Here is a 288358-nt window from a genome sequence, read left to right as displayed (position 1 = left end):
TAATTTGTGTTTACACTGCTTTGTAGAAGAAGAAAGACTCTCGTGGCACCGGTTTTGGGCAAAACGAGCAGCACCTGCAGCTAAATACAAGTTTGCTTCGGTGCTGTCTACAAGTGCCCTGGAATTTTCTTGAGCGTGGTTTTCTGCTTAAAAAACCCATTAGAAAAGTGACGTGCCCGCCACTGCTCATTTCGGAGTGTCGGAATTTGAAAATTGATTTGTATATGTACTTATTAATTTTACGTTCGGCGGCTGAAATTTGGGCCAGAGAAGGAGTGAAATAATGTAAGTGCACCAAACAGTGTAATATAAGGCATTCAAATGACAAGAAAACAAGGTGCGCAGCGACAACATTCAAAAGATTTTATAAACATAATAAGTGGCAATTCGCTACAGCAGCCACATAACAAATTTCAGTTGTCTATACTATACAACATCAAACAACAAAACAACATATACAAACAAAAAATACCAACTCAAAGACGATCCGTAATGCAAAAGAAGGCGCCCAAAACCACGCGGTTGGTTCCCAACATCCCGACTCCACGTCACAATGTAGTGTAACCAATTTAAATAGGTGAATTCCCCTTTGCCCTCACAATCACCACCGAACGATTGCGAATCATTTATACTACCACGAGTGTGTCCGTTTTCATTTATTTCCATAAGCCAGCATTAGGTCGTACTACCCCTTCTCTTACCGCAACGAAAATACATTGGAACATTCATACATTCGTCCCGCTCCAAGGTCAAGTTCTGTCAATCCCTAATATCAGTTCAATACTTCGATGACTATCGTGTCATCTAACTGTTCCCATTTTGTATGCCTTGTAATTATTTTGTAAAGGTAGTTACTCAAACTGGAACCTTCATTATGCGTGTTCATCTATGCATGCACGCTTTTTGAACTGTCCAGGTAAGCAACCCAGTCGTATTTGTTTTATTCTTATCCCATTCCTTTTAATTACTCTACTCGAGGCCTTCCAGGACATTAAATAGAATGGAAATAAACAGACAATGTCAAATATTATTAGTCGAGCACCACGAAGCAAATTATGATTGACGCTGTGACGTTAAGCTGTTTTTTAAGCTTTTTATTTATTAAGCGTTGTGTACGTAGGCCACATTTTCGACAGAGAACTTACTGTGAGTGAGATCTCCCTCCATCATGTGTTAAAGCAATAAAGCAAGGTACAAAGCTTGCATTTAGGTAGTCGGCTCAAAGACGTGCCTCAAGCGCAAGCAACTCCTAATGGAATACTGCAAAGTAATCAACAGCATATTTCATGTTCGTGAATGTCTTACATTCTGAGCTACCCCACGATCGACCAATCATCTAGAACGGGTATGTGTCAGTCTGACACTCGCGGTTTAGAATGCATAAATGTATCTAAATACATATCGTACTGGCCTGTGCGTACAAATCCTATCATAATTTCCATCAACAAGAATTACACATCGTGTTTCCATTTTCGTGATATTGCTCTGTCCGCGCCTGACACTCTGCATCCGCCCAATTAAGCACTTGCAATACGGCATCGCTTAGGAACGGTGTAATGCAGACTCTAAAAACTATGGAGGGTATCGCAGAAGTGAATCGGCCTATTTACTCTTCAAAGCATTGTTTTACTCTCGCAAAATGTCGAGTGGAGTGAAATGCACTGTTCACTCCATCACCAAGGAGAGAGTGAAATGTGCTTTTCACTCTGCGCACCAGAGAGAGAGTACAATGCCCGTTCTACTCTTGCGGCAATAGGGAACAAAACGTCCGTAATCTTCTGCTTCAAGGCTGGCCCCGAACATGGCGATGTATCCCTCACGCACGCTGAGCAAAGAACACGCCGTTTTGCTCCTAAGAGAACAGGCAGCCGCCATTCAAAGGAAGGCGTAGCGAGCGCTCTACCATTTCAATCGGAGTTACTCCACCGTGGGCGCGCTCAACATCGCGGAACAGCACAGCATCGAAGAAACGTGATCCGTCCAGCGAGCAGCAACGAAGGCCATCCAAGGGATATGGTGGGTCAGCCATCTCGCGTCGCCGCGAAAACACGACGGTCGTTCGTCATTCGTTGAATATAACAACAAATCCTCCACGGTAAGTGAACTCTAAATTAGGTGCACATTCGGCATATATGACTTGCTATCACCTGGGAGTCGTCGCGGCGCTTAGCCGATGCGACTGCCAACGGACTAGGCAAGCGCGCTGTGTCTCTCGGATGTCAATCGAAAAAGCCAGTCGTCGCGATAACTGCATGTGATTTTATCAGTAGCCGCTATCCGTAAGAGCTTTGAAAATCGCAAACGCTGCCAGAACCATGGCATGTTGAATAATACGTGAGGTGAGAGGACGCTTAAAATGGTTTGTTCACCAGCCCTTGATTCCGAGCGTATGCTGAGCATGCTTAGCGTGCGTTTTGTGTGTTTGAATTTATTCAGTTTGGCAGTCTACTGTGCACGGAACGCTGTTAACGTAACAGAAGGCGTCATTTCGCTGGCGGCATGCTTTCGTTATAAATAAACCGCGCGCTTGACGGTATCTCGCCCATGGGTAATCTGCGACCAAAACCCCACATAAGCGATCTTGCGCACGACAGCTACAAGCGATGCGATGGAGATAGCTGTTGCGTTCGCTCGTCGCCTACAAGTCGTACTCCGTGCGAGCGACGATATTGAGCGACGCTTCTCCGGTGTTGTCGGTATGAAAGCTGCAAACACGCGTCGAAACTAGCGCAACGAGTGCTTTAGTAATTCAAGTTGATCTATTTTACTGTAAAAAGTAGCATAAAATATTTCCGAAGGTCTTGCAGTAGGTTCTTATCCTTGCACGTATAAAAATTCAATCGTTTGCTCGTTCCACACGGCAATCGGTAGTATTTGAGTGACGTACATCCAGTTCCGGCTTCGCGCCATTGGCTAGTCGCTCATAGCACTTCCGGGCGAGGAGTGACGAATTCTAGATTTCCAGAACCGAGCGATCTGTTGCTTCAAGCGGCGGCCCGTTTTGTCGCTCGAAGCCGTCGCTCGTCGCCGTGGCGCACTAAATCGCTCTCATGGTGTTTAGCCCTAAGACTGACCTGTTTTTGCTCATGTATTGAAATGGTGTCATTATATGTCCGATTTTATGTCTCCTGTTGCGGTTTTCGAGCACAGTGCGAATCTGAAAGCGTGCTTATGTCTATGAACTCGGTGAATTGTCAAGCAGCGAGTTATGCATTGGCATCGAATATAACAGCTGCTATGTGGACTTACAATTGCAGGACCGCTTTGCATACGCTTAATGTTTTGGACATGCCTGTGCATTTTCGAATATGAGTTGGCGTTCCAGAGTTATGTTAAATCAGCTAAATCACCCTTCCTCGGAAGGTTACAAGCATAGTGTGTGCGTCTTGCTACTGCATGACACATCAAAATGGGTTTATCACTTTATTATTTTTAGTAGAGAAATAAAGTATAAAAATGAAACGTTGCTTTTATTCCCTATTACCAGTCGTCTGTCGTACACAAAACAGAGTTGGTGCAATACACTAATAACTGCGGTCTAAATCCAACTTTTACATGCCTTCAAGCATGTAAAATGTCAGATTTCAAACTACAGCAGTAGTCGAGCCCGTCAAAAAGGAACTCCACTGCACACCTCATAAATGAAAATGAGTGCATGCCTTTTAGTAAGCTTTTATGCAGGCCGCAGGGAACTTTCTTGTTATTATTGCAATGTGAGTAAGCTTACCATAACAAGCCTTGTTGCCCTATCTTATAGCCACATCCAGTCATATCCACGGAACTGGAGGACCATATTTTCATCCCTACGGAGCATTATGTTTGCAGATATGATCCTCAAATTATGGCTTGAGCAGTGGCACAACCAGGGATGGTGAGTGGGGCACACTGGCCACGTGCTTAGGATGTGTCACAAGTGGTGTTTCCGACACTCCAGACTAATGACCGACTTATGACATCTGACAACGACCAACATTCAATTTATTAGCAGGAGTATTTCAACATGGGTGCCGAATGAGGATGAACTGGCGGGTATTTATTTTTTGTTTAAATCTGAAAATTGAAGTTAGTTTAGCAGTTGACTTTTGCAGTCATTTAGATGTTTCGCATACATTTCAGTAAGAAGACTAACAGCTAAGATTTTCTTTTAGTGCCACGACCTTGGCCGTTTTGATGTTGTTTTACACCATGTCCTCATGTTGACTTTTGCACACTATATTTTTCAGGCACCCGCTTTAAATAATGCAAGAAGGCAGCTGCAAGCACACAAGGATGTCAAAGAGCCAGCCCAGCGCGACTTTACGTAGTGCAGAGGAGCACACGCAAAAGAATCAAAATACGTTGCCCTGCAGTTTGGACAAGAAAACTAGAATGTGGGTATGTTTGGCGTACCATTTGACTAAGTGTCAGCAAAATCAAAATACAGTATGTCATACCAAGATGAAAATTGTCACGATCTCTAGGCAGTCATCTTAACATGGTATATTTATGTAATGTCTATGATAGGAAAGTCAAAATCAAGTATGCTCTCGGGAGACAAACACAAAGGAGCAAGTGTCATTGAAAAGTTAGAAATGTGTTTAATAAAAGCTGATTAGTTGTGAGAAGCGAATGCTTTTTGTCTTGCTTCTCAACAGATATATCCACATGATAAAAAAAATTGTGGTAGAATGAAATTACATACTTGTTTAATGACATGATACCTACTTGCAATTCACACGGTGCCTGTGTTAGCTATAAAAAGCAACTGCTCATGCTTGGTTAGGTGCTCACATACATTTCACAGCTTTAACAGCTTACATATAAATGCATGTTAATGCATGGGTGCAAATACGAACCATTGTGATTCGGTATTTTAAATGCTGACATGAAGCAGGCAGATTTTCATGTCTTCCTTCTTATCAATTTTTTACACCTAACTTTAGAATTATGGCTTGCTTTTTAGGTCCCAGAAAGGGGAAGCATTGGGGGAAGAGAATCTCGTGTTTAAGAAGTCATTCCCATTTACGTGCGTGCTCACGAGACCATTTGATTAGAACCGCTCGTGCCTCCCGAAGCGAAAGCTAGGAGCAATTACGGCCTTTCACTGCGTACACCCTGGTGACACTTTACGTCTTAGAATCAGAAAAGTCACTTGGAATAGAAAATTATTTTTAAAAAAACTTAAATTGTGGTTTCTCCAATCTACCTGCCAACCAAGTATGCTAGTGGAGGTAGAGATGCGTTCAGTGCAAAGGACTGAGAGCATCTGTCTCGTGCCTCCTTCCTACGTCCGTTGTTTTATTTGGCGCCTTCCTTGTAATCATGCATAACCAACTCGCCCACCAGCACGTGCTCAGTGAGTAGAACACTTGTTCATCAATTGGAGGACGTGAACATACACTGTTAAGCAAAAGCCCATTAGTTTCATGGCTTCTCTAGACCTAATTCTTCTGGGCTTAAGATAGAATGTACAGTGAGGCAATGTATAAATCTGCCTATACACATATCTACTTGTTTTGAGACGAATAGTCTGTGAAGTGCGATAAGTTTTCTTTAGCGCATCTTAATCGCTTTAGTAGGAAAAAAGCTTTGGTTTCAGGTAGCTGGTTCATTGTGCAAGTATATGCGTAGTTGCATGCAAAATCCATGTGCATGGAAGGGATATGTGAAACAGGATGGTGCCGTTCTAAGTTTGTTTTGCTTCTTCTTTTGTTTTTTTCCGTGCACTTCCCTGCCTGTACTTATGCTCATGTCACCTTTGATGCATCATATTCATCACATCTGATTTTTGGTTCACATCTGAAGCCATGCTATACTTTAGTTAGATTGCATATTCAACGAGTCACATTAATTTATCATGTAAATATGCAAGCTGCTCCTCAGAAGTATAGCATTCTTACCGTAATGGAAATGAAAAGCTACCATATATAACAAGAAATTTGATGCGCAAGATTTTAATGCCAAAGCTCCTTGCAGTTTTATACTCATTTCCTACGCACTAGATAATACTGCTAATTTAATTCTATTTATTCGGGAGAATGTAACGGATGAATCCCAACAGCACCACGAAACTACTTTCGTGAGGAGGCCAACCCAATAGGAAATATAATACGCCCTGTACCGGTTTGAGACCGGGCAGGATATTTCTGCATAAGCACGATAAGACACACTTAGAAACGATGGGTTGCAGCCCACACATGAATAACTTTATGTGAAATATAAGCAATGCCAGCAAGACCTGCGACCTCACATGAGAATATACAACACATTTCTAAATGCACTGTACTCTTAGGAACATCCATACGCTATACAGGATGTTATCAGATGAGCTGCTGTCTTACAATATGGCTCACAAAAAGTTTCTTGCACAATTTATCTACATTACCAGCCCCATGCTTAACAGCTCATCTGGCAACTTCTGCCATATAAGTGCACGCGTTTTGTGCCAGAAATGTGTTTGCGGGCCAGTAATGTGGCACATATTTCTCTTGAATCATAGTGTCAATACTTTGTGAGTTTGCACACGTTTGATCTATGTTTAATTTCCATTGTGTACTTTATTTTTGAAATAAAGGAGCCAATTGAAATAAATGATATTTCTACACTGTAATACTGATGAAAGTTTAGAGAACATACTTACGTTTTATTACAAGATGTGTTCTGAAGTTCATGGGCATCATTGTAATCTGATTTTATGTGTTTGCCAGTATGTTTCTCAAATTATTATTCAATTTGTCTTTTGGCTGATCAATAAAGATTTTCACCTTTTAAGAGAGAAAATGTTTCAGTTGAGTTACTCGGCGACAACAGATTACATCCCATTCACCAAGCATAAGTGCAGAAGCTGCTTATGAAGGAATCAAATACTTCCCACAAGTAGGTAGTGCGAGTCCCTTCAAACGTGACCATGGATCTACATAGTGATTTCACACTATAGGGAAGAGTACTAGCACTCTGTTCTGAAGGAGTACAAGCAATTTGTTTGTGGGAGTAGAAATACTCGGCTTGGAGGAGTAGAAGTACTCGATTTGGAGGAGTAGAAGCACTCGGTCTGGGGGAGTACTATTACCCCTGTGGGTAGAGTATTAGCACTCTGCGGAAGAGCACTAGCACTCCTTTGCGCGGGAGTAACAAAGCTCTGTCAGGAGCACTTGACCTACTCTCTGTCAAAGAAGGTCGTTCTACTCTCGAAAAGAGAGCGAAATATGGGACAAGCAGGCACTCCCTCAAGGAGAGTGCCCGGAACTCTCTTTGTTTTGAGAGTGCATGAACTTGAACAGTGTATAAGGTATAAGGACGAGAGCGCGAACACAGCCGTGCCATTCTCGTCATTTGTTTGCATTCATGCCATTGTGATCCTTCCGTCGTGGCAGTAACACCATCACCGTTTAATTATCTCTACTTTGTCGATGTTATCATGTCATAATCTCGTCATAATTTTGTTGTCATAACGCCACCTTCGCCACGCTGCCGAGTAATTCCGTCGTCACAGTCGTCATTCCAAAAAAACACAATCCGTAAATAATTGATGCCAATTTGTACAAATTAGGCCGCTTCCAAAGAGTGGCGCATGTATAGTTCTTGAGATCTCAGAATTACCATGTTATTAACATATCCAGATGAATTTCCTTTACAATACTGAACGCAAGCTAACGGACCTATGGTTTTTCGATTTTCTAGCACTTCCCTTTTCATAGATAGTGTAACGTTGGCATGTTAATGTCAAGTCACGAGGAATGGCTAGAAAGGGTTGCAAGCTTTTTAAGCATACTATTGTTACGACCTTCCTCCTTAGGCTAGCGAAGACGACGATGATGACCGGGAAATTGCGCGTGTTCAGCGATCTTCGCTACATCTATAAATGGACTAAAAATTAGAACTTTCATTTCTTTACAAATGAGCCAAACCCACTAATGGAAACTATGTGGCATACAGGTATAACGACAAGAAAAAACTACTCAAGTAATCTCAAGAAAAACTGCCACAACAAAATGGGTCAAATAAGGCACACGAACAGTGCGCGAAGATCCTATTTTGGTCCAAATGAGTCAGAAATAGCTGGTGTACGCATCAAAATGAGCCAAATACATTCTGCCTATAGGATAGAGCTTACCAGACGATGCGGTCGAGGCGCTAAGGCAGACTCGTGGCAAGTTGTATTCCTGATTCCCGTGACGTCTTCGCGCGAAAATCACCCACTCTCTTACCTTTCGCCACCTTCGGCTGAAGTGAAGAGTATCGTTCCCCGCCAAATTGAAGCAACGGCTCCAGCTAGCATCTTTACCAACTTCGACGCCGGCAACTCGATAACTCCAGCTTTTTCACTCGTCCAAGCGATCGGGCGAAACCATCTCGCTAATCTCAGGGTTCACGCTGTTTGCGCCGTGATTATTCCTACGTGCGCTTTTGTTTCACCGACATCCTTCCCTCGTTATCAGCGGTCGCTTCGGGATCTCAGAACCCCGTAGAATGTATACCTGATGAAGGTCATCCTATCGCCTGTAATTGCAACCGTGCCTTTCAGGTTTGTCGCTATTGTAACAAACGCTGGTCATTCTTGCAAAGAGCTCCATTCCTTGCGCATGCTGGCTGGTTTCAGCGTTGCACTCGAAGCGTTACCGCATTTAGCTGCAGGTAATAAATGGAGCACTGCCACTGTCTGCGACAGACTTATAGAACCCTGACTGTGCCACCACATGGTCAGGCCACTTGCCGTCACCTTTCCTTTCCGCACGTCCTCTCGTTCCCCATCACCTCACCGTCCGCCGTCTCCGAGCAACCGTGCCTGTTTCACTCCGAAAAACTGGATGATGCAACGCCCGAAGGTAACACTGAATCGAAGGCTCAACCCCAAAACCATCTTATTACTCTGCCGACTGGACGATGCATGCTGAAAATTGACGTTGATAGCGTCCCCATCTCTGTACTTGTCAACACCGGGGCTCATGTTTCTGTAACAACCATCGCCGGTAACCCAACTTCTGTTTCATTTGCTGTTCATGAGCAACGTTCTTATGACGTTAAAGTGGGCATGGAATTTTGACAATTCATTCTGCCCTAATTTACCGCGCCAGTGGCCCCCTACAGCTCGAACCACTTTATACCTAGCCGATGTTCCAAACACACCTTCGTCGATCTCTACTCTCTCGACTATGCGCGCATGACCCTCCAAGTCGCTGTGTATATCTCCATAATCTCCAGCGCTTTTGCGGCTCGTGGAAATTACGCGCTCTCCCTATAACATACCTTTTACTCGCCAAAAATTTAATCATGCATAACACATTCGTGACTGTAACCGACAATCGCACCTCCACTCTCATTCTGACTTTAGTGTCTCTCGACAAATTTATACCGGTACATCGCTCGCCGCCGTCACTGCTGCCGAACAATGAAATATTTCTGCAATGGGTTCCACAGTCCCTCTAGATCATCCTTCATCTGCCCAAGAACCAGTTTGCCGCGGGATGCCTAGGTCGGAATGACCCCGATGCAACCTTTCTCCGTTTCAAGCTACCGAGCTTCACCACCTTCTGAAGTCCTGCAATAATATTTAGAGTTCGACAATTCTTCTCTTAGCCAAATATTTGTTGTCCAGCATCGAATCAACAAAGATGACGCGAGCCCTATCCGCCGCCGTGCCTGTTGTGCGTCTCTCGCCGGACGCCTTGTAATCCAAGGCAAAGTCGACAAAGTGCTCACAAAAGTCGTTATCGAACCTTTCCCTCCAGTCCGTTCGCGTCCACTGCGGTGCTAACCAAAAAGAGAGACGGTAGCTAGGGCTTCTGCATTTACTACCGACACTTGAACAAAATCTCACACAAGTATCTATATCCCCTGAATCGAATCCATGACACATTCGACTGCCTGCATGGAGCCGCATGCTTTTCCTCTACCGACCTGCGCTCCGGATACTGGCAGGTTAACGCTGAAGCATTGGACCGCGAGGGAGTGTTCATCACAATGGATGGACATTGCCAGTTCAAGGTTGGGCCTTTTCGATTATGTAATGCCCCTGCAACCCTCGAGCGGATGATGAATTCTCTCCTAAAGGGCTATAAGTGGTCCACTTATGCTTCATCTAAATGACGTGATTGTTTTTCACCTACTTTTCAGGATCACCTGACCCACCTGTCGGTAATTGAATTCAATTCAATTTATTTCCCAGAAACATCTGGACCGCTTCCTGGCTAAAAGCTGCTAGAGCAGCTTGACAAAATTCTCGTAGTGTTTCGCTGCGATGAGCTGCAAGTTAACTCATCCAGTTGTCATTTCGCTCGACGTCAAATCACAGTTCTCGGTTGCCTTGTTAGTGCTGGCGGTGTTCCACATGTTCCTTTCTTTTATTCTATTTGGCGACGCGTCCGAATACCTCCTCCACATTTGTATAGATGGACTGGTAATTCATCTTCTCTTGCAACTTCTCCTTGAGACATGTCCATGAATGCCCCTCTATCTTGACTGGTAGTTATAGAATGAGTGAGCCTGTGTATTTCGTTCATCACTACTTCCAATGAGATTTGCGTGGCTGCTCCTGATACTTTAGAGGTCAGTATAAAGTTCTTCAGCTGCTTTTACTATATCATTCAAATCGCTGATGGCATCACCCTGCTCATCTTTCACTGCATACATCAGGCCCTGTCCTATTCCATGTTGTCTTCTCACTTATTTCATGCTGTGGCTATCTTTTCCGACTTTCTCAATCTTTCCGACGCCACAATTTTGACTATCACTTCCTCCCATCCTGTATATCGATTTAGCATAGCAAAGTTTAGCTTTTGACGTAGCATAGCAAATCTTAGGCAACATTTCGATTGGATCAAGGGAGAGAACAGGCTAGCTTCAGGAACGGATATTCTACAATACTTCAGGTCTGTATCATCAATGAGGCAATTGAACACTCTGTGGAGTAAAATAAACTTCTCTATATGACTTTCATAGATTATTGAAGGGCGTTTGATACAGTAGAAATACGGACAGTCATGAAGGTATTGTGTAATAAAGCAGTACGCGAGGCATGCCTTATATCTCAAGGGATATTCACAGATTCACAGCTTCCTTTTTTCTCCATAAAAGAGGTAGAGAATTACTTATCCGTGGCGAGGTCAGGCAAGAAGGCACAATCTCACCAATATTGACTGCATGCTCAGGAGTAATAGGGCTGTTTGACTAGGAAGACTTTGTAGTGAGATTCAACACCGAATATCTCAAAACCTTTATTGCGTATTATGTTGCTCTGTTCATCAACACTGACGATGAGTTCTAAATAAATGACTGAGGACTTTAACCAAGGATGTGTAAGGGTAGGTTTGATGAACATTATGCAGAAGAAAAAGTTCTGTTCAATAGCCTGGCACATGAACAATTCATTATCGCCAGTTTGCCAGTAGACTGTGCACGTATACGTTTGTCTTAATCAATTACTCATAGGCGACCCTGATCATTCGAAGAAAATTTAGTGAAAAATAAAAATGGGTTGTATTGCATACGGCATGCATTACCAAACCATATTATGGAGCTTACCACTGTCCATGAAAAGGAAAGTGTACAATCACTGGATTCTGCCGATACTAACATATGGGGCCAAAACGTCGTGGCTAACAAAGAACCTCGGAACAAGTTAAAGACCGAGCATAGTGCGATGGAACGATCAATGTTAGGCGCAACATGACGAGACAGGAAGAGAGCGGTGTATATGAGAGAGCGGTGGATAGCCAATATTCCACTTGACATTAAGACAAAAATGTAGCTGCGCAGGCAAGTAATGCGTTGTGCAGATAACCAGCCGACCATTAGAGTTACAGAATGGGTACCAAGGGAAGGGAATAACACTTGAGGACGGCAGAAAAGTAGGTGGGTGATGGATGGATGGATGAATAACTTTCTTGAGGTCCATCTGTGTGCGCGATTAGTGCGCAGCGGGCCGCTCCCACGTCGGGACAGAATCCATGCCCCTCCGCCGCGTTGCGGGCCCGATGGACACCCAAGAGCTGTGCTTCAAGGTCCGAGCTGCGTAGAGCTCGGTCCCACTCTTCTTTGATGGACCTGGCCCCCGGAGCCAGGGGGCAACCCCAAAGCATGTGATAGGTTGGTGATGAAATTAGGAAATGCGCAGGCGCAAGCTATAATCAGCTAGCGCAAGAAAGCGGTAATTCGAGATCACTGCGAAAGACCATAGTCATTCAGTAGACATAAAGACAGGCTGGTTACGATGATGATATATACGGCATTATTATATTACGTAATCGCGTCCGTGTTAAAAAAGATATTTGAATGCACTTATTATGTTTCTGCAATGGGTTGCGCCAGGACATGGGCTTTGGCAAGTGCGCGCGTGCTTGATGTTGTAGCAGTCTCAACTAACGCAGAGTGTACTTTGCAGCTCATTGGAGAAGTGTTCCAAGGAAGAACGGAAGAGCATCATTGCGCCTTGGGAGTGTTTAACGCCAGTGATGCATCCTCCCTGGTGAATGCTGCGAAGTCGGCTACTACGTAAGTGGTGGCACTAGCTGTACGTTCCCTGGTGTATTTCAGTGTGAGCTTGTTTGAATAAGTGTTTGCCATACAAGAGAGAGCTTCACAGCTAGACGGAGACTTTAAAATGGTTAGCACTGATCGAACAAGAGATGAGTGGCGTTCGAGCCAGTGTTTCGATTAGTCGATTTCGCATTGACATTGGCAAATGCATCCCTTGAATGAGCACTGTTGACCATTCGTGTCCACGTGGGCTGAAGTGATGCGAGTAGAGTAGGGGAGGCTAGGATTAAGAGGAGGGTTAAAGCCGGTGCTCTTGGCGTTTCTTTTGCTTCCTTTATGGCTACCTTGTGTTCGTGGGGACAGCCCAACGACAGGGCCAGACCCGACGTTAAGGACTGAACAAGCATCGTCTGTCTAAGCAAGTTCTTATCGGGTATATGGGGCCACTTCATATATCATTTCGAGCAACTGGAACTGCAAGAACAGAACCTTGCCAAGGCGAAAATGAAAACCTAAGCGAAGAAAAAGATAGAAATATGTGAAAACTCTGGTGGTTACATATACATAGATGCACAAAAGGGGTGGGGGGAGAGGTACTTTCGCGTATTAGTGAAGCTGAAGAAAGAAACATAGCCAAAAGCGCCAGTTTAGGATTCGTGTCTTTACTGAGCGAACTTCTCCACACGTAAGTAACACTCGTAACACGAGGATAGCGGCAAGCACAGGTGTCAACCGTCTAAGTCAGATCTCACGCGTCAACTACCTGGGCTGTTTAATGCGTAGCAAAGTGCACTCTCAAATTATCACCCGTGCTTGCCTTCATTCTAGAATGCACCGCTGCATTCCGTGACGCGCTAAATCTCATCAGACGAAGCCCTTTCGGTACATAGTTTGCGACAACATAGAAAAATACGTACATGCAGTAGGTGCGCTATCCGCCAAAAGGCCAATTACTGACGCTGACTACCACGGGAAAGACGATCACCGTAAAAACCAAGACTGTGCATGCGTGACAGCACAGTCGCAACTTGTTGAAAATCGCCGGCTTGTGTCTTGTCTGGTCAATACAGCTCTGGCTTAAGCATATTTCCATGTTGCCTTCCTTGCCAAAAGTTTAAAGTCGGCTGGTAGGAGCCATCAGCAGAACTTTATTAGACTACTCCTAAGCCTTAGGCGGGGGGGAGGGGGGGCTTTATTACTCAACAGGCACACATTACTTCCATTGAAAACCTAAAGCGTAATTGAATTATTTTCATAGTTGAACTATTTGCTTCTAAAAACATAATTCTTGGTATTACCTGCGAGAAGGACGACATCATTGTGAGGAATGCCGTAGCGGTGGACTCGGGGTTATCTTAAACACCCGGGCTTCAGTAACGCGCGCTAAGTACGCGCGCGTTCGTGCATTTCACCCTCATCGACGTGCGGCTAGCGTAGAAGGGAAGCAACCCGCCGCTGTGGCTTAGCGTCTACGGTGCCGCGCTGCTGAGCACCAGGTCGCGGGATCGAATTCCGGACGCGGCTGTCACATTTCTATGGGGGTCAAATGCAAAAACGCCCGTGTCCTGTGCTTTGGGGCGGCATTAAAGATCTTCCGGCAGTCAAAATTAATCCGGAGACCCCCACTATGGCGTGCGCGATAATCAAATCGTGCTTTTGGTACGTAGAACTCGGGAATTCAGTTCAATTCCAATGTGGGAAGCAACCGACGTCTTGTAGCTTAGCAGCAGCGTAACAACAAAGCCAGAAAGTTATGTGAGGGCGGGGATTTACCTTTTAAGTTGTACCTGCGGGCGACATAAAGCGCCAATTAGTTTCTAAATGCGTGCCATCAAAGATAAAGTAAAATTGAGTCGTGTTGCACATACGTACAGAGCGCACTATTATGAAGACCAGGTCCAATTTTAATACGGCACTGTTACGTAGTGCAGAACGATTCAAACGCGGTACTCGGAAGCGGCCGGCTTTTTTTTTCCGCTTCGGGGAGCGATGGTTGGACGCTAGGGAGCCAACATCTATCACACAGCGGTCCAAAGGATCTCGCTTTCATAGTATATCTTAAGGCAGAAGCTCGGTGCTCCCAGAACTCAGCGCTGGGGCAAAATACCCCTCCCCGCCCCCCAAAGTGCACTCCTGGGGCGCTATAACGTAAAGCTATTCGAAACTTTTCTATTCCAATTCTGCAATCAGCCCTTCGCGATTGGTCAAAAACTTTTTTTTTGACCACCCCGCCTTCGCCCGTCTGTCACGCGACGTCACGAAATCCGCGCTGTACCGACGTGTACATACTGATAATGCATGATTGAAAAGAACAAAAGAAATATAGTTATTTCTGATTCGACGCCTTTTCGCGATTAGCCCTAGGCTATTGGTCAAAAGTTTTCGGGCTGCACCCACTTCACCTGCCTGTTACGCAACGTCACAAAACCGCGAAAACCCGCCACGTCAAAGTGACGTGTACGCGTTAAAGATGCATTAATATGCGAACAAAACTGAATTTTCTTCTGAATAGCCACAGGCAGCCCCGTTCCGAAAGGAATGAAAGATGGCAGCTGCCGATCGCTCAGGCTACTCGCACCTGCCGGAGAGCACGTCTTTATTTGCATACACTAAAGCTTTTTGCGTGGCCGTGTAACGTTTTCGACCAATTTCGACACGTTTACGACCTCGTTCTGCCAACTCTTCTTTGCTGAGGATCCGTTTTAGCGGCATTCTTAACCTTCCGTTACATGCCGCTGTGATTTTCGACCAGCAACCGCAAGCTGAGTAAGGGAAAGCGAACCAGTCACAGACGCCGGCACCACCCTCTTCATCCGGTTATCGATTTTCGGTGCACTGGCTCAGCCCTTCGAATCCCTCTCCAATTGAGCGTGCTCCTCGCCTCTTGTCAGCCAATTAGATAAGACAAGCCGCTCAGTGTAGCCAATTTTATTCGTTTTTAAAGCAAATAAAAGTGACCTCCCATAAACGAGGAGAGCGTTTGATTGGTCTGTTCAGACAACCCTGCGGGTCACCGCCCGATGCCTGCGTCGGTGCTTACGCAAGTTCGACATCAGGAGATTCGAATAAGAATGTATTGGAATAGTTTTACGTTATAGGATCCCTGGTATCGCATCTTAATTGCAGAGTACGTAGCTTTTCGCAGAACTTGGGAAGCGTCGTCTTCCTGAGGATTCTTTCTTAGAAGACATGATCTGCTGACTCACCAGCCCCAGTTGGTGAACTGCGAAGAAAGAGGGTTACTGAGGGGTCCGATTTCTATTAGTCATATCGTAAAAAGCCAACACTGAGACCAAGGACAACATAGGGGAAATTACTTCTGCTTAATAAATGAAATTAAGAAACGATAAATTATTGGAAATGCAAGTGGATGAAAAACGACTTACCGCAGGTGGGGAACCGAACCCACAACCTTCGCATTTCGCCTGCGGTGCTCTACCAATTGAGCAATCGCGGCGCCGTTTCCCCATTCACTTTCTTGGGTATTTATGTGTCCTTGTAGAACCCTGGAAGTGTTATCCAGCGCCACCACTCACAGACCATCGTGGTGGACGTGGAACGTCCTTTCAGCCACAGGCGTCACGAGAATGTGACCTTTTCGGGTGAAGGCAACTGGTCAATAAACCCACACCGGTACCTGAAGGCATCAATGTTGCCGGATTGGAGACCCTCATTATGTTATAAGAAGTCAACCAACACTGACACCAACGACAGCATAGGGCTAATTCATTGTGCTTAATAAATGAAATAAACAAACTATAAATTATTCGAAATGAAAGTGGATGAAAGAGCAACTTGCCGCAGGTGGGAACTGAACCCACAACCTTCGCATTAACCTTCGCAGGAAATTTTAGGAAAAAAGATTTCCCGCACTAAAATAAAGCAACCTGAAACACACATTAGCACAAACTGCGCGTCAAAACTACACACAAGGTAAGTAAGAGCCCGGACAAGTGCAGTTTTAGTCACTGTATAGGTGCCAGCTCACCCAAATATTAGCGCTATCGGCGTACAATTTACGGGTTTCAAGGGGCACTGAAGATAAAACCAATTTCAGCACTCTTACTATATACCATTTGTACAATGCCAGAAAAACAGCCAGCTTTACCATCAAAGGAGGTTTGATAAGCCGGAAAAAATAAAAGAAAGGTAGTGATTACGTTTTGAACGTCTCGCGCTGGCTCACTGACATTGACGTTTTCCGCTGGGGCATAGTTAAAAAATTTTTTGGGTAAAAATGGACTTCAGCGCATTTCAAAATGGCAAACGATCAACTTCCCAGTTGAGCTTGAAATGCTATTATTGAGCCACAAAGGCCAAAATCCACGAAAGTATACTTTAAAATCTATCACGGGACACTGACCTAATTTCTCGCAAAATTCGAAAACTATAATTGTGCCTTTTTTTCTTTCTTATTAGACTTACCAGTCTAAGATATTCAATATACTGCAGAAAAACTGCACTATATAATTCTGAGTTGATTCGGTATTGCTCTAACTGTATTGGTATTCCTTTAGTACAAGTGCCACTTTGATACTTCTAAAGTCCACACTCAGTGCAAGCGTCTGCACGTCATTTGCGGGGAGTCCAGGCGAGTTCTCGCGGAAACCTGCTGAGTTAACCAGACGCACCTAAGCTAGAATAAATACACCGGACCCAATCTTTTTATATGTCTTAACTACGGTTGCAGTAAAACGGCATTCCTAGGTCCGAGTAAACGTAACACAGTAATTACATGAGCGAATCATTTATGCGGAACTCCGCAAGACATGGAAAACTGAAAATCCATGCCGGTTGCTGGTAAAGAACGCCTCACCATTGTAGAAAACTAATAAAGAAAGCTTTGTCCTTATCCGTGAATTTAGCCTTGAACGACCGCTGCTTTTCCAAGTACAGGAGTATCGTATTTCACTTCTGACTTTATTCTACTTTCGTTATGACGATGTTATCTTATATTGCGCAATTGGCACAATGGTTGGCTTTTGATACATGATTGATTAGCGCCAAACAGTCGAATGCGGACAGAATGCACCGCGTAAATGTACGCACGAAAAATAGTTATCATTGTTCTTTTCAAACAGCGATTTCCCGGAAATCACGATGCTCATCATCAAAGTTCACAGCGAGAAGTCATCCACTCAAGACCAGCTCCTCACCATGGGGCCTAATCCCGACAATGCAGACGTCAAAAAGGGCGGCATGATCCCGCTGGTGAGTCTGCGTACGCTTTCCCATAATCAGCCAAAGTGTTGGCACTGCTATTGCAGTGGCGATACTTTTCTACTGGCTACGAACAGGGACAGAAGCCGCCGCTAGAGGCGCCACTGCAAATGAGGAGGCTACTATCGCCAGTATAGTGCGTTGTTTGGGTGATTGTTTGTTTGGGAGATGGACTTATGAGAGGTTACAATAGGCCAACACAACGCCTATTTCGTATTCGCCTTACTGCGACAGCTGTGTTGTGCCAGAGGCCGTGTCGCACGGCCAGTGCCTGTGCCGCTCGCTCACTTCCGAAACCTCTGAACGGGTGGCGCCACTACGCGGTCATTGTTGGCAGCGTGTGAAGCTCTGCTACAGTGTGGTGAAGTCTTGTAGCCAGTACAAGAGTATGAAACGGCTCTGGTTATAGCGTGAAATAATATGCACGCATAAGAGCGAGGGAAGGTTGGTGTTGAATTGCTGCAGGATGTCTCGATTCGTTATCATCATCAACGTCATCCTGTTCTTTATCGCCACACTTAGGTTTCCTACGAGATAAAGCCATCTCCTTGCAATGTACACTTACCTCTGTCATCTGCCACTTGACGCAGTTTTATACCTGTGAATTTACTCATTGCATCGCAATACCTAATTGTTTGCAGTCGCCCACTACAGTTCCCTTTCCTATTCTAAATCTGTAATAGACCATCCGTTAACGACGCCATGCACAATGTGTGCTGCCTAATTCAATTCGTTTTTTCGTGGTATTGTTAACTGGAATAGCATATGCTGCCCCGGTCAGATCTCTAATCCAGACCGCTGCTTTCAGGTCTCGTAAGTGCCCCTCAAACACTTTTACAATGAAGCTGTAAGTGGCTAACCTTCCGTGAAATTTTCATCTGTGTGGGCAAGAACATCGGTCTCAAAACTCAAGAGAAACCGCTTCATTCCAAGCAAAACCTTACATGCCTCTTCACTTGCACATGTATGTTGAGAGAATTAGTCATCAATAGGCATCATTTTCTAGATCGCTAGACTCTCGGGTAGTTAATACATGTTTCTCAAACATTTACCGCTATGCAACCCGCGTCGGCCTTACCTATGCTCACACCGCCGTCTCTTGGCCATCGTTCTAAGCTCATGCGCACCTCGTTTCCTTCCGATCTGCCGAGTCGGCGGCACCATCATTGCCGTCGTATCTAGTTGGCTCCGGTGGCCAGTCTCACCGCATGTGTACATGAATAAAACGACAAGGACAAGCGGTCGTTCTTCGTTTTCAATTTCTCGTCTCTTCTCTCGTCGCCATGGCGAGGCCGCGTATAGCGCGCACTCCCGAGGAGCAGCGCGCCTACGAAGAGCGACGACGACAACACAGGCAAAAATGTGATCGGCGTCGGTGGGCGGCAAATACTACCGATGAACAGCGTACAAGAAACACCAAGCGCATGCGGCAAGTCAGGCAAGACGCCCAACGTCGTGTGGCGGAGAATGCATCAGAAAGACGTGTGCACCACGCGGATGCATTGTGCAACTTCATGGGAGTGCACCCTAAATTAAAAGGTACTTTCTGGACAGACAATTTGGGTGTGCGATATTGCACCCTCCCCAAACCACCGCATGTGTGTGCCGCGTTTGTGTGCATGTGCGTGTGCGACCTCCCCATGTGTGTGCCGTGCGGACAACGGACAGGACCGGGGCATGCACTCTGTATATATATCGCCGGGTGCAACCGAATGCCACATCGTGAGATTCGTGTCGTCGCACTTTGCTTGGATTAGGGAAGACGACACATAACCGATTATCGTCGTCGGCGACTTTAACTTCGAATTCTCCAGGCCAGAAAGGAAGTGGCTTCCACAATTTCTGCTCGAACGCTTTGCCTTCGACTGCCGCACAAATTCTGCGACTCCAACCACATACCAATGGTCGTGTATAGATCTCACTCTGACAAAAAATATTGCTAAGGTTCTGCCAGAGCCAATCAGAGTATAGCATAACGACCACAATGGCATCTTCGCTACCACCATGACCCAATGGTGGGCACCGATTCAGAGCACCAAGTCCACCTTCTTAGACCACCTGCTAAGACCACCGACTAATGCACAGCCATCAAGAAAATAAGTGTGTGCCTTGTTCCTAGAGTTAGAGCAAGGATATTCTTACTATGGTCGATTTGCTAAACAGTACGCTGATGCCGTAGCTTTGCCAGCAATAAAAATAAATGCAGTGGCGGGGGCGCTACTACAAATGCTTTTAGGGTTGGCTTCCCTCGTGATATTTCGAGCCGTGGGAGCCGGATATTTATTTCTAAATTACAAACCCTTCACTATCCATCGACCGGAGAACTACAAACCCATATCATTCTGTACACTCTAAAAAGTATCGAGAGTATCGCAACATTAAAGGGCCTGCTTTACTCGTCAAAGCATTGTTTTATTCTCTCAAACTGTAGAGTGGAGTAAAATACATTGTTCACTCCGTCGGCAAGGTGAAAATGAAATGTTATTTTCACTCCGCCCTTCTGAGGGAGAGTAGAATGCCCGTTCTGCAATTGGGGCAATGGAGAGCAAAACGTAGCGTAAGTTCCTGCTTCAACTATAGGAGGCTGGCCCCGAACATAGCGATGTATCACTCAGGCACGCTGAGCAAAGAGCACACCGTTTTGCTTCAAAGAGAACAGGCAGCCACAGTACAATGGGAAGCGGAGCCAGCGCTCTACTTTTTCACTCGAAGTGGCCTCACCGCGCGCGCACACAACATCGCGGAAGAGCACAGCACCGGAGAAAAGTTATGCGTCCAGCGAGCAGCAAACAAGGCCATCCAAGGAAGACCTTGTGTCAGCCATCTCACGTCGCCGCGAAAATAGGACAGTCATGCGTCATTCGTTGGATATCACATCAAATCCTCCACGGTAAGTGAATTCTAACTTACGTGCACATTCTGCATATACTGCATCACATGCTGTCGCAAGGAAGTCATCGTGACGTATAGCCGACGTGATTGACAACGGACTAAGCAAACGCGCTGCGTCTCTCGACCTCAATCGAAACAGCCAGTCGTCGCACTAACTGCATGTAATTTTATCACCTGCCGCTACCCGTAAGAGCTTTGAAAATCGCAAACGCTGCCAGAACCATGGTATGTTCAATAATACTCGACGCGAGGGGACCCATAAAATGGTGTTTAGCAGCCCATGATTCCGAGCCTATGCGGAGCATGCTTAGCGTACGTTTTGTGTGTTTGAATTTATCCAGTTTGGCAGTCTACTGTGCACTGAACGCTTTTGAAATAAGGAGGCACCTAACAAAAGGCTTGATTTTGCTGGTGGCATGCCTTCATGATAAAAGCCACGCGCTTGACGGTGTCTTTCACCCTTGGGTAATCTGCGACCACTGAAGTTACGTGCAGTGCCAGTGCTAGTTAGAAACATTGCCGCACGCATTTAGCTGCATGCTGCAAGGAGTCCGTTGGGCGCGTTATCTTGAACTTACTTAAAACGCATGAAGAATTCATATTTTCGGCTGAATAAAACATAGCTGCTTTTGCTCATCTTTGAAATGGTGTGATTATATGTCTGATCTTATGTCTCGTGTTGCGCTTTTCGAGCGCGATGCGAATGTGAAAAGGTGCTTATGTGTACGAACTCGGTGAATTGTCAAGCGGCGAGTTATGCGTAGGAATCGAATATAGCGGCTACTGTGAGGAATTACAATCGCAGTGGCGTTTTGCATACGCTTACTGTTTGGTTTGATTATATGTCTGATATTGTTTCTTGTGCTGCGCTTTTTGAGCACGGTGGGAATGTGATAGGGTGCGTATGTGTACGAACTCGGCGTAATGTCAAGCTCGTTTGCTGTGCATTTGCTAACATGACTTGGCGCTTCAGAGTTATGTCATATGAACAGTTAAATCGCCCTTCCTCTTGGCGTTAGAAGCGTAATCTGTCCATTCTGCTACTGCGTTATAGACCATAGTCTTTTTATTGCTTTAATATTTTTAGTGGATAAATAAAGCATGAAAATAAAACATTGCCTTAATTCTGTGGTATCAGTCATCTGTCATAGACAAACCAAACAGTTTGCCTAATAAACTAATAACTGCGGTCTAACTGCAACTTTTACATACATTCAAGAATGGAAAATGCTAAATTCCACAGTGCAGCAATACTCGAGTCTGTCAAAAATGAACTCCATTGCGTGCCTCATACATGAATATGAGCACATGCCTTTTAGTAAGCTCAGATGCAGGCTGCAGTGAACTGTTTCTTGTTATTCTTGAAATGTGGGTAAGCTTGCCATAACAACCCTTGTTGCCCGTTCTTATAGGCACATCCAGTAATATCCATTGAGCTAGAGTACCATATTTCCATCCCTACTGAGCATCATGTTTGCAGATACAATCCTCAAATTATGTCTTGAGCAGTGACGCAACCAGAGATGGTGCGTGAGCAAATTGCGCACGTGCTTAGGAAGTTTCACAAGTGGTGTTTGTCAAACACTAGACTAGTCAGACTTATGACATCTGACAATGACCAATATTCTATTTATTGGTAGGAGTATTGCAACATTAGTGCTGAACGAGGATGAAGCGTCGACAATTTCTTTTTTCTCTAAATCTAATAGTTCAAGTTAGCTTAGCAGTTGACTATTGCAGTCATTACAAGTTTCGCATGCATCTCAGTAGAAAGGCTAAGAGCTAAGACTTTCAGATAGTGCAGTGACCTTATTTCTTGACTGTCTTGTTGTTTTCACACCATGTCCTCGTGTTGACTTCTGCGCACGATATTTTTCAGGCACCCGCTTTATATAACGCAAGGAGGCTGCTGCAGGGACAGAAGAATGTCAAATAGCCAGCCCAGCACGACTCCACGTGGTTCAGAGGAGCGCACTCCAAAGAATGAAATGCATTTCATTGAAATTTGGATGAGAAAACTAGACTTACCATTTGACTAAATATCACCAAAGCTTTTAACACACATAATGTCGCACCAAGATGAAAATTCTCACGTGCTCTAGGCAGTCGTCTTAACATGGTGTTCTTTTGTAATGTATCTGATGGGAAATTCAAGATTAACTGTGCTCTCTGGAGACAAACACATAGGAGCAAGTATCACTGAAGAGTTAGAAATATGTTCTAAAGAGAAGCTGGTTAGTTTCGTGAGAAGTGCCTGCTTTTTGTCTTGCCTCTCTACAGATATATCCACGTGATAAGAAAGAAATAATGGTACAATAACATTGCAGATTTCCTTAGTGACATAATACATATTTCCAGTGAACACGGTGCCTGTGTTCACTATAAAAAGCAAGAGCTCATGCTTGGTTAGTTGCTGACATATTTTAACAGCATGTAGATGCAAGGGTGCAAATACAAACCACTCTCATTCTGTCTTTTAAACGCTGACAGAAAGCAGACAGATTTTCATGTCTTCCCTTTTATATATTTTTCACAACTAATTCTAGAAGTATGGCTTCCTCTTAGGTCTCAGAAAAGGGAAGCATCGGGGGCAGAGTACCCCAGATTTAGGAAGTAATTATCCTTTACGTGCATGCTCACGAAACCAGTTCATTAGAACTGCTAGCGGCTGCCGAAGCGGGACCAAGGCCATTAACTGTGTACGCTGCGGTGCACACCTTACATCTTAATTACAAGCCACAGAGTCGCTTGCAATTGAAAAATTAATTTGACAGGTAAAATTATGGTTTCTCCTGCGCAATAGTCATGTGTGCTTTTGGCAGGTATTTGAAACTTTGATTAGGGTGACTCAATCTACTTGCCCACAAAGTATCCTAGTGGAGGGAGGGATGTGTTTAATGCAAAAAACTGGGAGCATCTGCGTGGAACACTTGTTCAATTGGTGGATGTGAACATATAGTGTTAATCAAGCAAAAGCCCCTTAGTTTAATGGAGTCTGCGGAGATAATTTTTAAGGCAAAATAAAATAAACAATTTTTAAGAAAAGTAAATTTCTAGGGATGTATTATCTAGGAGTCCTCCCAGTGTCCATTTAGGCCGCTGCTGATTGGCTGGGGCTGCTCGGCTACTCCTCGTTCGTACAGCTGCATGCAGTCAGCAGCGGCCGTAATGGACAGTCCACTAGGTGGACTCGTACAGAATACCCCCCCTGGACTTAAAGAGTGCACATTGATGTACTGTATTCATCTTCCCAGACACATATTTACTTGTTTAAGGACGAAGATTCTGTGAAGCGCGATAATTCTTACTTTAGCATGCTTAACCACTTCAGTAGGAAAAAAGCTTTGCTTTCAGGCAGTTGGTTCATTGTGCTATTATATGCATAGCCGCATGCAAAATCCTAGTCCATGGAAGGGATATGTAAATCAGGATAGTGCGTTTCCCAGCTTATGCTTTGCTTCTGTGTCTTTGTCGTGCACTGCACTGTCTGTACTTATGCTTATGTCGCCTTTGATGCATGATATTCATCACATCTGATTCTTGGTTCACATCTGAAGCCATGCTGCAGTTTCTTTAGATTGCATTTTCAACTAGTCACAATAACTGATCGTGTAATTGCGCAAGGTTCTACTCATAAGTGTAGCGTTCACACCATAATGCGGAATGAAGAGCTACAATATATGATCAGAAACTTGATGCACAATATTTTAATGCCAGTGCTCCTTGAAGTGTTATGCTCATTTGCTACGCACTAGATAATGTTGTAAATTTAATTTTACTCATTTGTGAGAAAGTGTAACGGATCAATCTCAACAGCACCATGGAACTACTTTTGTGAGGACGCCAACGGAATAGAAAATGTGATGCGCCTCTGTACTAATTTGAGACTGGGCGGGATATTGCTGCATAACCACGACAAGACACGCGTAGGAACAATGGAGTGCAGGCCATACATGAATAACTTTATATGAAATATTTACAACCAAAGATAGACCGGCGATCTCACGTGAGAATAAGCGACACATTTTTTTCTAAGTGCACTGTACTCTCAGTCAAGAAAATCCATACGTAGTACAGGACGTTATCAAATGAGCTGCTGTCTTAGAACAGGGCGCCAAAAAGTTTCTTGCACAATTTATCTACGTTTCCGGCCCCATGTTTAGCAGCTCATCTGGTAACCTCTGCTATATACGTGCATGCGCGTTGTGCCAGAAATGCGCTTGCTGTCCAATAATCGGCCGCATATTTCTCTTCGATCGTAGTGTTGATACTTTGCGAGTTCTATGTTTACCTTCCCATTGTACACATTATTATTGAAAAGATAGAGCCAATTGAAAATGAGGGTTGTTTCTGCACTAATACTGATGATACTTAGAGCATATACTTACGATAACAAGATGTGTTGTAAAGTTCTTGGGCATCATTGTTCATAAGCGTCATATAGTTTTATGTGTGCCATTGTGTTTCTCAAATTATTATTCAGTTTGTCTTGTGACTGATCAATAAAGATGTTGACCTTTTAAGAGAAACAAATGTTTCATTTGAGTAACTTGGGGACTACAGATTACCTCCAATTAACCAAGTATAAGTGCAAGAACGGCTTATGAAGGAATCAAATGTCTCCCAAATGTAAGTATTGCGAATCCCTTATATAGTGACCATAGCTATACATCGTGAGCACTTTCACAATATTAGGAGGAATACTAGCACTCTGTTTTGAAGGAGTGCAATCTCTTACTTAGTAGTAGTGCAAGCACTCTGTATGGGGAGTAGGAACACTTCGTTTGGAGGATTAGACCGACTTGGTGCGGAGGAGTAGAAGCACTCTTTCTGGGTGAGTGCTATTACCCTTATGGGAAGAGTATTAGTACTCTACGGAAGCGTACTGGCACTCCCTTGCGGTGGAGTAATAAAACTTTGTCGGGGGAGTTATTCTACTCTCTCTCAAAGGGAGTGAAATATGGGGCAAGAAGATACCCCCTCACGGTTTTTAGAGTATGTACAATGGCCTCATAAATCGTTTCGATAGGGTGCAGAACCGAATGCTCTGTGAAATATATGTCAATAGCATCCAATGCGCAGTGACAGATACATCTTATTCATCTCCTGTTCGCGTATCCGGAAGCTCCACATGAACTTAGGACTCTCTACCTTCGAGTTGTTATATTGCCGCCATGTCCGGCATTCTCTCACTATGTTTAACGCATTCAGAACAAGATACGCACTTGACCGGATAACAAGGAATACATAGGAACATGTTGTCCAGTTGCGGGATCGCCTAGCGGAGATTCCGCTGCAAAGAGCAGCGAAGATGCTTTGGCTTGGTCGAACGCCGACGTTCGAAATGCCACCTATTTGTGAGACCCGGTCGCGCGACAACGCCCAATGTAACCTGGAAGCGACAGGCTTTCCGCTCCCGTCTCCCAGCAGATGCCTACCTGCCGTGTCTGCTGGGTCAATTCATCGAGTGACGTCGTCATGTCAGTTTCGTAGAACGCTGAATGGCCAGCGTGCAATGCCCGTTGTGTAGAGACGCTTCGCATCGCTCTCCCGTGCCTAACGACTTACGTTCGAGTAGCTCGCTATTCTTCTGTTTCAGCAGAAGTTTTTTGCTATTTCTCTCCCCGTCTCTTCCTTGCTGACCTGGAAGGCCTCTGTGACTCTTACAATTTGGACTACTCGACGAACGCAGTCTTAAGAAGCACACATATTTGTCCTTTGAATTAATAAAATGAGAACCTTCACTAAAGAAAAAGAAAAAGAAAGCAAATAAACGCTGGCAGTAGTGTGCACATATTGTATGGCATAAGCACCTATTGAATAACTAACATTTAATAATTCCATACGAGTCTTTGTCACCAATTTCTCACTTTAAGCATGGTAATTGCTTTGACAAATCAGCACTGTAAATCGTTCGCTAATCCGCTTTGTTAATAATAACGATATAATGTATCCATTTTATGTAAAGGAATTATGTCATTGTGGCTTCCGAAGTGTTCCTTCCAGAAAGCTCCAATTCGATGTGCGTTTTGTTAATAGCAGGATGACCAAAAGGGTGCAAAATTATGAGTTTGCATGAGACCACTACTTCAATGTGTGCATCGCTCGGCGATTGTATCTTCACACTGTGCCTACAGGCGGATGTCGCGGGCCTTCTGAGTTCTCTGCAATCCTTTACCATGCGAGGTCGTTATCTGATGCTCTCGTTGGGTTTGTTCGCACGAGGTTATTGGACCAAGGACGAAAAGGTGGGCATCGCTATAAAAAGTGTCACCTTGGACTACCCTTCGGTGAGTGCAACGTCCTGATACTTATACCAGCTATATGTACTTATTCTATTGTCTTATACCATCTGTATATGCATCGCAGAGAAATAAGGATCAGTTTGCAACCATTTTCATGAATGTGGAGGTTAGAAACTCAAGAAGGGAAAGGGAAAGTTTGCAGTCACTACAGCAGTTGACGATATGGTCAGTCTTCAAACTCTGCCCATTTCCATCATTACGATGCAGGCTTACTCGTGAAAAAGTGAGAGCATTTCACTTAGGCACTCCGGAGCCATTATGTAAATAGCATAAAAAAAGGATTCTAACAAAGAGACAACATGAATGCAACATGGGTCGAAAAGGATTAAACAACTAAAATTCCTGCATGCATCTTTCCTTTTCAGTACACATTGGTACAAAAGAAACAACTTTACAGTCATGTAGAAAATATTCAGTAAGGAGTACATAGTAGTGACAAGTAAAATGAATGGCATAATAAATGTTCTCGTACATTACAAGTGGTGTATCTTCAGACGAAGTATTCTGAGAATACCAAACAGTAACATCATGTCGTAACATCAAGCAGTATCAGCCAGTAATATCACGCAGTAACAGCCGCCGGTCTTCAGCCGACAAAACGGATGAACCAAAATTCGCTTTTTCAACTTAGTGTGTGTGTGCCGAGGGAATGTGTGGCAAGGAAGTAAGTTCATTTGTTCAGGTTGCCCCTCCAGCGCGCGACCACCTCGGCTGCATACTCGGCCGGCCATTAGCAGCGCTACTCATCCTATGCAGCGGCAAGGGCGGATGCTGCAGAAAGCTGCGGCGTTCAAACACGACCTCCGAGACCTTGCAGTGCTTAAGGGCATGCCACCTGATCTCGTATACTGCAAGCAGCAGAAGCGGTCAGGGGAGCCTGTAAACGTCATGGCGCCCATGCGGCGTTTATTTTTCTCATATGTGCCCCACCGGTCTGCTCCTGCTGTTTGTCATGAGAGTAAATAGAATAGCGGGCCGAATTTAACCGTGAAGCGTGCTCTTCGCCACTGGGGGCTATATTGTGCAGAGTAACACGCCGGTTGGTGGCAACAAACTCCTTCAGAGCAGACGACACGAACCATGGCGTCGCATTACTTGATGCGCACAGTTCATGTCGAAAGGGCCGTCACTACATGACTGTGGCAGTGGGTTAGACGCAGCCACTTGTGCACTTACAGCCTGGTATTTTTTTTTTATTGGGCATAACCATGTTGGGGCCCTCTGCTCTCCCTTACAACGAGCAACACACGTGGGGGACGACATTGTCGATGCGCCCTGCAAGCGGACGCTACCAGCGTTTCGAGGAGGTTGTGCACACGAACTGTGCTGCAGTGTCAATAAGTGCCGCCATACATTAGGTTCCGGCGCCAGCTGTTAATCGGGAACTCACGTCCCCTATAGTGACGAAATCTTCCATTACTCGTAGGCCGCCTGTATTTTAGTCGATATAATTTTGTCTTGCTTGCATTTTCAGGTATGCAAATGCGAAGCTGGAGAGTGTCAACGGCGTACTGGGGGTGACTTTGACTCAGTGGATGCGACAGTACAAGCTTACGACCAAAAAACGCTGGTCTTTTTTGACGACATCGACCAGATAAGGAGAAAGGTGAATGCCCATGTGCCATCATTGTCTTCTAATGGTGCTCGGGACCGTAACAAAGACCTAACATCCGTCGAGCTTAACGGGGTCCTGAACTAGTTTTTATCGAAGTGGAGGAATGCATTTCCCGTTGAAACAGACTATTGGAGAAATTCCAATCGGAATCTGCGCGACTTGCCCGGTAATGGAACCGGCAACAGCATTCTCAACACCAGAACGGCACCGTCCTTAAGCAACCGCAGTGTGTGAAGAAAGGATTGTAACGACAAGAGTTTCGCCATTAGCTTTTAAAGGCGTGTTCTGTAGTGCGGCTTGAGCCCAGCCTAGCTAGGGAGAGTGCTCGTCGCGTTGTCGGAATGAAAAGTTTTCCTTTCTGCTTTCAATTGCGTTCCACTGACACTAATATTTCCGTTCCAATTCTGCTCCGGAACCCTAAAAAAATTATCCGTAAATGGTTCACAACGTTTATCGTTCGCATGCAAAAATTTTCGAAGCCAGGTAACCATGAAAACATAGGGCGAATCAGAAAGTATTTGCCACCCACCCCAACTTCTTTTTTTAGGCAAATTAGAGCTCTAAATGCAAAGCCAGCATATCCATTCTCAGCAGTTGACCTTTCTTGGACCGGCTCGTCCTTATCGGCCGGCAGCTCTGCGGCACGGCGCTGCTGCCAGTTGTTGAAGATGGTGGTTGTGCTTCACACGTCCGCGGCGTACGAGCAACAAGGTGCGATTAATTTTCTGTGGAGCAAGGAACGAACGCCCATTGAAATCCGCAGACAAATACAGCCCATATATGGAGAAAGGTGTCTCACTGTCGGAAGCGTGAGGTGGTGGTGTTGTGAGTTCGCAAAAACCCGTGAAGACTTGCATGACGATGAGCCTTCTGGGAGGCCGCGTGCATCGCTGACAGACGACAGGGACGCCTCAAGTTTACTGCTGCGATGGCACAAATGTCTGAAGAGGCGTAGGGAGTTTGGGAAAATAGTGTAAAGTACGTAAACTAATACGTTATATTTGGAATTACGTTTACGTACCCTGTTTTGGCTAATAAAGAAGTAGGGGCAATTGTTTTGCGATTCGCGTCAAAGTTTTCTCAATAAGTGAATTATGAATTCTGAGATTATGCTCAGTGCCCCGCAGAAGCTGCATGGCATCGAGGGTACTTCGCAAAATGCAAGGCCGCTGTTCCGATAAATGGAACTTATACGAGCATAAACAATAAATAAAACTTCTGTAACAAAGCGTTGTACTCGCAGAAAACGAAACGATAAGCTCTTCAGCGCGCAATCCGTTGGTTTCGTTGCGATGCCGATCTGGTAGTGCATCGAGCGGCTCAGATGAATGGAGCGCTCGACCGGCTCTTGCTCGCACTATCCCTGCCTGAGATACGCGCTATTGCTAACTTTGAATAACGATGGTTGTTTCCGATTGCTGACTTTCCCCATGAACCGGAAACCGATAAAAAATGTTTCTGTCTCGCTCCGGAACAAAATTGACGTTTCTCTTACGTTTCCGTTCCGGTCAAAACTACCGTTTTGTTTCGTGTTTTTTTTTTTTTTATCGTTCCGTTCCGAGACACTGGTGTTCGTCACAATAATCCAATCATGGGGTCCTGGACATTTCTTTATCGAAGCTGAGAATTACCTTTTACGGTAAAAGATAATATTTCAGAGATATTCTTGCAGCAAAAAAGTACTTCACTACGTTCGACAGAAGCAGAGTTGTAGGCCATCAAAGATCGTCTCTGATCCCCTTGCGGCGTTCCCGCTCCTTCTCAAATGACTTGGACTGAGAAGGCTTGGGCGACGCAGGGTGGTCCCCACAACGCCACGCGTACTGGATGTCACTATGGCATGCAGTTTCAAATTTGATTTGCGATGTTCGCACAGACGCCACTACTTCCCATGTTGGCCGCTGCGTCGCGCCAAGCTTTAGAGGCTATACGTCAGCTTGCGGTTGAGTTCAGCGTGTCTCGTCCCTTTGCTGTGCTGCTGGGTACGAAATAGCTACCCGCGACTGTTCTCGCACCGAGCGACATGAGTAGCAGATTTCGTTTCCCACTTATCTGTAATATGAGCAATAAGCCAAATAAATAACACAGACATCAGTTAACATAATTTCCAATAGTCGAACAAACTTCATCTTCGTGTTCGCTCGTGCGGTATTGCCGGCAGCGCGTACAGACACTAGGAAAATTTTGGAGACCATGGTATGCGCAAAAAAATTAAACATCTTCTAAAACAGCTCTGCGGCATGGTTTTGTTTAATACATTGTATTAATCAAACACGTGCACGTAGGCCTGCGATCTAGATTTCAGCCCGAATGTCCAGGCTGCAGCAAAAAATAAATAAATAAATAAAGATAAAAATCGCGGCACCTTTGGTCCCTAAGCCTTTGCTTAAGACTGTACATCGGCTTAGCAATGAATGCCACTCTACCGAGTCGCGTTGAATGGATTCCCAACCTAAAGAGCCTCGGCCGTGATGGCAACACACCTACATGGTGTGCAATCTGAGGAGCAGACGACCTTTTCGTCAATGCTGGCGCTAAGGCCTCGAGTCACTTTGCCCGTAGATATCAATTAGAGCACGCTGTTGTCCTCAACCAGCCGCACCAAGTCAACTATGGCGTTCGTCGCGACTCCACGCGGCGGCCGTGGTACTTACGCTACGCTGCAGACGCAACCACATGCAACTGTAATGGCTAACTCTGTGCACGACAGCGCTGGACAGCGCGCTCGCTCTCGTCTGCTCCAGTCTGCCCGAGTCGTGTAATGCGGACCTGCTTTGACATGTGCCAGCTGAACCAACGCTTACTCGTGGCGTCCAAATTTCGCAACTCCCGCAATAGCTCGACAACAAGCGAAGTCTGCCAAGACGTCTAGCCAGGAGTGGCCAGGAGTGAGAGCGCGATGACAAGCCTACGCCTGGTCTGACATCGTGTTTCGCGTGGTTCGAGGATAGTCGAGCGTTCAACGCAAACAGAAATATAACGTGACCTGACGGCTACGTCACTGATACGCTTTGCGGCCGAAGTTTCATTCCCACGAGGTCGGGCGCGACCGAGCGTTAGTAGATAAGTCACTGATAGTACGATAGTCGTACTTTCGGAAGTACGCATTTCCTATCAAAACTGGAAACTCGTTTTTTCTCTTCAGCCTCTTTCTCAAATTGCGTCACACAGTAAAAGTAGGAAGAAGCGCACTGATTGAAGCGCCCTTCGTGATTGTTGTCATGTATTGGCCGCCAAAAGCAGCCGCCAAAGTGTATCATTGTATTGCCTGTGAGCATATAATAAGATATGGCAGCCCCAAAAGAGTGAGAAGAAGGCCTCCGTTCAAAAGAGAGTGATCCGGAAAAAGCTTGCCTCGAACTCCGCTTGCTAGCTACACGGGCCGCACACGACGACGAAATTTGGTTCAGATGTTCGCTGTAGCATACGCTATGCGCGGCCTATTTTTTCGCCGAGGCCGAAAGGGTGTTTAGGACCTCTTTAAGGCTCTTTAGTCTTTTTCGGCATTGACTGAACCGAATTTTACGTTGTTCGCTGAAATTAAGGGAATATTTTAAATATAACAAATATAAATATTAACAAATATAATATTTTCTCGTTGTTGCTGTTGTTAAGTACCACGAGCGCCAGTGAATTTGTATGTTACATAGAAAGAAAATATGTATCATGTATTCTTGACACATCACTCTCCCTGTAATGACCCCAAGAACGGGATTCACAGTATCAAATAAACAGATAAATAAATAAATGAATAAATAACAGCAGCAGGAACCAGGTTTGTAATATCGCCCAGCAGTTTTCATTTAACCATACGTGAAAATAACAAAGTTTGAGAAAACTGCAACGCCATGTTTGAAACCGTCTCACGCAAAAATACTATTAAGTGTGAAATATGAATTCTTTAAGGTGCTGTCATTGATAAATTTAAAGCGGAGAAAACAGATATATTACACTTCGCTTTCAAGCATTCCAATTGTTTCATAACAGCATATATGCAAAGTTTTGTGTAAGCGTCTTGTAGCAATTTCGACTATTCTGTGAACAAACAATATACCATGCGATGTTCGCTAAAGATTACCCAACACATTCAGTTAAAGGGAAGCTGAAGAATCTGTCGAATTCAATAAGACGCTCATATACGGATGCGGGAACCTTATAAACCATGAACGTAAAATTTGGGGGGGGGGGTGGGATTTCTCACTTAGGAGCGACGCAATCGTCGGTTAAAATTGCGCTGTAGCTCCGCCCCCCGTCGAGCGCCGCGCGCTGCTGCTGACGCTGACGATGCGAGCGGAGACCGGAAACGGCGGCGTAGTGACGTCAACACTGGTGTTCCGCTCCTTCGCAGCCTCCGCGACCGCGCCTGGCCGGGCTTATTTCTGCGTGCGTGCCGTCCTAATCTGCTTCGCTCGACCCTACATTCCTTTATTTGTGTGTATATAGGAGTGGTAGTTGACGTGCGTAGCATCAATTGAACTTGTAGGCCGATCATGCCGGCGTTCTGTGCAGCCTACGCTTGCACGAACACCAGCGGCCGCGACGATGTTCCGATGTTCCATTAGTTCCTGCAAGACAAGAAGCTTTCAGCTAAGTGGGAGGCTGCTGTGAAGCGAAACAACTTCAAGCGCTCAAGAAAAAGTGTTGTGCTCTAACCACTTCCGTGACTATTACTACCGGAGTTTATCAATAATGCGTGCTTTGGGTTCTCCTAAAGAAAACTGTTAGCATGCTGAACGGAAGGTGCATGTTCATCGCCAACCCTTGACGCAGGTTTCATCGCCAAGCGCCGTGAATTTTCTATTCGCACGTGTGTTGTGAAACAGCCTGCATGCAGCTACCATAACGCAGTGCAAGCGTAAAGTTTGCATGTGTTGGAAATCCTGCTCACGCCAAGACGCTGCACTCCTCCTTCTCTCGCACACGTAAGAAACCGACCATCTCACGTAGCCGACGGAATCGCCGGTTACGAGTAGCGTGCGGATGGCCCGCTGATGAAGGTTCTATACTACACGTGCTACAACAGCGGGTAAACCTTTCCCGCGTTTAAACCGTCTGTGGAGATTGCCGACAGCTTTGGGGCAGCGCACAAATGCTGAAGATCGCATCACCGCTTACGTTTTACGAGGAGGCATGCAGGAACATAACACTACAGTTCTTTACCCGGAAACGTACTCACTGGAACGCTGAATGCAGCTTAGCAAAAAACATACTCGCCAAAGAACATTTCCAACACAAGGAGATGCTAACACTTCGCCTTCGTTCGCGTGGAAAGCAGTGCTTGCACCAGCATTTTTTGCTTCTTGGAGAGGCCGGCTCTTCGCAATCAGCTCGTACGTGTAGTATGTACAAGTATAAACCCCTTACAAGTGATCTTGCACGCGACAGCGACAGCGCGACAGGCGAGGCGATGGCTGTCGCGTTCACTCGTCGTCTGCAAGCCAAACTCCACGCGAGCGACGGCTTTGAGCGACGACTTCCCGGAATGAGGGCAGCAATATACGCGCCAAAACTAGCGTGACGCATGCTTTATCAATTTAAGTTGATGTATTTTACTGAATAAATTAAAATTAAATTAAATTATGGGGTTTTACGTGCCAAAACCACTTTCTGATTATGAGGCACGCCGTAGTGGAGGACTCCGGAAATTTCGACCACCTGGGGATCTTTAACGTGCACCTAAATCTAAGTACACGGGTGTTTTCGCATTTCGCCTCCATCGAAATGCGGCCGCCATGGCCGGGATTGAAGAAGGAGCATAAAATATTTCTGAAGGTCTTGCACTAGGTTCTTATTCTTGCACGTGTAAAATTCAATAGTTTGCTCGTTCCGTGCGACAAACAGCAGTACTTGAGTTATGTATACATCCAGTTTCGGCTTCGCACGATTGGCTAGTCGCTCATAGCATTTCCGGGCGACGAGCGACGAGTTCTAGATTTCTAGAAACGAGCGATCGAGCGACAACACCGAGCGATTTGTTCAAGCGACGGCCCGTTTTGTCGCTCGAAGCCGTCGCCCGTCACCGTCGTGCGCAAAGTCGCTCTCGTAGGGTTTGGACTTAACGCCGAACTCCTCAGGGAAACGCAAGCTCTCGAAAATTTCCATGACCGTCTCAGCAAAACACCACCAAACTACTTTGCACCGTGCTTCGTGTGTAGCGGCAGCAGTCGGTCCGGACGAACACCATTGTTGACGTCACGAGGCGCCCGACCAATCACAGGCGGAAACGAGGCGCGCGAGCTGCGCGTGTCTGCTGCTGCACTTTTCGTCGAAATAAAATATGTTTGCGCTTTCTTTCACTCAATTTCGATGCGATATTCGAATTCAGAGGGTTGAAAACCACGGCGTACTGCTCTTCACTCATTTTTTCTGGAAGACCTTTCAGCTTCCTTTTAAATAGCTGCGGAAGCTACTTTGGTAGTATTGTGCATATGTAAATTTTGAATAAGGTTACAATTTTTCACCAGTTTTTCATACACGGTGCAGAACTAAATGAAAATTTTCTTTCAAAGAGTGGGTAGGATAAAACGCCATTATATATTAATTTACCGTCTTTTTTTTTTTAGTATAGAATTTCAGCGTTCCACATGCACTTAGCAAATTGTAGTTGCTCCTGGTATTAACCCTAAATCCTCAGGTATTAAGGCGTCAGGTATTAAGCTTAAGGCCTCAGGCACTGAGAACATTCCGTGAATATTTCTCTTTTCCTTTTCCCTTCATCGTTTCGGCAAAATGGAAAACGGGCACCTTATGGAATGCCCCTTAGAAAACACTGTTGCAATGAGAGACGTCGCAGAACCTCTTGCTTTGATTCAAGAATAAAATAAGTGTAAACAAAACCTTAACACGAGTTACCGCTTAACACTCATCTATAGATTGGAACCTTTTTCTCAACAATTGTATCAACAATACTAACTAGATATCGATGAAAGGCGCATATATTATGTCTCATAGATATGCTAAGAACTTTTCTAAGATTTCTAGGCTTAATTTTCTAGCCCTCTGTCCAGACGCCACCACAATGCAAGATTAAAGTTCACGCATACCATAGTTAACTCGTCATATCTTGCCCACTAAAAGAAACAGCATACAATTTGCTGAACTTTCACGCTACCGTAGTTCTCACGCCATAAGTCTTGCGCCGCCGATTGCGGGTATCGAACCGGTGACCTCGTGCTCGGAAGCGAAAATATTCGAGCAGCCGGACTCACCCTGGTGCCTCGTCGTGAAATTCGCAACGCCGCTTCCACTCTTTAGAATTGCGGATCGCGCTGTGCCCACCCCACAAGGGTGACCCTTCAGGACGCTAGGCTGAAGTTTATGGTTCACTAAAGCACAAGTGTTGCGAGTGTAGAATAATAAAGTAACGCAGTAAACTTTAGGAAGACGAAACGCATGCAGAATCACTGCTTCTGTTCGCCTGTTTTTCTCGCTGCTGATCCATTCCTGGAGCACGGTAACGTAAATCTATTGCAATCTGCTGAAATTATTGTGATTAAATTTACCTACCTGCCCATGCGAGCATCGTGCGGTGACCCGCAGTGTTGTTTGATGAGTCCAGTCAAATACTATCCTTGTTTATAGAATTATTGTTTGCATTCGCAACTATTAGCATTTCCTACTCTGACTGGTTTTTGTCAAATAATTGCCTGACAACAGGCGAGCAGCGCGCAGAATTGAAGAAGGTTTCTATGGGTCAAACTCGCGTAGTCACAGTAGATGACCGATTCAGGAAGTGTGCGGCCGGCGGCTTCGATTGGTCTGCTTCCCCTTTTTTAGCTTGTGGTGGCGGGTTTAAAATCCCGGCGGCCTGCAACCGGAGGTGAAAAATGCTACTAAAACAGATCCCCAGTAAAGATGTTTGGCAGAGCTATGTCGCTTATGTACCGAAAGGGCTCCACAACCATATACTGTAATAAAAAAAATATTGCGCGCAAATAAATTCAATCCCCACTGCAGCATCGAGCAGCGAGTGCCAGATGGGTTAGCAGGCAACCTTATTCTATTCCTTTTCGAACTGGGCAGTCTCCAGCTATTTCGAAACCAGTTCAGTTCCATACGGCATAATGATTCATCTTTAATGCATGCACGTCAGTTTGACTTGTGAGGATTCGCATTTTTTTAATGGCGGGAAAAAAACGTATGATCCGAAATAATTAGTTCTCTTTCCTTCAGCCAAATTTTATGTGGTCAATGGGTTCAAATTACGTCAAGTGGGGAGTATTTGTGGTCTTCGAGATGTTCGCGAAAGGCATGTGGGTGCGGCCTGAAAAATGTGTCACCCATCGTAGAAAGCGCATTGGCGGAGTGGAACAGAAGTAATTCAGAATTCCCTTTACGTAATAACGCCCTTGGTGTACAACCAACATGAGAATGTATGTAACTTAACTGCTATATGACAAACGCCCCTTTCGTTCGTCAATTTTGAACAGCCAAGGCGCGCTCGTCGAGCGCATTACATTTCAGTGGACGAATTTGAGGGTTCGGAATGCATTCTGCTTATTCTATCAGAGCACCGCATTTCAGCATCAGAACATTCATAGGCACAAGCTCCTTAGGCAGGAGTCTGCAACTCAAATCCGGTCAAGTTCTGGTCCGTAATGTGAAAAGCCGCGCAAAAAGCCACGCACAGCCTACGAACATGTATTTGTCCTTATACCTTCTGCGCTGTTTTACACAAGATGGATGCACACCTACTAGCCCAGCTCAGAGGCTTGACACGATTTCGGGTCACGTGGTTACTTCACCTTCAGTTCCTGACGCGTTACCTACCACGGCGAGCGTGCCATTAGATCATCTCGTATATTTCTTGAAACTGGAAAGTGCCAAAATCTTTCGCTTCCCGGCCTCATATATTGCGATGGCAAGCTGCTTATATGCGCAGCTTGTACACGCGTTTTCTGGCACTAACCTACACCACGCTCCGCATGGCTGCGATCAGGGTAGGAGCGCAGCAGGAACCGGCCGTGTGTTCAAACAGTATTGACTATTCAGCGAGCATTCGTCAAATGGGCATATTTCTCTCCCACTAATTACAACCACGTGCCATTCCACGCAGGCTCAGTCAAGGCTCGACATACTGCCCAAGAACTACACCGGCATTGCAGCGTACAACGTTGAGATGGACGACTTCGACGGGACATGCACCAGCCAAAAGTTCGCACGACTAAGTGCTATCAGAGACCGAATTCATGCCGCCTAACTAACCTAGTGAAGCCGTCCTGGAGACCATTCACCACACTTTTGTTCACGTTCCGCAGGGTTGAGGGTTGAGTCATTCAGCCTAGAGCAGTAGTGGCTGTAGTGTGGCGTCAAAAAAAAAAAAAAACTGTGGTGGATAAGGTGAGCTCAAGGACGACTGCTTGTGTCAGGGACCGAGACGAAAAAGCACACACTTGCGTGCTTTGTTTTGTTTTTTGTTTTGCTCTCGTTCTCTCTCTGTATGCAGTAGAAGTGCTCTTTTTGCTTATTGCCTAATTCACATCGACTTTATCTGCAATGGGCAAAGCCCTTGTCATATGCATGTGGCTTCTCAAACTGTGCCACTGTGGTGGCCGTCCATGCATTATTAGTATTGTTTCACTCAAGTTCCAGCCCTGAACATTTTTGCAAATACCTTTCACTTACGTGAGCACAACGGTGTGTCACAAGATATTTTAAGAATGAATCGGTGAACAGCATTCTGTATATTTGAGCACCTTGATCTTTAATGTGATATATTAAATATGGGAGTCTATGTTCCACTGAAACAGCCAGCCTCAATAGGAACAGTGTTCCGTATACTGGCACCTATTAGAAAGTTTCAGCACGGCTATGTCACCTGGTATACCCCCTAATTAAACGGGAATCGCGTCGCGAGAGCCACTTTCTTCCCAGGTGCTTGGCAGGCCAAACTTTCGAGAATAAAGAAATAAAATCACGTGTGCTGCCGTGGCAACGGTTTATTCATGCTCGAGGGCGAAACGCCATCCCGGTTGTCGTCTGCTATGCGCTCGATGAGCACAGGACTTTCTCTGCAGGCGCCAACGGAAACCAACATCGCTTACATTTTTATTTGCAGATTGTTTTCCTTTTTCAGTTCTTGTTTTCAACACACCTTTCGGCTTCTAATTTTCTTGTACTCACAACATGTGCGCAAGGCTTCTCTGTGAAAACTTGTCTTTTCCTGCTCAAGATGCGCGAACAAGCACGCCTTGGCGCGCGCCTATTTTGTTTCGGCAAAACATCAGTAGGTGGAAAAATGTGGTTCATTCACTACATTTATTGGCAGCCTACTGCATTCATACACAACAAAGGAATTTAGAGCTGTATATCTCGTTATTTAGTACAAATGGGTGCATTCTGTACTGCGATCATACATATATAAGGCAGCTTCCTTCAATTTCACATACAGAAAATTGCTAAGTTGTTTGCTGCACACAGCACAACTCTATGGACGCAATTTTTGTCGCAACAGTTATTTGCGAATAATCAACAGATTATCAAGAGCCGCTGATCCACATGTTTCGCATTCCAGCAAAAACAACTTCGTTTTTTTTTTATTCCGTACAACGGGTATACTTGGTAGTCCAAGAAACATGCTATACCTAGTCAATTTTCTGCATAGCTCTCCTTACATTAATTGGCTGATAAATAATTTGCAAATTTTATTCAAAGTCTCTATAGATTTTTATTCATATTTGATTTTGTTTCGGGATACAACTGCTAACGCCAGCACTCAAACCTGTGACATTGATATAAGGTATCATTACGATATTCCGCAATAGTATATTACCGTCATTTCCTAAAATTTGTAACAGACTTAGTTTCTTTAATGATCATTTGGGCATGAATGGCTAATCTCCAAGGCAACTAATAAAAAGTAGCACAGATTGTTTTTGTCGATAAACAGTAAATGCGTGAGAACTATGTGTCAATTCGCGGTTGAACGTCAGTTGAGGTTGGGCGAGGACAGAGTGATGCACAAACGTATTATAGAACGCGTAGCCCCAAAACATGGAAAAATATTTTTAAAAGAGACAGACATCGGCTGCATTCAATGCATCACAGCGACCTGCTAAGAACCATTCTCGTTTGAATGGTCTTCAAGATCCTCCAATACGCTGAACATGCATTATGCGTTTTCTTCAACAGAACCCATAGGCTCAGTTTCGTGCAACCTGTTTGAAGCATGTGACAGGTGTCAGAGGTACTTTGCGAGTATAGTCTTTGGTTTGAGGTCATCCGTCATGAGAATATCGATGTCGACACAATAAGGAGGAGAAAGCATTTCAACTTCTCTAGAACACTCGCTCCGGGCAAAGCATGCCTTCTTTGCTTATTAAGATTTTTTGTGGCTTCGCCGAAAGGAGCCCCCCCCCCCCCCTTTTGCCATATTCATGAAAACAGTGAAGAGTGTCGAGCAACATTAGTACTTTCACAGCTCTACTGAAGTAGGTTCAAGAAGATTCTAGCATCCCAGGATCCGTGCCTCGTAGCTATGTAATTATTTTGAAAGTGTAGGGTAGAAGTGTGGGAGCAATGATTGCCTGCACTAAGGCAATACGATGCACGATGTTTATGCAAATATTGAAACGTGCCAGAACATTTTGTAAATGTAGGCTAGTCAGGCGACCGCCTTAGTAGCGACCGCCTTAGACGAAGTATCAGCAATGAAACGTTTCCAAATTTTCAAGCTTCCGGGGCTTTCTTTTTGCAGCGAACTTCCACTCGCGTTGTTTTTCAGATCCAGACTGATCTCATTTTTGTGCAGCATAAGCCATGCACAACACAAACACTACAGCAGGTCTATGGGACACTTATTAGAGCAATACATATATTATAATAGGCAGCTTATATTGCAGTACAGTGGTCACACGGCATAAGTGTATGATCTCGCCAACGTGCTCCATAAAACATTGCTCCATGTACTGCCCTTCCTCTAGCAATAATGAAATGCCACCTGGCTCCCCAATAGTTGGTAGTAGCCTGGGATCACATGATGCGTCAACTTCTCTAGTGCTTCGCCCGTGGTAATTTTTTGGCTCCTCAGTCGTTTTATGACGCCTGCGGTCTCTGGTGTGTATATTTTCCGCTAATGGTCTCGCTGCGACGGTGTAGAACCTGTGAAGACAGATACATCATTAGAACACCTCTTTGGGCCAGTTGGCAAATTTTGGCATATTTGCACGCTGTGTAAAGGAGCACCACAAACAGGACAAGCCCAGCGTCCTCTGTATTCTTAAGTGTCACCTTCTATTGCAAAACAAATTCCACTGGCGACAAATGCGTGCCATATGACATCGCTTTACATTTATGGCAACACGACACAATAAACCTATTCAGTATCATATTTATTGTGAACATGACAAAAACATTCTTAATAGTCTGTTCAGGTACCTCTTAGAACTTTACGCTCAATTAGAGGCAGGTAGCTGTGCTCGTCATTAAAGCCAGCGTTGATATAGACATAACTTCTTGCAATGGCCCCTGTTATCAAAAGTAGCATGAGACGTTCAGTGCTGGCATATTGAATATTTTCACTCATTGTTTACACGTTACATTACCAAATAAATGCAAGCTATTACATGAGATATCGCTGGATGACTATGTAGCGCAAATAATAACCTAACTTTTATTATAAAAGAGAAACGAGGGGCCTGTGTATAATACTACAGGCAAAAATAGCCGCCCATGTGCTTTGGGAATGCCAACGCCACGTGGAACAAGGACGAGGAGGAAGGGGGAATACAACAGCAGAACCCTCTGAAGCGGGGCGCCTCGCTGAAAGATGGCAAGCCGCCCTCCTCAGCGAGGCACCTGAAGACCAGGAGTGGGCCGTCCAGCGGGCCAGGGCCGTTGCCGAGGATCTCGAAAGATTTTCTTCGGGCGATGGACCCCTGGCAGCCTAGCCACGGGGCACCAACATGAATAACCGTTGGGCAAATAAAGTTTATTCCTATCCTATCCAGATCTATAAAAAGCCTTCGCCAAAACTGGCGTACTTTCGCGGTCTCTCCTCGACAAATGCTTCCGGAGGCGTCAAACCCACTGCCCCACTGCCGTCTGAAGCAAGGCCAGATGGTCCAGGCAACCGGGAAGCACGGCGAACTGGCCTTTTGTTGGAGTCCTTAAAATTGCAGAATATAAAGCCCCAGGCATTCATATTTGCTCACAAGATATGCAATAGTTCTGGGCATCAGCAGCAACATGCAGACAAACAACCGGTGCAAAACTTTTTCCAGTAAGTGCGCAGATTACGGGAGTTGAATAAAGACGCAGCTCTTATGTGAACTGCTGATAAAGCCTTAAAAATGTTCCTCTCTTCTTGAAACAATAGCTGGTTACAGCTTCTTTCTGCACTGCACCCCTATAATCGCTAGTTTCAATAAGTATAGGGAATTGAAACCTTCTGTCTGTTTGTTTTAGTTCATTCGGCTACACCAACAAAACAAGAAGTGCACAACGCTTGTGCAATGAATGCCTCTGATAAGTAAGAACCAAGCAGTGCTTCCAAAATAGCACTTTCTATTCATGCATGTCAGACCTGATTATATTTGGTTGAAGGATTTCAATCTGAAAGATGTCTCTAAAATGTAATAAGCAAAGTCCCAAGTTTTAGGGCGCCTATATATTCACGCGCTTTATTAGCATTTCTTTCGATTTGCAGCTGCCAGTTCAGCGTGCCATCATATGTTATCCCTAAGTACTTCAAGGTTTCAACTTGCGGTATCGGCTCATTTCGACAATGAAGAGAATCGAAAACGAGGTTTGACAATGGAAACACACATAACGAGCATTTATTGCAGTTAAGTGAGAGAAAGGGGGGGGGGACACATTTATTTCGACTACCGAGGTCGTTGCTCTTGAGGTAGAGCGGATCTGTCCTTATTCCAGGACTCTATTGGCCACGGCTGGACTTGCTGGACGAGCGCTTCTTGGCGAGCCAGGGTATGGACCGTCAGCCTACCGCTCCTACCGCTGAAATGACGTGCTAGGCGTCCTTAAGCGTTGAGGTTTGTCCCCTCACCCACTCGAAATCTGGAAGGGTGTACGGCGTGTGTAGCCGTACCAGGGGCAGATCGAGTTCTGGCTCGGCGGACTCTTTTTCCCTTAAAGGGCCCCTCGCCAAGCCCTGTAGCAAATTTTGATTATAAGAATGGACGGAAAAACCTTTAATGAGAAAATGGCCCGCGACGTTGCCAGCCCGGGCTCAGGCCACCCGGGCATTATGTGCGGTAAGGCATAGCCTTTCCACCGCTGCCCGGGCGCGCTGGATAGCCCATAGTTGGTGGTGTAGTTCCGAGCTAGTCAGAGCGCTCAGCCATCCCTCCTCGAGAAGGTCCGGTTCTATCTTGTCCTCTACATATACTGATCTGATCTGTGTGTACTTCCATAAGATGTGTGCCATGTCTTCGTGTTCGTGTTTGCAGAGCTTGCAGCTTGCGTCTGGGTATTGTGTTGAATTTACTCTGTTTAAGTGTACTGGGTTTCGGAACGTTCTGGTTTGTAGCCTTATTCTATCTGTTTCTTGAGACCTGTTGAGTTGTTTGTGGGGTTGCGGGTATGCTTATCTTTGTTTCGTATAGTGTGTCAGTATGTCGTGGTACGTGACCAGTCTGTCCCTGTCGTCTTTTATGACTACTTCGTCGTCGTCACCTCCTCCGTCTTTTCCATCGCCTCCGCCGCAGTCGCTCCTCCTTCCCCGGGAGTTTCGAGGTGTTGAGCATAGGCTGCAAGATGTTAGGTGTTCTCTTTGGAGCATTCTGCCGCAAAAATATTTCAAATCGGCTCAATATTAGTCAAGATGGAAATATTTCAGTGCCGCGAACCCACGATTTCAGGAGGCGAGCTCCACTGCCAAGCGAGACACTTTTTCCACTCTCCTCGTCTAGCCTCCACAAGCAAAATTCCTTCCGTGCGTCCTCCCATAACGGACCTCGAGAATCGCGCGACGCATACGTCACAGGCCCCGCCTTCATTTTTTTTTTCGCCTCGCTTTCTTGCGGCGCGGTGCACTTCCACTGACGGTCTCGAGCGCAAGCTGTTGCGTTTGTCTCGTTTCGCGCAGCGCATGATTTTGCACACTGTGCACGAGGACACGTGACTAGCGCTATAAGTCAGTGCTACACGAATATTGAGGCTGACACAAGCGGATCACAGAGCATGATCCCGCGCTGGAACACTGTAGAAAATGGCATCGGTTCGGTGTCAGCGCACGACTGCATGACGTGAGAACAAGCAGACGAAACGGAAGTACATCTCTCTTGCTGCGGTGCGAAGTAAAACAAAATCATTTAGACATTCGGTTTGTGTGTTTTATTATTTCTCTAAGCTTTAATTCATCTATTCAAGCAACATATTGCACACATAACAAATGTTGCCTAGAATAATTCTCGAAGTCACGTTTCACAATGAGTGACGTCACAGAAAACACCAATGCTAGCTTAGCAGGACTCTTTGAGGAACTATCAGACATTGTTTCGGATATCATCGGCCTTAGTGAGATTAGAAGAACTGGTGAGCCTACGTCAATTAATCGCAGGGAACCCTGATCGTGAGAAGGAAATTCACAGAAGAATAAAAATGGGTTGGATCGCATACGGCAGACATCGCCAGCTCCTGACTGGAAGCTTACCATTATCATTGAAAAGGAAGGTGTACAATCAGTGCATTTTATCAGTGCTGGCATATCGGGCAGAGACTTGGAGACTGACAAAGAAGCTTGAGAACAAGTTAAGGACCGCGCAAAGAGCGATGGAACGAAGATTGCTAGGCATAAGAGACAGAAAGAGAACGGTTTGAATCAGAGACAAAACGGGTATAGACGATAATCTAATTGACATCAAGAGAAAAAATGGAGCTGGGCAGGTCGCGTAATGCGCCGGTTAGATAACCGTTCGACCATTATGGTTACAGAATGGATACCAAGAGAAGGGAAACGCAATCGAGGACGACAGAAGACTAAGTGTAGCGATGAAATTAGGGAATGCACGGGCGCTAGTTGGAATCGGTTGGCGCAGGACAGAGGTAATTGGAGATCGCAGGGAGGGGCCTTCACCCTGCAGTGGTCATAAAACAGGCTGATGATGATGATGATGATGATGACTAAGTACTCAAGTGCGAAATTCACCGCGCAAACGTTACCGAACAGTCGCCAATTTTAGGCTGCGCGTCTAAGGTTACAAAGAGCCAAATATTTCTGCCGGAACCTCAAGTCGTCCTACTTTCGCGTGCGATTATACGCGACTCACGCTTTGAACATTTGTGAATGGGCCGCTATCAAACCGACAAATTTAAGCAACACAGTCAACCGTACCAACAAAGCTTTCGATTCGCATATTTATTTAGACCAAAATAGTTTTCAAAATTAGTAACCAAAACACATCTAACTAAACCAAGCTACCAGCCCAACGACAGTGAATTATTTCCATAAAGAGAGTCTTCTCATACGAGCCGAGCAATCGCGGCCAGTGCCTGGGTCTTTGATGACTTGTGCTCCTTGCTGCTGGAAGTCAGACACACCACTAATTCCACGTGCACGGCTCGGGTCCCGAAACGGTGCGTCTCCAGTTCCATGCTTCAACTGCCGTCGCTTCCAGCGCCAGCTCGACTCGGGCTTCGGCACCTGGACTCACTGCGCTTACGATGCGCCGCTCTGCTGTTCTCGGCATGACGTCGGCAAGTCTGCCATTCGTCCCGGTCCACGCCGCCGGCGTCTCTACGACGCGAAGCGCGCGTTTCCCGTTCCCCCTGCGTGTGTCGGGGGTCTCGTCGTTCGCCTTTGGACCACAACGAAACTGCTGCGTCATGTGTGGAGTGGGTGTCGCGAGCCATCCGCTGCTCGACGTGCAATTCGCGCCGGCGGTGCGAGGAGGGCGGCGTGCGACGGCCGTCGATTTCGGGAGAACGAGCTGGCGAACATTCCGTCTGGCCGAGTGGCGATCCACGTCGCCTGGGAGGCTCGCAGTTCCGCTGCGGGAGGTGGTCACCCTCACGCACGCGCCGAGGCGACCCAACACCGAAGGCATCGCTGCAGCGGCCGCGTCTCTCTGCAGACACGAAACGTTTCGGCGGCTCTGAGACGGGCCTGAAGGAAGGATGCCACGAGCGGCGTCGAAAATCCCCCGGTCGCAAACGCCTGTCTCGAACCGGCTGGCTAGCTTCGAACCACGGCCGGAGGAATCCTGGGCGAAATGGCGGAGCGCGTTCTTCTCCGGCGTCTCGAGTGGCGAAAGGACGAGTCCGTCCCCAGTAGTGCGTTGGAGGAGCGCCGTTGGCGCTTGCGAAGCCACCGACCCCGCAGTTCACGGACTCGTAGGAGGGAACGCTACCGCGGTCGTCGCTCAGACGGCGGATGGTGTGGACCAAGCGTTCGACACCCGGTTCGTATTCGTCGTCATCGTCGTCTTCGGAGCCGAAGTAGCGCTGCACCACCGCTGGTGGCGACAGCTTGCTGCTGTTTTCCGCCTGCCTGCACCGGAACGCAGTTCCCCGCAGCCACATAACCTCTGCTCTGATCTGGACGATGGAGAGTTGCGGCTGTTGAGCCTGGACTTCTCTGTATCCTCGCCGACTCCAATGGTGGGCTGCGCGTTCTAGTCGGCCAAGCGTCGTTCTGCTCAGAGCGCGTGCCTTTCAGCGTCACCGTTTTCTCTCGCCCTTCGTGCTTCGCATAGAACCCTCCTTGCGCTCGCTCGCGACACCAGCGCCCGTTTCTTCCACGGCGCTCGCCTCGCCCGTCGGCGCTGGAGCAGACGACGCCTGTCTGTTGGTCGGCGCATATAAAGGGTGTTTCAGCGGACACTTTCACACATTCTTAAAGGTTGCTGTCACGATCCACCCGGGTTCGTGAACAAGGGAGGGCTCGAGGCCCCCTCCATTAGGCAGACGCCCTGCAGCGTGGTGTCGACGAACGATGACTGACCGCCGAGCAGCTCTGCTCGACGGTGTTTATTGCGGTGCGGTGACCATTGTTGCCTACTGAGCCCGGCAGGCCACCGAGCCTGGAGGGCTAACGAAGATTATGCCCGAGGGGGCGTCATATGCTTGTTACAGTTGCTTGCATGTGGCAATAAGCACAATTCTACTTCGTGAGGTGGTCTACTCGAAGCGGCGGACACTGCTCACGGAGCAAATCACCACGGAGTAGAACCCGCTGAAGTGTGCTTTGTTGACGAAGCGCTTTTCTCTGCCTCGTTTGCCTTGGAAGCTTCTAATAATTCTTTAAAGCACTGGGACAGCGCTCGCACACGCCAGTGCCAGGTAGATATAATGATAAATATTTATAGAGGAAATCGTCGTTAACTACCAATATGCGCAGGTAATATATTACATTTCGTCATTTCGTGAATGTAGTTGCTTTGAAATTCCTAGCTTGTGATTAAGTTTAGGGCTACAGTCCAACTAGTGCAGAGATATAGATGGAGGTAGTATAAGGAAAGCTTCCTGGCCCCCATCAACCGTTAATTTTATTCGTTTATGAAGTGGATCAACTAAAGCTGGCCGATTTCTCGCTCTGCCAAAATTCTACATAAATGAAAGTTGAACGTTTTTGTTTTTGATTCACACATTCCGTACTGGAAAAAGACTGACCTTCACGCAGTGGGAAAGTCTCAATCTGCAGAAGCAATGTTCATCCACAACTGAAATTTGTACATAATCAGCAAACATAGATTGCAGAAGATCCAAACCGATGCGAAAATTAACCATTACGGGCTGGTCACATGGAACTTGACTATCACGTATGTTAGACGGCAACACATTTTGTGGCTTACAGGAATAAGATATAGTACATGCATTTCATTGACAATATGAGAATTAAGGACCCACAGAATTTTAATTTGGCTAGATGCCTTTGCACGAACAGGAGGCAGCCTATAATTGCTCTCATTATTTGAACTACATGCCGAATGAGAGAGCATATTTCTATAGCGCTTACAAGCCCATATAATCTGCCTGTCGTCATACTTTGCGTCATGTTCATATAAATAGAAAAGCACGGTGAGTATTAGGACACTATTTTGACACAGCAGAAACGCAAAAAAAAAAACGAACCATTCGTGAAAAAATACCTAATATCACTCTTAATCACAAGGTGGATTACCAATTCTTAGTTAATTAGCACTAAATGTTGTATACTTTTATTACTGGTATTATTAAATACATTTTGCCGGCAAAACAAATAACATTGTGCCTCGTCTGTAATACAGGTGGTCAAAAGCTTGCACACACCGAAGCGGAGCCTAAAGCAAGGTAACGGAGCGTATGGTACCATCTACGCTCCGAAATTCAGATAAAATAGATCGCTTCAACCTTTCTTCAGTATGATATCTTAGTAATGCTGCATCAAAAAGCGACAAGAAATTACGTGCGTGCCTCCTTTTGCCGTCATTGCTCTTGAAGTTTGATAAAACATTACGGCTGCGCCTTTTTTTTTTTTACTTTAACATTGGCTTACGTTTCGACAAAGCAAAAAGAGTGCTCAAAATGCATAGCCCAACGCGCTCACAAGCCCTTCAGTACAAGTATTTCACAGACAGCGGACGCGCTGCCATCATGACGAATGAGTCGAGCGACACTGCTCCTATGTCAGTCCACTCAGCCTTGCACAGAACTGGTTTGCTCATGCAAAATGAATACCAGCTCAGAAAGTAAATACTTGTGCTTACCTGCTGTCATTAGGAAGCCTGAAAACCTTCTCAGAACTGGAACTCCCGGGGTTGAAACACAGCAGAGCCGCGCAACACATGCGATGCCCCGTTTAACCAGCTTCGTCTAATGCTTGACTGACCTGGTTTCCTGCGTCTTGCGTTCGTTGCACGCCTGATCAAGCGCCTCTGTCTTATCTTTCCCATCTTCATACTTGGGACGACCACCGAAGCAGATGACCAAGCGCGATCCGATTTGTGATATCGCTGAGCGAGTGACAAGGGTGAGCGGAGGTAAGCTCGACGAACGCACGAAGAGAACCACTTCCCGCGCTTCGCCCGATTGAAAATTCACAAAAATAAAAATTAAAAAACAAGTTCAGATGTCGGGCAACCGCTTATAGCGCCCATGTTCATTGAAACCGAAACTAGCACTCTCCTTCCGGGGGTTGATTTCACAAGGCTGTGCGCCAATTTAGAAACAAAATGAAGTGGCTTCATAAGACAGCGAAAAATTGCCTTTCGCCGTCTGTTTGAGATAAGTATGAAGAATGGCGAAAGACGCACTGTTACGAAATTGCTGCTGCCAAGGAAAAGTCTTTTTCACGAGACTTACCACCACTCCTTAAGACTTGGAACGCAGCATTGTGTAGGTAGCGGTTCGGTCTGACAAGGTGTCTGTGATGCGAGACGTTCCACCCTGCCTGCACTTCTGGCATAGTGGCGGGTGTCCATGTTTCGAGGTATGGACGACACTTTTATAGCACTAATAGCATCCCACGGAGGCGCTTCTGGAGGATGGACAAGCAGTGCAGTATTCGGTATCCAACAACATCAAGCATTCTTCCTCCGTGAGCCGACATTAGAATACGATGAACTTGTGCTTGTCTGCACACGTCGCACCATTCCTCTAACGTGCTGGAGAGACCGGTTGCATCAACTCTATAATTAGATTCGAGTCGTGGGAATTCCAACGTGGTACAGTAGCAAGCCCGCAAAGCTGCATTTAGTTTTGTTTACTGAGTCTTTGTTGGTTCTATGTACGGAAGTTAATGAAGGGTGTGGAAAAGTACTAGTGCATCCATAATACTGCGTAACTGGCCTTCCGACACCCCTCGGTGTCTGCGATTAATTAGGGATGGGGTGTGTTTGACTTCTTGAGCTTGTTTAGAGTGCCGTTCCTGCCAGACATTCCATTTACGGACGATGTGAGTACTATTTCGTTCGCTCGTGTCGTCATCCCCTATTAGCCTATATATCGTTGCATTAGGCACCACAACTGCCTTCTCTACGTTCTGTTTATGCCAAGAGATGACTTAGACGCAGGGAGAATAGGGAGCTAAATATCTGCAATTCGTTTTTCGAATTCAAGTCGACCTCGATGAAGGGTTACTGTTGTCTAGCTGCACCGGAGTTCTCGGATGTCGCGCTTTGCCATGCATGACTACCGAGGTTAATTTAAACCTGTGCGGAACAAAGAAAACGTGCAAATCCTTTAGTTGGTACTCACTTCACGAGCAGTTTGCAAAGGAGGCTCACAACCTAACATGATACGGCATTCTAAGTAAATTATCGATAAATGTGACTCTTGACAGAAGCAGGCGGTTACATTTGCTAAGCTCGAATGCATGACAGAGGTCCTTGCCTCGCCCTTACAAAACTACATCATTACTTTCATTAGAACTCTTTCCAACGTTCTATCAAGTTCATTAACATCCTATATAACTTTACGTCTTCTTAACACATGTTACAAAAAGGCTGGCACGCTCTTCTTTCCCTTTTGTTTGAAGAACGCTTGCTTAAATAAAGTTTAAAGAAGGTGGGTTGGCTCCGTTTCTACTTTAGTTTAAAGAAAATTATAACAATTGAATTTCCTATGATTTGCTCATATAACACTGCAATAAATAAGCATAACACGCAAAATTCAGTAACACAATAATTAGTTCGAATACCAGAATGTCTTAGTGATAAATGCTTGCTACAGTTTAAAAGAAAGCCATGGAGACAATTCTTGCTGCGCAGCATATAAAGGATTTTTTTTTTTTAGCTGCACCATATATTTTTTACAAAATTGCCTGTGGCGGATAATACAATTATAACCGTTGATCTATATTACTCGATGAGGCGGCAATTACTTCTACGAGAAATAAAATGGTTAATCAATGAACGTAATAGCGCTAAGTAACTTTTTGATTAATTGTTTACACCGCATATTTCAATCTACGAATTATAGCCGCTGAGTTCGCATGGTGTGTCCATTTCGAACGAGTTCTCCGGACAGCCCAGTTCCGAGAGAGAGAAAGAGAGAACCTTATTTTCATGTTGGATGGTGTAATGGAAAGTCCCTCGGTCCAGAGCTTCGCTTGCGGCATTCTTCAGTGCAGCACTAATAAACGCCGCAAGGTACCGTTGTTCGTCGGAGCTGATTGCTTGTATCAGCCACCCGGCATTGGGCTTAAGTGAAATATTTGTAGGGGCAGGCAGGGGAGGTGGGGGTGGTCCACAGGGCCAGAGGATATGGGATATGTTCAAGCATTCGCCGCAGTACCGCCAGGGTGGGGGATCTTCAGGTAAGAGCCCGCGGAGGAGGTACATTCGCGCTGGCGTATCTAGCGTTTCAGTCTGGGCCTGGCCAATCAGTACACCCTGTTCACGGGTGAGCACTTTGTTCACCCGTGGGGGAACTTGCGCCTTCTCTCTTAATGAGGACGCAGAAGCAGGGGAGCCCACCTTTTTCGTCTGGGCCGCTCGCGGAATGTAGGGTGCCTGGTATAGATAATAATGTCCGTCGAAATGCATAGGTGTTCCAGTAACTTTTGTGCTTCAATGCATAAGACAGCGGTTAAAAAAAGTAACTGGAACGGGGGGCCAATGCGTTTCGTCGGAAACTTTGAAAATTATTACGCTGAAACTGGTGCAGTCCAGAGAATTCGTTCCAAGTGGACACGCCACGCGAACTCACTGCCTATAATAACTGGATTGAAATATGTTGCGTAAAGTGATTAATTAAGAAGTTCATCAGCGTGATCACCTTAATTATTAAATCAACCATTTTGATTTTTCGTGCAAGTAATGGCCGCCTCATAGAGTAATTTAGATCGAGGGTTAGAATTGTGCAATCTGCCCTAGGGAATAATTAAAAAGCTGGGTGCAGCTAGAAAAGACACCCTGTAGAATCAGCAGTAGCAAAGCTAAACTAAATTTACTTGCCCCAATGAATCGGTCTATCTATACCGTTCCTTCTGCTGTGAAATTTATAGAGATTTTTATACATTGGAACTCGAACTTATACCTGGCCGAGTTTCTTGAACTCTAAAATTGAAAAAAAGATCTTCATACATTGGGAGTCGAACCTTTGACGTATGCGTGTGAAGCAGAGAAGCCACCACTCCTCCACCTACAACGATGGCTTTTGTCAGGCTCGCTAATATTTCGTAAGGGGGTTTTTGTTTGCGTTCGCGACGCTTTATTTTCGGACCACACCTTATTAAGAAACTTTTCCTTTACTGTTGTACTGAAATAATACACAAAACTTTCCTGTCTCAGAAATGCAGCATCTGCGGTCGTTGTTTAAAGTCCCTTTCTTTTCAAAACTTCGGGCGATCACTGTGTTGATATTGGCGGTCGTAGAGAAGTACGGCGCCACGGATCCCGTAAATGCTGGCACAAATGAATAAATTGCGATTTTCAGTTGGTTGAGTAGCGAAAGTTGTGTGCCGAGCATCGCCGTATCCGTTCGATCGCGCTGCGTACGAGCAGTACTGCAGAGGTGAAAAGGGTTTGGGCGAAACCTTCTAACCTCTGCAGTAGTAAGCCTGTTCCACGTCAGCATCCCAGCTGTCACCAAGCTTTGTCACCTTCGTTCTCGACGCTTAGAATAAATGCATTGCTTCGTCCATTCAAGACGAGGGCGCATGTTCTCGAAAGCACGACACTTGGCTCCACAAGGACCGGGTATGCAGGCGCTGATCACGAATGCGTGCTCGGTAAGTGTCATAGAAGCCCGTAGGCCGTCAGTCATTGCAAGGCCCGCTTATTGGCTCGCGTCCGCCAACAAAAGTTCGATCAGGGTTCGGATCAGGTCCCTGTATATGTTTTTCTTTATAAAGAAGCCTACCCAGGTATTGAAGCCCTATACGTGAGGCCCGAATACCTGCCGTCCTTGCGGCTTCGACTTCCTTCTGAGTAAAGCAAAAGCCAATTTCAAAGGCCATGCTCCACAAACTGATGCGGATCATGGAGGCACGACCCGCTTCGTTAAACGCAGTGTGGCGGTGCTGCCGTGTGACGTGCCGTTTAACGAAAGGAAAAAAAACGAAATCAGGAAAGAAACAATTTATGATAATTCAAAGGGAAGCTCATTACTTTTCGAAGCGAGATCAGGATGCCTTAGAATGCGCACCTATAAACCGAGATATAAGAACGAAGAAGAAGCATGTGCTTGCTGCGGTAAAGCTAGGGAAACGATGGGGCATGTTTTATTAGAATGTGAAGACATCTGCCCAGCGGTTGATTTAGGCACCACTGGACTCCTTGAAGCTTTTAAGTTCAGCGAGAGCAGGGTGAAAGTAAACATGTCCGCAGTAGAGATTAGTAAGACGCGATAGGAAGATTGGTGGTAGAAAAGTAGGGAAACGACCAAAAACGGAGACATACAAAAACAAAGTGCACAATAGGGGGCCAGAAAATTTGGTTATGGGAATTCATCGTGCGTTCTTTTTCTTTTCTTTTTTTTTTCTTTTTTAACCTAGGTAAGGCATTAGACAGTATAATAGCAAGGGATTGGTGGTGCAACCCACCGCCCGGTTCAAATGGGGGCGCTAGTGTTAACACGCCACGCCTTGTGTTAATCCCATCCGTAAGTTGACGTGAGCCTCGCAAAACGAGAATGTGAAATGAACTTACAGACATTTTCTTTTATTTTTATTCTTTCCCGCTAAAACTAAAAAGTTTGCGTATATATGAACTTATACTTCGCGACCTATTTTTCTGGCGTCACCTAGCAACAAGCTAGCGGCACGCCAGACGCGCCATATGATGCGTCATGCACCAGACGTGCCACCGAAGCGAGCCAGGCCGGCTGCGCATGTGAAATTCGTCTGTTCGACGACCCGTTTATGATGTAGCCCATTTGTTAGGCTCCCGACGTTTTCTTGCGTTCCTTCTGCATTTCAACACGGCACCACCGCACTATACATAGTATGCACGTGACGTCACATCCGCTGCTGTCGTCTGCTTCCGCTACCTTGTGCCATCTTGGGGAACCTTATCAACAGGCGCGCGCATAGGCCTATAGGTTCCCCAACATGGCGCCGCCGTAAACCGGAAGTCGCGGAGTATCCTTGAATGACGTACGTGCATATTATGTATTGGACTACGGCAAGGTGAGAAATATTGCTTGACAGTCTGTGACGAATTTCAAGCAAATTAAGGCTTACGGCAGAAAACCGAGACTAGTGACGCAGTTAGCGAAATATAGCTGCGCCGTCCTGGCGCAGTTAATTTCAGTTAATGACTCGTACTGGGAGATGTTCGCGACGCTTTCTATGAGCCCCAAAATTATTGTAACTTGTTTCGGTAGTTTTTGGGCACGCTTGCCGCACCCGGCTATGTGATGCAGTTAGCGAAATGCAGCTCGACCATGGTCACAGTTTCGCGTGTGCTGAATCTTACTGGGACAAGTTCGTGACGCTTGTAACTTACTTTTTTTTCAGCTGATGGCGTCCGGTGGAGCTTCGTGCGGCAACGACTGCTGCTTACCTGGTTCTACAACTTTGTATGGATGCACAAAAAGCCCGAAACGAGCATTTATATACAGCAAAATGAACATTTCATCGTTTCAGAAGACGCCTTGCGTTTAATTTATGAAACTGCACGTGGTATAGATTTGGTGGAGGCTTGTAAAGATCGTTAGCAATCATTTTTACTAAATAATAAAACGATCCCGGGCCATGGCCGCGCGTGGTTCAGCAGCAGAAGGGAAAAATAATACTGCGCCCATCAGCGGAGCCGCCGTGGCGTGTATACCAGCTGGCGTTCAAAACGCGCGGCCCCAAAACCGATACCCGAAGATGTTAATCCCATCCGCTTGGTGCGCTGCAGTCTATTCGGCCGCTGTGCTCTATGGCAGTGTCCGCTCTTGTTTTCAAAAACTCTTTTCGTGTGTTCAGTAGCCTTTTTTTTTCTTTTTCACAATGAAATATTATTTTGTTTTACCACATTTCAAGTTCGGTGAGGATTTTCCTTGTAGTCCGATGCTTGCTGCTGATTTCATTCCCGCCTGAAAGTTTGCTTGTTACAAGATAGCCCCGTAACCCCCTGAAACATAACGATGGACTAACAAAGATTAATCGTCACCTTAATCAACCCTCCACTACGGCATGCCGCATAGCAGCTTTGGGATTCGTAGTTGACACGGAGCAGTGCAATACGACAGGGACCAAGAATAAGAAGACGCATACGCAGCGCTTCAAGCAAAGTGCTTTTCAGCTACCTGTCTGCCGTAGTTCAGGCTAGCTACAAAAATGCATGCACACTTGTACTTTCAAGCGCAGAGCAACTGTGGAACATTCCTATGAAAGTACGCTTATGTTTCTCTTGTGGTGCATTCTGCGCATTTAATTTCTTCAGTGTACAAAGCCAGAAGATAGATATAGGATTTGGCAATCAATGTTCTTGAAATTTGTACATAACTCTGTTCAATGCAGAGTATTTCTTCTAAAACTTCTTCAGGAGTAAGCTATGAAATATAATGCGGAATACTCTTTCGAAGATTACGGATATTCTATAGCTGGCCAGTCCTTATTGTTGCGTTTAGTACTGATCAGCATACTGCTTCTAAAGACAGGAAAATTGTAATAGGAAGGACTGTTTGAAGGACCCTTCAAGTTTATCCATAAAGTTGTATGCTGTATAAGTGATTTCGTTTCATTTATTGGCAGCTAGGCATGTCTCAATGAAACCGTTCTAAAACATTCGATATGCTTACTGCAACTTATTTATGCCTGCATCACCGAGTTGCACGACTCCCCCGTGTAACGGGCGCACATTCTGCGTCTGCGCAGCCCTACTGATTCAGCAATGCTTCAGTTGCTTTTTCGGTCAGCAAGGTCACACTTTCAAGGAGCACTCACGAAAGACAAATAGCTTAGTCACAAACATTTATTGTACCGTTCATTGCACACACAGCACAACACAGCGCAAAACGCAGCACAGTGACAGCAGAAATGCCATGGCAAGAGAATATCCACAAACAGAATATTACAGAACTCTGACGGTGCATTAGCCAAAGCGCAAAAAAAAAGACGGAAACAAATTTCACAAATATGTCAACTAGAGATACATGTGGCGCTGACTACAAAAGCCACACTCGATAACGAAACTGGAGGGACCCTTTCGTCTAATTCTCGAAGCTTCTTGTGAGATGTTGTAGGTCAGTTAACGGCCGTTCGCCGCAGTCTCGCGGGTCTGGGAACTGACCCCCCAGGTTGCCTATAGCACGAAGCGATGTCTTTATCCTCTTCCATTGCTGGCTCTTACGTTCGATGGCAGACTGCAATATACCGCGTATTTGCGCGGCGCATGCTTCACTCGATTGGCTGCGTTGGCACTCACTGTAGAGGCGAAGTACTCGCCGCTCTGCCTCCTCTTCACGGCACACCCGAAGCACGTAAACAGCGGTCTTGACGTTGAGTGACAACAAACCGGCGCGCACGCACTCTGTGAGGTCGTAGGCGTTGGTCCTTTCGCCGGGTGTAGAAGCCGCCTCCTGTTCGCTGTGCGCCGTGACCTGGCCAGATGAACCTGGTGTCATGCCGGAACAACCTCGGTGGAAGGGGCGGATTGGCCAAGAAGTATGGCCTCCGAACAAGGCAGGGACATCGTAATGTCCAGACCATCTTCGTTCGAATGAGGAGAAGGTCTCCGACAAATCGCTTGATGACTCTCCTCTCCCACTGTCAGAATCCCAAGATTCAATAATCACATCATCATCATCATCGTCGGCTCCAGAGCCATTCCACGAAAGGGGAAATAATTCGGACACGATGATCAGGTCCTCATCTGCAGACTGGTTTTGAAAACAAGCAGCGCCATCAGACACTGCACTTGGCTCATCGCTAGCAGACGCCCTATATTGGCAAGGAATGCTTTCCAACGCAAGTGTGTCAACTGCCCGACGTCTCCGCAAGGAAGCGGGCCGCTCAGACTCAACTAAGGGGGGATAATGTACATACCGTAGGGGAACGGTCTGTCTATGATCCCGTCGATGCGCCTTAAGCATACGTGCATTGTTTGTACGCTCAGAAAATGCGGCTGACCTACCAAACCAAACAGGAAATTTTTCTGACACGACAAGAACGTCGTCGTCCGCATGTGTCCGCTCACAAGGCAGATTCTCGGTTTGGGCAGCAGGCAGGGGTTCCTCACGCGCGCATTGCGTTTGCTGGAAAACGCTCTTGCGGGTATCAGGTCCCCTTTGAAGTGAAGAAAAGCGTTCGGACACACGCCCTCCGATAGCGTTGTATTTCACCGAAAAAGAAGGAAGCCTCTCGGGCTGGATAGCCTCAAAGGGCGCGCTGTCGTCAGTATATCGACTTTCCGAAGATGGAATGTCCTGGCGCTGTGAAACAGGCCCTTCGTCGGCGGGCTGGGAAGGAAAGGTATCATTACTGTCAGGCTGTGTCTGTAGACGAAGTGAGCACTGAGATTGAACAACCGTGCCATCGATGCCTTCATTTCTGCGCAGACGAAGAAATTCCTCAGAGGCACTAGACGGGTTATCTACTGACTGGCCAAGCCCAGAGGAAAGATTATCCGACTCCGCAACAAGCCTTTCCTCAAGTGCAGACCGCCTCCGCAAAGACGGCAAGCTCTCCAAAGCAGAAACCAAACTGGATCCGCGCCACGTCCGCTGGGTAAGATAGTTTTCAAGATCGTCAATTTCCTCGTCTGCCAATTGTGTCCGCGCAGCAGCAGACTCCTCAGACTCGGCTGATACAAAAATCCTATGGTCAGGAAGCCTACTCAATCTTTGCTGTAGGGGGAAGCTGTCGGGAATAGGAACTGGAGACTCCATAGGCTCGTGCGGATAGGTTTGGCGCTCAACCTGAACACCCTGTTCGGACGTTGTTATCTTTGGAGAATCCAAGACCATTGACTCGAGAAGCAAATCATCACCATCGCACCATCGCTGCCGAGACGTGCCGTTTTCGTAAGTTGTAGCTGGAACGCCAACATGCACAGACTGTCTCCGCTGAGAAGGCAAGCGTTCCGACCTGTCAAGCCATCCGTCAGTGGCACAACTCCTCCCCAAAGAAGTATTATTTTCGGACTCACCAATGAGGTTGAGGTTGGTGTGTCTAGATTGCCTCTGCAGATAAGTAACCTTCTGGTACTCGGGACACACACCACGTCTGTCACCATCGGCAAGCCGCCTTTCTAAACACGCAACGCTGTTTCCGGGTTCGAGAAGAGCTCTATCAGCCGCATGAAGACTCGGTTCGGAAGTGTCATATGGGGAATGACTTCGCTCGTTCGGAATTTTCTCGTATTCACAAAAAATGTCGCGGTACCCGGACTGCCTCCTCTCAGCAGAAGGGCTTGCAAACAACTCAATTCCATTTTCTCCATTTACAGAGTTCCTTTGCTGATATAAAAGGGGGCTCTCGGGTTCAGTGTCAGACGTGTGTTTGTCGACGGACGCTCTTTGAAAAGAAAGCAGGATCTTGGTTTGAGTATTCATTTCATCTCCACCACCCCTACTTGGTTCAGGGGAAATGTTGTTGCGCATTACGTCCCAGCACTGTCTCCGTTGTTCATTGCACTGCTCATCCTCTGCAGATTGGACAAGACTGGAAGCAACGCCTTCTGGTGCAGGCACATTACTATCTGCACATAACTCAAGCGTCATGTTCTCGTCTGCCGGACAGTTTCGCGATGAATATTTTTCGGGGCCAACAAGAAGTCCGAGACTAGTCGGCCGTGTGTCCTGACCTGGAACGATTCCAGAGGCAACCTGCACATCACCTGCTCTCTTCCTCGCCCCGGAGGACACGCGTTCAGCACCGAAAATCGCGTCCCCATCTTCTGACCCACCTTGCGACAAAGCGCATTTATCGTCCGCAGCAATGCTGCTACCATCGTCAAATGAGATCAGCGAAGACTGACAGTCCTTTTGTGGCGAGCTGACGAGTCCAAACACTGGTTCATGCGGACGAGCGATACCATCGGCTGCATCAGTTTCTTCGCGAATGCGTCTCGAGGTCATTGTGCCCTTTTGGCCACAATGAAACTCGGCAATGGTAGCTGCGTTGGCAGAACTGTCGGGCGCTTCTGATTGAGCAAAGTCCGGAAGGCCGATACTGGCGCTCGTTGCACTGGCATGCTTGCTTACCGCCGCACTCAACTCTCGAGCTCTCAGGGGATTGGTACGATCATCTGGTGCCGGAAGCGAACGCGTTGCAGCAGCCAAGTCACTCCCGCCATCTGCTGAGCGAGTAGGCGAGATCAGTGGGACGGCCGTTGGTCGACAATCCTCTTCAGTCAGCTCTAGGCATACATCCCGTCGACAAGCTCTATGCTCAGCTGTGTGAACATCTTCGCAGTAACTTGAGAACACGACACATGCATTGCCATCAAGCTTCCGATCCTCTCTGTCAAAAGCACAGCTTCGACGGACATCACCGCTTCCAACTACAGAATGTTCAATGAGCGGCGTTTCCATCGCAAAGATGGGCTGCTGAGGTTTCTCAGATATCATCTTGCCTGTACCCCGACTGGATGTCTCTTGGGTTAATGCACACGGTACTTCACTGCAACCAGTGACGGTAACCGATGTCGTCAATATCCCCTGCAATGATGAGAAATTCCGATAAACGTTCTCGCTATAAGTAAATCCGAGGGCACCTAAGCTATATTATGATTTGTGAATGCGAAAGCATAAATGTCCAACTGAATGCCGCTGAGCGATGCTTCGAGTTATGAACACCTCCCAGGCAAGAGAGCGCGTTGAGACACTTGGACAACGCCTCCTAGATAGCAAAAGGCCGACGCACTTCGACCCATGATGTCATGCTACCTTACTCAAATGTCATAGAATCTAATGGGGTGATCCCGTGTAAGCCGTGGTGATTTTCACGTCACCGCTTTCGTAACGCTGGTTCAGTCCCAGTAGCATGATGTCATAAAGCGCAGTGCGCAGTACTTATATCTAGGAGGCACTGGTTCAGGCCAGTGGGTAAGACATTCGGTTTCTATGCGCAGGGTCATAGGTTCGAAACTCACTACCGCCAGCGTACTTCCTTTCCAATTTATTCTGTTTTTATGCATTAATTTATAGCAATTACCGAGGCGACATTAGAACGCAGACGAGAGCTTGCGCGGACAAGCAATCCGTCGATAACTTGGACAACAGAAGCTTCCGAAAGCGGGAGCGAGGTTGTCGCGGCAACGCCCTTTCCCCTGCCTCGCGTGCGCGGCAACAGCTCTTCCCTTTGCCCGCTCTGCTCCGTCGAGGCGCGCACGTGACGCGGCGTTAGCCAATGGGAATTTAGGTGCCGTTTTGCTGCTACAGACGCCGGCTTTTTTGCTCAATTGGCCATTGGATGCATTCGCATCAAAAACAGGTCTCAGACCATGGTGGAAGAAAAGATAACGTTACTAAACGGGGACGCAGCGCCGGCGATATCTTTTTTTTTCGGTCGTGGTTTACGTCTCTGTCGGCAGGTGGCGGAGTTCGGGAGTCAAAAATATAAGTGTGACATTAAGCAAAATAAGAACAAGAATTCGGTGTCACAGTCCACCACCCCGTTTCAAAGGGGACACTTATAGAATCCCTACATCAACCACAGCCGGCTGTGCGGGTCTCCTCAAACATGGGGCTCCCCTCAATCGAATCGCCAGTAAACTGTCCAATATATATATGTATGAGTGCCAGGCTAAGCGTCTGGCGAGCCTTTGGAAAGCAAGCTTAGGCATATCGACCTAAATATATGAGTTTAGTAGCGCTATCCAGACCTAACTGTGCATCGCAACTCGTGAAAGTCCACTGCACAGAACAGGTGTGTTTACTGGTGCTCAACTGTGGTACGAATGCAAAACTATCCGGCTATCGCAAAGTACAAGGTTTTTCAGGTTGTGCACATGAGGCTGAAAAACCACGGCTTGTTAATTGCAGCAATCTTCGGGGTTACTATGCATGCGAAGCACGCACACTGCCCCTAACCGAGCAGGTTGCTTTTAACATTCGTTATCTTAATCTGGAGTATCTCGCAAGTTATTCTAACCTAGTAGTGTCCACCTGATTTACTGAATGCTAACACATCACACTGGGGCGAAAATTCAAGAAATACAATTGCACGACTGTACAGACATATCACGACGGGATGTATATCAATGTCCTAATTACAAACGCGATAGCTATACTCTGTTGCATACATAGCAGTCAGCGCTGTTTAGGCTACGCGAGAAATTCGGTCTAGAAAAGGTATCACTCCGAACGTTCCGGCCATGCTTCGATGCGCGCCAACAGCGTTCGCTCGCACGAGATTGCACGTGAGGCTTCTGGCGACGGGTTGCAAACAAAAAACGAAAAGAACAACAAAAATAAAAATTATTTAGAACGGCTCATTAACAGCCGTATACCACCGTGTATTTGTTTCTAATGATTAAAACGTGTTTCACTGAATACTGAGCCTATATAAAGAACTGTTGCGCACAATTGTGGTCCAAGAACACCGAACTATGTCCAAATGCGAACAAAACCACTGCAAGGAGTCCCCCTAGCATCCACAGCGTTGACTGCTATCTGTGGAACGGAGTATAGAATAATGGCATACCGATTGTATGCAGAAATTCCACTGTAGTTGTCTAAGTGTGCGTCAGCGTATGCCAAAATTTCATTTGGCCCACCCCCTAATTTCATGTTCGCCCACCCCCAAAAATTAGGTCGGCCCACCCCCGAACTCCATGTTAGGCCACCTCTAAATTACGCATTCGCGTAGCCCAAATTTAGGTTGTTCCACCCCAAAATTTAAGTGCCCCCCAAAAAAAATTTCAAGCTAGCTCCAAATTTCAAGTTGGCCCACCACCAAACTTAAGTTGGCCCACCCCAACTATAGGCTTCCCAATGCATTTTTAGGAAGCCCTAATTTTCCTTTTGGTATTATCTCTTATCTATATTTTTTCTGTTGTTCGTTACTGCTATGAAGCTACCAATGCTCTGCATATATACTACTATAACAACTATATGTCTTCGCAAATTGCGCATTTTTGTGCAGATACAAGGCATTGCAATTTTCACGTGACGGGCTGCAGTAGCAGGCGACAAGAAATTATGAACCTGCCCCCCCCCCCCTCAACACTGCAGCGCTCTTACCGGCAAAGGGATGAAGCGCGAACACAAGTGTAGTCACAGACAGACGGCGCCATTGAGACACCTCATCGCTCCTTCCACTGCGATTCAGACCATGCACTCCGTTAAGGTAGTGTAGTACAATACACTCAAAGCACTCACCTGCGGATCAGTTGAGTCGCAGCCCAGAAGGCATTGACGTCCTCCCTCTACCACAGCAGACGGTGGCAAGAGCGGAGCAAATACAACGGGCCCACAAAATGGCACCCCGTCTCTCGGCACATCCAGGGAACAATAGGGCTCACCGGGTCCGAAGACGTCACTGCTTGCGCTGACTTGGTCCTTCGATGCCTTCTTGTTAGATGCACTGCGTGTGCGGCTTACAGCTGCTTTTTTAGCAACCAAAGTCTTCGACTCACTGCACGCCCCGTGCTTCGCGGGCGCTGGTGACTCTCGGACGACTTGACGCCGACAATTTTCCTCACGCCTATTCGCTTCCCGTTGTTTGCGCAGTCGCACTCTCTGATCTAGCTCTCGACGCTTTTCCGGCGTTGCTCTTGTTGCTCGCGTACCTTCTGGCAGCACCTTCGCCGCCTCGCCAGATGCAGTCGGACAGCCTTTACGTAGCTGGTGCACTTTCCTTGCGAGAACAACTGATGGTTGTTCAGCCTGCTGACGCATTGTGGTACTCGCCGAGGCTTCAAGTACTGCACTCGGTTTTTTATCGTCTTGGCTGGCGTGAACCTCGTTCGTGGTTTTTCCTTGCAGGATCCTTCGTTTTCGTCCTTCGAAGACAACGGCCGAGACAAGAGATTTCTCGGCACTTGTGTCGACTTGATCTTCATCAAGGCTGAAGTTGCAAATTGCCGCTGAAGCGCCATCTTGCACATCAGCACCGGAGTGACGCCTCTTCAACGGTGTCTTCGGCTTATCCCTCCTTGCGACGTTTCTGCACTTCCGTTTCTCCTGCGAGCAACACCCGGTTGCCAGTCCGCACGCCGCGATCATTGCACGCCTTAGTCCGTATCGCGCCTCGAAGTAACCGTCGACCTTCGGGGTGGCAGCCGTCCGTTTCCGCGCCATCGATGCAGCCCGACGTCTCGAGGCTAAGCGGATGATGTGAACGGGTCGAAACGCTTGTCGACCTCTAATGAATGCGCCGGCGAATCCCCCCTGGCTGAGCAGAGACGCGCTCGCGTGCCGCCGCGACCGTGGTTCGAGCTGACGATTCACGTCGTGTCCAAGACGCCACTGCGTTCCCAGCCCGTGTCCGCCCCTCCCCTTATCGCATCGTCACGATCACACACCGAAGGCACTTCCGCAGCTCACTCTGTCTCAGGGTTGAAACCACTCTGACGGCCGTTGCACGCTGCCAATCACAGTAGCAAAGAAACTGCCGAGCTCATGGTTGCAGTCCACGGTTGTAGTGGCCCGTCTACAAGCGTCGGAGTCCGTCTAGTGGAAAACCGCGGGCGGAACCGTGCGCGGTGCGGTCCCTGGCGGGACGCGTTCATCGCCTGCGTCTCGAGTTGCGGACATAAAATAACACAGTAACGCTTTCCAATGTGTTGCGGGCGGATGCGCCCAACCCCGGTACGGCGTCCGAGGACGAGGGCCGACGTCTGTCAAACCGCGAACGCCGTTCAGTTCCCGCAGCAGCAGGGCCGTGCGTTGCAGTTACGTACTCTCACTCGGCGCTGACCAGAGTTAGCGTCGACCGAGCGTTCGACGCTGGCAAGCTCGAGAGCCCTATAAAAAGATAGTGGTCGAAGTGGCGGCCTTCTTGTGAAACGCCTGCGGTGAGCTGCCGCGACAAGGCGCTAGAAACGCCAGACAAATGCAACTAGAAGCGCTCGAGGACATTGTTTGCGCGTTTTCGCGTTAGACAACTCAATAATTCGCCGAGTTTATATTGAGAAGGAATTCGGGGCATGTTAAAAGAGTACCGTGTTAGCAGTTATGTGCAGGCAAATTCCGAAGTCTGTGGATTCATTAGGGGGCAATATTAAAATTGCCAGATCCTCGCATCCTGCCAGTTTACAGGTGGTTAAGGAAACGCTTTTTAAGTTTGTCGACTGCCCGGCAGGCAATCAACGAAGCTGGCAATTTTACAACTGAAAGGAACGGGAGCTCGGTGGCGTGTACCTATAGTCTGAAGCGTGTAGGCTAACTACGTCTTAAAAGTAATTACTCAGTGTACTGAATAATCGTTTTATTCCTATTCCCACATGGCCCATAGTCTGCTTTTCCAGTCTCCTTTGTGAACTGAAGGAGGCACGTTGCTTATATTTAGATGAAATATTACGTGCTGTTTTAGTAGAAAATGAATCCTTGTGACAGACTGAACGGTGCTTGCCAGGCGCGTCTTCAAGGTGTCCTGGCTCTCCGAGAAGGATGCCAATCCGAAGTCACAATATGCCGGCATTTCCATGCATGCCACAGCGCAGCAGCGCCATATTTTCCTCTAGGTAATACAGTGAGAACCTCTACGTTGCCCCCCACTCTCGGAGTGGGGGGAGGGGGGGCAAAGTAGGTCATTTGCGCCCCCCCCCCCACTTTTGAAACCCGGGAATATATGCGCCTATCTCAAAAAAATCTCAAATGCTTTCAATGAGGAATTTAAGAGCATTTTCACTGTTGATAACGATGTATTACCACACTTCGATGCAGATTTACCACTCTCATACCAGATGTTCTAATTAGTGAAGCTGGAATTTTGAATATGGCCTTAAAACTCGACGTAAAGAAGTCCCCAGGGCCAGATGACATACCAAACGCAATTTTTAAGAGATACGCAGAATGGGTCTCAAAATACTTTTGTGTTCTCTTCTCTATATCACTATCTGAGGGGCAAGTTCCGGACGACTGGGGAATCGCCAGGGCAAAACCTATCCATAAGAATGGGAGGAAAGGCTGTATAAAGAACTATCGTCGGATTTCCTTAACCTGTACTGCATGTAATCTTTTAGAACATATTATACATAACCTCATAGCGCAGTTTCTTGGCAAACATATTATTTTAACAAAGTATCAACATGGATTTCGACAAGGTGTACCCAGCTAGCAGGAACTATACATGACTTTGCACTTTCAATTAACAACGGAAAACAAACCGATGTAATTTTTATGGACTTCGAAAAAGCGTTTGATAAAGTGTCTCATTAGAAGTTATTGCACAAATTGGGGAAAATATTAAATACCCACTAACTTTTAAACTGGATTGCCGCATACATTAACAGCCGAAAACAGTTCGTTGTCTTTAATGGAGAAACTTCGGAAGTTGTCGGTGTGGACTCAGGCTATCCTCAGGGGTCGGTGCTTGGACCCCTTTTTTTTTAATGATATTGTCTGCAACATTCCTGTCAAAATACGATTGTATGCCGATGACTGCGTGATTTACACGGAAGTGAGCAGTACAGCTGACCGAATTCTTTTAAATCAAACACTCAACAAAATTGTTCAGTGGTATGATATGTGGCAAATGTGTATTAAGTATGAAAAAACAGTGTTCATGAGAGTCACTCACAAAAAAAAGTCCATTAACTTTTATCTATTCTATCAACAGTAGTGTTCTTCACGAAATTCCTCATTACGATTACCTGGGCCTCTGGATAACAAATAACTTAGACTGGACTAAACACATTGATTATGTCGTAAGAAATGCAAACTGTAAGCTGTTTTTTTTTTTTACGAAGAGCTTTAAAATTTACTACTCCTGACGTCCGCATGACCGCATATAAAGCACTTATTCCACCATCATTAGATTATGCTGCCATAATCTGGGACCCCTTCACTCGAACCAATATTAACAAGATTGAAAGCGTACACAAAAGGGGGGTGCGATTCATATATAACAGCTTTGGACGATCTTCTGTTTCTGCCCTTTTAACCAGAGCCAACTTGCCACAAATAACCCAAAAAAACCGGTCATCTAAGCTAAAATTTATGTATCAAATTGTAAAGGGGCACTATATATTAGACACTTCAGACATAATAACCACCGGGTATGCCACTAGACAAAGACACCTATTAACTATTGCTCCATTTGGCACACGTAACAACTCCTTTAAATACTCTTTCTTTACGTGGACAACAACTGAATGGAACCAGCTTACTAACACCCAAGTTCATGAGCCTTCACTTACCTTGTGTACATCGTGTCTAACTTAGTACTTACCGTGTGCCTTCTATTTCAGTTTATATTAGTTTATTTACTCTTATAGATGTATGTATTTGTTGATTGCCTTTTTTTTGTGATGTTTTCAACATTTGTACCCTCCTGCCAAAATCCCGAAAGTGGGATTGCAGTATCAGTAAAAAAAAAAAGACGAGATCACTCGGGTCTACAGAAAGCGGCTTGAAGCACTAATAAGTGGGCCTGGCCTCTCCACGAGCTGTACGTGGTGGAGCCTCGGCCGCATTGGTTCTTCAGGCATTTACACAGACCAGAGTCTACTCGGCAACAGTTCGTACATTTCCCCACCTTTGCAAGTCTGCAGTACCCTTCTAAGTCTTGATCTAGACATTGATTCGGGCTACTTTGGTCTGTCAATAGAACAACTGAACCTTAATACTGCAATTGTAGGTTCCCAGAACTTTCAAAACTGCTTTCACTCATTTTGTCGTGAAACGTTTTCTCGCGGTGAAACTGAGGCAGCGCGAAGCGTTCGCGTCTCGCTGCCGTCGCTCTTCATCCCGTCAGCGTTGCGACAGCGAGTGCTCGTGGTCATCGAGTGCTCGGGGTCATCGAGTGAAATTTGTTTTATATTTGCTTGTACGCGCGACACCACGATTGTCATAGGTGTATCTACCGGATCGGGGGAAAGTGTACCCCCCCTCCAGTCATAGAAATGAAACATTAGGCCATTTATCCAGCCCCCTCCTACGCATAAACACTTTTGAAAGTGGGCACTGTCGGCTGCACACTGCAGAAATACAACGAAACAACAGCTGATGCCAAGTTTTCTCTCAGAATTGGGCTCACATAGATACGACTTATTTATCACGTATCCCCTGCTTTCGGGCGTCGCCTCCACGTGCTGTGGCAGATGACGCGTTACTCTGTACTTTGCGATGCGAGGCGCCTACGGGATGTGTCTTGTAAGCCTGCATTGCTGAGAAAGCTATCGATAGGTTGTCCAAAACAAGCTTAACCTTTCATCACTTGCATCAGCCCGTGTTAGTTGGGGCCGTCTAACTAAACCATCTTTGAAAACACAAAATCAAATTTGTTTTTATAATCTACTGGTATTTTATCGGTGTTGCCATTTTAGTGATCTTGACGCTAGGTTTTGGGACCTTTTTGTCTGTTTACGGCAATGTTTGCTATTTAGCAATCGGTGACTTCTCCAGTGACTTTACTGAACAGTAGGTGAGATTTTAACGACTTATAAGTTACAAAGATTGCTTGGAAAATGGTATTCAAGAACGCGCTTTGATATTCAAAGGCCACATACAAGTGGCCGATACTCCCTGTACGACGCATAGGCACCGTGACCATGATGAAACAACGGTTGCCTTTACATTGGTAGCTTTCACGTTGTGATAATGCCACAGCAAAGTGGTCACCATAGCCTTGACATTGTGGTCACAAAATGGAAGTTTATTTATTATTTACAAAACCTATTGAATGTACATATAATTGAATATTACAAAACCTATGTGAATCCGTAGTGTTTATACACCACGTGTTCAGGAGTGTCACTAAATCCATTCGATTGGTACACACTTGGCAAGCAAGTCAGAGAACTAATTTACCAAAACCGAGTGGAATAAATTTTTCTTGCAGATTTAGAACACAGCAGATGAATAAGACTTATCGACTGCGTAAACGCGTAAATATCGGAACGGCTTAGCTCTTCCCCGCGCGGCTGAAGATATCGCTTCCGTTTCTCACGCGTTTCGGACCAATCAGTACTTAACGGCGGCTTTCAACTTCAAGATTAGAAGGCGATCCACCAGTGGATCGCCTTCTAATTTTTCCCTACGTTGCCAAGATGGTAACTGCACGCCAGAGTTAGATGAATGCTCGATATTGCACAGGCATAGAATGAAAATACGCGTCTTATGGTAGAGGCATTGCATATCTATAACGGTGGAAGTGCGTGCGTGAGTCAGCCTTCGATTACTTTACATAAGGAAGAGATTAGGTGCCCTAAAGGTTCTCTCACGTAGACCGACACATGTACCCGACTGACACGCGGTGATTCCGTTCCGGAGCTTGCGCACATGAGTTTTGTGTCTTCTTTCTTTTTTCGCCTCAGCGGCGTTCGTGTTGTCCACTTCTCTACTCTTGTGTCCTGTCTGCACGCCTCACCTCTTTTTCGCATAATGAATCCTTACAAACTATCTCAGCTTTCTGTCGTACTGAGTGAATTATACAGTGTGCCCCAACAATCATGCACCAAGACTTTAAAGAAGAGCACTTGCGTTACTCGACGAAAACTTAGTGCATATCATTTCCAGTACAGTGCAGTAGCCGCCAGTAATTCTTTCGTTCCTGAAGTTTAATTCGACAGTTGCAATTATTTATCTAATTCGAGAAGTACACTCCTAATTATCAAAGTGCCATGAGGCATTTGTAGGAACCGCAGGCGCTCCTAAATTACATCTCACTGCTGTGTTCTAAGCGACGTACTAATTGCGCGCAATTTTTCCCGGCTGGCAAACAAACCTCACGAAACATGAAAAATGCCATCTAACTGCTTTCCCACCCGCATCATAAAGCGGCACCCTCAAATAACCTGATCGAAAGCAACTGAATTGCCCGTCGCAAGCGCAAAGACACAGCGCATCACCTTGATAATGGTACGGAAGGAGCACCAACAGCAGGTTTCGCGGCTTTTCAGCTATTCCTTCATCTCTACGTCCATCTTAGTATCCGTCTCTCAAGGCCGACTGATCACAATAATAACAAAAGCAACTTCATAACTCGACCGAAGCGCAGGGTTGACCACGCAGAAACGCGAAAAGCAATGTAATAGGCATAGAAAGTTTCAATATCCCTGCTTTGCTCGTACCGCATCGACAGAGTGCGCGCACAGCTATATTTCGCGGAAGAAACTTGCTTAGGACCAAAGCTGAATTAAAATGACGGTTTTAGTTTTCATGAGAGTGTATACGTGCTGCAAAAACAGGTTCATGGCATAAAATAAAAGCGAAATAAACAGATGAGCAAGCGACCCACGTGTTGAGCAAAGGCAAGATGTATGCGTTCAAGAAAGTAAATAACCACTTATAGATGAGCCGGATTGACAATCGGGACGCCTGTATAAAAAAAGAAACAAAACAAAGCAGATTTCAGTGTGCCCCTATTATCTATGGATTCGTAAGTGCTGTTGAACACGACCTGCTGCCTAAAGGACGCGTTCGAATAGGTCTCCTTCTGCAGCTTCGCAGTACCGAGTCCGCTTTTTCACACCTTCAGTGGCTTTCTTGGTGGCCGACGCTTGTGTGCTTCAGTGCATACAATGGCGTTTTGTAAACAAATTAAGTGGAACGCCAATGCATTTCTTCGGACAGTTCGGGAATGAGTATATCGAAATTGGTGTCGTCCTGAGAGTTCGTTTCAAGTGGATGGCACTTGCGAACTCCACGGCTAGCATTTGTAAATTGCAATATGGCTCATACGGAAATTACTTAAAAAGTTCATTAGTGAATCTTCGTTAATTAGTCGATTTTGCATTTCAATTTTTTGTGCAAGTAGGGCCCGCCGCTTCGCGTAGACCAAGTCATGAATTAGAATTACTTATGTCACAAGCAACCCTTAAAGATATTTGAAAGTGTCCGCTGAAAAACCATGCATATAGTCCCTCATTTGAACCCGGCAACGTAAGAGTATAGCTATAGATTTATTTCATTCATGACATAAAAGGCAGCACAGTAATGTAGTAACAGTAATTTTATATCTTAGGATAGTCATACAGCTCCACAAGACATAACATGATAACGATGCAACCACCAACGAAAAGACAGAACAAAACCGCAACATTCACCCGTTGAAAAAAAGCATAAAGAAAAAAAAAAGACGTATTACACAGAGGTTATTTCAACTGGACTTCTCTTTTCGGGCTATAGATCTGGATGTACAACCCGCCGGCGTAACTGTTCAGACACTCACGTCTAGTCTTCGAAAATTCCAGTCAGGTCTTGCAGTTCCCGCCACTGGGGCCTGTAGCGATGCCGCGCATCTGGAAGCCGCCACTCAACACTCACCAGTTCGCGGAGTAAGCGCGTCGGCACGTTCGGGTCCCGGCTCCTACGCTCGATGAGAGCGCGCACCAGAGCGCGTATTTCGACAGAGTAGGCTTCCATTGCGCGGCTGCGCCTACCTTCTCCGTAGAGTTGAGTCACCCGACGCATTGTAACCTCGTCGGGACACATTTGCAAGATGTACAAAGCTCTCAGAGCGTTGAGTTCGAACAAGGCGACGCGATTACGACTACGAGTGTGGAAGTTCGTAGCTGCACCGGCTGTGGAAGCCGTCCGCTGGTTGCGGCGTGCCGTGGATAGGAATGACACTTCGGGTGCACCTGTAGTTTCGAGGGAATGGGTAAAACGAGGGAGGCGGCTCCGCTGAGGAGAATAGCCGCCTGGAACGGCCAGATCGACCACATCTCCCCGCTGTCTCTGTCGAGGGCCACCGGTCTGCCACACATCGTCTTCCGACTGGCTCCTGCCACGACCGTTGATCCAAGACTCGATGATGACGTCGTCGTCATCACCGGACTGTCTCCGCCGAAGGGGCGAGCTCTCGGGCAAGAAGGCCAGGTCATTACCTGAGGGGAGGCTTTGTAAAAGACTGAGACTGTCAGGCAACGCAAGCGCTTCAGGGGTCGCATGCACAGTCGGCTGCAAAGGAACGTCACCGGGCGCAAGTGTGTCATTGGCAGTGCGCACGGAAAAAAACATTTCAGGTTCGACAGAAGCTCCGAAACCAGCAGAGTGTCTGGGAAACGTCTCGGGCTCATCGCCTGGAATCAGATTACGCCCGCGAGAAACGTCCCGACTTCCAGAAACATTGCTATTGGCCAAGCCTGTATGCCGGAGCCTGAAGTTTTCACATACCAGGAGAGAAGATTGCGTCTGCTGACAAAGCGGACTCTTGGTTCGTGGCACAGGCATGAATTCTTCTCGCACTGACCGCCTTCGCTCCGAAAAGCTCTCAGAAGTGGAGAGCCCCCTTTGCTCAGGTGAAAAAAGCGCGGAAGCAAAACCATTGGTATGCTGCCTCGTCCAGAAAGAACGAAACCTCTTCATTTCCAAAGTCTCAAGCGACCTGTCACCACGTGCACGTGGACTTTTGGACGAAGCAGCTTTCGGGGCCTCAGGGAGGAAGTGCTCGTCGACGGATGATCCGGACTCCAAAGAATGCTCCACACAAGCCACAGTGTATCCCTGCCCACGTGGAGAGTTCTGGGCGTCAACGATGACGCAATCGTCATCATGGTTCTTGCGCGGAGGAAGAAACCTCTCTGCAACGACTAAGAAGTCATCTTCAGGAGGACTCGCCCCATTAGCTGCAGAGTATTCCCAGCCACAGGAAGAGTTCTGGTCCTCAACGATGACGCAATCGTCGTCATGGTTCTTGCGCGGAGGAAGAAACCTCTCCGCAACGACTAAGAAGTCATCTTCAGGAGGACTCGCCCCATTAGCTGCAGAGTATTCCCAGCCACACAGAGAGTTCTGGGCCTCAACGATGACGCAATCGTCGTTATGGTTCCAGTGCGGAGGAAGAAACCTCTCTGCAACGACCAAGAAGTCATCTTCAGGAGGACTCGCCCCATTAGCTGCAGAGTATTCCCAGCCACACAGAGAGTTCTGGGCCTCAACGATGAGGCAATCATCGTTATGGTTCCAGCGCGGAGGAACAAACATCTCTGCGACGACCAACAGGTCATCTTCGGCATGCCTTTGCTCGGAGGAAACGTCCTCGGACGGCGCTACGTTTTGCTCATCATTCAAGTACCGCCTTTGCGGAGATGGCAAGCGCTCCGACGCACCAACACAATGACTGTGAGAAAGGAAGCTTTCCGTATCGGTTTCAGACTGGCTTTGCGCGAAAGGAGTCGAAAGCGAACACGACGCACCAGACAAGTCACTCAGATCGCCCGCTGAGCCAGGAGACGAAATCACTGGGCCAGTTGTTAACCGACAGCACTCTTTGGTCGAGTTGACCGCGTCTAATGGCTCATGTCGTACCTCGTCCGCTGAACCAGGAGATGAAATCACTGGGCCATTTGTTAACCGGCAGCCCTCTTCCGCCGAGTTGATCGGGTCTAATGGCTCATGTCGGTAAGGGACGACCTCGGCTGTGGGGGATTCATCGCGATGGCTCGCCGTCAGTATACGCGTATCGGCATCCAACGCAAATTCCGCTCTCTCGATACGTTCAACGTCTTCACACTTAACGGATGTTTCGGCGCATGGTGGTACAGCGGGCACAGCAGGGGCGGGGTGGTTGCCAATTTCACACGCCTTCGCAAACGCCGTTTCCAGCGCGACGGAAGCATGCGGCTTAGTCCCCACAGATATCTCGTCCTTGCAACGAGTGAGCAAGCGCACGCTGACGGTGCGTGGTATCGCGTTGCCACCAGCAACGGTAGCCGGCGTCGTAGAAATGCCCCGCATGGTCGAGTATTCAAGATGAACGTCGTCGCCGTGCAGGCGCACAGGTTCCAAACCTCCTCCGCTACGGGCCTGCACCACACTCGAAGCACAAACTGGCGGATCAGTTGAGACGCTTTTCGAAAGCTGTGCACGTTCTTCCCCTCTCCAAACAGGTGGCCCTTCGAGTGAAACAAATTTGAAAGGCACCCGAACAGCCATCTCGCTTTTCGACGCTCCCGTGGTATTGGGAGAGTCCGTTGTGGGCTCGACGTTGTCACAGCTCTTGCTCACTTCCTTCCCTGACGCATTGTCCCTAGACGCGCTGCGCTTCGCGGCAGGCCTGCGTAGGGCAGCTTCCTCCGTAACCGATGCGCTTGCCGCTGGATTCGTGCACTCGCCTTTCGGGACTCGCCGGCGAAGCTCGGACGAAGACTTGGTACCGCCCATCGCCTCCCGAGACGTGGCCGGTCTTTCCACTTTTTTCACATGACGGTTCACTGCTTTATTTAAACGCATTGACTGCGCCCTTATACTCGTGACGCATCCCCGTCGCACCGAGGTCCGACCAATAGGCGCCGTCCGTCGGCGCGGACGCCCGCGTGGTTTCGGCTCAGTCGTAGCGGTCCCAGTCTTTGAAGGCATGGGAACCGCCAGGGCCTGTTGGATCAAATTCAGTTTCCTTATTACCTCGGGGACGAAAGGCTCCATGGGAGCATCCACGGTGGTCAACGCGGTCTCGTGGTTGGCACCGGCTTCGTTCGAAGCCTTTCCTTGGAGAAACCTGCATATTTCTTCGTCAAATAACAAGAATGAGTAGAGCGCAAGTGGACTCTCTGTTGTTATTACAACGCCTTCTCCAGCTCCGTAGCTCGCGCCACCTTCCGACGTCTCTTGGCGAAGCCTTTCGATGGTAGCTAGGTCGTCGCCTTCCACTGGTGCACTGGCGTAATGTATATCAGATGGCGCCTCAGTGTTTGCCGGCATCTGGATGCCTGCAGGCTTCTCCTTATCGCTCTCGCAACACCCGGTCGCCCGTGCACTCGCCACAGTCTCCACACCGCTTAGTCCGTGCTGCACGTCGGAGTAAACGGCGACGTTCATGGTTGCCACGGCCGAGAGATTCGCGACGCCGCCTGCCTCCAAAACGGAGTGCCTTGGTGCCGACAATGATCACCAGTCTAAAAGCACATCAAACGCGCAGCAGCAACTTGAGACGCCTGGGTGAACAAGCCCCTCTGCGCCGAGCGACGATGTGCGCTGCGTGTGAGACGCTCAATTCAGCATCAGTTCAATTGGGGAACAATTTACGCCTGGACAGTCGAACATGCAACGCACCACTGCAGTTGCGTCTCTGTCCGGTAAAGAACCACTCCGATAGCGGTGTGTCGAGGCCCAGTGACTGCAGCAAAGAATACACGCGCAAAGAGAGAGCGGCGTCGAAGAGTCCACGGTTGCTGCGCAGTATCTCGAATTGCGCAGCAAGGTCGAAACCCTCCGCACTGCCGCAGCAGCGGCGGGACGCCTCCTTCACCGATGTCTCGAGTGGTGGGCAGATGATGCGTCCAACTGCGTCCAGCCAAATTTGTCTAGGTGGTGTGGGTGCAACCCTAGTGCGGCGTAGCCTCTGTGGCCCAAAGTTTACGGCCGCAGTGGTAGAGCGAGGTGAGTGTCTGCTCGCGCCTGCGAAGGGCACCGATGACGACCGCCGTCTCACGGCTGTGGAACTTTCCAGAAACGCCGCGCGCACCGTCAACGGCAAACGCGAGTCAGTACGTGAAGTCGAAGCGCCGGCCGCCGCGGCCGGTGGTGAGACGCCTGCTCACCTTGCCCGCGGTATAGTTGTACTATACTCCGTTTCATAACGTAGCAGTCAACGCTGTGGAGACAAACGAGACTTCTCGCAATGGTTTCGTTCGCACTTGGATATAGTTCGATGTTGTTTATTTGGGCTCAGTATAGTGAATGAAATAAGCTTTCATCATCAGAAACAAGCACACCGTGGTGTGCGGCGGCTCATGCGTTGTTTTAGATTATATTTATTTTTACGGCGAAGCTGTTCAGGGCTCCTTCCTCCAGTATGATTACGATGACAGTGATCTAAAGAAAGGAAAGACGCTTGATTCTGCAACCCGTGAGGGAGCACGGCGAAGCGTCGAATCGTGTCCGTGCGTAGATACGAAACTGGAGCTTTCTCCTCCGGCGTCCGCGTTAGACGCCACCTGCGTTTTCGTCTCCAGCTGCTCTCAAATCCTCTGTAGCTCTGTATTTAATGTAGCTATCTTGGAAAAACTCATACTGAAATTGGGCGCTAAGGTGATCTGTCATTCAGCCGAGTTTCATTTAGTTGTCATAATTAGTTCGTTTACAGTGAAGTTGTAAACGTTACCGACTTCCCATCTGCTGTCAATACGTGGTCGTCTACAGAGGGATTGTGGCTACATTAAACGGCTGGAACTCTTTTTTTTTTTTACCAAATTATCCCGAAATGAATCATACTGAAATTGGCCGCTCAAGCTACTCTATCATTACGTTGAGTTTCATTTAGTTGTCAGAATTACTTAGTCCGAAGTGAACTTGTAAACGTTAGAGCGTTCCCGTCAGCTGTCAATACATGACCGCCTACGGAGGATGCGTGGTTACACAAAACGGCTGCAACTCTTGTTTAATGACGCTATCTCAAAACAGTTCAGTTGACAATTAGCTGCTAAGACGACTCTAACATTACGCCGAGTTTAATATACTTTTCTTAATTACATAGTTCACAGCGAAGTTGTAAATATTGTAATATTCCCGTCTGCCATGCGGTGGTACTTGCACACGTCACCATAAAAGAATAACAATAAATCACTCCACAGTCAATTGATGTATTTAGTGTTTATGTCCTTGAATAATCCTAATAGTAAAAATAATAATACCTATATGTACTGTACATAGAAGCGTCATGGCTAGCTTAGCTAGTCGTCCTTCTTCACAGAGTGGAAGGGCTGATTAAATGTTTTTTTTATTTGCAACCCGTCACCAGGAGCCTCACCTACATGCTTCCGCAAGCGAACGATCAGCTAGTTGTGCAAGATTTAAAGAGTGTTTGCTTGAAGCACAGTGATACATAACGAAGTAAATGCTCCTGCAACTGTTGTTGCTTTTCTCTCAAGTAGAGTACTACATTCATTGCCAGCGTTTGCCATCTTAGTGTCTAATGCTTCATTGGACAAGGCGGGTTGACATTTCTATATATGCCACTGCACTGCTGTATAACTTACGTATGAAATGACTGACATGGCCTTCGAAAAGAAGCCCAATATTCTTGCCTGCATTCACTGCAAAAACAAATACGGAAAGTTAGAACTTCTGTGTACCTCATAAAACACACATCTGTGAAGACTTTCAGTATTTTATTCACATTGTGCTATTGGCTTTTACCGCACCTCGGTTGTCTGACAATAAAGTAAACAAGATTTGTGGGGGAGCACATGGGCATCCTTTGCAGATGAGGCACACATCAACATATTGCCTTATAAATATGTTACAGAGATGAATATTCACAAGAGGTGTTTGCAGGCAGAATACATAGACCAACAGAAAACACAGAAGACTGCAAGAACGCTGATATCAGTCCAAGTAATGTCTTTGTACCCTGTCACAAATCCCTGTGCAACAATACAAGTGTTTGTCCCCGAAACACACATCAACCATACGTTAATGGTAAGGTCTCAGTGCTTCAAAACTGCTCGCTACTTGCAAACACTAAAACATACAATATACAGAAATATGCACAGGCTTTACACAGCACTGCACGTGAAGTTTGCCTGCAAATATGCACAGGTGCAGCCAAAGCCAAGTTGCACAGCACTGCACAGACGTCGCACGGCCACAGAGTGCTAGGCCGGACTGTTGAGGTGCTGTGGGAGCTCCACAGCACGAGCTCACTTGCGGGCTTCGCTTGTGCAGGAAGGAATGGCTGCAGTATGGCAAGGAAGCACCAGCTGTCACCGAGTCCAGCTTTGCAATGCAGCATGTTTCATTTTTCTATCGACTCATTTCGACATCTTCTGTTTGAGACTGAAAGACCACTTGTTGCTTTACATACTTCTAAAACATGTGCCTAATTGGTCTTGGTTTTGTCATACTTTACTAGTCAGGTTGCCTTAGCTAGCTCTATGTCACCGCTAAGTTCTTGTGATGCACCAGTGAGGGTATATAGTCCTCCACTAGACAGCAGTCGCCAAGAGTAAAAATGAACTGGCGTCGATGGCGTAGAGGTAGAGTGCATAACAATTTTAAAGGGCACACGACACCACACTCGCACTCCAGTATCAAATAAAGCTTAATTTCCTGTTTGAGCTTCCAAAGACATGCACATAGGAAGTAACCTTGCCACAACTTACTCATGCTTGAGCTGCAAACTTGTTATTTGAAAATAAACATAACTTAGCATTCACTATGTCCTTGTGTCCTTTCTTTAATGCTAGTGTTTCAAACTGCAGTGATCGTATATATTGCGCATCGTTCGCTTTATAAATGACTGTCTAATCGCCAAACATTATGAAATTGGGGCAATCAAAATTTTAACGATATTAGTTAAATTAGTACTTCGATCACTTTTGGCTGCACTGGTCCTGCTAAATTTGCTTTTCATCGTCTGCTTACTTTGCAAGGATGGGAAATGTAATAAATACAATCAATATATCAATACACTTTTCTAAGGTATAAATGTTTGGTGTAGAGCAAATCGGCCGTTCCGACCACATGAGATCTACAAATGCACATTTTCATCATGATGCGGTCCTTATCCACTTTTAGTGCAGTGTTCTCACCAAGCCTGGCAAAATTTCAGGGAGGGACTGTTTTCACACTTGTTACAAAAAACAAATTGAGCAAGACATTTCACCTGGCAAGCACGTGGAAGGTGTGCCTCACGGAAGGGTATGTGGCTCCTAGTGGTGACCATCTGCAGACCAGACAGATTTCGACCATCTGCAGGTAGGCAATATGGGGTCCCTGTCGTCCCCCGTAGTCCTCAGAAAAGGTTGACCACAAGGTTCCTTTGCAGTCTTCCCCTCAAAAGCAAGTCGTTTGCTGGTGGTAGGCGCCTTGCTTCCGGCCGCAACTCTCCACCCGTGCTCCGGTGGGGCTGCAGTACACCTTCTAAGACATCGTCATCATCATCAACAACAACAACAATACATGGCTCGCCTGCCTCGAGCGCGATGTTGTTGAGAGCTGCACAGGCTGCCACTATCGCAGCTGCTTTCACAGGAGTGTAGAGTAGGGTCCCGTACCGTTGAATGCATCGGAACCTGCTCTTCGGAAGCCCAATACAACTTTCCACAACATTCCGCATGTAGGCATGTGCACTCTTTTTTGACCGCCCCTCTGGTGTGTCTACAGATGGATGTCCCGGGACAGGCGTTATTATCCATGGTTCCAGGGGATCGCCTGAGTCTCCTGCGAGATCAAAATGTGACAGGTGCTGATGTCATTGAGTAATAGAAAGTAATTTCTTATGAGATCACTGTCTGTGGGATCGGAAATTCACATCGTGCTTATATATGCGCTATTTCGGAGACAAATAGAGCCGTTGTACACGAATGTTCGGTTATATTGCCATGGTCATACCAAGGATATCCTATGCAGACTTTGTACTGGCGGCACATGACTGGTCCTCCAAGAGGCTTCATCATCAAGTTTCTTTTTGGGAGAAGTAACTGTCCCCATATGTTCAAATTATATTCTGAAGCCATCATATCTGCAGCTATGTACAGCATGCATTGCACACGTACTGACACAACTTGCCTCAAGACTTCAACTTACCTCAACGTGTAACCTGTGCCTGGCAGAGGGCATAGGGAAAGAAGACACACACTGCACTTTCATGTGTACGCTAACTGTGCACACAATGTATACGATCTAGGTACATGATCTATGTGGGGCATTGCATCTACCACGCAGTATCTACCGCGAACGTAGTAGTCATATTTGTAAATTGTGCACAAGGTTCGGCTACGTGCATCTGAGGAATGCGTCCAATATATATCCTTAATGCCCTCATGCACACGCATGGAAGATGTCCGTTTTGCCTCCCACCTAAGGCCACATACATGAACTACACTTTCTAACACAAAATCAGCGCGACAATCCACAGATTCTCTCTCGAGGAGACACCAGCATTACATGCTGGCATTAGACGTACTACAAATATTTGATCTTGTTCAGAGGAACAGACACACAATTACCTTCAAAGGGGTATCTGGTCACTGTGGCTTGGTCGATAATGAGCTATACGATGTAGACGCAAGAACTCTAAAGCTCTCTACATAAAGAACCCATACTCTCAAAGCGATGTAAGTCTTTGTTGGCTGCGCTCATGTGAGATTTCACAGCACATTAATGGACTCCACCAGACCATCGGTACAGGCGCCTGCTGGAAATAGACTCTGGCAGGACGTTTCGCCTGGGCGTCGCCTTCTCTCAATGCTATGCACAGCTTATCGGCCGTGTTGACAGCTCAATCTGTGAACGTTGCCAAGTGTCTGAGCCTCTACAAGACTTGTCTTGCGACTGCCCTATTTATGCATCACAGCGAAAGACCCTGGCTTCGACGATAGCAGGCACTGGCAGTCAAACATTTCCTGAAAGTACTATTTTGTCCGCAATGTGGGACCGTTAAGAAGTATCAGTACCTACGAGGGCTGCTCTGGGCTGTTTGAAAATCACCGGCCTAGATGCAAAGCGTTAAGAGAACCACTGTGTTAGTGCATGTATGCATCCTTCCTTCATATCCTCATCCCCTTTGATCACTCTTTTTTGTCCCCTTTCCTTTTTCCCCTTCGCAGAGCAGCAGGCTAGAGCATGCTACCTCAGCCCGACTTCTCTGCCTTTCTAATAAATTGTCTCTCTCTCACACACACACAAACGCAAGACATGTCTGCAGGATGCGGAAAACGCGGCCAATTGATCATGAAGGGATGTCCACTGGACGCATATAGCTCATCTCTAGGAACGACTACAGTTGCATGTCGGGTTGTAGTTTATGTCCAAATAATATCCGAGTCTCTGGATTGGCAGTACTCACTAAGCACGATTTCCCCCGGTCTCAGGAGAGTTCCAAGGCAGCTGCGCAGCAGTGTGTGTCGCCAGAGAAAGTAGTCGTCGCATGACTCCGGGGAACGGGGGTCGATGTCTGGGAACTTCATGTCATCACACACTTTCGGTGCCATATGTGAAGCGAAGTGGGGAAAAATAAATGACCCGGAGTAAGTATTGCAAATCACGCAAAACTGCATGAATCTACCTGCGCCGCGATACTTACCAAAAAACTTAAGTGGAATAAATTGCTGCAGCCGTTCGTTATAAGCTCATATAACTTGCCCATTGCGAGTATGCAAAAAGCAGCCTCAATTAAAGCTGCAGACAAGTGGGAAAAGTGAAAAAAAAATTGAACTTTCCACTACCAAAATAAAGAAAACATGCATTTTGAAACAGCGCACATCATGTGACGCGTTCAATAAGATTGCACTGAGAACACAAGTGAACACTGGCAAAAAAACTGCAAAGTTTGCTAGAATGCACACTGATATGTTTGTAGCTATCTACGTACACAAATGGTCATGAGAGATGCCTAGGATAGCCGATTTGAGAAATTAAACCAGCAAGAAATGGTAAATGCAACGAGTACTCACAACGATAGTGTTGAGCGCATAGTGTCCTTTCCGGGTCTTGAAGCTCTGGGTCTCCCCTGGGTTGAGCCCTTTCGGTTGATGGATGACAATCAGTGTGCCGTCCACGCTGGCGACAGCACCCGGAATTCGCCTTCTGCTTGCGAACGTCGCCTTGGCGCTGGCTTGGGCAGCCGAGGTCATAAGAAAACTGACCCCGCCCTTCTGGGGGCCAAAGACAGTGATCACAAGAGCAGCTTCGTGAATGGTGCCGCTTACAGAAGACTGGGCCATTCCTTCAAAAACTTCGGCATCTACAGAGTTCTAGAAGCTGCCGGAGACGAGAGAATGGAGCGCACAGAGGACCTTCCTCTCTGTGGAGTGACCACTTGATCACCGGCACCTGACAGTCTCTTTCAGTTCGCCGCACAGCCAATAATCGGTTGGCTTCGAAAGAGGATAATGACGCCGAAACTCCTGTCAGCCCTAAAAACACATCTCGAACCTCCAGTCGTTGCCGGCACCGGAAGAGCAGCCCGAAGCAAAATACTAGAGGCACCGCCATGTTTTCATGTGTATCTAGTCGTACCTTAGAGATAACCAACGCGCGCGCGCACACTACCCGCGAGTGTTCGAGGCAACACGGCAGCTGTGCGCGGCCATGGTCGCAAGCAAACAGCCAAGCCACAGCAACGCAACCCAAAGCGGATTAACCCTTCGCCGGTTCCGCCCCAGAGAACGTATTTCGGCTGAGTAGGCTTCCATTTCACGGATGTGCCTGTCTTCTCTGGAGAGTCTGAACACATTTGCAAGACGTACAGAGTTCTCAGAGTGTTGAGTTCGAACAAGGCGACGCGTCTACGATTACGACTATGGTCGAGGAAATTCGTAAGTACACCGGCTGTCGAAGCCGTCCGCTGGTTGAGGCATGCCGTGGCTAGGAATGACACTTTGGACCCGCCAGTAGTGTCGGGGGAATGGCTAGAACGAGAGAGGCGGCTTCGCTGAGGAGAATAGCCCCCCGGCACGCCAATATCGATCACATCTCCCCACTGCCTCTCTTGAGGGCGACCGGTCTCCGACACGCCGTCTTCCGACTGGCTCCTACCACGACCGTTGACCCAAGACGTTTGCCGATTACGTCTTGAAAGGCAAGTAATTAATATTGGTGCTGGCGCGCGCGTTCTTGTGGTTTATGGTTCATGTAATGAGCTTTGTGTAACCAGAGCGGAGCGCTTTCTGAGCGTAAGTTGTCCCTATTGCTGTGCACATTTTGCAAGCAATTTAACGAATGTTTTCGTTGTTGTTATTGCATACTTGCATTCTGCTATGAAGCATGCTACCAGCGCTGATTGCTGTGGCTGAATGGACGCACACTTATGGAAACACTGAAAGTTACTGTTTGTTCGATAGTTTCCTTGCTAGGAATTCCTCGTTATATAGGCATCTCTGCAAGTACAGTGCGTGTGCAACGTATACGTCGATGTGTCATGGGCTTCGCGCGTTGGCACACGATTCCTGTGTTTGACGCTTGCTCAACTATTAAGCTCATGTGGAGTTTTTTGTCTTTATGTATACAGTTGAGTTTGAAGGCCCACGTTGCGAGAACCTGTCTGTATTTGTGTTCATGAGCGTCCTCGCGTATTTGTCTTTTATATTGCAGGACAGATAGAGGCCGAGATTATAACAACGAGGTTTTCTTTTAATCGAGACATCTCAATCAGAGGATGGCTTTATAATAATTATTATATGTGTATGAACATATTTCATATCAAGAGCAGGATGTCAGCTCTTGAAAACATACGCCAGGACAGGGCGTTGAAGCACTGTGTATTAAACTAAGTACTGCGATTTTGTAGCGATACTTACCGCTCGATTAAATAACACTCTTATCGCTTACCGTTAACGGCCGCCTATTCCTGTTCATAACACGGGCGAAACATCGGTCAGACCACTGACCAAGAGTGAAAAGTAATACCATAGTGCTAAGAAGTCGTGTCCTATGTTTCAAAAAGACTTTTCATGTGTTCAATATTTTTTTCATAATCAAATGCTCTTTTTACCACATATTTGAGTCTGGTGCTTGCTGCCGACTTCATTCCTGCCTGAAATTTTACTTGTTGCAGAATTTCAGCGCAACCTACTGAGACATAACGACGGACTAACGAAGATTATTCATCACGTTAAAATTAATCATACCTCCACTATGGCATGCCGCATAGCAGCTTTGGGATATATAATAGACACAGAGCAGCGCAATACTACAGGGACCAACAATAAGATGACGCAGACAGCGCTACACATACACATATTGCACTGCTCCGTGTTCGGTATGAATCCAAGCCAAGGATACCGGCAACGTGTCCCAGCTTTGAGATCTTTAATATACCATTAGTTTACACGGACCCTTTCTCATAAGAGTTCACTGGTTTCGACGAGCTGCCATTTGCTTCAAGCAAACTACTTTTCAGCTGCCTGTCTGCCGTATTTCAAGATAGCTGAGCAAAATACAAAAAGCGCATGCACATTGTACTTTTGAGTACAGGGCAAATAATTGTGGAACATTCCTATAAGCGTACGCATTGATTTCTTTGTGGTGCGTTTTGCGCATTTAATTCCTTCAGTGTACGAATCCAGAAGATTGATATAAAATTATTACTGTTTTTGAAATCTCTACATAATCTATTGAATGAGAGCATTTCATCTAAAAAACTTGTTCAGGAGTAAGCAATCAAATGTAATGCCGAATGCGCTTTCAAAGCTACTATTAATACATATAATCTATAGCTCACCAGTCCTTGTAGTTGTGTTCAGTAGTTACCAGTTTATTGTTGCTAAATACAAGAAAATTGTTATGACAAGGACTGTTTGAAGGACCTGTCCAGTTTGTCTGTAAAGTTGTATACTATATAAAGGATGCCATTTCATTTATTGGCATTTAGGCATGCCTCGTTGAAGCCGCTCTAAAACAATGGATATCCTTACTGTAAGTTATTTATGGCTACTTCACAGAGTTGTACAACTCCCTCATGTATCGGGTGGACATTCTGTGTAGCAGCACTGCGGTGCTACAACGTAAAACTATTCCAACTTTTCTATTACAATTCTGCAATCAGCCCTCCGCGATTGGTCAAAAACTGTTTGGGCTACCCACGCTTCACCTGTCTGTCACGCGACGTCACGAAAACCGCGATAGCTTCCCATCTGATATGACGTGTGCCCAGTGATTATGCATGATTTGACCGAATATAAAAATAGTTATTTCTGATTCGACGCCTTTTCCCCGTTAGCCCTCGGCCATTGGTCAAAAGTTTTCGGGCTGCACCCACTTCACCTCCCTGTCACGCGGCGTCACAAAACCGCAAAAACTCACCGCGTCAAGGTGACGTGTATGCGTTAAAAATGCGTTAATATTCCGAACAAAACTGAGTTTTCTTCTGAATAGCCACAGGTTGCCCCGTTCCGAAAGGAATAAAAAATGGCTGCCGCCGATCGCTCAGGCACTGGCTACTCGCACCTTCCGGAGAGCCTGGGTTTATTTGCGTATAATAAATCTTTTTGCGTGGCCGTGTAACGTTTTTGAGCACTTTCGACCCGTTTACGACCTCGTTCTGCCAACTCTTCTTTACTGAGGATCCGTTTTAGCGCCATTCTTAAGCTTCCGTTGCATGCCGCTGCGATTTTCGACCAGCCACCACAGGCTAAGTAAGGGAAAGTGGACCAATCGCAGACGCCGGCACCACCCTCTTTGTCCGGTTATCGATTTTCATTGCAGTGGCTCGGCCCCATCAAAGCCCTCTCCACTTGAGCGTGCTCCTCGCCTCTTGTCAGCCAATTAGATATGACAAGCCGCTCAGTGTAAGCAATATTATTCGTTTTTCAAGCAAACAAAAGTGACCTCCTATGAACGAGGAGAGCGTTTGATTGAGAGCGGGTGATCGCCCTATGCTTGCGTTAACGTTTACGCAAATTTGACGTCAGAAGATTGGAATAAAAACATATCGGAATAATTTTACGTTATAGGGCCCCTGCTTAAGCAATGTTTCAGTTGCTTTTTTGGTGACGTTTTAATGCGGACAAGGACGTTGCCCAAGAAGAGACTTCGGACATCAGATCTGTGAACACGTCTAAATATATGTGTGGCAAGGCAGTCAATTGAAATCGCTTTCATTATAGCTCGTTTGAAGTTAGATTCTTGTGGATGACTGGTACATGCTGTCTCATCCACACACACAATGCATCAAGCTATTTTAACTATTTTTGCATTTTTCCCTGTTAGGCTCACAGCAACGTCACAGAGTTAGGGAGCACTTATGAGAGAGAAGGAGAGAGTAAAACATCTTTATTAATAATATTTGAATGGCGAGAGCAGTGTTGGAGGAACCCTCAGTCCAGGGTCCCTAAGATGATTCCGGCGATGTTTCGAGCCCGTTGCATCACAGCTCGGAGGACCTCGGAGTTTACACGCGACATTCTACCATTCCTTCCATGCGCAGCATAACAAATCACAGCACAAAACACAGCGCAGTGACAACTGAAATGCCATGACAAGAAAGTGCCCACAAACAGAATATTGCAGTATTTTCTTGGTGCATTAGCCAAAGCGCAAAAAACCGCAAGCAAATTTCACAAATATGTCAACTCGAGATACATGTTGTGCAGCAGTACTGCTTAAGAAGAAGAACAACAACTTTATTGAAAAATAAAACGCTCAATGGGTGGAGCCCCTAGACAAGGGCCGCTTAAGCAATGTCTCACTTGCTTTTTCGGTGGCGTTTTAATGTCCACAAGGAAGTCGCCCAAAAAGAGAGTCCGGACATCAGATGTGTGAACACGAGCCTAAATGTGGCAAGGCAGACAATTGAAATAGCTTTCATTATAGCTCGTTTGAAGTTAGATTCTTGTGGATGACTGGTACATGCAGTCTCATCCACACACACAATGCATCAGGCTATTCTAACTATTTTTGCATTTTTCCCTCTTAGGCTCACAACAAGGTGACAGTGTTAGGAAGCACTTATGAGAGACAAAGAGCTTATTCGCAACATTATACGATTCCTTGCATACGCAGCATAACAAAGCATAGCACGAAACATAGCACAGTGACAATTGAAATGCTATGACAAGAAAGTACCTACAAACGGAATATTGGGCAGTATTTTCTTGGTGCATTAGCCAAAGCGCAGAAAAACGCAAGCAAATTTCACAAATATGTCAACTAGAGTTACACGTTGTGCTAGCTACAAAATCCACAACCGATGACGAAACTGGTGGTACCATTTCGTCTAAATCTTGACGCTTCTTCTGAGATCCTGTAGGTCAGTTAACAGCCGTTCGCTGCAACATCGCGGCTCTGGGAAATGACACCCTAAACTCCCTAGTGCAGGAAGCAATGCCGCTATCCTGTTCCACTGCAGGCGCTTACGTTCGATGGCAGAGCGCATTATACCGCGTATTTGCGCGCCGTAGGCTCCACTCGCACGGCTGTAGTGGCCCACTCTGTACAGGCGAAATACTCGCCGTCTTGCCTTCTCTTCTCGGCACAGTCGCAGCATGTGAAGAGCAGTCACGGTGTCGAGTTCGAACAACGCGTCCCGCACGCACTTTCTAAGGTCGCAGACGTTCATCCCTTTGCCAGGTGTAGAAGCCGCCTCCCGTTCGCTGTGCGCCGTGGCCCGAAGAGGGAGGCCACATGAACCCGCCGTCTCCACGGAACCACACCGGTGGAAGGGGAGGATTGGACAAGAAGTATGGCCTCCGAACAAGGCAGGGACATGGTAATGTCCAGACAAACTGCGTTCGGATGAGGAAGAGGTCTCAGACACATCGCTTGCCGACTCCCCTCTCCCACTGTCAGAATCCCAAGATTCAATAATCACATCATCATCGTCGGCTCCAGAGCCGCTCCACGAAAGGGGAAATAATTCGGACATGTTGATTGGGTCCTCATCTGCAGACGGGACTTGAAAACAAGAAGCGCCATGAGACACTGCACTTGGCTCATCGTTAGCAGACGCCCTAGACTGGCAAGGAATGCTTTCCGACGCAAGTGCATCAGCTGCCGGACGTCTCCGCAAGGAAGCGGGCAGCTCATACTCAACTAAGGGGGGATAATGTACATACCGTAGGGGAACGGTCTCTCTATCAGCCCTTCGATGCGCCTTAAGCGTGCGTGCTGTGCTTGTACGCTCCGAAAATGCGGCTGACCTACCAAACCGAACAGGAAATTTTTCTGACACGACAAGAACGTTGCCTTCCGCATGTGTCTGCTCAGAAGGCAGATTCTCGGTTTGGGAAGCAGGCAGGGGTTCCTCACGCGCGCATTGCGTTTGCTGGGAAACGCTCTTGTAGGTATCAGGTACCCTTTCACGTGAAGAAAAGCGTTCAGACACACGCCCTCCAATGGCGTTGTATTGCATCGAAAAAGAAGGAAGCTTCTCGGGCTCGATAGCCTCAAAGGGCGCGCTGTCTTCAGTAGATCGACTTTCCGAAGATGGAATGTCCTGGCGCTGTGAAACAGGCTCTTCGTCGGCGGGCTGGGAAGGAAAGGTATCATTACTGTCAGGCAGTGTCTGTAGACGAAGTGAGTACTGAGATTGAACAACCACGCCATCGATGGCTTTATTTCTGCGCATACGAAGAAATTCCTCAGAGGCACCAGACGGGTTATCTACTGACTGGTCAAGCTCAGAGGAAGGATTAGCCGCCTCCGCAACACACGTTTCTTCAAGTGCAGACCGCCCCCGCAAAGAAGGCAAGCGCTCCAAATCAGCAACCAAACTGGATGCGCGCCACGTCCGCTGGGTAAGAAAGTTTTCGGGATCATCGATTCCCTCCTGTGCCGATTGTGTCCGCGCAGCAGCAGACTCCTCCGACTCGACAGATACGAAAATTCTAGGGTCAGCAACCCTATTCAATCTTAGCTGTAGTGGTAAGGTCTCGGGAATAGTAACTGGAGACTCCCTGGGCTCGTGCGGAGAGTTTTGGCGCTCAACTTCAACTACCTGTTCGGATGTTGCCGTCTTTGGAGGACCCAAGATCGTTGACCCGGGAAGCAAATCATCACCACCGCACCGTGGCTGCCGAGACATGTCATTTTCTTGTGCTGTAACTGGCAGGTCAACATGCAGAGACCGTCTCCTCTGAGAAGGCAAGCGTTCCGACGTGTCAAACCATCCGTCAGTGGCACAACTCCTTCCAAAAGAAGTATCATCTTCCGACTCACCAATGACGCTGGCATATATAGACCGCGTCTGCAGATAAGTAACCTCCTGGTACTCGGGATACACACCAAGTCTGTCACCGTCGGCAAGCCGTCTTTCTAAACACGCAACGCTGTTTCCGGGTTCGACAAGTGCACTATCAGCGGTATGGGGATTCGGTTCGCAAGTGTCATATGGTGAGTGACTTCGCTCGCGGGGAATGTTCTGGCATTCACGACAAACGTCGCCGTAGTCGGACCCCTTCTTCTCAGCAGAAGGGCTTTCAAACAACACAATCCCATTTTCACCATTTACAGAGTTCCATTGCTGACATGAAGGGGTGCTCTCGGGTTCAGTGTCAGACGTCTTTTTATCGATGGACACTCTTTGAATCGAAAGTAGGATCTTGGATTGAGTACTTATTTCATCTCCACCACCCCTACTTGGTTCAGGGGCAATGTTGTTGTGCATTACGTCCCAGCACTCCCTCCGTTGTTCATTGCACTGCTGATCCTCTACAGATTGGACAAGCCTGCAATCGTCGCTAGACCAACTTCGCCTGGAGGCAACGCTATCTGGTACAGGCACATTACTATCTGCACGCAACTCAAGCGCCATGTTCTCGTCTGCCACACAGTATCGCGACGAATATTCTTCGCCAGATCCACCCTGCAAATCACCTACTCTCTTTGTCTCCTCGGAGGACACGCATTCAGCACCAAAAATCGCGTCCCCATCTTTTGACCCGCCTTGCGACGAAGCGCATTTATCGTCCGCAGCAATGCTGCTACCATCGTCCAATGGGATCAGCGAAGACTGACAGACCTTTTGCGGCGAGCTCACGAGTCCAAACACTGGTTCATGCGGAAGAGCGATACCGTCGGCTGCATCAGCTTCTTCGCGAATGCACCTCGAGGTCGTTGTGCCCTCTTCGCCACAATGAAACTGGGCAATGGTAGCTGCGTTCGCAGAACTTTCGGGTGCTTCTGACTGAGCAAAGTCCGGAAGGTCGATACTGGTGCTCATTGCGCTGGCTTGCTTGCTTACCGCCGCACTCAACTCTCGAGCTCTCAGGTGATTGGTACGATCATCTGGTGTCAGAAGCGAACACGTCGCAGCAGCCAAGTCACTCCTGCCATCTGCTGAGCAAGAAGGCGAGATCAGTGGGACGGCCGTTGGTCGACAATCCTCTTCAGTCAGTTGTAGCAATACATCCCATCGACACGCTCTATACTCACCTGTGTGAACATCTTCGCAGTAACTTGAGAACACGACACATGTATCGGCATCAAACCCCATGTCGCCTCTGTCAAAACGTGATCCCATGGTTACAGCACAGCTTCGACGTACATCACAGCTTTCAACTACAGAATCCTTAATGAGCGCCGTTTCCATCGCCAAGATCGGCTGATGAGCTTTCACAGGAATCACCTTGCCTCTGCCCCGACGGGGTGGGTCTTGCGTTAACGCACACGGTGCTTCACTGGAACCAGGGACGGTAACCGATGTCGTCAGTATCTCCTGCAATGATGAGCATTCCTAATAAGCATTCTCGCTATAAATAAATCCGAAGAAACCTAAGTAATTTTATGGTTTGTGAATGCGAAAGCATTAATGTCCAGCTGAATGCCACGGAGTGGTCCTTCGGGTTATGAACACCTCGCGGCCAAGCGAGCGCGTTGAGACACTTGGACAACGCCTCCTCGATAGCAAAAGGCCAGTGCACTTCGGCTCAGGACGCTATGCTACCTTACTCAACTGCCATAGAATCTAATGGTGATGCTCCCGAGTAAGGCGCAGTGATTTTGACGTCACCGCTTCCGTCACGCTGGGCTTGGCAATGGAAATTTCAGTCAAAGTAGCATGATGTCAAAAAAGCACAGTGCGCAGTACTGATATCTAGGAGGCGCTGGTTCAGCCCAGTTCAGCCCAATTCGGCTTCTGTGCGTAGGGTCGTAGGTTTGAAACTCACTACCGCCAATGTTTGTCCTGTCCAATTTATTCTGAATTTTATACATTTATTTATTTATAGCGTTTACCGAGTCGAAGTTACAACGCAGGCGAAAGCTTGCGCGGAGAAACGATTCGTGGATAACGCAAGCTTCCGACAGTAAGAGTGAGCTCGTCGCGGCGATGCCCTCTCCTCACCTCGCACCTGACGCACCTGCGCGACAGCGACAGAGGCGCACGTGGTTTGGCGTTGCAGCCAATGGGAATTTAGGTGCCGCTTTCCTGTTACAGACGCCGGCGTTTTCGCTAAATAGGACATTGGATGTTGTCGTATCAGACACACGTCTCACACGATGGTGGTACGAAGGTTGGGGGTTCGGTTCCCACCTGCGGCAAGTTGTTTTTTCATCCACATTAATTTCCATTAATTTATCGTTTCTTTATTTCATTTATTAAGCACAAGTAATTTCCCCTATGTTGTCCCTGGTGTCAGTGTTTGTTGGCTTCTTCATGATACGACGGCGGAAGAAAACATAAGGTTACTGAACGAAACTGCCACGCCGGCGATGTTTTTTTTTTGGGGGGGGGGGGGGGGGGGGGGGCTCGTGGTTTGGGTCTCTATCGGCAGGTGTCGCAATTAGGGAGTCAAAAATATGGGTAGGTCATTAAGCGAAATGAGAACAAGAATTTGGTCGCGCAACCCACCACCCCGTTTCATAGGGGACGCTTACAGCAGCCATGCATCAACCGCGGGGCTCCTCAAACGTGGGGCTCCCCTCAATCGAATCGCCAGTAAACTGTCCAATATATGTCTGGGTGCCACCCTAAGCGTCTGGCGAGCCTTCGGGAAGCAAGCTTAGGTACATCTTTCTAAATATCTAAGCTTAGTAGCGCTATTCAGTCCTTATTGTGCATCGCAACTCGTGAAACTCCACTGCACAGACAGGGTGTTTACTAGTGTTCAACTGTGGTATACGATTGCAAAACAATCCGGCTACTGCAAAGTGCAAAGCTTTTCATGTTGTGCAGTGATTTCGTGATTGGAGCGATTTTCGTGATTAGTATGCATGCGAAGCAAGCACACTGCTACTAACCGCGCAGGTTGCTTTTAATATACGTTATTTTAATCTGGCGTATCTCGCAAGCGATTTTAACCTTTGATTTACACCTAGTAGTGTCTACCTAGTTTACTGAATGCTAACACATCACACTGGGGCGAAAATTCAAGAAACACAATTGCACGACTGTACAGACATATCCCAACGGGATATATATCAGTGTCCTAATTACAAACGCGATAGCTATACTCTGTTGCATACATGGCAGTCAGCGCTGTTTAGGCTACGCAAGAAATTCGGACGACAAAAGTTATCACTTGGCGCGTTCCGTCCATGCTTCGCTGCGTGCCAACCGCGTTCGCTCGCGCGAGCACGCACGTCAGGCTCCTGGCAACGGGTTGCAAATAAAAAAAAAACGACGTATTACCGTATTACCAGCCGTATACCCCAGTGTGTTTGTTTCTCAAGATTAAAACTTGTTTCACTCTACACTGAGCCTACGCACAATTACGGTCAGAAAACATCGAACTATGTCCAAGTGCGAACGAGGCCACTGCAAGAAGCCTCTCTAGCCGCCACAGCGTTGACTGCTCTCTATGAAACGGAGTATAGGATAAAGTGATAATGACTGTTCTTAACCAAAACGATATTTCAAGGTATGCAGAAACTCCACGGTAGTTGCCTAAGTATGCGTAAGCATACCCCCAAATTTCAGTTGGCCCACACCCTAATTTCAAGTTGGCCCACCTCTAAATTTAGGCTGGCCGGACTCCTGAATGTCAAGTTAGTCCACACCCCAAGTGAACATTGCCCCCGCCCCATATTTAGGTTGGCTCACCCCCAAATTTCAGGTTGGCTCACTCCAAAATTTAGGTTGCCCACCCCCCATATTTAGATTGGCCCAATCCCAAATTTTAAGTTAGCTAACCCCTAATTTTCAAGTTGGCCCACACCCAAATTTAAGTTGGCCCACCCATACTATAAGCTTCCCCATGCATTTTCTATGGGGCCCTAGTATCCCTATGGCTATTATCCCTGATCTATATATCTTTTTTTTCACTTTTTTGTTATTCCTATATAGCTACCCATCATCTACACATACACTAATAAACAATTCGACGGGGGTTAGATGGGAAAACACCAGTGTACTAAGTTTTAGGTGCACGTTAAAGAACCCAGGTCATGCATTGAGGAACCCTACGCCCCAGGTGGTCCAAATTTTCGGAATCCCCCACTACGGCGTGCCTATAATTTAATTCTTTAACTATTAAATAATTAAATTGTTACACTATAACAATTAAATGTCTGCGTAAATTGCGCGTTTCTTGCAGATACAAAGCATTACAATTTTCACGTGACGGGCTGGGGTTGCAGACGACAGGGAATGATGACCCCCCCCTCCCCCCACAACGGTTCAGCGCTCCTGCCAGCAGATGGATCAAGCCCGAACAGTATGGTAGTCAGCTGGCTCTGCAGACAGACTGCTCCATTCAGACACCTTATCTCTTCTTCCACCATGATCCGGACCATGCATTCCGTGAAGGTAATGTAGTACAATACACTCAAAACACTCACCTGCGGATCAGTTAAGTGATAGTTAAGAAGCGGTTGACGTCCTCCCGCTACCGCAGCAGCCGGTGGTAAAACCGAAGCAAATACAACGGGCCCACAAAATGGCGCCCCGTCTCTCGATGCTCCCAGTAAAGAATGGTGCTCTGCGGCTCCGATGACGTCACTGCTTGCGCTGACTTTGTCCTTCGATGCCTTCTGGATAGATGCACTGAGTGTCCGGCTTAGAGCTGTTCTTTTAGGACCCAAAGTCTTCGACACAAGGCGCGTTCCCCGCTTCGCGGGTGCTGGAGACCATCGGACGGCGACTTGACGCCGACCATTTTCTTTACGGCCATTTACGTCGCGTTGTTTGCGCAGTTGCACACTCTGAGTCAGCTCTCGACGCCGCTTTCCCTGCGTTGCTCTTCTTGCTGGGGTACGTCCCTGCAGCACCTTGGTCGCCTCGCCAGAAGCCCTCGGACGACCTTTACGCTGGCGCACTTTCCTTGCGAGAACAACAGCTGGTTCCTCAGCCTGCTGACGCATTGTGGGATTCGCCGTGGCTTCGGGTACCGAACTCGGTGTTTTACCGACTTGGCTGGCGCGAACCTGGTTCGTGGATTTTCTGTGCAGGACCCTTCGTTTTCCTCTCACAGAGGCGACGAACGAGACAAGGCATTCCTCGGCACTCGCGTCGACTTGCTCTTCGTCGGTGCAGCTTGCGCAACTCATCGCCTCTGTCGCCGCTAAAGTGCCATCTTGCACTTCAGTACCGGAGTGACGCCTCTTCAACGGTGTCTTTGCCTTATCACCCGTTGCGACGTTCTTGCGCTTCCGTTTCTCGGGCGAGTAACGTCCGGTTGCCAGTCCGCACGCCACGATCATTGCACGCCTTAGTCCGTTCCGCGCCTCGTAGTAGCCTTCGACCTTCCTGGTGGCTTTGTGGCTGGGAGAGGTGGGCGACCGCTTCGGGGTCCGCGCCGGCTGTTTCCGCACCATCGATGCAGCCCGACGTCTCGAGGCTTTGCGGAAGCTGCGAACGGGTCGAAACGCTTGGCGACCTCGAAAGAATGCGCCGGCCAATCACCTCTGGCTGAGCAGAGGCGCGCTCCCGTTCCGACGCGGCCGTGGTTCGAGCCCGCGCCGCGCACGAGAAGTCTTTTTCTTTCTCTATGCACGAGACGCGGAGTCCCACTGCGCTCGGAAGACCTCCTCGCGGGCAAGCGAGCGCGCTGAGACGCTTGGCGCGTTTTTGATTTGGCCTCACCGAGACGCAGTCAGAACGCACGCGAGAGCTTCCGCGGACAATAAATGCGCGGAAAGAAACGTTGCAATAACCAGAGACTGTAGTGCTTTTTGCATTCCCGCGAATGGGCAGTCCTAAGTGTCCTTGCCGAAATATTTCCCGTGCGAACGTCCGCGCGGAAGGGACCGTCATGCACTACCGACTTTTCGGTTTCGTCGCTTTTGTTTACTATGCGCGGAGCATGTATAATCATTCGCGACGGCACAAGGTGTGTCGATACTCTTGCTTGAAAAGGCGAAACAACAGAACAATAATCGATGAAGAGTCTTGCATCCCGCTATATCAATTCTAATGTGGCAAATGATGCAAGAAGTTACCTTTCTTCACCGCACCACCTGATCCCAAGCTGCTGAAGCAGATGGCGACAGAGAAATTCCTCGTCGTAAGCTACCGCTGAAAGCAAAAGACAAAATACGTACGCGACATTTCGAATAGCGCCTGCTTTTTCATAAGTACAGCAGAGAGCATGAAGGGGATGCCCTATAAGACGAAAAGGAAGTCCCTTGATCGGCTTCGAAAGGGAGCCGTTTCTACACTTTTCCAGGGAATCGAGGCGCAACTCGCCGATGCCGAATGCCAACAGCAACCACAAGACGTCGATGCGGAACGGCCGAAATACATTGTCTTCAACTGCACACATCGTAGGTGCGTTCCCTTACCGAGCCTTGCATTCAAGAAGATGATAGCCCCAATTTGCAGGCTGGACACTGTATGGCCTGTTCAGCGAAGAGAATGGGTTGGATGTGCCTTGCGACGACGATTTTTGCTGAAGAAAGCGGCGCAAGCGGCTGCACAGCAGGAAATGACAACAGCAGAAGCTCTTTCAGCACAATTCAAAATTCACTTTTGTCCAAGAAAGTTCAGCATACAGAAACAGTCCAGCCTTCATGGGACCAACGCAAGGTGCAGAAAGGACCGGGTGACCCGAAAAGCACCACGAAAAGGAAGTGAGGCATCTGTCATCTACTTGAACCTTGCTCATATAAAAACAGCAATAAAAAGGCACCCGTGCCCTAAAAGCTTGTTTTCACTGTCTTCTGAAACATCTCGTGGCCGCAGAGACTGCCGTTATATACCTCCTCGCCCGTTCTGTAGTTGTTCTTTTTTTTATGCATAGTCTTCGTATATAGTTTATTTTCTGTTGTCTGTTTTTGTCGGTAGCACAATGCCGCGTAAAATTCTTTTGATAGAGACCCGGCTTGTAAGGCATTATACGAGTTATTCAATTAAAACGAAATAAAGACAGGCGCTTGGCACAGCCCCACTGGCCGCGTGTCCACACCACTGGTTTATTGGCGACGCTGGCAAGACGCTGGTGAGGAACGCGTTCCTCCAACGACGTCTGCCCAGGCGCTCGAGCCACCACAGTACTTCATTTCATAGATAGCAGTCAACACTGTAGAGACTAGAGAGACTTCTTTCGGTGGCTTCGGTCGCACTGGGATGTAGTTCGATGTGTTTTGACCGCAATCGTGCGCAACTGTTCTTTATATAGGCTCAGTATTCAATAAAACAAGTTTTAATCATTAGAAACAAATACACGGTGGCACGGCTGCTAATCAGCTCTTTTAGACCATTTTCATTTTTGTTGTTCATTTCGGGATATTTTTTTTTCTTTTTTTTTTTTTTGCAACCCGTCGCCAGGAGCCTGACGTAGTACATGCTGCATGCAACAGCGAACGCTGTTGGCGCGCAGGGAAGCATGGACGGAACGCGCGGAGTGATCCTTTTTCTTGGGAGAACTTCTTGCGTAGCTTCCATGGCGTTGACTGCTGTGTGTGGGACGGAATATAGACGGACGCCGACGCTGCTAGAGAGGTTGGTGCAACCGCGAGTCTTTTGAACGCCGCTCTTTATGCAGTTTCTTTGCTGCGCAGTGACCGGCCCCGTCGCACTGCTCCGGATGATTTGATTCCCGGAGAAAGGCCCAGCTCGCCCACTGGTTCCTCGATACAAGGCTCAGCCGGTGAGCGTGACGAGTGGGATGCATTGCAGCGATGGAGGCGGCTGGGAATTCGTGCGAATGGCTACAAGAGAACAGTATCTACGATGTTTGTCGATGTTGGACGTTTCAGCGCCATCGGCGACCGTTCAGGATCGCGACGCGGGACCGTGCTCTTCCAGCCAGCAAGGAAAGGCCGTCTTCCACCCCGGCTCTGTTGCGTCCGCGGCACCAAGATGTTGCACGAAGCCATGCGTTGTTCGATTTAAGCGCGTCAACTCGCTGGCGGAGAGCGCCCGATCGACGAGCCCAATCATTTCTTTTCCTAACTCACCAGCCGACCGCAGGGATGTGGATGATCCTGCGTCTCTACTTCCGGCGCTAACTGAAGGCAGCGGTGACCATGGAGCTCGAGAGGCGAGCGGGGATGTAAACACCCAGGCCGACGCACGATTCGCAGCTTCCGAGCTTCGGGACATGGTTGAGTCGGGATCGCACGAGCCCGGAAGACGTTCACTTTGCCTCGTGCCTGACGCGCAAACCGCGAGACTTCCGCGAGATCAGAATGGAGAAGATGACGATGTACTCATACTCTCCGAAAGCTTCCCTCGCCAGGTGGAAAGCTTGGCCCATACCGAGTTGGAGGAGCACCTTTCCGTGCGGACCGCAGACGATGGTGGAGTGGCCTCCGGGAGCATTCCTTCTCGATCGACGGCGTCTGCTAGCGGTGAGATAGTTGCTGTGTCCGCAGACGATGACGTTTACATTGTGTGCGAGAACTTCGCCCCTTGGCGGAGGCGCTCCGCAGGCACGCCCACCGACAACGACGATGTGATCGTTGAGTCTTGGGTCAACGGTCGTGGCAGGAGCCAGTCGGGAGACGATGCGTCCGAGACCGGTCGCCCTCGACAGAGGCTGCGGGGAGGTGGTGTCGACCTTGCCGTGCCGGGCGGTTATTCTCAGAGAAGCCGCCTCTCTCGCTCTAACCATTCGCGCGAAAGTACGGGTGCCGTCGAAGTGCCATTGGTGACCACAGTATGCCGCAACCAGCAGGGTGCTTCGACAGCCGGTGCAGCGACAAACTTCCTCGACCGCAGTCGTAGTCACAGGCGCGCCGCTTTATTCGAGCTCAACACCGTGGGATGGCTCAGCACCCTCCGATTATGCCAAGATGAGAGGACAGCGCGCCGAGTTCTTCGCTTGTACAAAGAAGGAATCAACGGCCGCTCGATGGAGGCCTGTTCAGCCGAAATGCGCACCCTAGTGAGCGCTGCTGTCGCGCGCAGGCGCGAGGAAGCAAGCCAACTCAGGACATTGCTTCGTGTAATAGATCGTGTCAACTGGCAACTTTAAGGAATGACGGACAGGCGGAAAAGCTTCAATATCCGACATGTTTGTGGACTCGGCTCCCGCGTAGGTGTCAGCCAGGAGATCTTGCCTCCTAGCAGTTTCCTTGGCCCGCTGGATTGCCCAGAGTTCCTCGTCCAGCGCTGAGCTCAGCAGCTGGGCCCGCCAACGCGCGCGGAGGCTGTCGGTGGAGGCTGCATTCTCGTTACCGTATACTAATCCCTGGTACTTTCATAGTATGAGTGCTAAGGTGGCTCGTGCATCGCTATGTTTGCATTTATCAGTCGTGTGCGTTGCTGGATATGTAACATGTAGTAGTGCCGAACTCTTATGTGACTGCCGCCATTGGACAGACTGCGACCTATTGAGTTGTGGGTGAGGCGGTGGGTAAACGCACTTCTGCAGTTTATAATGTTTAGTAGTATCATGGAATCTAGTGATTCGGTCCTCCCGCTCCCACACATCGTGGAACTCTAACGAAGGATCAACATTTGTCGCATAGTTCGGAAACTGAGCCCTCGAGCTACGTTGTGTGCTTCCTCATTAGGGTTGTTCTCTCCGGTGAGGTCGCGGGTGTGGACTGTAATCCATAGAATGTAGGCGCATCGGTGTTCATGGGTTATTTTGCCTGTTCCTAGAATAGGCATTGCCTCAGGGGAAATCCTGCCATTTGAAAAGTGACGTACTGCCGTTCCTGAATCGCTTATTATTGAATAGGCGTCGGCTTGTGTTATGGCCAGAGCTGTAGCTGTCTCAACATGTCTTGTATTTATTGTCAGACTTGTGCTGCATTGTTTATTGCGGTCAACTAGTGCTGCGACAAAACAGCCTTTGTATTAGTAGCGGGAGACGCCTAGGAAGACCACCACTTTGTTGTTTCCGAAACTCTTGATCATGATTTTTGCTCTGCTTTGGCTTCCTTCAATTGGTGGTGTACGGAGTGCATGATTTCTTTTATTATTATTTTTTGTAATTGTGGGACTGTAAGCTTAGCCCGTATGTCTCGCGGAATGTCGTATTTGGTGCCGTATATGTGTGTGTGATAACTGATGCCTAGCATTGGTTTTAGAGGGGCTCTCGTGTTGTGCTATACGTTAGGCCTCTATAAGTTCCTCAAGTGTGTTGTGTAAATCTAGCTCAAGGAGCCTAGCTCTACGCGCCGCTGGTGGCGGCCTTGCTAAGTGCACTTGATAAAGGACGCAGCCGTCAGCCGTAGTGTTTCAGCATCGTTGCTCGTGCTTCTCTGTTTTATTCACGTTTTCGGAGCGAAATAAGTGACCCACGTCGCATGGGGGGGGTAGCCAAAAGCGTCAAGCCATGTCGAAGAATAATTATTGCGCGGTGGGGTTCTCGAATACCTGTTAAAAACTTGCCGGCGACACGATAACGATGACTCTCGCGAGGTCCCATGACCGGCAGGAAAGGCAGCAATCGATCGCCGCTTTCCGGCGGGAAAACTCTGCCGCCTCCTTTTTCGAGTGTGCTTTAGCAAGGCCGACACCAGTGGGGCGTCTGTCAACGCTCACTACGCGTATATAGGGCTATATATATACTGTGGTAAGTCTCGGCATTTAATCACGCAAGAAGAGCGGATAGCTATAACCTAAGGAAACTGCCGTTTTAACGAACTTTGCATTGGAGCCCATCTCCTTACCAGCTCGGGTAGAGCCCTCTATCCGAATGAATAAACGCTTATCCAATAAACAGTGTAGTTCGCCTACTGCGGCATCTGCTTTTGTCTACACTTCTGCACAGTAACGCAGTTCTAAGCTGGTCGTAGCTTTCTTTTACAGCGGAGCTGTTAGCTTTCCGTAAGTCCGTTTCGTGCCGACAGAAAACTCAAGAGTGCGTCGCCGAGCCACGCAACCTCCTCGCATCGCACACGTGCACGGCATGCGCGCGCTTCGCTCTCCCCAGCCGAGGAGAAGCAAGTGTTCGCTTATCCGTGACGTCAGTGATGTGCTAGAAAGCTATGAGCAGCCAGCACGCTGACATACGTGTCGCCTCTCTCGTATATAGTAAACACGTGTGCGCAGCTACCATGGGCCGACCGAGTAAAGGCAAGACTCCAGAGGAAGAAGCCTCCTGCACAGGAAGCTCGGCGCACGGCTCAGCGGGACTACGATCGACGAAGGAGAGCCGATCCTAGCCATCGCGCCGAGGCCGCCGCCGACAAACAGCCGTCGCCGAGCCGAGGATGCCGAGTTTGGGGCCAGAGACAACGAACGCTGCCGACTGAAAGCTCGGCGCCGCCGGGAATCGGTTCCGGGCCTGCGCGTCACCGAAAACTTCCAACGCCAAGCCCGCACATCCATGGACAAGCCTAGCAACGCTTCGTGTGAGCCTAGCCAAGCCATGCATAACGTCGCAAAACTTAGCAAAACCTAGCAACGCTTAGTGTGAACCTACCCTAGCCACGCATAACCTGGCAAGAACATTGCAAAACCTAGCAACACTTACCAAAATAATGACTACGTGAAAAACGTGACTGGGGACTACGCAAGGCATGGGCACCTCCAGTGCCTACGGCTAAGGTTTTGATTTAATGCCAGTGAGGTGACTCTACGTTGGAAGCAGAAACTCAGGGCTCCGTCACTGCGGCTCACATCGCATTTTTCGTGCTGAGCTGCAGGTAGCGGCTTGGATTCCCGGCTGCCAGCGTCCATTTCTATAGTGGGGGCGAAAAAAAGAGGAGGAGGAATAAACTATATTTGTAAAAACGAGCTGACAGTGGAGTCGTCCCAGGTGGGCGGCGTGCATAGTCCAGGATGCCGTGGGCCTGAGCGGGTAGCTTGGCCCTGCTCACCAGACAATACTGGTCTTCAGGGCTCGGGCTTGTGAAGTGAGCCTCCCATTGCTCGATGGCTGATCCGGTTATGTGTGGTATCGATGGGTTGTGCCCACACTCCCCATACCATGCGGTAGAGGGTAATGGGCGCAGAGCAGTAGGCGCACTTGTAAGTGTAGCTAGCAGGATACAAGGCGTGCAGCAGGGTGCCGTGAGGGAATGTGCCGGTCTGTTGTTTGCGGAGCATCACTGTCTATTGTCTAGTCACCTTGGGATGCGGGGGTGGGTAGGTCTTCCTACCTAGTCTGTAGTGGCTCAGGATGTCGCTGTATGTTTTCGGGACGCCGTCAAGGGTCTACCGGGGCTCGCGAACCCGGTGGGATAGCCCGGAGAATGTGATCTCGGGCAGCGGCGTGAGCCGCTGGATTACCCGCCAGGTACTCGTGTCCCGGGGCCCAGACAATGTGTATTAGTTGAAAATTGTCCAGTTTCTCAAGGAAGATCAGGGCTTGTTTAGAAATGCGGCCTTTTTCTACATTCTGTTTGTAAGTCCGCGATGACTGCGATGTGATCTTCCTCTCGCTTTCCCGTCGTGGCCGCCAGAGCCATCACCATTACTTCCGCAGAGTCTATGCCTGAAGTCCACTGAGGCCACTGCGACCTCTTCTCCCTGGCCATTTATCACGCTGACAGCGTGGGCTGCTCTGTTCTTGTAATTTGCTGCTTCGGTGTGTGTGACTTCTCCACTTCCTGGTCCTTCGTAGGCCTTACGTAGAGATTGTACTCTCGCTTGCCTGCTTTCTCTGTTGTGTTCTGGGTGCGTGTTTCTCGGGATGCTGGCCACGATGATCTTCTCTCACAGGGGTAAAGGACCCACTGTTTTCTTGATTCATAAAAGGAAAGCGCTTATTTAGTCAGATTTATATTAAAGAATCGCGCGTGATCCGAATGAACCAAGTGACCCCGTCGCTGTGTCTCTCAATCCCAAGTGCTGCTTTGGCATGTAAAAACGTGAGTAGGTAAACTAATTAGACGGAGAGTTAGCAAGCTAGTTGAAGCGACAGTTAGAAGATAAATAACTTCCTCGAAACGCTGGTCACTATTTTGCGGATATAAGCACACCTGCAGCTGGAGGTCTGACTGCCCAGAAACGGGACGAAAGAAAGAACTTGACAGCGCAGTGCACTCATCGAAACTGATTCTATTATTAAAATCAACTAGCACAGGCATTCACGCTTATATCTACAGTGGCATGGACGCGTAAACCATTTAACGACTAAAAGTTTTTTACGTAGGCCTTCTTATGCTAACAGCATTCGCTAACCTTCCAATCACACTTATTTTTTTATATGGCATCTGTGCGCAAGGTATTCCGCATGCCTTCATGCGCAGACTGACCTCCACAAGCATACGGGAATCAACGACACACTGTATGTAAAGTTTAAGCACACTCTAAAAGGTGCAAACGTCAAGTTTTAACGGTCACTAAAGAGAGAGAGAGATGAACGGGGTGGGGAAGGCAGGGAGGTTTACCGTATGAGATTCTGGTTCGCTACCCTACACTGGGGAAGGGTAATGGGAAATAAAAGCCGGAAAGAACAGCAAAGAGAAAAAGCAAAGAAACGAAAAGAAATGTAGGGAACGTTATGAACGTCCGTGAGAATTACAGTCTCTCCAATAGGCCACTCGAACATTAAAATTTCAGGAATGTCTTCACTGTCTTCTTGTGTGACGACTGTATAGGCCGGCGTTCCAGGACTGTGTACTCCGAAAACGGCCGGTCGTCAAGACGCGCCAGCGCGGTCGCGAGTGACTGCATTTGTGCTCAAGCAAGCAAGGGGCTGACAGATGGAATAGCACACTGCGGTATAAAGTTTGTAAACAGGGATATGGTGCCTCAGAAAGGCTGGCCAACGTTTCGATAGGAGGACCTATCTTCGTCAAAGGCGGCCTCGTCATCCTCGGCGTGTTAGTTTTAAAGGGTTAGTGCAGTGACGTCACGTGCGGGTGTTGTCGCTGGCGGCTGGTTTTAAAAAGAGAGACTACCAGAGGAAACAAGCGCTGTCATCCGACGTCTGTGAGCTTCATTCCCAAGACGAGGGGACAAGACCGTGAGAGTGGGCAGGCGGGGAGAAAAGAAAAGAAACAAAAGCAGAAAAAAAAGGAAAAAAGATAAAAAAAGAGAGAAAAAAAGGGGGGGAAGCCAGGGCGGCACCAAGACTGAAAAAAAGGGGGGAGAGTGAAAGAAAAAAAAGGGAGAAACAAAATTTTTAAGAAAGACGGGTGCTTGGGAGCGTGTTGGGATGCGAGAGGTTAGGAAGCATTCAGGGGGAGTCTTTGGCGGTATGTTTTTGTGGCATTAGAAGGGCCGGTCAGGCGGTTAGTGCGCGAGTAACACAAAAGACAAAAAAAGAAAAACCACACACACACACACACGCACACACAAAAAAAAAAAACGTGAGGCTTATAGCGCGTGAAAAGACAAGGACGAAAGGAAGACGTGACACACACAGGCGCTATAAGCCCTTGTCACGTCAATACGTGATCACGCCTATAAGCCCGGCCTTTTCTTTTCACGCGCTATAAACTTCACGATGTCAAACCAACAAGCCCAAATCACTGCATTACTGTCTTTGTGCGCTGTGTCGGGGACAACGACAAAGAATGTGATCGACAGTTTCCTCGCCGCCGCAGTGGTCACGCGCAGCACGAGCCTCCCATCCAATGCTGAAAACAAACGACTTCGTAAATGCGACGCCAAGCCACAATCGGTAAAGTGCCGTTCTCTCGGGTCAGGACATATTCTGCAACACGTGAAGTACTGGCACGTATGTAAATGGGCTATACCACGTATGAGCAATAAATTATTTACTATGCAGGGAAGCTTATGAGTGACGCAGGCAGTCGAAAGTTGAAGAGCGATGAGAACAAAATAAAACAATAAGCCGTACAATTTATCTTTGTCAATATAAGCTAATCGCTAATTATTCAATGCGCCTGCATGTGTATAATTTGTTTTAGTGAAGATATTTCAGGTGGCGTTTATTGGTTGATTGCTTAATTTCGTAAAGAACGGAGTCGATAACCAGCAAATATGTTGCGGTAGCATTGGCGGCTCTCTATTCGAAGACCGAATCGAATAATCGGTATTCGCAAATGCGAACATTCTTACAGCGAAGCTGTAAATGCGGACGATTGTGCCGTCGTCGTCGGACTTCGCCAAAAAAGGTGTCACGTGACCTACCGAGCGAGGAAGGCAAGAGCTCAACTGGGGAAAAGGGATTAAAGTGAGCCCATTCCCCCTGTTGGAATGCGATCTTATACCAGAATCTTGTACGGTTGTCAGACGGTGCATTTTCGTGGATCGAGCCAGATCGGCATCGAATTTATCGTCGACTGATTCCGTCCTGCCGCGATAGAAACGAATGTCATGATGGCGGTTTGCGGCCAACGAACAGTGGCCAGTGATTGAAACGCGATTCTAGGAGCGCGTAGCTGCCGGCACTTCTTGCTGGAGCAAGTAGTGCCGGCAAATCGTTAAACCAATCCAACCAATCCTCAAAGCGGGTGCAGCGCACGCATCTCCTGTGGTGGGCGTTCCGCCCAATATACGTAACATTGGATTAGTGGTTCCGCACATTCCACCCCAGCTACAACTCGTGGGAAGACCACGAGTAGTGCGCACTCCTGAGAAAGAAGCTGCCTACCGCGAGCGTTAGCGAGTGTTGGCTGGTGAACGGGCTCGTCGTCGTAGGGCCGATCCCGAGCCGCGCGCCAGAGATGCCGAGTTTGAACGGCAGCGCCGGGAGGCCGATCCCGAAGTGCGGGCCCGAGACGCGGAGACACATCGGCAGCACTGGGAGGTGAAAGAATGGTGACACAAAAGATTTACTATATATACTACTAGCGAAGTTTGACTTGCATGGCGTAACAGCCCGTGCTACTATACACAGCCTGGCTGTTCGACCATCTTCATGGACTCGAAGGGGCGGCGATTTGTTCGATTACTTCTTCAGTATTTCTACACGTCCACTGTATTCAAATACACATGAAGTTGAAGTAAAAGTACGGTAAGGCTTCACCCTCACGGGCATAGCGTTGACATAAAACCTGAGAACTTGCGTAGTAGAGCAGCCTACGTTGCTTAGCTAGCCATACATAACAAGCTATGCAGCGATCATTCGCACCCATCTGAAGAACCCTGTGCATGCGAAGAAACTGCTTACTCACTCCTAATGCTCCGTTCGTGCGTTTAAAAATCATGAGCCATTCCACGCTGCGAAGGTGGTTGACCAGCGAAGCTGTTTAGCACGCGACACGGAGGTGGCACATAATTTTGAACAAAGATACGAACTCATTTATTGTCTTGATGGGTGGTCATCGCGATGAAAGGTGGGCACTCTCATTTATTGTCTTGATCGGTGGTCATTATTTCACTCGCAACTGCAATCGCATTCCTTCATAAGGTTAAATCGATGCACGTATGTCGCTGGGTTGTCGGTTGGGCCGGATCGGTGGGGCATCGCAAGGACGTGCCTGCAACACGGAACGCGTAAACCACTCCCTTTTCGGTACCGACACATCCACATTGAAATCACTGACAGTGACAGCAGGGGTAGTGTCATCGCAGCTAATTCACGCAAAGTGAGTATCCATGAACCTTACGGGACTATGAGTCATTGCATTTTTGCTTGCTTGCGGGGGTATGAGCCATTTCTTACAGGGGTATGTGCCACTGATGATGACAGTTTTCGACCTGTGCTGTATGTTGTATGAGTGATTAAAAAGAATTTAAGAGCTGTTCGCTTCCCTTTGCTGAGTGCTTGTAGCCTCTGCCTTATGGGGCTATGAGTAATTGCATTTTTTGCTTGCCTATGGGAGCATGAATGCTTACGGGGGTACGAGCCATTGATAATGACAGTTCTTCTTCACGAAAAACAAAAGCGCGCGGAACCCTAGCCATATACAGCTTCGTTGCAATAAAAAGCGCTTCATACCGTATTACGTAATGACAGAACATTGCTTACTTTTAAAATACTGCAAAGCGAACATCGTTTAACATTCTTGTGATAACGGCTATTCATTATTCGAAACCTATTCGAAAAGTATTCGATTCGATCCGCTTCTGGCACTATTCCACTCGTATTCGACTCAGTCTGAAAAAATCACTATTCGCACGATTGCGCAGTGGAGAGAGACCTGCTGTTGCTGCTTAACTGTAACAATAACACCTATCCACCACGGGTAGTACTGGCCCGACGAGCACTCGACGCAGCACTCGAAAGTACTGTTGAAGTCACATCTAATGTAAAGAAAGAAGCCCAGTTGCGATGCCCCATTGGCTCCGTAGCACTGAAAGAAATTTCTTTCGTGGTGGTGTTGCGCTTAGCCTCACAGGTCACCAGGATAAGCGTGTACTCATTCATGTTAATACGTTTACACAGGCTATGCACTCCCCCACTCCTGCGTGCATCATGCTGGTGGGCATTCGCTCAAGCTCGTTGACTTGTGCTGACCGACACCCACTCGCGTTCTTAGTCGCTTCTATTTACATTTAGAAGCATCCACTTGTGCTCACACTGGCACTCCCCCGCCCCTCTCCCCGCCCTCTCATTGGAACCCACATATCTGCTCCCGTCCACTCAAGCTCACCATCGATGGCTCGCGTTCATACTCACTTTATAACCAGCCACTGACTCATGCAAATGCTCACGTCCAGTTACACCTTTCATCACTCACTAACACACTATCCCACACTTCTGAGATGAGTATGGAGTAGGCGTGAGTATGTCTACTCGTAGGTGACAATGCCGACCTTTACTTGCACCACTGAAGGAGGCTATAACTATCTCATACTTATAGACAATGTAATGCTTCTGCACGATTCCATCGTACAAGGCCAAGAAAGAAAAACGAATATGAACTAAATTCTCACATTTCCTGAAAACAGAAACTTACAAAAGTTCCCATGAGATTCTTCAAGCACTAACCCATCTCGGAAACGGAATGTTGCTCGTCTCATTAAAATAGCGCAATCAAAAACCCTATGAAACAAAAAAAAAATTCCCGGACTACATAACGCGTGTCAAAGAAGCGTTGAAGCGTCCCGCACGCAAGCTCAACTCCATAGATGGTGAGCCGCATGGTCGACACTTCCTAGCCAGAAATCACGACGCGTCTTCCACGGTCACGGGTTCAAGGCCGAGCCTTTCGCGCAGCGAAATGCGAACGCGAAGTTACGATCCCCCCGGACCGCACCGTTGCAGTCGAAGGCGATGTTCAGCCTGCTCTGGGTGTGGCAGTAGTTGATGAAAAACAGCTTTTCCGGCGAAAACTGGCGTAGCGCGGGCCACACCGTCTTGTGGGCTTGGAGAGCGCGGAACGCCGGCATGAAGTCCGGCACCGAGTCCAGCCGACTACGCGATGACGACTCGCTCGTTCGGACGGACGTCGCGTTTCCCGACAGCGGAGGAGTTTTGTCCCCAGAATTGACATGGCCGGAAGGAATCACGCGGAGACCGACCTGCCCTGTGCCGACTCCACGCAACACCGCTGCCGCGAAGGCGGCTCCCAGGCCTCCGTAGTTGATGGCCGCGGCCGCTTCGGGGTAGTAGAGTGGTTCATGTGCCATCATCATCGACACAGTGGCTTCGTTGAGCAGGAAGTCGTAGTAGACGGCGTCCTTGGCGAAATTGTGCGGCAACCTCTTGTCTTCGAAGTAGGCGTCGCTACCGAGAAGTGCCGCGTTTGCCCGACGCTCGGCGATCCAGTGTTCGAGCGCGGTATCCTTCGTGGTGTGGTGGGACCGGTAGATGCGGTGAAGCGTTTCGCTCGATTGGTACTCCGGCAGGGGCCACAGGTTGATGCTCATCGCTCGAATTTTCTCCCCCACCTTCGCGCGGATCATCGGGGGCCAGTTGGAGTGTTCGTACGCGGCCGCCGCCATTTCACGGACGTTGACGAGGAGTTCGTCGACTCTCTGCGTGACGTTCGGAGAGAAGTTGAGCGCGACGTGCTTGGAGAGCAGCGGGATCTTGAAGGAGTGCTCCATTTGGGTCTCGCAGAATAGGGGACGCAAGAGGTCGCCCAGTTCCTTGTTGCCGTACTTGAGGTCGAAGAAGCTGCCATCGGCAATCGGAGCGTATATCTGGAGAACCCACCAGCCCAGGTGACTGAGGACCAGAGAAGGGTCGTGATCGGCTGTGATGTGGCGCGTTACTTCAACAGTGCCCACTTTCTCGACGATGGCCACGTCCGAACCTACAAAGGCTTCCTTGAGCCCGAAGTATTCGTTCATTAGGGACACGAGACGATTGGCGCGCGGGCCGAACGCGCTGGCGAGCGAGTCGAAAGAGTACAAACTGGATCCCACGTTCTCGTGAAGGGACTCGAGCCTGAACACCACCTGTCGCGTGAAGTTGAACACAGCGTAGCAGTTGGCCACTATCAGCCCCTCCCTCGCTGTCTCATTGTAACCTGCGAAGTACACTAGATACTGGTAGATGTACCCATGCACCGCGGAGTCGCTGCTAATCGACCTGAACTGGTTGGCCCAGAACTTGGCGAACGCGCTCGGGCCGACGTACACCGTCCGTCGGCCACTGACGGTCTTGTTCGGTAGCAGCCTCACGTCAAACCAGAGCGGTATGTTCCACCGAACGCACAGGTTCAGGTGCACGTCGAACGGGTTCGCGTCACCAGGTGGCACCTCGGGCCAGGGAATGCCGAGGCTTCGCATGAGTTCCCTGAACATCCTTCGCGTGTCGTCCGCTCGCTCAGTGGACCGATTCACGCAGGCGCCGAACGACGAGGCTACCATGTTGCCCAAGTGCGGCTCGAAGTCGCGGTTCGACATCTCGCCGGCCACCCGCCTCGCCCAGTTGTACTTGACGTGCCACCTGTAGTTCCAAAGCTCGGACACGACTCGGTGCGGGTGCGGCAGCCAGCGCGACGTCACGTACGCCTTGAAGTCGTGGCACGGGTCGGCGCTGGTGTTGAGCGACTGCATAAGCAGCGATTCGGACTTGGCGCAATCATCGCTCCGGCAGCTGAACGTGTTCAGGTACTGCTGGCTATCGTCCTCGCCTGCTGCACCAGACACCAGGTAGTAGACGCCGAGTGCTGCAAAGGCCACGACTGCGGCCATCGTGGAGACGAAGAGGCACGCCCAGACGCCCACTCCGCAAGGGCACTTCAGGTCCAGATGCCTCTTGCGTGGCGGTGCGCCCTGCCGCGAATGGAAAAAAAGAAAGATGGCAAGCTGATGCGGCTCTGTCCGCGCCGTTCTTTGTCGCATGCAACGAAGAAATCATATTCATGAAGGACATGCCTAAGCAGGCGTTTCATGCAGTCCTGGCAAAAAGGAGTATCTTCGATTTCTCGTCCCCGACTCCCCAAGAATGCCCGAGGCGCTGCGTACGTCAACGCTTATTAGCTGAAAGTACCGCTTAGGGCAGACCGGGATGACAAATAGAGGACGTGCAAGGAAGTTGACAAACGAGAGGCTTTCGTTCGAACTGTTTCATGCACCTTACTATGGCGGTATTAGAAGCGGGCTAAATGTAGGCCTCATATAGGGCCAACATGTTATATTCGGTAATGTAGCCTATCATGCGACCGAAATGACCCTTTGTCATGGCACCACTGACCACTGGAAAGCCAGTGAAACCCTAAGTTGGCGAAAGCTATAATGCACGGCCGACTTCAGGCTATGTACACGGCCGATGTGATTTCACATTGGGCAGGCCTACAGTGGGAGTGTTCCTTGTACATTTAGGAAACGTCTTCTATCATGGAGTAGGAATTTCGAACATGGAGATAAGTGTGGAACAAGCAGTCACGCTCGCTTGAAGGAGTTGCCAGCGTTGTGTCGTCTTTAGGACTGTTTACGCTCGTGCTCACCGGTAGCGGTGCCGACCTGCGCTGTTCAGGCTTCATCACCAGAACGCCTGTTGCAGTGGTTCCAAGACGACGACGCCGAGAACCCAGCACTGATTATGAAAGAAGGTGATAGCCCTAATGGTTAGAAAAAAAGGATGATATATTTTTCAATGATGGCACAACCCCACTGCGACGGACAAGGCACGAATCGGGTGCTAATACAAGTCGGATGTTATTACGAAAATAAAAATGTAATCGGAAATACAAAAGAAAGCGGTCAGCATCAACGTATATCAACAATGAGTTGGAATGATTATTATTATTATTATTATTATTATTATTATTATTATTATTATTATTATTATTATTATTATTATTATTATTATTATTATTATTATTGTGGTGGTGGTGGTGGTGGTGGTGCTGGAATGACGATGGTGATGGTGGTGGTGGTGGCGGTGGTGGTGCTCAGCTATTGCACGGAGCCAAAAAGCGGATACGCCACGAGGCAGGCAACGTTAGACAAATAACTACTCTTAGGAGAGACAAGAAATATGCAAAAGGAAAGACAACCAGAAGGAACAGAAAACAAGAACAGTGTGTGATTGGGGCAGTAAGACTTAATGACGCAATAATAAAAATGGAGTATTCAAGAACGAAATGTAAAACATTGCATTAAAGGAAAGTAATTTCAGCAATAAGTCAATTTTAGTGGAATGATCAATACACAGAAAAGAAAAAAACTAAGGCAATACCAATTAACACGGGATATTGCCTTCCGTTTAGTTGTTGTTGTTGTTGTTGTTGTTGTTGTTGTTGGTGGTGGTGGTGGTGGTGGTGGTGTTGTTTGCAGCTAGTTTCCAGCGTTTCGTGATATGCGTAGGCAAAAACGTTGGTGGCGTCTATAGAGCTAAAATAGCTCAAGCATATGGCAAAATCATATCAGCGTATGTGTCCCAGCTGCGTTTGAGGCCAGGCGTGTCAAAACGGGTGATAAATGACGGATGATACCTTGATGCGTTGCGATCTACGCCAACAACGATAGCGCGGCCGTTGCGCCCTATGCCTTACCGATAACGGGTGAGAGCCTTGCCGTGCTATGCGCCGACGCGTGCACCATGCAGACTAGGCATGGAATCGTTGCCGCCACTGCATACGCTCCTCCTGGAGCGTCATCCTTGAAAACTTTATGATCGACACATTTGGGTGGATCCTCCCTGTGGACCCCAATCCCATCATCATTGTGGGTGACTTTAACGTCGATGTGTCTCGTCCCGACGGAAAGTGGTTATTAGCTTTTCTCTTGCAAAGGTTCGGCCTTCAATGTAACGCCAAGACCAATGTCTCCACGACACGCCATCGGTCGCACATGTACCTAACATTCGCTAGGAACATCTCCAGTGTCGTCACAGAGCCCGTGGCCCTCTATCATAGCGACCATAAAGTCATAATTGCTGTGGTCACGAGATAAGCGTAAATACAAATAAACATAACAATGTGCATGATTGTGTTATATTGTTTTGTTGTTTTACTTTCCTTATACGTATATACAGCCTCTCTAGTCATCCACCTTCACAGAGTACAATGGCTCTGAATTTTTATCCCCGCATCCCTTGGCACATCCCCACGACCGGCGATCGTGCAAGAATCAAGTGGATAACACCAATGAACATAAACATTACTTTCAAGCTATCACGACTTTCTAACCACGTCAAGGCAATTGGCCTCTGTACACATGGAACTCTCAGTGGGAGAGTGTGGCGTCGTGCATGTTCCGGCCGCTCTTTGAGCTTCCAGACGCAGCATGGCCTCCGAGATCGCCACCCGAGCGCAACAACACGTTCACAAACGGTGCACCTCCCTGGTGCTTCCTCGCGCGGTTTAAATTCATCAACACCTACGCGCAGTATTCCATGTGCATTTGCTGTGCACATGGGCCGCTTGTGAGCGAACGCGATTGGCCAATGTCCGCTCATACGAACCGACTTGGCGGAACAAAGTGCTTTCTCAATAAGGCTGAAATTGATGCCGCCGGATCAGAACAGGTTAGTAACGCCAGCAGGCACTACGCCGATATAAGTTATGGCATATTGGCTGTTTCCTTCTGGCCGGTGTTGCCTATCTGTATGTACTGGATGTTTCAACGAACACTTTCAAAATATTTTGATGGTTGCCTGTGGCAGATAGCTAGGTGTTACTTCATGAGGTGGTCTACTCTAAGCGGCGGACGGCACTTGCACAAATAAAAAGTGAAATGCAAAATCGACTAATTAACAAAAGGTCTCTAAATAACTTTTAACTAATTACCTTATGATCCATATTGCAATTTACAACTTCTAGCCTTGGAGTTCGCAAGGCGGATCCACTTGGAAGTAATTCTCAGAACGACACCAGTTTCGAGATATTAATTCCCTCACTTACTTGTGTTGGTGTGCTTCAGTGCATACATTGATGTTTTCTTAACAAATCAACTAGAACGCCAACGAATTTTTCCGCAAAGTTCGAGAATGAGTATCTCGAAACTTGTGTCATCCTGAGGATTCGTTCCAAGTGGAACCGCCGTGCGAACTCCACGGCTAGAATTTGCAAATTGCGATATGGGCCATAAGGTAATTATTTAAAAAGTTAAATCTTTGTGAATTGCTCGATTTCGCGTTTAATTTCTTGTGCAAGTACGGCCCGCCGCTTCGCGTAGACCAAGTCATGAACAAGAATTATATATGTCACAAGCAACACAAAGATTTTTGAAAGTGTCCGCTGAAACACCGTGCATATAGTCCCTCGTTTGAACCCTGCAACGTAAGAGTATAGCTACAGTCTTATTTCATTCCTTGCATAAAAGGCAGCACAGTACAGTAGTAACAGTAATTTTATATCTTAGGATAGTCATACAGCACCACAAGACATAACATGATAACGATGCAACCACAAACGAAAAGACAGAACAAAACCGCAACATTTACCCGTTGAAAAAGAAGCATAAAGAAAAAAAAAGGACGCATTACACAGAGATTATTTCAACTAGGCTTGTCTTTTCGGGCTATAGATATGGATGTACACCCGCTGGTGTAACTGTTCAGGCACTCGCGTCTAGTCTTCGAAAATTCCAGGCAGGTCTTGCAGCTCCCGCAACTGGGGCCTGTAGCGATGCCGCGCATCTGGAAGCCGCCACTCAACACTCGCCAGTTCGCGGAGTAACCGCGTCGGCACGTTCGGGTCCCGGCTCCTGCGCTCGATAAGAGCGCGCACCAGAGCGCGTATTTCGGCAGAGTAGGCTTCCATTGCGCGGCTGCGCCTTCCTTCTCTGTAGAGTTGAGTCACCCGACGCCTCGTGCGCCCGTCGGGACACATTTGCAAGATGTACAGAGCTCTCAGAGTGTTCAGTTCGAACAAGGCAACGCGACTACGACTGTGGAAGTTCGTAGCTGCACCGGCTGTCGAAGCCGTCCGCTGGTTGCGGCGTGCCCTGGCTAGGAATGACACTTCGGGTGCACCCGTACTTTCGAGGGAATGGGTAAAACGAGGGAGGCGGCCCCGCTGAGGAGAATAGCCGCCCGACACGGCAAGATCGACCACATCTCCCCGCTGTCTCTGTCGAGGGCCACCGCTCTGCCACACATCGTCTTCCGACTGGCTCCTGCCACGACCGTTGATCCAAGACTCGAGGATGACGTCGTCGTCATCACCGGACTGTCTCCGCCGAAGGGGTGAGCTCTCGGGCACGAAGGACAGGTCGTTACCTGAGGGGAGGCTTTGCAAAAGACGGACACTGTCAGGCAAAGCAAGCGCTTCAACGGTCGGCTGCGAAGGAACGTCACCAGGCGCAAGCGTGTCATCGGCATTGCCCACGGGAAAAGACATTTCAGGTTCGACAGGAGCTCCGAAAGCAGCAGACTGTCTGCGAAACGTCTCGGGCTCACCGCCTGGAATCAGATCACGCCCGCGAGAAACGTCCTGACTTCCAGAAACATTGCTATTGGCCAAGCTTGTATGCCGGAGCCGGAAGTTTTCACATGCCAGGAGAGAAGATTGCGTCTGCTCACAAAGCGGACTCTCGGTTCGTGGCACAGGCATGACCTCTTCTCGCACTGACCGTCTTCGCTCAGAAAAGCTCTCAGAAGTGGCGAGCCCCCTTTGCTCAGGTGAAAAAAGCGCGGAAGCAAAAGCATTGGTATCCTGCCTCCTCCAGAAAGAACGAAACCTCTTCATTTCCAGAGTCTCAAGGGACCTGTCACCACGTGCACGTCGACTTTTGGACGAAGCAGTTTTCGGGGCCTCAGGGAGGAAGTGGTCGTCGACAGATGGTCCGTACGGAAAAGGATGCTCCACACTAGCTGCAGAGTATCCTCGCCCACGCGAAGAGTTCTGGGCCTCAACGATGACGCAATCGTCGTTATGCTTCCTGCGTGGAGGAATAAACCTCTCTGCGACGACCAACAAGTCACCTTCGGAATGTCTCTGCTCAGAGGAAACGTCCTCGAATGGCGCTACGTTTTGCTGATGATTCACGTACTGCCTATGCGGAGATGGGAAGCGCTCCGACGCAGCAACAAAATGACCGTGAGAAAAAAAGCTTTGAGAATCGGTTCTAGAGTGGCTTTGCGTGAAAGGAGTCGAAAGCGAACACGACGCACCAGCCAAGTCACTCACATCGCCCGCTGAACCAGTAGACGAAATCACTGGGCCAGTTGTTAACCGACAGCCCTTTTCGGTCGAGTTGACCGGGTCTAATGGCTCATGTCGGTCCGGGACGACCTCGCCTGTGAGGGATTCAGCGCGATGGCTTGCGGTCAGTATACGTGTATCGGCATCCAACGCGCATTCTGCACTCTCGTTACGTTCAACATCTTCACACTGAACAGATGTTTCGGCGCATGCTGGTACAGCGGGCACAGCAGGGGCGGGGCGTTTTCCAACTTCAACCGCCTTCAGAAACGCCGTTTCCAGCGCGACGGAAGCGTGCGGCTTAGTTCCCGCAAATATCTCGTCCGTGCAACGAGTGAGCAAGCGCACAGGTACGGTGCGTGGTGTCGCGTTGCAGCCGGCAACGGCAGCCGGCATCGTAGGAACGCCCCGCAAGGTCGAGTAATCAAGATGAACGTCGTCGCCGTGCAGGCGCACAGGTTCCAAACCTCCTCCGCTACGGGCCTGCACCACACTCGAAGCACAAACCGGTGGGTCCGTTGAGACGCATGTCGAAAGCTGTGCACGTTCTTTCGCTCGAAGGGCCGCCTGTTTGGAAAGTGGAACACATTCGAAAGGCAACCGAACAGACATCTCGCCTCTCGACGCTCCCGTGGAATTCGGAGAGTCCGTTGTGGGCTCGACGTTGTCACAGCTCGTGCTCACTTCCTTCCCTGACGCATCGTCATTAGACGCGCTGAGCTTCCCGGCATTCCGGCGTGGGGCACCTTTTTCCGCAACCGAAGCATTCAACGCTGGATTCGTGCACGCGCCATCCTGGGTTCGCCGGTGAAGCTCGGACGGGGACTTGGCACTCCCCGTCGCCTCCCGAGATGTGGCCGGTCTTTCCGCTTTTTTCGCACAGCGGTTCACTGCCTTATTTAAACGCATTAACTGCGCGCTTACGCTTGTGTCGCATCCTCGTCGCACCGTGGTCCGACCAGCAGGCGCCGCCCGTCGGCGTGGTCGCCCGCGCGGTTTTGGCTCAGTCGTAGCGGTCCCAGTCTTTGCAGGCATGGGAACATCTATGGTCTGTTGCATCAAATTCAGTCTCCTTGTAAACACGGGGACGGAAGGCTCCATGGCAGCTTCCACGGTGGTCGACGCGGTCTTGTGACTGGCGCCGGCTTGGTTGGGAGCCTCTCCTTGGGGACGCCCACATGTTTCTTCGTCAAATGACCGGGACGAGCAGGGCGAAAGCGAACTCTGAGTCGACGTTACAACGCGTTCTCTAGCTCCGTAGCTCACGCCACCTTCCGACGTCTCTTGGCGAAGACCTCCGGTGGTCGCTGGGGGGTCGCCTTCCACTTGTGCGCTCGCGTAATGTACATCAGATGGCGCCTCAGTGTTTACCGGCATCTGGATGCTTGCGGGCTTCCCTTCGTCGCTCTCGCAACACTCGGTCGCCCGTCCACGCGCCACAGTCTCCACACCGCTTAGTCCGTGCCGCGCGTCGGAGTATATGGCGACGTTCGTGGCTTCCACGGCCGAGAGATTCGCGTCGCCGCTTGCCTCCGAGACCGCAGTGCCTCCGTGCCGACAATGTGCGCCAGGGTCTAAATGCACGTCAGACCCGCAGCAGCCACTTGAGACGCCTGGGTGGACGAGCCCCGCCGAGCCGAGCGACGACTCGCTTTGCGACGCGCAATTCAGCATCAGTTCAGGTGGCGAACAATTCACGTCCAGACGGTCGGCCATCCGAGGCGCCACTGCAGTTGCGTCTCGCTCTCTCGGTAAAGAACCACTTCGATGGCGGTGCGTCGAAGCCCGGTGACTGCAGCAAAGAAGTCACGCACGAAGAGAGGCGCCGAAGAGTACACGGTTACTGCGCACTATATCTCCAAGTGGCGGCGGCGTCTGTCCATACGGCGGCCCAAGGTCGAAATCCTGCGCACTGCCGCAGCAGCGGCGAGACGCGTCTCCTTCACCGGTGTCTCGAGTGGTGGAATGATGATGCGTCCAACCAAGTTTGTCTGGGTGGGGTTGTTCAAACCCTAGGACCGCGTAGTAGTGGCCCAAAGGTCACCGCCGCCGTGGCAGAGCGAGGTGAGCGTCTTTCTTGCGCCTGCGAAGGGCTCCAGTGACGACCGGCGTCTCACGGCTGTGGAACTTTCCAGAAACGCCGCGCGCACCGTCATTGGCGAACGCGAGTCAGTACGGGAACTCGGAGCGCCAGCCGCCGCGGCCGACGGTGAGACGCCTGCTTATCTGGCCTGCAGTACAGTGTACTAGAATAGTAGAACGCATGCCTTGGGTGGGCAAAAAAAAGACGGGCCTTTTTGGCGATGACGCCGTGAGACTGCGCGGTCCGATGCCGGCGTGCTCGGAATGCATCGTCGGGAATGCACACAGCCTGCGGTTCAGTACGCATTACGCATTACTTAAACAGCGTGTAAGTAAACGTTTGCCTGGTAGACGCAGATGTCTCCTCCCGAGTTTATTCTATTATACACGGATTTGAGTGGTAGTTCGTTAATATGTTGTCCTGCACGGTGTTGCATTGCGTGCAGCACACGCTCCGCACGCGTAGAAAGATAACGCACGCCAGAGGTGGAAATACGAATTGCAAAGGGTTTACTTGTAACAATGTTATGTAAAGATGCGTATCAGTGTCTCGATAATTGAAAATCTTGCAAATGAGTAGCAGAAGTACCGTATATTATACACGTGTAATGGCCGCACCCGTGTAATAGCTGCACCCAGAACTTTGTAAAAAGAAAAATCTCCAAAACTATATATTTAAATATCACCCACCTATAAGCCGCACCGTTGATTTTTGAGAAGGTCTGTGACGCCCCACAGACTGAGAGGCTGCCGTCGCTGATCTGTGGGGCGTCACCTGTTGCTCCAGCCGGCAGGTGACACGCTGCGGGAATAACCAAAAATAGCCAGAGCCAGTACAAACGAGTACTGTACTTACATTAAGGCAAGTACAACCAAAAATATTTACGGAAAAAAAAAATGTGCCTTTTTCTTCGTGTAATGGCCGCACCCCCGATTTCATGTCAGATTCATGTCAGATTAGAAGCACATGTGATTAGCAACAAATGTGATAATCGACCTGTTAGGCGCAGCCGTGTTGCGATGTAGCTCGTACAACAGACGTGCGTTTTGGTTATGCATACTTCCAAAACGTTTTCAGCAGTGTGAGGCAGAGGGCCGCACAGGAAAACGAAAAAAGGCGTATTTCGGCCGATGACGGGGGTTCTCAACAATCTCACCGTCTGTCTTTGCCTGGAACGCAGGCTGAACAAGTAGAGCCACGGCGCTTCCTTCGTTCATGGTTCTGCGTTCACACTCATCTGCGGCACGAGAAACCGATAAGTAGGCGCGTGCGAATATTCGAATAGTAACGAATATTGTACATTTAATATTCGCATTGGATCCGAAAAATGGATATTCGAGAATGTTCGAATATACGGTCGGATACGAATATTCTAACACGGTTCTTAGCATTTGTTTCCGTCCAATACAAGAATATAGGGGAGATTTCGTGCTGAATTTCATGATGATTCCGTGCTGTTGGCGAAATTTCACCTGTAAATCGCACTTAGCTACTAAACGTTCTTAGTTTGCGGAAAAGCCAGCCTCTCAGAAGCAAGGGGCTCGGGTTTGCAGACGACGAGGATGATGGTGGTGGTGGTGGTGGTGGTGGCCTCATATTATGGCTCATACCCACACTGGGGGATCGGCCGAGAATTGCGTGCAGAAACGATTACCTATTCTTTTGAAGTGTTACATATTCGATGAAAAAAAAAGAAAGAAAAGGAAACGTACAAAAACAAACAAATTACAAGACAACAATCAAAAAGGGATTTGTTTTGTTGATTGTATGTAACCGCAAACGGCATCAAACACGTCCCTGTGGCTGACCCCTGCAACTGACGCACCGAAAGATAGTATGATTTCGGATGATAACATTAACTCTAATTCAGCAAGCGGAAGTTCTAGATGTCTTTTTCTTAACAATTGGTATCGCCGACATAGCAAAAAATAATGATCTAGCGATTCTGTTTCTTGGCAGTATGGACGCAGAGGCGATAGCGTCAGACCAGTCCTGTGTATATATAGGTTTAACGGAGGGACACGACAGAGTAATCTCGTGATCACTACATCTGATTGTCTTGATGGACGCCACTGGATATTCCACGGAAATTTTAGGTGCTGAAATTGTGTCCGTGTTCATTGACATCTCTATGAATTGAATATTTTGTACACCTAATTGCTGTTATGTGCGCCACTACTGGAAGAACCGGCATTATAGGTCCACTCAGGAATGCTCGCGCTAATCAGTCTGCCATTTCATTTGAATGTAAGCCACAGTGGCCAGGTACCCATAATAGTTTTAGAGAATTCAACTCTGGAGGAACTAATGTTATGAACGTCTTTAGAGTTGGCGAATTGGATGAAGCTGTAAGCGAAGTACAGACCGAAAGGGAATCTGTTATAATAACCGCACTTATTGAGTTTGCGGACAGCGAGCCTGCTTCTTCTTTTTTTTTTTTTCTTTCAGCGAAGAGGTATATGGCTACGCCCTGGAAAAAAATTGCGTGCGTTCACCGAGCCGTGTAATCAAGAATTTATCCCCATACGTGGGCCAATCCCGAAGATAGTGCAATACCGGACCGACCCTCAACGGAGGTGAAGCAGGCGTTAAGCACTCTGCCATCTTGTAAAAATAAGTTTAATAGCTTCGGACCAAATACAACCCGTATCAGACATTAGGCTGATAAGTACAGATACTACACTTTGACCCGCGCCTGCCATGTCTACGATCGCACCGCCCTCTCTTTGTCGGCGTTCCAAGCGCTTGCTTATCTCCTTTCCTTCCCTTCCGCTCTCCCGTAATGGCGGTTCCGTAAGCGTGCTGCCCGTCAGGACCGCGAGGCGGAAAGAAATGCGAACCGTCTACGAGGCCCAGATTCCGCAAACTTGGAACGCTTCGCCGGAGCAACGGCCAGGTTTCAGAGGGAGTTTGTGGGGATACCAATCTTGTGTGGCCTGTGTTGTGCGTGACCGCTTGTGGTTTTCGAGTGACCTCACAACCATTACTGCACTGCGGGACGTCGACCAACGCACGATCGCCTTGGCTACGGTGAAGCAGTGTGTGTGCCCTCGGAGTGCGGTGAGGTGCGTGTCTGGTCTACGTGCCGGGATTTGTTAGTAGAAGGTGCCGTGCCGCGTTTTACAACAACACGTGGGTATGTCTACGCCCCCAGTGTCTCATCATCTTCCGAGGCTCAACATCGTGGAGGAGCGACTAGTCGCGCCTCGCCTGCAATTTATGTGCATACGGTATTTGACGCACGGCAATGGACAGTTCGCGATTAAGAGGCCCACGTACACAACTTCGCTGGTCATCCACCTTAACAGAGTGGAATGGCACTGAATTTGTAAACATGGTATTCGCGCTTCCATAAACAGAACGGTGATTGCAACAAACTTTGGGAATTCAAGGCGCAATCGCACAGCTTCTCTTTCTAATAAAACCAGAGGCTGAATTTTATAAGCTGGGCTGCCGGTAAACAAGACACACCCAAATTTCATGGTGGGTCGGACATACGTTTTATATATCATAATTAATGTATGTCTTCGCAACCCATATCGCCAGTTACTTATCTTACGCAACCATCCCACGGCACGAGTTGTCTTAGACGCGACTTTTTCAATGTGGCTTTTCCATTTTAGTGTCTCATCATACGTGATTCCCATGTATTTAAAAGAATTCATCCTGGGGAATGAACTCTTGACGATGCATGAGTGTGTACAGACGTTCACAGACATATGTATATTATCAATCCAAGTTTTAAAGGTACACAAGTAATTTTGTAGCGATGGATAAAGTCAATGTGGATCATCATTGCATGCGAAAGAAAGCGATGTCATCCGCATAAACGTATACATAAATGTTCTCGAGCAAAGGAATGGAGCTTAAAAATATAATAAAGCAGTAGATAACGCTGGCCCTTGTGGTACCCCGCTCTTCTGCTTACACTTAGACGATGAAAATGCGCTCTGAAAACAGTAGAATTCTCTTTTCCTTTAAAAATTCTGACACCCATGCCGTGATGTATTTCGGAAACCTGTAATTCTCTAGTCGCTTTATGCTTCACCAGTAGCGCTGACGTGAAACAAGGTGTGGTTAACACATTGGAGGAGATTTCGAAGTAGGTGTGAAAACCTGGCTTGACTAACGTTGTCTAGGCTTGGAAGAAACGGCAGAACATGTGCATTTCACTTAGTGGGAAGCGTGTAGAAAGGGTCAAAATACCTATGAATAATTTTCGAAGATTTGAGAGCGTCAATATGAACATTTACTACACCCTACGTATTTGGCTCGCACGTACCGTGATAGGCAGTATCATGTGCAGATCGCGAAAGTTTACTTACAGTTTCAACAAAGCATTTTACTATGTCCTTTTAAGTACACCGCACACGTCATTACCCATCGACTCGGCCTCAACACCGTAACATCGAATCAGTACAGAGAAAGTTACATTAACATGAAAAGATGCACAACCTGTATAGCACAGCCACTCCTAGAATCAATCTTTCAGTATATGCGTCAGAGAACCGTGTTTCTATTAGTAAACAGTAAATGGAAGCATTCGTCTTTCAAAAAGCGGTGAAAAACATTTTGAGAGATTGAAGATGTATGAGACAGTAGACATCCGAGAAACATTTTGTTTAACGTTTTTCTTTCTTTTGCTCCACTATGACTTGTCCAACCTAGACAGGCCAAACTCGCAATAACGTCTACTCTGTCACGCAGTTGATCGCAACAGAACAGCAACACAGAAGAGATCAACATTCAAGCACGCAAATTTGCGTAGCTTCACACTACGTGGCTAAGCCTGTCGCTATACTATATGCAGAGTTGGTCATAAACGCCGTACGATCTCTATGCGCGCCATGCAAAGAATCTCTCTCACTCCGCGACTCGTTCAGAGGTGGACCGAATACGAGAATGTCCGTAAACGCTTTCCGCGAGAGGGCGTTGGTGTCGCGTTCTTGGTAAAGTTCTTGGGCGTTGGTGTCGCGCTCGCTGCTGCTGCCGCCGTTGTCGCCATCACCACCGCTCGCTTCGTCGTCGTCGACGACTACGTCCTTGCTTCGCCTCGTTTCCGCGAGACCTGGAGAGGTCGGGAATGTTTTCGGGGCGGAGGTAGGCGTCGAAATTGCTACGCGATTCGCGGTTTCGCTGTTCCACCGCGGAAATCGCCACCTCGCACTGGCGGGTGAGAGCGGCAGCCTCTCTTTCAACAGCGTCGGCTTCTTCGCCCTTCGTCGAAGCGTGCGCTGCGTTCCGCGACGTTCACGCGTCGCCGCCGGCGTGGACGACGCGAGTCCCTTGTCGTCGTCCCCGGTTACTTGCACGTCGTCCCCGACGTCGGTGTCGATTTGGAGCTTCGCAGAACTGTTCGCACGACAAAAAAAAATAAATTGTTAATATAAAAACAACGCGTTTGCGCTGTATACGGGGGCGATAATTTTTCAAGCTAGCTTTGCGGAATTTTTCGTTAAATCGTTTGCGACTGATAGCATAATTATAATCCTTATTGCGCTGGATTATTCGAAGATGCGGACATTACTAGCTCGAGAAATCGAAACACATGTTTAACTCATTAACAAAAATTCACTAATTAACTTATTAATCGATTACTTTACAGCACATACTGCAATTTACGGATTGTAGCCAGTGGTTTTGCAAGATGTATCCGCTTGAAATTAAATTTGCAGGATGACACCTGTTTCCAGATATTGTTTCCCGAAGTGTGGGACGAAATGCGCGGGCGTCCCAGTTACTTTTGCGCTTCATTGCATAAACAGCGTTTTGTTAAAAAAAAACTAAGTGGAACAATAGCGCATTTTTACGGTGAGTTTGATGGCCCGTATATCCAAACTGGCGTCATTCTGCAAAACAATTCCAAGTGCATACGCCTTGCAAACTCGTCGACTACAATTCGCAAATTTCAATGTGTGCCGCAAGGTAACCATTTCGAAATATAATTAGTTAATTCTTAGTAATTAAATGAATGAGTGTTTCGATTTCTTGTACAAGTACTGTCCGCCTCTATGAGCAATCCAGCTCAAGGACTAGAATTATGTTGTCTGCAACAGGCTATTTTTAAAAGTCCGTAAATTTTAAAAATGATCAGCCTGTATGTTCTATACGTGCGTCCCAGCTAACGTGAGCGAAGCTGCTCGAAGAAAACAACGATTTGAAGAAACGCAACGCAAGATATAATTTTAATATCTACGATGAAAGCTCTGACGATAGAACACCGTAGGTCTTAAAATCGTATCTTGCACCATGTTTTCTAAAATCTTTTTTTTTTTTTTTTTGAACAGCTGAGCTAACGTTAAATGGGACACCCTATATAGGGTGTACATTTGTGATGCGATGCACCGAGTACAACTGAGTAAAACTCATATGCGCAAGGAGGACAGAGCGTGAATTACCCACTTGGCAGTTTGCGTCACGTCGTCCTTGTCCGGTGTAGTCCTGTCGTGATTATCATTTTTCATCCAGCCGTGCTCAGAGCATGCCAAAGTTAACGAACAACACCTAGTGCAACTTGTCGCTTTGCGCAGCACAGACCACGTTAAAAAATAACGATGTCTTCCGCATGGTTAAAACCAACTGCATTTTGTTAGCGAGCTCCTGGATAAGCTTCCAGTATTTGTGTTCCTAGGGTGTGCTTGACGTGCTTGATGCGATGTGCTATAATGTGTTTTTATGATGTATTTATATAGTCACACAGCCTAATGCGTTTCACAACCTCTCTTCGTGGTTCTCGACGCGTTGGGCTCCATGAATATACGGCGGAGAATCGACAGCAGTTTCGCTAAATCCGAAATTTCGTAAAATAGAGTTTCCTTAAATCGAGGAAGAACGGTACAGACGATTTCCTTTCGAATTCACACTCACCGCCACTTTTTGGGTTATTCACATGAACAGGCCCCCAAGATGTGCACACTATAACATCACGTTTAGTGCACAGCGATATCGCATTAACATAGTCACGAAACACCAAACACGTCGCTATATACAACCGTCGTCACCCGCACGAATCAACTGCAGTGCCCGGCATTTCGTTGTTACGGGTTGGAAAAACCGCATCGGGAACATCGGGAAAACGGCAGCGCCGTAAGCCCTTCTGTTATAACATAACATTCCACACTCACACGATGGTTTCGTTGGTGCCGTTGGCGACCAGCGGAGGATCCTGGTTCCTGGAGTCGTCGTTCGTGGGCAGCAGCGTTAGCACGACGAAGGCGGCCGCCAGGACGACCACGAAGACGAACAGGGCGGCGGCGGCCACGGCGCCCAGCTTCTTGGCCGACTCCCAGCCCGGTGGCGGCGGACGGGGCAGGTCGCGCGTCTTGAAGTCCTCCAGCACCATGTAGCCGTTCTCGACGCCGTACCTGCATGCAGCACGCGCGCGCGGTGGAGCAAGGCAGACGTTGCAGCAGCAGCAGCCGCAGAATTTCCGGCGAGGATTACTATAGAGGAAAATAAACTCTAGTGTTAGTATTATACAGGAGCACCGCACTCTTAGGCAAAGTTTACACCCTTTGGGGTGTATCTCTCCGCACAACGATAATCGTAATCTGCCTTGCTTGCGTTTCCTTTCTTGAAAACGCCGCGCCCGCTACTTTCCTGTCGGGAATGCTACGTCATGCTGATAACGCGCATGCCGTTCGTTACTGGAAAGTACCGGGCTCGCCGCGTTAAAGAAAGGAAATGCGGACAAGACAGATGACGATCATTGTTGTGTGGCAAAAGGGTGTAATTTTGCTCGACACTCTTAAAACGGTTGCGCCCTTTGGGGTGTATATTTGTCCCACAACAATAATCGTCATCTGCCTTGCTTGCGTTTCCTTTCTTGAAACTCGGCGCTCGCTACTTTCCTGTCGAGAATGCTGCGTCACACTGATAACGCGCGTGCCGTTCGTGACTGGGAAGTACCGGGGTCGCAGCGTTAAAGAAAGGAAACGCGGGCAAGACAGATGACGATTATCGTTGTGGGACAAGATACGCCCCAAAGGGTGTAAATTTTTCTAAGAGTGTAGAGTGTGCAAGTATACGGCGCTTCATCCAGCATAGGGATTATATAAGGCTGTAGATTGATTTTCCTATACACTTCGTCGACCTGACCTAGAACAGCTTTGTAGCTTTGTGAATCGATCATTTTCAACAAAAAGCATGGCGTTGTAAGTGCAACAATTCGAAATGATTACGCGTATGCGCAGAGTCTAAAGTTGTCGTGCTGTAGTTAAGGAAAGCATGGGCTCGCCAAGAATTCAGAAAGGTAAAGCGTAGTAAATAAAACGTTGCAAGTAATTTCGATGCCCGGCGGGGACACGTTCTTTTGAATCATTTGTCGAGTAGATCGAGCTCACGTGATACCGACGGGTTCGAGTCGATTCAAAAGTCTATAGGTGAGAACGCCGGCTCTCCGAGTCGACTCCCTCGCGTCGGTTTCAGTTAAGCGGAGGCGTAGACGCGAGAAACCTTGTAGTGCAACGCTACCTGCCGGGACTTTACGTGCTCACAGGTGAGGCCACGTTGAGCCCAGCAGCAACATGTGTCAACCTGTCAAGAATGCCGCCCGCATGCTTACAAATCTCGCTTGCTGCAAGAACTTGACGATGCGAGACCCTATTATAGGGGGTTGACGACATTCCTTTCATTTGGCATTATTTTTTGCCATTCCTTGATAGTATTGGCAGGTATCAAGCCTAGGTTATCGCTGGTATCGGCTACTCGCTGCGTCGGGCGAGAAGAAATTAATAGAATCGAAGGAAAATAATCATTACATAAGACATTCCTCTTTATAGGCGTTGGTCATCGCTATCAGCCCGTCATTAGCAGCGGCAGCAACCTAACTTATATACCCTGCAAGACCAAGGCCTCTTCGAGTGATCTCCAAAGCATCTGAGGCGTATTACTAAAGTTCTTCAATCCGTGTTAAAGAAAAAGCCCTTACACTAGATTTCCTCGTAAGGGTGAATTCCGGTCAATCCGGATGCCAGACAACTTACTAGCAAAAGTGATAGGCCAATGGCATAGAGCTCTTGCGAAAGCAAAGCTTCGTGAATTCGGCCTTTTTTTTCCCTACCTGCGTGTTCTTTAATTGCCATTGGCCTGAAGCTTTTCCCTAATAAGTCCAGCACGATGATTGGTTGGAATTGGTATTTACGAACAATTCTAACGTGAATGCAGTTTGCGAATACGTGCCCGCATTCCAAAAAAAAAAGATAAGTTCTTAAGCTAGATAAAGTGTTCACATTAGCAGATGCCAACCGATTGTGGTGTCGTACGTGTTATTCTCGTATAGGGCGCATCGGTCAATTACAAACAACACTTACAAACTAAAAGCTTTGAATTTTTCCCCTGCGCCCGTGACCACCAAAAGTTCACATGCTAGAATTTTTCGTAAGAAAAAAAATTGAGCCAATTCTGATGTTTTATATATTAAAAAAAGTCGCTTGACCAATGGCACAAAGCACTCACGAACAAATCGCTTTATGAATGCGACCCCTTCATGGTTACCGGCGCAGGAGGCATTCAAACACTAAAATTTTCGGACCGATTACAAATGTCAAGCATTAGGAGGGAAACTGGCTTTCAAATCTATTACTGAATATTTTGTCTTTGATTTCGTGAATACGGTGGAACAATATAATCATTTATTTTGGACAAATGTGTGCAAGTAACACGCGTAAGATCGCGCTTTATTTCAGTTTTTAAAATACACTGCAAAATGGCACCTCCACGAGATTCGCGCTCAGACGAGCCAGTGATTTATCCCGAAGAGCCGTTTGCACGTAGATCCTGAATGCAATTCAATTCACTTTCACTATACGTCATGCCTTGCCCTGAAAAGACAGAGGCTAAAGGCTGCAGCTCATAGCAGGGGCCTCTGCCTCCCTCAGTTTGCTACATATGTAATACAAAAATATCACAAAGATAATTTTCACACACACTCACATTCTGCAATATGAGAAGTGATTTTGGTAATTTTTCTTCACAAATTTAAAGAAATCATTTGTTGATAAATTTCGGAAGGAATGTGAAACCATTTTTTTTTTTCACATGACGAAAAGTAATGTAAATATTTTTTTTCTTGAAATATATGTGCAACAGACACGATGTACAACACACTCAATAATGCAGAAATTCAAATCAGAATAACCTGTCAAAACAGCTACATATTCAAAAACAAATCATAGCAACAAACGAAAAATTAAAGGCAACCTATTCACAATTATAACAGAATACAGTAGTAACTCATACAATTTTCCATAAAGAAAAGCTCGAAAACACACAGAAATTATCAGTCTAACCTCGGTAGTTATAAAATACATCTTGAACTCATTATTCCTTCAGACTTGTTCAGGATGTTTGTAATTTGATAACGTTATGTCTATTACAATGTGATAATTGTGTACACAATACAAAGCATTCGGTACATAACGGTTTCTATTGGCTTGCACAATGGATGGTCCACGTCGATTATGACAATGGTACGAACGCACCAAACACAGCAGCTGAGAAACACCACTTTTTTTTTTCGAATACGCTAAGTTTCACGTGATCGTTTTTTCAAGCCGCCATGCGAATGTGGCGAATTCGCGACTGCACACGTTGTAAGCTTTTCCGATGTCGTTGACACGAAAAACTCATGACACTCGTCACCCGTTGTCGTGAGCTTGTTTGCATTTTCTTTCTTTTTTTTCAAAAATATAGACAAGCTGCAGCGAAGTGCGCTTCCATTGTCGATCAGCGATGTTCTGAAATTTCGCTCCCAACTTTGACAAGTATACAGCCGGGGACAAAAGTTCGTGAACCGCGCATGCCGCGAAAGCACAAGAATTTCGACGCAATCAGTGGGCACAACCAGAAACTGAGCGATGCACTAACCATCGAATATAAAGGAACGTCTGAAAGGACCATGCTCTCTTTCTTTAATAAGTTGTGCAGCAAGCAAGAACCCAACGACTTTATGGCTCTATGACTTTATGAATCTGTTATGAATGTCCATCACCGCGAATGGTTGGCGCGCCTGCTCTTACGAACTATTCTTGTGTGAGAACTTTTTTTTCAGGAATGCGGGACCAAGGCCCGCACTCACGAAAGACTCTTACGCTAGAATTGTTTGTAAAACTAAAGCCAATCTTGATGCTAGACATATTATTGGTGATTGCGGTGGGCCAATGGCAATAGGAACTTACGAACGAGTATATTTGTGCTCCACAAAGTTTCTCGATCGCATGTGCGTTGGCCGGCAGCCTTCACTTAGCAGTAGGTTCAGCATCAGGACTGGCTGCAGCTTTTCTCTCGCGAACTAGTCCAAAGTGTATCACAAAAAACGTCCCTACGCAAGAATGGTTCGTAGGAGAAATTTTCAATCCATCCAATCCGCATTCACAAAATATGTTCATAAGAGCATTTTCAACACCATCCTAACGATGGACATATCACCAGGGAAGGCGGTCGGTCACTGGCGAAGAGCCCTTACAAACAGAAAGCTTCGTTGATTCGATGCGCCAAATTCCCAAAACTTCACAAAGCGACGGATTACGAAAAAAAAAAAGTGTGCACGGGACCTGGGCAACACGGTGCCTTCCTGAGCCTTCGGAGGCTCGAAGAACTCGTGCATGCGCTCGGGTACAATCGACATGCTTGACCGGATGTACGCCGATGAAGCCTGCTGCAACAAAGAGAGAGATAGAGAGAGAGAGAGAGAAAGAGGAGATAGGCGCTAAGCGAAAAGCTGAGGCAGTTTCCCAAATGCTGACATTTCTTAAATGAACAATTCGTGCATTGGTTCCATTCATGCATTCGTTCGCTCGTTCATTTCTCAATCAAAGAAATATTGGCTTGCGCCTGAGTTTGTGGGGTACACATTTGCAAGTGAAATTCCAACAGAGAGAAAGAGAGAGAGAGAGAAAAGCTTACGTAATAAAGTAGCGATATTTTCAGGGTTTCTCGGTCCAGATTCCCGCTGGCGAATTTTGTCAAAGCGGACTCACTGAAGCTCGCCACGTACGCACAAGTGGTCTTCCGCTAGGGTGGCTTGAGTCAGTCTCCCGGTGTTGGAGGGGGGGAGGGGTTAGAGCGTCTTATGACACAAGGAAAAGAAGATGCATGACAGGCCCGGTGCACAGGCGGCACAGCGTTTAATAATACTTTCTACGCATAGCACATACTAGAACCATCATTCCAGTTGCACGCCGTTAATCCGTTTCTCAAAGTAGAAATGGAAATTCTACCTTCGCACGGCTTATCTATTATATCGGTTATCGGTTAACGCCTTGACAATCGGAGACAAAAATGTCTCCTTTAAACTGTCCGCTCTGCTCTATACAAGGTGGACCTTATTTTCTTTTTTTTGGTTAACAGGACCCGTATTCAGAAAATCCCTTAGGCTAGAATTATTCGTACGAGGAAATGCCGACCAACAACCTTGATACTTGACATACTTGACAAGGTGTCCGATCAATGGCACAGGGCATTCACGAACAAAAATTGTGAATTCGGCCACATCAATTTTTCGAAAATCGCTGTGGCTTATAGATCAAATCTCCGCAATGAGGTGAATAACTCAAAGAGGCGGTGATTACTTGCAGAAAAATAAAGAAAGGAAATTACTTCATTGACAGACAATAAATTTCACTAAGCAGCCTTAGTAGCACTATTTGCCCACTGGAGGCCTTGCGAGTACATCTATCTATCTATCTATCTATCTATCTATCTATCTATCTATCTATCTATCTATCTATCTATCTATCTATCTATCTATCTATCTATCTATCTATCTATCTATCTAGCCTCTTGTGTCGACCCAACACTTTTAAAACAGTTGCCCCCTTTGGGGTGTATATTTGTCCCTCAATATAATCGTTATCTGCCTTGCTAGCGTTTCCTTTCTTGAAAACGCTGCGTTCGCTACTTTCCTGTCGAGAATGATATGCCACGCTGATAACGCGCAAGCCGTTCGTGATCTGAAAGTACCGAGCTCGCAGCGTTAAAGAAATGCGGCAAGACAGATGACGATTTCGTCGGACAAGATACGCCGCAAAGGATGCAAATTTTTTTAAAGAGTGAGTTGTTTAAGAGTGAGTGAGTGGCCTAAGTTGTTTGCCATCTTGGCCCGCAATGCATGTACCCGTGGTCGTGATGCCGTCTTAGCAGTTCAGTCGTCGTCATTGTAGCTTCGTTTTTTTTTACTCTCGTCGGCGGCCGTCATCACACCTGCATAGAACCAGTGACCCAAGTTGTCTAACAGATTGGGTCACTAGGTATGCCGTCGTTATGCCGTCGTGGTCATTGCATCTCCATCATCTCAGCTTTGTCATCCCATTCTTGTCATGCCACTGTCGTCGCGTCATCGTCGCCATACAGTCGTCGTGCATCTGTTGTCACACCGTCCTCGTAATGTCGTCGTGGTCATTCAATTTTCGTCACTCTATCTTCGGGATCTGTCTCTTGCCGTGCCGTCGTCGCCATGCCACCGTCGTCATACACTTGTAATCACTCCATTGTCATCTGCCACTTACCATTGTCATCTACCATACCATCGTCGTTTTTCTTCATCGTCATACATATATGTCGTCATGCATTCGTTGACATTCCCTCGTCGTAATACCATCGCGGCTGTTTCATCGTCGTCGTTCCAACTTCGTCATTCGGCTCTTGTCATGTCATATATCGTCGTCACGTTTGTCAGCGTCATACCATTGTCCTCGTGCCGTCATCGTCCCGCTGTCGCTCGACTGTCGTAATCACTTGAGAAACGCCATCTATTTTCTTCATGTCGAGCTCGTCGTCAAACCGGCTTCGTCGTTCCATCTACGTCATTCATCCTTCGCCATATTATCGTAATCATGCTCTGGTCGTTCAGTCGTGATTATCCCGCCATCGTCCTCATTGCAACGTCGTCAGACAGTCCGATCCATCCATTTTCATACCATCGCCGTCGTGCCATCGGGATAATGCCGTCGTCGTCGTTCCAGCTTCCTTCTTCCGGTTGTCGTCATACCATCGTGGTCCTCCCATTTTCGTCGTGCTGCAGTCGTCAGGCTGTCGTCGTCATACCGTTCTCATCCAATCAGAATCGTCGTCTCATTGTCGTCGTGCCATTGTGGACATACCGCCTTTGTCCTCCCGTCGGCGCCATTGCTTCCATTCCGTCACAGCGTCGTTGTCATACAGTCGTCGCCATGCCATCGTGCTCACGGGCGACCTTGACAAGTGAGTGCCGTAGCAAAGTGGGTCGATACCGGAGGCAGGGTATGCCGCACGTGGCCGAGGCAACGGAAGTTTAAGGAAGACTGCTACGGATTTTAACTAAACGGTACTTCAGCGATGCTGTGTGTCGGGTAAATTGCTCGAATGCTAATAGCATCACCGCCGACAGTCATCGTGAGGTGGGTTCCGCCGTAATTTTTTTTACCCAATTATATTAAGGCGCACATTGCAATTTACGAATTGAAGCCGGAGAGTTCTCAAGGCACATCCACTTGTACCGAATTTCGAAGGTATAGCGCCAGTTTTTAGATAAGCACCATCAAACTTGCTGTAAAAAATGCAGTATTGCTCATTTTGCCTTTCTTTTCTTTTTTTAACGAAACGCGTCGTTATGCGTTGAAGCAGATGAATAACTCGAACGCCAACGTATTCCGTCGCACGGTTCGGGGCCGCGCATCTCTCGATGTGCGTAAACCATGCGAACTCGCCGGCTGCAATTCGTGAATTGCGATACGCGTGCCGTAAGGCATTTGGTTCAAAAGTTAATTAGCTAAATTTTGGCAAATAATATAATAACGCATTTCAATTGGTCGCGCAAATAATATGTCCTCCACTTGAAATAATTCAGCGCAAGCTGTATAACTGTGCCACATGCGACAAGCGGTTTTCTTTTTTTTTTTTTTTTTCTATAGAGACTTAAAGAACCTTCTATGTGCCGAAGTGATTATTAAATATCTGTTTGCTTGCGCACCGGCTGTGTCGGGCGTCTTCTTTTCTTGGTGTCCGTGCCAGTGCTCTTTCCAAAATATAAATGCGTTTTCAGTGGATCGAATGCTTTCCTGCCAAAGTATAACAGACTCGCAAAGACTTTCCCGCAAGGATACGAGTAGCAATGACTATCGCTGTGTTGTGTTCACGCGGATTTGTGCATACATGGATGTTTCCGAAAAATGCGTGCGAAAAAAACGCTTCGAATTCAGAAAAAAAAATGGTAATTTACCCATCCATTACTTCAACGTTGCTTTTACGCACAGCGCACCTCAGCGCTATGACCTCAGACTTCTGCGTGACCAAGCATGACCACGCGCATGACTATGTGCATGTAAACGAGTACGAGATGTGCCGGGGAGTTCCCAAACCAGTACATGCATATAAACCCAGAAAAAAAAGCGCGTCAATTCAGCGTTGCAACTGAGTGTAAGTTGCCTGCTGCACTGGCTGGTGTCAACACTGACGAGTCTATAGCTGAGCGGGAGGGAGGTTGTCTGGGTGAGGTCAACTCGCCTGCACGTTGTGTGTAGGAAGCCCGGACCCCCTATATATAGTCAAGTCGCATGTAAACGCGGTCGCGTCTTCTCGACTCCGTCTTTCGTTATGATCCGAGGCAGGCAAAAAAAAAGAACTGAGTTCACGAAAAGGATATCGGGTCAGACTGTCTTGAGAGCCCGGCTTTTTGACTCAACCAACTCGTATACAGAGTTAGCGCAAACGAACCTCGTGTGGTTGCATACAAACCTCGTCTCGCTACGCTATTGATTATCACGGCGAATTCATCTATGAAAAAAAAAGGGGGGAAAGGCGACAGAGACAGTTAAGACTGTTTACATGTTGGAATGCGAAAGCATTATAATCCCTTTCGTGAAACGTTTTCTTTTTTTTTTCGCTCGTTCCTCGACCGCGCAAACGCTCGCATGCGTCTTATCTGCGCCTCGGCCTGTGACCTCGGTAAGGCCAAATCATAACGCCCCAAGCGTCTGAACGCGCTCGCTTGGCCGCGAGTTTACCACTCGAAGGACCGCTCAGCTGCGTTCAATAGGACATTAATGCTTTTAATGATTAATGCCAATCATTGACCCTTCAAGCGTAACCCCCACCGAAATAGTGGAAATGAAGCTGCATGTGAGTCATACCTGTTTCTTCATGCTCCAGAAGGTAGCGCCATTTTAAAGCTTTTTGAAAGGGCTTTAAAGGTTGGCCAATATATCAGCAATTGTTTTATAAGGCAAGAACCAGCAGTTGTTTTATAAGGCAAGAACAACCTGTTCCATTTTCTCTTTATATGACAGCTTTCCCTGTGGCATCAAACAGGTGAGGCAACTTGTATGTGTGTGTGTGTGTGTGTGTGTGTGTGTGTGTGTGTGTGTGTGTGTGTGTGTGTGTGTGTGTGTGTGTGTGTGTGTGTGTGTGTGTGTGTGTGTGTGTGTGTGTGTGTGTGTGTGTGTGTGTGTGTGTGTGTGTGTGTGTGTGTGTGTGTGTGTGTGTGTGTGTGTGTGTGTGTGTGTGTGTGTGTGTGTGTGTGTGTGTGTGTGTGTGTGTGTGTGTGTGTGTGTGTGTGTGTGTGTGTGTGTGTGTGTGTGTGTGTGTGTGTGTGTGTGTGTGTGTGTGTGTGTGTGTGTGTGTGTGTGTGTGTGTGTGTGTGTGTGTGTGTGTGTGTGTGTGTGTGTGTGTGTGTGTGTGTGTGTGTGTGTGTGTGTGTGTGTGTGTGTGTGTGTGTGTGTGTGTGTGTGTGTGTGTGTGTGTGTGTGTGTGTGTGTGTGTGTGTGTGTGTGTGTGACACACACACACACACGATGCATACGATGCATGACGTGCGTGCGACTAGACACGATGCGACGCAGGAGAGGTTTCAGAGAAGGTGTCACCAACCAGTGCAACCGTTAACTATAACTTGCCTTCGCAAGTAAGGTTTTGGATAGTTACACACCTGGGAGTTGCACACACAGCACACAACCGGATTTGGGCAACCGGTTTCGCGAACTAGTATGACAAGTGAAAATGAGCTCCCGACTTACCCTTTGGCGGGACTACGTCCAGAGGGACCCGTTGAGGAGCTCTTCAGCCACGTTGCCGCTTGGAACCGCGAGAAAATACCGCGACACGATAGCAGCAGAGCACAGTGAAGGGACGATCATGTGGGAGACAACTTCTTCTCCTTCTTCTTCTCAAGCTTTCAAAGATATTGCGGTTACCCACGGCGCGGGCTTGATGGTGACGACGATGCCTCCAGACAATGGCAGAGAGAGTGTGTGATTGTGAAGAGGAAGAGGCGCTATTTTCTGCAGCCCATTAGGGAGCACGACTCAAGCCTTGGGGAAGGGAAGGGGGACATAGAGACGAAAAAAAAAACGAGAAGAGAGAGAAGGTCGAGGCAATTGCAAAGCTCAGTACCGTTAGGTACCGCTATCAGCGGTAGCCATGCAGCGCATAAACTCACCATGGGTACCGGTAGTAGGAGAGGGAAAAGATGTATTCTGTACAAAGAAAATTTATTAACAGCGAAAGAAAACTCGCTCGTCTTGCTCTGACGAGTGGTAGTCTGATCGCTTAAGTCTGCTGTCTCGCAAAAGCAAAGTAAAAAAATTACGTGGGGAAACAAATAAAGAATTTAGGAAAGGAAATCTCACAGGTATTACACACACGCGCACACGCACGCGCACGCACACACACACACACACACACACACACACACACGCACACACACACACACACACACACACACACACACACACACACACACTCACTGTATAAAAGAATAAAAGAAAAAGCGTTAATCTCACGCGCGAATTCTAGAAATCGTGTTTTTAGGTTTTGAATTTTTAAGAATCTTAGAAAGGTGAAAGAAATTGTGAGGTATGTGGAAGAGATTCATTAAAATAGGGGAAAAAATAATCTGAGTATCTCCAAGCGACCGCAACCAACATTACCTTGGTTCTGTCCAGCTAGGGGACATTTGCATATTTTTAAATCCTGGTGCACGACGGTTGGGACACTGGGACACCCTGTATATACCGGGTGTTTCAACAAACACTTCCAACTTTTTTTATTGCCTGTGGCAAATAGCACAATTCCAGTCCATGAGCTGGTCTAATCAAACAGGGCGGACATTACTTGCACGAAAAACTGAAATGCATAATCGGCTTAATAACAAAAATTCACTCATTAAGTTTTAATTAATTATCTTATGGCACATATTGCAATTTACAAATTCTAGCCGGGGAGTTCGCATAGCAGAACCACTTGGAACGAATCCTGAGGATGGCACCAGCTTCGAGGTATTTATTCCTGAACTTTGCGAAGAAATGCATTGGCTTTCCAGTTATTTTTGTGCTTCAATGCATAAAATCATGTCTTGTTAAGAAAGTAAGTGCAACGACAGTGCGTCTTTACCGCAAGTTTGACGGCGCATGTCTCTTAAATGGTGTCATCCACGCATTTATTTCCAAGTGAATGTGCGTTGCAGTCTCACGCGCTAGAATTTGTAAATTGCAATATGTGCCGTAAGGTAATTAAGTAACATTTCATTGGTGGATTGTTGTTAATTATTTGATTATTGATTCCGACTTTTCTTTTTCCAAGTAATGTCCGCCTCTTCGAGTAGACCAGCCCATGGACTATAGTTATGCTATCTGCCACAGGCAAGCTGAAAAAAAATTTTTGTGAAAGTTCGCTGAGGCACCCGGTATTTATCGCGGACCTATTTACCTTGATATATATAGATACTGTGTTCTCTTTTTTTTTTTTTTTTTTTGCGGAGGCCATCACAGACGGCTCGGCAAAGATTCCTATGGCATAAATTCAGTGTCGAGGCTCCAAGGGCAGTACAATACGACTGCATATAAAACTCAACTTGAGAAATGTAAGAAGCGGTTGTTTCCCTTGAGTGCAAAACCAGCAGCTGAATTTAAATAAAGAAGGAGGGGATCAATCGATTGTAATTCATTACAAATATAGCAAGGAGGAGGAGATAGCGCCATACCATAGCAGCTTGCGATTGCAGGAGGAAAAGGTGGAACAAACTTTTATTGAAACCATCAGTTTAGTTCGCTGGGCCAAGGCCTCCCACGTGGGGACGTCGAGGTTTTGCATCTTCGCCGCCTCGCAGGCTTGTTGCAAATGCACAACCATTTTTTTTTTTTGTCACCTTGTTCGGCTCAGATGCCCTAGGTTCATTGAGCGATCTCCTAATTGTGGTATACTGTCAGGTACCTTGTTGGTAAGACTTGCTCTGCCAAGTGGCTCCTTTAGTATAATCACGTGTTGACTAGTCGCTGAAGTCTTATTTCTTCAACAAGATGACTAGCGATTGTAACGGTGACAAACGCGCAATTCTGCCTTCTGCCACTGCTATAGGAAGCGTGCTTTAGCAAAAATATTTTGTCTAGCATCCCTTATTGGTCCGCAATATAAGACAGTCGTCGACAGAAAGACGCGATGTAGAAGTTGTCTGTGGTTCCAACTACGCGGTAACCACCAGGACGTAATCACGTTCGGTCGCCCACGCAAAGCTGCGCGCGCGTGCAGGGACAAAACACGTGTTATCGCGAAATATATGAGCCCTGTAATAACATGCGCATGTCGAAGCACCACAAACGACGCAGACCGTCGCTCTGCATCTGTGAAACCGGCCGAGCGAATCGACCACGTGCAACAGACCAAAAAAACAAAACGAAACTGGCAGATTCCATAGCGCTCACACGCACTTACACAGTCGGTAAGTCGCCGAGCGACCTGAGTCACAGCAATTTTAGTTACGTGCCTCAAAAAAAGGACAGGCGCGTTGAGCGAGTGACAACATCCAAGTAAGAGGAACCGCCGGTGACGACACCTAGCGGAGGATCCTGTTCGCGTGGCTCCCAAAGTTCTTTTTTTCTGCACGCTTAGGAGCCGCGCCATAATGACGCCCATACACAAAGACCTTCACGCGTGGGTGAACAAAGTGAAAGCATCCAGGCGGCGAAAGCACACGCCGACGATGCCGGGCAGAATACGAAAGGGCGGAAACGTTCTCCCACCGCGTGCTTCCTGCGTTCTGGGTGGTGCGTCAGCACCGTGCGTGTAAACCTTTCGTCGACCCGGTCCCAGAGCAGTGCAAAATACGGTAGCGAAGCAGCTTCGTGCTCCAAAAACAACCGTGCCAGGCTATTTCTAAAGTTTGTCACCGCGACTGTACACCTTCGGACTTTAAGTTGTCGTCTGCTGAATACGCCGCAGAGAGACGTAGGCAGTTCGTCTGCCACTGGGAGAATCGTTAGTTTTCCTGCCGGCACTGCTCCTGGACTTTTTAAGGTCACAAACATGGCCATGATTGCGGCTGGTCTGGTGATCCTTCTAGTCTGCTTCGTTGCGGGAACGACCGGTGAGGAGATGGACGGTGCGTGAGTGCTTCTTCGAAGTCTCTGTTATGCTATGCTCGCCGACATTTTCTTTCTGTGGTTCTCATTGCGACGCGTCCTGAATTTGCGATCAGCAACATTTGCGGCATATAAAAAATACACGCTTTCACTCACCTGAACGTACTGCATCACGAAGGGCTTACTGCGAAAATTATGTGTCTAAACGCTTCTTTTTTTAGTTTTGAGATAAGTGAAAGATATCGCGTAGATAGGGATAAAATGACAGGTATAGCATATATATTCTAAAAGAAAGAGAGGCAGGTACAAGAAGTCTAACATTTATTGGAAACAGAATGGCTACATGCAACATTTAACTGGGCCGAAACCTTGTTTAAGGGGAGTTTTCAGGTAGTGCCGACAAAAACTGTAAGTCTCTCCAGAAGTTCACATAAAGGATTTGCGAGAAGTGTAATGGCATCATTACTCTGGATCACATGCTTTGGCAGTGTCCTGTGACTTTCACAGACTGTGACAAGGAGAGAGATTGGTGGCAGCGAGTCCTACACAGTGGAGGTCTTTTTGATCAAGTACAGGCCGTCCAGAAGGCCCATGATACGGCGGTAAGGTTAAACCTTACTGTCCCGACGTGGGAGCCGCCTGCGTCAACCTAAGGGTTGATCTTCAGGACATTAAATAAAGTTCATCATACCATACCATACCATAAAGGAATCCGCGTTTATGCTAAAATAATTCGCGTTAAATAAGTTGTCCTGGTGGTGCAGTGGCGTTGACGTTGCCGAGGGCGCGGGATCGAATCCCCGCAGCGGCGGCAGCATTTCTATGGGGGCGAAATGCAAAAAAACACCCGTGCACCATGCACGCATGGGTACACGTTAAAAAACCCCAGGTGGTCAAAATTTATCCGGAGCCCCCCACTACGGCGTACATCATAATCGCATTGTGGTTCTGGCACGTAACACTCCTTAACTAACATTAAGAGGGAAAAAATGAAGTTGGGCAGGTAGGTAATGTAATGCACCGAACAGATAACCGGTGGTCTACTAGAGTTATAGGATGAGTGCCAAGGGCAAGAAAGCGCATTCGAGGAGGCCAGAGAAGTAGGTAGTTCGATGAAACTAAGAAATTTGCAGGCACAAGTTGAAATCAGCTATAACTTAAGACAAGGGTAATTGGAGATCCCTGGAAGAGGCCTTCGTCCTAAACAGTGGACACAAAAAAGTAGGTTTCCGCTGCTGCTGATGGTGATTATGACACCCCCTATGCGATGAGTCACGTGTCTAAATATAGCCGACGCACTTGAGCCGTAGGTCAGATTTTGACGGCCGGTGATCGTGCTCGCCGCTATCTTTGTGAGCTGAGTGTGCCTCGTATTTTTTTTTTTTTTTTTCTGGGCGCTAGTTCGTCCACTGGAAAGCTAGATTCGTGGGCAGGATGACATAGCAAATGTGCTTTGTCATCGAACTGGTGCTTCACCCTCACCCTACACCCTGACAATTATCCGCAAATTCTCTCTCCGTGAAAAACTCTCCCAGCGAAGTAAAACAGTGTTACTGCGTTGCGCTGACGTGACAAAGCACATCTGCTATGACCGAATTTACCGACTATTACTGACACCAGTTATTTGGGTCCACAAGGCCAGTTTGAAATGTATAAATTGTTAACTATACATATTTATAACGATTCCCGTACACTTCCAATATAACCTGTGCTGTAAGTTTGTAACTTGAGAAGGTATATGCGATCAGTTTATTCGCGAATGGATTGCTTTGTTTGTTTGTTTGTTTGTTTTTCTTGCAATTTACGTCCGCCTGGCAGGTAGTTCACCTGTAGCGACACGATCTGAGTAACTTTTTAGCTACATTTTATTGGTAAACGTTAAAACAACACTGCCGTTTATTGACTCGGAAAGCCGCGCTGGATCCGCGTTAGACGGAGTCCCTGACAGGTTGTTTTGAACAAAAAGCGCCGAAGCGTGCATCCGCAATGTTTCGCGTTTTTCTAGCTTCTCTTCCAGCTTTGACGAAAACAACAAGTAACGCGCAGCCTCTGTCAAAAAAGAAAAGCAAATCCACTATATTCACGACCGCGGCTGACTCCGGAAATACTTGTTGTCCTCCCTGTTGCATATTCGTATACTGCTCAACAGCTCGCCAGAAGGAAGGCGAAGTCGCATGCATGCACCTTCAGAAGCTGACGCGGCTTAATGCAACCACTGCACTACTCAGCAATTTTCTTCTTCTTTTCTCTTTCAGAAACTGAAGCAAATGAACTCTGGAGATTTACGAACGAAAGCCACGATCCGGTATAGGGCGCGTCACTGGTGTGGGACACCGGGTTGTAGAAAATTTGACCACCTGGGATTCTTTAACGTGCGCACAATACCACACGACCATTCCTGCGTTTCTCCCGGGCCCCGTCGAAATGGCGGCCGCATCGAGGTCAGCAGCACGACGCTACAACCACCGGGCTACCATGACCTGTTTCAACTTCCTTAGTGGCTTTCGTTTACTGCTGTTGCTGGTTACTTGTATTTACTGCAACAGTTTGTTTGCTTGGCGCGTGCGTGTGTGCATGCGTGCGTGTGTACAGCGATAGCTGTTATGGGCTCACTCCCCTATTGTTTTCATGTTAGCCGGTGGCGCCAGTGCTCGTCGGTTACCGTCGCAAGAATCTCAAAGTGATCTTCAAAAAAAAAGAAAAAGTTTACAAATAAACGCGCACAAGCGCCAATTTTCATCCTGCCGTTGCTGGGTCACCACCAACGTGCTCAGGCAACAAAGAATGGGCTTAGAACGACAGAAAGCTGAGCTAGTTGGTAAGGATCTATTCTTGTGTCCTGTCTGCACGCCTCACCTCTTTTTTTGCATAAAGAATGGGCGCTGTGCGTCCTGGAGTGCGTTCGGCGCGATCAAGTTTTGACGTAGTAGCTTAGCGCGAATAAAACCACAGACACAAGAAAGACGGACAAGGACAAGCGCTTGTCCTTGTCCGTCTTTCTTGTGTCTGTGGTTTATATTCGCGCTAAGCTACTACTTCAAATATGGACGACCAACTAGCCCAACAGTCAACTCTTGTAGAAGTTTTGATGAGTTCCACACGCAGTTAAAGGGGCAGGACACCGAAGAGAAACACTTACTCATGTCCGGAACTGATTGAATCAGTTCAGTCCCATTGCATTAAAAGATTTGCGTCTTCTTTTTTTTTTTTTTCTGCCCCTGCTCATGAGTGCTTCGTACGTATACGTCGCACTGCCGTGAAGGTCCTACCAAGGCCCACCGTCCAGTGCTAGAGGAATGTGACTAAGCGCGCAGTAGCATCGTACTCCCAACGCCTGGGAGCACGAGAAAAGAAAAGCTCTCTCTCACGTTACAAAGAAAGCAACAACTCAAGGAAATTTAGATAGAATAGAATCACTTACAGTTAATTATCCATGCCCGTTCCAGGTCCCTCGGCGTGCCCCCCGCCCGACCCCAAGTGCGACTGCGAGCCGACTAAAGACGACAACGGATGCCTGCTTTGCATGTGTCACGAACGCGTTCCACCGGCACAATGCCCGCAGGTGAGACTATCGTGACGGACAGGGGCGTTTTGTAGATTACAGCACTATGCGCTGTGTATCAGGAAACACTTCCAAAAATACTTAAAGGTTGCCTGTGGCAGATAGCGCAAGTCTAGTTCATGAGCTGCTGTATACTCGAAGCGACGGACACTACTTACACACACACACAAAAAAAAAATTGATACGCATAACCGACTGATTATGGAGAATTCGCTAAGTTTTTTAACAAATTACCCATACTGTCCCATACCGCATTCCACAAATTCTAGCTGTTGAGTTCGCAAGGCATATATATCCACTTGGAACTAATTCCCAGGATGACACCAGCTTCGAGATACTGATTTCCGAACTTTTGTACGCCGGTGCATTTCTCCGCAGCGAGGCAATTTTAGTGCTGGGGAAAATCTCGGAACCTGCCAGGTTTGACTCTTTGGTGCCTTAATTAGATGTCAATGTTGTTCTCATTTACCAGCAAACAGTTATAACTGTAGACCTGAATAGGGGCTGACGAAATCTGAGACATTATGGCGAGCATGGAAGCTTTGCCATTCATCATTCGTTTCTGCACCTTTTCGTGCTTATCAACAGCTTCCTCTTGTGGTAGCGGTGACCGTTTTGCTGTCGCGGAAGTCTAATTTACCAACACATGTATTAACTTACTATTATTCTATATATAGCGTCCTTTTATATGCAACTAGGGTGCCGTTGCAGTCGTTGACTTTGGGACCCTCGTCTGCATACTATCTCTTGTATAAACATTGTTATTTAATGGATAATAAACTGAAACCGAAATCTTGAGGAAGCATTAAAGAGGAACGCTAAATCAATTTAGTCTGAAAGAGTACATTCTCCGAGAACTTCATTATCGTTAATATCGCGGTAATGGGATGATTGCTAAGAAAAAAAATTAACGCTAAGGTTTTTGTTTCTTTTTTCAATTTCGCGCCGAAACTCCAGTGCCGGTACGTCAACGTGCCGACACAGGTTCCGAAGTATATTCTCGCGTTTGGGTCGTTGCGACGCAATAATTATCGAACCTTGCCAAGTTCACTCGCCTGGATCCTTTAGAATATTGTGCAGCCCCAATAAAATTAATTGGGCCCAAACAAACACCGTCGAAATCCGTGACGTCGCAGCAAGCTGGTGCAGTAGCTTCGAGACGGCGTCGCCACCAGTCTTTCGCTTTCGCGCCTTTTCTGGCTTACTAAGCCTTTTTCACGGTAATAGTATTTTTTTTTTTCAGTTCTCTCCATTTCTTTTTGTATAATTTACTACAAAGCTCGAGTAATTCTAAATACGTGGGAATGGAGAAATCATTTTTCTCGGCAAGCACTTTACCGACGTTGGTAATATTTGTTGTATTTAAAAGGTTAAAATCTAGTGACTGTATGCAGCAGATTTTTCATTTAGGCGGTCATCTATTTAACAAAGAAGTGTTAAAAATTGCAAAAGTCATCTGCCACCAAAGTTTTCAATTCTCTAACTCAGTAATAAAGATGTCACAGTTCTGTAACCTGCAGCTGTTATTAGGACACCCAAAGCGAACTATACATTGCTGTATTATACCACGGCCGCTCGGTCAACACGTTTTGATCGAGCGGCCGTAATTACAAATTAAACGCTGTTCTGAAATACACGGGTGTTTTATGAGTAGGACTTATGCGAACTCTCGTAAACTTTTGTAACAATTTCATGTAAGCTGTAAATTCAGAACAATTTGCGCAAGCTGTAAATTCACTCGTATGCGCTCAGAAGCATTCAATGTCCCTTCTGGTGGCAGCAGTCTATTGCAACATAACTGCACATAATTCAATGGGTGGTTCTTCCTGTTCCAGGTAAAATGTCCAGTACAGATTGACAACAGCGAGTGTTCCGTGGAGATGCGAGACGGGTGCAGAGTCTGCAACTGCGCTTCGGTCGATGCATCATCAACCTAGAGTTGCCGGACCGAGCCTAGTTATTCAGCCATACACGTCTGCCTTTGAAAACAAAGCATGCGGATGTTTTGAGCCGTGTCTACAAATTTCCTGCAGATATTTTTTTTTTTTTTTGCACCAAGAAACATGTGGCACTGCATATTGTCCTATTTCTTTTTCTGTTCTTCTTCCTTCAACGATAATTTGGAGCAGGATTCCCAAGTTAATTCGGTATCAGCAAGCTTTCAGACGAGCTGGAAATGGAAGGAGGACACACACCCATATGCAGAACGAGGAAACTCTCACCACTGATTTAGCGCATGCGATCGTGCTTCAAGTAAGCATATTTTCTGTTTGCACTTTGAAGGTTGTTTAGGAACAAGCCCCACACCATAAGCAAAGGGGAAACACAACAGCACCGAGGGGTACGGGAACTATTTAATGGACAGGCAAAATGCGAATAGGAGAGTATTAAGCAGAACAAATATCTTACGAGGCCCGAATTCACGATTTCACTCTGCTGTGTACCCGGTCGCCAACATAAGCCCCAACCTATGTGAAGAATCCCAAATCACTTTTAAATTACGTGAATCAGCCACGAGAGGAACGAAAGCAAGGAGGAAGAAAGAAGTGTAACGAGAGAGCGTCACGTGATAAAATTGAAGCCAGAAAATGTCGACCAAACACGTACGAGATCCCGTCGAGGTAGGTTTTGCTGCAGTTGGCACCCGTTCTCTAAGACAACTATAAATGCAGATACAACACTAGCTCGTTCCAGCAACGATAATAAATGCATACGTTGCAATAAACCACCGAAGTTGCACTAGCACACTGGGGCACATGTGAGCTGTTGGCAAAGCATTCAAACAAGTATGCATCGCTGAAAACTAGCAGGAGTCAAGCACAGGGGACCGACCCTGCTGAGCGGAGGGCCATGTGCTGGGCGTGCTACTTTTGTAGGCTCGCCAGGGAGAAAAAGGGAAGGGAAAATGTTTCGCAGAGAGAGTTGGCTTGGGAAGGCTGGTTGCATGACGGCACGCTCCCACCTGGTTTAATTCCTTCCTGAAGAAGTGTAAGAATGCGTTAACCCAACTTGGCAGGATTCCTCTGAAAACCCACTGATGGAATCGGTGAAGTTTGTTATGCATAGATAATAAAATCCTTCCCACACTATCACTCTCTCGCTGTGCTTTTGTTCTGGTTTTCAATTTCCTTTGTGTCGACATGTGTGGTCATTACAAGTATTGCTGTACCACTGCACCCTTCACATTGATATTGGCTTAAGATAAGCATTGTGTAAAATTGCCGATGTTTGAAACCTTTGTGCTATCAAGACTTTGAATGTTGCTGCCTCTAGGCCAAAACAGCATTGGTATTATGCGAACACTGTGCGCAGGACAGTAAAAACAAGTGATATCACTGACTCATTACATTTCGTTACGCGCCACGTCAAGGGAGCACGTGCAAATTACCTGCTTTCATAACAAAAAAAAGGTATAACGAAAACTACTTTTTATCTAAGTGGAGTGAAAAGTGAAATTTAAGTGAGAATAGGCTATTTCAGAAATACTATGCAGCAAAGAGTACCTCAATGCGTTCAGCAGAAGCAGAGATATCGGCAATCAAACACGGCCTCCGCTGTTCTCCCGTCGACCCTTCTTCAATGCCTCGCACTGTGTAGGCTACGGCAGGGTGGGGCGTGCCCACAGCTAGACTGTATATGCTACCAAAGGTAGCATATACAGTACGTCTACACAAAGCCAAACGCGGTTGCCCTCAGCGAGCCGCGGAGCGCTTAGCGAGTGGACTCGTGGCGGCACCCCGCGGCGACCGCGGTATCTACACTGCATAGCCGACTGCAGCTACCAATAGCAGCCGCGTATGGGAATCCACTTTATTACGAAATAAAGCGTTCAGAAGAGAGTGAGGAGCAGACATCCGTTTGAAAAGAAAGTGTTTGAGAGAAAGGTGACGTCGCGAACGTGCAGCAGCAAAACTTGGCTGGGATGTTAACAGCAGCGTGTGCTACCCGCGGGCTATGTTATTTCACCAACCCGAGGGGTGCTTCAGAGCCCCTTTAGGTACATTGAATGAATTCTGTGGTTCTATGTGCCAAAACCACGATTTGATTACGATACTCGCTGTAGAGGGGGACTCTGGAATAATTTTAACACCAGGGGATTTTTAACGCGCCCCCAATGCACGGGACACGGGCGTCTTTGCATTTCGTCCCATCAAAATGTGGCCGCCGTGGCCGGGATTTGATCCCGCGACGTTGTGCTCAGCAGTGCAACACCATAGCCAGTATACTACAGCGGGTCGCCTTAAGCAATTATATAAACCCACAACACTTCAGTATGAGAAACGAGGTACAAGTACAGCTTTATCTCAATTCATTTTATTAGCATATCAAAGCCAGTCAGTGGCAAGCGACTACATATGCTTCCCTGTTTTGACTAGCTCATCTGTAAGGCACCAAACCATGCACTTATGAATACATCACAAAAATAACTACGTGTTAAAGAAGCTCTGAGCCTCGACGAATGACTACCTGTTAAAGAAGCTCTGGTCCTCGGCGAGAAACAGCAATCACATCATAAGGAGGACCAAGAGCTTGAGTATTCACTGAAAACTATACTCCATAGTCTCAAAACAGACCCACACTAATTTGCTGTGTTGTCTTTCCTTGTTAGCTCAGATTCTTATTGTAGCGTCGAAGAAATATGGGGAGAAGCGCAGCACAGCAAACGTCTCTCAGAAGAGGACACAGTACACTAGGGAGGGGTAAACAAAAAGGAGGAAAGATGTGTCATACATCAACGTGATCGAATGAAGCCACCATTGGTGCACGCCGAAGGCATGGACTTGAGTTGCTTGTTGAGCTGGGATTCTTCCATGAAGCAAAGCACAAGTCAGTGCACTCCATTTCATACAAAGAAGGCAGCATCATGAAGGCTAGACAGACTTAATTCTCTATATGTTTTTAGATCCACAACCAAAAGTAGTGTGTCATACATGAAAGAAAGATGTGAGGTATGCACCATGTAATTCGGTGTAAAATTATGTCTCGTACATTTACGCCACTAAATATGACGTAGGTATTTATAATGGAACACGTCAGAGATTTATATCGATCTACTGCCAAACAAGCCGAGTAACATGCTTCTGTAACCATCCGCCACAGCGCATCACTGTCGCTCATGACCAAAACGTAGTATATCGTTTACTAGAAGCACAAATATGCGCAAGTAATATGTCATTTGACGTTAACTTGTGTCCACAAGATGTATTTGCGATACATGAAGTAGTTACTTCATATAAATGCTGCAGGTCAAGAACAGCTGTGCTGCGAAACGCGCGGGGGCATCTGCAGTTGCACAATTTGCGCATCCTCCACAACATTGACTGCTATGTATGAAACGGAGTATAGTTTGTGCTTAGCTTTGAACCCCAAAGGGTGAAGTATTTCCAGTTAAACCTCAATATAACAAACTTCAATATATAACAAAGTGTAAAACACCATGCATTTTGAGCCTGAATATACATAATGTGCTATGCATTGATTTCAATATAACGAAATTTCCCTGCCAACGTGATGTCATACAGAGGCTATAATTAGACTGGCGCACACGCAGATGGTCAAATGGTTTAATCACATGAGGCTGTTTTCAAACGAACCACTCAGATGGCTAGCAGCCGCCGATGTGGACCCTCTCATCATCATGTTCCGTATTGAGCCCACATGTGATAACATCCTGTCGCGCCTGACTTCATATGCTGAGGGTGCAAGGGTGAGGCGAGCATGGTGGCTTGATGCACACTGTCTTCCCACACGAGCAAGGGGAGGGCAGGTGAGCCTGCGTGTCTACCTCTAGAACGGCTGTGGCTGCATATGGCTGAGCGCATATGCAACCCACGCGCATCCTGTCCTGGAAGCAACCTGCAGCGGGTGCAAACGCTGGGTGAGCCGAAATGGCTGTGGCGTCATATGCACTGTCTTTCCGCGCACTTAGTGCTGCCGGTCACGTAATGTTGAGTTTCGGAGATGTGTTGAGGCATTAGCTCCACTCTGCCTGCCCTATGCATTGTGGCGTCGGCCCACAGCGAGAAGCGAGGAGCTGCGCAAGCTTCGTTTCATACCACTGATGTGAATATATTGTTGACGCGGCATGAAGTGATATCTTTGATCGCTGAATCTCAAGTTCCAAGTAGTAAATTTATCACTTTCCCATTGAAATTAGTTTCTTTTTCATTGCCCGAAAGTTTGGAAAACTTTGCGGCCCCTTCCATCTAAAGAAAAATCTGTGAGCAACTGCACTTATTACCACAAAACTCAAATTTCAATAGAACAAAATTTCGATATAGCGAAGTAAAATGACAATTTTACTGACTTTGTTATATTGAGGTTTAACTATGTTACTTATGTTTGCTCTGGCACTGGAGAGGGTCGGACATTCACATGATAAATGTGCCAGCGTTTCACATGCATTGCAGTCAGAACAGTTTGGGGAGGGAACTCCACAAGGCCTGCTGAACTCAAGCACTTTGTTGGGCAGGCCAAAGAGAGTTGATGCAATGGGGTGAGGAAGAAGGCATGCTCCTTTCTGCTGTAACTTGTTTCAGCTAGAGGGCGCAGCAGACAGCCAACAGCTACAAGGGTGGTGTGGGGCAAGCTCATGCCAAATGTGGTGACTCGCATCGAAGGTGTTTACATAGAATGTGAATGCGATAGATGGATTGGTGAATGACAATGACTCGGATGAGGTAACATGAGCGTAGTCCAACAACTAAACTTTTGTCGCTAGTCTCAAGACGGATCCATACTGAATTGCCTTCTTGTCTCTTTTTGTTTGCTTAGATTAGTGTAAGATAATGACCTGGACAAGATGAGAACCAACAGCTAAAGTAGCTTGTCTCGAGAAGGATTCACACAAACTTCTCCTGCTGTGTCTTCTCATTAACTTAAATTACTGAACGTTCCACCAGGATCCTTCATTATGTGAAAAGAAGCACTTGCCCAGATAGCCCTTGGGCAACGCCCCCCTCTGGGATCACGAATTCGGAGATGTCATGCTTTGGTGTGAAACGCGCTAGGTTATCGTTACTTTTCAGAAGCAACCCCAGTTCCCACAGGCCGACATGTCTGCTCTTTCCCTGACTAGCATAAACAAACAGACTGGTCTCTGGGCTCTGAGCTAGCTGGTTAAGTTCCAATAACATTTCTTCGGGGATGATGTTACGGATGTGGAAAATCCTCGAGCACTTCGAGTCCACCTCTGTAGTGTCCGCCAGCATCTCTTCAATACTAGATGATTGTAGAACCATGCAGATTCCTGCAATAGGAAATACAAATAAAGCATAAAGGTGCTTCAAGGTGCACAAAGTTGAAGCTTGTGGCTAATAAAAAAATTTGTGGTATAAGCAAGCTTATTTCCTGCTCTTGCTACAAGGCAAGAGCAGGAAAAAATAAGCTAAACAGAAAAGCATTACTACATGACAACTTGTGTTAGCTGGCTGCTCACATCAAATCAGCAACGCCACAAAGTGCCAACGTAGAAAAGACAAGCATGCACATAAACAAAAGACAAGAGCCAGCACCTGCTAAAAATCTATGTGCAGTTTTCGTCAAAAGTATAGAGGCTATGTTGCATGCAACTGCAAGGCTGACTACAGCCTGTTTAAGAAAGTTCCTGTTGCATGCCTAAAGTTCCAATTCGACAGAAAATAAAAAAGCTTTCTTGCTCACCATCCAGCTGTCTAGAGTGCCAGGAACAAGTGCTATGGAAACTGCACCTTACAGCCAAACGACATATAGGGTGAAGGCGTGGAATAGCTTATATACTTTTGACAATGGCCGTGCACATACTTGTGATGGACATTTACAAGGTGTTGCAGCGAACAGGTACAAAGAAAAAAAAAGCAGCCTGTACAGATGAAATAAGCTGTACGTTGTTGGAAACCTTCCAATGAAGACAGCATTTTTGTTCCTACTAACTGAGTAATGAGTACTGATTAATTAGCTAACTTTTTAATTGTGGCTTAACGGTTACAATTTCAATACAAAAGATTTGTAGAGCGGATTTGAAAACATTCACCTTCAATTGCTGTGACGTGCTACCTTTTGCATAGCACATTTTTCTGCATTAAAAAAAATAAAGCCCCTTTGACAAGCAATCGGCAAGCCGTAACAGCTTTTCAACCATTTCAAAAGCTTTCTTTTAAGAACCAAAAAAGATATATGCAAACAGCAACATGCAGCAAACAACTAAAGGTAGTGTTTTCAAATGTGCTCTATAAACCGTGTATTGGCATTCTGACCATAAGGCTAACAATAAGGAGTACAATAAATCAGTAATAATGACACAATAAGCAAGAAGACAAAAAAGACGGAAGCTTGTTCACGACGTTGCTGATATCACACAGTTGGTTTCATCCGCACAACAGGCTTAGCTTTATTTTTTTTTAATTTGCTTCTCATTAGCGCAGCCATTGAATGTACACAGAGAAAGGCATCATCAACTGCAGGAGGAATAAGACGGGCAATGAGGGAAAAAGATGTGAATAGCCCTCACTGAAATATTTCAGTTCTGTCAGTACTGAAAGTTGACTGCACTGTGTATAATATCTAGGGACCACCACATCTACAATTTCAAATAATGTTCTTGCGCATGTTCATCCCAGCAACGAACTGCTTAGAACACTACTAGAAAAAATTATTGATTGATTATTAGATTCACAAATACTGAATTATGTTAAATATGTGGTTGTTTGCTGAAGTGCTATTTACAAGGAAAAAACCTAAAGTGTTATTGCATTTTTTTCAGCACCATACCACAGGAATGCTTAATAGGATGCATTTCATTGCAGCACAGGCGCATCAATATGTATAGGCTATACAGAAAAAAATATCAGTAAATAATATGCAATAAAGTACATTAACCATTACCGTGAAGGACAGCCCAGTGGGCTGTGTGTCCCCGTTTCAGGCAGGGCTCGAAATTGCCATCAGAATCGTACCTGTAAGTTGTCGTTAAGAAACCCAAGTGTATGACACATTGACATTGCAGAAATGTTTAAAAATGTATACATTCACTGAACCCACACAGGTCGTATGAGTTTCCATCGCAACAAAAAATCTAAAGCAGGTAAATATTGCAAGCGAATAAGTGTGTTGACATGTGAAGCTCATTAGGCTTTATAGAACAGAGCATTTTTGAATCTTTGTGCTCCTTTCTTTTTGGCCAAGAGCAGTTTAAACATTCTCGTTAACTGCACCTACAAAGCAAGCATCCCACAAGAGGCGTAAACTATTTTCTTGATGTAAGATGTGCACATATCATTTATGTAGCTTGCATGTAACCGAACATATCACCTCCCTAATTCATAAGCACAATTCGCTGCACCATGCTCTTGCAGAACCTATTGCTGTTGTAGTCATAACTTAGACGGCAGAGTGAGAACTGTGCACGCTAGTTGTTGGTCATCATATTCAACTTCATCGCATCACATCTCACAAAATGCAATGACTGCATTAGAACAAGTAATGAAGTAGGTTCATAGTGAAATGACGGCGCTCACATCAACGAAAAGGTAACTCTCAAAAATTAAGCATCCTATTAGAAAGATACGAATATGCACTCTGGTAGCAACACAAGAAAAGGGAACTACTAATTCGCCCGCAATGTAGATGTATGTCAGGAAGGCTAGATCCTTCTGTATGTTCTGGCAAAATATATATATATATAGCTTTTTTTTTTTTTTTTTGCTCAGGGAAAGCAACATGTCAGTCTTGCATACATTTTCCTGAATATGAAGGAAAATTTTAATATCTTGGCACTGTTGACTGAGGTAAACTGATCTATCCTCCTTGATGTGCAGTAGTTGCATTTCTAGTATAATTTGGTTCCTGGTAATTTATTTGCAACTTCCTGTGCTGTTATCAATGTGTGCACGTGAATGTGTCAATAAGATAAGACACTTCGTTAAGAAGGGTGCACTTTTGCACTGGTTGACTAGACATGATTTCTCTTTCTCACAATGAAATGACAACCTTCACTGCCGGACTGAGAGACATGGTACTTCGTAGCTCCATAAGATAGGCATGGATATAGACTTTTCTGTATGTACATAAAATGCATAAAAGCTTCAGTTCTGACCATGTTTGTTTCTTTCTACCTTTTGTCCAAGTTCATCTTCACACTTCGTCAGTTTAAGCTTACTAGAGTTGGCAAATCTTCACTGTTGCTTTCGTTTTCTGTCTTTATTGGTGTCAGGAAAGAACAACAAAAAGTGGTTTCCTTCCAACACTCCTTAGAGTGACCTCACCCTTGCTAAGAGACCCCACTCCATTACCTTCAATCGGAGACTGAAAGCCCTTTGTCATGAGCTATAGTACTGATATGACATTATGGGCAATTCATTTTAGTTTTTGTGTAAAATGAAAGTAAGAAAACCCCTCTAAACTTGAGGGAAAAAATACAGGAAGGCATCAGACTGCCCTAAAAAATTTACGGTTAAGCCTCATTACAAGTCACATCCGACACCCAAAATGCTCTATAAGCTTGTATGTTACATGCCAACATCAGCGAGAAACATTTTATACTTACTTTGTCATATCCAATAATTTGTTACATCCGTTAACTTGCTATATCTGTGTTCATTATCACAAGGTTCGACTGTATTATAACTCCTACTTTTTCAGACCAGTTTTGGTACCCAGAAGGTGGATGGGTCATGACATCTTGATACACTGGCCTCCCGCTTTCTTGCATTGCAGCTGCCAAATGCAAGTGTAGGCAGAAGAGATACGTGCAGCACTCTTGTTAATGTTTTTGTGAGCAACGTAACTACACCAGTTTTATTGCCATACGACGTAGCAAACTTGCTCCATGTCATGATGTTGCGGTAATGTTTCTAGACTATAGCTTCAGTATCAAATTAAGATGTCTTATGTTTCCCAATCTTAAACTTTTTGCATCATCCTTTCCCATGGAAGTGTGTGGTGTGGCTTTTACAACTTCTAAAATATGTGTCAGTACTTTCTTGAGTTCAGAAATCGGGTACAAGCACTATTAGAAGTGACAATTTAGCTGAGTTCGAAAATCGAGAAAGAGCACTGAATAGAGGACTATGTTTCTGAACACAACAATTAATCTACTTGCCATGTTCTGGCAAAGCAAATTATGTAGACGCATGAATGCGTAGGATGCATAACTGGTGGACCATTAGAGTTACAGAATGGGTGCCAAGAGAAGGGAAGCGCAGTCGAGGATGCTGGAAAACTAGATGGGGTGATGAAAGTGGGAAATTTGCAGGCACGAATTGGAAATGGTTGGCGCAGGACAGGGGTAATTGGGAATCACAGGGAGAGGCCTTCGCCCTGCAGTGAACATAAACAGGTTGATGATGATGGTGATAAATGGAGGTTCAAGGTAGTAATACACGTAAAGGATACGGTATTAGCGCTGGCTTCCCTTCGAGCAAGTGTCTGATGAGTTCGTCTCTTTGCCGATGATTGCTGCGCACAATTTTAGAGCAAGGGTTTTGCAGACATGTCTCAGCCAGCGCCTTCATGTTTCCAACTGCAAACAATACAGAGAGAAGGTAAGTGTGCTGAAACTCACAGATAATCAGAACAGATAATCAGTAGTGCAACTCAGTAATAGAATGGGTGAAACACAGTCGAATGCAACAGAGGGTTAGACAAAATGACAGGCTCAGAAAATTTGCAGGCATAGGATGGCTTTGGTTGGTACAGAACGAGGGCAACCGTTTGGTAATAGAACGCTAGCTTTGTCCTACACTGCACTTCAATCAGCTGGTGATAATGTACTTGAGACCTTGGACACAGGCAGGCCCTTTTGTAACAGTGGATTATCTGTGGACCAAGGACTACAGCAGTTCCAATTCTCTTGTTCTTCAGTAGGTACACTGGTTTTGAATGTTCCCAGGCAACAATTACAAAGGCTGAAATGAGTGAGCGCTAGTCTGACGCAGGGCGACATCACGCATTCAGGTTTTTGCAAAGAAAAATGATCATGCACCTCAGAGTATAGAATGAAGCTACTAAGAAACCCAAATGCAGGTTTCCCAGAATGAAGGCTTAAGAGCTAACAATGTTCCCTTTCCTGAAACCTTCTTTACCTTGAAAATTTTCACACAAATTATTTGCTTATCCGGGTTTTCTAGATGGCAAGAGACAGCTTAAAAGTGATAAATCTAAGCAGCACACACCAAGTGGTCGCTGTCTAGCCCTTTCTCATTTTAATTAATTTTGTGGCTAAGAGTCTTTCACAGAACTCATACGTCTGAGCACATGACAGATGTTACAGGTTAGGCTTTCGTGATTCCTGTGCCTCATAATAACGTAATAATTTCTCTGGCTTCATGGAAGGACATGGAGACTGCTTTCTAAACAATAAAAAACAACTTTTGTTGTGCCTATACCTATACCAGAACTAGTTAAGATGGGGTACTTGAGGGGAGAATCGAAGGGCTTATAGATACTGGCCTACAAAATATGCCAATGCCTGCCACACGGACTGTCATCAAAATGAGACACCATTCCGAATAGCAACAGGCATGCACCTGTTTCATGGCTTGCTAAATCTGATACGCAAAGCCCTGCCAAATCCATGGCAGCATTCGGACACATATAGCATGCATGGTCAGACTACATAGTACATGCAGAATGTGGAAACATTTATTATCTAAAACCCATCCCTTATGTAACACCTCAACAGGGGTCTTTAAGGAAAATAAAGCGATTGTGACTTGCCTCATGATGAACAATGGCTAGATGGCATTTTGAAGGGGCGCCATCTCAAACTAGATGTCGTACCTCTACTCTCTAGGCTATGTGATCTGGTACTGTTGTTGGTACGGAAAAATTAAGCCCCAGGTGTCTATGTACAGAATCGTTCGATAGGCAAGAGGGGCAAATAGAAAACATAGGAAGTTCTGTGTGTTACAGAAGAGAGAAGCATTCAAGCATACTCTGTGGGGCTGGGCTTAGTAACATTGTTCCCTGTCCCATCCACTCTCTGCACACTGGAAGTTAGCATGCTGCCTTCCTTGTGGTGGTGGCCCAGCTGTGCTCCTTCGGCGAATTACTTTTATGCTGAAGGCCCAGATGTGACATGAATTGTTTTCACTGGTGTGATGCAATGAACTTTTGCACACTGCATCAACACCAGAACTTGAACCAGCTTGTTTGCGGGTGCATATGATGGCACGTGCTCGGAACAAGCACTTGAGCATTCAAGCACAATATTGGACGTGCAATGACAGAAGGGATCATAAACAGCCACTTTTGTGGAGGTAAATGAAGCTGAGAAGAAAAGCAAGGAAAACATAATGGCCTAGTTGAGCATCAACACTAACGGCGACAGCCAAGGGGACTTCATGCAGACACTGGTCTGCGAGACCCTCCTATACAATGCTGAACAATGTCTCATTTGAAGCAGCGACATCACATTCTGGGGGCAATGCAACCAAGCTGTGAGTGCACTCTGTTATGCTAACAAATGCTTAGTAGAGATGTTTTACATAATTCGTGTGTGCTCCAGTGCTGTGTACAACTTGCATCTTGTCTTCTTTATGCTTGATTATAAGTTTCTGTACCATGTCTGTTGCCATTTCTTTCTTGTTCCTCTCGGTGGCATTTTTGACTCGGAGGCATGTACTGCACCCCAAACCGAATCATAACAACTGGCACTGAAGACACTCTCGTAAGCTCAAGATTTGCCCAGATTTTCCTTGGAAGACATATATGTATATGGCAGGTCAGCTTGGCGCAACTTTGAACAGAAGTAGCGATCGGTGTTGCCACATGATTAGTATCAGGGTCAGGTCATCACACAGGCTAATAACTTCAATTAGTTAATGTAGTGCATCGTCACTATCATTCAGCTCCAGCCAAACATGTTAGCAATGCTAACAAACAACGAAAGCTCACCATAAGATGTAACACACATAGCGTTAGAGCAGGAAGTTTGAACAGCTAGGTAGTTTTAGCCTAGAGAATGCAGCATAAGCAGAGCACTACTGTGCCGGTTACACTTTTTTTCAGTATAAAACTGAGCAGTGCATGCATGGCTAACACTTGATTCTTTCGAGTTCAACAACCTGAAAACATCTCTCCCTTTTTGGTGAACTGAAGCGACTTGGCCTTTCCGAAAAGAGTGTCGACACTCACTGGATGATCCTGGAGTAGCTGTGATGCCATGCTAAGTGCTACTAGTCCACACCTGAAAAGGAAGACAAAAATTGCGTCACAGTTAAGCTAGCTGGCTAGATCGCACAAAGAAAAAGTAAGGAGAGAAACTGTGCAAACAGCACTACATGCAAAATGTCTGTTGTTCAGCAAGAGAGTCGTTTCCAGCTTTGGTTTTAGAGGTGGATGCGCTGTCTGAAAGCCAGGATCAAATTCGTAAACAGTTCAAGCACCCGGCCATTATTGTTCTGCATCCCGTGGTTGTCCACGCGTATGTGCCCTTATCCTTACACTTTTGAACAAACCAACCATTTCAGAAGCAAGCCAGGGCGATATATATATATATGTCACGCTTATGCGTCTGGAAGAATTTCACTGAGCAGTTAACGGGAGCGCACCATCGAAGCTTCATGCACCGTCAGAAGTTCGACGTTGTCTGTGGCGACTCTATTTTGACGCTCGTGAAAAAAGATGTGGGATGAAGCCGTCCACTTACTGTGGTCCCTCTTGAAGGACGGGTCTTAACGGCGACATCCTGGACACGACGATCGCCTGTTCAGAGCCGGCCGTTATGCGATGAAGTTGCCGTTCAAGCCCGCCGGGGACGGTAGCGTCTGATTTGACATCACCGACGTTGCCCTCACCGCTTCGCCTGTACACTGATAGCGAAGGCGGCGGCGGTGGTGGCGGTGGTGGAATAGTTAATTTGGGTGTCTCCATGGCCGTGGCCGTACACGAAAACTTCAAGCTGCTTCAGGCTACCGAAAATGAGAACGCTAAGGCGTGCTGAAACTTTGCAGTTCACTTTCGGTTTCGTGAGTTCGGAAATGCTCATGGCGATGGCAACTCCATACTAGAGCGACAAGAGTGTCTAACAGCTCATTACTAAACAGATCAAATCATCTACATTTCGCTCTTTATTACGTATCTGGTATATTTTTTGTCTTCTATAGTAAATACAAAGGTAAAATATTACATACATATGTTCCGTAAAATACACCAAAATCGGACAAGTCAAACCAAGCCAGTGAAATGCCGCGTAAAAATAAACCGTGAACTTGTGTGCCGTCGTTACCAACGTGCGGTTGCAGCTTTGGCAAGCGTCGGTTTTTGAAAAAGCCTCGTGAAAGAATGGATCGCTGAGGAGGTTCGCTCGCCTTAGAGCAAAGTTACAGCGTATTCCACTTTACCGGTTAAAGTGATCCGGGTTGTCTCGCTTTCTTTCGTACGCGTTCAGCGACCGAGCTCCATGGCAAAAGCTGCGATGGTGACGAAACTTCGGCGCGTCACAAAGAAAGACCCCGATCCTAATCCCCTCTTCACGAAATGGCTTCAGGAGTGGAAGGAGGCCGCCGTCGCCAGCAACAGCAAGCTCCAGCACGTCTACGGCAAGGTAAGGTTTGCAACAACTTTGGTCTTAAGCGAAACCCATCGGCATTCCATCCAGCACGCCGCCCAAATATATAAGTTCCCGGTCACAGATCACTCGTGCATGCGTGTGATATTACGAAATTCAAGAAACGTCCAAGCTGAATCGGCTGTCACGACGCTTAGTAGATCTCGCATCGTTCGCAATAGCTGCTGAAGCGATTGCCACTAACCGATGAGATCACTTCCACGATCGAATGAGTGCGGCTGCGGAGCATTGCTTAAAAGGACACCAAAGCGAAACAAGAAATCAGTTGCGGCTAATAAAGCATTGTTTGAGAACCGTGCAGGCAGTCATTTCAAAATAACAGTTTGGTTATTAGATGAGAAAATTAAGATCGGAGTATCAGTATTTGAATTTTGCGCCGAAATCCCGACGCCAGTATGTCAGTGTGAGGTCAGGGACTCCAAAGTATGTTTTCGCATTTGGGCCGCGTTGGCTCAGTAAAGGTCCCCGAAACTTGTTATGTTTAATGTTTGGTTCCTTTAGAACACAATGTAGTCAATCTGTACTGCTGTATAAGTAAGTAGGCCCTAGAAGATGCCATCAAAATACATGACGTCACAGCGACCAGTTGCGGGAACCTCAAGCAGGCGTCGCCACCCGTCTTTCGTTTCTGTGATTTTTCTGGCTTACCAAGTGTCTTATTGTGGTGAGAATGGTGTTTTTAGTGTCGTAGAAAGGTAATTTACTGATGCAGAAGAAATAATTGCTAGCGGTCTTGCAATAGCTTTCTCTGCGTCTGTAAATGTAGTTCGCTAGTTCGCGACCAATGTTTTGCAGGGGCGCGTAGCCACGACGACATTAAAACCCCAAACTTCTCGCAAGCAAAGCAGGTAAGAAGACAACTGAACCGTTACCAGGTTACAACTGATGGCAGATGTCTCTCCAAATCACGACCCTCATGAAATGTCTGTAGGAGGAGTCGTCCCCAAAGGTGCAAATCACCACATGGCCTTCGCTGTGGTCGGCGTGATGATGTTGTGCCACGAAAAAGACATCTACACAAAGCAAGAATTATGAAACTCATTGAGAAATGTATATCGTAGAGGGTTGACGGTAAGAATCCAGCTAGGTGGAAATACACCCACTGTGGCCCCGTGCGTCTGAGGGCCATTTTGCTGGTTTCTCTGCATAGAACAACATAATGATGCTTGCGTTCCCTGAGAGCCGGTGGTGTTGCCTTCACATGCCTGAATTTTATGTCCATTGCACGCAGCACAGTACGCCTTGATTGTCAGTGATGGGTAAAGAATGCAGCGAGAAGTGCCCCTCACGAGGTGCATGTGTGTGCGAGCCACCCAGTCTCCCTATCCTTTGTATCCATGTCTCCCAATCTCACCTGTTCTCAGGCTGTCTCCTGCTGTGAAACTCCCATAGCCACCAACTCTCCCAAACTTCCCACAAAGCTTGCAAGTCTCGCCTCTTTCTATGATTTTATGAAAAAGAAGTGCCTGCAAAAAAAAAATGATAATAAGTGGGTTTGAAACGAGGTGGTGCAAGATTGCGAAAAAAAGTGCATACAAAAAAAGAAATTACATGGTACCTGCGCCACCCTCTTGTGGCAGCAAAAGATGCCATATATATGGAAGTAAATGTTACTGCATATGCTCCCCGCAGAAGCTATACAGTAACTCTTCTGATGTAGATGACTGTACAGAACGCGATGGAAGGAAAAATGATAGGTGTAACATTAGGAGACAGTGATGTCGATTGGAGAGCAAACATGGGGGGTAGCCGATATTCTAGTTGACATTAAGAAGGAAGATGTGGAGCTGGCCAGGATATGTAATGCACAGGAGAGATAACCGGTGGTCAGTTAGATATACAGAATATGTACCAAGGGAAGGGAAGAGCAGTGATCTAGATGGTGTGATCAAGTCAGAAAATTTGCAGGCACAATATAGTGTCAGCTGGCGCAGGACAGGGGTAATTAGAGATTGCTGGACGAGGCCTTTGTCCTGCAAGTGGACACAAGTATTCTGTTGAGGATAATACAACTACTCTACTGCCAACAGAGCCTCCCATATACTAAACACCTGTACAATGGCCCTGGACCACCCATCCCAACTTTCCTTTGTTCTTCACCTTCCCACTCCTCCCCACTCCACAATGGGCTATAAAGGTAAATCTTGAATGATTGTTAAATTATTAATGAAGTGGCCATGTATCCCACAGAGGGTGTGGGCTTAGGCCAAAGTATATATAAAAAACAGAGTATGCTATGACACCTGCCCCTCCTCAGTGTCATGTAAGCAGGACTTTTCAGAAGTTGGCAGGTAAGAACGCCTCACTTTGCTGGAGAAAAAGTGTCATGGCCAATTCTTCCTGCATTCTTGGCTTGTCATTGACTATATATCACAACTAATTCGTGCTCACATGGCTGCAAGAGAGTGTTTTCTTCCCCAATAGCCGCAAAGCTGTGTTACTATTCTTGTATAGCACTCGTGTCATTCATGAAAGCAACACATTTAGGCTCCTGGTTGTGACGTCTTTAAATATGGCTTTGCAAACTAACCCTTTCTTTCTTTTTTCAGTGCTGTATCATTGTTTTCTCTCTCTCTCTTGTGGGCATGAGCAATTTACCCAACATTAGGAACTGTGCTGCCACCTGTTGAGCAGATTGTGCAGTGCATCACATACCACAACGTTGCAGTGTTCAACACTCTCACTTTCCGGTTTTCTTGGCAGAACTTCAAAAACATGGGCTCCTTGCATGCAGCTGCTGATTGCTTACAATTAGCGAAGGGAGGCATTGTATGTGCAAGAAAGATTTATGGTTGTTGCACCTGCAGGCACTAAAATCACTCAAGAAATACCCCCTGGTGCTGAAGAGCGGCAAAGAGGCGAAGATTTTGGAGTACTTTGGTGAGCAGTGTCTTTCACCTCTAATCATTTTAACAAAATGGCTCACTTCCGCTTCTGCTGCAACGAGTTTCTGAAATTGCCACAGAAGATCTGAAATGGCTCTCTCTCTTTTTTTTTTTTTTTTTTTTTTTGCTATACATTGACAATCTGAGTAGCTGTTTTATGCATTCACGAGAGTCAAGTGACTACTTCTTTGACACTCTAGTTGCCTCTATGAAGCCGTTTAAATGCTATTGGCATGATCTCTCTCAACCTGTGACAAGGAAGTATTGTCTGAAGACCACCAAATGCTTCATTCTGTCTAATTACTCTTCTTTCTTTCTAGTGTTTCTGATACAAAGGAAACACATTACCTTGACCTTTCATGGTGTCGAGGTGTTTCTCACCTGTGCACACTTCACAACACATACGACACTAATTATAGCATACGACACCTTATATTCAGTCCTCCCACTTGGACCTCACCTTGCTTCGATCACCTGTCGGATGTCGAGAACACGTAAGGATTGGAAATACCTGCCAGCCTCCATTATTTCCTTTACTTATCTTTGCATGTTTAAATCAGTGTTGCTCAAGCACTTGGGCTCTATTCTTCAATCTGAGCTCAATGACTTGTTTTTATCCCCCCTTAACTGTGTCGCCAACTGACACTCAGAATAAATAAAATGAAAGAAAGAAACAAGGACAATGTGCGACTTAGACCACCAGACCCAGTGCACACTCTATGTAACTGAAGCCAAATTAAGAAAAGAATGTGTGACAGCTAGCAGGCTACATAAAAAGCTGAAAAAGATTGGAGAGAAAGCAAGCAGTTCAAAGCACCCACCAGCAGAAATTTGTGCTTTTGCACAACGCGCTCTGCAGCCATCTCTCTGCTAAACTAGCCGGTTAGCATTGCCATTTTCAATGTGTCTTCCTTTGTGTGTCTGCATGTCCCATTTGCGGCAAATAATGTCTTTCAGCAAATACCAATTAGGCCAAGAAGGAGTCCTCTTGAAGCTAGTGTAAGCTGAGAACAACCTCATCCATTTTCCCGCAGGTGACAAGCTATGCAATATGCTCGACAAAAAGCTGGAAGAGCATCGACAAGAGAACCCCGGCTGGTGTCCAGCCTCTGACTCGGCGCCACTGCTGTTGGACCTGTCGGACAACGGTGACGATTCGCATGCGTCGGCTAGCCAGGACGACGCGAGCGGCGCAACAACCTCCTGTGGCGGAGAACGGGCCCCTGCGGGCAAGACGAAACGCAAGAAAGCCGGCGACGCTGGCCCACCCGCCAAGAAGAGGGGGCCGCGGCAGTACATTCCGCTGCCGCGGAGCGGGGCGCACGCAATACTCTTTATCCTGGTCCAGAGAAGGCTGCAGCTCAAGGTGAAATGGACAACTTGAAGCATAATTAGCAAGTTATAATATCTGCTCTTCGTTTCTACAGAGTAACTGATTCTTCGATATGGCACAGATGTTGCAGCAGCTGAATTCATCATCTACCAAAAATGTCACACTGATTGCGTTGGCATAGCCCTAATTACAAAAGCTTAAACCATAAGTGCAGGGCTAGCATTCTCGTACATTTCTAACTTTTGGTTTTTCTAACACAACTCGGTAAAACCACAAACCACTCGTGTCATTGACATAAACATTTCTTCTTTCTTTGGCAGCATCCATATTAAAATAAGGGCTTTTTTTCTGAAAAATTCCACGTACATCTGGCCACAAAAGTTTATGATGTGCTGGATTTGTGAAAAAGCTGAATTCCCGTGAAGCCTGTGGGCGCATATCCTTGAATTCAAAGTTTTCATTGGTAGCAGTTCTTGCGACCTATGCAGTGATCCATTAAATTAAAGTGCCATGCCTTAGCAGGGTAGAGACTCCTATCGCAGAACCTGTGTCGCGTAATCATTTGGGGCCAATGTGCTATTTTTGTCGGTATAAAGCATTCAAACATGGTAGTATGTCATTCCAGTATTACAGGAGAACCTAATTCATATGTTTCTGAAAAAAAAAAAAATTTGCAAGAAAAACGTACTAACCGGGAAAATGTCCAATCCGAAGTTACTAAACAATTTGGCAGACTCAACGACATCTAAGCAAGGCGAAGCATTGCGCATATCATTGCAGCACGAGATGCCAACACGCGCCAAGCTGTTGGGGCACGAGTGGCCCGGGCCGTGCATCGTCATTTTTGCCAGTAAGATTGCGTTTGCACCCCTCAAATTCAGCATGTGCCAGGCAGCTTCGGGCGGGGCATTTTGGCGGGATGTTGTGATGTGCTCACTCATCGAAAAGCATTGTGGCACAAGACGCGCTTTGCTGTTTTCCTGTTGCGTAGCGTTTTAAGGTGGCGACAGGAAGCCAAAACGAAATTGAGCTGCTGGCGAAGCTGGAGTGTGATGCCACAAGAGCGAAATATGATGCCCACTTTGCGCAGCCTGCAGTAACAGTGGCTTGTTTGGGTTATCACTTATCAAAAGCGTTTAGTACGCTTCCAAGGGCGCTACGCCATGCATTCTGTGAAACAGATAGGTGAAGATGCTTATTGCAGTAATGTTGCCGGTAATACCGTAAAAAACTGAGTGTGTGCCGGCGTTTTTACATATAACGGGAAGCTTCCTTGGCGGGTGCCTACCGCTCTCGATCGTGCAAGCCTTGTGCCTTGTCTTATTCACACGGGTTCTAGCGGCCAGAAAGCGTATCACACAATCACAGTTTGGTGATTCAGTGAACGTTGGGGCCAGAAGATTCTATTGTCCAGGAACGTATTATAACTGGTAAAAAAGGAAACGTAACTGTATTAGGTCATTTTTTGTGTTCTTGATCGCACCGAGAAATCATATGAAACAGGATCATATCAACAAGGTTCTACTGTAGTAAAAAGTCTTAATTGAAGGGATGGCATCAAGGCCTGCAAGGAGATGGGCGAAAACATTGTCACGCTTGTCTATTCAAAGCAGGGAGTTCAAACGGGCATCCCAGATGCAAGAGAGGAGGGTGTGATATAAGGTGCCATTCAGCCACGTCTGTAGGCTGTGTTTGTTTTGCATACACTGGGCCGCGTTTCCACTTGTGAACCAATAGAACATGTACTACTGTATAACTTTGCACGAACCACCTGGCAGCTACTTCAGGAATGAACTAATAGACCACAATCTACTAAGATCCTGTCTACGATCTGCTTCTCGTGGATTTGTCAGTCATTAATTATGACGCCGTCATGGAGCTCATGCTTTGCACAGGCTACCTGGACAGGGGCAAGCAGCCACGACTGGATGAGCAAGTCCGACCTCATTGTCGCAGCACAGCCTCTCTGCGATGCATCCTTCACACAGGTGAGCACGCGCAGGCTTGCCTTCCGACATTGTCTGCATGACCCTGTGTGCATGCAGAAAACCACTTGCAAGCAATACGTCGTGTGACTTTTTAGAACAGTTGGGCACTGCAATGCCTGCCAACTCTTCAGAATTTTCGGTGAAGTTTAAGAATTTGGCCTTGTTCTACAATTTTACTAATATTTTCGTCGTTTTACGAAAAATAGATTTTTTCCATGGAGAGGAAAATAAACTTTATTGAAACGAATAGTCCGGCAGTTTTGGTTGTGGTGCCCTCAGGGGATGGATCAAAGTCCATGGACTCAGGCGGAATCTTCGGCTTGCCGGGTGGCCCAGAGCTGGTCTTCCAGCTCTGAACTTCCATGAAAAATATATATATTTTTTTTAGGTCTTTGACCATACCCTTGAAAGTCATCTGGCTGTGAAAGGACACCAGAGGAGTACCAACTTAGGCCAAGTTTATTTCAGACATGTTCCTAAAGCTAGCGAAATTGACAACAGTTAAGTCGCTGAATAGTCTGAATAGGCCGCCATTGGAATCTGAACCTGGCAATGTTTAACACTAGAATGTTATCTAGTGAGGCAAGTCTAGCAGTGCTATTGGAGGAATTAGAGGGCAGTAAATGGGATATAATAGGACTCAGTGAAGTTAAGAGGACAAAAGAAGCATATACAGTGCTAAAACACAGGCACGTCCTGTGCTACCGGGGCTTAGCGGAGAGACGAGAACTAGAAGTCAGATTCCTGATTAATAAAGATATAGCTGGTAACATACAGGAATTCTGTAGCATTAACGAGAGAGTGGCAGGTCTTGTTGTGAAACTTAATAAGAGGTACAAAATGAAGGTTGTACATGTCTACGCCCCTACATCTAGTCATGATGACCAGGAAGTCGAAAGCTTCTATGAAGACGTGGAATCGGCGATGGGTAAAGTCAAAACAAAATACAGTATAGTGATGGGCGATTTCAATGCCAGGGTAGGCAAGAAGCAGGCTGGAGACAAGTCAGTGGGGGAATATGGCATAGGCTCTAGGAATAGCAGAGGAGAGTTATTAGTAGAGTTTGCAGAACAAAATAATATGCGGATAATGAATACCTTTTTCCGCAAGCGGGTTAGCCGAAAGTGGACGTGGAGGAGCCCGAATGGTGAGACTAGAAATGAAATCGACTTTATACTCTGCGCGAACCCTGGCATCATACAAGATGTAGACGTGCTCTGCAAGGTGCGCTGCAGTTACCATAGGATGGTAAGAACTTGAATTAGCCTTGACTTGAGGAGGGAACGGAAGAAACTGGTACATAAGAAACCAATCAATGAGTTAGCGGTAAAAGGGAAACTAGAGGAATTCCGGATCAAGCTTCAGAACAGGTATTCGGCTTTAACCCAGGAAGAGGACCATAGTGTTGAAGCAATGAATGACAGTCTTATGGGCATCATTAAGGAGTGCGCAATAGAAGTCGGTGGTAACGCCGTTAAACAGGAAACCAGTAAGCTATCGCAGGAGACAAAAGATCTGATCAAGAAATGCCAATGTATGAAAGCCTCTAACCCTATAGCTGGAATAGAACTGGCAGAACTTTCCAAGTTAGTCAACAAGCGTAAGACAGCTGACATAAGGAAGTATAATATGGATGGAATTGAACATGCTCTCAGAAATGGAGGAAGCCTAAAAGCAGTGAAGAAGAAACTGGGAATAGGCAAAATACCAGATGTATGCGTTAAGAGACAAAGCCGGCAATGTCATTACTAATATGGATGCGATAGTCCAAGTGGCTGAGGAGCTCTATAGTGATATACACAGTACCAGTGGCACCCACGACGATGATGGAAGAGAGAATAGTCTAGAGGAATGTGAAATCCCGCAAGTAACGCCGGAGGAAGTAAAGAAAGCCTTGGGAGCTATGCAAAGGGGGAAGGCAGCTGGGGAGGATCAGGTAACAGCAGATTTGTTGAAGGATGGTGGGCAGATTGTTCTAGAAAAACTGGCCACCCTGTATACGCAATGCCTCATGACCTCGAGCATACCGGAATCTTGGAAGAACGCTAACATAATCCTAATCGATAAGAAAGGGGACGCCAAAGACTTGAAAATTTATAGACCTATCAGCTTACTGTCCGTTGCCTACAAAGTATTTTCTAAGGTAATCGCAAATAGAATCAGGAACACCTTAGACTTCTCTCAACCAAAGGACCAGGCAGGATTCCGTAAAGGCTACTCAACAATAGACCATATTCACACTATCAATCAGGTGATAGAGAAATGTGCGGAATATAACCAACCCTTATATATGGCTTTCATTGATTACGTGAAAGCGTTTGATTCAGTCGAAACCTCAGCAGTCATGGAGGCATTACGAAATCAGGGTGTAGATGAACCGTATGTAAAAATACTGAAAGATATCTATAGCGGCTCCACAGCCACCGTAGTCCTCCATAAAGAAAGCAACAAAATCCCAATAAAGAAAGGCGTCAGGCAGGGAGATACGATCTCTCCAATGCTATTCACAGCGTGTTTACAGCAGGTATTCAGAGACCTGGATTGGGAAGAATTGGGGATAAGAGTTAATGGAGAATACCTCAGTAACTTGCGATTCGCTGATGATATTGCCTTGCTTAGTAAGTCAGAGGACCAATTGCAATGCATGCTCACTGACCTGGAGAGGCAAAGCAGAAGGGTGGGTCTAAAAACTAATCTGCAGGAAACTGAAGTAATGTTTAACAGTCTCGGAAGAGAACAATAGTTTACGATAGGTAGTGAGGCACTGGAAATGGTAACGGAATACATCTACTTAGGGCAGGTAGTGACCGCGGATCCAGATCGTGAGACTGAAATACTAATCAGAAGAATAAGAATGGACTGGGCTGCGTTTGGCAGACATTCTCAGATCATGAACAGCAGGTTGCCATTATCCCTGAAGAGAAAAGTGTATAACAGCTGTGTCTTACCAGTACTCACGTACGGGGCAGAAACCTGGAGACTTACGAAAACGGTTCTACTTAAATTGAGGACGACACGAGCTATGGAAAGATGGATGATGAGTGTAACATTAAGGGATAAGAAAAGAGCAGATTGGGGGAGGGAACAAACGCGAGGTAATGACATCTTAGTTGAAATCAAGAAAAAGAAATGTGTATGGGCAGGACATGTAATGAGGAGGGAAGATAACCGATGGTCATTAAGGGTTACGGACTGGATTCCAAGGGAAGGGAAGCGTAGCAGGGGGCGGCAAAAGGTTAGGTGGGCGGATGAGATTAAGAAGTTTGTAGGGACAACGTGGCCACAATTAGTACATGACTGGAATAGTTGGAGAAGTATCGGAGAGGCCTTTGCCCTGCAAGAGGCGTAACCAGGCTGATGATGATGATGAAGTCGCTGAAGAAGTGACTATGTTCTAAAATGTTGCTTCACAGTTTGTGGCGTTTCCAATCTTTCTACTGCTTGTGCGTCGCGTGTAAAGGTAAACCATTCTTAAAACGTGCACATGTATCCTTCAAAATGTATGCTTGGCAATTTTTTTTAATGTGGGCTATTCCCCCAGCATCATTACAATGCTGTGTCTGCAAAATTTTTTCAAATATTAATGTTAACTACCTGGCTATTTACTGCTTACTGTCGCATCACGTGTGGATAATGAAACTAGTTATAGAAAGCCAATTTTGAGCATAACAGTAAAATAATATCTCGGCATGCACTGTATGCAAAGGCAAACAGTATATTCAATCAGTGCCTTTCTTTCTTCAGTCAGGGTAGCCACTTCAAGCACATTTTAGCAGATGATGTATGAGGAAGAGTTCCATGCTGTCATTCAGTGATGGAGCGCTAACTTCCCTCCTCACAGAAAGGTACCCGGGCACACCTATAGTTTGGAGCTGAATTTTGAAACTGCTGTGAGTCTGTTACTAGAGAACTCAGGTACTGGTAAGGTTGGTGGTAAGAGAGTGCCGATCTCATAAACGATATTGACGCGTGTACTTATCTTTATCGGGCGACCACGTTTCGCCGCTTAACAACTGTAATCGCACAGCGCGGGACGCGCCTGCATGTATCCGACGTTTCTGGAAAGTTATCGATGCTTCTACCCGGCTGTCTGTTGTCGCCGAACCTCGCGTTATCTGATTTCATCGCTTGACGCGAATTGTGTAGAACTTTGTAGAAGGCATGCGGGTCCCAACGATTAGTCTGGAACATTCGATGACCGCTGTATAAAAGCCGACGCGCTTGACCCGCTGATCAGATTTCCGACGATCGCCGACTGTGTTCGCCGCTTTCGTTGTGCTATAAGTGTAGCCTGTTTTGTGGGCACAAGTTCGCCCAATAAAAGTTAGTTTTCTCGTTCACAGTACTGCTACTGTGTTCTTCTACGTCACCACCACGTGACATCTGGTGGAGGTGCTTTTCGTCCATGTACCGGACGCCCCCGACAAGCCGTGATCCAAGCCCGGACCGCAAAGAGAGCACCAGCGTAGTCCTGGACCATCGAGAAAGCCGTCGTCTACAACAGCTGCCCCCGGAGCACGGACTTCTACCTGAGAAGCCCAAGAAGGTTGTGGCCAAGACAACCACAATGGCTTCCCCAGTGTCACCCATCGTACTTCAACAAGCCAGGGAGCCCCCTACCTTCCGTGGAGCTACGTCAGAGGATCCTGAAACCTGGCTCGAAACCTTCGAAAGGATCTCGACCTTCAATAACTGGACCTCTGAGGATAAGCTACGACACGTGTACTTCTCCTTGGAAGATGCCGCGAGGACTTGGTTCAAGAACCGGGAGTCCACCCTGGCAACATGGGACCTGTTCCGCAGTAACTTCCTGAGGACGTTCACGAGCGTTGTCCGAAAAGAAAGGGCCGAAGTTCTACTGGAAACACAACTACCCAATCAGACCATCGCCATATTCACAGAAGAGATGACCCGTCTTTTCCGGCACGCCGACCCAGAAATGTCGGAAGAGAAAAAAGTGCGTTTCTTGATGCGAGGCGTAAAGGAGGAACTTTTTGCCGGAATGGTAAGAAGCCCACCGAAGACCGTCGACGAGTTTCTTCGTGAGGCGACGAGCATCGAGAAGACACTGGAATTGCGGAACCGGCAATTCGACCGCCGCACCAAGCCAACAAGCTACGCCGGAATTCAATCACTGGCCACAGACGATCTGTGCGAGACAATCAGGGCCATTGTGCGCGAAGAACTGCGCAAGGTCTTGCCATCGTCGCAGCCTCAAGTGGCCTCGATCGCCGACATCGTGAAAGAAGAGGTGCACCGATCGCTTGGAGTTCCTGAGGTGCAACCACAAGTACCGCAGCCTCAGCCAGAAGCGATGACTTACGCCGTCAAGGTCCCCCTCCGCAACCGCGCCAGGGCCCTGCAACGCCCCAATTCCGTCGTCCGCCGCCGCCGCCAGTACGACCACCCGTCGCCCAGCGCACCTACGCGAGGAAGACGGACATTTGGCGCGCCCCCGACCACCGCCCGCTCTGCTACCCCTGCGGCGAAGCCGGCCATGTTTACCGCCGATGCCCATACCGCGAGCTGGGATTGCGAGGCTTCGCCGTCAACGCACAGCGCCCGAGGGAAGGTGAACGCCCTCGTGACATCGCCGACTACCTCGCCGCTACTCAGTGGAGCCCTCGACGACCGTCCCGTTCGCCGTCACCAGGCCGCTACCTGTCGCCACAGCGCCGACCATACACTGGCCCAGCCCGGGGCCGGTCCGTCAGCCCATATCCGGAAAACTAAAAGCAGCAACCGATGGAGGTGCGGTTGCTGTTCGTCGAACTGACGAAGATCCTCCGCCGCCGACGAAGACGCCGAAGAAACTAACTCGACGATATAACGACACGCCGCCGTCCCGACGAAGTCTGGAAGCAAAGAATACGACGACGAAAGACGACCTGACGACGCGACGTTCCAGCTTCAGTTCAACACGACGCAGCCGTGATCCGACGCCGAGACCTAACTGCAACGCCAGACAAAGAACCACCGACCTCGACGTGCTTCTCGACGGCCACGCAGTTACCGCCTTAGTGGACACAGGGGCCGATTACTCCGTAATGGGTGGACACATCGCCGCCCAGTTGAAGAAAGTTAAAACTGCATGGGAAGGCCCTCAAATTCGAACCGCTGGAGGACACCTCATCACGCCGAGTGGAATCTGCACGGCAAGAATTACCATTCATGACTGGACTTACCCTGCCACCTTCGTTATCCTGCAACAGTGTTCACGAGACGTCATTCTCGGCATGGACTTCCTGAACCAACACGGCGCAATCATCGACCTGAAGTCGAAGTCAATAACACTGTCGGAAGATCAAGCGATACCGCCGGAGAGCCCTCGTAGTCACCACGCCTTGAGTGTGCTCGAAGATCATGTGAGCATCCCGCCTCGCTCCAGCATATATATTTTGGTCGGCACCGAAACACCCGCTGACGTAGAAGGCGTCATCGAAGGCGACCAACGTCTACTGCTCGACCGTGAAATTTGCGTCGCAAGAGGGATCGCTCGACTGCACGAAGGAAACACGAAAGTGCTGCTGACAAACTTCAGCCAGGAGTTCAAGCATATCAACAAGGGCACGACGATCGCATACATCGAGGAAATACAGGAAACCAGCGATGCGTTTGTCCTCTCGGATTCTGTCGTATCTACCCCGACGACCGTAGTTCCCGAGCCAGACTTCGACATAAATCCAAATCTCCCCGTGATTAAGCAGCAACAGCTCAGAAGTCTGCTTCGACGATACAAAGACTGCTTTTCGACGTCATCGAGGATTCGACAAACACCAGTCGCAAAGCATCGCATAATAACCGAAGAGTGCGCTCGACCACTACGCCAGAGCCCTTACCGAGTTTCACCGCGAGAACGCGAAGCTATAAGAGAACAAGTCGACGAAATGCTGCGCGACGACATCATCCAGCCGTCGAAAAGCCCATGGGCATCCCCTGTTGTCCTGGTGAAGAAAAAGGACGGAACCCTACGTTTCTGCGTCGATTATCGTTGTCTGAACAAGATCACGAAGAAGGACGTATACCCCCTCCCACGGATAGACGACGCATTGGATCGGCTCTGCAACGCTAAGTACTTCTCCTCGATGGACCTCAAGTCTGGCTATTGGCAAATATAAGTCGACGAAAGAGATCGCGAAAAGACCGCCTTCATCACCCCAGACGGCCTCTACGAGTTCAAGGTTATGCCATTTGGACTGCGCTCGGCGCCTGCAACGTTCCAGCGCGTGATGGACACGGTTTTAGCGGGATTGAAGTGGCAGACCTGTCTCGTTTACTTGGATGACGTCGTTGTATTCGCCGGTAATTTCGACGATCACCTTAGGCGGCTTGCCACAGTACTAGAGGCCATCAAGTCATCAGGGCTCACTCTGAAGCCGGAAAAGTGTCGCTTCGCTTACGATGAGCTTTTGTTCCTAGGCCACGTCATCGGCAAATTTGGAGTACGCCCCGACCCGCAGAAGACAGCTGCCATCGCAAAGTTCCCGCAGCCAATTGACAAGAAGGCAGTGCGCAGATTCCTTGGCATGTGTGCCTACTATAGGCGCTTTGTCAGGGACTTTTCACGCATCGCAGAGCCGCTAACACATCTAACGAAATGTGACGTCGAATTCAAGTGGGAAACGCCGCAGGCCGACGCATTTCAAGAACTCAAACGACGCATGCAGTCGCCGCCGGTACTTGCACACTTCGACGAGGACGCCGATACTGAAATCCACACTGACGCCAGTAGCCTAGGCCTCGGTGCCGTCCTAGTCCAGAGGAAAGATGGACTTGAACGGGTGATATCTTATGCTAGCCGGTCGCTGTCAAAAGCGGAAGGCAATTATTCTACGACTGAAAAGGAATGCCTCGCCATCATTTGGGCTACAGCAAAATTCCGCCCTTACCTCTATGGCAGGCTATTCAAAGTCGTCAGCGACCATCACGCGTTGTGTTGGCTAGCTAACTTAAAGGACCCTTCAGGACGGCTGGCGCGGTGGAGCCTCAGATTGCAAGAATATGACGTCACCGTAATATACAAGTCCGGAAGAAAACACTCTGACGCCGACTGCTTATCACGCGCCCCCATCGATCCTCCGCCGCAAGACGACGAGGACGACGACGCCTTCCTTGGAGTAATAAGCGCGGAAGACTTCGCTAAACAGCAGCGAGCAGACCCGGAGCTAAAAGGCCTCGTCGAGTACTTGGAAGGGAACACCGACGTTGTCCCTAGGGCATTTAAACGCGGGTTGTCTTCGTTCACGCTACAAAACAACCTGCTCGTGAAGAAGAACTTCTCACCAGTCCGCGCCAGCTACCTTCTTGTTGTACCGTCAGCGCTGCGTCCAGAAGTACTGCACGCCCTACACGACGATCCAACCGCTGGGCACCTCGGATTCTCCCGGACGCTGTCGAGGATACAGGAAAGGTATTACTGGCCGCGTCTGACCGCCGACGTCGCCCGTTACGTCAAGACATGCCGAGACTGTCAGCGGCGCAAGACACCACCGACAAGGCCAGCAGGATTACTACAGCCGATCGAACCTCCCCGTCGACCATTCCAGCAGATTGGGATGGATTTGTTGGGGCCGTTTCCGACGTCAACATCCGGGAATAAGTGGATCGTCGTGGCGACGGACTACCTCACCCGCTTCGCTGAAACTAAAGCTCTACCAAAAGGTAGCGCCGCCGAAGTGGCGAAATTCTTTGTCGAAAACATCCTGCTGCGACATGGCGCCCCAGAAGTCCTCATCACCGACAGAGGAACGGCCTTTACAGCGGAGCTCACCCAGGCCATTCTGCAATACAGTCAGACAAGGCACAGGAGGACAACTGCCTACCACCCACAGACGAATGGTCTCACGGAGCGGCTGAATAAGACCCTCGCCGACATGCTAGCAATGTACGTCGACGTCGAGCACAAGACGTGGGACGCGGTCCTGCCGTACGTAACCTTTGCGTACAACACGGCGGTGCAAGAAACAACACAAATCACGCCGTTTAAGCTGGTTTACGGCAGGAACCCGACGACGACGCTTGACGCCATGCTGTCGCACGTAACTGACGAAGAGAATGTTGACGTCGCTAGCTATCTCCAGCGCGCCGAAGAAGCCCGACAGCTCGCCCGCCTGCGAATCAAGAGCCAGCAGAGGACCGACAGCCGACATTACAACCTCCGACGACGCTTCGTCGAGTACCAGCCCGGTGACCGTGTTTGGGTTTGGACCCCTATACGCCGACGAGGACTGAGCGAGAAGCTTTTGCGTCGCTATTTCGGACCGTACAAGATCATCCGACGTGTTGGGGCACTGGACTATGAGGTCGTGCCAGACGGCATTTCGCTATCACAGCGTCGCCGCTCACGACCTGAAATAGTCCACGTTGTGCGACTCAAGCCGTACTACCAGCGATAACGAACTTTGGGACTTCGCGTAACTGACCTTTGGACTTACTTTCTTTTTGTTGTTTTGTTACTTATGTTTATAAAGTGTCCTTTTGTGTTTTGCTCTCTTATATTTCTAGCATCGGGACGATGCTTTTTAAGAGGGGGGTATTGACGCGTGTACTTATCTTTATCGGGCGACCACGTTTCGCCGCTTAACAACTGTAATCGCACAGCGCGGGACGCGCCTGCATGTATCCGACGTTTCTGGAAAGTTATCGATGCTTCTACCCGGCTGTCTGTTGTCGCCGAACCTCGCGTTATCTGATTTCATCGCTTGACGCGAATTGTGTAGAACTTTGTAGAAGGCATGCGGGTCCCAACGATTAGACTGGAACATTCGATGACCGCTGTATAAAAGCCGACGCGCTTGACCCACTGATCAGATTTCCGACGATCGCCGACTGTGTTCGCCGCTTTCGTTGTGCTATAAGTGTAGCCTGTTTTGTGGGCACAAGTTCGCCCAATAAAAGTTAGTTTTCTCGTTCACAGTACTGCTACTGTGTTCTTCTACGTCACCACCACGTGACAATATACTGAGTATGTGTCCATGTTTCTATAGATTGAAATATTTCTCGAGCTTCAACCTGTCTTGAGAGACAGTACATTTGCATTTCGCAGCCCCTGCCAGACACCCACTACACGGCTTGGAGCTGCATGGCAACTCTGATCAAGAAAGGACTCGTAATCAAGCAAGGTTGTCCAGCAAGGTGAGAAGGATATGGTCTTGGATATTTGCTTGAGAGCAGCTGGACACCCTTGAAGAATTCGAAGACAACAGTGTTACTAGCATAAGTTCAGAATGTAGCTTCAGCTTCTCACACTAGGCTATTGCCACGAGGTGGCATTCCTTTGTCTTTACCTCAAGATTTCTTTTTCATCGCAAGTCATGTCGCACATACCTGAATGCCATTTATCCCAGGGCACCAAAATGAAAACTGATGCGAGGCCTAAGCCTCCACTTTGGAGAACAAAAATTTAGAGAATGAAGAAAATTTCACTCAGCGTCAAGGTGCATATTACCTGCATGCTGGTTAATTTCTGCGAGTCGTTACTGTAGAGGGGACTAGTTACTGTTTTGCCAACGATGCACCATTACCACCATGTCCAGGTGTAGATCCAGCATGCTTCAGCAGTATCGACTGCGCTGCGGCACGATTTTTAGCTGCACCGAACTTTTGGTCACACCCTGTTGTTGTGAGCGGGAAGGACCTGCTGGTGCGTCCTGCGGCCTTCAATCTTCGAGTGATTGCGTCGTCATCGAGAGGTTCAAAGTGATGAGAATCTCAAACAGTATGGACGTCACGAAAGAAGACTAGCTTTGGGAGAGGGTGCCAATGAGGCAAGCTTGTTAAATGATGAGGGCAGTGGAAGCAACCAGGATTACTATTGAACAAAAGCGTTCTTAGTTAGCTGTCAGTCGTTGCGTTAGTTCAGCTCAATATAACAAAGTCGGTAAAAATGGCACTTTACTCCGTTACATCGAAGTTTAGTTATATTGAAATTCGACCTTTTATGCAAATAAGTACAGTCGCCAATTTATTTTTCTTACTCGGAAGGGGCCGTAAGATTTTCCGAATTATAGGGCAATCGAAAGAAAACTAATTTCAATGAAAGAAATATCGATTTTGTCGAATTTGAGACTCTGTGACCAAAAATACGTTTACATGCCATGTCGACGATATCTTCACATTGGCGGCACACAGCGAAGCCTGCAACACTTTCATGTCTACTCTGCCCCCGCAGCTTGTGACAGTGTCACTCGGAGAGTGGCGGCGGTACCATAAAGAGTGCAGGCAGAGGGGACTGAACGGCTTCGTCTGCCTCTCACCTCAACATGTCTCCAAAACTTCAGATTGCGCAACCTCCAGTACAAAATGCATAGAACGACAGGGCACATGTGAAGCCACAGCGTTGTCAGTTCGCCCGCTCTTTACCTGCTACAGATTACCAGCTGTACGTAACAAAACTATTTGACCACTTGTGTCTGTGTCACTTTCCATTTATCGCCTCAGTATTCCTTCGCGGTCGCAGTGAAATTTGTTTATAGGAGTGAAATTACGTTTAAACACATTTTATTATATTGAGGTTGAAAATACGTGGTGTTCTAGGAACAAAAGCTTATGAAAACTAAAAACATATACACTTTGTTATATTGAGAATTTGTTATAGTATTGAAGTTTTTTTTTATTATAGCTTTAACTGTATTCTGCATAGCTGTCTGAGTGGAGTTTAACACTTGCCTTTAAGCTTGCCTCATGTATAGGCTCACACCCTGTAAAACATTGAATGCAGAAAGCTAAGTGCATGTTTACTTTTACTGTGGACCATATAATACTTCCAAAAGTGCAAGATATTCTTTGGCTTTTGGGTGTAGTGGACAGCAGGAACTCTTGTACTTCACTGGTTATTATAGCAATTTTTTATTTATATATTTATTTATTTATTTATTTATTTATTTATTTTGAATGAAACAAGTGTGAGCTAAGTCCTGTAGAATTTATTCCATTAGCATCTCACTGTTTGTTCTGAGAATGTGTTTCCATTTCCTTCTTGTAATGAATGTATTTGTTAGCTTTTTTTCTTCCTGCTTAAATAGTATTTCTTCTGCTATTTCTGTTTTTTATTGTACTTTTTTGTCTCAGCCTAATTATCAGCAACATCATGCTAGGCATAATATGGCCAGGCTAACCACTCCAGATCTAATTAAAGACCCATCATCTCTCTCTGCCATGGCTTTGGGTGTCGTTAAAAGCCTTGGGAAGTTTCTTTTTTTCACAAAAACTCCCATGGACCACGCTTGAAATTTTAGTCCAGTATTCAAAGCAAGCGTCTGCCTGTTTTTTGCACCATGTAGCGCAAGGCAGCAAACAATCGGCGTGGCTCAGCCACATGATGGTCATTGCGAGGTCACTCCATGTAGCCCAGCCTTAAGCAGTACTTTTTATAAAGCATAGAGGCCCTAAAAGAGCCATAGTAAGGCGGGGCACGTCTGCCAACAGCGCGGTAGCTTCCAAAATGTTTACTAAAACAAAACCATGCTTGATGGTGACGATGTTTGATTTGATTTGATTTATTCATTTCCATTTACATGCACACATACAGAAGAGTGGTAAATGGAGGTGGATGAGGGAAAAATGCCACACAGGCACGGCTTGAGGCAACCTGACCCCCTTAGATACAATATGGCTGTATGGAATAGCACATGAAGCACCTTATATAATATATTTATACTACAGTGGCCATAAAACGCTGCAGTTATGCAATTAGTACAGTGCTTAAATTCTGCTGATGCCCATGAGCAGACGCCTTGCCGGTTGGTTATCGTCGTACGGTGTAGTCAACCTCGACGACCTGGTACCAATTAAGTGCTGTACCAGCCTTTGCAGTGCGTTTTACATGCTCAGTTTGACACAACAACATGCAAGGGATCACCAGGCGTGCTTGCACCAAGCAGACCTGTGCTGATTTCCCGCTTTCCACATTGCACTAAGTGGAGTCCGTTGCCGCTCGACGTCAAATAATCTGTCTAATATCCCACTTACGCAGGCAAACTTAGTGTCACTTTGACCAGATGTACTTTGTGACACTTTGGCAGCATGCTGCTACACAAAAGCGGAAAGTGTCATTGAAAATTGGTGATAGTGTCAGGGTGCAAATCATTAGGCACATTATATGTTTCTCATTTGGGGGAATATTTGCAAAATAACACTGTGTTACAGTTCAGAAGTTAAGAGCAATACCGTATTCAGTGTGCATTTTGACTTAAATAGTGGAATTTATTGCTACCACATTAATAACCAAGCCAAGACGAGAGAGCATCGTATCCAAGAGAAGCAGAGGAAAGCTGTCACGCTTGATCGCAGATAAGCATGGGGATGCTTATAACATTTGAAATCACAAGAAATTGAGTTTTAACATTATTTCCAACCCTCCAAAGGGTTCCCTTCTTCCCCCTCCTCTTCTTTTCCCCTTTTTTCCCTTTTTTTGGGACTGTTATTACTATTGAGGTTACTTGCTTCGATGCGGCTAAGTTAGTTCAGCGGCCGTACTCGCTTTCACATGCATTCCACAGTGAGCTATAATTTCCAGGCCTAGTTCCATCTATTCACATTGAGTGTCACTAAATCTTTCCACGTGACAAGCCTATAAATGGCACAATAATGGCAAAGTGCACTTCAGTGTCATACTAAATTTACCTGCCCAACAGAGGCATAAAATGCATGTATGCTGTCGTCGAGGCCATGACAAATTTACCTAAAGCAGTGTTCTGAATAAAATGATCTCATTTTAATGAGGGTTAACTGTACTCCACGATAAAAGTTAGGTGGAAGTGTGATTCCTGGCATTTGTCTCGAGCCTTCAGTGTTAATGTTTATTGCCTCGTATGTTAGAAGCTCACCTTTGAAATACGGACTACCCTGGTCCTACACGTTACTTAAGCTACTAGTATATGTGAATCGTTCTTTTTTTGTAGGTTCAGCCTCACTGACGAGGGCGAAGAGCTGGCCTGCCGGCTGATAGCCCCAGGTACACCACCCGGCTCGGCATCGCAGGCCCTGAACGGCGATGGAGTGTTCACGTCGTCTTTGTCAGATGAGGATGCGTCAAATGGCTTCCCTGTTGTAACGTTACCCCCGCCTCCACCTCTGGATTCCCTACGCATTGTTCTGCTCGTCGACTGCAGTGAAACCACGGCTGTGTAAGAATGGCAGTCGATATTATGTGTCGGTCTTCAAGGGAGTTTGCGCTTCTTTGCAGCAACCGTTTTAGTGAGGTATTTGACCTTATAGTGCCCAATTTATTGTGTGCTACCCCGAGTTTGATACCTCCGAATTCTAATTTAAGCCTGTTCTGATTTAAGCCTAACTCTGAGCCTGTAGTGGCACCTGATACACTGATGCAAACTTTCTCTTGTGGATAGTTCAACAAATCAATTACTAATTAACTTTTATGCAATTAGGTCATAATAATTAGTTCATTCTAATACCACTCCGTTATTTTTTTTTTTACAGCTGTTCCTCAATGACTAAAGCTTTCTTAATGTGGAATATGGGCATCACAGAGGTAAAGGAGTGTTGACATTACATTTTCAACTTGACCTTGTTTTTACATTAAACGAAGCCACAAACCTTCTAAACACTAGAAAAAAAAATACTGACAGGCTTTAGAGTATCCCAAATATTTTACCTTAATAGTTCCTACCTCTTTTTTTATTGACCAGTTCTGATTTGGTATCCAGCAGGGGAATGTGTCATGACACCATGGTACGCTGGCTCGCTACATTCCTGCAGCTGCTGCGGCTACCACATATGAGCGTAGCCAGGATAAATGCACAAAGCACTCCTGTGTATTTTCTTATAAGCAACGTCATTGTACCTAGCCCCATTGTTACACACGACATGGGCAAATTTCGTTCTTTGTCTTTACATCATGACAGTGTCCATGACACCAGGTTAAAATGTCTCATAACTGTTTCTCAACTTCCTGTGCTGGCCAAGTGTCGTCCTTTTACATGTCATAAGTTTGTGGTTGAGCCCAACGTTGAAAATATGTTTCACTACTTCCCTAATTCTTTCTTGTCACATATAGACCTTTTCATCGGGCGAGGAGGATAGGGCGCGCGGAGTGGCTTTCCTCCTCTCTGGCTTGGGCGATCCGGCACGGAGCTTCTTGAAAATATTGCTGTCACTTGCTGCGGAACGATTTCGATATGTTGTAGATCGTACTTTGTGAAATTTACGCCATGTCCGTTCATATAAGGTTGCCAGGGCAGCCTTTCGGTGCATCAGTAACTAAAGTAGGCGGAAATATATATTGCGGGCGCAAAAACGTGACGCGCTTTATCAGCCCTGGTGTACGCACATCATCAGTCGCAGTGTGTGTATGTGTTGTGAACTATTTTGCTTATATCGGTTTTAATTCAACAAAGAAAACCGGTGTCTCTGTATTAGCAGCATGAAATGGTAAATCTGCTCCCTATCTGATCGCTTGGCGTATGGAGTAAAACATAAAGCGTAAGAGCGCATGATCGTGCACGGCCAACCTAAGGCAACCGCGAGACATCTAAGCGGCAGGCGCTATCAAATATTTGTGAGGCACCGGAATCGTTCTCGCGCATTTCAAGTCTAGTAGGTTTCAAATTACCATATGCCTACGCTAGCCTTCCTGCATGAGGCCGATGGTGCTGCTCAACACAGCGATCACTGTGGTTGGTAAACCAGCACGATACATATTGTTACGTAGTAGTGACGTTAAAGAACACAGTAGCAGTACTGTGAAAGACAAAACTAGCTTTTATTGGGCGAACCTATGCCCACAAAACAGGCTACACTTAAAGCGCAACGATAGCGGCGAACACAGTCGGCGATCGTCGAAAATCTGATCAGCGGGTCAAGCGCGTCGGCTTTTATAGAGCAGTCGTCAAATGTTCCAGACTAATCGTTCGGACCCGCGTGCCTTCCACAAAGTTCTACACCATTCGCGTTACGCGATGAAATCAGATAACACAAGGTTCGGCGACAACAGAAAGCCGGGTAGAAGCATCGATAACTTTCCAGAAACATCGGATACATGCAGGCGTGTTCCGCGCTGCGCGATTACAGATGTTAAGCGGCGAAACGTGGTCGCCCGATAAAGATAAGTACACGTGTCAATACCCCCCTCTTAAAAAGCATCAACCCGATGCTGCAAACAAACGAAGGTAATAAACAAAAGCACTGGTAGCAAAGAAAAGAACAAAAATGACGAAGTTCGTCAGCGTCCGTAAAAGGGTTTAAGGCGCACCACGTGGACCACTTCAGATCGTGCGCGGCGCCGCTGTGAATGCGAAATGCCGTCTGGCACGACCTCATAGTCCAGAGCGCCAATACGTCGGATGACCTTGTAGGGTCCGAAATAGCGTCGGAGTAGTTTTTCACTGAGTCCTCGTCGGCGTATCGGGGTCCATACCCAAACACGGTCGCCGGGCTGGTACTCGACGAAGCGTCGTCGGAGGTTGTAGTGTTGGCTGTCGGTTCTCTGCTGGTTCTTGATCCGCAGGCGGGCGAGCTGTCGGGCTTCTTCGGCGCGCTGGAGATAGGTAGCGACGTCAAGGTTCTCCTTGTCAGTGGCGTGCGGCAGCATGGCGTCGAGCGTCGTCGTCGGGTTCCTGCCGTAGACCAGCTTGAACGGCATGATCTGTGTTGTTTCTTGCACCGCCGTGTTGTAAGCGAATGTTACGTACGGCAGGACAGCATCCCAGGTTTTGTGTTCGACGTCGACGTACATCGCTAGCATGTCGGCGAGGGTCTTATTCAGCCGCTCTGTAAGACCATTCGTCTGCAGATGGTAGGCCGTTGTCCTCCTGTGCCTTGTTTGACTGTATTTCAGAATGGCTTGGGTGAGCTCCGCTGTAAAGGCCGTTCCTCTGTCGGTGATGAGGACTTCTGGGGCGCCATGTCGCAGCAGGATGTTTTCGACAAAGAATTTTGCCACTTCGGCTGCGCTACCTTTCGGCAGTGCTTTAGTTTCAGCGAAGCGGGTGAGGTAGTCCGTCGCCACGACGATCCACTTATTTCCGGTTGTTGACGTCGGAAAGGGTCCCAGCAAGTCCATCCCGATCTGCTGGAATGGTCGGCAAGGAGGCTCGATTGGCTGTAGTAATCCGGCTGGCCTTGTCGGCGGTGTCTTGCGTCGCTGACAGTCCCGGCATGTTCTGACATAACGGGCGACGTCGGCGGTCAGGCGCGGCCAATAATACTTTTCTTGTATCCTCGATAGTGTCCGGGAAAATCCGAGGTGTCCAGCGGTCGGATCGTCATGTAGGGCGTGCAATACTTCTGGACGAAGTCCTGACGGGACAACAAGAAGGTAGTTGGCGTGGACTGGTGAGAAGTTGTTCTTCACGAGTAGATTGTTTTGAAGCGTGAAGGAAGATAATCCGCGCTTAAATGCCCTGGGGACAACGTCGGTGTGCCATTCCAAATATTCGACGAGGCCTTTTAGCTCCGGGTCTGCCCGTTGCTGTTCAGCGAAGTCTTCCGCGCTTATCATTCCAAGGAAGGTGTCGTCATTCTCGTCGTCTTGCGGCGGCGGGTCAATGGTTGCGCGTGATAGGCAATCGGCATCGGAGTGTTTTCGTCCGGACTTGTAGGTTACAGTGATGTCGTATTCTTGTAGTCTGAGGCTCCACCGCGCCAGTCGTCCTGAAGGATCCTTTATACTCGCTAGCCAACACAACGCGTGATGGTCACTGACGACTTTGAATGGCCTGCCATAAAGATAAGGGCGAAATTTAGCTGTAGCCCAAACGATGGCGAGGCATTCCTTTTCGGTCGTAGAATAGTTGCCTTCCGCTTTTGACAGCGACCGGCTAGCGTAGGCTATCACCTGTTCGACTCCGTTTTTCCTCTGGACTAGAACGGCACCGAGGCCTAGGCTACTGGCGTCAGTATGGATTTCTATATCGGCGTACTCGTCGAAGTGCGCAAGTACTGGCGGCGACTGCATGCGTCGTTTGAGTTCTTCAAATGCGTCGACCTGCGGCGTTTCCCACTTGAACTCAACATCACATTTAGTTAGACGTGTCAACGGCTCGGCGATGCGTGAAAAGTCCTTGACAAAGCGCCTGTAGTAGGCACACATGCCAAGGAATCTACGCACTGCCTTCTTGTCGGTGGGCTGCGGGAACTTTGCGATGGCAGCTGTTTTCTGGGGGTCGGGGCGTACTCCGGATTTACTGATGATGTGGCCTAGGAACAGAAGCTCATCGTAAGCGAAGCGGCATTTTTCTGGCTTCAGAGTGAGCCCTGATGACTTGATGGCCTCTAGTACTGTGGCAAGCCGCCTAAGGTGATCGTCGAAATTACCGGCGAATACAACGACGTCATCCAAGTAAACGAGACAGGTCTGCCACTTTAATCCCGCTAAAACCGTGTCCATCACGCGCTGGAACGTTGCAGGCGCCGAGCGCAGTCCAAATGGCATAACCTTGAACTCGTAGAGGCCGTCTGGGGTGATGAAGGCGGTCTTTTCGCGATCTCTTTCGTCGACTTATATTTGCCAATAGCCAGACTTGAGGTCCATCGAGGAGAAGTACTTAGCGTTGCAGAGCCGATCCAATGCGTCGTCTATCCGTGGGAGGGGGTATACGTCCTTCTTCGTGATCTTGTTCAGACAACGATAATCGACGCAGAAACGTAGGGTTCCGTCCTTTTTCTTCACCAGGACAACAGGGGATGCCCATGGGCTTTTCGACGGCTGGATGATGTCGTCGCGCAGCATTTCGTCGACTTGTTCTCTTATAGCTTCACGTTCTCGCGGCGAAACTCGGTAAGGGCTCTGCCGGACTGGTCGAGCGTACTCATCGGTGATTATGCGATGCTTGGCGACTGGTGTTTGTCGAATCCTCGATGACGTCGAAAAGCAGCCTTTGTATCATCGGAGCAGACTTCTGAGCTGCTGTTGCTTAATCACGGGGAGACTTGGATTAATATCGTAGTCTGGTTCGGGAACCATGGTCGTCGGGGTAGATGCGGCGGAATCCGAGAGGACAAACGCATTACTGGCTTCCAGAATTTCCTCGATGTACGCGATCGTCGTGCCCTTGTTGATGTGCTTGAACTCCTGGCTGAAGTTTGTCAACAACACTTCAGTTTTCCCTCCATGCAGTCGAGCGATCCCTCTTGCGACGCAAATTTCACGGTCTAGCAGTAGACGCTGGTCGCCTTCGATGACACCTTCTACGTCAGCGGATATTTCGGTGCCGACCGAAATAACAATGCTGGAGCGAGGCGGGAGGCTCACTTGATCTTCGAGCACACTCAAGGCGTAGTGACTACGAGGGCTCTCCGGCGGTATCGCTTTATCTTCCGACAGCGTTATTGACTTCGACTTCAGGTCGATGATTGCGCCGTGTTGATTCAGGAAGTCCATACCGAGAATGACGTCTCGTGAACACTGTTGGAGGATAACGAAGGTGGCAGGGTAAGTCCGGTCATGAATAGTTATTCTTGCCGTGCAGATTCCAGTCGGCGTAATCAGGTGTCCTCCAGCGGTGCGAATTTGAGGGCCTTCCCATGCAGTCTTAACCTTCTTCAACTGGGCGGCGATGTGTCCACTCATGACGGAGTAATCAGCCCCTGTGTCCACTAAGGCGGTAACTGCGTGGTCGTCAAGAAGCACGTCGTGGTCGGTGGTTCTTTGTCTGGCGTTGCAATTAGGTCTTGGCGTCGGATCACGGCTGCGGCGTGTTGAAGTGAAGCTGGAACGTCACCTCGTCAAGTCGTCTTTCGTCGGTGTAGTCTTGGCTTCCTGACTTCGTCGGGACGGCGGCGGGTCGTTATTATGTCGTCGAGATGGTCTCTTCGTTGTCTTCGGCGGCGGCGGAGGATCTTCGTCAGTACGACGAACAGCAACCGCACCTCCATCGGTTGCTGCTTTTAGTTTTCCGGATATGGGCTCGTAGAGCGGCCCCGGGCTTGGCCGGTGTATGGTCGGCGCTGCGGTGACAGGTAGCGGCCTGGTGACGGCGAACGGGGCGGCCGTCGAGGGCTCCACTGAGTAGCGGCGAGGTAATCGGCGATGTCACGTGGGCGCTCGCCAAGCTGTGGACGCGGCGCGTTGACGGCGAACCCTCTCAGTCCCAAGTTGCGGTATGGGCATCGGCGGTACACATGGCCGGCTTCTCCGCAGTGATAGCAGAGCGGGCGGTGGTCGGGGGCTCGCCAAATGTCCGTCTTCCTCGCGTAGGTGCGCTGGGCAACGGGTGGGCGTGCTGGCGGCGGCGGCGGCGGATGACGGAATTGCGGCGTCACAGGGCCCTGGCGCAGTCGCGGAGGGGGGCCTTGACGGCGTGCGACGGCGGCGTAGGTCATCGCTTCCGGCTGGGGCTGTGGTGATTCTAGTTGCACCTCAGGAACTCCAAGCGATCGGTGCACCTCTTCTTTCACGATGTTGGCGATCGAGGCCACTTGAGGCTGCGACGAAGGCAAGACCTTGCGCAGTTCTTCGCGCGCTATGGTCCTGATGGTCTCGCCCAGATCGTCCGTGGCCAGTGATTGAATTCCTGCGTAGTGGGTAGAGCTTGTACGGCGGTTGAATTGCCGGTTGCGCATTTCGAGTGTCTTCTCGATGCTGGTGGCCTCGCGAAGGAACTCTTCTACGGTCTTCGGTGGGCTTCGTATCATTGCGCCGAAAAGTTCTTCCTTCACACCACGCATGAGAAGGCGGACTTTCTTCTCCTCGGGCATATCCGGGTCGGCATGGCGGAACAGACGGTTCATTTCTTCCGTGAAGATGGCAACGTTCTCGTTAGGTAGCTGCACTCGGGCGTCCAGCATGGCTTCGGCCCTTTCCTTGCGCACGACGCTCGTAAAGGTGCACAGGAAGCCGGTATGAAAGAGGTCCCATGTCGTCAAGGTCGACTCCCGGTTCTCAAACCACGTTCTGGCGGCATCTTCTGAGGCAAAGTATACATGCCGCAGCTTGTCGTCGGAGTCCCAGTTGTTAAAAGTCGCGATTCTTTCGTAGGTCTCCAGCCTGGATTCTGGGTCTTCAGTCGCTGCTCCATGGAAGGTCGGTGGGTCCCGAGGTTTTTGTAGGATAACGGGGGACGCTGGGGCAGCCATTGGGGTTGTTTTGACCACGATCTTCCTTGTCGACTCAGGTAGAAGTCCGTGCTCTGGGGACAGTCCTTGCAGTCTGCGGTTAGCACGCTGGTCTTGGGCGATGTTAGTTTTGTCCTCAGGCTTCGGGCTTGGATCGCGGCTTTGCGGGGGTGTTCGGTACATGAACGCACTAGCACCTCCACCAGATGTCACGTAGTAGTGACGTTAAAGAACACAGTAGCAGTACTGTGAAAGACAAAACTAGCTTTTATTGGGCGAACCTGTGCCCACAAAACAGGCTACACTTAAAGCGCAACGATAGCGGCGAACACAGTCGGCGATCGTCGAAAATCTGATCAGCGGGTCAAGCGCGTCGGCTTTTATAGAGCAGTCGTCAAATGTTCCAGACTAATTGTTCGGACCCGCGTGCCTTCCACAAAGTTCTACACCATTCGCGTTACGCGATGAAATCAGATAACAAAAGGTTCGGTGACAACAGAAAGCCGGGTAGAAGCATCGATAACTTTCCAGAAACATCGGATACATGCAGGCGTGTTCCGCGCTGCGCGATTACAGATGTTAAGCGGCGAAACGTGGTCGCCCGATAAAGATAAGTACACGTGTCAATATGTAAGCTGTGCGCTTCGGCATTGCCTTTTTGGCCTGTATACAGCCATAATATATGAGAGGGATCACATAAAAAGAATGCGATCGCTATATTTGAGGACAAAATTTCCGTGCGTAGTGCATCCTAGAGGATGGAACGAACACAACCAAAAAAAAAATTCGGTTATCTTCCTCTTTCTCAAAAAATCAAGAGAAAACGGGCTAACGCCGCAATACGACCTCGCATAGTCACGCCGCACAACGTTTATGAATATATAACCGCTGATGCCGTATGCTTGGACCATGTGGTATATAGAATGAAGCTATCTGTAATCCAGCACCTACCACTGCTTAGGACGCTCGTGCAGTTCGTAAACAGTCCCTTTGCTGGACAAGCTTAATTCAGACTGTAAGGTATGCTGTTATTGCTTGCCAAAACTATTTTATTCAGGGATGGAAAGCTCATCCGTCAAACCAAGCAGTCGCGCAATGTAACCTGCAGCGAACAGTTTGAATGCTTGTCAAAGTATAACATCACAGCTCCTATCGTAGCAGAACGGTACCCACGCTGTTACGATCGTCGAGTATGTTTCATGGCTCCTAAACCGCAGCTTAAAAGTAGAGGATAATACTGCAATAAGGTCACATTAGTGATTGAAACATTCAGAAATACACAATTGATCTCCGAGGCTGATTGTAGGCTCAAATATGTGCGCACACATCGCGCTGCGTGTTCCGTCCTCCTCAACGCCAGCAGAAATTCCGGCCATGACGCCTTAAACCACTTCAGCACGCTTCACAGAACCGTTTACGACATAGAAGACACACGTCATGCTAAACAGACCGCACAACCGCGAAAACAAACGCCAGAAACTACCGCCGAGCGTATACGTGCCATGCAAAACACCGCTTTCACCCAAGCCAGTATGGCGCTGCTCATAGGCGGCGCCACTGCGTTCACAATATGGCGGCGCCTACGAAAAAACGGTCTATATGATATCATTTCTCTTAGGCCATTGGCTGAAGTTGTGGTTAGCCTGTGCACCTCCTCGCCTTCCCATTCCTGTTTTGTTTGATGGTGATAACGTTCATGTGACCACACTATCTTCTGAAAACTTATCTCTTAAACGTGCTCGTAATGTTTGTATTCTTTATGCTCAGGCACAGTGCAATGCTTGAATCACTTGCTTTGTACATCCTGAGGACTTTCTCGGTGATTGCAGGGGCCATGTTATGTAACGAATCTTCTCATCTCCCATTATTTTTGCCCCTTGTCGTTGGCTGGCATGATGCCGTGCCTCCTTTGTCACCAGTGGTGGCCACTTGCTGCGACAGGCAATGAGAAACGTATAGGATCGAAGGAAAAGAATTTGTACATACTGACACGACCTAAGGAGTTTTTTATAACTCGGGGTGTTGACGTTTGAACAATCGGTGAGTGACTTGGCTTACATTGTCCATAGAGATAGTGCGAATATCATATCGCTTTTCACTGTAATTGAGTTTTAAAGGGATCAGAAAGCCACAGACGTTGTTTCTCCATCTTTTTTTATGGTGGCAGTGATTGCGTGGACACTCCAAACCACACTCGCAGCGTCAGCATGGTGTTGTGGATGTATGTTTGTGCACGTGTGTACAGGTGTGTGTATGTAGCATATCTAATGGCTTAACTACAGGTGTAGGAAAAAAATTGTATAGAATTGAGAGTGGGTCCCTTGTCTCGGCGGTTGGAGAGGCTGAAGACCACTTGACGGGCGCACTCTGGTATCTTCACACATGACAGCAGTTGCATGCCTCATATGTTAACTTACTAGAGCTGTTCGGTAGGTGTCCCAGCAGTACATTTCAGCAGATCAACCAGTCACGCAAATTTTATTTTCTCCATAAACAAGACAACATTACTGTAGAAAGAGGTGGCCAAAGAAAGAAAATTTTACGAGACCAACAATGATGGTCATTGTAAGCAAATAGCCTGGACAAGCAAATGAGAGAGAAATAGAATAAAAGTTTTCCTTACCGAGCCCAACCATCGACCACCTACGAAAATTGGCTGAAGAGCCAAAGAATTTGCTTGAAGTGTTGGCCCTGCACAGCTTGACAAAGCTGTATAGCCACCTGTACAACAGCGATGATATGACAATTGCATTATATTGTGGTTATGCAAGTATATAAAATGCTTATAAAAACAATCGTACAGTACCATTATACATATGTGTAGTTACAAGAACAATCACACAGTATGCACATGACAGTGTACAATTACATATATGAGCAGTCGCAGAAACATTTCAACAAACAGGAAATAAGCTTTTTTTTTTTTCACTAACGGCCAGAACATCAACATCTTTCATGTCTAGCTCATTCAGTGGTGTTGCCAATGCGTCTTTAAGTGTTCCTTTCCCACTATAGGAAAGAAATACTTGAATACGCGCTGGCACAGATCAATAAGGAAGCTATTGCTTGATTTTGACAATCATCCGCTAAATTTTCTGCTTCGGGAATTTTTTTTTTTTTCTCTCTCTGCAGTTCGCAGGAGCGGTTCTTGCGTGAACTGCAGGCATTGGACATCCCTCACGAAGTTCGGAGACTCAATGTGGGGGACTTTGCTTGGGTGTGCCGGTCGGAGGGGGGTGTACACGGACGGCGCGAGTGGGTACTCGGACCCCTGGTGGAAAGGAAGCGAACCGACGACCTGGCAAAGAGTATCATGGATGGCCGCTTCCACGAGCAGAAGGTGAAGCCAAAAGAGCAGCCGTGCCTGCCCTGGATCTATCAACCCTTACTGTCAGATCTCAGTGCAACATGTACATTGAAGGATATCGAACTGGCACTGGACTGAAAAAAAAAAAAAGAGAGAACATTATTTTTGGGCGAACCGGAGCGTTATGGTATTTTTCACTATGGAATGAAATCAGAAAGACATAATCACAGTTTTCGGTTGACATTGGCCATCTTATGTGGAGCTTTTCATCTATGCGTTCATCTTCACTTGTGGCTCGACCATAAGTCTCATTCCTAAATGCACGTGAGCTTGCCACAATTTTAGGAGTGACGGCAATGTTAGCGCAGCTTCCACTTTTTCACCATTGGAAGGCAGACATGTTAGTAATACACACGTGAGCATCTGAAATTGGTGACCAAATCAAAACAAGTCACGAAGCATTATATAGCCAAATCTTGCTTTATAAGAAGGCATACCATTGAAGTTACAGTGTGTGGTACCATTGTACTAAGGTGTGTTCAGCAGTTTGAGGCACTTACCGTATTTTTTCGCATATAAGCCGCATCAAAAACTCAACAAATCAAACAGTGAAGCAGGGTGCTAGTTATATGCGAGTTTTGCCTTGAGTTGTGGCTTCACGGCTGTGCAGGTCGCACTGCCGTGAAGCCACACTTCAAGTCAAGGTCCTCCTAGGGAAACCTGCCTCCCCCCATCCATGCCTGCGTGTTGAAGCTCTCTTCTCCCCTCCTTTATGGTCACCCATTCTCCTCCTCTTTACGGGTCGCCATTTTGTGTTTTGTGTACTAGTTAGCGAATAATTCACGCGGCGCTGGCAAACTCGTACGTCACCTGTTCTCGTGGCGCTCGGTCCACGTGACGTGCTTTGCAATGCGGTGGAGAGCCAAATCACCACCGAGATGTTCGGCTTAGTCGCTTTTGCTTCGTCATCGTCGCCCGCACGAGGGCTACCTGTCCATGCTGTCATATTTCTCTGTCGTGTGAATGCTAGCTGCGAAGTGATACATTCACGTCACATGTCCCATGACTGATTCACACGTCATGTGAACCCTGCTTTATCAGTGTCGCCAAAGAGAGAGAGGGACATAGCGAACCGCTGACCGAAAGTATGACATGGTCAAAATTGTATATCCACAAATGGAGACTTTTTGCGAAGATTTGAGCATTGTATGCAGTTACTTCCACAGGTTGTATACGTGGATATTTTTTATTGTGAAAGCAATTATGTGGACCCTCCAGACACATTTCCAGGGTGTGGCTGTTACAGGAGGCAGGCTAATAGCTACTCATTGAAGCCTCAAATGGCACTCAGACTGCTATGCACTGTAATGTAACCACTGGCGACTATCTGCCAACACTTTTATTCAGTCGTCTTCATAGCTTCCACAGCTGTCATTGTTTGAGGAGATAACATCATCAGCACTCTTTCAAAGCTTGGCGTTTCTTTGAAGCTCTTGCCAGTGGTATCAAATGAAAATGCACACCACACTTTCAAAATTCCTGCGTGCACTACTCGCAGTGGAACCTTATTCAGATGTCCTGCGGAGGAACGCACCCAAAAGCATGCGTCGCTAATGTTTATAAAGCACAGCAAAACAGCAGCTACAACAATGCAGCACAGCCAATACTGTTGAAGAGCGCTGTATCCATGCTGTGCAATCCAGCAGAACATGGCAGTGGGGATGACGATGATTATCCCATCGTCGTCAGGACAGTAACTAGGGCCATCTAGTGGGCTCGTGGAAATTAACAGGCACGCAGGTGTGTAATCGACACTTTGTGAAACTTTCTTTTCCCAAATTTTGCACTCCCTAAAGTGGGGTTGCAGGTCTTACAAGACGCCAGACTGCATGAGCAAATTTTGTATTTCTTTGTCAGATGTGACTTTGTTATAACGAGGTTCTACTGTATGTTGTCTTTTGCCTCCTTCTGTTAGGCCCTTTAGGCCTGCGGTGTTCGATAAATAAATAGGCACGAATCTGCTTTGTACAGGTGCGACTCGTGGCATCCGGTATCAAGCCTCTGGTCTACCTCATCGAGGAAACGGGCGGGAAGTCCACTTCCTGCATCTCCGACGCCGCCTTGGAGCAGGGCATTCTCAACACGCAGGTGGGAACTGGGTTCCGAGTTCTCTCATTTTGAAAGGCCTCTCCGCTTGTCGACACTTCTCCAGGTCACCCCGAACATGAGCTGTAACAAAATATTATCTATTTAATCATTTATTTTCGTTACTTAGTTAACTCAAATACGCTGAAGACCCAAAGGCATTAGAGAGAGGAGTGGTCAAGTGAAATACAATACATACGTGGGCAGTAAAAGCTAGCAAAAAGCATGACACACAACAGCCTCGAAGGTTTTTTTTAAATCTGTGGTGCGAGCAATGTAGGCGGGAAGGTGGTTCTAGTCTGTGCGTGTCCTGGGATACGAGAGTGGCTGAGCAGATTCGTGCAGCAGGCTGATACTTCGCCTTTCAAACTATGGTCTGACCTATGTCAAATATATGTTGGGCAAAAAGAAAATTGTGTCTTTCGAAACTGCGTTATAATTGTGTACTATTCTGTGAAAAAAAAGTGGAGGCGAGAACACTTACGACATGCGAAAAAGTCAAGTAAACTTAATGTTCTTTTCATGTCTGCGATTCTTTCATGATGTAAATGATTAGGTAGCAGTATGAAGGAAACAAGCCACACGATTTCGAATGCTTTCTACCGCGTGGCTTAATGTGATATGACTGTAGTTTCAAATAAGGGGGAGGCATATTTTTAGAGTGAACCAGGGTTTTCTTATACTGCAGTAATTTGCACTGAAGTAGAGGCAGGGCTGAAGTTCCAACGCAAGGTAAACAAGCACGTGGTTACAGCCATATGCAATCCCTCGGATACCCCCATTCGTCTCGCTCAGGCATGCGATTATTGTTTGTAATAGACACTGTGAGGGACATAAATCAGCTTAGAGCACTGGTAAATTGTTCGTTAAACACACTTTTGTTGCGCTGCTTCCGTGCTGTAGAGGCGGCCAGAGGCTCAAGCTCTTTCTCCCAGTTGTCAGCTTTAAGTTGAACCTCTGAATACAAATTCATTGCTCGCTGAGAAGCGTGTGGTACGCTGATAGCTACCATGGCTTCGCAATTCAATAAACTGACCCAGATCAATGCCTTATTATGCTCCAAGCATGACTCAGTAGAGCTCTTCGGGTCCATTTGTTTGCTTGAAATGAAGACGCGTCCAAAAACGGTATGATTTCGTCATTGAAAAAGGCGGCTGGCGTCACAGCAGCCACCTAACCCTGCGCTGCCATTTTGAAACCCGGGGGAGCTAGACTTCTGTGTCTTCACCAACTGCGTCCACAAAAAGTAAGCTGGCGCCACCTAGTAGCGCAGCATTCATTCCAAGATAATGAAATGAGCGCCATTTATGTGTGGCACGTGATAGGCAGAACGAAATCTCTGGACGAGCAAGACTCGTCACCGGCACAGAAAGGGTTAACCAACTTGACTTGTTGCACTTGGAAAAGCACCCGGCACCTAAAGGGTTAAAGGGAAATTTAAAAGAAATGCCAAATCACATTTTAGCCTGATAAAGTATTGTTTCAAAACTTTATTTTTGCTAAGCTCATGGTAATGGGTTGGTTATATATTAGTAAAGAAAGTGAAGGTCAAAGATTAAGTTCCTGAATTTCGCACCTACACCAGTATGTCAGTGTGACATCACGAATTTAAAAGCATTTTTCCGTACTTGTGTCATTGTGGTTCAGTAAATGTTCTCAAGAATTGATAAGTTCAGTTCAGTGCTTGCAGTCAATCTTTGCTGATAAATATGTTAATTAGGCCCGAGCAGACATTACCAAAATTCATGGTGGGAACTTCAATGCGGTGTCGCCATGCATCTTTGGTTTTTGCGTCTCTTTAGAGCACAGCTCATAGGCACCCGTTGCTGCGACGAGCGCTGGTGTTGGCGTTGTCCCTCGGCATCCTCATAACCAAGCAGATGAAAGATGGTGATAGCGAAGAGAGCGTGAGAAGGAAAGCGGAGGAGGAGAGTATGGCGAAAGCATGAGAATAAAAGTGTAGTGCTGTGCAAGACAGGCTTTGCGGCAACGATTGCTACGAGATGGCACCAGAGTAGAGCATGCTTCTGTGCACCTTGATGCCACCGATACGATACAGTCGAACACGGCAATATTGAATCCATTTATATCAAATTACCCTGTATATCGAACAATTTCTGAGCACGGTATAGTTACTATGAGTATATATAGCAAAAAATCACCGTTACATTGTACAAAAATAGCAGCGACTTCCTATATATTGAACGTCAAGTGGCGCGAAAGTGACCCTGGAAGTTGGCTTTCCCTCACGGCGACAGGGAAATCCGCCGACACATCCCAAAAGTGTTTCGGCCCCGCGGCACAGCTCCATCCACCTGCTCTCCCTACCGTGACCACGCTGCGCCGGGCAAGTCGGTGACAACCCCCTGGAAAAAATTAGTCCTGGCTCGTTCACAGCGCTTACTTAGACAGCCAATCAGAGGCTCTTGTCCCCTAGTCGTGCAAGATGGTGGAAGTCCAAGGTGCCTCACTGCTTTTCTCGTTCATTGTGTTTGTGCGTTGTGGGCCTTCTCCCGCAGTGTTTCCATGATGGTTAATGCGAAGCACACTGAGTTCGGTTTTCGCCATGAAGCTCGAAATGAAATTGAGTCCAACGCGGTAAAAGTCTGATGTCACCGCGTCGTACAGGATTCCAAGGTGCACTCTCAGCACGATCATGAAGAATAAGGGGGAGATTAGGGCTAAAGCAGACAAACAACCCAGTACCCGTGGTGCACGATGCGTACGCACGGCCGGGACGTCGAGGCAGCCGTGTACAAGTGGTTTAACCGAAACTGCTTCAGACGTGCCAGCTTCCGCGTGCCCATATGAAAATGCTTATGAGTGCGACGAAGCCATCGCCGGTGTCGCCGAAGTTTGGAGTGAGCTGTCACAATTTCCGGAAGCCATTGACGGATCAACGGTCGTCTAGTTTTTCGGTACGGATGGTGGTGTCGCGACCACGGGAGGGCCCGAAAACGAAGATTACATTGCCGACATCGTACCAAACACGAGTGAAAATGGGCACAATGAGGAAAGCAACGACAGTCCTTTGCCCACATCCTCCAAGGTGATTGGTGCACTCGCACTAGTCCGCCGCTTCTGCACAAATGTGGAAGGTTGTGGCTTCAGCTGCTCCGACTCCTTAGACAATGTGGAGAAGTGCGTGCTGTTGCAGGTAGTGAAGTTGCCCAAGCGAAAGAAGATACAGGACTATTTCATGCGAAACCAAGCTAGTTTCATCAATAAAGTGTTTTCATAAATGGTATGTGCTTTTACGACGTCCAATTCTTTAGCAGGCTTATGTCGAATTATGCCCTATATCGAACTGATAGTAGTTTTTTGAGAGTTCGATATAACAGGGTTCAACTGTATATGGAAACAGAGGTCTATCTGGGGCAGCTGCTGTGAAACACACCCACGCATCACCCACGCACTGCCTCTCGCGATCTCCCGATTAGCGAGGCAGTCGCACCTCTCTTGGCTTCGTTTGCAACATGCAGCATGAGACAAATTCTCCGTGCCAGCCAATATATAGCGAAATAAAAACACATGTGCAGCTGTGCTGAAATTTCGCATTGGGGAGTATAGTAATCATCGATTTATTTTGGACTTACAACGCCTCTTCTCGCGTAAAAGTGCTTTATTTTATTTTTTTATATAGAAGGGCAACTTAGTAATGTAGGTGAAATATTTTTTTCCCTTCAGTGCCCCTTTAATGAGCCAGTCGTCACTAAAATGCCCTCTGCGTTACATGCTTTCTTCAGGTGTCGGACGGTTTCCTGATCAAGTGGACGCGCGACCCCAGAGACACAGCCTGCTTCCTGGGCATCACGACGTGCCACCTGCAGACCAAGAAGGCCTCGGCCACATCGTCGGTCGAGTTCCTCGAAGGGAAGCCCACCTGGGAGGACTTCAATGCCGGGGGTGTAAAGAGCCGAGTAAGGAAATTCCATTAGGGAGTGTTGAGCCCTGATTTGGGGAACTCTGTGCATTTTGCAACCTTCATCATCTTATGCTGACCTGTTAGCCTCTTTAGGTGCTCTGTCCACACATCAATATAGTAGTGCATGAAAAGCAAAAGCACTTCATGAAAATTATTATACTAGTATGATGAAAATGGTATTTAAAATTGGTTGCATATATCTTAAAACTTCTGATTGGATGCGTGCTGCAAGTTTTAATAATAACTGTACTAAAGTGCTTTAATAAAAGAATAGTCTGGGCCGATTCGTATGCATGCTAACCTGTTTCTCTAAACCTTTCTTTCTTTCGTTCTTTTTTTTCTTCCTTTATTCGCTTCTGCCTGTAGGGCCTTCAAGTACGTGAGATGCTGGCCCTAAATCTCCTTCAAGTCAAGGGTCTGTCTCTCGACAGGGTGATGCCACTTGTGGAAAAGTACCCAACACCTATAAGGTCAGTTGTTGCATGTTTGCGAGTCTCATGCTGCACCTAATATAGTAATGACAGATGTTGCGGTAGTCAGGCGCACCTCCTAGACGCCAATTGCACAAACACATAAACAGGAAAAAAAGATGTTGGCACACTTCCCAGGCTTTTCACGCAATCGGTTGCAGTTTCTTCTTCAGCTGTCACAACCAAGCAGTGCCTCCGGTTGAAGCAAAACTGAAGAAATCGTATCGCAATGAGGGCTCTGGCACTATCTGGTTGTAGAGAACGGCACCATTATGCCAACACTACGAAGACCTCCGTGATCAAGTTCTGCAACTAGCCAATCTTAGAGACCATGCAGATACCAAAGCTCAGCACAACGATGAGCAGAGCACGAGAGGCATCGTTCCATGTTAGCACAGCTTCTAGTGCAGTATGGCCAACAAAAAGGAGGGGGAAGGCATTCATGGTGGGGGATGGTAAGGCGACTGCCAATAACTCCATTTATGCTATTTGCATTGGGAATTTATGTGTTAGAAAGATTTACAAAGAGATGTTCTGTGATAACTGACACATTTCGCAAGTTTCATGAAATGTTGTCAGAGCACCCTTAGAAACATCTTCGGGTGTGTCTTTTACCAAGCTGTGTGATGTGCAGCTTACCATGTTTTTTACAAACAGTGGCCCGACCAATCTGGCAAGATGCTCGCATCTTGCTATGGCACCATCTCGTGGCAGGAAATTGCACCGCTTTTGTAATTGTGCCACTTCAGTACTAATACTAGCTGAACCCACTTATAGCGATACCAGTTTTAACAATGTATCAGATGGAACAATGAGCAGCCAATGCGCTGTCAACTTTTATATGTGTTATATGGTAAAATTAACAGGTTACTACGATGCTCCCATGCTGCATTATCGGCTGTAGCAGTTAAATCTGGCTGCTTGGCGTGGGCGCTGAAAGAAAAAAGAAAGCAAAATCCTCAAAGAAAATAAAAAGAAGCAGTCGCTTTGCCACACCCTCCTTTGTGCCGCACTTCTTTGTTGCATCGCGTCACTGACCTTGCATGCCTCTTCCTCATCTCCTTTCCAACCTCACGCCAACGTCGAAAAGGTGAAAAGGAGACCAGAGAAGAGCATGCAAGGCCACCAATGCAATCGATAAAGGTGTGCCGTGCAGGGTGCACGACATAAAGGCGGGTTTGGCAAAGTGACCGTTTCTTTTTATTTTCAAGGATTTCGCATTCTTCTTTCTTTCGGCGCACACACCGAGTAGCCAGATTTAATCGTTACAGTCAATAATGCAGTATGAGGGCATTGTAGTAAGCAATTTATTTTACCATAGAACACACACAAAAGTTCACAGAGCAGCAGCTGCTGATTGTCACATCCAAGTGTTGCTAAAACCAGCAATGCTAAGCATAAGTGGGTTTGGCCGTACTTCCTTCTGTCTAATGAAAAATGTTTGAACATTTGTACCCTCGACTTTATTTGTATAGCCCTGTTATAACAATTATCGGTTATAACTTATAACAACGGAATATTCTTGGCGCTTCAAATTTGGTATAAGTGGGTTCGATCATATATTGCTGAAAGCTGGGGCAGTTGGTTGTTGCCATTACGAAACATGGTTACACCGCTAAGGAAAATGAAGACATAAGCATGAAATGCACTGGATGGATACTTGTCATTGCACTGCACGCACGAGACATATTATTTGTCTTCGTCTTCCTTGGTGCTGTAACCATAATTTGTAATGCCACTTAAATAACTGTGAAGTCGTGAGGGTTAGTGTCCTAGTGTCCAACTGTGTTGTGGCTTTCACCATTTTGTCCAGGTTGTTTGAAGCATTCGAGAGAGCTGCCTCCGACCCTCGTGGCAATACAGCATTCCTGAAAGACTGTGGGTAAGGGAGTCGCTCATATTGTTGCCCTTCTGTAGCTTACTGCTGGAGGTATTGAAGCTTGGGAGTTTATGTAGTCATTTGAAACACCAAGTTTGTGACCTTGAGACTTGGTTCTGTTGCCTTGTTTGCATCTCTGGCATCATTGTGAAACCCGTATGGACAAAACATTTTTGAATTTCATGACGGATGTTATTCTCTCAGGTTTTGTGCACCTCGTAGAAAGCCCTTGAATTTGTAAAAAGAGATTCAAATGCCCATAAAGCTTCTTGATTTCCTTCGAAACTGCGGTTGGGGGCGACGTCTGAACAATTAAAGTAACAAACTCCGGAACGGTGCGATACCATGGACTCTATCAGGTTGTCCATGATATTGGACAACCTATATATCTCTATATCCTCTATAGTATTCTCTTTTGAGAGTTTCACCAAGCAATTGCACTGTGACATATCAATAGCCACTACCGAAGACTTGTTTAAATCGCCATTGCCATCGTGGTGCTTTAAGAAGACAGATCAAGCGACCAGGCCGTGCCATCATTTTTGTTGTTTTGTTACTTGGTTTACATTGCAGTCATCCCGGCTTCGTTATTTAAAGCCTGGGCTCTACAAATGCCTCAAGGAGAGAAAGTAGCTTTCAGCCACTTGGCTTTAATGTGACAGGTATCTTTGGTTGAAGCCTGACATTGCTAGTCCTCACTGAGCGAAGTGTGCGATGTTCCAAAAGGCAATTGACATTGTTACGGTGGGAAAGTCGACTTTGAAAAGCCATCTGAAGAGTTTGGAGCGTGTGTGCAATTCAGTGACTGCTTAGCTGTAAGGAATTGCAACTCGGAAGAAGATCTGAATATTTTTTCAGTTTATGTGTACGACTTCAGTTTGTTTCAGCCTCCTTAAAATCTTGGCCTTCAGCAACCTGGAAGTTCCTGAATTGACCTTGAATTTCGCATCGTATGTTCTGTACGAATCCTGTTGTTTCCACAAATGTCAACTCCAGGCCTGAACTCTGAACACCATTTCAGCTGCAGGAGATTGGCTGTTTCTTGTGCACTATGCTTAATGAAAAACACCCAGCCCATTTAGAAATTAATCTGTATAAATCATTAACATCAAAATGATAACTTAATAAGAGAAGCCATTGCATGGCAACATGCTAGCACCTCCTGAAAGCGCTGAGACATCTGTCTTTCAGAACTTCTTTTTTTCTAACGCATTTCGCACATAATAACCAATTTTGAAGAAGCAGTCTAAGTGAGCAGTGTCCTAAGACACACAAAAAAAAATTCAGCACAATCATTTTTGCTAGCAGTGACTGGTATCTGGAGTTAGCTCGGTGTGTAAACTTGTAGACACCGTCCCGCAAAAAGTTAGTTGCAGGACTGACCTGATTCGCAAAAGAAAGTTCTTGGGAACCTACACAATTGTCAAAGCGCCCAGTAAAACATTCCGCAATGCATGTGTATGAATGGCAGCACAGAAACAGCAGAAGAGGACTAAGAAGCGAAGGACATGGCTGGCCGGCATTGCCGGGCTAGGTCGAGTGCGTATGTATACACCTGCCCAAGAAAGGGTATCGGAAGACAGGTGCCGGTGTAGCTCATTTGGTTTAGAGCATTGCACCTGCCTTGGGGAGGTTGTAGGTTCAGCTCCCGCCGGCGGCAAGCCTTATTTTCTTCCTCTTTCATTTTGCCTCAAGATTTCTTCATTTCGATTTGAAGAATACGGTTCATTTCCTTTGTGCTTTCCTGGGATTCATGTGGTTGTCACTATAAAAAAAAACATTAAGCCCCATTGGCTTCCTGACTTTTTGCACAAATAGGCAGAACAAAGCATGTGAACTACAATCACTTATAAGGTGATTGTAGTTCATCTTTTTGTTTATTTATTTTTTTATTTATTTAGGATGCGTCACAGGGCTTCCTAAGAAGCATTGAGTGAGGAGGGCACAGAGCAATAAACAAAGAGTTATATCAGTAGTCAACAAACATTTCTCTGTTTAAAAAGATAATTAATGTCTGTTAATGGCAATTTAATGTTATCGTTTAGATTTATATGATCCATGTTTTAGCACCAAAGAACTGCAGTGTCTGAGAACTGTAGTTTAGTCTGTATTTTGGGAAAAAGGAAATCAGTGGCATAGTGATGACTCCTTTACCAATAATGATTAAGTACATTAAGGATTAACATAATTATAGAATACAGCTTAAACGAATCTATAATTAGGTAACTCACACTAAATTTGTTTCATTGCAAGTTGTTCAGTATAATAAAGCTTTAAACATTGCGCCGGTTGACTGGTTGAGGGCAACAGCGGTTTAGATGGAGCAGTGAAATTAATAAACCTTGCGGGCATAAGGTGGGGTAGGCTGATAATGTAGGTGATGATAAAAGTTTGATTATCTTTGTCACATGTTGTTACTTGACTTGAGACTACCCTTTTCTATGCAGGATCACTGGCAAAGCCTTGCATGAGAAGCTATTGGCATTGTACGGAAGTGTTCAGCCATTGCAATGAAGGAAGGACTGTATCACAGTGGTCACTGAAAGAAAATGTAGAGAAGATTATATATATTTATATGTCATGAGACTAGTGATGGCTCCTAACTGCCCCTTCTTCCATCATCAGCACAAGCACGTCAGCATCAAATTGACAACTGAGCAGAATTCTTGTCTCAATTCTGTCCCCTGCACTGTGTTGTCGTTGGTCATTTTCGAGAGAAATGCCCAAAATAAAAGTTTTTGTTCGCTGAAGTTCCAATGACCTCTGTATGTGTGTGCTCGTGTGCGTGCAGGTGTACGTGCATGTATATATGCATTATGCACCTCAACAGTATAGAGTACTTGACTGTGAAGAATATGTGGGAGCTCACGTGTTTTGTGGTTGTCCACAAAAGTATGGCATACTATACTGACCCAAATTGTCACCTACCTGTGAACGTTAATTTGATTACAAAAGTAAAACCCAAGCAACTTCAGTTCTCACTGTATGAATTCTTATATAAATGTCGCAGTTTTATCCGAAAGGCGAAGCATCCATTGCTATAGCAAATTAGTAGACAGCTATACTAAGTAAGGATAGCAGTTTTATCGGCCATATGAACTTGTAAACATTCACTTACTAACTGAACTAATAAGCATGGTGTCAGCGCGCAAGCAATCATGAACACGTCACACTCGATGACTGCGGACACTCGTCATAACGCAGGCGTGAGCAGCAAGCGCGGCAGCAGCAGCGAGCGAAGCGACCTTCGTGCTGTCTATCGCTTTAACGCAAACTGAGCGGCGAGAACACGATGGAATACAAATCCACAAAGGTTTGAGCCGTCTGCAGATCGCTATCAGGATACGCCGCGTGCGGCCGCGCAAAGTACGTAGTTGCTGGCGGAGTAAAAGCCGCCCCCTCCCTCCCACGCTGCCTCCCCGCTTTCCTCCCTATCGCGCGCGAGGTTGAGCCTCGATTGTGAGTTCCCCTTGCGCCCGGTCGCGAAATACGCAGTTGCTGCCGTAGTGCAACGCCCATCCCCCCACGACCTTTCGCGCGACGGAAGACAACGTGTTTGCTCTCCGCTTTCCTCCCTCGCACGCGCCAGTTGAGCCGCAATCGTCAGCTCCCGTCGCATGCTTTCACTCGCACATGCGGCGCGCGGCGACGGTGTTATCGCCTTTGGACTTTATACGGAACGTAACGGCGACGCCGACGGCAAAAATGCGGCTGGAGTGTCCGTATGATTGCTACCGCAATATAAAAAAGAATTGTATGAAGACACGCGTAGTTGCGCTAGTTGGAAGTGCGTGCAAACGTATTGCTGCCGAGATTGACATGATCTGGTAAAAGAGATGTTCATGAATACACAGTATTTTTATTACTAACGTTTAACGCTTTGGGTTGAATTTTACAAAAAAAAAGGCTGAGTACGTAAAGATGTGAAACGCGTATTTTATTGCCTTTAACTCATCATGAGAATGAAGGAAGCTTAAAAATTATAGAATGCGAGTGCCGAAATTCGCTTTGGTCTTTAGTGGCGGTGATACTCCCTGACGTTTATTCGAATCAGCGTCTCCTTGACTCTTGGTTGTCTCGTTTCGTTCACTCATTCTTATTAGCGCTAATTCGAGAAAAAGTCCATTAGTGTGTCGTTTATTGAACACACATTAACATCAACTTGAACCACGGATTGCAACTGCAATTATGATGAAGGGAAATCGCTGAAACTATAGATGCCTGAAACCACTTGAAGAACGCTCCGCCATGTCGGACGCGCAATTTGTGTGCGCTTTCCGAAACCGAAACCGAACAAAATAGTATTTGACTGATTTTAGACATGGCCACCAACATTACTTTAATTATCTCATTTACAAACTATCACTAGAGCTGTAATATGACTTTCGTAAGGCTGTTGCTTTCACAACGAAAGTTTTTCGAACAAGTTAGTGCCCCTTATCTACCACGGGGTGGCGGACGCTCGCTTCAGACAACTCCACGCAGCATTTCGGTGGATGCCGTGGACAGCTGTTTACTCGGTTTGTGAGCCGTTTATTTCGGAAGGCGGGCACACGGCCTCGACACCGGCACCATGGTTTTAGCCGACTTGGGCCGCAAGATCACCAACGCGTTGCGGTCCCTAAGCAATGCGACCATCATCAACAAAGAGGTGGGTGCCTTCCTCCGACCAACGTCGACGATGGCTCTCCGCTCCAAGGCCTACTTCAACGTCGTGCCGGCCTGTAAAAAGAAACGTGGTTCTTCGTGTGTCGATCTCGGATTCGTGTCGTGTAAACCCACGTCGGGATGTGTTTAGAGAACGCTGTGTGAACATGTGCGCGCTTGTGTACTACGTAGCTGCAGTGGACATCAAAAGTTGGGGGCGACCGCTGATGTCCGGTCCATGCCGCTGATTCTCTTGCGTGTGCGTCGCGCGTATGACAGCTGGTCCGGTCTAAAATGCCAACGAATCCCTGCCGGCCGGTGGTTAGATACAAAAGCGTAGGCGCAGGCCAGGTTGCAGCGTTCGCCTTGAAAACAATGCCGCTAGTCAAAACGGGCAGCGTTGTCCCCGGGCCCTTGGACGTTAATAACGGCGCTGATCGTGCGCGATAAAGGAGACAACTGCAGTCTGAAAGTTGGTCAGTGAACGTTATCCTGAGTTTTAGGATGTGACTGTAACCGCAGTTCGCGTTTGCGCGGAAGTGAATGGCGTGTTTCAACCTGCGTGCGCTAAAAGGGGTCAAGTGTGCTAATTTGCATAGGCGCGTCGCGTGTTTGCACGTCGCAATCACGGTCGTCGTAACTGGTGTTGTTGTAATGTGTTGGTTTCGCTTTGCAGGTTCTAGATTCTATGCTAAAGGAGATATGCACGGCGCTTCTAGAAGCTGATATCAATATCAAGCTCGTTAAGCAGCTCAGGGAAAATGTCAGGTGAGTTCAAACACATGGACCTCGACATATCCACGCCATATCGTGTTTTCATTTTTTATTTCTTTTTTCCTGCATCCATTCCAAGACACTCTTAACAGTATTGTTCAGGTTGATATAATGTGGCTGTTGTAGTGTATTTTTGACATGTTATTGCTAGAATCTCTTTAAGTGACCCAATTCTTTTTGCTTTTATTGCAAAACCTGTTGCAAGTGTCAGGTGTCGGCGTGTTTAACGTTGTGTAGCTCCCTACATGTCCTTTGCACTTTCACATCATGCCAGTAAACTATGAGGTCGCAAAAACGCAACACATAGTTGAAAAACACATCAGTCAAAACTTTACATTGCCAAGAGCTGAAGTGTAGTCACCAAAACGTTTTCTCTAGCATTTCATCGAGTTTGGTTCGGGTGTTTGCTTTATAAGGACATATCTGTTGCTACAAAAATTCTTCTATTTTCCTTCAAAAGGTTTCACAACTCACGTTTTGAGCCCTCAGTCCCACATAAATTGCAAAATTTCCATGTGCAGCATTTCTTATCTTTGAAACTTCACTTAATTATACCACCCAAGGCTTTATTATTTAATATAAATGTGCCGTGTGGCCCTCAGTTAAAGGGAACACGCGTGTGCATAGCATGTACGAATTTCTGGCAACATTTGCAGCAGATAGATGCATTATGGTTGGTGGCACTTGCAGCTAGTTCGCCAGTGGTGTGAAAGACGCACATTAATGTGTCCCCTTTAACCTTTGACTGGACTGTACTTAATTTTGCTCCGTTTGCCATCATTGCAATTTTTCTTGTACTGCGTTCAAGACTATTCTTGCATTGTCTGTAGTTACCTCTAGTATTCTACATCCTTTCTTTTAGTGGCAAGATTTTAAGTAGAAATGAGTATGGACCATCTGGAAAAGTGGGCTTTGTATGTTGAAATCAATGCTATTACTTCCCTTATTTCTAAAGAGACTGACAGCCGTGTTTAAGAAATATTTAATGTAAGTTGAGATTACACATCTGCAACCTGTCTGAAGAGGAAATGTCATTCATTAGATGGCTGCAAGATGTATTAGGAGAAAAACAATGAAACTCTCTTCATTCTTTTATTCAGTCTACGAAGCCTATGATGCTTATCCTTTGGATTCATAGCTGCAAGAACTACGTGTATTTGCGGCTGATCTGGGTTGACAACGTTCAAAGTGGCCTGGCAGAGTTTTTTTTTCCCTCGGTATGATCTGACAGCCATAATTTTCCCCTATATATTTGGCCAGAAACGAATATTGAGCGAAAGTTTTGAGGATCAAGTTCTCGACAAAGGTAATAAAACCGTTTGACTCGTACTGAAGATTTTCAAATATTTATGCATCCCTAAAAAATTACTGATATAACATTTTAATTCTCTCTTTCTTTTTTTTTTGCATCAAATAAAGCTCTAAGCTCTGTAAACCCCATAAAATTCTGGTACTGTCTCAGAACACCCAAAATATTTTACTAAAACACTTGTTCCTACAAACCAGTTTCAGTATTGGTATCCAGGAGGTGGATACATCATGACATCATCACGACTCCATTTGTGTAATTACTATTTCTTACACCTTGCAGTGTAGGCAGAATAAATGCATACAGCACTCTCGTTTATTTTTCACGAGCAACATGTCATACCTAGCCTTATTTCTGCAAAGCAAAATTTTACAGCAAAGCTGTTAGGTGGAGTTCCGCAGCCGTTTTCGTGCAGCAGTGAAGGCTGGTGTGCAACAGCGTGCTTGGTATCAAATGTTAACAGAAAACAGCCATAGTCCCGAATTATTGCTTTGTGACGTAATAATCAATGATTAGAGAATAAAGTTTGCCATGCGTATACCTCATTCGAATGGATAACCACTTATTTGTGTTTTTGTTTTTTTTGTCTGTAATCAACAAGTTTTAAAGCAAAGCTGTGTTTGCAAACCCTCCCAAACTTTCCTGACCCTGACAGCTGTTTTGCTGAATATATTCTGGATAAAAGTACAAATGTTATACGAAGTTACCCACAGAATGGCTTACACAAACTTCGTATTCTGACCACGTCTTTCCAGCTCTGTTCTGTGTAACAAAAAGTTAACTTGCTGCAAAAAAACCTGCACATATAATGTCAGCTCACAGGACTCTCTAAAGCACACCAATCTGTTAACAGAATGGCGAATTATATTTAAAGGGGCACTAAAGGCAAATATTAAGTTAAGCTAAAGTGATATATTAATGCTCGAGAATCTCTAAGGCGTCAATATTATCGCGAACAGAGCCTTAATAATTGAGAAATTGAGGTGCAGAACAAGGTTTGAGACTTCCCCGGGACATTCAAGTACTTGCCCGAGGACGAAAGCACTCCTCAGTTAAATTCTAGCACTAGTACTCAACCACTCATTGCATAAAACATCCATGCATTGTATTATAAGATGAAATAAAATGCTTTCCCATTTCTATTTCATTTTTAAAAAACAAAACTCATTGAAAGCACCCTTCACAACGACGCAGCCGGTCAAAAGGCTTCATTTTCGCTCAACTCTGCACCATCCACACTTTCGTGTTTCAATGGTTTCGTTATCATGTAGTGCTGCACTGGTTTTGCTGGCTCACTAGACTAGCACAAACTGTAAGCAGCAGAGAATTCAACTTCCATGTGATGTTGCGAGATGCCAGAACGGTCTACACCACTTGACCAAAAAGCAGCTGCAGCGGCGAATCTACTGCTTAGTCTTGGCTTGGTACCGCCATCTGTCGGACGCCGTTTCACTCACCGACGGCAGCAAAGAATGGTGATGGCGCATGCAACATCACTTCTGCTCCAGTTGGATGGCGGTCGATTTGAATTTCGAGAAAGGTATTCGGACTCTTCAGATGCAATTTTCTCGGAAACTAAGTCTTCTGTTCGAACAAAACTAGTGTTGCGAGGTTTCTGGGATGGTATTTAAACAGTCCACGCCGACTTAGTATTTGCCTTTAGTGTCCCTTTAATGGATTCCTCTAGTTACTTTTTTTTCTTCGATTTAGCCACTCAGTATTTGCCACTGGGTTCTGGGCCAATCCTCCAGAATGGGCCAATCTCACTATGTACAAATCCTGCATGCAACGTGTAGATGTAACATTGGCTTACAAATATCTCTGAAGCACACCGTTCAATTAGAGTGGTTAATAATGTTTCAGAAATTCTTTGATTTACTTCACTTTCGGAATAGACGCAGAGCAGTGTAATATGACATGGGGGACTAAAAATAAAGACACAAAAGCACTACCTTTTCAACTATCCAAATCCAAACCAACTAGCCCGGCAACATGCCCTAGCAAATTATTTTACATTCTTTGATTTAGCCATTCAGTATGTAGCACCACTGGGGAATGCCTGTTCTCCGGAATGGGTATGACCCACTGTGACACAAGAGATACAGAATTCCTAAATGTTACTCGCTACGTGTCGTACTATTCTGTGCGCGCACCTGTTATCATGAAATTGTATGCACAGTCGTTAGCTGTGAATCGTTTAATTAACCGCTTTACTTGAGCTTCGCTTCATATAGATTCCAACATGTACGTTGGCTCTGCATGAGTCTTAGTGTTTCCCGACCTTCACACTTGCTTAGTGTCATCCCTTCATGTGCAAGAAGCACGTGGTAGACCTTCTTCTAGAACTTGGGAAAATATGTGTCACGCACTCTTCGAATTCGTTAGTACCACTCTGAGCCACTTCCTATTCATTCATTCATTCATTTATCCAGTTCTTTGTACAGGATGAATTTGCTGGTCAATCTAAGCACGCAGTGCTTGTAAAATGGCCCCTATTATTATTCGCCTTTTGTCTTGCACTGACATTTGCTGAAGGTATGAAGGCGTCTGCAGGTAATTATATAGAAAGTTGCAGCAGATATTTGCACGCTCCTGCAGATCTGTCATCGACATCGATGAGATGGCAGCCGGGTTGAACAAGCGGCGGATGATCCAGTCTGCCGTGTTCAAGGAACTCGTCAGGGCAAGTTCACTCGAAATAACTTTTTCTTGCACTCATTGGTTGCTACTTGGGGAAGCCATTTTAGTGCACGTAAAATAGATGCAAGACTGTGGTGTCCGGTCTTGTGTCCTTTGTGTCTATCCTATTTGCACTTAATACGGCTTCCCCAATTTCACTCAGCCTGCGTCTACATTGTGCTATGAAGAGCAAATACATGAGAATAGATAAATAATTTGCCTGGCACCTGCTGTACCGACATTGATGAGGTTTGTCGTGTTTAAAAGAAAAGAATTTGAATCTAGTGACTGCAGCAAGCAGATGTTCTGTCTAGATCACCCATATTTTTTTTCAAACATTTTTTTTTAATATTGCAAATGGAAAAAGAAAAGAAGCCCTCTAGTACCAAGTTGTCAACTGTAACTCAGCAATAAAAATAGCATTGAAATTCTGTAAACTACGCCAATTGAAACATCTAAAGTGGACAAAATTGATGTATTATGCACGGCTCTAAAACGTGCCACTAATTTGTAAGTGGAACTTCTGCAAAAGCCTTGCAAACATTGTAACGATTTCACTTGAGCTGTAAATCAATATATCAAATGTTTCCACTTTAGATGCTCTAACAGACGCAGTTAACAGAAATGCGATGGTGCAGATTTGCAGACTTTATGCAGGTGAGTTTTTTAAACTTGCAGATTTTAGGCAATTTTTGTGAGAAGCTTGGAAGTACTAAATCAATATTCTGCTTCCTAGAGTTGATGTAGTTTAACTTTCTTTCTGAAGTGCAGCACACTTCATTCAAATCGGTCCTGCAGTTGTGTCATGAGAGCATTAGCGCATTTTACATGTACTTGACTGTGAATATAGGAGTCGGCCCTGAGCTAAAGCTTCCTCTTAAGACGTAACGGAGCCTCATAATCCATTCGTGGTTTTCGCACATGAAACCTCAGAATTCGAGACATGACTGATGCTCTTATTTTTCTCAGCTTGAGAAAAAATAAATAAGAGCCGATGTCTGTTCCACTACTTCCTTATTGTACCTGCGGCACCTCTTCAAGGCATCTTTTGACAAATTTAACTCTTCCTGTGTCTAAAATGAGCAAGGCTGATCATTTATGTAGCCGAGGTGCAGACGCCACCACTGGTTATCTTTTTTTTTTTTTCTTCTCTAGACTTTTAAAAAACAAACTGCAGCAAATAGTGCCATTCCACTCTGGGGCTCAATTGCTTTAAGAGAGGGTCATTACATGGTGCAAATATTCACAGAATGTGGTTATATAGATAACAAAAGTTACACTCGTTGTCTATACTATAATCGCTTTTGGGGAACTTGCCGGCAATGCAGAACTGGTACCTGTTACTGCCAACATATTATAAATTCCAAGACTTGCATGCCAAAAATTAAAAAAAAATAGAAATGCATTTGCACTCGACTAATTTTCCCTAGATATCCCCAAAACATAGGTACATGTAACACTTGTGTATTTCACAGCATATGTTTTTTTTTGGGGGGGGGGACCGCTGTTTTAACACCAAGACTATAGTCTCCACATTCTTACTGATTGGACAAGACCTCAAGGACTGATAGGTATCTATCCTGCGTTCGCAGTGTGTTGGCCTCAAAGTAATTAATGAAAGTGTTAGTTACTTAATTAGCACTTTAAAGTAATTACTATTAATTAATTTTTATTATTAATATTATTAATGAAATTGATTAAATATGAATTAATCAATCTTGCCATATTTAGTGCAAGCAGTGCCTACTATACAGTAGTATAGATAGGGCTCGTAACATGCTAAGGCTTGAATAACCACCGGCTGCAGTGCGGGCTCATAACATTTGGCTGAATTTTAAAGCCAGGCTGTCAGTTTTGGGCTTGATTTCTCCGCAACCGAAGTGCAGATGGTGTTGAGATAGTCCTTCAGCTGTGCTGCTTGCTGAAATTTCCTCATGAAACAAGTTGAATGGCCTCTTGCGGCAGTGTTGGTGATTGTTTAGGGACAAAGTCGCTAAGTCGCATCCCAAAACACTCCACATTTAGTGAAAAGCAGCTCCTTTGTGACAGCCTTTACTGCTTCTCCTCATGGTCATCTATGCACTATAGTGATGCAATAAACATTATTATTATTACAATGATGATGATGACTTGTTTGAAATTTTGTACTGTGTTCTAGTTCTAGTAGTCAAGACGTAGAAAGGGAAAATAACCCCTGCTTTTCTAAAATGGCATCATACCTCATGATTATGCATTGCCCAGAAAAGCAGCTTCGATGCACCCAGATGGTTCGCTGATAACATCTTCTGTATCTCTTTAGAAGTAGTTAAAAATATAGGTACGTATGCGAACTTTTTAGGATATAATAGGGGTCACGCATGTGACCCCTATTACATGGCATGTAGCCAAAGTCCCATGAGGAACATTACCTGGGCAATTTGCTGGCGATTTATGTCACTGTACAAGTCACTAAAATAGTCACAAGGACTCTTATAAGGCAAAGTTGTCATTAAGGTTAAATTGAGCGACTTTCTCGCTATGTTACGAAGCCTGTCTTGCAGTCAGCAGATGAAAACTTCTATGATAATCAAGGGTTCTATTTCGTATCAACGCATTTCATTTCTTTAAATTCATTTTGCCCTTCATCATTGGCTCAGATGGCAGCACACCAATTGTAATCTCAGTGTTCAGCCTGGTAGCATGGCGAATAATACTAAGAGAATGGTAAATAAAATGGATTTAATGGAATATGTTCCACTGTCCATTCTTGATAGCGACAAGTATGTGGGACACCTTTTAATGCGATCGCATTAAGAAGCCCGTGTCACAGAAAATTCGCCGTCGGACGTCATTCCGGCAAAAGATTTTCGAACCACCCATACTCGGTCCCTCCATGTGGTGCAAGAAAGTTACTGAACTAATTGTATTTCTCAAGCTAAAGTATTGTTAAAAAATCGTAAAGTACCACTTACACACAACCTACAGACATGATAGCGTCGGAGTGTAAATTGAATATACAAGAAAACATAATTTTCTTAAACGAAAACTCAAACAAACCCCTTTCCCCATGTTTCTACCATCCATAGACCAGCCACAGCGTCTGCCATTTGCGCACACCGGCGCGCGATTATCTTGGAGTCCACGGTGCGGAGCGCCCATTTCCTTGAAACAGTTCCATATGGCGCCTGGCTCCGCCGCATCACAGCCTGCGCAAGAGGCCGCATTTATACCAAAAGCCCACTTTCGTGTATAGCGTTCCCTGTGAGCGTTTCCCAGTAAAGATTATGGTTACATACGCTGCAGTTGCCGGGAAGCATAGATATTTGAATGCTACCATGTTCCACTCTTAAAGGCGAAGCTTAGGCGTCCTCCAAATTTTTAGCAGTGTGATGTGAGCATTTTCTCACAAGCGTTGTTTAAGCGTGGCCATTTCTTGTTGGCAGTTGGTGGATCCCAGCGTCAAGGCATGGCAGCCGACAAAAGGCAAAAACAACGTCATCATGTTCGTCGGCCTCCAAGGCAGTGGCAAGACCACGACGTGCACAAAGGTTTGTTCTTGTCTCCTCATTAATTCCACTCGCGTGCACCGTACAACATTTCATTTTGCTTGGAGGCTTTTTTTTTTTATTGGGTTTTATGTGCCAAACCCACTTTCTGATTAGGAGGCATGCCGTAGTGGAGGACTCCAGACATTTCGACCACCTGGGGTTCTTTAACGCTTAGAGGCTGTGTCAATACGCATGAATAGAACTAAATGGAGGCTTGCATTCTTGGATGAAGACCGAAATGGCACTTATGAACGGGACAGCAGCCGATCACACACATGAGCACGACTAGCAGCCATTATGTTAATTTGTGGGCAAGACCTACATGTATGCAAGGGCGCCTGCACACTGTGCAGTCCACTTTATTAAAACAATACCTTGCCTAACGGACCGATTGTTATGCAACCGTTATGTGAACGGTTTGACTACAGTCGAACCCGTTTACATCAAATTATTCTGTATATCAAACAATTTCTGGACGCGGTATTCTTTCAGTGAGTATATATAGCAAAAATTATGCTTACATAAAAAAAAATAGCACCGACTCCCGATATATCGAACAACAGCGAAAAGTGCCCCCAGAAGTTGGCTTTCCCTCGCGGTGGCGGGGAAACCCCGCGGTGCGGCTCCATTCAACCGCTCTCCCTACCGTGACCGTGCTGCCTCAGACGAGCCGTCGACGCCCCCCTGCAAAAGAATGATCCTGGCCCGCCCGCAGCGCTTGCTCAGACAGCCAATCAGAGGCTCTTGTGCCCTCGTCGCGCAAGATGGCAAAAATACGAGATGTCTCGCTGCTTTTTTTGGGCCTTCCGCAGTGTTGCCGTGACGAAGCGGTAGAATTCACCTTTCGTCAGGAAACTCGAAATTATAAATCGGGTCGAACGTGGTGAGAAGTCGGATGTCCCCGCAGCGTGCAAGATTCCGAGGTGCATTCTCAGCACTATCTTGAAGAATAAGGGGGAAATTAGGGCTAAAGCGGCCAAACTCGCAACCCGGTGCCCGTGGTGCCTGACGCGTACGCATGGCTGTGCACAAGTGGTTAGTTCAAAATTGCTTCAGACATGCTGGCTTCCGCGTGCTCGGTGATGACTGTAAGTTCTGATGAATACAACGAAGCCGTTGCCGGTGTTGCCAAAGTTTGGAGCGAGCTGTCCGTATTTCTGGAAGCTGTTGACGAATCAACAGTAGACGAGTTTGTGAGTGCAGATGATGGTGTCGCGACCACGGAAGTGCCTGAAAACGAAGATACATTGCCGACATCCTACCGAGCACAAGCGAAAGTGGGCACAATGAGGAAAGCAATGACGGTCCTTTGCCCACATGCTCCGAAGTGATTGGTGCATTCGCACTTTTCTGGTGCTTCTGCGGAAGGTTGCGGCCTCAGCTGCTCTGACTCTTTAGACAATGTGGAAAGTGGGTGTGTCACATGCCGCGAAATTGCCCAAGCAGAAGAAAATGCAGGACTATTTCATGCAAAACCAAGCTAGTTTCAAGTGATTTTATAAATGGTATGTACTGTTATGACATCCAATTATTTAGCAGGCTTATATCGAATTATGCTCTATATTGAACTGATAGGCGTTTATTTGCGAGTTTGATATAGCCAGGTTTGACTGTACATCGTATAGTATGGACCACTGTTAAAGGGCCCCTGAAACGGTTCGGACAAATTCTTGCAGACGTAGGGTACAGCTAAAGTTAATCATTCGCACCACAATTTGTGTGAAGTGTCTTATATTAAGAGAGCTACGGACGATTGTAAGTTACTCTCCTCCATAGCCATGCATTTTCTCCTCAACTCGTTCGGCGAGTGATCGGGCCCAAGCTCCACCTTCACTGGCTCTCCGTCATGTTGACACATCGTGTTCTCTACTTCCGGTTCTCCAGGAGCGAGCGAGCAAAGCCTCTCCAATCTCTCTGGCACCTGCTTGGCAGTTGACCCCAAGCAAGAGCTATCGAAGCAGCGTTCATTGCGAGCATTCTGTCACAGCGCCGAACGTGTCTGGTGTTGCGGTAACCACAGGCGGGCTGGGCCTTTCGACGGATGGGTGGAGGCATAAACTCAAGCTGATGAAGCAACTTTAGCGTAGACACAAGAACGAAAGGCAGATGGCGACACTGCCTTGGACTTTCCGTACCAGTTCATACCTGCCAACCTACCCGATTCGCCTGGGAGAATCCCGATTTTTGACTGAACTTTCCGATTGTACGATCACTGTCTTATATCTCTCAAAAAGGAGTCTCTCTTCGCGCAATAATGATTTTTGCGAAACCAGCACCGTAGAATCTACAGCCACATCGTAATCGTCAGCTTCACCAACAACGGCTGCACTAGCACCATCAGTATCATTGACTAAACAGCCGACTACAGTGCCTAGTAAGCCGACCAAAGCCAGAGCCATTGTAGCTCCTGCATTTCATGCATGCCTTCCTCCATGGTGCATCTTGTTGCTGCAGCTTGTGTGTATGATTAGTGTTGGCTAGGCCCTGTGTGTGCGGTGCACCGTGTAAAGTCACAATCCTCGTGTGCTTGATGCCATGGCACTATCAAAGCCCTAGAAAAGGTATTTGCAGAAGCTTTTTCGATCTTATACTTCTGAATTTTCGTGCTTTCTGACATCAAGAAAAGAACATTTTCCATTTTGTACAATGTGTGGATGCGACGCCAGTGTGTCTCACAGTGGCAAATGCGACTTGAAACTGCACGTTTCCATGGCGAAGCATCAAAGCTATGTTTGCACTGCTGAGCAGCAAGACAACATAGTGAACTTTTTCCGGAACAACTGCGACGACAGTGTCATATGTGGGGAGTGCCTGTTTACGGGATTGCTCGTCGAACACAACCTACCCTGTGTCAGCGACCACGTTGGGCCTCTTCTACGGAAAATGTTTCCAAAATGCGATGAGGCGAAGCGTTATGGATGTTGACGCTACTCTGAAACACAACTCTGAAGAATGCGGAGGTGGCCAACGTGAAATTTATTTCACAGGCATCGCTATCGCGTCTTCATTTCTTTATTCAGTTTCCTTCAGCTGCTGCCCCGAGATTTCAATGAATCTGCTGAAGACGCTTTAGATGCTCTCGAAGCTGAGTTTGCCACATTAAAGGCATACAGTCTTCAAGAGGACATTTTGAATAAAGAAAGGTGGGACGTGCAGTGGTCTATGGTTGGAAAAATGAAAAACAGGTTTCACTAAGTTGCTAAGGTGATGCTCGATTTACTCGTGATACCGCATAGCAAGGCAGAGTGCGAGAGGATTTTTAGCACGGCGCAACCCTTCAACATCTGCTAGTGAAGGGCCGTCAGTCTGGACCAGGTTTTGAGCAAAGCTACTCCGGCAAATTTTTGAAGTGAGCGAAGTCTGCTACTGCAAGGTCTCTGCAAAAAGGACTCATCGAACACTGCCTGAAAGTTTGAATGGAACACCCCCGGTCCCACCGGAAGTTGAAACAGTAAATGCACCCCCCCCCCCCCCCCCACCCCTTGTTGGCGTCAATAAAATGTCTCCCGATTTTTTATCTCGCCAGGTTGGCAGGTATGCCAGTTCACTCTTACGCCATGGATATTGGACGGCATCTGCTTGTGCCTTGGTGACGTTTTGACTGGTAAAGATGGATTATGTTGCATTCTAAAGTAGCCGTAGACTCAACTTAGCAACTTTTGAAAGCTTTTGCTGCGACACAATAGCCGAAAAAATAAAGTACTTTGAAATTCGTGTCATCATACTGACATGCGTACCATCAACGGGATTTTGGCGTGGAATTCTAAGAAACAGAAGTTTAGCCTTCATTTCCTGTTCCAGTATCAACCTCTCACTATGAAGTTAACTAGAAAACAGTTTTGAAGAAAAAAAATACTTGATCAATTGAAATTGACTTTAGTGCTTCTCTTTTAGGGTCCCTTAAAATGCACCTCGTTACTTGCTTCAAGTTAGTGCATTTTCGGTGGCATGAACATTGTTCGATGTTTCCGACACACATCCAGCACAACGTCTTCGTTTGTGTCTTCAGTGGTCTGTAGGCTACTCGCCTCTAACAATGCATCCTGCTTAGTCGCTATGGCGCTGCACTGCAGAGCTCGAGGTTGCGGGGTCAATTCCAGCCATGGTGGTGACATTCCTGTGGGTGTGAAATGCAAAAATGCTTGTTTACTTAAATTCAGGTGCACGTTAAAGAAACTCCCAGGTGGTGAAAGCTAATCTGGAGGCCCCACTACGGTGTGCCTCGTAATCGTGTCATGGTTTCGGTGCATTAAACCCTTCAATTTAATATTTTAATTTTTATTTATTTATCTTTTTCTCTTTGTGGCAAGTAAGCCAAAGCACACGGGGTCTCTTTTGTCTGCAGCTGGCCTACTACTACCTGAAGAAAGGCTGGAAGACGTGCTTGGTCTGTGCCGACACCTTCCGGGCCGGTGCCTTCGACCAGTTGAAACAGAATGCGACCAAGGCGAGGATACCCTTTTACGGAAGGTGAGCAACCACCTTTGTTTGTGCTGCAGACGTACGCACTGTACGCTTTTGCATGTAGCTCATGCCACAACGAATTGGAGTGGTCTTTCAAATAATGTTGTCGATGTCCACGATCGAGACTCCCATCAAATAGAAACTACACGTACCGTTTTCATAGCTGCGTTTGGCTTAATTACGTTTAAATACAGTGCAGTCCACTTATAACGATATCGATAAAGACGAAAAATATGATCGTTATAACCGACGATCGCTATATCTGGACTGCAGTTATCAAAAAAAAAAAATTTTTTTAAACGCGTTTGCGCTCTTTACCTTTGCAGCTCTGAACTCGAATTCGCTACTTGCTCTAAAGAATAGATGATGTATACAGTAGGCCGTGAAAAACAAACTTTATTTCTAGCGCCAATGACCGTGTCAAGGATTAGGCGCGCCGAAATAGTCCGAAATCTGCACTTGCTTTTGCGGCAGCTTCAGCTTCACAACCGCGGTGTGCATGGATTCCAGCTGCTGCGCGAACACTGGCGGCAATCCTTTAGCATGCATAAAATCAGTTAAGGAGTCGATCGACGACAGTGCACTTTGCGTGGACATCGTGGTCGAGGTCAAGGAGCCACTGTCGATCTCGTTGTCACTGTCGCTGATGCCGTCGCCACCGTCGCACAACTTTGCGTCTGTCGAGACAGTACATCTTCGGCGATCGCCTCGTCGGTGACCTCATCGCAGAACGAGGCAGCACTGTCTGCAGTCAAAAACTCCTCCTTCGACACACCACCTGTGTCACCAGTAGGAACGAGCTCCCAGAGCTCGGTTATGTCAGCGACTTCCACCGGGTCGGTCTCAGCGGGTTGGGGAAGTTCGTCCTTACGCACAAAGCCCGCCTTCTTTAAGCCATTGGTGATGAACCACTGGTAAAGCGCCTCTTCAACATCGGCGTACAAGGGGTCTCTAACCCCTTTTCCGCTGATCGGAATGGCCGCTGATAGCTCCTGCCTTCACAATCGCGGTGCTCCCGGTTTTCAAGATGGTTGATATCGTTAACTGGACGAGCTCATACTTCTTCACGAGGGCGCTCACCTTGAAGCCGCATCGAGAGTCCTGCAAAATATCCATCTTCGTGTCAAGCGACACAGCTTGGCGCCTTGTCGGCGCCATCTTCGAACTGGGTTGAACCGTTGGTTGCACGCTGCTTCGGTGGCGTCAGCCTGCTATCGCGAGAGAGACGCGGGACGGGCGCCACCGCGCCGCTTTGCTTGTCGCTTCTTTTTTTCTTTCTCTCTCTTTCGGAGCGACTGTGGCCGACGCGCATGAAGCAGCTAGCGCCATCTTGTGGCGCGCTGCGCCAACGTTGGCTGCGCCTACTCGTGCGCGGGCGGGGCGAGACGCGCTGCGCGGTAATGGCGGCAGATACGAACTTACGGAGGTAAACATCGCCTCGTCTCGACATCGTTCGTTTCAGGGAACTAAGCAACGCAAACGTTACGATTATTTGGCACGGAAAACGCCGTCCAGACTGCAAAATTTTGATCGTTATATCCGATATGCGGTGAATAACCTATCGTTATAAATGGTTTTTTTCCCCATAGACCTAATGCATAAAATGACACTCTCATGTCGACCCATCGTTATAACCGATATATCGTTATATGTGGTATCGTTATAAGTGGACTGCACTGTAATTCCAAAGAGCCATTGCATAGCTGCAGTGACACACTGATTCTTGTTTGAATAATGTAGGTCTTTGCTTGCGTTACAGAATTGCAATGAACCCTTACCATTTACACTCACCATTTTTGGCTCAAATCAAAAATAATTCTGCATAGTTAGCGTATGCTTCTTACATTTCGTCTTTGTTAATAATGCTGCAGCTAACTAGTGACACTGCAAGCTTGTCAACATATGCTTCTTGTTCTTCAATTGCACGGTATAATGACCTCACTCACTAAATGTTCTTTTAGGCACCTGTGAGGTATCTGAATAAATAAAGAAGTAAATACATTTGTGCAATTACATGTTTGTTATATCCGTTCCTCCTGAAACTTGCATGGACACCGTTGGCGAAAACTATCGGTTCTGGCTTCGTGTGACCGCGGTAGCTTTTTCCATCACGCAGTCACATGTATAGCACCACAATATCTGAGGACACCTTCAAATTTTAACAGCATGCCTGCTGTTAACTGGACTCTTAACTGCTACTGCTCAAGGTCGCATGCCAGTGGTGACGAATGAGGCGGCAAAGGAAGCTAAAAAAAGGCTTCTCAAGGTTGTCGCAAAAGGTGGCGAGCACATCTGTCTTTTTAAAGCAGACACTCATTTATTTGCCCTACTTACACGATTCTAATGTGCCACCAAATCTAACATGCACACAGTATTCGCTGGTTTAAAGTACAAAAATAAAAGTATGCTTGAATGTAAAATGCATCTGATTTATGAAAGAAAAATACAGCATTTCTTTCACGTTCGTGGTCAGAAGAAACAAGACGTGCAAAATAACCTTCGCAGAAGATGAACTTCCTTTTTTTAAAAATGAGCTTTCACAATGAAAGCGGCACGTCGCCATTTGCGCTTCATTCTACACGGATACCAAGCACACAGGTGAGATATCTGTTAGAGCGATAACTTTTAGCGATACTACAATCATTTTCATGAGATAGTACGGGCCTCTGCATCTCCAAAGAGCATTCCTGGAACTGTGCACAGATAATGAGCTTAGCACAGCGCGACTGCGTACGCTGACGCATCCATTGCCGAATCGCGCACTTGCGAAAGTTATGGCATCTCCGAATGTGATTGACTGCCAAGTACAAAATGGACCCAAAGCAACCTTCACAAAAACGTGCTCTGTTGCCACCTTGTGACTGCAATTGCGTTGCGTCTGACAGCTCTGTTGGTGGGCTGTTGCCAACACTACCATCGCAGTTTCGGTTTCGTATCCAATTATAATGCGCAGGCAATCTTCTGACCCATTTTCTCAGAAAAAACGTGCTAGTTAGATTCGTGTAAATACGCAATTTTTTCTTGTCTGGTCGGCACCCATGAAATTTGGTTCCAAATCTTAAGAAAACAAGGTGTTCCTTACGGAAGAGTACATGCTAATTACAGCATCGCTTGTGTTTGTCTATTTACACAATTCATCCTCGTCTGCGCATATTTGCCACACGACATGGCATAACTCCTCTTTGGCAGATAGCAACCACACAGCATGCTACATCACCTTCTGAATGAATTAGTATTGGGCCATTCATCATCTGTATCACAAATTGACGTTCTCAAGTGCGTTACCGTCACTGTAAAAACAAAAAGGAGAGAAACATTGCTTGCTCTCCAAAGGTCCATGTGTCATGCTTTTAACTGCAGAGTAACTCCTACAAAATTTATGATGAGCATTTTGTTCTGTCCTTGCAGTTACACAGAGGTCGATCCAGTGGTTATAGCTCAGGAAGGCGTGGAGAAGTTCAAGAACGAGGGCTTCGAAATCATTGTTGTTGACACAAGTGGCAGGCACAAGCAGGAAGAGTCGCTATTCGAGGAGATGTTGCAAGTGTCCAACGTCACCGTGAGTGTTCTTCCTCTCTGTCGTTCCAGCCTGTTCCCTTGTGCCTTTCTTTCACTTTGATTTCATTTTGGGCCTGGCACGCTTACCCCTGGCCTCTGGGGTTTTCCCATCAGCGTGAAGGTTTATAGCATGGTCGGGGACAAGTCAAGAATGCAGAAGCTGCCCCACCTGCGAAATAGTGTTGCATACAGACCTGCCAACTCTCCCAAATTTTTTTATTAAGTTTTTGAATTTAGTTTTGAATTTTGAATCTTGAACAACATTCAAGAAGTTTCAGGTGCTCTAGGCATGCCTGGCACTGACTGAAAGCTTGATAACAGTGATAATCCGGTGAAAAATGACGGTCATTGTTGAAGAGTGTAGCAATGTATGTGTGGTAATATGACAGATCTTTCAATTGCTGTGCTTGTGGTTTCTCTTATAAGTAGGGTGTGCGTAGTCAGAGGCTGCAAGCCTTCGTGACTGTGTATGCGACGGTTGTTCTGCGTCTGCCTGTCATTTAAAATATTGCCATACCTTTCTCTGTTCTCGTAGAAACCAGACAACATCATCTTCGTGATGGACGCATCGATTGGTCAAGCCTGTGAAGCGCAGGTGAGCCCTCAACTGAGTTGCATTTTTTTCGTTGTTGCTCAACTAGGTTCATGCATCTTCGTGCTGTGATGGCAGTCAAACGAGCAAAAAAAAAAAGCAAACCATGAAAGCCAAAATTTAACCAGGGAGACCAGAAAGTGGCTTCATGGTGAATCGTCAGCGGTGACCTTGGAAGAGGCATGCTCATTGCACAAACAAGAGCACTAGTAGAGACATATTGAGACAGTGTGTTCATCTACATTGCATTCTGAACACTCTTGTGTTGTAGGGCTCCTCTTGGCATTAAAGAAGGGGGAGACGTGGCTACGAAACAAACTGATAATTTTGCTTATTTAGTTATATCAATGTTTAACTGTACTACAACAGCCAGTAGAAATTGTTTGCTTAGGGCAGGGATCAGGAGTGTGGATGCTAATCTTCATTATTTTATTTGTGGAGAAACTACACGATTCTTGGTCATGCCGCATTGGCACGTATGACCATTATGCTAAGCAGAAGACCTGATGGTAATTTTGATCACCTCCGTACCTCCGAAAACATTGCCTCCTTCTAATGCCCCTTACTTAGCTCACCAGCTTGGGCTTCTGGGGGCAGTAAGTCTATCCTCAATACAGCAAACCTCAATGCAATGAAACTCACGATGTAACAAACTATTTTCATTTTCCGATCTTAGCTGCATCGAAAATGTGTAAATTCTTTCGCAATTTAACGAAGTAATTTCGTGACACGGTTTCTATTTAGCGAAGTCTTCGGCCATCTCAAGCATGAACTTGGAGCCTGTATGGCTAGTCAGTCTAGCAAAAGAACTATAAGAATGTCGGCCGTGGGAAAGGTTATTTCAAATGTCCTTCTGCATGAAAAGTTTGAGCGGCAAAACCGCCGTCAAAGCACGCGTGCCGGTACGCTGTAGGCAAGAAACACCGCTGTACCATTTGTCGCATTGGTAAGCCACTTGCAGAGGCAGCAGGGCAAGCGGCAGCTTGCAGCGCTCTGAGAAACGCGAGACCTGACGATTCTTTCTGTGCGAGACAGATCAGATGGGGAGGGAGTTAACGCACCGTAACGTGATCAAGCACTCAAGCATGCCATTGAGGGGGAGGGGGTCAGGAATGCGTGCGTCTCCTCCTCTCATGTGTGCATGCTATATCTTGGAGGTAATCCCTCCATGCCAAGCAAGTGCAAAGGTGCAAAATGGTTGGTGTCTTCGCGTGCGTTCTATTCCCACACGCCTAGTGTTGACGGTCGCATAATCTCAAGTTTCCTAGGCACAGTGTGATGCGCTCGCTCGCGTTGTGACTGAGTTCGTGGCCATCGAGTGAGATCTGTTATTGTTTGCCTGGGCGCACTTGACACTGATAAAACTATAAACCTTACCTGTTATAGGTGTGTCTTTGCTATCGTCATCAACGCTCTGCCTTTCTGGAGAAACTAACTTTTTTTTTCTTTGCTCAGGACGATTACTCATATCTTTTTTGCACTTTTGTTTTTAATTTATGGGTACCGACTGCAGGAACTAAGTGCAGTCAGCTGTGGTGTCTAAGATTTACGGCACCACGCGACACAAAGACATAAATTTCGGATGCCGTGAGCCCCGTCAAAGCATTGCTGCCGGCGCGATCTGCACCACATGCGCCGGTGCTCATAACCGTACTATTGTGGCCCTACCATCTTGCAACTTATTTATAAGCGCTTATTAACGAGATACTACCCACCAGGAATGCTCTGGGAATTCGTGAAGTTGTTACCTCGAATTAATGACATTCACAATTTATACAATGTTTTTCATTGCAAATACAACTTCGTTATATCAGGGTTTGACTGTATTCTTGAATGATCACTTTTGGGGATACTAGACCTCCATTTGCGAGATTCCGTGGCACTGGCACTGGAGGTGTCAGCGTCTGCAAGTGGAGGCATTGCTGGCACTGTGCTAGGACAGCCCGCGTGCCACACTGCCAAGAGCGCTGCCGCTCGTAAACGCCAGTATGTCTGGTGCCATAGCAAATGCAACGCCTTGCAAAAGTGAAAGTACTCCCGAAAGAGATAGTCTGAAAATACTGCCTCTTCAGGTTGGACCGTTTGCATGGCTGAAAAAAAATTTTAGGGAACACTCTCTCTCTCTCTCTCCTTGGAATTGGTAAGCTGGCAGCTTTCGGCCAATGCCCTTGTGTCATTGCAGGCACGTGCCTTCAAGGAGAAAGTGGACGTTGGTGCCGTCATTGTCACAAAGCTTGACGGCCATGCGAAAGGTGGAGGAGCTCTCAGCGCGTGAGTCATCTTCAACGATACTCCTTGCTTTCTTTCTAAGCTGTGAGCAAAAAGGCTGTTGGTTGCGAGTATAGTAATGGAAATACAGCCCGGCTGTCCAGTTCATATACCAACCAGAGAGCTATAGATTAGCTAATATTACTATACGACTTGTTATACATTGAAATATATTGCGGACTGTGCGAGAGCAGATGCAGTTATCTTAATTGTGAATGTGTGCCCGATTTGTTTACATACCATTTAGCAGACTCGTGCCGTGGCAGAATTTAGTGCACACGGTAAGCTCAGCCACTAGCGACTAAGCTTTGCGGGTAAGCCAACCTCTCGGTGGTTAGGGGCACAGGTTTGCAAATAGCAAAGGCACAAGTTAATGCAATGGAAGGGAAGAAAATTGCCTAATGGAGTTAAACTGCAATAAGACTGCTATTTGAGGGTGTTTAAGTCCAATAGGGTCACAGTTGGTAGATATTGCAGTAGCGTGCATGCGTAACTTGCGGATGCGCATTGGATTTTGCATGTGCACTGTTTGGAACTGCTGTTTTGTAAGGTGCAAAAGGGTTTTGCATGCACCATGTACTAAAACTGTGTGACACTTATCATTGCTGTCCAGGGTGGCAGCAACGCATAGTCCAATCATCTTCATAGGTACCGGGGAACACATAGATGACTTTGAGCCCTTCAAGGTCAAGCCTTTCATCAGCAAACTATTGGGTGAGCAGCAAATTGCAAGATTTTTTCCCATGTTCTCTCTTTCCTCTGGTTACTGCAAAACAGTGCGCTATGGATCGTACAGAACCTTCATCAATGCTTCTTTTACCTGCCAGGTAAAAAAGAAGGGAAGTTGTGCTTTCGTGAATCTCATGTTTTACTTCTCTGCATAGCACCTTATGCTAAGGTGACTGTTACAAAATTCATATGGCAGTATTTTTGTCTCGTGCAGTCTCAAACATGTTCACATTTGATGTCATCATGGAAGTGCAAGTTTTTGTAAAATGCTGTGTAATGCTTGGCATTGTTTTCAGTATGATGTACAGAACCATCTTGGCATTCAAGAGCATATGCTGCCCTTACAATGTTGCCATGCTTTACCATGTGCAGAGTGATTCAAAATTGGAGCATTGAGCTGAAACAAGCTATTGAGCTGGTGATACAGCATACTGAGGGATAGTTTTTCAATTTCACACTGCTTAAATGAGGTTTTCCTGCTTGATCTTAGTAGACAATGCTAGGGGGTTTGCCATCAATTTAAAATAAACTTAACTGTACTGTCATTCCTTCTAAAGAACAGAGGTTGTGCTCATTGTTTGTCACATGGTTCATTTTTCACACGGTCACACGTTTTATCAATCTTATAGGGGAGTGACTATTAGAGAACTTAGTTTTGACGCAGACTATACTTAGACGCCTTTATTCATGTTTTTTCCGTGTTATTTGTTGGTCATTATTCCCATAGTCGTGCGGGTTTTATCACTGACTGGGCCTTAGGCGTTTGAAGTGTGTTATGTTGTGGATAGTTTATAGTGAAGCGTGGACGGTACTTTTTATGTCTCGTTTTTTGTCCCCGTTGGCTTGGAAAAGACTATACTCGATGAATTGCTTCCCGTGCTTCTCCATGTGTGGTTCTTGTTTGCTCATTTGATATTTTGTGCCAGATGTGATTCCTGAGTGGTCGATAGATGGCTGTTTTTTACTTCTAAGGTTTCATGTGTGACTGGGCTTGATTAACCTACATAAGGCAGGCTTGTTGCGGAAATAAACTTAGTTGTGAGTGGCGCCAGTCCTGTTGTTTGTGTTCTTCTTGAGTCCTGGTCTTCTGCGCCTTGCCTTTACTACTTCGACTTATACAATAGACTTCTGTTAATTCAACTCTGCTAATTTGATTTCTCAGTTAGTTCGATCCCAACCAAAGGTCCCGGCTGGTGCCTGTGCACTTCTATGGGCCCAAAATTTCAGTATTTCGATCCTAAAATTGGCTTTCGCCAGATAATTGAAACTTGCTCATTGAGTGTGCACTCAAAGCAGTCAAAGTGGTGTCATCTTGCCTGTGCTTCTGTAGGCTGTCCGGCTGCTTGTGATGGCTGCAATGATGTCTTTACACAGTGCTGCTAGTGGAGTCATTTTTCCATTTCAGCGGCTCCTAACAAAATCCTTGAAGTTAAGCCAACCCTGGTGTTTCGTGACTCATGTTTCTCAAAAATCGATCAGCTTTGATTCGAAAAAGTACTGTATGCTATGCTGAGTTTGATGCCTCAAAATTTTTATTCAGGCATGGGAAACTTAACGCATAGCCTATGGTAGCGTTTTTGGCGTGCCGGATCAAGTTTTGAATTGTGGGTAGTTCATCAAACAAATTTCTATAAACTGTAATTGAGCTCTAACTCAAACAACATTTTGTTGTTACGTTTTTGCGCAAATGTACTCTCCTTGGCCAGAAATGAAGGTGCACAAGTTGTTCTAATATTCCTTGACGTTGAACACATGTCTGGGCTTTGCAGGGTTAAAGAACCTGAAGTCGTTCATATTATTATGAAGTGCCCCAATGTGGCATCTCTCGTAGCTGGTGCGTTGCTTTGGGACATTTTATTTGCCTAAGAACGACTAACCAAATTGGTTTGAGATCTTGAGAATGTGAGCATGTGAAGTCCAATAGCACCTGTCATGACCCTGACTCAACAGTACTGAAAAAATAAAAAAACGAGAAAACTGGGTCGCCCTGTAAATGTGAGGCAGGGTTGCGGGGGGAGGGGTCGTGGATGTTCCACGATTCTCTTCTTTCCACGCAGGCATGGGTGACATTGAGGGCCTCATTGACAAGGTCAATGAGCTGAAGCTCGACGACAACGAGGAGCTCATTGAGAAGCTCAAGCACGGCGAGTTCACGCTGCGTGACATGTACGAGCAGTTCCAGAACATCATGAAGATGGGACCCTTTAGCCAGATCATGGTGAGAACTTCACTGCTCAGGTTGTTGCATTTTCCAGTCCATGTCTGTGAATGGCCTTTTGAGATGGGATGTAAACATTTCTTGTGTTTGTTTCGATGCTGTCTCGCTGTTATTGTCCGCATTACAGCCCTTTAGCAATTGCTCCCTTGAAGTGCAGGAGGTGGGGCAGTGTAAAAAGTACACCACCAAGAAAAAGTGACGCTGCAGTGCTGGTTTTCTTGCAGGCTGAATTCCTGTGGTGTAGATTTTTCTTGTCTGTCTCTTTATTACACTGTTTCAATTCCAGCCATGTAAACCAACTCACCTAAGCACATGCTTTTTTTCCTCAAAAATAATGAAAACCAGAGAGTATTGGCATAAGAATAAAAAAAAATGGAACAACTTGGTGTTGTGTAGCAGCTTGCGTGCAGTAGTAATAGATGTCGGAATGTGATATTCAAGCATTGTGTTTTCTGAGCAATGTCCATCCTGATAACACCGGAACAAGGACCTGCATGTGCTCCAGTTTTGAATGGCCTCCGAGATTGCAGCAATGTGCTGCTGCCAAAGCGTAGTGCACAACGAGCTCGAAGGCCACGCTTAAGGCGTACTGTGATGTCGACAAGCATCCTCAGACGCACGAAACGCACTGCACGTGAGCTGAAATGTCATTCTGTTGAACTGAATTTAGCGTTCGAAGGGGCAGACAGTAAAATAAGAGGCAACCCTTGCCGACGTATGTCAGCTTATCTGAGACCTGACCAAGATCTGACTCCCAGAACCTGATAAGCTGATACTCATGGCATCAGCTCATCAGGTGAGACAGTAGGCACCAGGAGTCAGTGGGCAACAAAATGAGCAGTGTATTCTGAACACCACCAATCATCGTTGAGGCAATGCTTCCACCATGGTTTCTTGCTTTTGTGGAACCATCACTGGGGCAGGATGGCCATAGCTTTTCCCAGTTTCTGTCTACAGAGAGCCGGTATTGTTGTGACATCTGTGCAGGGCATGATTCCAGGCTTCAGCAGCGACTTCATGACAAAAGGCAATGAGCAGGAGTCCATGGGAAGGCTAAAAAAGCTCATGACCATCATGGACAGCATGAACGACCAAGGTATGGGCTGAGATTTTTCTTTCAATAACCTCCCCATGCCTTGGAGGCCTAATGAATAGTCATTAGTTACTGTAGTGATTCGGATCTCGCACGCACTTTATTGGGGGTAAGATTGATAAGCAAAAGCAGACATGACTGAAAGGGAGCAAAGAGACTCTTGGACAAGCTATAGTCAGATGAAAAAGTGTTGAAAAATCAACATCACTTAGAATGAGACGGGTTTATGGTTATGACGTGGGACCCTAGGGTCAGTGACCACAGTGGATGGGACAATTTTCACAGCGACCCAAAAAGGTGCGACAAGTTCTGTCCAATGTGAAGGTCTTGTTGATGGTTTTCTTTTTATTCTGAAGGTGTCATTCACCATGAATTTCTTCCACAAGGAAAGACTGTCAGTAAGGAATATTATCTGGGAGCGTTGAAACATCTTCGGGAAGCAGTTGGAAGGGAAAGACCGAATGTTTGGGAGGAACAGAGCTGGATGCTCCATCATGATAATGTGCATGACCACTTATCACTGCTCATAAGAGATGTTTAGGCCATGAACTTGACACCACTTGTTCCCCAACCTCTACATGCATCGAACTCCTTCGAAAGCGACATACAATGCGACTATACCGTAATCATACACTTGGTGTGACAGTATCTGGAAGGTTTTACCATTTTGCAACATACTGCCACCCTAATTTTGTATAGAACAGACTTCAGATGTAATGAACCTTTCTCGTTCAATTATCAGGGTCTACTGTAACAAGTGAGAACTGTATAGGACAACTTAAACAAAACGAAATAATTTGCCTTTTCGTGTGTTCCAGCCTTGCTCGTGTTCTGCGAGCTTCATGCGCAAGTATTTTTGTTTGCGCTATTCTCTTTGTTGTGTCCTCAGAGCTGGATCACCGGGAAGGGGCCAAGCTGTTCTCACGGCAAACGGGTCGGGTCACAAGGGTTGCCCGGGGTGCCGGTGTCACCACCCGCGAGGTTCAGGAGCTCCTCGCGCAGTACACCAAGTTTGCTGCCATGGTGAAGAAGATGGGTGGCATCAAGGGCCTCTTCAAGGGTGAGCCATGCGTGCTACTGGTTTTTGCCCATGCAGTTTCCTAGAGTGTTACTTATTAAAGCAGTGGTTCTCAATCTTTCTGGCCTTTGGGAACACCACCAGCATTCCCAGAGTGCTGCAAAACCTTTCTCTTCTCCCTCTTTGCACCAATGTGCTTATGCACAGGCTCAATATAAGGGCTCATTAAAGCATACAGAGAATGAAGGGGAGAGCATCCTTTCTGGATTTGCCAGCGCTCGAGTGAGACATTAACCAAAGTTGCACCGCTGCCGCTTCTGCACGTCACATCCATTTTCGGCAGGTTATCTTTTGTCTCGAAAGCCGTCGCTCTTGGTCAGGAACTTGTGATAACACGCAAAAAAAAAAAAAGTTCCTTTTCTTTTTCGTGCCGGGCAGTGAGCACATACCATACAGCTACCACCACTCTAATCCCCGCTGCCGGGTTTCCCTGCCACCTCGAGGGAAAGCCAACTTGTGGGGGCACTTTTACGCTGCTTGTTGTTCAATATATCGGGAGTTGCTGCTATTTTTGTTTGATGTAAGCGTAATTTTTGCTATATATAGTTATTGTAACTATACCGTGTTCAGAAATTGTTCGATATACAGAATAATTTGATGTAAATGGGTTCGATATAGTCGGGTTCGACTGTAGCAAATATTTTTAAACAGCGGCTTGTCGTGTTTCTGACTCGGTAATGCTCCTTGGGCGGTCGCTCTCTGATTGTTTATTTTCTGCCTGATCGCTCACGGGTGCAATAGATTTGTACTTGTTGGGCACAAGTGTTGTACCTTATGTTGTGCGTTTTAATAGCTTGTAGCAAATACGTATTGCTAGTCGCTCGCTTACTGTGTGGACCGTTACAAAACATTCAGCTTCAAACATTCGCATGCTGTCGGTTAGTCACCATCACCCACGCATCGGTGTATTGATTCAAGCACACGCCCTTTCACTTATTCTTGTTACGTTGGAAATAGAGTGGGCGTAAACTTGCATGGGAGTTGGGGTGGATGTGTGTAAATAACGTACAAGAAACTTACTATATTATGCCATGCCAAGAAGCGGCGCTACTGCCTTTGTCACCGCATAACGAGTGGTATTCACTCGTGCAAACATTCTGGGGTTGAAACCCTTTCTTTGGAGGTTTGTTTACTTATTTATTTATTTATTTTTATTTGTACGTACTGCAGCCCCATAGGAGGGCTATTGCAGGAGTGGGTAAAAACAGTGGTGAACAAAAAATAAAGTGAAATCAGCAATGACTCTTACAACATCGTCACAATCATTTACAACATCTTACAAATCGTTTTCATCGATTCTTAAAAAACAACGACACAGCGATATGCATACACATCAAGTATAAACTAAGCCTAATTTAAGTAGTTACACATACTGGTTTTCATAGAGAGCACTTTTGAATTCGCTTATCGGGAGTGAACGAAGGCAGCCAGGTAACAAATTCCATACTTCTATTGTGCGCGGAAAGAAGCTATACTTGAAAGTATTTGTACAGGCATAGAAAGGGTTAAGGTTAAGCTCATGGAAGTTACGTGTGCAAGATGGCTTAAGGAATTATACGCAAGCTGTGCTTGAAGTACGATATGACTTGTTAATTATGTTGTGCAAAAACTTTAATGATTCCACATCACGACGTACTGAAAGTAATGTTAGTTTCAGTGTAGGGAGGGCAGACGAGGGTGAAAAATAGCGGTCAGACCGGTGACCAGACTGTTGCGGCATAATCGATAACAGGGCGAACAAGAGTTTTATACATTAAGAGTTTAGTTGCCTTTGGAGCCTGTTGCATAGTATGGCGTAGGCATCCAAGTTGTTTTAGGGCCTTTGAACATGTTTGGTCAATGTGTGTAGTCCATGAGAGATTGTGCGTAAATGTTACGCCAAGGTATTTGTATTGTCGAACTCTGGTTAAAGGTGACCCATTCAAGGAATATGTCGCAATTACAGGTGCTGCTCTTTTTGTGAAGGACAAAAAAAAACCCTTTTTTTTTTAATTAATGTTCATTTTCCATGTTTCACACCAAGCACCGAAAGAGACTAAGGAACCATTCAGTCGCTTATAACTAGTCGCAGAATCAATCACGTCGTATAAGACGCAATCGTCAGCATAAATACGAATCCTGGAGGAAATCTGTTTTGGGAGTCCATTGACATAAATTAAAACAATAAAAGACCCAGGATGGATCCTTGAGAAACCCCGGAGCCTACTTCAGGTATGGGTGACCGTGCAGAACTAAAGTCGACATATTGAAACCAGTTAGAAAGGAAACTCCACTGGACCAGACGGGAATTTTCTAGTATCGCATTTAATTTTTGCAAGAGGGGAGAATGAAGTAATGAATCGAAAGCTTTAGAAAAATCAATGAAGATAGCATCAATCTGTTTACCGAGATCCAATTGATAAGCAATGTCACGGGTGAAGTTGGTTAACTGCGTGATAGTACTGAAACCACGTCTAAAGCCATGCTGAACATTAGTTAGAATGTTGTTTGACTCAAGAAAATGTATTATGTGTTTGTAAATAATATGTTCCAGCATTTTTTACGATTGGGAAGTTAAAAAATATTGGTCTGTAATTCGTTACGTCTGTCTTCTTGCCTGTTTTATACAAGGGTATTACTCTTGCAAGTTTCCATTATGAAGGAACGATTCCTGTATCTAGAGACTTATTGAATATAATTTCAAGATAGCGTGATGTCCCTTGTAAACAGCGAAGTAAAAACGAATTCGGAACACCGCCGGAGCCACCAGACATTTTGTGTCTAAATTTAAAATCAAATTAAGAACGCCATTAACATCAACTGAAATGTTGGAAATAGAAAAATCTGAATCATTATCAAAAGCAGGGTAGACATGAGAATCGTTACGTACACGAAATCGAAATATTCATTGAATGCATTGGAGATGTGTGTAAGATCATTTACAGTTTCATCATTGATAGTCAATGAAGATGAACAATCAGTAGTAGGCATGACAGAATGCCAGAACTTCCGAGGTTTATTTCTTAGCAATCCTAGCAGCTCAACATGAAAGAAAAAATCTTTGGCCATATTCATTTTCAAACTTAGTTCCTCTTTGGCAGAGGTGAATCTAGCAATTGCATCTGGGTCATTACTGCGTTTTGAGCCTCTCAGTCTTCTAATGCGGCGTGATAATTGCAAAATTTCTGTAGTCTACCAAGGGATGGCACAATTCTTTTTCATACTTTTTAACAGAACAAAGCATTGAATACACAGCTTTGTAATGTTTTCAAATTTGCGAACTAATGTATTCACGTCACAATCCTTACTGAGTGTGCGAAACGTCCTGATAAGACATCAAGAGTAGACGTGTCATCAGAGCGATTAAAGTCGAAAAAAGTGTGCTGTAAAGTCTAATAAAACGTGTGCTATAAAGCTAGTAGATGAAGAAGAAAATACAGTTTATTAAAAAGAATTGTCCGGCAGTTTTGGTTGTGGTGGCCTCAGGTGGCGCATGAGTGAATTTTTTTTTTTTCGAGGGCACCATGCATCGCGAAGAGCCGGCAACACAGGCAGTCCTTATGTATCAGTGGTCCATGAACTTGGACACGCAGATTCATTCCATTCCTTGATATGCCAGTCACAGTTTTTGCAGCCCAACTATTGCACACGTCTTCACTCAACTGCTCCATATTTTGCAGCATGAATGGAGCATAGTGCTGATTGCACAGACACAGCGCAGAAGAGGTGATGGTTTCGTATTCGTACGCTTTCGCTGATGCAACGTGCGGGGCACTGCCAAAAGTGCCATCTCGTTTCTCCAGAGCAAACTGCTCTGTGAAAAGGGTCAGTAATCAGCTTCCGTTGCGCGCCGCTCATAGGGATCTGCCCATGCACTATTCGTTAACTACTGAACGCAAAATAGCGATCCGTAAAGAAGAGGAGAATTAGTGTGACCATGGAGGGGAGAGGGGAGCTTCAATACGCTAGGGTGCAGAGAGGGTGGGGTTCCCTAGGAGATAACGAAACTGAATGGCGAAGAACCTGGCCTTAAGGTGTGGCTTCATGGCAGCGCGGTGCGCACTGCTGTGTAGCCACACTGTAAGGCCGAATTTGCATCTCGCGCTGCTAGAGGCCACACTTTAAGAGGAAATTCGCATATAACCCTCACCCCGACTTTACTGCTCAATTTTCTTACATTTTTGTTGCGTGTTATACGCGGGAAAATACAGTAAGCTATCATAATGAAAGCAGTGCTTTGTTGTCATTTGCGCTTCGCTCGCCACAGAAACAAAGCACTCGCGGATAGTATTCTCGGGCAGTCACTTTTAGAGATAAATGTCAGTTTTGTGGGACTCTGCATCAGACTTGTCGAAGCATGCAGCCGACAGCATTCCTGGCACTTTGCACAGATGGCAAGCTTGGCACATCACCAGAAATGCTGGTGGTTGGATACGCCGATGCATTGGTGGCGATCTCACGAAAGTGGTAGTATATTTAAAGGTTATTGACCGACAATACCACTCCAGACTGTAGTTGAGCACAAGCTGAATCTACAGCAACCTTCATGAAACCATGCTATGTCACCATCTTATGATGGTAACGACGCTGCCTCTCACTGCTTTGTCAGTAGGGCGTTTCCAGCGACACGAATATGGTTTTAGTTTCGTATCCGGTTGAAATGTTCAGGCAATTTTCCTACACATATTTATGGAAAAGATGGTGCACATTGGATTCAGTTAACTTCTGTAATATCCATGTCCTCATCATCAATACTTTTTTTTCCTTTGTCTTTCTATTCCCATTGACCTTTCCCAATGCTGATAGCAAGTCAGAACTTTTATTCAGGCCACCCTCATAGCCTTTTTATCATGATAAAGCTTCCTCTCTCACTTCCCTCTCCGTGTCATTTATTACCTGTTGTGCCCTAGCCATAGCATGATAAAGCAATTAATTAAACACGTTGGCCCATATTATAGCCTATACTAACTACTGCTCGCATTAAAAAAAAAGGAAGAGAGCATTACTCAATTTCCACGGCACTTTATTCCATCTGCAAATAGGCCTTCAACCATCTTCTCCGATATTCATTTCAATCAAACTATTCCATCTGGTTGAAGTAGCATTGGTATCGCAGTCTACAGTTCGTATAGTTAACTGTTAAGCATGGCTTTAACACAGATCTTCCACATCTTGGTTGCAGGCGGCGACATGGCGAAGAACGTGAACCAGGCCCAGATGAACAAGCTGAACCAGCAGATGGCAAAGATGATGGATCCCCGAGTCTTGCACCAAATGGGTGAGTTGTTCATTTGCCGCTTTGCTACCTGCAATGTTTCCCACACGCTGCAGCATTCGTTAGCAATCCACCATCACTTGCTCATTATTTGTTGTGTCAAACTCATCCCTGTGGTTCAGTGGTTACGGTATCCCTAGGCGCGAGATTGTGGGTTCATTCCCCAGCTGCAATGGCTACCGCTTTCCGGTTGGAGCGAAATGCAAAAGCGGCCACTTACCCCGGATGTCAAAGTTAATGTGGAACCCTCTACTATGAGTATGTCTCCCATAGCACTTGTGTTGCTGCTTTGGGACATTAAACCCCACAAATCAGTCAACCAATATTCATTTTGTCATAATTTCTGGTCAGTAGAACCTATAGAACCTAGCACAAAAGTTTCATCAAGGATGACAAAAGAAGCGACAAACACAGACGGGCACCACATTTGTTGTTTGTTTCCTTCATTTGCCTCCACGTTTTTCACACTGCCGTTTTTGAAGCTAACAGCAGTGTCAACCAGTTTTTAATTCGCAGTTATGTGTACAAAAATGCAAGGGGCACTTAGTTATCCTTACGTGGATGAATGCAAAAGCATTGTGACCACCGCGTGATGCTTAGACATTATGAAACAACACAAGGTCGTGGGTTCGACTCCCGACAAACACTGCAGCTTTGAGTGCCTTAATTTACTCTAACTTAATTCACTGTGCCTTAACTAACTTCTCCGTAATTAACACCAAAGGTCAGGGATTCGACTCCCACCAAGTGTAGTGGGTTTGAATGCCTTGATTAACTTTACCTTAATTCACTGTTCCTTAATTAACTTCACCTTGACTAACACCAAAGGTTGTGGGTTCTACTCCCACCAAAGGTAGTGAGTTCGAGGGCCCTAATTCTACGCTAATTCACTGTGCCTTAATTAACAACAAAGGTTGTGGGCTTCACTCCCACCAAATGTCATGGGTTTGTGTGCCTTAATTATCTCTAGCTTAATTAAATGCACCTTAATTAATTTTGGCTGCTGCCTAAGGTAGTGGGTTCGACTCCCGCCAAAGGTCATGGGTTTGACTTCCACCAAGGGCATCGGTTCTAGTGCCTTAATTAATACCAGAGGCCGTGGGTTCGACTCCCATCAAAGGTCGAGGGCTCGTAGCCATTTTGTACCATCATGGTCATGCTAAAGCCAGCGTCGGATTTTCTGCCTCATGAACCACATAACGCTTTTGCATTAAAATGCTGTGTTTTATTGTGTGTAAGGTGGCAAAATGGCTCTCGGGTGGAATCATGTGCAACAGCCAAATGTTCGCATGCAATAGTATTATAAGTTGGGGGAGTTGCTGTTGTTTCATTCTCGGAATGGTGCGAGGAGACTGGACATTGTAAAAGAAAAGACAAGACAGTGATCACTATTAACTGAAGTTTTATTGTGGAAAGGAAACTGCGTCCAGGGTGATATACGTAACCTTGGTGGCGATAAACAGACGCACAAAGCACCAACTAAAACAGACAGCACCACAGCTCAAATTCCATGATACTTCTAGAAGCATTATTTCTTTCTTTGACAGGGCGATACTTGGCTGGCTTACACAGGGCCCAGCTTCTGTTTGTTTTGGATCACATTGCTTGCATAATACTTTATTTATTCAAATATCAGGATATTTCTTCCCAGAATGTTTAGTCGAGAATGTGCTGCCACGCACTTCTTGCCTATGTCTTAAAGGGAACTGAACGCACGACACTTGATTTAGTTTATACTGGTACACCACAGTTCCAAGTGTGTCATTGTATTGAATCACACTTTAGGCTTGTAGTTGTGAAAGAATAACTTGCATTTCAGTCAAGAAATCGTGGCGTTGTGGCGTCGGTGTGAAAACGCTTGTCGCATCAATCCTCCTGCTTTCTCTCGTGCAGGTGGCTTCTCCGGCCTCCAGAACATGATGCGGCAACTCCAAGGTGCTGCTAGCGGGAACGTTAATAATCTCATGAACATGGGAAAATGAGCTGCCGTGTCCCAGTGTACGACAGTCCCTTTTATATCGGAAACGCAGCAAGCACGCAAGATCAACATCGAGAAGCCCCGAAAAGCGGTGCAGCCACGCCCACATCGCCCGCTGGCCACTTGCAAACGATTTCTTGTGCCACCCCAGCCCCCTCCTTTCTTTTTTCCCTCCTGCTCTGTTCAAATTGTGCCACTTCACGAAAACTGCGCCGCAACAGATATATCCGAACTCTAGAGACTCTTGTGCATAGTCGAGTGCATTCCCGGTTCTTCACATTCTCTGTGTCACATTCTCTCAACACGGTTGTTCACTGTTTAGATGGTCATCGCAGGCGAGAAACATGTTTGTACCTTTGCGCTTTCCAATTGCTCGCACGGCATGGTTCTAGGACGAGAGTTGCAATCAGTTCGCAAATGCACATATCCTCTCTCTCTCTCTCTCTCTTTCTTTATTTTTTCTGGTGTCATGTGCTTTGTGCAACTCACGAGTGACATGGGAACAGATTTACAGTTTGCAGGGTGATGCCATGGAACATTGTATAGCGTGACGACCGCATTTGCCACTGCCGCAGTGTCGATGACACGGCAGATTCTCTCTTGCAACTATGAACCGTAGTACACTGTGAAGGGAACACATTTTTTCTCGAATGAAGCGACCGCGTCACACGTCTCGAGCTAGGGTGCCTCTTTCTAGCGTGGACGACTGAATGATGGTGTAAGCGACATTGATGTCAGCATTGTTGTCCTATCGACCTTTCTTTTTTTGAAAAAAAGAGAAATTGGTGTAGAAATTCCTTTTTTTTTTATACTGCAGGCATGTTTTGTTGCCCAAAGCATGTTACGTGCTCACAATGCCTGCCATGAAATGTAGTACCGTTAAACATTAATGTTCGTGATGTGGTGCGACCATTACAATTTCTTAGATTTTTTTGCTCGCATCACCAGTTTAAATTCTCAGAGCTTTTTACCTCATGTCGCTCTTGCTGTACGGTTGGTAAATGGGAAAGACCTTTTGTACAGGATCGTGTATTTTGACACATGTGTATGGAATGTACGGCAAATGGCAATTTTGTTCTTGTTTTGCTTTCTAAATGTACAGAATACATTTCAAGTTTCGACGTGACGACAATGCATTTCTTGATACAAAAAAAAAAAAGAACATTAAAGGCTTCTGAGTGAAGCTGTACTATTTGTACTGGGCGTTTTTCTTGGATGGCATGTGAATATTGAAAACACTGGGCTAGTAACAACACTTGGAACTCGCAGTCATACCAATTTCAACACTTTTCATTTGCTCTGGACTAGACAGATATTATTAACACCCCCTTTGAAATGGGTGATGAGTGATGCTGCTGAACTCGTAATTTTCAATTATATGGCCACTCCAGGCACATTGCTCCTGTCGCCATTGCCGGGATGTTCTGCACATTGTCCAAGGGCAATAATTGTGGCCATGTGCCATGTGCTATATGTACGAGGGTGAGCCAACGATGGTGGCTCAGTCTCACGTGCGCAAGGTAGGAAAGCGGGGCAGAAGCGGGCCATCTTTTGGCGTGCTTCAGGGCGGGGGTGGGGGGGGGGGCGCATTCTCCTTCTTCCCTTCACCACCCAACCACTCTTCTTCGCCCCTCATCACGCCACGGCACCTTTTTTGGGCATGCACTCCACGGTCGTGGCACAATCGTAGCACACCACACCTTCGGAGCTCCACGAGGCCATCGCTTGTTGGGCCACGCACATGTGGCCCAATGTGGGTGGGACCCATTGCCACGCTTCGTTGTCATTATTGTCGACTCCGCACATGGTTGTTTTTGGCACTTCTTTCTCTCACCACAATTCACTGCACACACTTCACCACATCATGATAAAGCAGCAAACCTGATAGAAATTTATTGCGCTACAAACTGACGCATTTCAATCTGTTTGTTTTCTACCTTTGCTCCACCATTACTGCAGCCAGCCTTTATTGTTCTTCGCCGCAGCCTTCATAAACCTTTCCTCTACTATCCTTAAAGCCCAAGACCTTGATTAGGAAGACAACATCGTAATTTACCTCTGGAGGGAGATTTGTGACCCTGTATTAGCCTATATTATTGTGGTTCGAAACACCTGCATTATTTAAAATTCACTGGATAGCTTTAGCAACCTCGGAGCAAAATTTAGCACCTTCGTCTGAGTTATGTGACATGCTAGAAAAAAAAATTTGGCAACACTGGTGAAGATTTATTTGCCACAGGCACACTATCGTGTTGAACTTTCTTCATTGGCTTGCCAAAAGAACACGATCACATTGTCTTTCTTTCCAACATTGCTGATGGGTTTCCTCATAGGGAGCATAGGGATCACCTGCAACTCATTCCTGACACGTACAATTAGAGCTTTAGTCTACTGTTGATACATGTATTATACTTTATAGTGTACTTGAATAGTGGGGACATACACATGAGCCGCAGTTCTCGTCTACATCTTGTGGCACTTTGTTCAATTGTAATGTGCAAGAAACGTTCTTGTGTAGCGCAGCTGTTCTTGTCAAAGTGAAAAAGGCATTACACACGAAAGATGTATGTTGCTGCTGATGCGTTATGCCAGCAAAGTCAACGGTAGCATTAATGTTTTGGTGCACTCTTGCTTAACTCAGTGTCAAAATGTGACAGGAACTGCTGACAGCCGTCTCCAGTAAGTCAAACGTTAATATAGTGAACGCGAATATAACGAATGATTGAATATAACAAAATTAATATAAAGTTTGGTTGTACATGCTTTATTGCAATGGAGTATTTTGCTATAGCGGAATCGAAAATGTGCGATCTGACACTGTATCGCTTCTCTCTGCCTTTCTGTAAATTTTTTCTCTCTCTATAATGAAGTACATTTTTTTTTCTTTAAATATTCTGGTAGCAGAGATGTCGAATACATTCGTGGACTGACTTTCAGGACCTGCACGATTACTGTGGCACTGCCACCTACCCCTAGCACTGATTTATAACGGCAATAACCTAAATTTTGGATGCCGCACGGCGTTTCCAGGGTGCAAACCGCGCGTGAGGCGTCGTAAACATTGCGGCCATGAAGTTGCCGCCATGTCGACTGGCATGAGCGGGCAATTTTGGTTGTCGACGAAGCCGAAGCAGTTTGGCCGGCGGAGTAGCTGGTTGTCAAGTTGTCGCCGAAAGCTTGCCGCCAACATGTTCGCGCTCGTACTTGGACCTTATCGGCGATCGAGCGTGAGATCAGACGCGCGGGCTAGACTGATGGCCGTATAGTAGCTCCATGGGCCTCCATGTCCAAAACGTCTGTCGGTGACGTCACCTTTTCGCGAGTGGCTTTACTTGGTTGGACTGCAGTAGTCGACAATACAACCTGCCGATCCCACGCAATAGCACCCATTGCACAGTTCAGTATTCGCAACAGTACAGAGTCCATGGCATGTAAGTTATTGTTGCCATGCTTGTGTCAGCACGGCGAGATGTAGACAGGTCATAAAAATCCGAAGCAGACCTGTTGCTAGCCCGTCGGCCATACCCCGCTTGCGTTCATTTCGCATACACCTGATCAATATTTCTTTTTTACCCCAATATCTACGTGAATGCTTATAACGAATAGTGGATATAATTAATGTATTTTCGTGTCACCGCACTCGCAATGATTCTATGACTTGAAATGCTGCTGCAAACAGACCATTGTGACGCACGTGAACAGCAAACTTGGTATCGACAGTGCTGAAGCTAAAGGCTAAGTTGGTCCTGCTACACTTATTAAAACATGGCAAATAAACTTCCGCAGTTGCTATATACTGTCAAGCGCATCTTCTGATCCGGACATTCCTGCACATATGCGGTTGGAGGCTCACAATATCGCTGATAAAGCTGCCTGTCCTTTCAACTTTTCAACAGCCCGCCAATGGTCTAACTCTAACGTTTCACAGAAAAAGAAAAGATCGCCGTCTCGCCCAAAATTTGAAGCGTAGATAGCGAAGTATTACATACATGAACGTTTTGTTTTATCGGCTGCATGAATTGCAGTGAACATTGGCTTACTGATAAAGTTATGCATGGTGTCACACACACAGGCAAACATGAACAGATGTCTTTATATGACTGCGAGCATAACGCCGGCGTGATCAAGCTTGAGCACTGGCAGCGGGGGAGCGAACGCTTCTGGCTGCCTCTTGCTTCACCGCGTGTCCGAAACTTGACTAGATAACTTCTAACACTAGGTGCGCGAGAAGACAGCGCGCATTAGTCATCGGGCATCTCAGCTCGATCGCTCATAGCCTTTGCACCCGCCACATATTACCTTCAAGCTCTGGCCGCGTGTGGGCTGAGAGGGGAGATGTGTGCTTTCCTCCCTTGGCGCACTGGGCAAGATGGTGCGCATCAAGCCGCCATATCATGACGATCCTTCTCAGCTTACCCTTGTATACTTTCCCCCGCACTCTCAAGCAGGATGTTCTCGTGGACGATTGGGGTATTATAGTGCCCCACTTACGGAATCCGCCTCGTTTTAATTGGACCCGCCAGACACTGACTCTGAGCTCCAGGTCATGGGTTCGATTCCGGTCAGGACGGTTAAGACAATGGAGATGTGTCCGATCTTATCGCACTTGGACTTTGTACACAACACCACGGCGTCAATGACGGTAAAAATTCGTCTGGAGCTTACATTGCTGTCGTAATAAAAGTAAATACGGGGGGGGAGGGGGGGTAGCTGCTGGGTCGATTTCTTGAAACCTCACTACTCGTCCTGCGTTCCAATACTCGCCGTAGATGGCTAAGTAGACAGTTAAGTGGACAGAGGCCATCTTAAGTCTCATTTCAATTCTCACGAAGACGTCAAAGTATACAGCTTTGTGGAGACAGCATCGAAGTCGAAAACGATGCAGGCTACTTTCCTGTCCAAACAAGATGGCGGCTGAGCAGGACATTTGGAACATCAACAGGAATGTAGTCTGCGTACAAGAAAACGTAGACGTGCTATCCTACGTCCTTATTGCAAGCTACATCGTGTTTTTTGTAGGTTCGCTGACACAAAGATTAAAAACACAGAAATAATGTGTGCTTTCCTCAACTTTTTCTTGTCGTGAGGTGCTGTCACGTCAGAGAAGCATCGCAGTAAGAGGCGATAGTAAGATTGGTGGAAGAAGAGTAGGGAAACGACAAGCAACGGAGGCGTACAAAAACAAAGTTCACAATAGGGGTTCAGAAACTTTGGTTATAGGAATTCAAAATGGGTCTTTTTTCCTTTTCAGTTTTTCTTTTTTAATATTGGTAGGACATTAGGCAATAAAATAAGAGCTTGGTGGCGCAACCCACCAAGCTCTTCTCTCAAAAGGGACGCTCATAACATCCATCCATCCGTCTCCTGTACGTCGTCCAGACGGCTAGAAACGCGTTCCATAGCATGGCCTCGAAGCTGTCTCGGCTGTCTCCTTAGCCGTTTACGTAGACTGTCTCCTATGCTGGTCAGAATTGGAACCCACCATAAGTCGTGGCTCCGGCAAAAGGAATTTCATCGATGATAATGATGACTTAATGGCGTCCCTTTAAAACGGTGCGGTGACAAATAGTCATGTAGCCTCCATAGTCGTCATGCTGATCTGGCAGTTGCGCCACCTGTCGCGGAAAACGGTACCGCTGCACCACTACGCCCAATGCCTCTGAGCGCCGTGCTTCTGAGACTGGACAACGCAGTGGTAGGTTGCATCCAACAATTTCGAGGGAATTTATGCCAGCACGAAAGCTCATGCGATGATGGGCAGAGCAACAGGCGCTCTGGATAGCTTTCTGTACTGCCGACGACAAAAAATTCACCGACAATTACGATACTCCCTAACACGAAATTGAGTGCAGCTCTATACGTGTTTTCATTTCGCGATATATTGGCTGGCGCGCACAAACTTGTCTCGTGCGAAACTTTGAAAGCGGAGCGAAATGTGGCGCGACTGCCTCGCTAATCGGGAGATCGCGAGAGGCAGTGCGTGGGTGACGCGTGAGCGTGATTCACAGCAGCTGCCACAGGCCGACCTCCGATATAGCCACCGTACCTCCGCACATGCAACGCTTTGTTTCCATATATGGTATCGCTGGCGTCTTCGGAAAACAGACGAAGCGTTCTACTCTGGTGCTATCTCGTAGCCATCGTCGCCGCATAGCCCGACTTGCGCGGCACACGCTACAGTGTAACGACGTTTTCTAACGCGATAGCGTTAAGGGCCCCGTGTCGCAGGAAATGCAGTGTCGGCATCCAGCGTCGGACAAGAAACTATTTTTGAACCACTTATACACAGCCCTCCATTTGGTGCAAGGAAGTTACTGATCTAATTGTATTTCTCAAGCTAAAATACGTAGAAAAATCATAGAGTACGACTTACACACAGCCTACAGACATGATAGCGTCGGATTGTTATTTGAATGTACGATAAAACATAATTCTGTTACGCGAAAACTAAAATAAACACATTTTCCAGCGTTTATGCTATACATAGACTGGCCACGGCGTCTGCCATTTGCGAGCGCCGGTGCGTGAATATCTCGGAGTCCACGGAGCGGCACGCCCGTTTCCTTGAAACACTTCCAGATGGCGCTCACGTCCGCCGCATCGCGCCCCACGCAAAAGGCCGCGTTTCTACCAGAAAGCCCGCCTTCGTGCACAGCGTTCACCGCGAGCGTTTACAGGTAAACATTGCGGTTACGTGCGCTGCTGTTGCCGGGAAGCGTGAGAAGCAGTCAGGAATCTTTGAGTGCTGTCGCGTTCCACTCCTAAAGGCGAAGCTTAAGCGCCCTCCAAATTTTCTTATCACGCTGTCGCCATACCCTCCTCCTCCGCTTTCCGCCTCGCGCTCTCTTCGCTGTCGACGTCTCCCCCCCCCCCCCCCCTCGCTGCGCTCCGCGTTCGCTCTTTTATCATTCGCTGTGCTCGTGCGCTCGGTTACGAAAGTAGCCGACGCTCGCCGAAGGAACGGCCGCCTAAAAGCTGCACTCTAAATATAAGGAAAGGCCGCGAACATGCATGCCAGGGGTATTGCTAATAACTTAATAATAATAATATTTGGGGTTTTACGTGCCAAAACCACTTTCTGATTATGAGGCACGCCGTAGTGGAGGACTCCGGAAATTTTGACCACCTGGGGTTCTTTAACGTGCACCTAAATCTAAGCACACGGGTGTTTTCGCATTTCGCCCCCATCGAAATGCGGCCGCCGTGGCCGGGATTCGATCCCGCGACCTCGTGCTCAGCAGCCCAACACCATAGCCACTGAGCAACCACGGCGGGTTGCTAATAACTTCATCAATAACGTCTTGTTAGAACGAAATCTCAAGGAGATGCTCTCAAATACCAACATCGTTTTTCCACACCCTTCATAAATAAAATGTGTAAGTGCAGGACTTCTTGAAGTTTAATTCGAACCATCGTGCATATTCGCTTCTCGCGAAGAGCATATATACTGTAGCGGGGTATACTGGCCGACTAAGGCTTGACATTGCAGACTATTTGCTACATGTGAATCATTGTGCAAATACTTTAAGTGACGACGCTCCTAAATGCTACGAAAGAACACAACCGCTGTCTTCCCCGTCGACGAGTGGTCACGCGCGTTCAACTTCAACCAGGAGATTATTTTAATGCGATATAGCTTTCTTTGGTTCTATATCGGCAGAATTTGGGGTCGTCTACCTGGCATCGCAGCAACGTATGGGGAGAGGCATAAGTGTCTCGAGAGAGCGACAGTATATTTAAGAAGTGAAGGCACCGCGAAGAGCATAGATCGCAGTTATGTACGCGTGCCGCGCGTAGCTGAAGATGTTGATCGCTGGTCACGGGGCGTAATGAGGAGGAGAGGCACGGAGCATGTGGCCCGTAGCGGTGCGGTCAGCGCAGCTTGCGTGAACACCAGCTGCCTATGCGCTCGCTCGTTCGCTGTAGCGTACCTATGAGACCGTTTGGTCACGCAAGCTATCGCCGACGTTGACAGACATCCCTAGTGTTTCCTGCACAGTTTTTTTTTTCTTGCTATGCCGTGTTCTCTATGAAGGGCTGCAGAAAATAGAGCAACATCTTGTGACGCTTCGCCGAACCACAATTTCTTATAGATAGATTTTCGGGTTGCATGAATGTTCCTGCCGAAAAGAAAAAGAAAAGACATTTAAAAAAGGCAACGTGTGCACGATTACAACGCTGCCTAAAATTAGCACCAGAAGCGAAGTAGAATATACTTGGTTACTACAATAGCCCTGCGTTTGGCTCATTGTGCTGTGTGTCACCGACCTGGCTGCGCCCATTTACGTTTCCGGTATCTCGGTAATCCTCAACCGGTTAGAATTTCGCGTACTAACTAAAGATATCTGATCACTGTCTTAAAACAAGCAAAGTATTGTTTTGACAACCATTTAAACCAAGCGTGTTTTGGCCGAGTGAACAAGCACGTGCACTGAGATTTATATTGTTATTTGAGTCATACGTAACCGTGGAGAAAGTATCGCCAAAGATGTATGCCTATATTATTCGATGTTAATTTCCGCGCAGCTTATCTGCATCAGTTTAAGAACCTTGTGAAGAGCCATTTAGGAGCAGTTTTGTGCGCTTTGTATGTTCCAATGACCCATGTATGGCATCGCGCCAACCCAACATTTCGGCGGTCTACAATATAAAAGGCATGCAGCGGGGAGGGACAGCATAGATTTGCACAATTAACATCTTGCATAGCGCTGAGAGGACTTTATTTCTATTCATCGTGGTAATAAATGTCAGCAGTGAGTCCAAGATAAATTCATGAGGTATTGGCGGCGAGGAGTTACGGAGTCGCCATCTGTTGGAAGCGCGCATCCCTTGGTATGAGGGATCACGCCGCGCGCTCCTCATAGGTTTCGCTTATGGCGCTCAATAAAAACACCACGCGGCAGCCCTCCTGGACATTTATCTAGGTACTCTCAAAACGAGGGGCGTTTTTGACTGTCGATATAATAATCTTGGGCAAACTGAAAGCACAGAATCGTTTACAGACGCTATTTCTTTACCGAATACGCACAGTGAACACCACTGCGCGTGGTCGCCGCGATGGAGTCTTCCGAACCGGCGCCTTGCGTGAAAGGTAGCCAAACGCTGAGAGTAAACTATGTGTAATATGTTCTTATAGTGGTCTGTCTGAGTAACCAAATGGGGCATAACAGGATGGAGCCACAATGCAGCGATCGCACGGGTTCGCAGCGACCGACTGCGCGTCTGCATGCATGGCCGCTCACAATGTTTTGCTTTCGCTGTGAGTGCATTTTTGCACCATGCCGTGAGCTTTAGGCCGCAGCATATGGGCATTTGTCAGTACGCTAGCAACCATTGTTGCGTGGACGCTATCAGAACTGTTCAAAAATAATTCCGTTATAGAGACTTCGACGCCCAAGTACGGCGACTGTGATGTGCCTTCGCGATGATTCAATCTTTTTTTGTCTTCTAAATTCTTGGACATTTCAATATTATTTCTCAAGTTGCGTTGCACTGTATGTTTATCGGTCTTCTATGCGAGCGATTTCCCTCTGCTTGTTTTTCGTAATCCAGTGTATTAATTCATAACACAAACGTGACCATATGCCGTGCCTTTTTTTAATGTGCGTCTTACCGCCCCCTTTCCGTTCCAGTGAACTTGCCAGTATCTAGAATAACAAGTTCATAGACCAAACCGTCATGACATTAGCCGGGCAGCGGACGCGGGCGAGCGTCTCAGTTCGCGTTTTCTGCTACTCACCGAACATCGCGCAGTCCCGGCGCCGTAGCAGAAATGTTCCTCGCGTCTGTGCTTGCTGCACACCCGAGTTTTAGCCGACGGCTGTCTGCCGGTTCTAAGTCTCGCCAGCCAAGCTTCACGCAGCTCCTTGCCCTGCGGCTACGTGTGAATGAGGCTGACACCGGGCTCCGTTGGGTACGTCCAGCATTGCGGCACCGATCAGTAGCCTACCATGCTGCACACCTCCAAAGGCAGCCACTACCTATTATAGTACTTTCAAACGTCAAGCAGACACCCAAGGCGGTAAAGCCTCACCACTTAATCAGAACTGCGGCGCAGGTGGGACTTTAAACTTTCGTTTTCAGCTCGCTTCGGCGCTTCCGAAGCAGCCGACGCGGCCGCTGTGTCCACGTGATCCCTCATGCCACGTCACGCCGACGGTGGCACTAGCTTTTCCAGTGGTGGAGCTCGCCCCCAATACGTAGATCGATTAACTTTCGACCTCCAATTTCCGCCTTTCTTCACTGCAGCCTAAAACGTACGAATAAAATTTGGCCAGTATTTAGGTGCCGGTAATCGTCAAAGTATGCGATAGCATTCTTATGAGCTTGATAGGTGTATAGTTTTTATATTTCATATGGGTACAATTGAGGGTCAGGTCCAAGATACGTGCTGGAATCTATGTCAAGCGAAACGCTGCGTGATGCGGTTATTCGAATGCAATAAAACTGTTCATCTTCTGCAGCACACATTCGCAGCGTATCGCATGACAGCGGCCCAGTTTGCTGTTGCACTATCTCCAGGATCGGCCCACGTTAGTTAGCCCTATAATTCACTATAGCTACCTCAAGGATTGGCCCACGTTTTTAGGCTAGACGACGATGCTTCCAAAATGGTGCAAAGTCTGCCTATAATACTGTCGCATCAAAACGTACAACTAGACTCTGGTCACGACGGTGTTCAATTGAGATAATTAAGCACACTGTCGCGAGCAGTCAAAAACGAAGAGCGACAAAAGCCGAGAGAGAAAAAAAAAGAGGACCGATATAGCTTATCGTGTCCCACTTGAGTGCATTGACATGCACAGAAAAAGTCGCTTACACTTTATCTTGATTGCAAACAGCTGTTCGTGGGCGACAACAGATGGCCCCACTGCAGCAAGCGATCGAAGAAACGAAAACAAGCCAACCGCACGAACAAGCAGACAAGTGTCTGACGGGAAACCAACGAAGGACAATTGCGACTTTTTTTTCTCCCGTGTGCGGTTTGCGGTTGTTGGCCCGTCGCAAGAACGCTAGTCATGTCCAAGGTGAATTCGGAGCTTAGTTTGATCACCGCTACTGAAGCTCATATGACCGGCGACTATAATAACAAATTATATATTGCAGCCGGTTCTCCTGTGCAGTTTTCTCGGCTCCTGCTCCTGGCGCGTTCGCATTGGTGAGTTTCATGCAAACAGTGGCCTCGAAGCGGTTTTTTTTTGTACGCCTAGGCAATACCTTGTTGCGTGTTTTGCGAAACGACAAGGGCAAACAATGCCAATGCACTAAAAGATAATATCTGTCAATACGATGCTGGTTTCTCAAAACTTGGTCAGAAGTGCTTCTTATTAACTGCTGTCCATGCCACGCCTGTCTGATCCGCAGCATGTACAGCGGCGCTAAAGTAAAATTTGTATCCTGCAGTTTACCTGTAACCTACAAATATGATCACGTGCACCGTGCATGACTATTTTTTAAGTGGGCACGTGACTTAATAAAACAATATTTCTTTGCAGTACATATCTGAAACTTTCACGTCAGCTAGATTACTCGAAGAAGCCGATTTTTTATACTTTGTTTACTCTCGCATTAGCTGATCACAAATTCACTATAAGAATAATCATTCACTGTGGAATCGAGGTCGAGGCCAACCAGAGTTATGAAGACACAGACACAGTGCTTGTGTTGTGCCGACGCCTTCTTTCGTCTCCGTTTTCAGTGCGCTGTTGTTATTAGCCATGAACACCAATACCCACTCGCCAAGTTTTCCATCCTCTACAGTTGTGAAGTCACAGTCATATTTAGCAGGCAAGGGAAATACGTCCTGAAATTATGTGGTGAAACGCATCGATGCTTTGCGTGGTTAACATAGCGCTTTTCGGCGCAGATCTTGAGGATGCATTGCTCGAAACTGATGCATTTGTGTTTAACGGACACGACTTCGATCATCACTGCACTCGGCTTCAATGAAGGAGATTGGGGCATATATGTGGTCTATAATCATGCAATCTTATTGAATTTTAATGGTTAATTGTAGTTAACGTACACTCGAATTCGTCGTGTGAGTGTTCTCTTGAAGTAATCTAGCTTACATGACAGAACTGCACTATCTGCACAAAGAAAAAAAAAAGAATAGTTCTATTTTAAGTAAAAGGAACAGAAGAAAGAGGGATCTCCAGTTGATATATAGGTAGACATATTTCGGGAAGTGTGTATCGTCTGTATGTTGACCGATATGTTTATCACAGTCTTACAAGTGAAGAAGATTGACTTCGAATATCGGCCAGTGGAGCTGAAACCGAATGGGGAGCAGGTAATTCTTGTTTTAAATTCTGACAAACAATGATCGATATACTACATAACAGTTGTGCTTCTAGAGCTAAACGCCCAAATAGGATTTGCTTGACTTCTGATATATACGAATTCTGTGTACGAAGAAGCATGCGTGCTTTGACAAATTAACGTTTATCTGAAAAAAAAAAAAGATATTGGATGATGACACCAAGAATGATACCGTTCCAGACTTATACGGTGGAACCTCGTCATAATGAAGCCGCATACTCGACGCAGATACGTTCGTTATGTGCGATAGATCCTAAAGCATATATTTGTCACATGTCGATATCGGCGAGAAAATTTTAGATTCGTTATAACCGATAATTCGTTACTATCGTGCTTATTTAGATTCCGCTGTTGAAAAAGAAAAGGGGAAGGCGAGTGTCGAAACAAAGATAGGATAATAATTATTATAAATAAGCTGATGCGCATACGTGCTTAGATGTAATGATTAAGAAGCTAAGTAGTCGCTGTTTTCGTTGTTCCTTCTACTAACTACGATATTCCCCTTGTAGTTCAGTGTTATTACGCTGCAATGCCGTTTCACCAAGCGTACGTTTCTTTAGAGCCATTGAAAGAACCCGTCTCGGCACATCCGACCCCTTCAAGGCGATCGTACAAACTGAGCCTAATGGCTACCAGAACGCGTTTTTCTGCCAAACCACATCTACCAATCAGTTATTCTTATCAATTTACACTTTTCATTGCATCAAATGACTATGTCGAGGCGACGGCGACGTGACTAGTTCTTTTAATTGATTCTGAAGCTACCAATCATCTACGGTTACACTACTATAATGATTAAATGTTTTAACTTGAGCAATTATGCACTTATTTCCCAATTGCAAGGCATTACGGGACATAAAGGGTTTCTACAGGGTAGTTTCCAAAAAATAAAAAAAAATTACTTACGATTACGATGCTCCCTAATGCAAAAATTTGAGCGAAGTTTTATACGTGTTTCATTTCGCGATATATTAACACGATAGCGTTAAGGCCCCCGTGTCGCAGAAAATCCTCCGGTGCCGGCGTCGGCAAAAGCTTTTTTGAACCACCCATACCCAGGCCCTCCATGTAGCGCAAGGAAGTTACTGCACTAATTGTATTTCTCAAGCTAAAGTGCGTAGAAAAATCGTAAAGTACGACTTACACGCAACCTACAGACACGATAGCGTCGTATTGTAATTTGTATATACAAGAAAACAATTCTGTCACGCGAAAACTAAAACAAGCCCATTTTCCAGCGTTTCTACCATATATAGACTGCCCACGGCGACCGCCATTTGCGCGCGCCGGCGCGTGAACATCTCGGAGTCCACGGAGCCGCGCGCCCGTTTCCTTGAAACACTTCCAGATGGCGCTCACCTCCGCCGCATCGCGGCCCATGCAAGAGGCCGCGTTTCTACTAGAAAGCCCGCCTTCGTGCATAGCCTTCGGCGCGAGCGTTTCCCGGTAAACATTATGGTTACATACATACGCTGCAGTTGCCGGGAAGCGTGAGAATCAGTCAGGGATCTTTGAATGCTATCGCGTTCCGCCCTTAAGGCCGAAGCTTAAGCGCCCTCCAAATTTTTCGTTGGTGCAGACAATCTGTCTTGTGCGGCATGTTGCAAACTACTCGAAGTGTGGTACGACTGCCTCACTAATCTGGACATCGCGAGAGGCAGCGCGTGGGTGACGCGCGGACGCGATTCACAGCAGCCGCCGCCGACAAACCTCCCAGACCGAGCGCGCTACTCTGGCGCCATTTCGTAGCCCATCGCCGCCGCACTACACTTTTTCGCCATACCCTTCTACGCTTTCCTCCTCGCGTCTTTTAACTCCCGCTGCGCTCCGCGTTCGCTCTTTCATCCTTCGCTGAGCTCGTTCCCTCGGTTACGCCGACGCTGACGCTCGCCGCAGAAACGGGCGCCTAGGAGCTTCGCTCTAAAATGCTTACGCATTAAAGAAGTTTACAGCCTTTCGAGCTCGCCTTGTCCCTGAACAATAATCATCATCTGTCGCGTTCCTTGCCTTTCTTTACCGCATCGCACCTGGTACTTCCAGGTCACGAACGGCATGCACGATATCATTCTTGACAGGGAAGTAGCGAGAGCAGAGTTTTCAAGGAAGGGAACGCAGGCGAGACAGATTACGATTGTTCTTTGGGGACAATTACGATACGCCCCTAAGGATGTCAACCTTTTTTTATGGTCTGGCACACTTCACTCTCACACCTTTCGAACGATCATTTCTACTAGATTTCCACTAACTGACAAACCGTCATATCCACACATATGTAAATGGGCGGATTCTAGGTTAGCCTTACAGATAAGGAACCACTCTTGTAGCTTCGTGTATCTCGCTCTTCACAGACCTATCACTACGTGCTTGCACGGGGAAAATGTATCACTGCAGATTATCTTTATGCTAAATGTGGCGTGCGCTTATGGTGGAGAAAGTTCTTTATCACGCACTTGACTCGCTTAAGGTTTCCAGGGGTCCCGGAAGGACCGCTTTATGAATGTTCGCTCAAGGAATCTTCCGTGTTTTGCACCTTGATGTCCACATGAAAAAGCGTGCTGTGCAAGGATAACAAAATTGAAAGAAAAAAAAAACATCCGTCAGCTTCAATTCAACCTACCACAACCCTAGCACACCATCTGCTATGTACATATCCTGGTCTATACGCACTCCGAAAAATCTCCCTTGCTGGGCCACAGAGCCCAGTCGTTACGCTGATCGAATGACTGGGCCCTTCCAAGTTCCAAGAGGAATTCCTGCCCATCGGCCAGCCATGTATACAGCAGCTTGCTGCTATATCTGTTCAGGAACGAAATAATAGTTGACCTTATCGATTTAGGTAACTCGCCGGAAGACCACAGGGGTTTTGTCTTATTTATTCATCTTTAATAAACAAAATGACTTTGTTATAGCGAGGTTCGACGGTATTGCCAACCTTAATTATTGCTGCAGCACATGAGCCTGCTTGGGAACTGTAAGCTTCATTACGTTGATATCCTACAGCCTACTTCATGAGAAAACCATGTTTTCTACGTTGATTAACAAAACTCACTAGTTAAGTTAATTACACTTAAAGAGATATATAGCCAGAAATGAAGTCACATACACCGGCCCGTGTGTCAGCGAACACTTTCAAAAATTCTTTAAAATTCTTAACTGCTAGATAGCACAATTCTAGTCCTTGAGCTGGTCTACTCGAAGAGACGGACATCACCTGTATGGTAAATTGAAATGCATAATGGACAAATGAACACAGATGGACTAATTACGTATTTAACTAATTACCTTATGGCACATTATGCAATACACAACGTCTGGCCGTGGAGTTCGCCAGGCGGATCCACTTGGTACAAATTCTCAGGATAGCACAATTTGCGAGATATTAATTCCAGAGCTTTGCGAAGAAATACATTGGCGGTGCAGTTACTTTTGTGCTTCAACGCATAAAATGACGTTTTGCGAAGAAAGTAAGTCGAATGGCAGTGCATGTTTACCGCAAGGTTGATGGCGCGTATCTCGAAAATGATGTATTTTAAGCAATTATTTTCGAGTGGATATGCCTTGCAGTTTCACCGGTTACAATTTAAACATTGCAATATGTGCCATACGGTAATTATTATAAATTGAATTAGTATTATCTTTTGTTCATTAGTCTAGTATACATTCCAATTTATCGTGCAAGTAATATTCACCTCTTCGAGTAGACCAGCTCAAAGAATATAATTGTGCAACCTGCCGCAGACAATTTTTAAGAATTTTTTAGTGTTCGCTGAAACACCCGGTATAAAAAGCTGTTTCATCTCTTCTGATACAGTGCGCTTAGATGTTAATTGGGTGTTGTCACTTTGATCACATGTTGTCCTCACTTTCAGAAAACTGCAAAATTCAAAACGGTGAACCCAATGGGCCAGGTTCCCGTTTTGCTAGCCGACGGAAAGCCCATCAGCCAATCGGTAATGCGACACACTTCCCGCGCCAATTTTTTTTTTCGGTCTTTGGTGGATCCATGCATGCTTAAACAAGCTACTGCTTTGTGCAAGATAATTCATTGGTCTTACATTGAATAACATCATGCAAACCTTGGTTTCCTACAATAATTATTAGAGGGAATTATAACGCTAGTGTATAATGGGAGATAGGCAATTGCGGAGGTTTAGCCAGCATCGGAATGATGGTAAGCACATGGATTAGCTTAGACTGCGCCCTGGCTTCAAACGACTTTGTGACTTTTGCAAATTGGTCATTTTCAACAAAATACTCACCGCAGGGGCGTCTGCGTCAGCAGGCGTTTGGTGTTTTGCAACACCACGGACCCGAGCACATGCGGGTCGGACCCTCCCACGCTGACCATGCGCGGCTTAACCGTGTACAGTGAAAAGGGGATCGCGCGGGTCGAGCCGATGCTGAGTGCTTGGACCCTCAAGGCCCCTCGGCGCAGGCAACGCGCCCCTTTAGCCTCGGCTTCACGTACACTGTAAAATATTTTACACCCTTTTTCACTTTTAAGGGTGTAAATTATTTTGCAGTGTAGGCGGCACCCCCGGAGTGACCCTCCCGGGTGAAATCGGTAGTTGCCTTTTCCTATACTCGTGTCCAGTCTTCGTCTTTCTCTCTCGCTTTTAATCTTTCTTGTGTTCCCCTTTCTTCTGCATTCCGATTTTCTAGCCATCGAGAATTAATCCTGTGTGAGTAGCCAATCTAGCTTATGTCATATTCGGTTATAGTGGTAAATTACAGCTGGCCTTTGCAGGACCTGTTTCACAGGTACTGCAGCATTTCCTACGGTGGGTGGCTGGCGTTATTGTCGAAAAATACGCTCACTTATGACTGGTTCCTTCCCCCCGCTACCTGGTCGCTCCCACACCGATGATGCCTTCGAGTTCTTTGGCAGCGAAAAAGAATCCTTCACCCGATTTCACGTCACGCACTCTGAAAAACCAGAAAAACAAGTACGAACAATCTCAACTTTTCTTGTTTCAAGATCTCTAACTGAGGTACTTGGACCAGGTTATAAAGCCTCAAAGATGGCTAACGTATATCTACTGTTGGAACAAAGCAACACGATAATTTGTCTAATTAGTACATATATGATTTCGAGGTGTTCCAGTGACAGTGACCCCACACTGAACAATGAACACTACCCGTAGCGTAGTTTCCGACGCTAATCTGACGGAGCTGACTGAAGCTGAACTACTAGAAGGTTGGAGCGATCAGAATGTGATCAATGTCAAGTGGATCAAGATGAGGCGTGACGGAAAAGCGATTGAAATTAAGCACCCGATTCCAACTTTCGGACAAAGTGTGCTGCCTGAGGCCATTGACGCAGGGTACATCAGGGTATACCGTACATACCCAATTCTCTCTGATGCTTTAAATGATAAAGATTCGACGACAGTTCACAGAACTGCCGAGGCCGACTAACCTGCGCCAAATTTTGTGCCCACGAGCATCCATCTGAATCCTGTGAAAACGCTCCACACTGTATAAACTACGATGGGGGAGCACGCCGCCTACTAGTGATCCTGCCAGTCGTGGAAGAAAGAGAAGGAAATAGTTACACTTAAATTCAAAGAAAACATTTAAATTAAAGAGGCCCGCAGGTGGCCGGTATCGTATACTTGCCAAAGAATAGCTTTGCCGAAGCGGCGCGTCAGGGGGCAGCGCCACGATGGCTTCGGCGGCTCTTCGGCTCGCACACAGTGAACCGGCGGTGACGCCATCTGCTCCCTCGGCTGCGGCTAGCGCTGCAGCCGCAGCCGAGGGGGCAATCGTCGAAGAAGATGGGGCCATTGACCTCCGGGTTGGTGGCCTCGAGGGCCTCTTCTCTGGAGACGAGGTCTTCAGGTCAAACACTGCGCTCGCAAGAGCGCCTGTCCAGCGCCTCGTAAGAGCTGATGGACATGACCAGGCAGACGGCGCCGCCAGCGCCTAAGGAGCAGCAAGATTCCTGCGGTTGCCCCCCAAAAAGAAAAATCGCGCATCACAGGGCCCGACAAGGGCTGTGATGTTCAAGAGACACACCTTAAATCTACACAGTCCAGCCTTCTCCGGCATTACGCCATTTTCCGGAAACACCGATACTATGCTCTCGCGTCGCCCGGTGGTGTAGCAATAATTGTAGACAAGTCTGTAGCTTGTCAACATGTTGTCCTTCAGACGGCTTTTGAGGCAGTGTCAAATCGGGTATTCCTTTTATTAAATGGGGGGGGGGGGGTCACTGTATGTTCTATATCATGCCCCCAAACTATCATCTCAGAAAACCCGATTTTTATAATCTCGTTGATCAGCTTCCGGAACCATAAATATTTGTGGGCGATCGGATCAAGTATGCTGCCTGAGACCACTGAGGCAGGGTACATGAAGATCAGGGTAGACCGTACATACCCAATGCTCTCTGATGCTTTAAATGCCAGCGATTTGGCTACAACACGCTGTGGGGAGACTCGTGATGTGACCCGAGAGGCCGACTTGTAGAAAAGGTTCCTGTTAACTCTGGTGCGTACCTCTTCAATAAGGAACCAACATTTTACAATCTTTATCATAATTCATATGCGTCAACAGACCTGTCGACTGGCTCTTCCTCTCAATTCCCTGGCTTCCAATGACATGTAATCAAAAATTCACTTGGGAGTGACCACTTCCCAGTAACCATAAACCTAGTAAAACAACATGGCTCTCCTCCACATGTCCCTCGCTGGAAACTAGCCGAGGCTAATTGGAAATGCTTTAAGGAATCCACCTATATATCACGAAATATATAAGTAATTTTAGCATAGATCATGCCGTGTCATATTTTACCGCTTTTATCATCCCTCGAACAAAAGGTCGTTCATGTGGAAGACGAGTTCCCTGGTGGAACAATGCAGAAAAGCACGGAAGAAGCAAAGCAAAGCACGGGGCATTCTGCGCTGATACCTAACTGCACGAAACCTTGTTGAATTCAAACAGTTTAAATCGAAGGGAAGGCGCACGCGACGGCAGGCTAGGAGAACAAGCTGGGAGAGGTTTCTGTCGGGAATAAATTCTTATACACAAGAAACAAAACTGTAGAATGCGCTCAGAAGGCTAAGGGGGCAGGAACTGCATCCGCTTCCCTCGGTAAATAACCAAGGTAACGGGTTAGAAGACCAGGCAGACACTCTTGGAACAAATTTTCAGTATGTATCTAGCTCCGCACACCATGCACAAACAGTCCTTAAACACAAAGAAATAAAAGAGCACAAGACGCTGTACCGAAAATGCACAGGAAGCGATTTATATAACCACCCATTCAACATTGCTGAGCTTAGAGCAGCATTGGACGTCTGCAAAAGCTCTGCGCCGTGAGCAGACAGGATCACGTATAACATGATCAAGTGCACGCACACGGACACATAAATTACATGGAAATGAAAGTGGATGAAAAAAACAACTCGCCGCAAGTGGGGAACGATCCTACAACCTTCGCGTCGTTCACCACCTGCGGCGAGTTGTTTTTTCATCCACTTTCATTTCCATTAATTTATAGTTTCTTTATTTTATTTATTAAGCACAAGTAATTTCCCCTATGTTGTACTTGGTGTCAGTGTTTGTTGGCCTCTTATAATATGATTAATAAAAATGGAACCCCTAGGTTAACCCCCTTTCTTATCGTTTATGTCATAATTACAGACTCTCTAAGCGTAGTAAGAGCTCTAGTGCCTTTACTGAAACATAATAATCCAGTAGTCAATGACCTTTACTCATGTCTGTGTACTATGTATGCATGTAACCAACACACATCTATCGTAGTATGTTGGGTGCCAGGCCACAGAGACATAGTGGGCAATATGCTTGTAGACGAACTTGCTACATCCATAACAGCGAGAGCCTGTAACAGCGCCATATAGCTATCTCTCCCACAGACTTGAAGCCTTTCTTGCGCAGACCGCTGAGAAACTTTTGGCAATCCATCTGGGACCGTGAAACCTCTAATAAACTTCATTTAATTAAGCCACACGTACGAAATTGCCCTTCGGTAACAAAAGCGCGACAGACTCGTGTTCTGTCGACTGAGAATAGGATACAACACGTTCTTACGTGTTGTGTCATTCTTACCATGGCAGAGAAACCCCTACGCGAAGTGGCGCGAGCCATTGGGGCCCTCAACTAAGGGTTCCACCTTACGAGAAAGTTTCGCCACCTCATAAGAAATAAATTTTCTGTCTCTCTCTCTCTCTTTCTTACCATTCTGTGGTAGCTGTGGTGAAAGGCTGACCGTTCTCTACGTCTTGGTGGAGGGACTGGAAGCAGAAGCTGAACGAAAAAAGCACTTTCCTTTTGCCCACCAATGCCACATTCCCCTTCATCCGGTATTGTTTCTTGAAGAAGAACCAATTTGTGACCATAAATCAGTTTAAAAATTTTTACAAGACGTTGAATTATTGCACGTTATATGCCCACGAGATTCGTAGCACGACCTCTCACCAGGGGCTGCTGCTGCGATAGTAACGACTTGCACGGCACATGCCTCCTGGACCTTGGGCTTAAGGGCCCTGGTGAGGCAGTAGTGCTACTTGTAGCGACGTACTTTAGTATATCGTCTGTTCACCATATATCGTTTTTCATAGCATATGTCATGTCTTATGGTCTAGTTTTATTGCGTATATATTTATGCACCTTTCAACGAATACTTTTTAGGCCTTTATACAGCCGCGTTTCATCCACGTCTGCATATTCATTATTCATATATTAATGACAGCAGTTGTCATGGGCTTGGCGTTCCTTGGCCACATCTGGTCCTTGCGTCAATAAACTTCGATAATAATCATCATCAACAACAAAATACTGCACTAAAATGAACAATATGCCGGGATTATGCATGCGCGCAGAAGTTTATAGCCTTCGTGCATCTAGAAAATGTGATTGCTTGGAAATGTAGAAAGCTAAAGCATCCAAAAGAACTTCTGAAGGCACCAGCACACAGCTGTAGACAAATACACGTGCTACCCATGTCTCATGATTGCCGCACCAGATTTCACTCTAATAATTTAGGTGGAAAACTTCATGGCGCAAACAAACGTCATTATATCGTGTGGACTTGTATGTGCTATGGTTTTGCTGCGAAATTTGAAGAATAAACTGGTCGTTCATTTTTCTCCGGCAGCAATCGCTGTTTTTCCGGAAAATAAATTCAAATAATGCTGAGCCTCGTTGTAACGAACTGAAATTGGACACGAAACTTCCTTCGTTATATCTGATATTCGTTTTAAGCATATATTCATTGCATGGGGATATTAGTGGGGAAGTATTTTGTATTTACTACGTTATATTCTACATTACGTTACATCAGCATCCGTTATATCAAGGTTTGGCTGCCGATTGTTTAAAAAAATGCTTCAGCACTCTAAACTGATTTCGGTGCCATCCATACAGTGTGCCCTCTTAGCTGTACCGCACAGCTATAGGCCGTTGACATTTGGTGCGCAGGTGGCCATCATGGAGTACTTGGAGGAGACGTATCCGGAGCCGAGGATGCTGCCCGCAGACCCTTATTTGAGGGCCAAGGTTAGCATGTGATTTAACTTTTCAGGGACCGACTTCCCCTTTTTGCTGAACCGCAGCACCGCATTTTGTCTAGTACCTGCCGTGGTGGCTGAGGGGACATGTGGAATTGCTCTGCATGAGGACGAGGTCGGCCGGAGGCCTGGGCCGCTTTCCTGTGGACGCGGAATATTAAAAAAAAAATATGCTCGTGTACGATGCTTAGTGTGCACGTTAGAGAACCCCAGGTGGAGAAAATGAATGCGCAGCCCATCCGGTACGGTGAACTTCGTGACCCGCATTGTGCCGTTTTTGGAAGTTAATTAAGCGCCGTAATTTTTTTTTAATTTGGTGAAGCTGATGATTAGGCAAATTGGTTGACATTCATCGTGGCAAAGGCATGCGCTGTTGATGTGCAACAGGGAGGATAGGCACCGGCTCGCAAAAAACAACTCGCCGCAGGTGGGGAACGATCCCACAACCTTCGCGTTGTTCACCACCTGCGGCGAGTAGTTTTTTCATCCACTTTCATTTCCATTAATTTATAGTTTCTTTATTTTATTTATTAAGCACAAGTAATTTCCCCTGTGTTCTCGTGTTTAATTTAGCCAAGGTTTATAAATATGCCGAGGCGCTCTAGGAGGACGCTATTGAATGCATATTGTTGGCTATTGTATGGAGCAAGTCACAATATCTTTCTTTATATTGTGCTTTAGTGCTTAACTAATCAAGATTATTCAACTGACTTCGCAAGCAATAACTTTGGGCGAGAACTTGCATGAGAAAGTTGTAGAGCGTTCTGGAAAGCATCTGCTTCAGCAGCTTCTGACCTCGTACTTGTTACGTAATTGTTTTTTTCTCCGTCTTAAAGTAAGCTCGCGGAACATAAAAAAAAAAAAAGAGCACGGGACGTGCCTACGGTTGGCAACTGTCCTGACTTTAAAGCAAATGTCCCGAAGTGCCAAACGAACCACACATTTAGCCTGGTGTGCTGCTGCTTAAAAACTGATAGGGAAGTCACACACAAATCCTCAACCTTCGCGTAATGTGATAGTTGTGTATTGCGAAGGTTACGGGTTCGGCTCCCACCGGCGGCAAGTTGTACTTTTTCGTTCACTTTCATTTCCCTTTAGCTCATCATTTCTGCACTCCAACACTGTCATAAAGTTGGGACCTATTCATGGCACAAAAAGCATTTTTCGCAGCCATTTTGCTCCTCGCAAATGTAAACATTGGAACCACCTTCCCGCTGATATCGGAAATACTACTGACAACAACCTTTTCATGGAAATTTAACTAACATTTGTATAGAAAGAAACCTCTTGTATTCTAGCATTGTTTTTTTAGTATTAATCGCTGCATTTTGTTTCTTTCATATGTACCACATTTTCCTTTGTATTCATTTTGTATTCACTTATTTATTGACGTTTCGGCTGTTGGACCAGCGAAACGTCAGCGAAATATACGGTGCAAATCTAACGTACGTCGTACTCTCTCTCTCTCTCTCTCTCTCTCTATATATATATATATATATATATATATATATATATATATATATATATATATATATATATATATATATATATATATATATATATATATATATATATGTATATATATATAGTGTGTGTGTGTACTTGCTTCATCACGCATGTTTTGCAAGTTTTCAACCCTGCAATAGGTTAGACGTCATAATACCTAGCCTTTTTTTTACTACGCGATGCCAGCCAAGTTTGTTTTGCGTCGTGACGTCAAGATATAATGTCAATAGCGTCAAACAGCGTTTTGAAGTCAATTGACACTAATATCAAATTAAAATATGTTTTCATGTTTAATAAGTGACGCGTACGATCGATAAGCTTGTGGAAGAGCATGTACAGCTTTGAAAATATGTGTCAGCGCTTCTTCAACGTATAGTGTTGCATTAGTATTACAATGACAAGAAAATGTTCGTGTTAACAGTGCTGCATCCTCGCGGTGGCATCACCCATGAAGCGTAACGATGTGATACGTTGCGTAAACAGTTCAGAACTGCAAGGCATTCCACTGAAGCTTGCATCCAAGAAGACAAAGCAAGAACATGTATAACGAAGTTCACAAATGAGACGTTGAGTACTAAGGTGTTTGCCCTCTTTGTTCTTCCTGTTCTTGGGCTGTGTTCTCGTGTTTAAAACATGGCCGACGATCCCAGATCAATGCCTTCCTTCAAATTACCCCACTTAAGCACGTTAGGTTTGTCCGGTTAAGCAGTAATACGCACTCCTCCTCTGCAGTGTCGAGAGGTTGTGGAACTGATCGTTTCGGGAGTCCACCCTCTGCAGAGCCCCAGCATGATCCCCTTTCTCGGCAAGGCTGAATGGAAGAAGTGGGCCGACCGCGCCATCACTCGTGGCTTCGCAGGTTAGTGAGGTAAAAAAAAAAAAAAAAAACTTCAGCTAAACCGGAAGGCCGGGATGTATGCATGTCGGCAGTGTGCTTTGCGTCTTGTCAATGTGAAAACTGACAGGACAAAGGCAGGCTGCACGTGAGACGAATTTCGGACTTGGCAATGATCGCCGAAAGAATGGATGTTTATTTCTCTTGCATTTATCGAGTCGAACATTCTCAGTACTTTCACAGGTGTCATTCAAAGCCTTTCGTAGTTACTCAAGTCCTTTTTTGCAGTATATGGTCGCTGTATCAGTGCCAGAGAAAGACATGCTAGATTTTTACGGAATCTGTGTCTCGCGCTGAAGCCACAAAAGTTTGAATGATTCATGCAGATAGGGCTGTCTTCAGCAAATGCCTTTCATAGGCTGCGATATTGTGTCATATTTTACGCGAAACACCTTTGAAATCGGTCAGTGGAGATCAATTGCTAAAACAGCATGTAAGGAAAACATGTTTTAGCATCTAATGAATACATTGTTGCGCCAAAAAAGGAAAATAAAGACTTGGGAGGGAGAGTACGAAACGACAGATTGAGCGCTGAACTTCAACTGATTTTATTCTTACAGCAGGGCAGGGAACAAAATCAGTTAAAGTTCAGCGCTCAATCTGTCGTTTCGTACTCTCCCTCCCAAGTCTCTAATTTCCTTTTTTGGCGCAACAATGTATTCATTAGATCCCAACCAACTCGCCCAGAAACAAGTTCTCATGTTTTAGCATTATCGCGTATATTTCTTGCAACCACACTAATCACGCGCCTTACTTTCTTATCGTCGTGTAGGAGAAGGAAGCTATTACTCGATCATGCATGTGTCGCGTGTACAGCTGCCGTATTTGTTAAAATAAGTACTTCTTTTAAGAAAACGTTGTTTTATGCTTTGAAGCACAAAGTAACTGGAACATCAATGCATTTCTTCTGACACTGAAATTTTATATCTTGAAATTGGCGCAGTCCAGAGAATTTGTTCCAACTGGATACGACTTGCGAACGCATCGGCTGTAATTCATAGATTTAAATATGTGCCGGAAAATAATTAATTAAAAAGGTATTGAGCATAAGCATGTTAATTGTTTAATAAAACATTTTGATTTCTCGTAAAACTAATGCCCGCCTCATCGAGTAATTTTGATGAAGGGTCTTTAGAATTATGCTATCTGCGACAGGCATTTTTTAATAATTTATATCGCGGGGGCCGCCGAGGACCTTCTCCGTCGGCGTCGCGACCTCTGGGAGGCGGCTCTCAAAAGTTCGGAGCTGGAAGACCAGCTCTGGGCCATCCGGCAAGCCGAAGGTGCCGCCCGAGTCCAAGGACTTCGAGCCGCCACCTGAGGCCACCACAACCGAATCTGCTGGACCATTTTTTCTATAAAGTCTATTTTCTTCTTTTGAAAAAGACACCCGCTATAGTGTCATTAATGAAGAAGAACAAGCACAGCGAATTATTATGCAGGTTTCATAGCAAAGATGTCACTTATGCAGTCGAGAGGTTCAAACAGTAAATTTTTCTAAACGAATTGACTAGGAAGCAAATTGAATATTTTCTTGTTAGAAGGAAGCCTCGCTCTAATGAAAACTTGATGTCTGCAAACTGATGTCTTCAATACTAAAGCAATACTTTACGTAAATTTACCTGCCAAATCAGCAGGTTCGTAGTGGACTCCTGGGTTCTTTAAACATCACAAGAACTAATAACCATTATTGTATAATGGAAAAAGTAATATATAAATATTTCGAATAATATACACAAATCATTGACACAGCCTATTTGTTTCATATCTGAAATTTCGAATATTCATGCAACTCTGTCGTATGGACATCTGACAGTATACCGTACTTACTCGCCTAATGGACGTATTCGCTTATTAATGCACTTCCCTAGCTGGTCACCAAATATTCTTCCGCCCACCGCCACCACCTTCTCGCAATGATCGCACCTGCCACTTGGCACCGCCAACGCTTGCCTATTTTTTAGATTTCAACTGATGGTGATTATGATGATGATCATCATCATCATCATGGTGGGCGACCACGGATGTCGCATCGCCGGATATTCCCTAGCACCACTTGGCGTTCCCTGCGGAAAGCCAATATTCCTCCTTTTTTCCGCGCCGTTGGCCGTGTCGACACAGGCAAGGAGTAATCGGACTCTATGCCAGAACGGGGCGGTACGCAAGCGACGTCACTGGATTCAAGCTGAAAGCTTGAGAGGTGCTTTGGTGTATGGCAACCGCGCATCGGTCAAGTACTTCAGCTTCGATGAAGTGCGTATTCTATATCGAAGGTGGTAGCACGAAAAGTTGAAGCCTACGTGAAAGACAGGCTGTGCTCGTCGACTTGCAATTGAAAGCAGGGCATTCCGACTACAAACTTCAAGGTGAGCAGCGGCTGGACGATGCCCTTCATGTAATCCAGGGTGATCATCATCTGAGGTCAGAGGAAAGATTAAGAAGCTAGAGGCTTGTGGAGCTGTTATGTGCGTGGAGCCTAGAGAGAGAGAGGGAGGGAAGAGATTTAACAAATATTTAAATCGTGCCTGGATCTGTGCTCTAGGGTGACAGTGGAGAGCCGTCCTCGATGATGGTAAGTGGACAAATGGTTGAGTAGACTTGTCCAGCGTGAAAGATTTTTTCCGACACTGTCATAAAAAGATTAATGAGAATTAGCAGCTCAAACTCGCTTGAAGCCACAGAGGACCGCGTGTTAAGGGACAGTGCTATATTGAAGCTGAAGTGCCCTAAACGTATGGCTGGAAGTTTAGATTCGTCGTTTATATATTCTGGTTCACAATGAGAGTCCTCAAGGTGAGAGAAAAGACTCGATCGTCTTCCGTCTCTGATCGACTTCCGTCTCTGTTTGATTTGATTGGTATTGGCATTGGTATACGTAATCTTAGTGCACCGTAGATTAGGCTTAGTCATGGCCAAGAAAAAAAATAATGCTGCAAATTAAGTCCCACTTAATGAGCGCACTCCCTCAATTGCGTCAACATTGGGGGAAAATTTTTTTCGTTATGCGAGCGAATACGGCCTATGCTGTCCGCTTAATTCAAGCAATATTTTGTGCCATCCAACTTCTTCTATTAGAAAAGGACTTCTTCTTGGGCAAGTTGGTGCTTAGCTTTCCTAGGTATACTTTGTGGCGCAAAATACATTTCTTGCAAAGGGACAAAAGAAAGGAAGACAGTGAAGCGCCAATTAAACTACCAACTGTTTAATGACAGCTTGAAGAAACGTATAGAAGAAAAGACAGCTTTCGCTCATGCGCAGGGAGTCAAGGTTTGACAGAACAACATGGTCATGATCACATACTTTAGATAAAGCACATTTCTGCGGAATATAATACGATAGATGTATCGCTGACACATCCAGACCCTTTCTTTTTAATACAAAACGCTTCCAACAACTCCCTTGCCGTTTGGCCCATATACTTGTACCAAGAATCAGTACTCGCTCAAAGCATGGCGTACAACGACAGGCTTTACAGTGCGCAGGAAGATGCGCCTTGTCACACTTACCGATACTATTAGCGTGCTCCCTCAGTCTGTCATCAATACAACGTCCCGTTTGTCCGACGTATGACTTGCCGCAATCTAGGGGTATCTCGTAGACCACCCCTTCAACACAGCCCCTGAAATGTTTGGCGTGTTGCTTCTGGTGGCCCCGCGGTCCTTCGCGTGTCATCCGGGGGCACAATTGAGCTAATTCGTTGGGAGCCGAAAAGACAACCGGAATGCCATAGCAGGAGGGACTCGACCACGGAATCAACTGGAGAGACTTTTAAAAGCAGGCTACCCTCTGTCTGTCTTAAATTCCGTGGTCGAATCCCTCCTGCAGAAGCTAAAAACTACCGCTGCGAGTGTGAAAACGCACGTGAAGGAAAGGGAGCGTGTGAAACCAGAAGTAGTACCTTATGCGCACCGTGTGAGCCATAACCTCAAGAAGGTAGCTACCAGATATGGCATTCCGGTTGTCTTTTCGGCTCCCATCAAGTTAGCTCAATTGTGCCCCCGGATCAAACGCGAATTGGGTTAGCGTACCAACTCGCCCAACTTACAATCCTATTCTTTTTATTGAGTTGGCTACCCTTGAGATAATACCTCAGGAACTTCTGACTCTTCGTTTTCCTTTAACTTATCTCATGTGCAGCCGCTCACGTGCACGAAAATTCAAAATTATCAGTTACACAATTCTCCTATGTTTCGTTCTTGCTTCGTTACTTGCAGCCCTGGAAACCATCCTTGCGGAGACAGCTGGCCGATACTGCTTCGGAGATGAGGTGACATTCGCGGATGCCTGCCTCTTACCTCAAGTGCACAACGCATACCGCATCGGCGTTGATCTAACGCGCTTTCCAACGCTGCGGCGGATTTACGAGGCACTTTAGCAGCACCCACTTGTTAAGAAGGCTGATCCGTCGTGTCAGCCAGACACCCCTCCGACGGGAGTTCCAAACACATTTGACCTCTTCAAGGAGCCAGGGGATCAACAGCAGTAGGAAGCAAGTTGAAGTGTATGTGTTGGTGAAATTAAACAGTCGATTTAAAGGTACTTGCGCTCCAAGTTGTGAGCTGTGTTGCTCCACCACAATATATAACATGGCCGATATTGTAGTGTGGACATATTATATGAGAGGAAAATTAAAAGAGGATCAAGACTGAATTACAGAGAAGTTATTTGTGACGTACTCTGGGTAATACAGTAAAAAAAAATATGCATCAACAGAAGATACATGTGTTCGTGTCTGTGGTTTCAGAAATGTATAGTAACTCGGTACTGAAATTGCTGAGCGGTGTCGATTTCCGGCTGAACCATCCGGCGACAACCATCAAAGAAGGGCATAACGTCATCCTCAGATTCTCAAAGCACTTTCAGGCGGCATCACGAGCTACGGCAACTGTAGGCTATTATAGCAGGCTCGTTGCCATGAATTGGAGACTGGATTGTGGCACTGGCCATTTGCAAGAAAGTAAGCTGAAGGGAACCGCTTCTGCGTGTGTTTGGTGCCATCTAAAAACATGGTGTCTACAGCACAATGAATGAATGAATGAATGAATGAATGAATGAATGAATGAATGAATGAATCAATCAATCAATCAATCAATCAATCAATTAAATAATTATGTTCTGTCAGAGAGCTTATCTAGCGCCCTAACTGGGTAAAGAGAGATGGGTTATGGAACGGGAGAGCATGTGGCAGCGAGAATCCCCTTATATAATTGTGAACCTCAGTCAAATGAGCATGCTGCAGAAAAACCAGCGCCACCTGCGTGGCTTTGGCAGCTTCAGGGAGTGACCCAGCACTTCTAGCACTTGACAGCTCAACTCCTCCAGCGTGGACCTGCGCTGCTGCACACATTCTCGAGAGTCTCCGAAATTCATTCATTCATTCATTCATTCATTCATTCATTCATTCATTCATTCATACATTGCACTGGGTATAGCTCTTTCGTTCTTCCACTGTGAAAAGGTGCGTGTATTAAACGGGTAAGAGAAAGGGGATATATAGTTTGTCATAGGGTGTCTCGATGTGCACTCTAGGGCGAGCGCATTGATGCACCCTAGTTTAGCAATGAGAAACATGCAGAAAGGTCGGGCTGAAGCACATTCTTCCAGCCATGCTATACTCTGCACTGCAGAAAGGAAAAACATAGGTGAAGAAAGGGAACTGCATGATGTCTGTTTATGAGAGCTAACGAAAGAGGTTCAGCAATGTACAAGCACATACTTAACAGGCCTGTCTAAAGCTTAAGTCCAAACCTATAGTTAAAAGGCTTGCATATAGACTAAAAACTAGATTTAGCCATAACAAAAATACTTTCTGATCGTGTGGGGCTGGCATAAACTTGACATAATTTCAAAGTGCAAGGGCGGATGCTCTAGGAAGCACAAATTGGCTACTAGCTAGCTTGATGCAATTTGACTAAGCTAGAATGAGCTAGCGCTGTGTCAAGCTATAGGTTATAGACATCTTCAATGCGGCTAGCACTCGATATGTCTACAACCCATACGGCTCTAGCCATTGTGATGACCTTTAATTAGACATAGTCTGCGAAAAAATTCACAGCCGTTGCCAGGGGCGCATCCAGGTAGCATCAAAGGGGTGCCTCTCTCAAACGTACGCAGAAAAGAGGGGCGGAGGGGGGGGGATTAATTCACGCTCAGATTTTTCACGCTCAGCTGCTCAGTCTGTGCAAGGGGTGGAAGGGTGCGGGGTTAGGGAGTACTCTTCAAGTGTCCACCTTGTGCACACGTCCATTTCGTCTGCTGCTGAAGTTCTGATTACCTGGGCTGGCGACCGGCGTGAGAAGGAGACAGGCACCTCCAGCCAAACAGTGCTTCAGCAGCAAACAAAATGGACATGACCACTAGGTCATTAGGCGGACACACACTCTCCTCCCCCCCCCCCCCCCCCCCAGGTCTCCTAAGAAAATTAAACGAAAGTGGTGTCAAGAAAAGCATATGTGCGACTAAGACGCGCCACCTGCCGATGGGCATTCCCTTTTCATTTCGTATTACTGCAGCCTGTGCGTGTGTGTGCCAAGAAATTGAAAAAAAAAGAAAACATCCGCTTGGGTGTGGTAGGCACGAGGTGCTTGCTCCTGCAGGGAACAGCGTAGCAAACGACGCTGGCACTGTAGAGTGGTTTGTGTGCCTTCACTTACTATACTGCCCGTTTCGCATATTGGCGCTGTTATAACGCGCTGACATGATATGCGGTCGGTTCTTGCGCGAGTCTTTGAGGAAATATCAGGCGTTGCCTGGGATGCTATTGTCCTTAGTGAGGTTAGAAGTACTGACGAGGCCTATGTAGTGCTGAGTAATGGCCACGTCTTCTGTTACAAAGGTCATCCAGATAGGAGAGAATACGGGGTCACTCATTCATAAGAATATAGCCGGCAACAATGGTGAATTCTACAGCATTAATGAGAGGGTAGCAACCGTCGTAATAAAACTAAAAAAAATCAAATAGAAGGTATAGAGTAATAGTATAATACAAGCTGACGATCCAACCTCCAGTCATGGTGATCATGAAATAGAACAGTTTTATGAAGATGGTTGAATTAGCATTGATAAAGGTGCAAACTCAGTATACTGTAGTCGTGGGCTACTTCAATCCAAAAGTGGGGTAAAAGCAGGCTGGGGAACAAGCAATTGGCAACTATGGCATCGATTCTAGGAATATTAAAGGAACGATGCTGGTAGAATGCGCGGAAAGGAATAGATTCCGAATGATGAATAATTTCTTCAGGAAGCGCAGCAACAGGAAACGGACTTGGAAAAGCCCTAATGGAAAACAAGAAATGAAACAGATTTAATACTCTCTGACGGTCCCAGCATAGTGCAGGACGTAAAAGTGTTCGGTAAAAGGCAGTGACCATAGGTTAGTAAAATCTAATTTGAAGAGAGAATGAACAAAATTAGTAACCTAGACCTGGTAAGGGTAGAAGTAGAAGAATTCAGGCTGGTGCTCGCAAACAAATACGCAGCTTTAGAATAGGAAGATGAAGATTAATTGAATGAACCTGTACCTAGACTGATTTCAGAAGCAGCAATTCAAGTAGGAAGAATGTACCAAGATAACCCGCAAGTGACATTTTCCAACAGAAGACCTAGTAAAGCAACTACAAAGCATAAAAGAGTGTAACTGAAGAGATCGGATATGATTCGCTGAACTGTCAAAGTTGATAAACAAGATGAAAGTAAGCGCTATTCGAAATTATACCGTGGGAAAAATTGAAGCAGCAATAAATAAATGGCCACAGCATGAAGTCAGTGAGAATAAAACTTGGCGTAGGACAGGGAAATGTGAATCAAAGAAAAGCAGGGTAATGTTATCAGCACTTTTCAAGATATAATATAAACAGCAGAAAAATTCTATACTTTCCTGACCCAGAGCAGCCACGTAACCTTCGTTGAAAGTAATGATGAAAAGGGCACAGATGCTCATTCTATAACTGGCGACGAAGTTAGAAAGGCAAGAAATTTCTCGTGAGGAAGCGGCAGGAGAAGATGGAATAATGGTCAATTTAATCAAAAATCCAGGAGATATGCTTTAAAAGCTTGAGGACCTTTATGCCCAATGCCTCACAACTTCAAGTATACTATAGAGTTGGTCGAATGCAAACATTATACTAATCCATAAGAAATGAAACGTTAAAGAATTAAAAGAATTGAAGAACTAGAAGCCAACTGGCTTGCTTTCAGTATTATATAAAATATTAATTAGGATAACTTTAATAGAATCAGGGCAACACTTTACTTCAATCATCCAAGAGAACAGGTTGGCTTCCGGAAGAGATATTCTAAATGGGTCATGTCTAAGCCATCAGTCAGATAATTGAGGAATCTGCGGATTACAATCAACCTCTCTACATGGCTTTCATAGATTATGAAAAGTCATTTGATTGAGTAGAGATACGAGCAGCATACCAGCAGTTGTAGAGGCATTGAGTAATCAAGGAGTACAGGAGGCATATGTGAATATCTTACGAAATATCTGCAATGATTCTATAGCTACCTTGTTTCTCCACGAGAAAAGTAGAAATTACCTATAAGAAAGGCATCAGGCAAGAAAACACAATATCTCCAATGCTATTTACTGCATGCTAGAAGTATTCAAGCTATTAGATTGGGTAGGAGTAGGAATGAGGATCAACGGTGAATATTTCAACAATTTTCGGTTTGTAGATGACATTGTGCTATTCAGCAACACTCGGAATGAGTTGCAACAAGATATTGAGGACCTTACCGAGAAAGTGCAAGAGTAGGGTTGAAGATCAATATGCTGAAGACAAAGGTAATGTTCCGTAGCCTCGCAATGAAACAAGAATTTATGGTCGCCAGTTAGCTTGTACAGTCTGTGCAGGAGTACGTTTATACATAAGTCAGTTACTCACAGGGGACCCTGATCATGACGAGGAAATTTGCAGAAGAATAAAAATGGGTTGGAGTACATAAGAGCAGGCATTACCAAATCTTGTCTCGGAGCTTACTACTGTCGTAGGAACCAAAAGTGCACAATCATTGCATTATACTAGTGCTAACATATGAGACAGAAACTTTCAGATTGACAAAGAAGCTCGAGAACAAGCTAAGGACCGCGTAAAGAGCGATGGAACGAGGAATATTAGGCGTAACATTAAGAGACAGTAAAAATGCGGTGTGGATAAGAGAGCAAACGGGGATAACCAATACTCCAGTTGAGAATAAGAGAAATAAAAATGGAGCTGAGCAGGCCATGTAATGCGTAGGACAGACAACCGGTGGACCATTAGAATTACAGAATGGCTGCCAAAGGAAGTCGTGGGTGGCAGAAGATTAGGTGGAGTGATGAAATTAGAAAACTTGCAGGCTCAAGTTAGAATTAGCTGGTGCAAGACAGGGGTAGTTGGAGATCGATAGAAAAGGCCTTCGTCTTGCAGTGAACAAAACAATAGGCTGATGATAATCATGATGTACACGGAATGTCACATGGCCTTAAAAGTGTGGGCAAGCGCATTTCTTTTCAGGTTATACTTTCTGCACCCAACGAACTGAACCACGTCTGTTCGATTTTGGTATAGGGTGCAGGACGCTTCAGTAAGTAGCGGGACATGCCAGAAGTATTTTGTCGCGTGCAGCTCGGGAGTCGTGTTCGAGAGTCCTGTAGCCGTTGCACGTATTGGAAAAACGGGCCATTGCGTAATTGTATGTCTAAGAAAAAATTGAAATTTGTGAAACAGCGTGCTGTGCCACGCTTTCATCTCGCGTCACATATTGCGAATCGTGCCAGTGTGATCCACATTCGAATGCACAGCTAGTTTATTCCGTCAGCCAGAACAGACCTTCCGAGACATCTCGGTGACATCATTTATATCACACTTAGAGTGTCACTAATGCACGAGACAGCCATCCATGTCTCCACGATGATGACTACAACTACGTTAAACGCCACTGTTAGACACATGTCCTTGTTAGTTTTTAGCTCACGTGACGCGTGAGATGTTTCTGCATGTTTTTTTCTTGTTAACAGTAAAAATTCGGCTGTGCCCTCTTTCTTCATCTTTCATCCTCGCAGTGTTCTAGTCTTGCAATGATGAAATGGCAGAAACACTATCCTGCAGACAACTTCCGGTGGCCACGAAGGAAGCGCTAAGGTAGCAAAGCGTCCAAAGTTAAAGCGCCTGTGAAGAAAGGTCCCAAATATTCATCCGTATGAGCTTAAGCTGGGGAACTGAAAATGCAAACACCTCATTTACAACAGCAAAATAAGACAAAGCACACCACTGAAAGTTCACTTTGATTTAGTTTTGTGTTTTCTCTTCCGCGTCTGGGCAAATGCAAAACCGTCCCACGTGGAATCTGCGCACCCCAAAAGCTCTGTGCGCTGTGAAACGTTGCCGGACTACTTGGCGCAGTAACACTTGCGCAGAAGCTCCACCCCCTAGCTTTCCCTTTACTGACACAAAAAGTTGTCCGCGAGTACTCATCCTGTTGTAAGTTTGCCCTTAATTTTCAAAAATATATATATAAGCAACACCTTTCCACTAATGGATGGAAATTGAGTCTTTAAAGAATACTGAACCAGTATAAACTCATTTAGAGACGCTTTTTATAGTTCTCCACTTATGGTGTGTTGCTCAAGCTGTCAGTACGTCTCCAAATATTCCGTAATGACCACCTGTGTGGACATTATTCAATGTTTGGAGAAGTATCCTGGGCCGAGGATGCTGCCCCATATGAGAGCCAAGGTGAACTCCTAACTTAGCTGGGACTGTCGTCTCTTAATATATTGGGTATAATGCGCTTCATTTGCCTAAAACAAATAAAAATTAAGAAGAGACATTACTTTGGGGCCAACTTCAACATTTCCATTCAAAAATACATGCAGAATGCAGAAATGCTTGCCTGAGACAACCGTGGAACCAACCTGAAAGAATGTGCTTGAAGAAATAAATCTGAATTCTACCGACTTTATGAAGCTTCATTCAGTCTCAGCGATTTTTGTTTACAAAAATAAGAAACGTAGTAAAATTGTGAGTGAAAAACGTTGAAGTGAAAAGTTTACGAATGCTCAAAAAACGGATATCGCAGTTTATTTAACTGTGTCTCTCTTAGAACAACTGAAACGGACTAATATGATATTTGAGTTTGCAGCTCACGTAAAATTGTTAGTGTTCAGAAGGCTTTCTGAAAATTCCTACTCGCAAATTATTGGTATATCTTGGAGCAGCGTATAATACACCAATATTGCCCGCTTTATATGTCTCAATATGCGCAGTGTACAGAATTGTGATATCTTCTTCTTTTTACTGTTTAGTTAGAGTTCTAAAGGTGGTGCATCAGTTTCCTTTAATTTCACCACTTTAAATAGCTTGTAGAAAAAGAATCGATGACTTAAATTTTTTTTTTTAGTCTGCTCATTACAGTCGGTAGATTTTGCTCGTAATCTTCCTTGTAACGTTGTTGAACCGAGTCTGCTATTCTACCTTGGTGGAGGGGCACCAGGGAAGAGAGTAGGTAAATAAAGGAAAGTGACAAGATGGGATGCACGTACGTACAAGACAGTATTCACAGCACATTCAAAGATAATCGTGCAGTCCAGTCATTCTTATGAAGTACAGTGTGGCTGCTGTAGCTTTCTGCGATGGCGACATTCGACACCAGGGTTCCGATACCTTGCGTTCCGTGAACACTCTACCATCCCGTAGGTTTAGGTTGGCATGCAGCCAGTGCCCCTGGTCGTCTAAAAGCTGCAGCAGCCAATCGCACGAACAATAGTTTCATTGCAGTCGCAAGAGTTGCGCGAGATACTGTCTATCATATGCCACATAGAAATGGTAGAAGCTTTGATAGATGTGACGCCCAACCCCGAGCGACATATTACACGAGAAAGACCATGACAGATTAGGCGAGCTCTTTCGCGGCACGAGCACATTGTACGAGGCAATCAAGGCCTCGGCACCGCAGAGGGTATCTTAGCATGCTCTTGGGGCACTTAATTAGGAGAGCGGCACTTAATTAGGATATATATATATATATATATATATATATATATATATATATATATATATATATATATATATATATATATATATATATATATATAACCAACGAAAAATATAACGCGCGAAAAAAATCGCATGAAAAACTGGAGGCTGATGTGATAAAACGCTCGTTTTTTAGAGCGAAGAGCGAGCCAAGAGCGTAATGCGGGGCAAATATATATATAAAGAAAAAGCAGACTTCTTCAACTTCCAGTGCCCCTGCGATTTGTTTTGCTCGTTTCTTTTCTTTGGAATTGATTATGTAGAGCCAGGTCCTAAATTCCCCTATTCCACTGTGCCACAAAAGAGCAGCATAATAAGATTCATACAATTGATCTTATTAGATGAATAACTTATAACGAATGTTTCTTTTTAATAGTTACCGCCGGAGCACGAAGTGCAACTGTGAGGCCTTCAGAAATCAGGACGCTAGCTCAGCCTGCTTTTCTATGATTAGAACGATCCCGCGAACAAAATCTCCCGACTGTCAGTTTGCGCACGGCGCAAATGAAAGAGGAAGGGAGGCGGCGAGCACAGCGCGCTGGAATGCACTGCACAGCTGCCCCGAGCAGTTGGTGCTATAGGTCACTAGCCCACGTGGCCGTTCCCTGACGCTCGATGCTTGGACATAGAACGGGCATGTGTCGCACATTCCGATAGTCGTGGTACTGGCTGCGTTTGTGTTCTGTGGGCTGTCAAACGAATGCTAGCGCACTGCTGTCGTATGAATCCCATTGGTCGCACTTCGAGCCACTTCGTTAATTTAGCGCAGTTGAAATGAAGCCTGCGATATGTTCCAGTAGTGTAGAAGTGGGGTGGGGGAACCGCCAAGAGGAGAAGTGGAGAGGCGGGAGGGGGGGGCACAGGAGCGTTAGCCTAGGGCCCTCATTTGCTTAATCGGGTCCTGACACATTCTCGACAGTCTCCGAAAACGCTTTATTCATTCATTCGTAGCACTGGTTATAGCATTTTCATCCTTGCACTGTGAAAAGGTCTGTGCAGCCAACAGGTAAGAGAGAGGGGATATATCGTTTGCCATCGGGTGCCTGGATACGCATTGATGTTCCCTAGTTTAACAATGAGAAACATCCAGGGAGGTCGGACTGAAGGCCCTTCATTTAGCCGTGCTACACTCTGCACTGCGGGAAGGGAAAAATAGGTGAAGAGGACTGCATGGTGTCTGTTGATGAGGGCTAATGAAAGTTCAGCTCTGCGCAAGCACATAATTAACAAGTCTATCTAAAGCCTAAGCCCAAACCTATACTTAGAAGGCCTGCATATATTGGAAACTAGATCAACTAATAAAAAAATAACTTGCGCACGACTTCATCTTAAATGAGATTTCGGCATTGAACTTGGGAGGTAGATTTTTCGCGTTTGTGGAGTCCTTCCTGAGGGGCAGGACGGCGGTCGTCAAGGTGGGGCAGACCAAATCAGAACCATTCCCGCTAGGAAACAGAGGCCCGCCACAAGGGGCGGTGATCTCCCCCCTCCTATTTAACATTGCAATGCACGGACTCTCGAAGCGGCTGGCCGCCGTGCCAAACGTGGAACACGCGCTGTACGCCGACGACATTACGATCTGGTGTCCGGGAGGCTCGGAGGCGGCCGTGGAACAGGCGCTCCAGGAGGCCTTGGACGTGACCCAGTCCTTCCTGGAGGGCACGGGTCTCCAACTCTCCCCGACGAAGTCAGAGCTCAAGTTATACAGACCGGCAAGGCAGGGGGTTCGGGGGCTCGTGCCGCTCGAGCAAATCCCCATAGATGTATACACGCGGGACGGCCAGAAGATCCCCAGGGTGAATTCGATTAGAGTTCTAGGATTGTTGCTCGATGCCAGGGGCTGTAATGCCAAAACCATTGCGCATCTGACCGCCAAAACCGAGAATATTCTCAGATTAATCATGAGAGTCTCCAATAAGAAGGGGGCCTAGGCGAGGACAACCTACTTAGGGTGCATCACGCTTTTCTTATGAGCCACATCAACTATGTGGTCTCGACCCTGCAGTGGACAAATACTGAAAGGGACAAGCTTGACACGTTGATGCGGAAAAGCGTCAAGAAGGTACTGGGTATTCCGATCACGGCGAGCACGGACAGGCTAATGCAGCTCGGCGTTCATAACACGACCCTCGAACTCATAGAGGCGCAACGAGCGGCGCAGATCACGAGGCTTTCGGGCTCCAGCACCGGTAGGCGCCTCTTGGAGGCTGCGGGCTTGCAGCCACGTTACAGTCAAAGCGAGGTGGTTCAGCTGGACGAGAACTCCAGAGGGACCTACGTCGTCAGCCCCTTCCCTAGAAACGTTCACCCGCAACATAATGCGGGCAGGCGAGCAGCTCGTGCCAGGGCGATATTGAAGAAAACGGTCGGCATGGAAGCCTTCGTGGACGCAGCTCAATATGGGCGCTCCGGTAAATTCACGGTCACGGCGGTCAGCGAAAAGGGCGAGCTCCTATCTGCGGCCGACGTGGCAGAACAGGTGGCGGTGGCGCTGGCGATGCAGGATTCAAAAAGGCCGTATATCTACACTGACTCACGCGCGGCCGTCAGGGCTTTCGCTTCGGGAATGGTTGCGAGACAGGTGGAGGCGATTCTGAAAAACAAGTCCAGAACTAATTGTGACCCCGTGCATTATATTATATGGTTCCCAGCTCACATGGGCGACAACGTGCTGCCGGACCGCCCGAACCCCAATGAAATTGCTCACCGCCGTGCGCGAGAATTAACGCGCCGTGACGGCGATGGGGCTACATTGGATCCGGAGGAGCTCGGCCACAGCGACCCCTTATTAACCTTTCACGAGATCGTCTCCCATTATAAAGAGGAACGCAGGCGCTTCCCGCCTCCACATCCAAATCTATGCAGATCACAATCGATCACGCTTAGGATGCTTCAGACGAGGTCATATCCCTCGCGAGGTTTCTTAAGCAGGATTTATCCAGAAATTGACCCACAGTGCCCGGATTGTGGGGAGGTTAGCACTCTACCTCATATGCTCTGGCAGTGTCCTGCGTTACGGGATACGTCCCTCACCAGCGAACGGGACTGGGACGAGGCCATATCTAGTACGCAACTCAAGCTCCAGTCCATGGCCGTCCAGAGGGCCCGTGAAAGAGCGGAGAGGCTTGGCCTCCCGATTCCGACATGGGTACAGCCAGCGGCGAGCCGGGGACCCCAACGGGTCTCCACCGGCTAGTCCCTCAGGACCTCAATAAAAGTTCATTGTCTGTCTGTCTGTCTGTCTGCTGAGCTTCTGCAATTGGTGAATATTTGGCGTCAATTTAGGTGCAAATGCGTATACACTAAGAAGCACGACTTGGCATCTAGTTAGCTCCAAGCCATACGCTTAAAACCATCGGGGAGACGTTTAATTAGAAATAACCTCTGAGAATTTTCGAAGCCATTAGCAAGGGGTGTACGCGAGGCAGCCTCAAGGGGTGACCTCACGAAAACGTGTAGTGAACGGGTTGCGTGGGGTTCAATGCACGCTCAAGTTTGTCAGCGCAGAATTGCTGGCTTACCACGGAAGTTTGTGTCTGGGGGAGATGAGAGGGGGCAGAAAGCACCTCCAAAGCCTTTCTCTAAGTCTGCCAATAGCCAGTGCGTACCCGACTAGGCCTGTCATCGGGTCATGTATTGGTGCCTCTGTGGAACTGTGACAGTTGACAGGAAAAGCACCGCTCACCCTCCTGAGCTCTGGAATGCTAGGCGTGCTACAGGACAACCCACGGCACATTGGGTTAACAAAATGGATGGCTTCCATACCTTTGGCAAACCCCACACAGTGACTATACATTCAAGATAAGGGCCGATGAATCACATTTCTATGAGATTTAATTATTTTTCGGATACCTGTTCTTTTATTTTTGTCATTTGGCGTCACGTACACACGTCACCACGATCCTAAGCTGATTAGTCTCCTTTCTAAAATTGAGAATTTGTCACAAATAAAATTACTGCTGCGTAGTCGCATGTGTACTGAGTACTGTGTAGTCTATGATTTGTTAGCTCCCGGCTGCAAAAATGCTCGATCAGAACCAACTAACGCAAACAGAAAAAAAAATGTTGCGTTGATAGTGTATATGAAACGCACTGTAGTATAACCAACACACACACACACACACACACACACACACACACACACACACACACACACACACACACACACACACACACACACACACACACACACACACACATATATATATATATATATATATATATATATGCCATGTAGCTGGGCAGAACCAAGATAATCTTGTTTGCCGTCGCTTGGAGGTTCTTAAATTATTTTTGATTCCACCTAAATACATATTTAGTCTAAATTATTTATTCAACTTCTGAAATATTATAGTTAGCTCAAAAGTGTCAATGAGAAAACTGTAAAGAGACATGAAAAACTCCTGATGCAGCTTTCTGTTGCTCGATACGTGCTACATAAAAGACATGAAAAACTCCCGAGACACATTTCTGTTGCTCAATACGTGCTACATAAGAGCGTTTTTCCGAGCGTGAAAGAAGCCCGCAAATGCAAGCAAAGTGCGGAAGTGCGGAAAGAAGTCTCGCGGAATTTTGCGTGCATTTGCGGGCTTCTTTCACGCTCGGAAAAACGCTCTTTGTAGCACGTATTGAGCAACAAAAAGGTGTCTCGGGAGTTTTTCATGTCTTTATACAGTTTTCTCATTGACACTTTTGATCTAATTAAAATATTTGAGAAGCTGAATACTTAAGACTAATTATCTGAGTAGACGGACTGCAAAAAAAAATTTCTGCATCTTCAAGCAACGGCAAACAACATTAGCTTGGTTCTGTCTAGCTATGGTGGCAGTAGCATATTCTTAAATTCTGGCTAAAGTTAGCTGGGACACCCTGTATACACGTTTGCCAATTCACGCGTTCAATATGTAGTGCGCAGAAACCGATTCTGCACAGACATTTTAATGCGCGTTTAGAAGCGCCAACGTCCGGAGATTAAAATCTGGCGCCACATCACATCTATGGCGTTCTGTGACGTGCAGATCGCAAAACATGTCCTCTGGAATGACACAAGTGCTCCTGTGCTATCTCGGAGGCCTTGACGACTGCAGACAGTCACTTTTCTTTATCTGAGCGAAATCAGATGGGGGCCCTGCTGCAGCAGGCGACAACCAAAATAAAAACCACCATCGTGCACAGAGTCACCTGAGTCCAGACAAGCAGACGGCAAGTGGTTGGCGAGCGAACTAGCCCAGTTGCAGTTAGCTGCGAACTTTTGCTGATTGAATTTCGTGGCTGTGTACGCTCGGCTGAAAAGAACCCGCCATGTCGAAGGTGAGTTTAAAGCGTACGTTGATCAGAGTTCGAGGGGATGAAGCGACCAGTAATTAACCAATGACAAACTATGCATTACAGCCGGTCCTCCTGTCCAGCTTTCTCAGTTCCTGCACCTGGCGCGTTCGCATCGGTGAGTTTTACGTTTCCTCTGATTACTGTAGTGTCCTCGAAACGTTTCCTGTACGGCGACGAAAGGCCGCATTACGCGTGTGACGAACTGAAAAGATCCAATGGTGTTAACTGCAGGGAAGTCTGCCTTGATGTATTCATCAGAACAGAGCTACGGACTGGCAGACCCTGCCCAACAGAAAGTCAGATGTGTTTCCTATAAAACTGTTCTTCGTTACCGCGTCGTAGGCGTGGCATCACAATGTGGACGTAGCACGTATACCGCGGCTCCAAAGTTTAATCTTGGCGAATGCATATAAAAATAATAACGACGTTTAATTTAATCATACGTATGTTTCTTGCAGTCTTGGAAGTGAAGCAGATTGACTTCGAATTTCGGGCAGTGGACTTACAGCCCATTGGTGGTGAGCAGGTATGTGAAGAAATCTTGGGAACAAAATACGCGCGCCCAGTAAAATGTTTTACAAATTTAATTCCGGGGAGCTTTGCAGAGAGACCTAGCTCTCTCTAGACGTAAGAGATCAATAAAAAAATTTGTCGTTTACAAAAGAAAGTGGATCGCTATATAAACGAATATGATAGAGATAATTTCTTGTGCACATGAATAAAGAATATAATCGAGTTTGCGCTCCACCACAGAAAAAAAAAAGCTATTTATTGTCTCGCGAGCAGCTGGAGTACGTGCTTGATCACTTAGAAAAGGTATCGCTCTTTAAAAGAAAATGGCTGGTGGTCAACACGTGCAAAAGGGAGTCACCGATTGTCCACAGCCCTGCGATGAACTGGTTCGCATGCTCAGGCACGTTAGACAACAATATCTTCTTACTCGTACCTCCTGCTCCGAAACAACCCTTTTTAGCAGTCTTGAATGATTAAGTGTTCTTGAGACTGTACGAGATAAGAAACAAACGCTTTGGTGGCTATGTATATCTCGAAAAAAAAAAGAAATTATGGGATTTTACGTGCCAAAACCACTTTCTGATTATGAGGCACGCCGTAGTGGAGGACTCTGACGCCACGTGGGCCTTATAAAAAATTACCAACTCTTCCCTTACTGGAACATGGGGGTAAGCGAAACTTGTCCTGCGTGCATATGACCTTCGTCACGGTTAAGTAAACCACGGGTAACGGTGCCGGATTGCTTAGGCCTCGCGCTCACTCAGCTCGGGATCTTTTTCTCGTTGCTGTTGGATTACCTCGGCTCGGGCGGCTCTAACGGCTTGATCGGCGCGTCGACGGCTAGCCCTTTCATGGGCGAGTTCTCGCCGTCACTCGTCGAGCGCTGCCCGTTCCTCGGGGGAACGCACAACGCGTGGCCGCCCCATCAGTTTTCCGAGACTGACCTGAACGGAAACGAAGCCGGCGCAGCGCGCGCGATACCGTTTCCTGCCCTTTCCCTCCCCGCGTAAGCAAAACGGCTCTGATTGGCTGCGCGCGTGGCGTGGGCGCGCGCCTAGGCAGCTGGCGTGCTAGCTAAGGACTCACACTCCGGCACCGGCGCAGCTGTGAACTCATCAAACCGCCCTTTCCCTCAGCTGCTCTGCTCTGCGAGCAGCTGAGTTTTTTTGCGCGACCACGACAACGCCACTAGTGAGCCAATATAAAACCTTCACTTGAAAAAAGAGGTCTGTGTGGAATAATAAAAGAGCTTTTTTACACCCAGATTGCTGTCTTATATCTCTGACGTTTGATCTGGCAGTGCTATTGTTCTTGTTTTCTTTCTCTGCTTTTTTTGTTAATTTCCACCACACCTGCAGAAACGTGTCACTTTGTAAGAGGTTTGTGTCTGAAAACACATGTTTGATCGCGGCGCCTCTGCTTATGCAATGTCATGCACTTCGTGAAAGAAGCGCGCCTAATTACGGATACTCATTGTAACAGATGGCAGGGTCGGCAACCGAGTCAAGATTAGTTCAGCTCTCAATGGGATCAAGCCTTGAATAAAGTCAAAAAGAATGTCAATTTTGTTTCGCAGAACTATCTTTGAATAGTTGGTGAAAACTGGGAAAAATAGTTGTATAGAATCTGAAATGATTAAAAAGTACTAGCAGAAGAGGGTGTAGTGTTCACAGGAACAAAAAATGATAGGGTAAATTGTCGTCCTCTTCAAAGTAGCATGAAGCTACAAAAAAAAATCCATACAGGTTTGTCAGCAAGAAAGCTCTGCAGTTTGCGAAAAATTTGTCCTGTTCCGGGAATGAAGGTCAGTATCAAAGCCGGAACTACCGCATTTTGGAGCAATTGGTCTACCATCTAAGTGGAAGTCTAAATTGTGAGAACCAAATGTTATTTCGGCTCCCTGTCTAAAAAAGGACAAAAAAAAAATGGGTGGAGATGCTTGAGACTGCTTAAGTGTGAAAATGCGAAAGCACTGTAATCGCTTTGGGGAAATGTTTTCCCTTAGGTATTCATCCGCATGTTGTCGGGCACATTGTACTTTGCACGGCTTTCCTTTTGAGACATGACGTCGGTGGTACACCTCATTTTAAACACTCGCGGTTTGGCGTCGCGAGTGCCATTGTTGGCATAGTGGCTCCTACCCACTATGGGGGATTCGCCAAGAAATGAATACGCGCAGCGCATCGGTCCCATCTCGTATTGAATGATCGTTAGCACGTGATAGAAGACGATGACGACAGTGACCTGCAGACCATCAAAAGTGATCTTGGACTCTTGATAATAATCTTCCTTGCCGAAATTCAAAAGTTGCTATGTTTGTTCGCAGCCATTCTCAATCAGTCATAGATCTCCCTTTTTCCATCTCGTCTTTAACTATATTTTCGTGGAATGCTATAGACTGTGCTAAAAGCAGCAACCGCATTTCTATTATTTCGTAGATTGATTTCTCTGTGATTTCTGTGAGAAGGCGAAAATAACCCGTTTGTAAATTATCACAAATTTCAAAAGGACTTGAAGTCTACGATGCTTTCACGTACGAATATGCAAGAGGATGTTAGGGCTATAAGCATATATGCAGTTTTAAAACGTTTCTTGTAGAATCTTTAAATTTAAATTCCGACACAGGTAAATCCTTCAGTCCTTGGTGGAATTCAGTATTAACGTTGGCTCAGCGAAAACGAAAAGCTGCCTGGAAGAAACGTCCTTGTAATCAATGTCCAAACTATTGTAGTGATCACCAATTTGCTGCTGCATCTTTGAGGCATAAGATAGCTAAAGCCAAAGATGGGTATGCTATGTATAAATTCACTTATCTGTCTAAATCTAAAAACAAAAAAAGCCCTTTTTTAGATTTTTACGCTCTCAAAAGATTATTCCGGTTCCAGCAAATATTGACTCTTTTGTCCTTTCGCCTCGGGAATTGTCCGAATTATAGGAAAATATTTGAAAGGGACTAGCAGATAGATTTACTTCAATAGTTCCACCTTGTCTATTGAAACCATTAGTGCAAGAAGTATTTAGGGAAGTCACATTACAAGAATTACCGGCTGTCTATAGTTCGCTCTCTGCCTTCTTTAGCGTGAGGTACGGATTGAGCTAGCAAATTCTAAAAAAAATCTAAGAACAAGATAAGCCCCTTTTTTAGATTTTGATACTCTCGAAAGATGATTCTGGTTCCAGCAACGTTCTTTCGCCACTTGAATTGTCCTAATTATTGGAACATTGGAAAGGAACTAGAAGATAGAGTTACTTCATTAGTTCCACCGTGCCTATGTAGTATTTATTTACCTATTTATAGCGGATTTCTATCGTCCGGGTGTAAGCAGAAACGCGGAGTACCATAAGGGCCAGTGTTATCTTTTATTTAATATAAGATAACATCGCTTTTTTTGCATCCAATGATGATCCACATTCACTTTATCAATGGCTACAAAATTACTTACGCACCCTTGAAACTTGTATGGATAATGTACCAGTGTCTCTGAGCGGCACTAAAAAGTGCACTTCTTGTCGTGCACTTCACGAGTGAAATTCACATTTCGCTTATGTGTCAAGAGTTCCTTCCCCAGGTGGACACTAAACTGGAGAAGCCACATTGAAAAAGTCGCATCTAAGGCAACTCGTGCCGTGGGTTAGTTCCGTAAGATCAGTAACTGACGGTATGGGATGCGAAGACACACATTAATTATAATGTATAAAAGTATGTGCGACCCATCATGGAAGTTGGGTATGTCTTGTTTTCCGCCAGCCCAGCTTCTAAAATTCACTCTGATTTTACTAAAAAGGGAAACTCTGTGATTGTGCCCTGGACTCCCAATGTTTGTTGCAAACACCGTTCGCCGTATGGAAGCACGAACACCATGTTTAAAAAGTGGATTCAGGATCCTTACAGTATAAACGTACCTAAAGATTTACGATTCTTCTCAAAGAAGATTAATGTATGTTTCCATTAATGAAGCAAATTCATTTCTTAATATCGCGACTACATACCCCTCAGATCGTATTCGTACAGGAATAGCTAACAATGAATGTGCAAATTCAACGTATTCAACCAAGAAATCAATCCAAGGTAAGCCTCCAGATAGAAATTGACAATATTTCCCCTCAAATGCTAAACTAAGACCACACCAATATTTAAATGACCAATTACAAGATTACGTTTTTCACTTGGAAACAAGCAATACAGTAACCACTGAAGCTTCGCTGTCCGAAGAGAAGGCTGGAATAGGCATTTTCTCTCCTTTTCTTTGTTGGTCCTTTTCTGTTCGCCTTCCAGACCACACGTCTATTTTCATAGATAAGTTATTGGCGATTGTTCTAGCGCTGCGGAAACTTCCCGCTAACCAATCGCCAGCTGTAGCAGTTACAGATTCTCTATTGATGTGTTCGTCACTTTCCACGGCAATGAATACAGCTATCTTACATGAGTTCCAAAATGCAGTATTACAAGTTTACAAAAAATATTTTAAGAACTCCTTTAAGTGGACCTTTGATTCCTGTTTTACTGGATACAACTAACCGTCATTGCATCGAGATACAGAAAATTTTGTTTGCAAAACGATTTAGGCAAATTATCGCTGAGACCATCTCCATACTTTCAGCATCTCGGTTTTTTGCTAGAATGAACAGCGGTGTTCCCTCGGCAATGGGAAGTTACATAGCCCAGAATACGCTGTCGTATCCCAGAGTTGAATTTTTTTTTATTTACATAGAGCTGGTCTGACGATGTCCCCTCTTTGGCACGAGTGTAGGGAAATTGAATCAATAGAACGCAACTTTTTTATCATGCACATGGTATTCACACCACAGAAAGCTATTACTCGAAGCTTCACTCTACAAAATCGGATTAAGATTAAACATAGCAGTATTATTGTCATATGGGGCCTCGAAACTAGGCTATAGTCACAGAGACGTTTGTGTCGCAGTATTTGATTATTTAAATGAAACAAACCGGTTACCCTGCTAATTATTAATGCGATAGCATTAAAGGCCTCATGCCGCAGAAAATCCGGCGTTGGCATACCGCATCCGGCGTTCCGCGCCTAGCGACGGACGTCGTTTCGGCAAAAAACAATTTCAAACCACGCCTATCCAACCATGCAGGCTCTCCATGTGACGCAAGAAAGTTACTGAATTGAATTTATCAAGGTAAAATACGTAGAAAAATCGCAGTGTACGACTTACACGCAACCTACAGACATGACAGCGTTACGTGAAAACACACACGCACGCACGCACACACGCACGCGCACACGCACACACACGCACACACACACACACGCGCGCACACGCACGCACACACGCACACACACACACACACACACACACACGCACGCACGCACGCACACACACGCACACACACACACACGTGGTTTTACTCTTTGCGCCGTCGGCCATTTTTGGTACAATGTTTTGGTCACACCAGCGCCGGATTTCCGCAAACTCAGGCATATAATGCTATTGCATTAAAAAACCCAAGTCAAATTGCTTTGCTTTTGTAATGCTGCGATTGGATTGCCCCTCCGCCGTAAACTGAAGTTGAGCACTTGCAGATAAGAAATGGTATGGAATGTTAACTATCATTTACTGCAGCCCTGTTAAAGTAGTATTGTGACAACGAATTATCGGATAGAATGAAATACGTAAATCTAAAATGTTCCTTGCCAATATAAGCGTGTAACGAATATATGCTTATACCATGTATTGGACATAATGAAGGTGTCTTCGAGTAGGATGTGGATACTTTACAGCAAAGTTGGACTGTATTAAGAACTTTATTGCTGCAACACATCAGCCACCTTGGGAACTGTGAGCAGCATTATTTTGAAGGTCTCCGCCATGCTTCCCGAGAAAAGAAGACCAAGTTTACAGAGATATTACATCGTCGGAAATGGAGCCAGTGAGCTCCATACTTGAACTCTGTCAAATTATACTCTTATAGAAGCTGGATGCTGTCACAGTTTATGATCGCATGTTGCCCTCCCTCTCTTGCAGGAAACTGCGAAATTCAAAGCGTTGAACCCAATGGGCCAAGTTCCTGTTTTGCTTGTCGACGGAAAGCCCATCAGCCAATCGGTAAGGCTCCACATGTCAATCTTTGCTGGAGCCATGCATAGTTAAGCAAACTTTCGCTTCGTGAATGAATTTGCACCATGAACTCCAGCGGCGAAAAAAGTGTAACAAAGAAATTGGAAAGAAAGGAAAGATGCAGCTGAATTCTATCTGCCTGATTTCTTCTCTAAGCTAGGTTCACGGCTTGAAATTGTGATGCGTTACTTGTTCAACGATTAGCCGAACTTTAAGCACTAATTAAACTAATTGGTTGTTTAGCTAACACTGCTGTCTGTCCAAACCATTTGTGTTGCGTAACTAAGCCCTAGCATCCTTAGCAAATCAAGCCACGTCTTGCTTTCTAATTTTGTTATGTTTGTTTTACATTGTATATTGCATACATTATCAGGTGGTATGTGAAACGGTATACGGCAAGTTTCATTCTTCATGTTCTGTAATGCTGGTGAAATGTACGTTTTTATCTCATAAATGCAATAGTTGTTTATTCTAACTGTGCTAAGTCAATTACTTTTGTATTCTGTGCTGGTTTTTAGCCTAGTGCCACTTGGACGAAGAAAATATATCTGACAAGGCAGCTGTTAAGCGAAAGATACGTTAGACAGGAAATTGTGGGGACGATTTGACAAAACAAAAAGCTTTGTATGTTGGCGAAATGCTAAAATGGAATTATAGAGACGACCTATGTTTTAAGTGCCAGGAGCCGGCAAAGTGTAGCAAATTAACGTTGACGTACAACAAAGCTGAACAAATATTTTTGTGCTACTATTTCGCAATTTCCAACAAGACAGGTGCAGCATATTTGTATGGCCAACGCATCTACCAATATGGACAGAGATGTACTGTCAGTGGTTGGGGCCTCCACCAGAACTGTAACTACAACAACGAAAGAGCCTTTATGTTTATGACATTTCAACAGAAAACAAAAGAGAAGAAGAACGTGCAAGAAAGGCGTTATATAAAGAAATATGGTCTATTTATTGTTATCCAGTAGAAGGAAACAGCTAAAGCCGGGACATTTAGCCGTCCCAACTGGGTCGAGTTGGAATGCGGGATATTTTGCATAAGTCGGGACAGCAGGCAAGCCTAGTCGAAGCCAGGTACAATGAACACCTTCATTGCACAAAATTCGTTCACTATATCAGGAAGTTCTTATAGTGGGACTTGCCTTCAAAGCTACGGATACATTACTCGTCAAGGCACAGAAAAATGGCTTTACTTCCGAAAATGTCGCGAACAGCATTCACTGGCAGAAATTGGTGAGTTATCTCTGTTAAGTAGTTCTCACCCGACTGTAGTAGTCTGCAAGTCTGTTAAACTGTCAGTGCAGTTGTAGGCAATCCTTCTGGCATATACCAAATGCTTCAGTGAGCTATTAGGTTAAGACAGACGACGTCAAGACCACTCGGGGCCAATCACAGGCCTGTCGAAACGCTGCCACACTGAAATTCATTCATTGTCAAATTATTTAGATGGCAGCTCATCAGCCAGACTTTCTAATTGCGAAACTTACGAAAGGACCATCAATGCGAGCTGCTGAACTAGTGCCTCGTTCACGCAAATCTTTTGTCCTTCGACGGTTAACACAGTAGCCCAGAGTAAATGACAGAAGAGCACAAATTTATTTATGGTGTGTAAGACTTTATAGCAGTTATTTACAGGAGAAGTTGCCACGTCTTCCGACTGCACGTGTTGGGATCTTCTGAGTAAACTATCGCAGAAGTAAGTGATTGAGCAGAGGTGACAGAAAAACGGTAATGTGAAAAGCGAAAGCTGGTAGAAGGTTTTACAAAGCTTAAAGAATAATTAAGACAAAGATTACATTTAAAGCGGCCCTGAACCACTTTATGTTGCAGTCAAGAAATTCATTAGAAGGTAAATGACACTATTTGAGAAATACATCGCTGCAAATAGCTATATATAGCTAATTACGAGGCCAAGTCTGCCAATTGCGCTTAACCAGGAGCGGCCAGGAGAGAGCGCGCACTGGCACGCGTGCGTGTGGTCAGACCTCAAGTCCCTTATGGTTCGAGGTTAGTTGAGTGCTGAAAACTAATCGAAATTAGCAAGACTCGACCGCTGCGACGCCGATGAGCAGGGTGGCCAAAGCTTTATTCCTACGCGGGCGGCCGTGGCCAAGCGTGAGCAGACGATAGTCGGCTTGTTCCGGAAGTACGTAATTATTATCAAAATTCGAAAGCAGATTCATTAAACTGTGTTTATTAAACTGCGTCAAAATACATGCATAGTAACATTATGAAGAAGCGCACTGATCCAAACACCCTTCTTGATTATTGTCAGCTATTGGCGATGCAATAGCAGCAGCGTGTGGGAATCTGCTATATTATAAAGTAAAGCGTCTAGGAAAGAGTGAGGAGTGGGCTCCTGTTGAGAAGAGAGCGTTTTAGAGAAAGGTGACCTTGCACTCCGCTTGCGCGATCTACACGTCGTGCACGACTGCAAAATTTGGCTGAGATGTTAACAGCAGCGTAAGCCATTTGCGGACTGTTTCTTCGTCAAGTCCGAGGCGTGGTTCAGGGCCCCTTAAAAGAGAGCATTTGAAGAAACACTCTCTGGCTATATGAAAAAAAAAATGAGCCTTGAAAGAATACCTAACGAGTGTAAACAGCTGATTTAGCGACGCTTTCTGTAGTGTCGCGTATAAGGAGTGTTGCATAAGCTATAAATGTGTTGTGCGCAGGTGGCCATTATGGAGTACTTGGAGGAGAAATACCCTGAGCCAAGGATGCTGCCCGCAGATCCCTACCAGAGAGCCAAGGTGACTGTCAAACTGCAGGGACAACCTTCTTCATTACTGTGTCTCAAAAGCAGGCGAATTTTTCGGGTGTCTTCATGTGTGGCTCATCATGCCAGAACAGCAAAATTGAACTGAAAGCTGGCAGTGGCCTGCTTGTGTTAAGAAGGCATATGCATGAACTGTCGTTGCGTGTCGTGTTTTGCTTACTCACTTATGTAAGAGATGCTGCTTGCCATGTCTTACTCTGCCTTTGACAAATCTTTGATTTCGCTGCTAGAAGCAATGAAGAAATCACTGAAGGCAGTAGTGACAAGGTTTCCTAAGGCCCAGTTTACTGCATTGCGGCCTGTTTAATCAAGATACAATTGCTGCCGTGTTTCTGGAGAAAACGAAAAACTGTATTATTTCTATGGCTAAGCGAAAAGGAAAAATATGGTGATACATGCGCACACACAACAGTGTTCACAGCACATTCAAAGGCAGTTGAATAGTCTGCTAATTTTCAACTAGTAAAGCAGCTGCAAAGCTTTCTGCGATAATGACGCTCAACATCATGGTTCCAATATCTTACCTTCGTTTAGCACTCTGCCGCACAATAGTGCTGGAGTACCATGCAGGGAGTGCTTTTGGTAGTCGAAAGCATGGAGTGGTACATAATATATTCAATATTCTTGTCACAACCACCAAACTTGCTGTCCGTCATACCACAAGGAAAAGGTAGTCTTTCATAGATGCAATATCCCCAACCACAAGTGGCATACTGCTGAAAAGGACGGTACGTTGGGAACATTGGTATTCCATACTGAAACTACTGACAGCGCGAAACGGCATGAACTACAGAAGAAAGATTGAGAATAAGTGGTTTCCGTGTATCTTTCTTTAGTAGTTTGTGCCCTTTCTAGCTGTCAGTAGTTTCAATACTGCTGAAGTTAAAATTAAAAGTCAAGTTACATTAAAAGAACAGCAAACAGGAAATTAAGTACAAGTCTGTTTGTAACTTATGATTTTACAAGACCTTAACAGCCACTCATACCTTGAAAGGAGGTGTGATAGTTCAGGACAGACACAGGTTGAAGCTCCCGCACCAGCTTTCTGTGACATCATGGATTTTCACGGCTTCTGCGCGTGCCCTGTTCAGTTTCTATCAGGATGGACTACTTTCATGTACTTCCATCAGGGTGGATCACATACAGAGCTGCCAAGACTGCGAAGGAAATTTTTTTTTTCGCAGCACCATCGGCCTCCCAACTTTTGCTTGCAACTGTACACACCGTTCACTCGGTTTGTACGTTGTTTTCTCAACAAGCAGGTCGAATTATCATCCTTCATCGATGTTTTAGCACACGTTGTATGCCTTAGTTAAGCAGTAGGGCATGTACGTTTTCTGCAGTGTCGCGAGGTGGTGGAGCTTCTCGTTTCGGGAGTCCAGCCCCTGCAGAGCATCATCCTGATCCCTCTTCTCGGCAAAGTGGAATGGAAGAAGTGGGCCCACCGCAATATCACACGTGGCTTCGCAGGTTAGTGAGAAAAATTTTAAGTAGACTGGGAATGCTGGGATCTGTGGCCGGATATTATATATCAGTGTGCACCGTGTTTTGTTAACATGAAGACCGATACGAAGATGGCAACATTCCCTTCAGGTGAAAATTAATTTTCATCAGTGCTTCTGCTTTTGATGCACTATTTTGGCGTGTACTATTATGCACACAAGTACCCAAAGACGATTTGCATGCAGGTCAAATGCCAAGCTTTGCGCGGACCATTGTAACAAGTGTACACTTTCCTGCATTGACCAAAACAAGCGTCATCAGCATCCTCAGAGCTCAATTGAACGAGGAGTCATTCCGAGTCTTTTGTACTCCCAGTAATGGTGATAGCAGCTGAATTTTAGCTTTGTCAGAGAAAGTGCTGCTATATTTGAAGAAATGTGCATGTCGTGCTAAAGTGAAGAGGGTTGAATGATTGATTAAATGGCGATAAAGTGGCAAAAAATATTTTGCGAAGCTTGCCCGGTGGCATAGATGTAAATTTAAATAAAAACGTGATGACCATGCTCACAGTGAAATTAAAGTAGTAGCTTAGCAAGCATATCCCTGTGCCAACGACCACAACTGGCTGTCTAATCCATTCGTATTCGACAGCCAGCGCATCTGTATGAGCTGCAACAACTGACGTCTCGGGCTTTTTTTACTCCTTTTTTTTACCCGTTGTAAATCTTCAGTGGCTAAGGGGCTGCGCTGCTTAGCTGGAGGTTGCAGGTTCGATTCCAACCCACAGTGGCTGTATCTTTAGGGGGGTAAAATGCAAAACCACTTGCGTACTTACGTTCAGGAGCATATAAGTAATCCCAGGTGGTCAAACTTAATCTTGACACTTCATCCAATATGGTGTCTTTCATCACCAACTGTGCAGTTCGCAGATGTTATTCCTTTCAGGCAATTTTTTTTAGATTTCATTTTTGGAACTCATCTCCTGCGTAGGTGTTGCATTTCACGAACATTCAAGATTATGGAATAAGCAAATTTCTGAAGTTTTTCTCTTGACTTATTTAGCATACTCTCTGTGTCAACCAAACTCTGAGTCAAATTTTTTTTTTAAACTTGCAGCCCTGGAAGCCATCTTTGCAGAGACGGCCGGCAGATACTGCTTTGGAGATGAGGTGACATTTGCGGATGCCTGCCTCGTACCTCAAGCGTGCAATGCATACCGCTACGGTGTGGACATGACACCCTTCCCCACGGTGCGCCGTATTTACGAAGAGCTTCAGCAGCACCCGCTTGTCAAGAAAGCTGATGCGTCGTGTCAGCCAGACACCCCTCCAACGGGAGTGCCCAACACTGTCAACCTATACAAGGGCCCTGGGGAGCAATAACACTACATAATGACCATGTTGAAGTCTATATCTTGGTGGAATTAAATTAGCATTTTTAAAGATGTTTCTTGCATTCTTGGTAGTGGACGCTTCGTCTCCGTATAACTTCCCAAAACTTGTTTGGTAGACCCTGATTATGAGAGGAATATATGGAAGAGTTCAAAGCTGAGCTGGAACGAACCTGCGAGTTAAGCGAAGTACTAGCAGAAAAAACATGTATAAGCTTGCGTCTGAGATTACATAAAACGGGGTATCTCAGTTCCGAAAATGGTTTTAGGTATCCTTTACTGAATGCAGCCGTTCAGTTGCAATGGTCATTTTCTGGTCTAGCAAAACTTCTATGGAGATAGACCGGCAGCAACCTAATCATCTCATTCTCAAAGCAGCTGCATGTGGCATCACAAGATTTGGAAACTAAGTGCCTTATTGAACTAATCTTTCGCAGTGCAAATCATTGAAAAAGGAGCGGAAGCGGCCGCGAACGGTGTATTTGATTGTCTCGTGCTGACGATGCCCTCTCGGTGAGCGCATATTTCCCCCCTCATCTTTTAAGAGGTTCAATACATACAAGCATTTGTCTCGCAAACCAGATTTTTTTTTCAGGGGAATTTTCCATGTCTCAGTAATTTCTCTCGTCGTATTCGAGTGCTGATTGCCGTGTTATAGTTTGTTAACGAAGCTTTCCCCTCAAGTCTAAATATTTTAAGGCAGTTTGTCGTGTGCGTATCATGGCCACGCACGCTTATATCGCCTTCCGTTTCTCTACCACGGTTGCGCTTTAAAACCACGACGCTGCAAGTTTGCTTCAGAGACTTTCCTTTCCTTCCCACTTCTCCGCCCTTAAACTGGCTCTCTCAACTACTACACGCAGAGACAAAGCAACAGCGCGCGCATTAGATCCCATAGATGAGATGAATATTTACAATTATTATTAGGGTTATAATTATATTCGAGTGCTGATTGCCGTGCTATCGTTTGCTAACGAAGCTTTCCCTCAAGTCTAAATATTTTAAGGCAGTTTGTCGTGTGCGTATCATGGCCACGCACGCTTATATCGCCTTCCGTTTCTCTACCACGGGATGCGCTTTAAAACCACGGCGCTGTAATTTTGCTTCAGAGACTTTCCTTCCCTCCCTTCTTCTCCGCCCTTAAACTGGCTCTCTTAACTACTACACACAGAACAAAGCAACAGCGCGCGCATTAGATCCCATAGATGAGATGAATATTTACAATTAGTATTAGGGTTATAATTATATTCGAGTGCTGATTGCTGTGCTATCGTTTGTTACCGAAGCTTTCCCTCAAGTCTAAATATTTTAAGGCAGTTTGTCGTGTGCGTATCATGGCTACGCATGCTTATATCGCATTCCGTTTCTCTACCACAGCTGCGCTTTAAAACCACGGCGCTGCAGTTTTTGCTTTTCTTTTCTTTCTTCTTCTCCGCCTTTAAACTGGCTCTCTTAATTATACTACACGCAGAGACAAAGCAACAGCGCGCGCATGCGATCCCATAGATGAGATGAATATATATATATATATATATATATATATATATATATATATATATATATATATATATATAGAAAACTATCAGTCATAGCTCTCGTAGTATAGCCCTCTGGGCCGTTTCCTTTTTTTTTTTCTTTCGAAAGTAGTCCTATTAGGGTTATTATAATTACACGAAGGTATTTCGCCCTCATCAGCAGCAGTCCTTGGTATAGTTATTCTGGCGGCTAGCTTCCCACGCTATGCGTGCCGCCATCGCACTTGGTTAAGCTTTTCCTAGACGCTAGAGTTATGCTTTGTCCGCGCAACCTTGAGCGATCGGAAAGCGCGTTTCCCCCTCTTGGCCGGCGGAGAAGGGAGGCTTCGTTCCGGCCGCGAAGCTCTCCACATCTCTGTAAGGTGCCTTGTGGATGTCTCGTGCTGACGATGCCCTCTCGGTGAGCGCATATTTCCCCCCTCATCTTTTAAGAGGTTCAATACATACAAGCATTTGTCTCGCAAACCAGATTTTTTTTCAAGGGAATTTTCCACGTCTCAGTAATTTCTCTCGTCGTATTCGAGTGCTGATTGCCGTGTTATAGTTTGTTAACAAAGCTTTCCCTCAAGTCTAAATATTTTAAGGCAGTTTTCCTAGCCTCTAAAGCCGCTCGAGTTCGCTCTTCTCCTCGAGTGGCCATTTTTCCTAGAAACTATCGCGGACAACATGAGTCTCTTTCCACGTAAGTGTGAGGCTCGGAGCAGGAGCTGTGGCGCTTGAAAGTAGCCTGGGGCCTGACGAACCAACCGACTGAGCTATCTTTCCGGGCAACATCGAAGTGTCACGAGTTCAAATCACCTGTTATGTTCCTTTTTTTTTTTCGCCCCTTTTTCTTTCTTTTTTTTCTTTCTTTTAATGTCTTTTCCTTTATTTTATCACTGTACGGGAACCCTCCTAAAAAAAAAAAAGAAAGATATATATCTTCAAATATGTATGGCCTCACACTCACATGTGCAGGTCATAAATACCAGGTTCTCTAGCCGAGTGCCATCCATGCGGTATAACCGAGCTCAGATTGGTCCACCTTGACTGACCAAATAGGGCACCACTGTAGGTTAAATGAGGCGTACAACTCCTGCGGGACCCGCCGTGGTTGCTCAGTGGTTATGGTGTTAGACTGCTGAGCACGAGGTCGCGGGATCGGACCCCGACCACGGCGGCCGCATTTCGATGGGGGCGAAATGCGAAAACACCCGTGTACTTAGAATTAGGTGCACGTTAAAGAACCCCAGGTGGTCGAAATTTTCGGAGTCCTCCACTACGGCGTGCATAATCAGAAAGTGGTTTTGTCACGTAAAACCCCATAAATTAATTTTTAATTTAACTCCTGCGGGGACGGTAGAGTATCCGTCTCCAGTGCAAGAGGACCGTGATTCAAATCCCGGTGCCGCGCAATTCTCCACCGGAAAATACAAAAAAAAAACCGTGTGTTGAGAAAATTGCACAAACAGGCCTGGAGTGCGGCCTGATCCCGGTGACCAGAACCGGTAACGCACTCTCTCACCAGAGCAGGATTGGCCACCCTGGTGCAGTACTTGGCCACAACCTCCTATATGAATACAACAATCGAACCCCGGCCCTCAGTCCCCAGCAGCCGCGAAGCAACTGACCACGGCGGCGGTCAGATCTGTGACGCTGCAGAGTGTGCTAAGAATACCTGGCTCCGGACAGGCCGCCATTGGAATCTGAACCTGGCAACGTTTAACGTTAGAACGCTATCTAGTGAGGCGAGTCTAGCAGTGTTATTGGAGGAATTAGAGGGTAGTAAATGGGATATAATAGGGCTCAGTGAGGTTAGGAGGACAAAAGAAGCATATACAGTGCTAAAAAGCGGGCATGTACTGTGTTACCGGGGCTTAGCGGAGAGACGAGAACTAGGAGTCGGATTCCTGATTAATAAGGAAATAGCTGGTAACATACAGGAATTCTATAGCATTAACGAGAGGGTGGCATGTCTTGTTGTGAAACTTAATAAGAGGTAAAAAATGAAGGTTGTACAGGTCTACGCTCCTACATCTAATCATGATGACCAGGAAGTCGAAAGCTTTTATGAAGACGTAGAATCGGCGATGCGTAAAGTCAAAACAAAATACACTATACTGATGGGCGACTTCAATGCCAGGGTAGGCAAGAAGCAGGCTGGAGACAAGTCAGTGGGGGAATATGACATAGGCTCTAGGAATAGCAGAGGAGAATTATTAGTAGAGTTTGCAGAACAGAATAATATGCGGATAATGAATACCTTTTTCCGCAAGCGGGTTAGTCGAAAGTGGACGTGGAGGAGCCCGAATGGTGAGACTAGAAATGAAATCGACTTCATACTCTGCGCGAACCCTGGCATCATTCAAGATGTAGACGTGCTCGGCAAGGTACGCTGCAGTGACCACAGGATGGTAAGAACTCGAATTAGCCTAGACTTGAGGAGGGAACGAAAGAAACTGGTACACAAGAAGCCAATCAATGAGTTAGCGGTAAGAGGGAAACTAGAGGAATTCCGGATCAAACTACAGAACAGGTATTCGGCTTTAACTCAGGAAGAGGACCTTAGTGTTGAAGCAATGAACGACAATCTCATGGGCATCATTAAGGAGTGCGCAATAGAAGTCGGTGGTAACGCCGTTAGACAGGAAACCAGTAAGCTATCGCAGGAGACGAAAGATCTGATCAAGAAACGCCAATGTATGAAAGCCTCTAATCCTACAGCTAGAATAGAACTGGCAGAACTTTCTAAGTTAATCAACAAGCGTAAGACAGCGGACATCAGGAACTATAATATGGATAGAATTGAACAGGCTCTCAGGAACGGAGGAAGCCTAAAAACAGTGAAGAAGAAACTAGGAATAGGCAAGAATCAGATGTGTGCGTTAAGAGACAAAGCCGGCAATATCGTTACTAATATGGATGAGATAGTTCAAGTGGCTGAGGAGTTCTATAGAGATTTATACAGTACCAGTGGCACCCAGGACGATAGTGGAAGAGAGAATAGCCTAGAGGAATTCGAAATCCCACAGGTAACGCCAGAAGAAGCAAAGAAAGCCTTAGGAGCTATGCAAAGGGGGAAGGCAGCTGGGGAGGATCAGGTAACAGCAGATTTGTTGAAGGATGGTGGTCAGATTGTTCTAGAGAAACTGGCCACCATGTATACGCAATGCCTCATAACCTCGAGCGTACCGGAATCTTGGAAGAACGCTAACATAATCCTAATCCATAAGAAAGGGGACGCCAAAGACTTGAAAAATTATAGACCGATCAGCTTACTGTCCGTTGCCTACAAAGTATTTACTAAGGTAATCGCAAATAGAATCAGGAACACCTTAGACTTCTGTCAACCAAAGGACCAGGCAGGATTCCGTAAAGGCTACTCAACAATAGACCATATTCACACTATCAATCAAGTGATAGAGAAATGTGCAGAATATAACCAACCCTTATATATAGCTTTCATTGATTACGAGAAAGCGTTTGATTCAGTCGAAACGTCAGCAGTCATGGAGGCATTACGGAATCAGGGTGTAGATGAGCCATATGTAAAAATACTGGAAGATATCTATAGCGGCTCCACAGCCACCGTAGTCCACCACAAAGAAAGCAACAAAATCCCTATAAAGAAAGGCGTCAGACAGGGAGATACGATATCTCCAATGCTATTCACAGCATGTTTACAGGAGGTATTCAGAGGCCTGGAGTGGGAAGAATTGGGGATAAAAGTTGATGGAGAATACCTTAGCAACTTGCGATTCGCTGATGATATTGCCTTGCTTAGTAACTCAGGAGACCAATTGCAATGCATGCTCACTGACCTGGAGAGGCAAAGCAGAAGGGTGGGTCTGAAAATTAATCTGCAGAAAACTAATGTACTGTTTAACAGTCTCGGAAGAGAACAGCAGTTTACGATAGGTAGCGAAACACTGGAAGTGGTAAGGGAATACATCTACTTAGGGCAGGTAGTGACCACG

At 46.3% G+C, this 288358-nt stretch overlaps 8 protein-coding genes, 2 long non-coding RNA genes and 1 other non-coding gene across 13 annotated transcripts; 5 read left to right on the top strand and 6 right to left on the bottom strand.

Annotated features, from left to right (window-relative positions):
• Positions 1–55253: 55253 nt before the first annotated feature.
• Positions 55254–63132, bottom strand: LOC129385627 (uncharacterized). Its single transcript, XR_011895817.1, has 2 exons — positions 61624–63132; positions 55254–58959 (listed from the first exon to the last, which is right to left on the bottom strand). It is a non-coding gene; the product is annotated as an uncharacterized lncRNA (long non-coding RNA).
• A 20917-nt stretch (positions 63133–84049) lies between these two features.
• LOC126534664 (uncharacterized) lies at positions 84050–92660 on the bottom strand. Of its 2 annotated transcripts, none has more exons than XR_011895815.1 (2): positions 91510–92660; positions 84050–88447 (listed from the first exon to the last, which is right to left on the bottom strand). XR_011895815.1 is itself a non-coding variant. In XM_055072455.2 (2 exons), the coding sequence occupies exons 1-2, from the start codon at positions 92482–92484 to the stop codon at positions 84417–84419; spliced, it is 1122 nt and encodes a 373-aa protein (XP_054928430.1). In that variant the 5' UTR covers positions 92485–92659; the 3' UTR covers positions 84050–84416. The 2 variants fall into 2 exon arrangements, 1 of the variants encoding a protein (XP_054928430.1); XM_055072455.2 differs by having other exon boundaries at positions 84050–84563; positions 91510–92659.
• A 1885-nt stretch (positions 92661–94545) lies between these two features.
• On the top strand, positions 94546–96860 carry LOC140219503 (uncharacterized). The gene is made up of 2 exons (XR_011895816.1): positions 94546–94609; positions 94669–96860. It is a non-coding gene; the product is annotated as an uncharacterized lncRNA (long non-coding RNA).
• An 8195-nt stretch (positions 96861–105055) lies between these two features.
• Positions 105056–107014, bottom strand: LOC140219605 (endothelin-converting enzyme 1-like). Its single transcript, XM_072289519.1, has one exon. It carries the CDS (start codon positions 107012–107014, stop codon positions 105056–105058), a length of 1959 nt encoding a protein of 652 aa, XP_072145620.1.
• A 10004-nt stretch (positions 107015–117018) lies between these two features.
• On the bottom strand, positions 117019–117207 carry LOC126535011 (U2 spliceosomal RNA). The gene has a single exon (XR_007600453.1). It is a non-coding gene; the product is annotated as a U2 spliceosomal RNA (small nuclear RNA).
• Positions 117208–118248: 1041 nt separating this feature from the next.
• Positions 118249–138323, bottom strand: LOC129385545 (uncharacterized). Of its 2 annotated transcripts, XM_072289324.1 has the most exons (4): positions 138245–138323; positions 131485–131693; positions 121621–121860; positions 118249–119848 (listed from the first exon to the last, which is right to left on the bottom strand). In XM_072289324.1, the coding sequence occupies exons 3-4, from the start codon at positions 121836–121838 to the stop codon at positions 119272–119274; spliced, it is 795 nt and encodes a 264-aa protein (XP_072145425.1). In that variant the 5' UTR covers positions 121839–121860; positions 131485–131693; positions 138245–138323; the 3' UTR covers positions 118249–119271. The 2 variants fall into 2 exon arrangements, with proteins under 2 accessions (XP_072145425.1, XP_054928165.2); XM_055072190.2 differs by lacking the exons at positions 131485–131693; positions 138245–138323 and adding an exon at positions 126049–126144.
• A 4360-nt stretch (positions 138324–142683) lies between these two features.
• On the bottom strand, positions 142684–153325 carry LOC126533861 (actin maturation protease). The gene is made up of 5 exons (XM_050181057.2): positions 153012–153325; positions 152428–152549; positions 149756–149882; positions 147248–147318; positions 142684–145634 (listed from the first exon to the last, which is right to left on the bottom strand). The coding sequence occupies exons 1-5, from the start codon at positions 153233–153235 to the stop codon at positions 145297–145299; spliced, it is 882 nt and encodes a 293-aa protein (XP_050037014.1). The 5' UTR covers positions 153236–153325; the 3' UTR covers positions 142684–145296.
• A 232-nt stretch (positions 153326–153557) lies between these two features.
• mus81 (mus81 structure-specific endonuclease subunit) lies at positions 153558–195626 on the top strand. The gene is made up of 12 exons (XM_050181055.2): positions 153558–153908; positions 156740–156812; positions 157852–158183; positions 160046–160138; positions 170184–170272; positions 174040–174264; positions 184283–184490; positions 186489–186605; positions 190349–190522; positions 190894–190997; positions 192811–192879; positions 195324–195626. The coding sequence occupies exons 1-12, from the start codon at positions 153765–153767 to the stop codon at positions 195388–195390; spliced, it is 1695 nt and encodes a 564-aa protein (XP_050037012.1). The 5' UTR covers positions 153558–153764; the 3' UTR covers positions 195391–195626.
• A 1705-nt stretch (positions 195627–197331) lies between these two features.
• Positions 197332–230233, top strand: Srp54k (signal recognition particle 54k). Its single transcript, XM_050181056.2, has 14 exons — positions 197332–197527; positions 198200–198291; positions 202205–202289; positions 205708–205812; positions 210158–210282; positions 213685–213835; positions 214370–214429; positions 216609–216697; positions 217308–217408; positions 219481–219641; positions 220629–220737; positions 221624–221794; positions 226974–227069; positions 228960–230233. Exons 1-14 carry the CDS (start codon positions 197450–197452, stop codon positions 229046–229048), a joined length of 1512 nt encoding a protein of 503 aa, XP_050037013.1. The 5' UTR covers positions 197332–197449; the 3' UTR covers positions 229049–230233.
• Positions 230234–239955: 9722 nt separating this feature from the next.
• Positions 239956–257838, top strand: LOC126533864 (maleylacetoacetate isomerase-like). Its single transcript, XM_050181060.3, has 7 exons — positions 239956–240071; positions 240151–240202; positions 241272–241336; positions 245235–245315; positions 250810–250887; positions 253137–253263; positions 257514–257838. The coding sequence occupies exons 1-7, from the start codon at positions 240063–240065 to the stop codon at positions 257672–257674; spliced, it is 573 nt and encodes a 190-aa protein (XP_050037017.1). The 5' UTR covers positions 239956–240062; the 3' UTR covers positions 257675–257838.
• Positions 257839–270507: 12669 nt separating this feature from the next.
• LOC126533862 (maleylacetoacetate isomerase-like) lies at positions 270508–282904 on the top strand. Its single transcript, XM_050181058.2, has 7 exons — positions 270508–270629; positions 270711–270762; positions 271106–271173; positions 277155–277235; positions 279931–280008; positions 281378–281504; positions 282594–282904. The coding sequence occupies exons 1-7, from the start codon at positions 270621–270623 to the stop codon at positions 282857–282859; spliced, it is 681 nt and encodes a 226-aa protein (XP_050037015.1). The 5' UTR covers positions 270508–270620; the 3' UTR covers positions 282860–282904.
• The last annotated feature ends 5454 nt before the right edge of the window (positions 282905–288358 follow it).

Source organism: Dermacentor andersoni, chromosome 7, assembly GCF_023375885.2.
Source record: "Dermacentor andersoni chromosome 7, qqDerAnde1_hic_scaffold, whole genome shotgun sequence".
Classification (NCBI taxonomy): Eukaryota; Metazoa; Arthropoda; class Arachnida; order Ixodida; family Ixodidae; genus Dermacentor; species Dermacentor andersoni.
This window is presented reverse-complemented; position numbering and strand designations above follow the sequence as displayed.

Bases quoted from the DNA above. Each gene is read 5' to 3' on its own strand.
- LOC126534664 (XM_055072455.2), bottom strand. From the start codon at position 92,484: ATGGTGCGGAAACAGCCGGCGCGGACCCCGAAGCGGTCGCCCACCTCT. The intron at 84,564-91,509 runs GTGAGTGTTTTG...TGCCACATTTAG, and splicing joins ATCACTTAACTGATCCGCAG to GCTCGTGTTCACACATCTGA.
- LOC140219605 (XM_072289519.1), bottom strand. From the start codon at position 107,014: ATGGCCGCAGTCGTGGCCTTTGCAGCACTCGGCGTCTACTACCTGGTG.
- LOC129385545 (XM_055072190.2), bottom strand. From the start codon at position 126,122: ATGTCGATTGTACCCGAGCGCATGCACGAGTTCTTCGAGCCTCCGAAG. The intron at 121,861-126,048 runs GTCCCGTGCACA...TGCTGCATGCAG, and splicing joins GAAGGCACCGTGTTGCCCAG to GTACGGCGTCGAGAACGGCT. The intron at 119,849-121,620 runs GTGAGTGTGGAA...TCGTGCGAACAG, and splicing joins GGCACCAACGAAACCATCGT to TTCTGCGAAGCTCCAAATCG.
- LOC126533861 (XM_050181057.2), bottom strand. From the start codon at position 153,235: ATGGAGACACCCAAATTAACTATTCCACCACCGCCACCACCGCCGCCG. The intron at 152,550-153,011 runs GTAAGTGGACGG...CTTCCTTTTCAG, and splicing joins GTCCTTCAAGAGGGACCACA to GTGTGGACTAGTAGCACTTA. The intron at 149,883-152,427 runs GTTGTTGAACTC...TATTGTTTGCAG, and splicing joins AAAGGGAGAGATGTTTTCAG to TTGGAAACATGAAGGCGCTG.
- mus81 (XM_050181055.2), top strand. From the start codon at position 153,765: ATGGCAAAAGCTGCGATGGTGACGAAACTTCGGCGCGTCACAAAGAAA. The intron at 186,606-190,348 runs GTGGGAACTGGG...TGCTTTCTTCAG, and splicing joins AGGGCATTCTCAACACGCAG to GTGTCGGACGGTTTCCTGAT. The intron at 190,998-192,810 runs GTCAGTTGTTGC...CATTTTGTCCAG, and splicing joins AAGTACCCAACACCTATAAG to GTTGTTTGAAGCATTCGAGA.
- Srp54k (XM_050181056.2), top strand. From the start codon at position 197,450: ATGGTTTTAGCCGACTTGGGCCGCAAGATCACCAACGCGTTGCGGTCC. The intron at 205,813-210,157 runs GTTTGTTCTTGT...TTTTGTCTGCAG, and splicing joins AGACCACGACGTGCACAAAG to CTGGCCTACTACTACCTGAA. The intron at 210,283-213,684 runs GTGAGCAACCAC...CTGTCCTTGCAG, and splicing joins AGGATACCCTTTTACGGAAG to TTACACAGAGGTCGATCCAG.
- LOC126533864 (XM_050181060.3), top strand. The intron at 240,203-241,271 runs GTGAGTTTCATG...TGTTTATCACAG, and splicing joins CTCCTGGCGCGTTCGCATTG to TCTTACAAGTGAAGAAGATT. The intron at 241,337-245,234 runs GTAATTCTTGTT...CCTCACTTTCAG, and splicing joins TGAAACCGAATGGGGAGCAG to AAAACTGCAAAATTCAAAAC.
- LOC126533862 (XM_050181058.2), top strand. The intron at 270,763-271,105 runs GTGAGTTTTACG...TGTTTCTTGCAG, and splicing joins CACCTGGCGCGTTCGCATCG to TCTTGGAAGTGAAGCAGATT. The intron at 277,236-279,930 runs GTAAGGCTCCAC...TGTTGTGCGCAG, and splicing joins GAAAGCCCATCAGCCAATCG to GTGGCCATTATGGAGTACTT.